Here is a 287,757-nt window from a genome sequence, read left to right on the forward strand (position 1 = left end):
GTGGAAGTGGAACAATCGTGTGTGGAAGGTTCTTGGCAGTGATAACATCTATCTATCAAAGATTATGCCTAACACCCATGTGCCCTTAGAGGGCCAGATCCAAGGAAATGCAGAAGGGTCACAGGAGGGCACCCAAGGGCAACGCCAAGACCCTAGGGCCAGGTGCTTCTCCTTCCCCTTCCTGCAGGCCCTCCCTATTCTTGGGGACAGTGTCTCAGGGACAAGTCCCAAGGGACAAGGTGGTTGGGACAGCTGTGCTATGCCTCCCCACCTCAAGTCTCTGAGACTAGCTAGCCATACAGTCTCTGTCTTCCCTCCCCCCAGTTCCAGCACCTCAGGCTGCTCTTGGGGGACATCGAGGTGGCTGCCTGCTTTCCTGAGGCACGGGACACACGTGGCACGAGCAGGGGTCGGCGTCGGGAGCTGGCGGCTGGTCGTGTGGACTTCTCACTTCCCCTCTCCAACCGCCGCGCGTGCAGGTGCCACGCGGAGCCCCGCAGGCGGGGCAGACCCTCTGGACACGCCCCCGTGCGAGTCCCAGCTGCCCGGCAGGAGGAAGCGCCAGAGTCGCCACTGTCCTGAGCACAGCTGGACTCCGCTTCTAACCCCGCGCCAACGACGTCGCCCACCACGGCTGCGGGCACCGGATACCGTGCTCCGGTGCCAGCCGGGGATGCGAGCTGCTCCCGGGACGGCATGGCAGCCTCAGGTGGGTAGCAGGAGCAGCGCTCTCCAGCTCCCGGCTCCTGGCTCGAGCGCCCCTGGTCCCTGAGGCTCTCTGACACCACCCTCCCGGTCTTGAGACCTGTCTCCCCACTTCTTTAGTCTTTAGTGAGGGGATTTTGTATTCTTTCCGGTCTTTTCTCCGGTCTCTGTCGCAAACTTCCCCTCTGAACTTTCTCACGTTTCCTAACCGGTCTGTGCACGATTCTCTCTTGCTCCTGCCTGGGGCTCGCCCTATCCCAGTTTCTAAGTCTTCTTGTCTCCCTTATAGCTGTAAGTTGCCAAGGGTCGCTTTCTCAGCTGTAACTCCGAGTACTCCCGACAGTTGATAGGAGGTGGAGGGCGGATTCTGTAAGAAGCCAGATGCTTCTCTTAGGGTCTTATCCAACCAATAGGGGGCGCTCAGGCAGTCCTAGGTGGTCCAGGGATAGCTTCAGAAGCCCCCTTTGTCCATCGCGATTGTATATCTTCTCTGGAATTTTGGTAAAAACCGAGACCACACTCTATTTTACTCTTACTCTGTTCTCTATGGAACTTATGTGTCCAGGGGTAATTGGAATTTGGTGAGCAAATCATCAAAAGGTGCCAGAAGTTTCTTCTGGTTGGTCTTGGGTTTCTTTCTAGCTCATGAGCATATGTACACTTGGCAAGTCCTTAGCTCGCTGAGGTCCAGGACAAACCATGTAAGGACAACGTTGAGAGACAGTTAGTGAGCAGCGCCTATACACCTCAGTGGCTATAGGCGTAGTAGGTTCTTGGTGAGAACCTTGTCGGTCTGGTCTCTGTTCACCACAGAGTTTTGGTGGCATGAAAGAAAACAGTAACTAAATGAGGAATTGCTAGATGAGAAGAGAGAGTTGCCATGCTTTCGGTTTGGCTGACTTGTGTTTACCTAGCTCCAGAGTGATGCTTTGAGTGAGAATGAAAACCAGATGATAGCATCTCTTGAGAGAGATTGTGTAGCGGGCTGGGGGAAGTCAATGCTTGGGAAGGAAGGGAGCAGCTGTTAAAGCCAACTGTCTCCAGATCTGCTAAGGTCTAGCCTTGGGTCATGGTACTTTGGAACGAAGGTAGAAAAGGCTTTGGTGAAACATGCTTATTATTATTGAAGGGGCTGGGAGGGAGGTTCATCAATGGCCTGTGGTTCCCTAGCTAGGCTCTATGGGATAAAGCAGCACTGTGGCTCAAGGTCCATTCACTGGACAAACTTTATTGAGTGCTTGCTGTTTCCAGGCACTGTCATAAGAAGATGAAAGCTGTGTAACTGAGGACAGGGGAGGCAACAGCTTATTGAATAACAAAATCAAGGCAGGTGCATCGGGAAAGTGGACAGGGGAAATTAGGCAAGCCCTGAAGGAGGGAAGGCAGGGGGTCCTGGGGAGGAGTATGTCCCAGGCAAGGGGTCTATTCTATGTGTTTGAGATACAGGGAACAGCTATGGTAACTGGGTGGATGGAGGGTTTGGGGAGAGTTAAAAATAAGGTGGCTAAGCTCCTGTTTGTCTCCTCTCCTGGATGGGATGGGCTCTGGGCTGCTGTGCACTAGAGGACAGCACACTGGGAAGCCTTTGAGCAACCTGCTTTCCCTGTCCAGTGTCTTGATGGCTGGCTCTAAGGGGAATAACAGAAGGGGCTAGGTTTGAAGGGTGGACTCAGGTTCAGAGGAAGACTCTAACCCAACAACCAAAGCTGGGGTAGAGGATAAAGCTGTCCAAACCTCTGGCTGTCAGTGTCCTCTGTGGTGGAACACCATGCCAGGCAGTGTGAGACTGCGTCCCTATGGGATCCCTGGGTACTTGTCTATACTTATAAGTAGCCCTGAGGGCAGGTCATATATAGTTAGGGGAAAGCCAGGTTTCCCACTAACATGCTATAGGCTGGAGAGTCATCCAGGCCAATATCCTGTATGGCGTCCTTATTTTAAAAACAATGTCATAATGCATGCACTCAATATGCTGCGTGCCCAGCTTTTGATACTGTGGCATGATGTCATCTATGAATGAGTTGAGTCACACCCATAGCTATCCTGGGACACATTCAGCTCATGGGCTACTGATTGGCTGTGCCTGAAAGAGTGCTGTAAGTGGCCTTTAGTGTCCTCGCCAATATGTGAATCTGGGAGAATGTTATTATCAGCTCAAAGAGAGGTCTTTCCTCTTCTCACCTCCTCTCCAGTATTTCCTCTAGATTGCCCTGCTCTGGGCTTGCCCATGAATGGGATTATGTAGTCTGTGGTTTTAGTGACTGACTTCCTTCACACTGCATGATGTGTTCAAGGTCCACTCAACTGTAGCCTAATCCCTCTGGTCTTCTTAAATTTCTTGCCATTAGAGGGTGAGTGTCAGTCTTCCTCTTCCATTCCCTGACTTGTTTGCTTGTTGAATGGCCTTGAGAGCAACCAGCCTGTGCTTGAATAGTTTCTCTTATTTACCAGAGAGAGCGAGGAAAGCGCCTGGGACTTCCCCAAAGGCACCAGGTCTGCAGCTGGTGAAGACTAGAGCCCCCCTACCCCCTAGGCCTTGGCCCCCAAGAACCTGAGGATAGCTCTCAGACCCCGACCAGCTCTCTGCCAGGATCACCTCTAAGCCCTCCCACTATTCCTGGTCTTCTAGCACCACAGGGCCAGCAACATGGCTTAGCGAGTAAGGGTGCTTGTCACCAAGCTTGAGTTTGGTCCCAGGGGCCCACATGGTAGAGAGGGAGAACCAAAATCCTTTTGCTTGCTCCTGGCCCTCCACACATGGGCTGTGGCTTCATGAACACACCCAGCGTGCACACACACATACAACAGACAAACAAAACGGTGCACAGGTTCAAACGTTGGGCTCCACTCCAAGGTCACCTGCGGTCACTTCTCTGTTCTTTCCTCAGATGGTTTCTGAATCATTCAGTGTCATCTCTCTTTTAGCTCCCCCTCCCCCAACTGGGACTCCCCTCTGTGGTCAGCCAGCCCTGTCCCCAAACCATTCCCCTCTCCTGTAGCCAAACCTGTTCTTTGAGCTTTAGGAGAACAAAGCCCCTTTCTCAGCTCTGCCTGGGTTTATGGGCTCTTTGCTGGCTCACACGTTGTTTCTCTGACTGAATAGGAGAAAGAGAGAAGTAATTTAGAACGGGGAGCAATGACTTCTGGGCTCCCCACACAGGGAGAGCTGCTGACCAAGCAGATGGCCCCATGGCGCTCCCTGGCAGGCCAGGGAGGAACTTGAACTTCCACTTTGAACTTTTGTTTTACAGCTGCCCCACCTTTTGGTTTCAGTGACCCTGAAGTCTTTGGGATGGTAAATTTAATTGCCATCATGTATGCTGAGGGCAGATATTCCTCCATTTATGATAGTGGTCCAAGTCACACCCTCACACACATACAACCTTCCCCAAACACACACACACACACAAATACCGAGAGAGAGAGAGAGAGAGAGAGAGAGAGAGAGAGAGAGAGAGGTGTCATGACATTAGCTTGACTGAAGCTTAACTACTTCCTTCTCAAATATTCTTGCTAAATGGGGGTTGGGTTCAAACTTTGAACCCCAGCAATATGCCACTATAAATGGCTGTTTTCTATATTCAGTTGTGGTTTTAATGTGCTTATTTCAGAACAGATTTAGATTTTCAGGAGAATGGCAAAAACCATTAGAGCAGCAGTTCCCAACCTTTGTGGGATATGACCACTGTGGGGCTCAAATGACCCTTTCACAGGGGTCACCTAAGACCATTGGAAAACAGATATTTATATTGTGACTTGTAACAGTGGCAGAATTACAGTTATGAAGTAGCAACGAAAATAATTGTATGGTGGGGGGGGTCACAATATGAGGAACTGTATTAAGGGGTCGTAGCATTAAGGAGGTTGAGAGCCACTGATAAAAAGAGTTCCTACATATTCCAAACCTTCCTTCTTATTGGCAATTTACATTAATACAACACATTTACTGAAATTAGTGAATTGATAATTATTATTTGGGGTAGGGGTGCCTTTTAAGACAGGATGCCATCATAGCTCAGGCTAGCCTGGAACTCACTGAATGGAACTCACTGGTGGAGTCTATAACTCTTTCTTCCCCTGACTCAGCTTCCCATGTGTTGGGTGGTGAGTTATTTTTTTTTTTAGTCCTATTCTTTATTCAAGTGTTTTAGTTTGTACACGGTATCCCAGGTTCCCATTCATGACACCATACTTCATTTACAAGTGAGGCATCCTTTGGTGCCTCGGGGCTGTGATTTTATCATATCACCCTAGATCTCGATCAGCTTTGACAGTTCTCTTTCACGATTGATTTTATGGGTCTTGCCTGCGTGTATGTATGTGCACCGTGTACATGCCTGATGCCGGAGGAGGTCAGAAGAGGGCATCAGTTATCCTGGAACTGGAGTTACAAAAGGCGTGAGCCATTGTGTGGATGCTGGGCACTGAGTTCTGGTTCTCTTTAAAGTAACAAGTGTTCTTAGTCACTGAGCCAACTCTCAAAACAGCTTTTGAAGACTGCAGTATTTTCACTGATTCTTTGAGAATCTCATATGCCTGTACACCATGTTTTGATTATATTCATCCTCTGCATCTTGGCTTGGAGCCCTTGCTTTCTCCTCCCAACCTATATTCCACTTTGAAAGCCCTGAGAAACATGAGTCAGTGAGTTTTGAGGATTTTCCCATGGTTGGATTTAGCTGATGTTTTCCTGTTCATTAGATTGGGAGGATCGTACGTTGTTGGTGGTGATCTTGGTTATGGAGTGGAGGCAGTATTTGCTGTGTTTGTGCACAATGAAGTGATTTTCCCTGTCTTTCCACACTGGGCTCTGTGAAAAGAAATCTCTAGGTGCAGCCCACATTTATGAAGAGATGTATTCGGTTTCCTTCAGGGTGTGGCCCTCTTGGGATTTATATGCGTAAGATATCTGTGTTCCCCTCCCCCAGTTTTAAATTATTATTGTTTTTGGTGCTGGAGATTGAAGTAAGGACCTTGTGCTATGGCACTGAGCTACATTTCCCAGCCTCTCTTCGGTTTCTTTACCCAGTCACCCAATTCTGTTACTGTGTCCATACATAATGGATCCACGGGCCTTTAGATAGCTCAGGCTTGCAGTGTCTTGTTGCTTCATTGTTTCCTTTCCCACACTGCTCCTGCTTGGCCTGTGGGTGCTTCTTCAGCTGCCTCTCATTTCCTCACTATGTTGGTTTTTGCTTGAGCACATCCTTATTTATGGACATACAAGATGTTTTGGGCTCACTGTACACTTCTTGCTGTCTGCAATACATATTACTAGAATCACCAGGAGAACCCATCATTTCTCTAAGAATTTCTGGCTCTTTTTTTTTTAAATTAGAAAATAGTATTTCAAGCCAATGGCACTAGATGTTTTATTTATAGTTTACATGTTCTGGATTATATTTCACATTTCTTTGACCTTTAAAATAGAGTGCACCTTAGAAATTCAACGTGTGGGGTCTGCAGTCAATGGGGTCCATGAGGTCAGCACCTGGTGCGGTCCTCATGGCTCTTGGCTGCAGTTCATGAAGAATGAGGTCAAGTACTGCCTGCCAGGTGAGGCTGTTGAGAGTGTGTGCACCTGGCCTTATCTTGAGGTTTGAGTGAGAGCTGAGGTGCTTAGTAAACTGGCAGGTCAGTGCCCAGGAAAGAAAGATTAACCATTTATGGTAACTCTGTATTTAAGGAATAGTAATTGTTACAGAGAAGGAAGCCAAAGCTATGGGGGTATCTCCTGGCTCGTGTGTGTGTGTGTGTGTGTGTGTGTGTGTGTGTGTGTGTGTGTGTGTGTGTGTGTGTGTACTCATTCTCTCAGTGATGTCAGTGCTAGGTGAAACATCTTTCTCCTAATTCTGGAGTAGCCATTCGGGAACACAGTCTTCAGGGAAATTGTTTTTTTCTTCTAAGTCAGTACCTCAAAGGACTCATGTAACGTTACCTTTTTTATAAGGGGCTCATGAAACTCAGGCCGTCATTGACTTCTCTACAAAGCTTCCAAAGTTGGCTCGGAACTCTGCAGATGCAGATGAGAGGACAGGTTGTGGGAGGTGATTCTCTTCTAGAATGTGATGACTCAGGTCATCAGGCTTGGTGCAAGTGCCTTTACCTTTTAAACATCTCATCCTCCTGCCTCCACCTGTCAGGCTTTCCGGTGCTAGGATTACTAGCCTTGCTTCCTCTCCCTCCTTCCTTCTCCTTCTCTTCTTCCTCCTCCTCCTCTTCTTCCTCCTCCCTCCAAATGTCAGGCTCTCAGGTGCTAGGATTACTAGCCTTGGTGCCACTTTTTCTTCCTCCTTCTACATTTTTTTTTTTTTTTTTTTTTGGTTTTTGGAGACAGGGTTTCTCTATGTAGCCCTGGCTGTCCTGGAACTCACTTTGTAGACCAGGCTGGCCTCGAACTCAGAAATCTGCCTGCCTCTGCCTCCCAAGTGCTGGGATTAAAGGCGTGCGCCACCACGCCCGGCTCACATTTTTTAAATTTAAAGATTTTGAAAATTATTATTTTTCGTGTGTGCGTGCATGTGTGTGTGTGTGTGTGTGCGCACATGCATGCATGTCTATGTCTGCCAGTGTCAGCAGGGGCCAGAAGAAGACATGTGGTTCCCTTAAGCTGTAGTTACAGGGACTTGTGAGCTGCCTAAGAACCTGCATCCTCTGCAAGAGCAACAAATGTTCTTAACCACCGAGTCATCTCTCCAGCCCCTAATCTTGTGTTCCTAATGATGCTTCTGACGTTTAAGACACGTCCCCTTCTCCTTGACGTCTTTGTCCACTTGTTACTCTTTCTGTAAACATTACCATTGGCTTGGCATGGTGGCACATACCTCTAAATCCTGGCACTTGGGAGGTGGAGACAAGGGTTAAAACTAGGGAGATGGACAGAAAAAAAAAAAAAGTATTTCTCTTATGGTCTTTCCAGAGCTCAGAGCCTTAGGGACTTACTCTAAGCCTACCTCTGACCTTACCTGGAACCACTCAATGACATATGGACCAGAAATGGCATTTACTTATTTATATTTATTGCGTGTACATACATACCATGGCATGTGTGTGGAAGTCAGAGGACAATTTTGTGGCATTGATTCTGTCCTTCCACCTTCTGGGGGTTGTACTCAGGTGCCAAGTTGTTCAAAAGCACCTTTATACACTGAGATATCTCAATAGCTCCAATGCTGACATTCAATTGTAAACCTACAACTTAGAGTCCTGCTTCACAAATAGTCCAGGCCCTTCTCCAAGGGGGAAGATGGACCCCTACATTGCAGGAAGCACGGACACTTTGTGCTCATTGATTGTACTTCCCTTCCAGACGAAGATGTCAAACAGTGGTGAGGTGAAGGCTTGGGACAGCGGTCACAGTAATGTCAGGAGCCTACCTTCTTTCATCATCGGAAAATGTGACTTGACTCTTTTAAAATATTCTTGGCATATTTCCTGTTAGAAGGAAGTGTAGGGGGCTAGGGCGAAGGGTTGAGCTGGGAGCCACCCTGAGTGGTAGTCCTAGCTGTGCTGTTAATTTACTGAGTGTGCTAACTCACTGAGTGTGAACTTGAACAAGCCCCCTCATTTCTCAAAATGTTTCTTTCCTCTGCAAATGAGGGGTATAATGGGCCAGGTACCCCTACCTCTGCCCTGTTTGTTTCTGGCATCCATGTGGTGTAGCTCAGAACATCAACTCATCCTGTTTCCACTTACATGACACATTGTCATGACACCAGCTTCCAACTCTTGACAGATCTTTTTTATATTTCAAGCTCTGTGACTGACCTGAAATACACATAAAAATGACCATTCTCTTTCTACTTCCAGATGACTAACTGAGGCACAGGAGACTTTGTTTTCCTAGAGTTCTGCATAGAGTCGGTAAAGCCAGACTTTTAACCCTCACAGTCTGATCCCAGTCCTACACTTCTGACCACTGTGTTTGAAATAGAACCACGTTTCAGGGTCACATCAAACAATTTAGCTTCTGGCTACCACTGTGAGTCACTCACTGGCTAAGTTACCCGACATGCTACCTTGACACCCCTCTCCCACCTTTCCAGTGGGCTAGTAATGGTACCTAAGGTCCAAGGATGCTGGTAGGATGAAGGGAATTTACCAGCAGTGTGTGTGGATGAAGACTTGAATAGCACAGGCTTTATATAAGTGCTTACTGATAGGCTAGAGCAGATCAGCTATGGGGGATAACGGCTGGATGGTTATGGTGGGTGATGCAGTAGCTTCTATGATCTAGAATAGTCGGACGTGTTCGGGTGGAGAGGGTTGCGTGTCTGGCACATTGATGGGCTGTAAGTAAGGAAAAGGGCTGGAAAAATGCTACAGGTAGACCTGGCAAGTTGTGGATGCTGGGCCCCGTTGGATGGTGTATCTCCCCGGTTTCAGAGAGCCTCCTAGAAGGAGCAGGCATTAATGAGCTTTTTTCTGTGTCTCTCATGCAGGGTGGGGCCGGGGATGCGACATCCTCATCTTCTACAGCCCAGATGCCGAGGAATGGTGTCAGTACCTACAGGATCTTTTCGTGTCCTGCCGGCAGGTCCGTAGCCAGAAGATGCAGACATACCGGCTGGTCCCGGATGCCTCCTTCTCTGCCCAGGACCTGTGGGTCTTCAGGGATGCGCGATGCGTGCTGGTACTACTGTCTGCCGGGCTGGTAGGATGCTTCGGCCAGCCAGGACTGCTGCCAATGCTGCAGCGTGCCTGCCACCCGCCGCAGCGTGTGGTGCGGCTGTTGTGCGGAGTGCAGCCAGACGACGAGGACTTCCAGGCCTTCTTTCCTGACTGGGCCCACTGGCAGGAACTGACTTGTGATGATGAGCCAGAGACCTACCTGGCAGCTGTGAGGAAGGCCATTTCTGAAGGTAAGGGTTCTAACAAGGCAGAGAGAGGCAAGCTCAAGAGGAATTACAGAGCCACGTTCTGGATCAGGGCAAAGTATTTTTATTTGAACATTGGTCATCGTGCTATAAAATGGAGAAAGCTCTTTGAAAAGATCTGGTGTCCACCAGGGCTCTAGCTCAGGGATAAAGTACTTCCTACCATGTGCAAGACCCTGGATTCAATCTCCAGATTTAGACATATTTCTTGATTTAGAGAAACCAGATTTCTAAGATGGGTTAAAAACTTCTTTCTAGAATTTTCTATGCTTTGGAAGACATGGAATTCAGGTTCTCTACTGGAGAGCAGGGGTAGGAGGGAGAGACTTTGGTGGCTGTAGGTGTGAAGGGTGCATCTGCCAGGTCTCCTGCTTCTGCTTCTTCTTTCCAGTGACCTTGATAGCTTGGCTGAAGTGGTGTCAATTAAAGATACCCCGTTGATGGAGAAATGGCCCTCTTTTTATCTGGCTAGGCCAGCTTCTGCTCTTTGCACTGCTTCAGATTGGTAACATTCCAGTCTTTTTGGCAGGGCTCATGACTTCAGTGAGCCCAGGAAATATGACACACACAGTCTGATTAACAGAAGCAAACAGAAGATGGGTGCCTGGTTGGTCACAGGTCATAGCTTTTCTTCCTCTTTGGCCTTTCCTTTTGGCCCTCGTGTGTGCTGTAAGCAGGTTATACTTCTGCCTTCTGTCTTCTTACCGTTTGAGATCTTATAGACCTGGCACCAGCCAAGAAACCTGGACAATTCCCAGTCTCATTTCACTGCACCACTCCACCACTGTGCCACTGTGCCTCCGTGGTCCCAGGTGCAACTTGTGTGTTCATATAGCTCATCCAAACTCTATCCCATTTCACAACCTAAATCCAGAATTTACCAACTTTAAGCTGGGCCTGGTGGTGCATGTTTGAAATTCCAGCTGTTTGAGCAACAGTGGCAGGAAGACCAAAAGTTCAAGGTTGGCCTGGGCTACACAGTGATTTCAAGGCCAGGAATGGGTAACTGAGTGAGGCCCTATCTTAGGGTGGGGAGGGAGGAAGTCAAGAAGAGGGCTGAGGATACCATGGGAGTTCTGGAAGGCTTCCTTTTTCCTCGTATGTGCAAGGCTGGAGGTTCAGTCCCCAGGACTGAAACAAGAACAGTAATTCTGCATTTTGGTTTGCGTTCTGTCACTGTGATAAAAGATTCAGGCCAAAGGATTTATTTCAGCTTGTCTTATCACCAAGGCAAGTTAAGGCAGGGACTTAAGGCAGGAGCTGAAACCAATGGAGGGATGCTGCTCACAGACTTGCTCCCTATGGCTTGCTCAGCTTGCATTCTTATACAACCCAGGACCACCAGCCCACAGGTAGGCCCTGACCAGGTAATCAGGAGTCAAGAAAATGGCCCAAAGGCATACTCATGGGTCAGTCTGATGGAGACAATTCTTCAGTCGAGGTTTTCTTCTTCCTGGGTGCTATACGATATGATCTAACCAGTAGGTATGACCAGGTCTCAGCAAAGTAGAGCCTCACTCACTTTGTAATACAAATGACTGGTGTAAATGCAAGAGATGACTCGCCTGAAATGCTTGGGACCCGGGGTTAGCAATTTTCTAGAGTCTGCTCATCTTGACTTTGCCGTAACAGATAAAGCACCACGTTCAAGTGTGCATGATCGCGTTTCATTGCCTTTTGGGAGCTTGTGAGCCATGGACACTTACAAAGAACCCTCACAGACCAGTTGTTCATTGCAGAGGTCCGATGCAACCTCATTGCAGGCCCTCCGTGACCCACCAACCAATCATCCAGAGCTCTGAGGAGGCACTGTCACTGTCACGTATATTATCATCACTACTCTAAAGCAGCATGGGGGTGATGTTTTTAAAAATATTCAAGGGTCGAGAAGAAGATCACTGGGAAAGCACTTGTATAACATAGGTGGGGGTCTATGTATGGCTTAAGTCCCAAGATGTGGGGTGTTGAAGGGTAAGACTTGTATTGCTCTTACAAAGGACCTGAGTTTGATTCTGAGCACCCACTTCAGGTGGCTTACAGCTACAAGTAACTTCAGCTCCAGGGGGATCCTACACCTCCTGGGACACACAGATACACATATGCACACATAATCTTATAAAGTAAAGGGAATACTTGCAGTATGATTCGGATGCGTCCAGTGATTAGACATCCGCCTTCATTGATCTTCTCTGGTATTTTATTTTACTTCTGACTCTGGCGCAGCCTGCTGTGAATTACCTTCCAGTGTTTTAGAAAGACGATTTCACGGTAGTGTTTCTGCTCCAAGAAAAAGAATAACCTGTCACTAGACAGAGATTATTTTGGCAAGCAATTAAAACAAACTGCTTGGTGGGCAATCTGCAGCTGAGAGTCAGTGGGCACGGGGGGGGGGGGCATAGAGCATTAGAGGAATGGTGGGAGATGGAAAGACAGATTGCTGGTGGTTACACGTTATCAGTTGGACTTGCATTTGGATACATGCTTCTCAAGGTTTCATATGCAAAGAAGAACCTGGGGACCTTGTCAGCAGAGTATGCTGCCTGAGAGCTGGTGCGACTCTAGAGTCTCTATTTCTAACACGCTCTCACACTGCTGACCGTGGGACCCCACATCCACCACCATCAGGCCACTGGTCATAGCTCTACTGTGCATGAGCCATTTTTTCAAAACTCCACTTCTTTGGAAACCAGGGCAGCTCCTGGATACCCACCGGTCTAGGTATAAAATTGGAGCAGTGGCTGATGGTTAAACCACGAGTCGTCAGCGTGGAACTCCAGAGTTCTCTTCTACTTACAAAGTAGGTAGAAGATTTTAATCTTTTGCTTTTCTAGATATAAATGGTCCTGACTTTGGGACAGGAGGGTCCTCCTGCTACATTAATTCTTACTTTTTTTTTTACTTAATAATTGGTAATTATTTCTATTTCACTGGAAACTATTTTGGAGGTCTTATGTTATCTCTAAGATTGGCAGAGTCCTTAACACTAGGGAGATGGTTTAATTAGAGTCTGCAATGTGTTTGTTGGAATTTATCATCCAAGTTCTGCATTTGTAAGATGGTGGGGTTGGACCAGATGACATGGAAGGCTTCTTCCAGCTTCCCGGGCTGTAATATATCATTAGACATTTGCTAAGAAGATGGCAAGTCACCCAAACTTTCCAACGGACCCCATTCAGTTCCCAGCAGCAATGCACGGCAGTGTACGGAGGGCTGCACTATTGTTCTGGATTCATTTTTTTGGATCTGTTGGGTGATTATTTTCAGATAGGGAAGTGAGAAAACCCAAGGTACAGCACAGCAATCATTTCCTCTTTTTGCTGAAGCCCTATTCTTTGCTGCAAATCTCACTGGGATATAAAAATAGATTCTGTGAGACTATGTGGGAAGGACCTTACCGGCTGATAGTGAGCTTATTTCAGAGGTTCTCCTGTGTGTTTGCACATTTGTGCATACGCATGCATGCCCACAAGCTGAGGCACTAAAGCTTTTGTTTAGCACTGAAGTAGTGAGCTTATCTGCTTTTGAAATTATCCATCCTCCCCCCACCCCATGTGTGTGTGTGTGTGTGTGTCTTCAGGTGTGCAGAGGCTGGAGATTGACCTCCAGTGTCTTTCTCTATTGGTCTCCTCCTTATTTTGTAAGATAGGTTCTCCCATTGAGCCTGGAGCTTACAGATTGGCGAGACCAATTGCACCCGTCTCCAGCATGAAGACTACAGGCAAACTCCACCATGCCTTGCTTTTAGGTGGATGCTGGGATTTGAACTCAGGTCCTTAGGCTTGCACAGCTAGCACTGAACCATGTGAGAACCCAGCCCTTGTCTGCCTTCTTCGTCTGCATTATCCTCTCTCCACTTCCCCTGCCTTGCCAGACCTTCTGTGTTCCAGGAGTCTCATGTGATATTGTATATCCCCTTTGATTCCCATGGGCAACTTTGAGAGGGTAATGTCTATATCTGGTTCCCATTACACTGATTTTTTTTCTTTTCCAGTTTTATTGGCCAATAAAAATTAGGTGCACTCTAAGTACAAAAATAAGGATTTGTAATACATATACAGTGTAAAAATAGTCAAATTAGTTAATGTATCCCCTGCCTCCCTTCCCCCTCCCTCTCCCCCTTTCCCCCTCCCCCTTCCCCCTTCGCTTATCCCTCTCCCCCTTTCCCCCTCCCTCTCCCCCTTTCCCCCTCCCTCTCCCCCTTCCCCTCTCCCCCTCCCTCTCCCCCTTCCTCTCTCCCCCTCCCCCTCCCTCTCCCCCTCCCCCCTCTCTCTGTGTTGAGAGCTCTTTGCAAGCTCCAAGTAAACACTACGGCATTATTAGCTCTAATTTCTATATTGCATAAGAGAGTTCCAGAGTTAGCTCATTTCGAGACTGCAGTTTGAACCTTTGGATGGAGTGCCATCCCCCAACCTCCTTCCCCTCCCATCCCTGGCTAGCACGCGTTACTTCTTCTATAAGTCTGACTCCTTTAGATCCACGTGTAAGGGAGCCCACACATCGTCGTCTCTCTGTATCTGGCTCATGACATCATCATGTCTTCTGGGTTCATTTGTGCTGCCAACGACAGGATTTCTTACTGTTTTATGGCTGAGTAATATTCCTTTATGCATTTTTCTCAAATTAAAGTGAACATTTCCTCCCAAATAAAGTGCTTATCACGGTACATTAAAAAAAAAGAAACAACCCTGTGGTTTCTTTATGATTTCCCCCATTTTATAAATAAATGATGAGACTCTTCTCATGTCTTATGCCAGGTTTTGTGAATCTCTGTTGATTTCTTCCTGTTCATATTACCTCTAGCATTCCCACAGACCCGGTGGAGAGCCTAGACTCCCCAGGGACCCATCCATGGCTTTCCTATAGGTTGTTGTATTTTATTCTTTCTTAAAGGAAAGTTTCCCTTTGTGCTCTGGTTTAGTTCCATATATTGAAGTTAAATGCATGTGTGTGTGTGTGTGTGTGTGTGTGTGTGTGTGTGTGTGTAGGTGCTTGTGCCCCTGCCCCTGCCTTTGCTCATAGAGGTCAAAGGAGGTCATTGGGTATCCTGATTTATTGCTTTCTGCCTTATTCATTGACAACCAGATGTCTGACTGGACCTGGAGCTGTCTCTTTGGTTTTCTGTCTCTGTCTCCCTCCCATAGCATTATAGAATGGGTGCTGATGTCCTAACTCGGGCCTTCAGGCTGTGCAGCCGGTGCTCTACCCACTGAGCCATCCCTAGCCTGGGTGATTTTTTTTTTTTTTTTGGACAATTGCTCAGTAAAATGTGTTGGACACTTTATGCAATGCATTTTCACAGGTGCGGATAGGCAGATGGATGGGGAAACTGAGGCTCAGGAGGCTCACTGCGCATGTGAAGAACAAGTAGCTCACGTTGGCTCCAGAGGCCTTTGTGCTTTAGTGTGTTTCCTGCTTTGCCTTGCATTTTCCTGTCTTCTTCCCCCGCTTTCCCTTTTCCTGTTTGCACTCCAAATAAAGCAAAAAGCTTACAGGAGAAAGGGGCAGGGGAAACTGAGGCCTCCTTGAACTTCCAGACCACAGATTCCCAGGCCGGGCAGGGCTTTGGCGTTGCCCTGGTGCTTTGTATACAGGGCTCCACCCCTGAGCCACTGAACCACACAGTCTTTGGGGTTAGCTGAAAATAAGCACTTTTAAAAAGTCTCAGTGGCAGGTTGACTAGCTAGGTCTGGGCTCTGTTTTGGGCCTGGTGTTCCACCATTTGCTTGTTCTTGTCAGAGGAAGCAGCAACCCCAGTGCTGCTCGGGGAGGACACAGGACAGTAGTCCCAGGGGTTCGGAGGTAGGCTGGAACAGGCACTTAGAGAAGCCAGACCCTTGCAGCGAAGGGGAAGTTGCTGTGCTCGCTCTGTGTGGTGGCCTCGTGGACGGTGAGTTATAGATGACTCTTAGGGTCCCCTGCGGTCCCTTGCAGAGACCAAGGGGAAGGAGCTGGCTTGAGATCTGTTGGGCTGGACTCATTCCCCCCCCCCCCCCCGCACTGTCCTGTGTGGCTGTGGACTTCCGATCTTGCTCTTTCTATGCCATAGTTTAGCTGGTTTTGCAGCCAGCTCCTTGGCACACCCTCACATACCTCCCACCATGGGTACTTTCTTCATACTTTCCCTTTTGAAATGATCTATGCTTTGAGGAAGGAGGCACCTGGCAGGCATGGTGAAATCTTTCTAGTGTCACTGCGATAATACAGCCTGTCCAAATGTCATTAAGATTTCCCCCGCCAGGGCTCCTGACCATCCTGTGAAAGGAGGGGCACAGATTGCTCTTCTATCTGCATGGCTTATTGTCAAATGCACCCGGAGCAGTTAGTAAAGACCAGTTCCCGAGGAGAAGCCAGTGCCCCGGACATTTTCCACCCAAATCTCCAAGTCCCACTGGAATTCCAGATTTCTCCCCCCCCCCCGGCCCCCCCAAAACTGTGAGCTCCAAGGGCAGAGAGGGTGGTGAGCTTGAAGCTTCCCCTCCCCCACCCACCCCCCACTGCTCCATCAGCTACCTGACCAGTGGACTTCACTTCTCCATTCGCTTGGGTGGGCTGTGTTCCCTCAGAGTGCCTGCACGTTCTTTGGTTGAGAGTGATTGGCGGGCTGCTGTGGTGCTGTGGGTAGACAGGGTGAAGCCCTGAAGTCCTCTGGGGGAAGGGTCAAGCTTCCATCTGTCTGTAAATTAACATAGGTGGGAATGGAGTCACCAGACAGGGATTTTGGCTTTTTGTTTGTTTGCTTTTGAGACACGATTTCTCTGTGTAGCCCTGGTTGGTTCACTCTGTAGACCAGGCTGGCCTCTAATGCACAGAGCTCTGCCTGCCTCTGCCTCCCAAGTGCTTGGATTAAAGGTCTGTGCTGCCACACTCCGCTCAGACTTTGGCATTTTACCCATTTATTTCCAACTTGTTTTAGTATGGATTTTTTTTTTTTTTGTATCTTGTTTCCCCTGGGACCATTATTATCACAACTCAGGAGGGACCCACAATCTCTTATTCCTGAGAAAACCTTTCCTAGACATCACTTCATCCTCATGGTTTTCCTACGAGGCAAAGCCTCTGTTCTCTTCATCTTCAAGATGGCAGAAGCAAGGTCCACAAGTTCCATGCCTTGTTCACTGTCTCAGCTTTTTCATTGAGGAAGGAGCAGGACCAGAGAGTCCTGATCTGTAGTCTGATGTCTGGTGACCTCTTTATCCAGATGGCAGAGCCAACCTTTCCTCTGATGGTGCTAGCTAGGCTCCTGCTACTCTCAAGGCCCCATGTTGGGGTTGGGTTAGAGCTGCTGTCCCGTGTCTACACTCCAGCATACTAGATATATACAGTGCATGCTACTTGGGAAATGTGAAACTTTCTAGTAGTTGCAGCTGGAAAAAAATTTTTGCAGTAAAGAGATAGGCAGAAATTAATTTTAGGATGTATTTAGCTCCATCTATTTTTATTTTAATAGACATTAAGTATAAAAGCTGCTGGGGAAATGAGTTACATGCCATATGCTTTAAAAACACATCTATCATAGCTCTCTCATTTATTCATCAATGCAGTCAGTCGCTGGGGAGTTTCTGATGAGCCCCTGCCAGGCGCTGGCATCGTGTGCAGTTTCCTCTTCTTTTTTGACTAGTCTCTTATTTGTGTGTGTGTTCTTCTCTCTTCTTCTTTTTGAAACTTTCTAAATTTAAAAAAATATTTTATATTATGTGTTTACTTGTGCGTCTGTATGTGTGCATATGAGTGCTGTGTCTAAGGGGGCCGGAAGAGGGCACTGGAGCCCCCGAAGCCGGAAGTGGTTGTGAGCAGCCGGAAGTGGGTGCAGGGACTGCACGTGGGTCCTTCGGAATAGCTGTATGTGCTCTTACCCAACTCTGAGCTCAGACTTTCTGTGTTCATCACCTGCTTAGCTGTGTTCCCAAGAGCTACAAGTTCAGGGTCTGTGCTGAACAATAGAGTTTCTGTCTTCGAAATAACCAGTTTACTGTCTAAAGTGCGGAGGTTGAGCTTCTGCTAGACTGCGATGACTGAGTCAGACTGGAGCGCTCCATTGTCCTCCAGGAAATGTCCTGGGATAGGTCCTGGCCCCATAGGTTATTGGTGTCACTCAGTAGGTTATTAAGTGCAGTGGAATGCCACAGACTCCACAGAGACCCAAACAGCTCTAGTCATGCTGTTATCAAAGGTCTGGAAACCTGACTAAAAAGAAGAGGCTAGAGATAGAAAAATGTACCTCTTGTAATGTTAGTTAGGAATTTAAAATAAATGCATCCATCCATGCTGATGTATGTGTGTCTGTGCTGATACGCTCTTAGCTTTCTTAGGAAGAGGCAGAAGAAACTGTCACCAGACGGCACTTTTGGGTGGATGGAAGTAATTTTGAACTTTCCTTGTAGATGTTTTCCTAACGTTTTGTTTTATCTATGTTTATGATTTTTTTTTTCAGTTAGAAACCTTAGAGGGAAAAAATGATCTTGAGGATTTTCTGAATGAAGAGGAATGTGTTGGTTTTTTTTTTTAAATCCTCTATTTCAAGCAGGTTGAACTGAAAATTGAAGTCCTTGTGAAAACCCCTTTGACCTCCACCCCCCCCCCCCCCAGAAAGACCTTCTGGTAAGGGGAAGTGATGTAGCATTGGTTTACGCCATTGCTGCGAAGTCGGCTCTGTCACTTACCAGGTGTGGCCCCATTCCTGTGAAGAGGGAACTTCTCAGGAGTCAGATAGCATTCCACTCTTGTCACATCTGTACTGGTGACCTTGTAGGTTACTACAGTCCCTGTGGGGACCGGTAAGAGTGAATATGAGTGTGCACTTCGTAGACGGATGAAGCAGGCGAGTCACTTGACTATTCTGGATCTGTTCCTGCCCTCTGTGGGGACAGCACAGATATATGAGTTGACAGTTGACCCCTCAGGTGCCTGTAGCTATGAAGTCCCATGAGTTTGGTGACATAGGATTTTAAACACTTTTTTTTTCTGTGTCTCAGAGCGAGAACCTTCTAAATACTACCAAGTGACTTTATACTATTTTTATTCCAGTTAGGAAGTTAACCTTTACAAGAGGACTTAAGCAATACCTAAACTGACTTAATACTCTCAGTGTATGGACACTAGCTGACTTCAGTCTTACACTATAGCATCAGGCTTTTATCTTTTTTTTTTTTTTAAAGATTTTATTTATTTATTATATGTAAGTACACTGTAGCTGTCTTCAGACAATCCAGGAGAGGACGCCAGATCTTGTTACGGATGGTTGTGAGCCACCATGTGGTTGCTGGGATTTGAACTCTGGACCTTCGGAAGAGCAGTCGGGTGCTCTTACCCATCTCACCAGCCCCAGGCTTTTATCTTATGGAATGGTAGGGCCTGTGCATCCAACATTTTACTTGTTTTGTTTTTCTGTTGTTGTTTTGCTTGTTTTTGCTATGGTCTACGGGAAGATTTACACATGTGGGTTCTAAGGAAGATAACGGGGCCAGAGGAAATGCAGGCAAGTGAGCATGACAGAGCAGGTCTATTCATTTCCCTCCCTCATAGGTTTTCACAGCTTGTCAATTTAGTTTCCACTACTCATTCACATGACCAAAGAGCATGTCTGAGAGGCCCCAAATAGGATGGTTTAATACTGCAAATGACTCTTGGTTTCTCTATTTAGAGAAATCACCGGAGCCACTTGTCATGGACTTTTGGGCAGAAAATTGTGTTAGCGGGTTTGTAAAATGTAGACTTGAACAAAAGGCAGCTTGTTTGCAAGCTTCAGAAGAATGAATCCAGTCAGTAATTGGTGAAAATTGTGTTGAGGATGAAAGACAACTGGAGACTTTCTGTCTTATGATGCTTTATACGTGTAAGTGCCCGATAAGTGGCACAAGGATGGGTGACTGGATGGTTAGTGGAAACCTGTCTGGGGCCATTTGTGTACGCATGGTCTCCTTTTGAGTATCCTGGCTGGGGAGGAAGACATCCCCCATGCGCATCCTACCGAGGGGCCCCAAACAGCTGTCCTTTGCACTGTGGACTGTTGCTATGGAATGTGTTATGTTGGATCACACAGTTGGGGTGTTTATAACAACTCATCCACAGCATAAACGTCCCATAGAGTACACCCATTTCATTCTATGCCCACATGTAAGCATGTAGGACGACTTATCCTACAAAGAACCGAGGAAAACCGCCTGAGCCTCCCTGGCATGCTCCAGATCAGGAGCAGAGATTAAATCCCACCCCCCACCCCCACCCCCCAAAAAGCAATCACAACAAAGTGAAATTATCTGTAACTTGGAATTGACTTAGTCTCTTTTGAAAAGGCCTTTTGGAATTTGTGTTGTCTGAATGTGTGTGATTTTTCCCCCGTCACCTCCCCACAGTTATGATCCTACTAGGCTCTTACATAAAATAACGTGGGAGAGCCTGCACATACCATCCAACAAGGTGTTAGTTTCACAAGCAGCCTGTGGGCTTTCTCTAACATCTGATAACACAGGAAGTAGAGGAGGAGGCCGAGGATGAAATGAAAATGCTCTACTTTAAATTAGACTAGAATAACTTTCCGCTTACATGTATAACCTAATGATGGAAACTGTACCTACAATTAACTAGAGCACGCGCCCAAACTAGCGATGCTTGTAAAAAACTGTTGATCTTGGGTGTTTGTTTGTTTGTTTGTTTGCTTGTTTTCTAAGACAGGGTTTCTCTGTGTACCCTGGCTATCCTGGAACTCACTCTGTAGACCAGGCTAGCCTTGAACTCTGCCTGTCTCTGCCTCCCAAGTGCTGGGATTAAAAGTGTGTGCCTGTGCTGGCTTTGGCAACACATACACTAAAAGCGTATGCCACTACGACCTGGCTGTTGATCTGGTTTTTGTTTTTGTTTTTGTTTGTTTTGTTTTGTTTTGTTTTTGAATGTATAAAATGTGGGGAAACATTTCTTATCTAGGAGGTGGCATCTGTTTTTCCCAAACTTGCCAACTTGTCCCTTGTTCCGACCCAAGTCATCTGGGTCAGGTGCTCCCCTCATGTCCCATCATTCCAAGTAGCATTTGTCAAAGCCTTGGCTTGTCTCCAGAGGTGTGATCATAATTCTGTGAGTTTTTATTTTAAAAAAAGGAAACATGCAATACTGAAACTTTTGTACAGTAATCTGGCAGCTTAAGGGTTTATGTTTGTTTCAAAGGCATTTGGAATTCTATGTCCTGTGGGTTCTATGAACCCTCAGTGTTGCTTTGCTCCAGTCTATGGTCAAAGTTGTTTGGGTAACTAGACTTTGCCCACACTTTGGAAGCCATCAAACTTTAGAGTTTCTGGAAACTGAGTCATTTGAGGTGGAAACAGAATGGGGACAGCAGAAAAGAAAATGTTGGGGTCACCTGGCCTAGTTCTTTAGTTAAAAAATGAGCAAAGTGGGTTTCAGAGGAGTTAAATGCCCTTACTGCGAGAGTGAAGAGCAGACAGCTTACATTTCTATCCAGCAGATAGTCATTGAATGTTGTGAGGCACCTGTCACGGGTGAGTTACTGAACATTTTGAGGTGCCTGTCATGGGTGAGGTCTTGCGTAAGACTCTAAAGGAACCTGGTCAGAGAGTGAGATTCAAATCCTGTCTTTATGCAGTCCATGTGTCATACTATGAGAAGGGCATTTAACAGCCACACTCAACAACAGCCAGGAGCTGGGGCATTTATCAGATAGAAGCCAGGGGGCTCCCTTTGACTCATAAAGGGGCTCTGTGATTCCTGGGAACCCTTTTGGTATAGTTCCTTAAACCATCTTTTTAGGGAAGAATGTGTATCCTGCGCATCCATCCTGGAGAAAGGAAAATCCAGGCTGGCTCATACTTAGAGTAGGTGGTTCACTAATGCTAACCCAAAGTTAATCCCAACTCTCACGGTAATAATTTTCTCAGAGTAGTGGTTATGATGGTGTAGAATTTACAGTAGCGTCACTCATGCATTCTATTTTAAATTAGTGTCTTGCTTGTTTCTAGTCTGCAGTGCTGTTGACATGGGTACTGACATATCCCTACAACTTGAAAATCACATTATAGTTCATCTACATGTGTGTTGTTTGGAAAGATAGACTAAAGATTAAGTCAAAAATTAATACAGACAAAAGAGAAAATTAATTAGGGTCTTTTTTTAAAATTTATTTTATTATTATATATAAGTACACACTGTTACAAGGTTGCTGTCTTCAGACACACCAGAAGGGAGCGTCAGATCTCATTACAGATGGTTGTGAGCCACCATGTGGTTGCTGGGACTTGAACTCATGACCTTTGGAAGATCAGTCAGTGCTCTTAACCACTGAGCCATCTCTCCAGCCCAATTCAAGAGAAATGCTGGAACTGTTATCTAGATGTAGAAGAAAGGAATCTGTTTCCAGAGCAGTATTTGTAGGACTTGGTGGTTTTAGTTGAAGGTAAACTAAGCAAGATCTCAGGGAATTAAGAAAAGAAACAAACAAACAAACAACCTCATGCAGGCTCATAAACAGAAAACGTGATATTCGAGAAGATACTCTTCTACCCTGAACTGGTTCTCTTACCTGAAAAATTTTGCCATTTCAGTGGGAAGCAAAGGAAGAAGACTGTGTACAATTATTCATTCAGCTACCTAGACATTCCACCTAGCATCCATCCTCCCATCCCACTACCTAGCTATCTACCCAATTCACCTATCTGCCCATCTACCCATTTAGCCACCTAGACATCCACCCTTCTATACATCCATCTACCCACCCATTCACCCACTCATCTATCTACCCATCCATCCACCCACTCACCCATCCATCCATCCATCCACCCAACCCATCCATCCACCTAATCATCCATCTATCCATCCATCCATCCATCCATCCATCCATCCATCTGTCCATTCATCCGTCCATTCATTCATTAATACATATATTCACTTACTTATAAATTTGACTTTTAGTATCTGTGCTATTTATTAATTAAATCTCAGGAGAGCAGAGAGCCAGGGCTTTGCTCACTGACTCCAGGAAGGGAGACAGTCCTCGCTGCATTGCGAGCCCCCATTCAGTGTTGAATGTATGACTGAATGGAATGAGTGGGGAGTTTCAAATTCTGTCAGATGACACCTTACTGGAGGATATTACTTTGTTGTGGAAAATGTTGTCTTATTGGAACCATGGGAACTATCTTTAGGGTTTTGAAGGCTGTCGTAGGAACAGTCAGAAGGCAGAACCTTTCCCGTGTCTCTGCAGGAGACAGGGCAGGGAGCTTGGATAAACCTATCATGGTGCTAACAATAAGGATTTGGGGCACTCATTTTGAAGCCAAATTTTTATGGCGAGTGGGGAGTTAAAAGCGGTACGTTAAAATTTCATGGTAAGGCTTGGCTCCTTGGTAGGAACATTTTCTAGTATGTATAAGCACCAGAAGAAAAAAAATGGTTAAAATTGCAGTATGTTTGCTGAACATGGTGGCACATGCCTGCAGAATTCCCAGCACCCAGGAGGCTGATGCAGGAGGATTGAGAATTTGAGGTCAGCTTGGGTTTTATGGTGAGTAGTGGACCAGCCTGAGATATATAATGAGGCCCTCTCACAAAAAGCCAATATATGAACAAAAAATAATACATTTGAAATTTTTGATGGGCTGGGGATTAGGGAGATGGCCTAGAGGGTGAAGAAGTGAGAGAGAGAGAGAGAGAGAGAGAGAGAGAGAGAGAGAGAGAGAGAGAGAGAGAGAGAGAGAGAGAGAGAGAGAGAGAATTTGATCGGAACTTTCATTTCTTAAAGTAAACCAAACAGTCAAGACTACCCTGGTCTTAGTTGTGTAAAGCCACATCAAGACTGAATCAACTCTTTGTTGTATCTCAGGCAGAGAGGCTTGGATACATCCTTCTGAATTTTTTTTTTCTGATACAATTTTATGCTAGAACCATATGGTTTTCCTTAGATCAATTTTTTTTTGGAAAAGCTGTTGAAATACAATTCACAGCATATCCAATTTCCACAGGTTTTGGAGACCTCATCTCTATCATTGTGTGTCTTTTGTCTTTTGCTTGTTTGTTCTGAGATAGTGTTGCTGGTCCTGAATGCTTAAACCTCCTGCCTCATCTTGCTAAAGGCTGGGGTCAAAGGCAGGTGCCACTTGGTTCAGTTTGTACCTTCAATTTTTTCATTATTAGAATGTTTCCTATTAGTTCTGGCTTGCTCAGGAGGTACTGTCTCCATTGACAGTGTTTTATTGTGGATCTACCAGTTTATGGATCTTCTATTTTCTCCCCAAGTGTGTGCATGCATATGCATACATATATGTGTGTGCATGTGTGAGTACATACATATGTGTATGTATGTATGTATGTATGTTTGAAACAGAGACTCACATAGTCCGTTTTGGCCTCAAACTCATGACACAGGAAAGAGTACCTCTGATCTCTGGTCCTCCATCTGTGCAGGGCCGCCAGGATGACAGGCATGCCCTACTGCTCCTGACTAGCTCTAGCGGATTTCAACCATCACTTTCATCAACTTTATACAACTTTACACAACTCTGCATTTTTTTGCAGCATTTAGAATTTCTCTATTTCTCTGTAAAGTCAAGTTGCATTGCATTTACAGTTAATTATGGAAAGTCCTAAGTCTGGCAGAGACCACGCATCAAACTGTTATTTGATGCTTGGAAATAATGCATCAAAGTTAACCAACCTAGGCTATGGGGATGGCTCAGTGGCTAAAGATGCTTGTCAACGAGCCTGATATCGTGTTTTACCCCTGGAGCCCACTTGTTAGAAACAGAGAATGGATTCTTGTAGGTTGACCTCTGACCTCTGCCCACCTGCTGCAGGATGTGTGCCATTCGCCACTCCCAAAATAAAGAAATGAATGATATATTTTTTTAAAAATTCTACTTTCACTTTTATTTATATTTAACGTTTCATTGATTCTTTGTGAATTTCACACCATGCACTCCAGTCCCACTCATATCCCCATCCTGCAGCCTCCCCCAGGAAAGAAAAAAAAATCTCACTGTGGAAGCTGTGGTGTGTCACAGTGTGCCCCACAGAATACCCCTTTGTCCACACATTTACGTGCAGACGTCACTGCAGTGAGTCATCATTGGTCTGGTTTGAGGCTTCTGGCTTCTGCTACACTAACCAATACTGGGTCCTCACCAGGAGTCTTCTCGGATGTCTCTGATATCCCATTGCTCTGAGTCATGGAGATTTTGCAGCTTTGGCTCGGCAGGACCGGCCCCTTTACATTTCCAGCAGTTAAGGGGTACACGTCAGAGTGGGTCACTCAGAGTCCTGGATCTGGACCTGGGTTGTGGCTGAGCTGCTCAGCCTGACAGCTCTCCCCATATCCACATCAAGGAGGAGCTCTCCAGCACCCCCCCAGCTAACTCACCCAATGATGTAGCTGACAAGGGGAGGGGCCAACTAGCCTGCTGTCATGCCCTCGGGCTGGTTCCCCCCTGCCCAAGCAACCAAAGGCAGGTCTATTGTGCTTCCCAGGTGGGGCTTGCTCTTCTGAGTATTTTAGCAAGTGAGGGACTGGGACAGCTCTCCAGCTTTCATGACCTCCTTTGGCTGGCTATCCTGTAACCTGTGAAACAAAGGCAAACTCTACTGTGCTTCCTGGGTGAGGCTCGGGGCCGCTCTCCCAAGTGTTGCAGCTGGCAAGGGTCTGGGCCAACTCTTCTGCTCCCATACCTTCTGGGCCAGCTCTCCCTTAATGCGCAGGAGAGGAGTGGGGCTAGTTCTGCACAGCCCTCAGACATCAAAATGGCCCCAGGTGGCAGCCCAGACCAGGGATGTCTGCCTGGCCTTTGGAGGTAACAGATCCCTGCTGCTGCAGGTCCACAGACAGAGTGGGCCAGTACCTCATCATGGCCTTAGGTGGCATCGCCAGCTGCCCACATTAGGCTGTTCCTTACCAACCCTCGAGTCTCCCATTCTCCATCTCTTCATTGTACACACATCCTTCTGTTTCTCTTTCTCTTCCATTTCTCACGTGCTCATCTGAGTGGTGCCCAGGCCAGGGTTCAATGGGTGATATTGAAAAAGGGACCAATTTTGAAAATGAATTGATTTTTGTTACTGTTATTTTGTATTATTAAAAAGGTGGCTTCTTAATATTATGCTGACTACCAGACCTTGAAACAGAGAGATACTTAGGACAAGGCAAGGTTGCTGGAGTTGGTAGCCTTGTGTATGGCTCAGCCCTAAGCTTCATTCCATCGAGCAAAGAACCAAGGAACTTAACATTGTAGCACATGGACAGTCTGTCTCACCTGGGAGACTATTTGGGGAATTTGCTGCTGTTGGTGGAGTTCTCAAGAGGTTGAAACAGTATCCCCAGTCCAACAGTTGAGGCTCCAGACTTCTGACACTCCACTGAAAACCCCTGAACAAACCCACCGCACCACTGTGGTATGGCAAAAGAACGGCTGGATTCCATGGTCTACATGAGAAAGATCTGGAGGTTTGAGAGGACCACAAGCAAGGCAGTGTACTGTGTGGAGAGGCAGTCTCCAGTTGGTTTTCAGAACAGTGGGCAGGTGCTGAAAAGTGACAGCCTTTCCAATAGTATACTCTTGTCATCTATCTAGAGTGGCCATGGACGGGACGTGAGGGCTGGAGAGTTAGATGCAGGGATGCAGGGAGTTGTGTCCAGGTCAGAGCTGTCCCCTGAACGGTTTGCTTACCGATTAACCATCTAATGGATTGTAAGGAGAACCTCCTACTTTGGTTGAAAGAAAAATTAACTAAAGAAAGGATTGGAGTGCTGCTGCTGATCCTGGGATATCTGCCACCAAGGACTTGAACTCTGTGTTACTCTGACTCTTGTCCCACGGCATGACTCTGGTGGATTGTCGCCAAGAGGAGGAATTAGGGCCCAAGGATCATCTCAGCTCCCTGATTTACTTCATTAGCTCCAGCCCCAAGAGGAGTTGATGCTCATTCTTTCTGGTTCAGAAACTGAAATAGACTGGGCAAGGGCCACACGATCCTAGTGTATTGGTGATGATAGGAGAGTGGAGAGTTTCAGAATAGTCTAGCCTATAGAGCAAGTTCCATACCAGCCTTATCAACTGTCAACATAACAAGAGACCCTTCCTCCCTCCCTCCCTCCCTCCCTCCCTCCCTCCCTCCCTCCCTCCCTCCCTCCCTCCCTCTCTCTCCCTCCCTCCCTTCTTTCCGTCTTTCCTTCTTTCCTTTGTTTTTTCCTTAATTCTTTCCTCTTTCATCTCCCCCTTCCCCCCACCCTCCTCCATCTTTTTCAAGGCTGGGTTTCTATTTTTTTTTTTTTCGAGACAGGGTTTCTCTGTATAGCCCTGGCTGTCCTGGAACTCACTTTGTAGACCAGGCTGGCCTCGAACTCAGAAATCCACCTGCCTCTGCCTCCCAAGTGCTGGGATTACAAGGCTGGGTTTCTTTGTGTAGCCTTGGCTATCCAGGAACTCACCCTGTAGACCAGGCTGGCTTTGAACTCACAGCGATCCACCTGCCTCTGCCTCCTGAGTGCTGGGATTAGTTGTATTACCCATCACCTTTTTTTTTTTTTTTAAAGGAAGAATAGAAGAGAAAACTTGGTTCAGGGATTATGGACTACTTGGGTCAGGGTCTATGGGCTACTATTATCTGTGGCCTTGAGATTATAGGACACTGATCGGCCATTTTGGTAGCCTGGGGTGTGAGGTTTCTAAAAATTTCGATTTCAGAGCATTTGGTCAATGTGGAGGAGCCAGGAGCTTCCCCACACAGGACTGCTGTTCTTTTAAAGTGACACAGAAGACATCTGCCACTCTGGGGGACCCTAAAAACAGGAAAGGATTTGGATCGTTTGCCACAGAAATAGGCTACAATGGAGGAGTGGTTGTTGAGTAGCTTGCCTGGGGACAGTGAGCTGTGTGGAGGCCAGGCCTGCCCTTGAACTCAGTCCTCCCACTACATTTCACTGTCTGCACAGAGAAGAGCCCAAGAAGACGAAATTCCCTTCAAGCATCTGCAGGACGCTGGTGTAGGAGTAGGCACTGTGTGTTGGGCCAGGTTCCTAGGGCAAGTTAGAGGTTATAGATAGGGGGTTGGGGGGAGAAGGGGAGGATGCTGAGAACTGAATGCTGTGAGAACATCTGTAGAGAAAAATTTCTGATTATTATTATTATTTTAAATCTGAGGTGCCATACAAAAACAATAGATATAGACTAAGATGGCACTTGGAGAAACTGTCAGCTAGAGGACTGGCTCACGTTGTAGAGTCTTTCAATATTAATTGAGGGAAGAGCTAAATGGTCACACATCCTCCTTAAATGAGAGGTGTATGGATGTTACTAACTTGATCTAACCCTTCCAGAATAATAAATATTTTAAAACATACTGCGCTTGATCACAAGAAGAAAATTCTGCTTGTCCGTTAAAAATTCATTTAAAAAAATGGAATGCATATCAGATTTTTTTTGGTGGGGTACTAGAGTATTTTCCATAGGTTCATGAACGCTTTATTGAGATAGCATCGGATGCTGAGTTCCTCTGACATCTTCTTCTAGTCATTTGATTTTTATCAGCAAACCCCTTTCTGATCCGTGTTGATGTAGCTTGAAGGTCTTGGAAGGTGTGTTTACAGGAGGCCTCATTTCCAGTGTAGGTGGGAAAGGGGCCAACCAGAAGGAACAAAAGCCCCTGACATGCAGCGTTGTCTGTACAATGCACAGTGCAAATGCCATGGGGTGTTTGGGTCAAATGATGGGTTGAGTGTCCCTCAAGTAGCAGTGTATAAACACAGAGAAAATAATGTACTTGATCTGTAAGTGTTCTTCCAACAAACCCCTTATCCTGATCTACTCCTGCTTTCAGATAATGTGTGCTCCAAACAGCCCTGTGGGTAAAGCACCTCTCACTAGACCCCCAGTCATTGCTTACCAAGACAGCTCTCTCCAGACCTGGGGTTTAGCAATAAGTGGGGATAGGATGAAGCGGAGGATAATGGGTAGATTCAAGTTGTGGTATGGAAGGGAAGATGGAGCTGGAGCTGGAGCAATGGTTCAGCTCGGAAAAGGTACTGGCTGCCAAATCTGACAACCTGAGTTCAGTCCTGGGGACCCAGATGGTAGAAGGAGAGGATTTACTCTTGTGAGTTGTATACACACGTGCACATGTGCACACACACAAACACACACATTAAGTGTATGTGATGCAAATTTTAAGAAATTAAGAAAGGGTGGCTGCAAACGGTGAATGGGTCTGCGTCTCAGAAAGGTGTGATGGTGACTGTCCTGTCTAAGTCGCCATGCATTGCAAAGCAAGGGCTATGAGTACCAGATCTAAAACAAGATTCAGTGAGGAAAGAGCAAGGGCAAGCAAGACATGGGCACAGACGTCACTGTGAGGAATGCCTGCTGAGGACCAATTTCTGGGTCAGAAGGACATTCAATCTCAGAGGCTCTGATCTTGTGGCAATGGTATCACAACCTGAAGCCACCATGGAACCGACTTTGCCAACTGGGGACTGGATTATGTGAGATGAGCCTGGATGGACAGAGTTGTCTTTTAATTTGCTGTTTATCGAACATCTATCATGGACCAGCTTCTGGGCCAGGGATGCAGCATCAAAGAAGGCTCCAGCTCTCCCTTAGCAAAAAGGGTTTTAGACTTCTCTGATAGAAGATGGCAAAAGGAAGAGGCATATTCAGGACACTGACTCTCTACCACGTGGCCTGGACACACCCACAGTATCCGTCACAGGCCAGAGTGGTCCTCTAGGACCTATGTTTATGGACTGTGTTGACTTTGGTTGGTATCCTAGATGTTGAACGGAGGAGGCCGGAAGCCTACTCCATACCAGGCCTGCTGAACTCAATGAAAAACTAGCTCTGCTATTTAAGAGATGGGTGTGAGACCATCCAACTGGCCCTGGTCAGGGAGCCAAGCTGTGCTAGGGAGTTGTCAGGTGAATAGTATGAGAACCGTGAATACTTTTGCAGGTACTGAAAAATGGTTCCATGTTGCTAAGAGGCTGAAGAGATGGCTTAGCGCCTAAGAGCACTTCCTGCTCTTCCAGAGGATCCGAAATCCAGTACACAGTACACGTGCGGCATGGCTCACAACCACCTGTAATTCCACTGTCACAATACACACACTGCCACTACCACCAAACAAACAAACAAAAGTAAAAAATGAATCTGGAAAAAAAATAGACAAGACTTGGCATCTTGTATCTTTTTTTTTTTTTTATTCTGCCAGCCTAAACCCTTCACACACACACACACACACAGTGTGTATGTATGCATATATATTTTTAAAGTTACATATATATGTATATATGTGTGTGTATGTATGCATATATATTTTTAAGTTACATATATATGTATATGTGTGTGTGTGTGTATGCATATATATATTTTAAGTTACTACCATTGCCAATTTTTGTGGTTCTATGGATCACAGAGCCTCTCACATGCTCGGCAAACACTCCTCACCTAAGCCACCTCCCTAGCCCGGCTGAGGATTCGACTACTTGTGTTTTTTTCTTGCTCTGCACTCCTATAGAAGGCATCAGTGGGTCTCCCCAGGGAGCGCTCACTCACACTAGAATTACCTGCATCCCAGTTTGGTTCCCCAGCTACATTGTGCATTCTGGAGGGGCAGTGTGTTATTCCATGGGATTCTCTGTTGTGCTCAGCCGAGTGTGAGCACTTGGAGATCTTAGGAAGTACAGTCCACTTAGAGCACAGAGATCCTAGATGCTTTCAGTCAAAGCTGCTTCTGAATAGCATGATTAAATTACTGTCTCCTCGGGCTTACAGTCATCACTGTCACATTTGCACCATTAGCCTACATCCTGACTTGCTGAGAAAAGATACCCTGGGGCCACTCACAATCTAAATAAAGAATCCGAAGCCCCTTCAGGTGCCCTCCCATGATCCTGCTGTCTGCCCTCTTGTTAATAGATATTTATTAAACACCCACACAGAGAATCTAGTGAAGACACATGCAATTCAATGCTGAAGAAGGATTGCAGATTCTGTGGCAAGCACAAGGGCTGCCGTCAAGAATCTCTGGAGCTGTGTTGGAGAGATGGCTCAGCATGTAAGAGTGCTAACCGCTCTTGAAGAGGATCTGGGTTCCGTTCCCAGCACCTGTGTGGCAGCTCGCAACTGCCCGTAGCTCTAGTTCCAGGGGATCCCATGTCCTCTGATCTTCACAGGCTTCTGTACACACATGGCACATGCACTCAGGTGCACACACATATGTTCATAAAAGTAAGTAAATAAATAATTTTAGAAAGGCCCCTGAGAGCTAAACGACGATTTGGGCACATTTGTGCTCCAGTAGCCAGCTCAACCCTGGGCACACATCTCACATCCTGCTTGTATGTACTAGATGTGACAGTTCTGTCTGTAATGGGGACCAAGGGGGATGCTATCATTTTCGATGAAGAAGACCATCATTTGCTGCCAGACTAGCTATAGAGGTGGCATCAGCACAACTTGGCATCAGGTGGCCTGTCTGCCTGGGTGGGTCTGACCGCAGACCTCAGAGCTGTGGGGAGGGACTGAGGAGGGCAGAATGACCAACCAGAGACCACACGGGGGCAGAGGGAGAGCTTTGCTTTTGCTTTAGATCTGACACTGGCCATCTAAGAAACTCTTGAGAAAAATCAAGATGTAAGTAAGTTGCAAGCTGGCTTCTGTGGCTTTTGTGGAAATATTTATTTATGTTTTTCAAAAGCAGCCCAGTCTTCAGCTCTAAGATGCTCACTGTGTCATCCTTTGCTTCTTTTGACCACAAAAGCCACACATCCGCATCCCTGCGAGCGAGGAGGCTACGACAGGAGGTTGTGATCTTCGTACAGATCTCGATGAAAGAAAAGCCAAGACTGGCGGTGAAGTCTCCAGTGTAGGCTGTAGTGTGTACATTCTTCAGACGCTGGGGCTCTTACAAAAGGACTTTCGCCCATCCTTGGATTGGCTTCTCTATCAGCTAAATGGTGTATGCCCAGCCACGTGACCATAACCAGCTTCTCCTCTTTTTAATCCTCCTTGATGTGCGGTCCCCCAATATGAAATGTTTTGGGTGGGTTCTCATCTCTCCTGGTTATTTAGAAAGTGATTGTTTTTGTCTTGAATTCTGCCGGCTGTTTTCAGCTGCCGACCCAGGTTTGTGACCCTTTGCGTGGACTGGCATTTTCTCTCTGCTCACGTATTGGCCATGTAGGTTGCCCCTGGCCCCTAAGCATGATCTAGAATATCTTGTATGGTAGACACACTGTATGGGGCGTCCTGCTTGTCCCAGGTCAGATTTCATTAATGACTCAAGGCATCTTTTCTCATTGAGCTGGACTGAGCTTTGGCTCTGACAGTCTCGGTGCAAGGGATCCACTACTTAATATTGTCCACAGTAAAGAGGAAAGAGCATCCATTTTTGTTTAGTAATCAGGATTTCTCACTTCCAGGCATAACAGATATATTGGCAGATAATTGGAAACAAGGTCCTTCTCACCCATGTTGTCTAGTTGGTCAGTTCTTGCATAAAAAAGAGCAAGTGAGACTCTTTAATAACTATTATCCTAGATTTCTTGACCTCTGACTGTCAGGCATTTGGGGGTGGAATTCAGTCATTTTCTCTTAAGTGATTTAGTTTCAATGAAACCAAACTAGGGTGTTTTCAGAAATCTCAAATGTCTTCTGCAGAGGTCTACGACATTTGATGAAGGAAAACATTAAGAACTAGCATCTAGGTTTGTTTTGAGGTCATTAAAGTGGGTGATATGGCGTAATTGGCATGGACAGAGAAAGCCTTAAATATTTACTCAGAGGGGATGTATTAAATAATCTGTGACCTTTTAGTGTAAAACACTTGCCATGCAATGAGTTAGAGGGACAGATGGGGCCTTGACTGAAGTCTCTCATCTTCCCTTAGATGTAGGTCTAACGGACTCCAGTAAATACTAAATAAATGAATGGACTCCAGTACTCTGTAAATACTAAATAAATGAAGAGCTGAGTTGTTTGGACACACTTGCTTTATAAACAAGATAAAGTCACTTCACTTAGGAGAAATGACTGCATTTCATTGTCTCAATTTTCAGGACAACAGCCTGGAGCTAGGTGGCGACATGGGTGGGCTCTCATTCATTTGCTAGTGGTGTTAGTATTCATAGAAGCATGTTTTTATTGGTCATGATATTATTTCTAAAAGGCATCTTTCTATATAAAGCATATATTCCTAGTATCTGTGAACATCTATCTTTCTTCTACTCACCGGTGAGAGAGTTAGATCTCTTGGGATGGTCTTGCATGTTCCCACCAAGCCTTGTGCCTTCATATTAGCCATTGAATGGCCCCTCTTCTGAGAGTAGGTGAATGTAAGATATTTCAAGGCATTTATTTCCCTCTTACACGCTGGCTTGTCAAATTGAACCTTCTGGGTTTTGTCTGTTTATTTTTGTATGTTTTTTTGTTTGTTTGTTTGCGTTTCCACATGATAAACATAGCTCTGTGAATAACAGAATTTTCTACCTTACTTTGGAGTCCTTGCATGGGAGCACTATTGTGAGGATGATTGTCACACTCTGAGACTCGCCTTGTTTGACCTCAGCAACTTCTACAGCTGGCTAGATCTTCCATACGTTCACAGTTTACCTTCTTCTCCAGTCCAAGGAGTGAGTGACTGATGCAGCGGGCCTAGAAATCATTTGTGGTTTTCAAACCGCATTTCCATCCATTTAAATGTGTTCTTTCCCAGATAGATTTTTAATTTTTATCTTTTCAAATAGCTTGGGTTTGTCGTAAAAAGGAATACAGTTTTTTTTTTAAGAAGTGGATTATATTAGAGGGGGAAAGTTGTATCTAATTCTGTAAGATGGTTGCTATGGTGACGATTGAATGCAAATTTCAGCTTATGTATGTAAAGCCAGTGTTTGCGTTTTTGATTAGAGACCAGAGGCAAGGCTTGATGTCAGTTGGTGAAATAGCTAAAAACATCTATTAATGGGAAAAAAGACGTTTTAAAAGAACAAAAGAGTCACTGAGCCCCTTCAACACCTGTGTAATTCAGCACAGACCAACTCATTATGTGTGGCGGCAACAAAATAGTCCAATAAACAAGACATGTCCTTCCTCCACAATTTCTTCATTGGGAAAATAGAAGAAGAGAGGTTTAGGAAGAAGGTGGCTCTAGCAAAGATGAACTTCTGTGTGCCAGATTTCATTGACTATCAGGACGGATTTGGTTCATAGGACAGGAGCCTGGAACATCAGGTGAAAGAGATGGACAGAGTGGCCTGACAGAGCCTTCAGCCTCAGAACCCATGCTCTTTCCAGCAATAGGAAAATTCCAGAGAGAGGCTCAGTAACACCAACCTACCACAGCCCAGTCATCAGAATCCTAAAGCCATGTAGGGAACAGGCTTCTGCCTCTGTGGCTAGTTCAATCTAAGATTAGAGTTAAGGAGCAGAAATCTCTCTAATTCTCAGTGTTCATTTAAATCTCTTTAGTGCAGTCTCCTTAGTTCTTACATGTTTATAGGTAGTTACTCTACAGTGCACCTGCATATAAACACGTGTGTGTGTGTGTGGTGTGGTGTGTGTCTGTCTGTCTTTCTTGGACAGTTCTTGGAGTGTTCTATTAATCGTTTCCATTGACCACACCAATAGAAACTTAGGCCTTCTGGATCCTTGGAAAAACTCCAATAAGTCATCACTGCCCACCAGGCTAGTCTCAGAACTAGGCAATGAAGATTCCTGCGGTTCATCCATGATTCAGGGACATGGGGTGACTTTTAGTGTCTCATGAGCAGCTGCTGCTGCTGTGTCCTAGGTAAAACTTGGCAGCAATAGGCTCGCCTCATTTCTCTGTTACGCTTCATCTTCGAAAGAGCCCCCTGACTCGACCACCAGGAGTCGAGAATCATACATTTGGACTGTGGGACCATGGAAACACCTTAATATACCCCTTTTAGAGTACACTTAGAAGTTTTCAGAATGTTATTTCTCATCAATATTCCCCCAAGAGGCAATATATCCACTCTAAAGAGACGTATCTCAGCACAGGCTGGGCAAGGAATTGACTGGATGGTCATCGCTGAAGGACCCAGGAGGCTCTGGCTTTAGATCTTGTAGCCAGATTTTCTCAGACTCTAAGACAAACCTGGATATCAGCCCTCACATCGCTATGGGCTGATCTGTGACTCCACTCTCCCTCTATGCACATGCTGAAGCCAAGCCCCACCCCTCAGAACTCCAGAATGTGAAGATGGAGGTGCATGGATGGGTCCTTCTCCACTGTGGCCAATGTCCTTTCACAGACATACGTGCACATGGAGGGCACAGAGGGCAGCTGCCACCTGCAGACCAAGGGAAGAGACTCGGAGATCAGCGTCTACTGATATTCTGCTTTTGCCTTAGAGTCACGAGAGACAACATTACCATCGTTTACAACACCCAAGCCTGTGGGTTTTACTATGGCAGCCTGAAAAACTAGTGTGACTTTAAGGATGGCTCACATGTCTTAGGTGACTGTGTAGTTGCTGCCCCAAAGGACAGAAGTACTATTTTAAGTGATCCCGATCTAGTTCAGTAGGGTTGAGCCTAAGCTCTGCTCCCAGGTTCATAAAACCAGTTAAGCCAGTGAGGCCTGATTGGAATCTCACATGGCACTCACCTATAAAAGCAGACTGTGTGGTTAACAACGTCTTTACAAAGAAATGAAGAACATGATGTAATCAAAACATGGTTTCCAAAGTCCTGTAATATTTTTATCTGGATTCTCTTGTGACTGTGAGTATATGTGACGCAGGAGCTGAAGCAGAGTGAAGGAAAGAGTCCAGGATGGTGGAGATGGTCTCGCTGTCAGCCTGAAGATGAGGCTCATGCTGAAGATGATGGACTAGAAAGCCAGAATGAACTCAGGACCTTGGTGATGGTGCTGAGTTCTTTTTTTTTTTAATTTTTAATATTTTTATTACATATTTTCCTCAATTACATTTCCAATGCTATCCCAAAAGTCCCCCATAGCGCCCCCCACTTCCCTACCCACCCATTCCCATTCTTTTGGCCCTGGCATTCCCCTATATTGGGGCATATAAAGTTTGCAAGTCCAATGGGCCTCTCTTTCCATTGATGGCCGACTAGGTCATCTTTCGATACATATGCAGCTAGAGACAAGAGCTCCGGGGTTCTGGTTAGTACATCATGTTGTTCCAACAATAGGGTTGCAGATCCCTTTAGCTCCTTGGGTACTTTCTCTAGCTTCTCCATTGGGAGCCCTGTGATACATCCAATAGCTGACTGTGAACATCCACTCCTGTGTTTGCTAGGCCCCGGCATCGTCTCACAAGAGACAGCTATATTTGGGTCCTTTCAGCAAAATCTTGCTAGTGTATGCAATGGTGTCAGCGTTTAGAAGCTGATTATGGGATGGATCCCTGGATACGGCAGTCTCTAAATGGTCCATCCTTTCATCACAGCTACGAACTTTGTCTCTGTAACTCCTTCCCTGGGTGTTTTGTTCCCAATTCTAAGAAGGTGCACAGTGTCCACACTTTGGTCTTCATTCTTCTTGAGTTTCATGCGTTTAGCAAATTGTATCTTATATCTTGGGTATCCTAAGTTTTGGGCTAATATCCACTTATCAGTGAATACATATTGTGTGAGTTCTTTTGTGATTGTGTTACTTCACTCAAGATGATGCCCTCCAGGTCCATCCATTTGGCTAGGAATTTCATAAATTCATTCTTTTTAATAGCTGAGTAGTACTCCATTGTGTAAATGTACCATAATTTCTGTATCCATTCCTCTGTTGAGGGACATCTGGGTTCTTTCCAGCTTTGGCTATTATAAATAGGGCTGCTATGAACATAGTGGAGCATGTGTCCTTTTTACCGGTTGGGACATCTTCTGGATATATGCCCAGGAGAGGTATTGCTGGATCCTCCGGTAGTACTATGTCCAATTTTCTGAGGAACCGCCAGACTGATTTCCAGAGTGGTTGTACAAGCTTGCAATCCCACCAACAATGGAGGAGTGTTCCTCTTTCTCCACATCCTCGCCAGCATCTGCTGTCACCTGAATTTTTGATCTTAGCCATTCTGACTGGTGTGAGGTGGAATCTCAGGGTTGTTTTGATTTGCATTTCCCTGATGATTAAGGATGTTGAACATTTTTTCAGGTGCTTCTCTGCCATTCGGTATTCCTCAGGTGAGAATTCTTTGTTCAGTTCTGAGCCCCATTTTTTAATGGGGTTATTTGACTTTCTGGAGTCCACCTTCTTGAGTTCTTTATATATATTGGATATTAGTCCCTTATCTGATTTAGGATAGGTGAAGATCCTTTCCCAATCTGTTGGTGGTTTTTTGTCTTATTGATGGTGTCTTTAGCCTTGCAGAAGCTTTGTAGTTTCATGAGGTCCCACTTGTCAATTCTCGATCTTACAGCACAAGCCATTACTGTTCTATTCAGGAATTTTTCCCCTGTGCCCATATCTTCAAGGCTTTTCCCCACTTTCTCCTCTATAAGTTTCAGTGTCTCTGGTTTTATGTGAAGTTCCTTGATCCACTTAGACTTGACCTTAGTACAAGGAGATAGGAATGGATCGATTCGCATTCTTCTACATGTTAACAACCAGTTGTGCCAGCACCATTTGTTGAAAATGCTGTCTTTCTTCCACTGGATGCTTTTAGCTCCCTTGTCGAAGATCAAGTGACCGTAGGTGTGTGGGTTCATTTCTGGGTCTTCAATTCTATTCCATTGGTCTATTTGTCTGTCACTATACCAGTACCATGCAGTTTTTATCACAATTGCTCTGTAGTAGAGCTTTAGGTCCGGCATGTTGATTCCACCAGAGGTTCTTTTATCCTTGAGAAGAGTTTTTGCTGTCCTAGGTTTTTTGTTATTCCAGATGAATTTGCAGATTGCACTTTCTAATTCGTTGAAGAATTGATTTGGAATTTTGATGGGGATTGCATTGAATCTGTAGATTGCTTTTGGCAAGATAGCCATTTTTACAATGTTGATCCTGCCAATCCATGAGCATGGGAGATCTTTCCATCTTCTGAGATCTTCTATAATTTCTTTCTTCAGAGACTTGAAGTTTTTATTATACAGATCTTTCACTTCCTTAGTTAGAGTCACGTCAAGATATTTTATATTATTTGTGACTATTGAGAAGGGTGTTGTTTCCCTAATTTCTTTCTCAGCCTGTTTATTCTTTGTGTAGAGAAAGGCCATTGATTTGTTTGAGTTAATTTTATATCCAGCTACTTCACCGAAGCTGTTTATCAGGCTTAGGAGTTCTCTGGTGGAATTTTTAGGGTCACTTATATATACTATCATATCATCTGCAAAGAGTGATATTTTGACTTCATCTTTTCCAATTTGTATCCCTTTGATCTCCTTTTGTTGTCGAATTGCTCTGGCTAGGACTTCAAGTACAATGTTGAATAGGTATGGAGAAAGTGGACAGCCTTGTCTAGTCCCTGATTTTAGAGGGATTGCTTCAAGCTTCTCACCATTTACTTTGATGTTGGCTACTGGTTTGCTGTAGATTGCTTTTATCATGTTTAGATATGGGCCTTGAATTCCTGATCTTTCCAAGACTTTTATCATGAATGGGTGTTGGATCTTGTCAAATGCTTTTTCCGCATCTAACGAGATGACCATGTGGTTTTTGTCTTTGAGTTTGTTTATATACTGGATTACGTTGATGGATTTCCGTATATTGAACCATCCCTGCATCCCTGGGATGAAACCTACTTGGTCATGATGGATGATTGTTTTGATGTGTTCTTGGATTCGGTTAGCAAGAACTTTATTGAGGATTTTTGCATCAATATTCATAATGGATATTGGTCTGAAGTTTTCTATCTTTGTTGGGTCTTTTTGTGGTTTAGGTATCAGAGTAATTGTGGCTTCATAGAATGAGTTGGGTAGAGTACCTTCTGCTTCTATTTTGTGGAATAGTTTGTGAAGAACTGGGATTAGATCTTCTTTGAAGGTCTGATAGAACTCTGCACTAAACCCATCTGGTCCTGGGCTTTTTTTAGTTGGGAGACTATTAATGACTGCTTCTATTTCTTTGGGGGATATAGGGATGTTTAGATCATTAACCTGATCTTGATTCAACTTTGGTACCTGGTATCTGTCTAGGAACTTCTCCATTTCATCCAGGTTCTCCAGTTTTGTTGAGTATAGCCTTTGGTAGAAGGATCTGATGGTGTTTTGGATGTCTTCAGGATCTGTTGTTATGTCTCCTTTTTCATTTCTGATTTTGTTAATTAGGATGCTTTCCCTGTGCCCTCTAGTGAGTCTGGCTAAGGGTTTATCTATCTTGTTGATTTTCTCAAAGAACCAGCTCCTTGATTGGTTGATTCTTTGAATAGTTTTTCTTGTTTCCACTTGGTTGATTTCGCCCCTGAGTTTGATTATTTCCTGCCGTCTACTCCTCTTGGGCGAATTTGCTTCCTTTTGTTCTAGTGCTTTTAGGTATGTTGTCAAGCTGCTAATGTGTGCTCTCTCTAGTTTCCTTTTGGAGGCACTCAGAGCTATGAGTTTTCCTCTTAGAAATGCTTTCATTGCGTCCCATAAGTTTTGGTATGTTGTGGCTTCATTTTCATTGAACTCTAAAAAGTCCTTAATTTCTTTCTTTATTCCTTCCTTGACCAAGGTATCATTGAGAAGAGTGTTGTTCAGTTTCCACGTGAAGGTTGGCTTTCTATTATTTATTTTGTTATTGAAGATCAGCCTTAGTCCATGGTGATCTGATAGGATGCATGGGACAATTTCAATATTTTTGTATCTGTTGAGGCCTGCTTTGTGACCAATTATGTGGTCAATTTTGGAGAAGGTACCATGAGGTGCTGAGAAGAAGGTATATCCTTTTGTTTTAGGATAGAATGTTCTGTAGATATCTGCCAGATCCATTTGATTCATAATTTCTCTTAGTTTCTCTGTGTCCCTGTTTAGTTTCTGTTTCCATGATCTGTCCATTGGTGAAAGTGGTGTGTTGAAGTCTCCCACTATTATTGTATGAGGTACAATGTGTGCTTTGAGATTTACTAAAGTTTCTTTAATGAATGTGGCTGCCTTTGTATTTGGAGCATAGATATTCAGGATTGATAGTTCCTCTTGGAGGATTTTACCTTTGATGAGTATGAAGTGTCCCTCCCTGTCTTTTTTAATGACTTTGGGTTGGAAGTCAATCTTATCAGATATTAGAATGGCTACTCCAGCTTGTTTCTTCATACCATTTGCTTGGAAAATTGTTTTCCAGCCTTTCATTCTGAGGTAGTGTCTATCTTTTTCTCTGAGATGAGTTTCCTGTAAGCAGCAAAATGTTGGGTCTTGTTTGTGTAGCCAGTTTGTTAGTCTATGTCTTTTTATCGGGGAGTTGAGTCCATTGATATTAAGAGATATTAAGGAAAAGTAATTGTTGTTTCCTGTTATTTTTGTTGTTAAAGTTGGCATTCTGTTCTTGTGGCTGTCTTCTTTTAGGTTTGTTGAGGGATTACCTTCTTGTTGTTTCTAGGGCGTGGTTCCTGTCCTTGTATTGGTTTTTTTCTGTTATTATCCTTTGAAGGGCTGGATTCGTGGAGAGATAATGTGTGAATTTGGTTTTGTCGTGGAATACTTTGGTTTCTCCATCTATGTTAATTGAGAGTTTGGCTGGGTATAGTAGCCTGGGCTGGAATTTGTGTTCTTTTAGTGTCTGTATAACATCCGTCCAGGATCTTCTGGCTTTCATAGTCTCTGGTGAAAAATCTGGTGTAATTCTGATAGGCTTGCCTTTATATGTTACTTGGCCTTTTTCTCTTACTGCTTTTAGTATTCTATCTTTATTTAGAGCATTTGTTGTTCTGATTATTATGTGTCGGGAGGTATTTCTTTTCTGGTCCAGTCTATTTGGAGTTCTGTAGGCTTCTTGTATGTTCATGGGCATCTCTTTCTTTAGATTTGGGAAGTTTTCTTCTATAATTTTGTTGAAGATGTTTGCTGGTCCTTTGAGTTGAAAATCTTCATTCTCATCCATTCCTATTATCCGTAGGTTTGGTCTTCTCATTGTGTCCTGTATTTCTTGGATGTTTTGAGTTAGGATCTTTTTGCATTTTACATTTTCCTTGATTGTTGTGCCGATGTTCTCTATGGAATCTTCTGCACCTGAGATTCTCTCTTCCATCTCTTGTATTCTGTTGCTGATGCTCGTATCTATGGTTCCAGATTTCTTTCCTAGGGTTTCTATCTCCAGTGTTGCCTCATTTTGGGTTTTCTTTATTGTGTCTACTTCCCTTTTTAGGTCTAGTATGGTTTTGTTCATTTCCATCATCTGTTTGTATGTGTTTTCCTGTTTTTCATTAAGGACTTCTACCTGTTTGATTAGGTTATCCTGTTTTTCTTTAAGGATTTGTAACTCTTTAGCAGTGTTCTCCTGCAATTCTTTAAGGGATTTTTGTGCTTCCTCTTTACTGTCTTCTACCTGTTTACCAGTGTTCCTTTGTATTTCTTTAAGTGTGTTATTAAAGTCCTTCTTGAAGTCCTCTACCATCATCAGGAGATATGCTTTTAGATCCGTGTCTAGCTTTTCCGGTGTGTTGGGGTGCCCTGGACTGGGCGAAGTGGGAGTGCTGGGTTCTGATGATGGTGAGTGGTCTTGGTTTCTGTTAGTAAGATTATTACGCTTACCTTTCGCCATCTGGTAATCTCTGGGGTTAGTTGTTGTCGTTGTCACTGTTTAAAGATTGGAGCAGAAGCTGTGTTCCACTCACCAGCAGTCTCAAAATCCTGTGGCGGGGGTCGTGGGTAGCTGGCGGTACCCCGGTGCTGGTCCAGCCGGAAGAGGCCTGTGGTCCTACTCAGGCCGGTTTTCTGCTTCCCTAACTAATGCAGTCTCAGGTCCCGCGCGCAATTGGATTGGAGCAGAAGCTGTGTTCCACTCTCCAGAAGTCTTAAGATCCTGTGGCGGGTGTTGTGGGTAGCTGGCGGGTGTCAGCCGACCCTGCGCCCTAGCTACCCTGGTGCTTTTCTGACCGGAAGAGGCTTGTGGCCCTACGTAGGCCAGATTTCTGCCTCCCCAACCAAAGCAGTCTCAGGTCCCGCGTGATTGGACTGGAGCAGAAGCTGTGTTCCACTCACCAGCAGTCTCAAAATCCTGTGGCGGGGGTCGTGGGTAGCTGGCGGGTGTCAGCCGACCCTGCGCTCTAGCTACCCCGATGCTGATCCGGCCGGATGAGGCCTGTGGCCCTACTCAGGCCGGTTTCTGCTTCCCTAACTAATGCAGTCTCAGGTCCCGCTTGGATTGGAGCAGAAGCTGTGTTCCACTCACCAGAAGTCTTAAGATCCTGTGGCGGGTGTTGTGGGTAGCTGGCGAGTGTCAGCCGACCCTGCGCCCTAGCTACCCCGATGCTTTTCTCGGTGCTGAGTTCTTAAAGCCCCCAACTCTCCCAACTGCTGGACTCTATTCTGAAGAATGTATGTCTTCAGTATTTAAGACGTTTGCATTGGGTTTTCTCTTACTGGCAGAACCATCTTCACAGACTCCACAGGGATGAAATGTAGAGTAGATAAGGATGTGATCACAGGTAATTCGCAATGTTCATCAGCTGAAGTAGACTTCTTGTTATAATATTCAAATAGAGACTGACTTTGACTTTAAAAAAAATCCGTTATTGAATGTAATTTGATTCTAAATGATTTGAAAGGTTCTTTGATAATCTAGGACTCAAAAATAATTCTTACTCATGTGTGAAAGAGAATGAAACGGAACCTTTCCCAAGCATTTGCATTATTTTTAGGGAAATAACTGAGATAACGCTTTTATTGGCAGAGTGTGGAGGTGGGGGAGTCCAGGCCAGCTGTGTGTGTGGGTTACTGTCTTCTTCCCCATTCAGGGCTCCGTGTCCTGTGCCCTCACTGTTGGAAGATGCTGAGCTCTAATCGCACAGGAAATAAATGATGTTGTGACTGTCAGGCTGGTAGGACATGATGCATGAAGGACTGTAACGTCACAGATACTAATATTGTGATATATTAATATCACAGTCTTGGCGGCCACTGAGCACAGAGCAGAGGGGACTGGCAGACAGAGGCTGAAGGTGGCAGGGATCCTATGAAAAGAAGTTTCCACTCAAGTCCACCTTAACTCATAGACCCTCCCCTAGCTCCCGTGAAAAATACCTTTTTATTTTTAAACTGTGAGATTCTAGTGTGCTGAAGGCAATGCTTTCGGTACTGCACATCTTCACTGTTGTTTGCCCTGTGGTAGGACCTCTGCAGACACCCTCCCTCTCTGAGGAGACAGCTATTAGGGTAGATGTTTCCTCATCCTCAGCTTACTGAGGAGCAGCTTCCGGTGGGTGCTGAGTTATATATAGAGGATGACATTGGAAACTCTGTCTTCATGACTGTGACCAGAAACCAAGGTATATCTCCTCTCCCGTTGTGTCTTGGACCACACACACATGACCTTACTGGGCTGTTGGGTGGAATGTTCACCGAAGGGAGAAGGACTCATGTTCTTGCTTAGTGGAATATGGTTAGCAAGGCCAGTGGACTCACAGTGTAGGACTGAACACGGCCCCAAGAAAGTGAATTTCATTGCCCACTCAGTCTTACTTTTGAGATAGGCTCTCTCAAAAATATAGCTCTGTCTGTCCTGGAAGTCACTCTGTAGACCAGGCTGGCCTTAAACTCATAGACATCCACCTGCCTCTGCCTCCCTAGTGCTGGGATTAGAGGCATGCACCACGCTACTACCACCCAGCCAGGAGGACATCATATCTTAAAGAATTTGGATTTGCAAAGAAACCAAATACAATTGCCTTTTCCATTGGTGAGAGAGAACAGCACAAACAGGAGACAATGGTGAGCAGCCTCACTGCCCACCTCATGAATGTTGTGTGTAAAGGGGACATAAGTGGCTTAACCAGTGTTTCTCTCTGGTGATTCGCACTCTGTCTCCTGAAGGCTGGATACATTTGCTGTCAGATTGCCCCGGCCCTTTCCAGCTCTCATTTGAAAGGCCAGTGTAGAGGAAGCACCTGTGCATAGCGACAAGCTTGGTGCTTATCCTGAAGGCCATGAGACCGAGGGGTTCCATTCAGCGTCAGAGGGTGGTCTTGCTTTCCTCTGATGGGAAGGCCATTGTGAGGCTTCAGCCAACCAATCCTTGGGGCTGTGCCGTGAGCGGCCTAACCCCAGGCAGAAATAAGGCAGACGGAGTGTGGAAAGAGTTGCCTGAACTGGAGATAGTTATTTTGGAAAAAAAGCCTGACCAACTTTGTTGTTAATTATTAAACAACAACAAAAAGAATCAATGTTCTTTTCAGTTTAGTTTGGGACTTTTCTGTCAGAAAAAAAATCTAAAAGTCATCTGCTGGAAGGCAAAACTCCCAGAGATCACAGTGTGTGCTTTGCTTTGTTGACTCTTTGGAGACCAGAGGCTGGATCAATGCAAAGGCCTCTGAGGTGGTGGTGTTTGAGGAGACAAATACACAGTATTCACTTTAAAGGGCTTTTCCTTATTAGGTCTTGGTCATTGCTGCCCTCAACTCCGAATACATTCATGCCTCTTTTAATAAAACCCCTCAGACACTTCCCCACTCTCTGGTTGTTCTGGTGTGAGAATGGGCAAGGCTGGGAAAGCCTGAGATGCTCAGTTGGGGCCTTGAAACCTGTAATTGCTTCCGGTTCACTGAGAAGACACTGTGTGACACTAATATGACATAGCGATCAATGGTCAGCAGCAGCCGGGCAAGGAAAGTTGATCACAGATAAAACAATCCTTCCCTCCAAACCAAGCCAGGAATGCTTGTTCACTGCCTTAATCCCAGTATTTGGGAAAGAGAGGCAAGGGGATTGCTATACGTTGGAGTCCAGTCTGGTCTAGGCAGTAAGTTCCAAGTACCCAGAGTTACACAGCAAGACTTTGCCTCAACCTTCTCACCCAAACAAACAAAAATTCCAAACCAGTACCCCTAAAACAGTTAGGGTCACAGGCACCCAGGCAAGCGGGAGTTCCCTAACAGATGCTCCTGATATGAAGAGCATAGCAGAGCCTTGTCTCAGGTGGCCTAGGGACAATCTTATTCTAGTAAGAGGATTCCTGACAGCACTTCCTTGTAAAGACAGACAGTATCTCACTGCTGGTAAAGACAGACTTACTGGATCAAGCAGAGGTCAAGAGGGCACTGTGGCTACAGGTAGGTTCTGGCAGTACAGATCATCCTGGCATCCCTCCAAGGAAATAGCCAAGTTGGGAAAGTCCCCCTGACCTTTCATTTATCTGACAAACTGGTTTGATTGTTTGAACTGCAATACTGCCAAGCCGGAGATTTTTTTAGGCTGCGATCCATCCCTCTGTGGTGGCCTCATAAAACTGGATGTTAACAGGAGGGCTGTCCTCAGATCTCAATGGTTCATAGGGGTTCCTTGCTAACGATGATTATGACAATAACGATGAGATACAGCTGCCTTGACCTCAGCACCCAGCTTCTGGTGAACAGTGCTCAACAATAATGATCCCGAGACGTAGCAATCATCATCTCCGTTGTTAGAATCAAGGTTCTGAGAAATTAAATAACTTACTCAAGGTGACCAGCTTGTAATCAGGATTCAGTCCAGATTGTCCGGATGCCAAACTCCACGCTCTAACGGATTGCCTCCTGAGTGGTGGCTTTGAGAGTGTGCCATGGAGGCCTCCAGACACCCAAGGTGGAATTGCTTAAGGACCCAGGGCCACACTCCACATCCGGTATAGCATTGGACCAAAGCCTGGCTTTTTCTGTCTAGTAACTGACCATAGTGGGGGTACATGCTCCAGCAAGCCCTTCCCCAGAAAGCACAGGCATCTCCCATAGATAGCCAGTGCCAGCCTGACCACTCCTGACAGGATCGCAGAGCTGTCCTCCGCACAGCAACCTTTTTTTTCTCATCTCCTTCTCTTGGACTCAGGCTCAAGGTTCTCCCTGCCTCCTTCTCCCTCCCCAGTTCCCAGCAGCCTTTGCTTTTCAGAAGACCTGAACTACCTACCCTCTGATACCTTGCCAAATTTTCAGGGCATCTTGGTTCAACCTGCTGACGTAAATTAGGGGATCACACAGTTTCCTGTTTCTCTCCATAGTCGATCTTGGAAGCCTCAGGGCCCCAAGGCCCTGCAGTCACATTCCCTGCGGTAGAGGTGGTGTTTTCCCCAGCTAGGAATTTAAATGGTTCATCTGACTTCATTCATCGATTCGTCCATTCATGCAAGAAGCTTTTATTGATTTCACACTGTAGTCTTGGCTCTGGGGGATACAGAGATGAAGGAAGGCCAGGGAATCTACTCTCACCAGATAAAGCACACTAATTGCTTTAACTTTGTCAAGCATTTTTCAGTTTTCACAGGGCTCCCAGAGTTTGTCGCTCTGCCCCCGTGGAAGGCATGAGATGGGCCAGGCAGGTATAAATAGGCTGTGAGAGAGAAAAAGGCTAAAGCTCAGGAAAATTCACCTGGCAAAGGACAGATGGGACTGGAGTCCAGGCTTCTGTGGCCAGAGGGGACTTATTTTCCAGAGCCTCTCAGTAAGTGTGTGTGCTCTAGGAAAGAGTAAGTCCTTAGAGTCTTCGTCTCCTCCAGTTTTTATTGGGGGTGGGGGAGGGCACAGTTAAAAGATCTTGGGTTAAAGGAGTTACACCTTTTTACTTAAAAATTTGAAAGTTTTTATTTGGTGGTGATGGTGGAAGGAGGGTGATGTGTGTGCCCTCGTGTGCGCATGTGCCCATGTGTGTGTGTGTGTGTGTGTGTGTGTGTGTGTGTGTGTGTGTGTAATTGGGGGGGGGGACGACATGTGCCACCAGGTCCATGTGTCTCAGTCCAATTTCCAGGAGTCACTTCAGTCCTAACACGTAGGGTACAGGGACTGAACTCAAGTCAGTCAGGTTGACGACGAGCCCCTTTATCAGCCAAGTATCTCACCAGCCCTTAAAACAGAATTTGAAGTGACTCAATCTGTGTTTCTTTAATCCTTTCCCAAGGAACACTACACTTCGCCTCACTGTGATCATGCTGAGAAGCCAAGACAGCATTTCTCACAAGGAGGGAAGGACAGAAAGGCCCTCCTTAGAAACGGAAAGTGAAACCGGCCAACCAGTTCTCTGGCTTCAGCTGCCTGGAGGCTGGGAGTCAGGTTAGGGGGTCAGCGGAATGGAAAAGAAAAAGCCTTCCTGTGCCTTTCCGGAAGTTTCTCCACTGGGCTGTGGAGGCGCAAAAGGAACAGAATTTTAATCTCGAGTTTCTAAGTTTGGTTTTACTCTCAAGGCCTGCCTTCGGCCTTCACTTGGCTGAGTAAAAATAAGCCACACACACAGCCTGCCCCAAACAAAGCCCATTTGTCTGCCCTTATACCAGTAAATCCAGACATCACCGTTTGTCTAGATTAGAATTGATTCTTGAATCAGGAAGCCGAGAAGAGGCTGTTAAAAGACCAGTTATTAATGGCCTCATTACAAGACTTCGCTGTGCCATTTAAACCAAATTTACATAGAGAGAGGAAGCACATTTATAAGTGTCGGAAACAGATGAAGAAAGAGGAAGCCTCTAGGCTGGGGGCTGGGGGGGCCCCGTGGTGCCTCTTGCTTTGTTAGCAACACTGGAATTTCCTGAGCAATGAAGCAGGGGCCCTAAGCCCCCCTCCCCTCCCCAGCCCTTATCTCTTTGGTGGGGCTTCATCCCAAGACCTTGGCAAGGACCTTAAGAGCAGGGGAGTTTTCCAGGGCCCTTTTGAGTTGTCTGTGGCTGACGAAGGCAACCCGAGAGATGCCAAGTCTGGGACAGAAACGGGCATTTATGAACCTGTTTAGAAAGGGGAAGGAGATTTCCCCTTCTTGCTACCCAGGCTTACACCAGGACTCGTCTGACTGCGGCTCAGCGTCAGTCCCCTCCACCTGTTGGGGTTCTGTTTTCTGAACAGCACTGCCTCTTGCTCTTCTGTTAACCGGACCTGAGGTCCTGACTTCCCAGGGGGGTCCTACTTTTCCACCAACAGCTCGGGACCAGCTTGAGCCCACAAGCCCCTGCCTCCCTTGGTTCATCAGCTAAGTAAAAACAAGCAAAAAACCAAAAAACCAGAAACGGTCACCTCTGTCGCAGGTGCCTGAGAACACTGAAAAGAACACACAAAAGTTCAGAGGCACCACTGGGTAGGTAGAGAACTCTGGATAACCCTGAGCTCTCTGATGAGGAGGGAGTAACTCCACCCTACAACTCTGGAATGCTTCCCGAGGGCTGGGTTTGGGAGGTTGGAGGACCCAGGCCCCAACTCCAATGGGCAAAGGGCCCGGAGAGCCATAAGCATATCTATCCTCAGTGGACAGGGCCAGCACACGCTCTGGTTGTCATGGCAGCCTGGTGCTATTTTTATTCAAGCTGAAGAGCAGGTAGGGCCAGGTGGAGCAGAGAAGAGCTGTCATACTTCGCTTGCAAAAGCAAACCAAAAACCATCCAAACCGAACACTTTGAACAGTTTCTGTAGAGTGACGATGTGTAAAGGCCATAGAGCCCTGAGGTCCCATCTCCTCTTGGGTGACCCCTTGATTTTGTACCTTACGTACCTTGAAGAGAACCAAATGGATTACTTGGCAAGAGTAGCAAAAATATGTAATCGCCTCTGTGCGCTGGAAAAGACCTGGGTCAGCTGTGCAGAGGATTACGGTTTGCCCAGTACTGCAAATACAGATGTGCTGTGTCCAGTACTGCAAATACAGATGTGCTGTGAAGCCAGACAGTCTCAGGATTCTGCAGCTGGAGCAGAACACCCAGATGGTGACACAGGGTAGAATGGCAGGCGAGTCAACCAGATTCCAAGAGCCAGGAACACTGTCAACCTGAAGACTGGAGAAAGAATGGATTCCTTCTTTCCTTCCTCTCTCCCTCCCTCCCCCTTTCTTCCTCTCCTCTTATTCTTCATCCTTTCTCCTTTTCTTCCTCCTCCTCTTCTTCCTCTTCTTTCTCCTTGTCTCTATCCAGGAAGGTACATCGGCTACCCTGACTATATTTAAAGCTGTAGTTGAGTCCCTAGGGTTCTACTCAGTAGTTTGACATCATGGGTATGAGAGGGTCGTGATGAAGATGAAGAATAGAATGATAGGTATCAACATAGTTAACTTACTCTCATACCAATACATGATCCTCACCTCCTTCCTTCCCCGACTTTAATCCCACATGGAGCCTGGCAGGCACCAGCCCCTTCCACCAAGTGTGAAAGTTTCTGACAACTGGAATTAGCTGCTCACTTAGCCAGCTGTGCGCATGGTTACTCTTTTGGGGGAGTACTGTAAGTGAAAGGGGTTGGTAGAATGGGAAATTGAATACCCATTAACCAAGGTGGGTGAGCGGGCTAAGAAAGTCCTGTGGGTGACAATGAAAATGGCAAGGTATCTCAGTGCTTGCCAGGAAGCTGCAGGGGAGAGACTGAAACTCTGTATTTGTAGAGTGTCACTGATGCCAGCCACTCTCTTCCTGCCTCAGCTAAGGTGAACAATTTCACTTGAGTCTATACATTTAGGCATTGGGGTCTGAGCCAGGCTTGAGGGCTTTTGTGCTCTCCAAGGACACAACGGCCAGGATGCCACATTTCTAAGCTACCAGCAAATAACAATGAGGTGAAGGTAGTGTGAACTGGAGGACTGTTTATAGCCCTACTAAGAATCATTTTTCTAAGCAAGCTCAGACCGTGCTTGTGGGGTAGTTTCTCAGACATTGGTTAATTATAGCATCTTATTTGTTCCTGAAGCAGATCAGGCAGGATGTTGGCTTGGTAACACCGTTGGCCACCAGTTTGTGCTGTTGCATGCATTTGAAGGTAAAGTTTGCAGGAGTGTGATGGGGTGGTCAGCCACTCCCCTTCTCAGTTCTGACCAGACTGCAAGCGTGCTGACACGTTCTCGTTACGCATCAGTGATGACAGCACTCAGGAGGCAAAGGCAAGAGGATTCATTGCTTTGGCCAGCCAAAGCTACAGAGGGAGACCCTATTTTAGAAAACCAAACCAAACCAACAAAACAAAATAAACAAATAAGAAAAACAAACCATGTAAACAAAATAAAGCCTTTAACTTTTTTTTAAAGCCACATAACATTGTATTTTGGATCTCGTTTGATGTTCAATATGGTGTCTTCAATATGGAGGCCAGAGCCTTGTACATCGTTTTCTGGGAACTCAGGCTTTCCTTTCCTCACAGCCTCCTGTGTGGAAGGCGCCCCAAACTGCTTCCTGCAGCAGCTGCTCAGCACCTGCCCGCTACACCTTTGTGCCTCCAGTCACATCTCACGTCGGCACACAGTCCTTCCTGCCTTCAGATATGTAGGCCTGTCACTAGCAAGGACACACATTTTCTTACCCGTCCATGTCTTGGTGGCCCCTGCATAGGCTTTGAGTGACGATTGGTAGCAGTGAGTGTTCACTGGGGAAATGAAAGGAGTTATGATGTCATTAACATCACTGAAAAATGCTGCTCCTTCTCTTGGAAGGTTGAGCTCGCTCTCCCAAAACTCTGTGACTTACACTAACCAAGCACACCTCTCTGTTCACTAATGCCCCTTTCATTTTATTTAAGCTTCTTTAAACTTTGGTCCCATTTGTAGTGTGTCCACACAGCTCATAGCAGTTAGGGACATTAAACTCACCTCATTTAGCTCTATTTGCAGTCTTGCTGTGCAAAATGTCTCACCGTGTTTCAAACAGAGCCATATCTTCCTACTCAGCTAAGCTCCCTTAGGCCAAGACAATGGAAGCCTCACCCTTGGTATTCTCCCATGGGACCCAGGTCAGTGCCAGAACATGCCGGTTCAGTGGACACCTGGTATGGCCTTAGAAAATGGGGTAGCAAGTCAGATTGTGGAACGCTGTGGAACTGCCCCACCCCCACCCCCTTCCAGTGCACAGACAGGGGCACATGTTCAGCTTGGCCCCAACCCCTTTCTGCTTTGTTCTTGTTTTGACTAGGTCGACAGAAAGCTCTAGTTCTGCTGAAGGTCATCATTTTAGCTTCCTTCTCTGGTAACTTTCTTTTTCCTCATCATCCAAAACTTAGAATAATTTAATAAGCTCTAGCTTCCTCAACCACAGAGCCATCTCTCCAGCTCTGAGCCTTCTTCCTTAACCACCAAGCCATCTCTCCAGCTCTGAGCCTTCTTCCTTAACCACCAAGCCATCTCTCCAGCTCTGAGCCTTCTTCCTTAACCACCAAGCCATCTCTCCAGCTCTGAGCCTTCTTCCTTAACCACCGAGCCATCTCTCCAGCTCTGAGCCTTCTTCCTTAACCACCGAGCCATCTCTCCAGCTCTGAGCCTTCTTCCTTAACCACCGAGCCATCTCTCCAGCTCTGAGCCTTCTTCCTTAACCACCAAGCCATCTCTCCAGCTCTGAGCCTTCTTCCTTAACCACCGAGCCATCTCTCCAGCTCTGAGCCTTCTTCCTTAACCACCGAGCCATCTCTCCAGCTCTGAGCCTTCTTCCTTAACCACCGAGCCATCTCTCCAGCTCTGAGCCTTCTTCCTTAACCACCGAGCCATCTCTCCAGCTCTGAGCCTTCTTTCTGCCTTCACATCTTGACTTTATCTTATTTCACCTTTTCACAAATAGCCAGGCACAGTGCTGCATGTTATCCTAGTGCTTGGGAGGCTGGAGCAGGAAGGATTTGAACTTGAACCCAGCCTGGCTCCCAGGGCAGAGCAAAACTCCAAGTAATAAATGTTAGCAAATGGGGGAAATATAGCATAATACAGCTTCCCTTGACCATTCAGTAATCTGTGACTCAATGATGGGATTTTTGCCTTATTTTCATGTCATAGTCCTAATGTTTTCAAAAACCAATTTTATTGAGATTTAATAAACAGAGCATCCAGTGAACCCTTTAAAATCTGCAATTCAGTGGTCTTGGGTGTATTATTCTGGCAAGACATACGTATCATAGTTCTTGTCATTTAAATCAATTTTGAGCATAAAAATCAAGGACATTGATTATATCCACAAGGTCATGTGAACCCTCCCAACTATTCTTGCCCTGAACGTGTTTATTGTGCTTAATGATTTCTTACGACAATTCATATTTATAATCCAAGTAGGCTTCTTTTAAAGTAAACCTTGCTACTGTAAATGAAAGAAAAACTAGTGTTTTGATGTAGAGAGGTGCATAAAATAATAAGATAATAAAACCAAACATCCATACTAAACTCTTCATCTGGATGCCTAGGGAAGGCTGTGAGCTTATGGACTGGCCCCCTCATGGTGCAGAGGGAGCTAAGCGTGTCAGAGGAGTCCAGGACAAAGAAGTGGCTTCCCCCTTTGCTCTTCTTTAGCTTTTATTTATTTATATTATTTTAATTTTGCCTGAATATGTGTCTGTGCATCATGTGCATGCAGTACCTTAAGAAGCCGGAATAAGGCATTGAGCCCCTCCACCCCCCCTGAACTGAAGTCACAACAATTGTGAGCTGTCATGTGGGTGCTGGGAAGTGACTCGGGTCCTTTGGAAGATCAACCAGTGCCTTGCCTGATGACCCATTGCTCCAGCCCCAAGGCTGCTTTCTTCTTCTTCTAAGATTTATTTATTTATTTATTTATTTATTTATTTAATGTTTATGAGTACACTGTAGCTGTCTTCAGACACACCAGAAGAGGGTATCAGACCACGTTACAGATGGTTGTGAGCCACCACGTGGTTGCCGGGAATTGAACTCAGGACCTTTGGAAGAGCAGTCAGTGCTCTTAACCACTGAGCCATCTCTCCAGCCCCCCTAAGGCTTTCTTCTTGACATAGGAGAATTGAAAGATGTGAAACTGAATATTTTTTTGCAATTCTCTATTACATTAATAATTTGCGTGTGTCTGTGTGTGTGTGAATGCACATATGGGTGCAGGGGGCAGAGATAACTTGTGGGACTCAGTTCTTTTCTTTCATCACATGGGTCCCGGGGATCGAACTCGGGTCATCAATGTGTAAGTCAGTGTCTAAAGTGTGGAGTTGAGGTTATATTTCCATATAGCATTCACTGTGTGACTTGCATAACTTACTTAGTTATATTTGTGAAATGGGCAGGATCACACCCGCCTCCCAGCTGTGATAAAACAGATTATATTTTGTGTGGTCCTGGCCATATCGTAAATGTACAACAGTGGCATTTGTAGTTGGTTTTGAGAGCGATATTTGTTTATACTTCCCCAAGGGGTAGCATCCCATCATATTAGAATGCAGCTTAAGTAGTCTGAGAGAGGCCCTCCCAGATCAGTAGGTACCATTCTTTGACCTGTGCTCTGGTGTACAGACTGAGAGACGCCAGGGGTTCATGAAAGAGGCCATCCGTGCTGTGTGGGAAAGCTTAACCAGAAAGAGAGAGTACAGCTGTGGCCAGAGGCCACGTGCACACGAAGGACAGTGATTGGTCCAGCTGGTATACACTGCCTCTTGACTTAACCCCTGCCTGTGGAATGTGCCCTTGGCCCTGGCAGGAGGTCACAGAATTGCAAACAGCAGTGCCCACAACACCACAGCACCACCAGGCCTCTGAGACAGTGGAGGTGCAAGTCATGTCTCATGAGCTGCACAGTCACAGCCCAGCTGAGGAAGACACGTGACGCTGACTTCTACTGCCCACAGGGAAGGAAGCACAGAGCCGCTGGGCCCTGCTCAATGCTCCACCTTAGCCCTGCTATTTCCTCCCTTCCAGGCACGGAATGCTTATCTTTAAAACGAAAAGAGGGTGCTGGTTCCCATCTCACAGGATGGTGGGGAGGGTGACCAATGAGTAGTCACCTTGCCACTCACTGAAAGGTAGTGAATGTGTCCACAGCCTTCTTGCCTAGGGGAAGCTACTCAGTGTGGTTCAGTCATGGGTCTGACTACCCATGCTGACTATGTCGGAAAAAACTCATAGTCCTCCCTGAAGTCAGTAAGAAGTAGGCTCCCATTTAAAGGAAGGAAAGAAGTACTGTGAATTTTGCGTGTGGAAGGACTGTCTAAACCTGTGTAGACATACGGTTCTTCTCATTCTGTCTCAATTCTAAAAGCAAAAAAAACCCAAAAAAACAAAAAAACAAACAAACAAAAAAACCCATAAACGTTCCATAGATTAGATTCACTTAGTCAAAGTCGGTGTGGTTTGTTGAGAAGGGAGGGTCCTTGTGAGTGTGGCACAGAGGCTGTTTTGCAGAGACTGTTGGGGGATTTGTGGCATCGAAGGACCTGGATCTCCCGTCTGATTTCTCTACTGCACGCAATATGCACAGAACCCTTATGTCTGCCTTAACACAGAGCATGGCAGTATCTAGCCACAGAGCAGTTGCATACCCAGACAGTACCAACATCCTGTGGCCGGACCCAGTTACAGCCTGGTGAGCATGCTCCCCAGTGTGCTGCAGTCCTGCTTTAAAGGCGTTTTCATCTGAATGAACAGTTTAAACACAAAGTCACAGAAGGGAGGTAGGTGAGGGCTACAGTGATTCCCACACACAGAGGATTTAAAATAGCCTCTGAAATTCAACATAACATGGAAAGGAGAAAAAGCTGAGCTCAGGGACCTGGACAGGAAGGTAAAAGAGGTTAAGACACACGCTGCACACCTGTAATCCTGTCACTCAGGAGGCTGAGGTACAAGGGTTGGTTGGGGCTTTGGAGCCATTTTGGACTACAGTCAGACACATCCAGCTAATAAAGCAAAACAAAACAACAAAAACACCCAGAACTCCCCAATAAAGACTGTGGAAGTGCTTAAGAAACAAGTCAGTTTTGCCGTGAGCGACCTGGCAGTAAGTAAGGCAAAGGGTGAATCGTGTTGTTCGGTTGTTCTTGTTGAATACGAGAATTTGGGCCAATTGTTTCCTGCAGACAAGGTTTGGGGAAACTGGCTGTACAGCGTATATAGTTTCCCACTTCCCAATGTGCTATAGACTTCCTGAAAGCCTAGTGATTCTGCTACATTTTAAACAGCGGAGAGTCTCCTGGTGTCTTAATACTGCTCTAGGCTGGTCGTGGATGCTGGGTTTCTGGTGCTTTCACCAGGACCTTTGACGCTGATTCAGGCAGCAGCAACAGCAGCATCTTCCGGTAGGGATGGAAGAGGGACCACCTCGATCAGGCAGGGACGCTTGGGGTCATTGCCCTGGATGGGGTCGTTTCAGGTGGTGACAGTGCCGAGTTGGCTTTTTGGCTTTGAATCTTCTGAAGTGACCCCACTGAGACATAGCTTCTCTGTCTGTAGTGTCCCGAGATACAGAGATCTCTATGGCTTGTTAGTCTCCAGCAGCAGTAGCCTGATAGAGTAAATGACTTCCTGTCTGACTTGCCGAACCACACTGCTGGTGGCTGTAGCTCCCTAAAGCATCATCACTGAGGGGCCTGTTGGAGGGCTGGCCTTAGGGGTCAGTTTCATTAGGTCCCGCTGGCCTCGTGGCAGGATAATGAGTCAGGAGATTCATCACCCGATTCCAGAATCAAAGCAGGGCTTTCTCACAATGGAAAATGTAAAACTACAAGCAGGGATGGATGCATGGATGGAAGGAAGGAAGAAAGGAAGGAAGGAAGGAAGGAAGGAAGGAAGGAAGGAAGGAAGGAAGGAAGGAAGGAAGGAAAATGTCATATAGGTTTTCTTCTGACTTCCAAAGATGAATTTAGTAAAATGGAAAACCTGTAGTATGAAACACAAAATTTTATATTCTTTCTTAATGTGTCTCTCGAAAATATTCGAACATAATGTGGGTCTTTTTGTTTGCTTGTTTTTGTTTTTAAGGACAGGTCTCACTCTATAGCCCTGGCTGGCCCCAAACTCATATAGATACTCTAGTCTCTGCCTCCCTGAGTTATGGGATTAAGGGTGTACACCACCATACCCAGCCAAAAGGGAATGCTTTTAATATTCTCTCAGACTGTTTTCTGTTGTTTTTTTCCTGATACAAAGACTGGAGGTGAAATGACACGATTCCAAATACTTATGTCCAGGACAGACAAACCTATAAAGGGAGAAGAAAGCGGGTTAGTTCTTGCTTCATCCTAAAGAGTCTGGGATGACTGCAGAGAAATAACTGAAGGGTATAGAATTTCTTTCCAGGGTGACGAAAATCTTAAGAATTTATTGAGACAATCACACAGATCGTTGAATGTACCAAAGACCGTTGAATGTACCAAAGACCGTTGAAACTCTTTAAACAGGGGCTCATATGACATGTGAAGTGTGTGTGTGTGTGTGTGTGTGTGTGTGTGTGTGTGTGTGTGTGTGTGTTCTTTTCTCTTCTGTTAGCTCTGGGCCTGCCACTGACTGAGGGACCTGTCACACATGAAGTCATTTAGTTTGGGAAAGTGAAATAGCAGCAAAGGTTTTTCTCTTGCATTTCCTGATGGTTTGTCAGAGTGAGTGACATTATGTTTTGTTTTTTTTTTTTTTTAAGTGGGGAAGTGGCTTGTATTTCTACCGTGTCATTTACTGAGCGTGGGACATTTTAAAAGAGATTTCTTCATCCTCTCCATATAGGCACTCAGCCTCATGATCAGCCTCATTACGAGTACTTTGAAAATTTAAACAGTTCGTGATTTCCCATTGGGTTTTTGGATAACAGTGTTATGAGAAATAATTCACATGCCGTATTATCCCATTTAAAGAGTTCAGTTCATAGGTCTTTGGTACATTCAATGATCTGTGTGATTATCTCAATAAGTTCTTAAGATTTTCATCATTTCGTTCTTGCAGTCATCCCAAACTCTTCAGGATGAAGCAAGAACTAACCTGCTTTCTTCTACCTTCATAGGTTTGTCCATTCTGGACATAGGGGTTTGGGATCCTGTGATGTGTGGCCTTTTCTGTCTGACTTCTTTCACTTAACACGGTGTCTTCAAGATGTATCCCTGGCATGAGCTGAATGCACGCCTCACTCCTTCTCATCACTGCATAATTCCATCTCGTGGATATACTCCATTTTATTGTTTTCCTTCCCATCTCCTTTTGTTTGTTTATTAAAATGTCAGATTCAATTCTTAAATCTTTTCCCTAGTCAATGGTAATCCATCCATCCATATTTTCATCTTTTAATTTTTAAATTTCACTTTATTTTGCATTTGCATGTAGTACATCTTAATTTCACCTTGGAGTTTTGTGAATTAGGAAGTTTCATAGTGGGCTGGCGAGATGGCCCAGTGGGTAAGAGCACTGACTGCTCTTCCAAAGGTCCTGAGTTCAAATCCCCGCAACCACATGGTGACTCACAACCACCCGTAATGAGATCTGATGCCCTCTTCTGGTGCGTCTGAAGACAGCTATAGTGTACTTATTTATAATAATAAATAAATCTTTGGGCCAGAGTGAGCAGGGACTGAGAGAGTGGAGCCGACCGGAGCGAGCAGAGGTCCTAAATTCAATTCCCAACAACCAGATAAAGGCTCACAACTATCTGTACAGCTACAGTGTACACACATACATTAAATAAATAAATAAATAAATAAATAAATAAATAAATAAATAAATCTATCTTTTAAAAAAGGAAGCTTCATAGTAGCCCATTGTTTTGGCAGGACTACCTCGTGAGTCATCTTTTTACCAGTCATTTCCTTTATTTTGTGGTGATTTACAATTTTTGGCTATTTTAATTTTTAAAACACTATTTTAAGAGCAGCTCTAGGTTGCCAACACCAATTAAGTGGCAAGTACAACAGTTTCCTATACCTCTGGCCCGGTACACATCCAGCCTCTGACACTATCAACACCCAGCACCACAGCGGGTCCTGGGTTACAACAGCTGAGCCTGCACAGAAACCCATCAATGTCATGTATGCCACAGCGTGCTCTCTCTTGGTGTTCTCTAGGCTGTGGACTTGGGCAAATGTATGATAGCATATATTCGCCTTATAGCATCATGCAAAATACATCTACTGCCCTGACAAACAAATCTGTACAGCTCGACTGTTTATCCCTCCCTCCTAGTACCAGGTATTTCCCCCAATAGTTTTGCCCTTTTCAGAGTGGCGTGTCTGTGGAACGACACACTCTATGCCTTCTTTCACTCAGCAACCTCCCTTACTTACTGTTACCGAAATAAACACCACGACCAAAGCAACCTGGAGAGGAAGACTTTATTTTAGCTTGCAGTTCATCACAGTTCATCATGAAGAAGCAGAAACCTGGAGGCGAACAGTGAAGAAGGATAAGAAACCCAAGCTCACCAGCGTTCTCTCCGTGGCTTGCTCAGTTTGCTTTTCTACACCTCCTGGGACCATGTTGCCCTGGGGTGGCCCCACCCACAGTGGGTTGGACCTTCCCACATCAATTCATGAATCAAGAAAATGCCCCCACAAGCATGCCTACGAGCCCATTTGGTGGAGGCAGTTTCTCAATTGAGATTTCCTCTCCCTAGATGTGCCTAGCTGGTGTCCAGTGGACAAAAACTGACCCCTTTTGTTTCTCCCATGAGCTCAGTGCTGTCTACTGCTGCGTTCCATGATCGCTTGCTTATGCTGCCACTTGTCAATCCGTTCAGCTGCTAGAGGATGTCTGCTGCTTTCGACTATTGGCAGCTATGGAGAAAGCTGCTGTAAACATCTGTGCGCAGGTTCTTCTGTGTACCTACATTTTCAACAGCTTTGGGAAAACACCAAACGAGTATGGTTGTAGGATTGAGTGGTAAAGTGTATTTGATCTTGTAAGACATTGCCAAAGCGCCTTCCAAAGGGGCTCTTCTGTGTTCCATTTCTAGCAAAGGGTGCCTGGTGTTGTATGTCCTTGAAGACATTTGGTGTCATCTCTGTTCTGGATCTTGACTATTCTAATAGCTGTGCCGTGGTATACCTTGTTGCTTTGATTAGCATTTTTTTTTCTGATAGCATAGGTGTGGATCTTTTCATGTGTGGATTTGTCATCTGTATATACATGATCTTGGGCCTCACTTCACCAGGAGGCCTGTTGATCAGTCGATGCTTATTAAGAGCCCTGCTGGAGAGATCTTACAGGTTCTCACCGTGGTCTCACCATCTTTGACACCCTCTTCATCTTCATCTTCACACCCCTGCCTGCCTGCTCAGAGCCTGGGTCTTAAGTTTCATTTCTGGTGCTGTGATTAAACACCCAGACCGAAAGCAGATTAGAGAAGAAGAGATTATCTGGCTTACGATTTCTAGTTGCCATCACTGAAGGGGAAGCCAAGGTAGGAGCTCAAGTGGTCTGACACATTGCATAGCATTGCAGCCACAGTCAAGAGCAGAGAGAAACCTGGACTCAGCCTTCCTGCCTCCTCTCCTCTGGCTTTCTCCTCTTCTGCAAAAATCAGGACTCTCTGCTTAGGAGATGGTGCCGACACAGTGGGCTGGATCTTCCTACATCAATTAGAAATCAAGACAGCCACTGTCAGATCTGTCCATAGACCAATCTGATCTGGATAATTCCAGTCAAAGCTAACTTCTCAGGTGCTTCTATGGAGTGGCAAGTTGGCAGTTAAAGACTCATCCCTGTCTCCGTCCTGGCTTTTCTAGCTCATGTGTGGCCATGGTACTAACCTGGAACCCAGGGGTTCTGACCTTAGGCATGTTGTAAGTGATTGCTTCTTACTGCTGCTGGCAGAGAAACATTGGGTAGATGTGACCCTAGTTCCTGTGGCTGTCTGCAGAGTTTCTTACTCTGATCCCTTCCCGACTCCATTTTTTTTCTTGCCACCCTTCAGTGAGGTGAAGTTTCCAGAAACCCCACAACATTGCTTTTTTTCTGTCACTCAATGGCCTGCAAAGTGGTTGGCTTTTTCCCCCTATTGGGTCCTCTTTTGTGACTTTAGCGATTCGGTGCCTTCAGCTTGCATCTGTGTAGTCGCTTCCTGCACGGTGACGTGTGGGGCTTTGGGGAGGTGAAGCATGTCTACTAGTTCTTCTTTTTTCTGCTCTTATTCAGTCATCTCCTGTGTCCCATAGATTCTGGCTGTGACTCAGTAACCGACACGGAGCCTGAGGACGAGAGAGAGCTTCCTTTCTCAAAGCAGACAAACCTGCCTCCGGAGATATCGCCTGGGAACCTGATGGTGGTACAGCCGGACCGCATTCGCTGTGGGGTAGGCATCCTGGGGACCTGGTACATCTCCATCAGGGCATCGACTTTCCTAGTAGATGCCTTTGTTTCAGTAAAGGGTGCAAGGGCATCAGGATACATCTTATTAGAACCACCACCTTCCCTCGGGACTCCCATCACCTCGGACACGAGTAGCTCCTTTAAGTCAGAGAATCGAACCTGGAAGTGTATGTGTCACTCTGTTTCATGAGTATGTAACATAGGGCAGACAGAATACCAGCAGGCCACAGAGTTAGAGAGAGATCTTCCAGCTGGCCTAGCCTGGGAAGGAGAAGGTGACACATTGTGGGAGCCTGCTTCTTCATTTACTGGTCACCACCCTGGCCTCAGGGAGGGCGTTAAGGTTTGATAGAGGAAACTTGCTGGCCAATATTGCTTGCTGAAAGATTGCCTAAATACCCAAGCCATGTGTGGCTAGCATTTTATGGTTGTCATATAGTCGGTCACAAGGGAGCTGTTGTGTGAGACTTCAGGATAGTCATCTTACCGTAATATTTCACAGTCCTTCCTTCTCTGATTTAAAACGGGAGGCATTTTGGATAGGTTAGAGCACCAGAATGCTTTCTCCATGGATATAAGCCCTTTGCTAAGCTTGCCACTGTGACTTCCCGGAACCTCAGGGCATGAGAACATTGGAAATGAGAAGTGGGAGTGGGAGATTCTGACTTTCTCCTTTGCAGTTGAGACCACAAGATGCTGGGCACAGGCTCCCAGCATAGGAGTTGTCGGTTGTATTTCAGGTTGCATTCGACTCTTAGACATGATTGATCTGGACTTCAGAGTGATTTTAAAATTAGGCATAAAAGTTGGTGTTTCTAAAGAGAAAAGAAGTTGGTGTTTCTTGGTGTCTCGTGAGTCAGAATCTGCGATATTAGGCTCAGGCTTTCTGGTTTTGTGTTTGTTTTCCCATGGGACATGCCTGCTGTAGCCTGGTCCCCACCATTCTCTGATCTTCAGTTTTTATTTTCATTTTTGAGGTTTTGAGACTGTCTTTCTACATAGCCCAGGTTGGCCTTGAACTCGTGAACTTCTTTTCTCATCCTCCCCACAGCTGGGGTCACAGGTGTGTACCACCACACCTGGCTACTTCCTGGTTTTTAAATCCAGCCTCTTTGCAGTCACGGCTGGGCTGATGTGGATATTTCTGGCTCCTCTCCCAGTGCCGTATCTTCCCACCGGTGTGCGGTCAGACTGCCAGGTGCAGTGGGAAGGGTGTTTAGCACCCATGCATGCTTCATCCCACTCTGCTCCTGTCTTCCTGTTCCCTCTCTGCTGCCCTCTCACTTAGGATCATCCCAGTTGCCTACACTAAGTCTGTGAGCCTAGGGTGTCTGGCCTGGGGGTGGGTCCTGACTGCCTGCAGAACTGGCATGCATTCTTTTGGGCTCCTCATGTTTCTCGGATGAGATGCAGGACCAGGAGTTTGGCAGGAAGGATGACAGCCACAGGTCATGAGAATGGTTTTAGCGGCCGCATCAGCAGCCTGGGCCACAGCCCTCTCACGTCACAAAGTCCACACTTGGAACAGCCTTCGGCATCCCTTTGTGAAGGGTTGCTATGACGACTACATAACAGTCCTGGAATGAATGACTAAGGATGATCTGTGGCTCTGGCCATAGATCTCTCCTTGCCTTTCTGGTTTTGGGGAGGGCCCAGCCCTACAGGTCTTATCTAAAATGATCATTGCCAAGTTGAGTAAAACAAGAGACAAGTTGAATGTCTCTTACCTAAAATGCTAAGGGCCTGAAGTGTCTCAGATTTTGAATTTGGTTAGGGAGATGTTAGATTATTTCTGAATGCACAACAGGATATGTTATAAAACAAAGTGTGTTTATATTTTATATGCACGTTATACACAGCCTGACAATAGTTTTATAGAACAAGTTACTTCCCTTGCATTTGGTCTTTGACCTAAATGCAAAATATAGAACTTTCCACTTGTGGTATCAGGTCAGAGCATTTTGGATTTTGGAGTTTCATATTAACCCCCCCTCCCTTTTTTTAAGTGGTTGGTTACACTTATAACATTTATGCCACTACCACACTGGTATGTCTTGTAGTCATGTGAATGTTGCAGATCACAGGGTTCATAACTGGGCGAGATTGATTGGTGATTACATTTCTCCTCCAGTAGTGAGTGGCACACCTTCCATCACTGAGTGCTAGTCAGTAGGAGTGCAGCTTCCGGCTGGGCACCAGCTTGATCTCTCCATGTTGGATGATATGAGTGTATGCTGTCTTCAGGAATAGGGTTTTAGTGTCAGGTCGTGGAAGGTAACAGTAGCATTGACAATAGCTTGCAATGTTTTTTTTTGGGGGGGGGGGATAGGGGGTCTGTGAGACCACTTTGGCCAATGACTCAAAAAGATGTAACCCATTTCTGGTACTTGATAGCATATGGTATCTACATGGGCATTATTTTCCCCATTGTATGTAAGACCATTTAAATTATGTATATGTATATAAAGAACAATTTTAAAATGTTATAAAATGAAATAAATATTTGTAGTCCCTAGGTTTAAAATATTAAAAAAATTTTAAAATTATGAAAATAAAGAATAGACAAAATTTTCATCTAATTATTGTAAAGGTTTATAAATGTTGAGTCTGTTTTCCACAAGTTCCTCCATTGGACTGATAGCCTATGGTTCTCTGCCCAGCACTGGTCTATCAAGACCCCTAGACCAGACCATCCTCTCTTATAGAGCGGGCTGAGGCTTGAGGTGCTGGGATAACCTTGGACCCAGCACCCTAAGGGATACAGGAGGGAGAGAGAGACCAGAACTTATCTCCCACTCCAGGCAGAAACCACTGTGTATGTCATTGTGAGATGCAAGCTGGACGAGAAGGTGTCAACAGAAGCAGAGTTCTCTCCTAAGGATTCTCCCTCCATCCGGGTGGAAGGCACCCTGGAGAATGAATACACAGTCTCTGTGAAAGCACCAGGTGAGTGGCCCCATGGTGACCCAGAGCGTGCTACCCAGCTGCCTTCAGAAACACTGCTGTCCTTTGGCTCTCCAGCATCACTCAGCACGGCTGAGTTGGCGTTTTAAAAGCTGTAGTTGATGTCCTGGATTACCAGTGTGGCCTCATTAAGTTGATGTTTTAAGGAGCAGAGCATCCTTCTCGTTGCCCTGGGTTACCAGTGTGACCTCGTCATTTTCCACGTTCACGGTTGTCACATTTCCTCTTTGGTGAATCGAATCTTTGTGGTTGGTGTATTTTTAATGTTTTTCTTCCCCCCTCAGAACCTCTTCCGGTGGTATAGACTCCCACCCCAGGAAGAGCACGTAGTACAGTCTGCCGCAGAGCAAGTCAACCCATCATGGTAGGAATAAAGTGTTATCCTCCAACCACCAGGATCCTAGCCCTTGGTGACTATTGGCCTTCATACAAAGCACCTTAAGCCCTCTTTTAATTTTTTATTTATTTACTCTTTGTTTGTAAGGCCTGAGGGATTCAGTGAAACAGGCCAGGGAGCTGGCTCAGTGGTTAAGAATGCATTTTGCTCTTTCAGAAAAACCGAGTTCAGTTCCAAGTTTCACATTAGACCTCACAACTGCCTAGAACTCAGTCTCCAGAGGATCCTATGCCTCTTTCCTACATAGGCATCTGCACCCACGAGTGTTCATTCTTGCATGTGTATATGCATGCACACACACACACACACACACACACACACAAACACTGAAAATTATGCACAACAGATGAAAATCCCTTAAAGATGCAATTGGCATCACCACGAGGACTCCTGTTTGGTGTACGTATTCATACGTGCTGGCCTGTTCATCTCCTCCCAGGTCACCTCTGACACTTCCCTCCAGCCCCAGTGAGCTGCCTCAGCATTTAAATGTAGCTCATCTGCGCTGACTCCTTTCTGAAGGATGCTTGCTCTTCCTGGCATTGACCGGTCCCTCTTATTCTGTTTAGACCTCTCCTCGGGGAATGTTTCTCTGAAGGTCTATTCTGGGGACCTGGTGGTCTGCGAAACCACCGTCAGCTATTATACCGACATGGAGGAAATTGGGAACTTACTGTCCAGTGCTGCAAATCCTGTGGAGTTTATGTGTCAGGTAAGGCTGGTAGGAGGAGACGGGAGCTTTCTGGACATGGGAATTGTAAATGGGGCTATTCAGCTTTAACCTTGACTGGCAGGCGCTAGCTGGATTTGAAACCTGACCGTTTTCTCTGTTTTATGTAGGCCTTTAAAATCGTGCCCTACAACACAGAGACTCTTGATAAACTGCTCACCGAGTCCCTGAAGAACAACATCCCCGCAAGTGGACTGCACCTCTTTGGGATCAACCAACTGGAAGAAGACGATATGATGACAAGTATGTCAGCGGCCATTCCAGTCGTAGATGGTGTGGCCTGCCACACCACTGGGCCATGTGATGTGGGGAGGGCATAGCTTCATCCGCCAGCACCAAGGGGAACCGAAAGACAGGATTAAACTAAGCAACACATACGAGGATGCTGCTGCCATGACACCGCATGCTCTTATACAGCATTTTGTTTTTAGTAAGTAGCAATATAGTCTAAAATATTGATAAAAGGTACAGTAGGCACAGAAGTCAGTGACATAATCATGTCCCATCACCAAGTATGACGTAGTTGTGTGTGTCATACTTTTATATGACTGGCAGCCATCCCTGTAGGTTCATTCACACCAGCATGTGAGGAATGCTTTATGCTATATCATGATAGCTAGAGCATCACCAGGAGGAAGGGTTTTGTTTGCTCCATTCCAATCTGATAGGACTTCTGTACCTGGACTGTCATTGCCTGGCACACAACTACGATCGACCCCCTTCTAAAAAAAACGTGTGTGGCTCTTATTTACTTTCTGAATGGAGTTCAAACTCCTTTGCCTGATAACAAGCCCCTCCCAAGGGGTGCTTCCGCCATCAACTCTCTCCGCACCCCTCTCAGTGGTTTTCTGTCCCCAGATAGTATATGCATTTCTCGAATCTGTGTCTTGCCATTCCACTCATGAAAACACCATTCCTCTGTCTCTGCCTTGGTTGTCATTCTCCCGGTGGCCTTCTCTTCATCTCAGGAAGCATTTTCTCTGGGAGGAAGGCCTTCCACAATCCTCCAGGAGTCTGTCCTACCACAGGATGGGGTCTCCCCTAGCACCTAGGACCTTCAGCCCTGTAGCTTGTCTGCCATGTCTGACTTTTTTACTAGGCTTTCAGCTCATTGGGGCAGGGAAGGGGGAGAGATATCTCCAAGTGCTGGCTCTTTAAGCAAACATTTGTAATTTGAGTGAAGAGAGGGCCCTGTGAACTTGGAGGGTCACACCAGTTGTCTGGGCTATCACCTGGTGAGCTGCACAGGATGTCTGTTCCTTTCCAACATGGTGGTACTACACAGTGGTACTCAAGTCTCTGGTTACCTTCTGACTGAGTGCTATCTGCCTTCTGTGTTGGAACCACAGGAAGAGAATAATCTGCCAGGCCTTCTCCAAGGCTTTCCTGAGGCCTCTTCCTCTGTCTCCTGCTGTGGAGTGTTCTTGCCTCAGGGCTGTCAACGTTTCTATTTTCTTATTCTTAAACCAGAGGCCCAGGAGAGAGTATCTCATAGCTTGATGAAGTGGAATCCTAGGGACATGTCAGACCTTTCACCCCAGGGACCATGTCCTGGTAAACAGGAAACTGGATTTATCTTTTTTTTTTTTTTTTTTAAATGACAGAGCCAGGCCTGGAGAGATGACTCAGTGGTTAAATCATTGTCCACACAAGCAGTTCAGCTCTTTAGAATCTCTTAAATGTCAGATGGGCCTGATGATCCTATTTGTAAGCCTGGTCTCAGAAGGCAGAAATATGATTTGCAACAAGAAGGCTAGCAGCGCTGGGTTTGAGTGGGAGACTCTGCCTCAAAGAATAAGGTGGAAGAATGATGATAGATCATTCTTGATATCTTCCTGGACTTCCCCACACATGTACATTCACAGGCACCTGCCTCACACATGCCTATAGGAAAAAATGAATTATTTTTTTAATATAAATGCATGTAGTAAACTAATCTGGCAACTCATTTCTTTACCTTTGCTAGTCCCCAATAATGACAAAGAGAGATCAAGGTTTACTTACAAGCTTTTACCATACTACCTGGGCAGTATTGATCTACATTAACCCCCTAAACAAATTTGGCTACCTCCCATGATACTTGCAGGTTAATGTTGTTCTAGCTCTCTCTGCTTCAGATGTTTTTCCCCGTATGTCTTCTCAGACCTTCACCTTGCGACTCTCCTTCCAACTCCAGTCTCCATCTCCTGGCCTGTTCCTAGTGCTAAAACTTCAACTCCCCTCCTCTCTCCTTTCCCCTGGCTGGCGGGAGTTCTGTCCTATCCTTTCTTCTGCCCAGCCATTGGGTGATCAGCATTTATTGATAAGGCAGAGGACAAATGGTAAACTTGTTTACACAAACTTGAGAACAGAGATTCTTGACATAAGCATCACAGTGCTGTGTCCGGATTGAAACAAGACGCGAGGGCAGAGAAATCAGCATTTAACTAACACAGGACAACCTTTACACACTGCACACAAACACTATGCCTACACCTATGCACTTGCAAGTACGCATACAACACGTATACTATACTTCACACACATATATGAAAAGAATAGAAAATAACATATAAAGTGACAGAGCCTAGAAATCCACTTTTATGAAAAGAAAATAACAGATTTATTCCCCAAGTTTCCAACATGAGCTTATTTGTTTTCTTGGCATATTTACAAAATTGGTAATAAGAGATAAGTGGATAGACTTCTTTTTATTTGATCATTATTTTTATTTCATGTGTATGGGTATTGGACTGCATGTATGTCTGTGTGTCATGTGTGTAGAGTTCTCTCAGAGACCAGAATAGGGTGCTGGGTCCCTGAGATTGGAGTTAGAGATAAGTTATGAGCTACCATGTAGGTGCTTGATAGCCAGTGTTCTTCACTTCTGAGCCATCTCTCCAGCCCGGATCTTTTATCCCTTAATCAGCACAAAATAGTGTCAGACCAGTTTCGAGTGCTATAGAAACTTGGACTTAGGCCCACAAAACCTGCCCATTCTCAGAGACACACATGAGGACAGGTTAGAGACAAAAATCCACCAGTGTCTTTGATGCTGCTTTGTGGCTGCTGTTTAAGCCTTTAGAGTCAGCATGGATCGAGGTTGGAAATGTAGCTCAGTGGTAGAGTATTCACTTAGCATGTCAAGCCCTGAGTTTGATTCCGAGCTCTAAGAAAAGAAAAGAAAAGAAGAAAAGGTAACATTTTCTAAGGATTTCCCACTCTTTTTAAAGCAGAGGGTGCAACACGAATGGCTAGATCTACTAATTCAAATGACATTTCCTCCATCCTGGGAGCGCACAGTGTTTAGAGGTTGCCTAAAGGAAGCCATCACTTATGTCGGACACCCAGTAAGCAGTCATTGAGTGCCTACTGCATGCATGCTAAGTCTCAGAAACTTTCCTGTGCCTGTCTTCTTACCTTTCGGCTGAATTCTCCTCGATGCCTTTTTAGATCAGAGGGACGAAGAGCTGCCCACGCTGTTGCATTTTGCTGCCAAGTACGGACTGAAGAACCTCACTGCCTTGCTGCTCACCTGTCCAGGGGCTCTCCAGGCCTACAGTGTAGCCAACAAGCACGGCCACTATCCCAACACCATTGCCGAGAAACACGGCTTCAGGGACCTGCGCCAGTTCATCGACGAATATGTGGTAAGCTGAGGGTGAGAGAGGTCTGGGTTGAGACATGGGCTGAGTGGCTCCAGGACCATCTTCTCACCAAAGGCACTGATGGATTTTTGTCTCTAACCTGTCTTCATGTGTCTCTCTGGGAGTGTTCAGTTTTTGTGGGCCTAAGTCCAAGTTTCTATATCTACTTGGTAGCCATGTGATTTGGGGCAAGCCATAAATCCCCTTTAATTTAATTTCTGTGTGTGTGTGTGTGTGTGTGTGTGTGTGTGTGTCCTGCATATGTACACTACATGTATGCCTGGTGGCCCCAGAAGAGGACAGCAGGTATCTTAGAACTGGAGTTACTGATTGTTGTGGGTTGCCCTATAGATACTAGGAATAGGATCTTGGTCCTCTGCAAGAGAAGCACGTGCTCTTAACCACTGAGGGATCTTTCTAGTCTCTTTCTCACATTTCTTAATATGCAAAAGGAGAAAAAAAATCCTAAGAGGTTTATTCACAGAGTTGTTTTTAGAACAAAAGGAACTAACACATGCAAAGCGCTGAGGCCATTTCCAAAATACTGACAGGAACTTGCACGGAGTGTGTCTGCTCAAGGCTGATGGACTGACTGTCTCTACTACCTCCAGGGCTCCTTGGTAGTGTGTCCCTAGCTACCTTGTCCAGCTTTGGGCCTAGGTAAACTGTGGGAGAATTGATTCTTTAATAGCTAAGACCATAATACAGTACTACTCAGAGGAGGTATCAAGGTACCTTTGAGATCTCACTCTCTGGTGGATTCTGTCTCTTTCTGAACCTCTGCTTGGATTTGAATTTAAGGCAGGTGGATGCACCCGGCTTTCTTGGCAGGTCGTTCTTGCTCACCGGTGTTCTGAGTTGCTCTGTCTTATCACATGCCCAGGATTGTGTCTATTATCTTGGAGGAAGCTGTTCTGGACTCCACTCCCTTCAGAGTGTTGCTCCTTTTTAAACTCACAAAAAGCACCTGAGACTAGCTCATCCTGCTGTGACCTCCCCTCCCCCCCAGTATAAGCCAGACTACCTCCAGACAGGAGTGCGCCTGACACATCTTCAGAAACTTAACTCTGCTCTGTGACAGATAATTCATAAGGTGGTGAAGCCAAGGGGTGAAGAGGGGCCCCATTGCTTTGAGGGACATGTAGGTATTTCAAACACTCAGAATAGTTTAAAACCTTGTTTGGGTCCTCATTGGCATACATGGGCTCAAAGGCACTCACACTCTCAAGAGGTTTTACTTGGCATTAGTTTGAAATCACACATGTGCTAAACACAGCATACCATTTTGGGGTTAGTCGTTTTCAGTAAGGCCACTCTGTGTTTGGAGTAGTGACTAAGTTCTTGAGCTCAGTTGATCAGCAAATGCCCTGTGCCACTTAATTTTTCACCACACTTCTTTGAAGTTGAAGGGGCCAAGACCTTCATCTTATAATCAAGGAAAAAGTACATAGAAAGCCAAGGTGATTGTGCCAAGGTGGAGATGGGATTTGAACCTAGTTTGCTGCTATAGTTGGGGCTTGTTATCCTACTCTGAGTATCAGGGGAGGTTAAAGTGTTATTTTCAGAGTGCCTCGAGCTTTAATCTGGATCATACTTCTCATATCTTCTCGACTTCTAGCTAAGTCACCTTCTACCAACACAACTTTAGCCTTGCTGCCAAAGGTGGTCCCTACATGTTGCTCATGGCCTATGATAATGGTTCTCAACCCCTGGGGAATCTAACAATCCTTTTACAGGGGTCATCTAAGACCATTGGAAAATACAGGTATTTATATCATGAATCATAACAGTAGCAAAATTACAGTTATGAAGTAGCAATAAAAATAAGTTTATGGTTGGGAGCCACAACAACATGAGGAGCCGGGTTAGAGGGTTGCAGCGTTAGGAAGGTTGAGAACCACTGGCCTATAAGTAGTGCACATTTTATTTATTTATTTGCCAAATGCTAAACCTGGAATCCCAAACCCTAAGAAACTGTTACTGGATTCAGGAAACTAACATAGTGTCAACCAAAGGTGGCCTCTTCCAGGAGTTAATGAGGAGAAGAGAGCTGTCTGTGGTTCGAGGCAGAGGCAAGGATTGTGACACACACTAAGCTGTCGGGCCAGGAAAAGCTGTTCACAGGTTGTGGGGAAGTCAGCCCACAGCCTCATACTATCTGGAGACAGAGGGACAGGGCTAGCCTTTCTGACATCAAGGTCCCTTTATGTAAGGTCCCTGTCTTTGGGGACATCTAGAATGCTGAAACCCGGGGAAGAAAGCCCTGGAAATTGTCAGGCACTTGGATAAACCTTCCATAAGGTGCAGGGGTGAAGACATCCCTCAGGACGCCTGGTTGCACAAGCACAGGCACACTTGCATAGGCTGTGCATCTGTGTGGCCCTCTGTGTCATTTGTTTCTCATTGAGTGCCCACCGGGCCGTTTTAAGGATCAAAACTGAGACTGTGAGCCCTGCAGGGAGGACTAGATTTTCTGAGCTTTGTTTTTCCACGTGTAAAAGAGGGATACAATTTGTAACCCTGATACAATTTGCTAAACGCATGAAACTCAAGAAGAATGAAGACCAAAGTGTGGACACTGTGCACCTTCTTAGAATTGGGAACAAAACACCCAGGGAAGGAGTTACAGAGACAAAGTTCGTAGCTGTGATGAAAGAATGGACCATTTAGAGACTGCTGTATCCAGGGATCCATCCCATAATCAGCTTCTAAACGCTGACACCATTGCATACACTAGCAAGATCTTGCTGAAAGGACCCAAATATAGCTGTCTCTTGTGAGACGATGCCGGGGCCTAGCAAACACAGGAGTGGATGTTCACAGTCAGCTATTGGATGTATCACAGGGCTCCCAATGGAGAAGCTAGAGAAAGTACCCAAGGAGCTAAAGGGATCTGCAACCCTATTGTTGGAACAACATGATGTACTAACCAGAACCCCGGAGCTCTTGTCTCTAGCTGCATATGTATCGAAAGATGGCCTAGTCGGCCATCAATGGAAAGAGAGGCCCATTGGACTTGCAAACTTTATATGCCCCAATATAGGGGAATGCCAGGGCCAAAAGAATGGGAATGGGTGGGTAGGGAAGTGGGGGGCGCTATGGGGGACTTTTGGGATAGTATTGGAAATGTAATTGAGGAAAATATGTAATAAAAATATTAAAAAAAAAAAAAAAAAAAAAAAGAGGGAGAGGCGGGGCTTCCGAAGGAGGTGAGGGAGAGGCGGGGCTTCCGAAGGAGGTGAGGGAGAGGCGGGGCTTCCGAAGGAGGTGAGGGAGAGGCGGGGCTTCCGAAGGAGGTGAGGGAGAGGCGGGGCTTCCGAAGGAGGTGAGGGAGAGGCGGGGCTTCCGAAGGAGGTGGGGGAGAGGCGGGGCTTCCGAAGGAGGTGAGGGAGAGGCGGGGCTTCCGAAGGAGGTGAGGGAGAGGCGGGGCTTCTGAAGGAGGTGGGTGCTGGTTTGTGCCCAGTGCTGAGCCTGATTCTTACTAGGTACTCATGAAGCATAGTTTCTATTTATGTTCCCAGACCCCTGAACATTTAACCAGGATATAACTGCTTAACTCTGTATTTAGCGTTAGAGGAAGGAACAAAGGTTAGAGCTCTGCCAGGCGGAGAATACCCGCTAATACCTGCAAACAACTATAACCCTGATCCGTGACCACACCCTTTGCCCACTTCAAGTCCACTATGGACCTGAGTCTGCCCAGCTAGCCAGGTTCCTCAGTGTGCAATGGGCCCGTCTTCTCTCGCAGGAGACGGTGGACATGCTGAAGACGCACATTAAGGAAGAGCTGATGCAAGGAGAGGAGGCGGACGACGTGTACGAGTCCATGGCCCACCTATCCACAGACCTGCTGATGAAGTGCTCCCTCAACCCTGGCTGTGACGACGAGCTCTACGAGTCCATGGCTGCTTTCGCCCCAGCAGCCACAGAAGACCTCTGTAAGTAGCTCTGCCTGGTTCTGCTTTTGTCCTGCTGCTGAGAAATGGCTTTTTTTTTCATGCTAGTCCAAAGGGGGAAAGGCCCCCAAAAGGCCCTGATTATCTCTGCAAACACCCAGTGAAGAACCTGTGTTGCAACAGCATCAGGGCTGCAGCTGTGTGTCATAGCAAAAGAGACTTTTTCCAACTTCCTCCACTGCTTGCCTGGAAGCCTCTCATCTTGATAGCATGGCCTGTGGTCAACAAGCTCTCAGCCCTACCAGTCTCTGTGGGCCCTTTTATGACAATGTTTCACAATACTTTATTATCTGACACACAATTTATGTGTGGTATAACACACATGAAACCCACTGGCTTCCCTATACTGCCTTAATTGAGCGGTATAGTAAGTGGAGAAGACTTCACATGCTTACACATGTCTGCATGTGAAGACATGTGAATAGGCATGTCTGCATGTAAAGACATGTGAAATAGCCCTGTACAGGCAACTACACTCAGAGCCACCACCAACGTCATAGCCTTACATGTTGACTGACATGTGTCTGTTGTCTTGGTGACTCAACTACCTAGAACAGTGTTGGCCTTGGCACCTGGAGTTTCTTAAATGATGAAACCTCTCTTCACAACCTTATACAATGTTGAATTCTTAGAAAATTCAATGTACAAAATGTACTTAAAAAAACAAATCTAGTCCTCCCGACCCCGTGTGTGTGTGTGTGTGTGCATGCGTGCAGTGGATATGAAGGCATATGTGCATGTGTGTATGTGTCTGTGGAGGTCAGAGGTCATCATCTTTTGAAGGGTCTGACTTTGACCTCTGTGGGCTCACTGATTGGTAGACTATCTGACCAGCAAGCTCTGGGGAATCTTTCTGTCTCTGCCTCCCTTTCACAGGGCCACAGATGCAGGAGACTACAACTAGATTTTGTGTGGGCTCTAGCTCCTTGGACTTTCACGGTCGGTGTCTTACCAACTAAGCCATCTCCTCAGCTTGACAATTTAGAATTGGTTAGAGTCCATGTTCCTCCATTGTAGTGGCAATCCAAACCACCCTCGTAGCTCTTCAGAGCACCCTGTAGGGGGCCTGGTGCCACCCTTCAGAGGGGTTGATCTAAATGAGATTGGATTTCCTGTCGTGTACAATAAAGCGCTAAGCATTCTGACACACTGCCCAGGACTTAGCGCTCTTTCTCTCGGAGCCCACTTAATAGGTTCAAGAAAGATAAGATAACTAAGCGGCAACCCGTCAGTTTTATGGATGCGGGATTTCCAGGATGGCTAAGCTGAGTACTCCCCTCACCCGTTTCAGGACCTACCAGGGAAAGAAGCCTGCTTCTCCTGCCCATGAGCTTATGGAACTGCCAGCCCCACCAGGAGTCTGTAGAGTAGGAGGTGCAGGCTGACTGGGAGTCCCTTGCCTTCACCCTTGGGGAGAGGTAGAAGCACACTTGGAAGCTCTTCACAAATGAGCCCCGGCTTGCTGGATCTGTGAGGAAGGAGGCATGATCCACACCATCGCACTGTTTTACTCACTGAATCCTCGTGGCAACCCCACGGATGCTGTTGCTACCTGCTGTTAAAGAGAGGTTCACGTCCCCCAAATGCCACAGCTAACAACCTAGAGAGCACAAATTCCATACCATTTGACTCAGGCCAAATTTGTCTCTAACTTGGGACATCTTTGTAGTTCCGGTCCCCTCCAGCAAGCCTTTTGGCCTCTAAGACCGTTTTCCCCCCCATGTGCAGATCCAGGAGCCAGCTAACAAAACAGCTCAAGGCTACTCATTCCTGTAATTCCAACACTTGAGTTGAGGCAGGGGGATTAAGCCTGGCAGTGGTGGTGCATGTCTTTAATCCCAGCACTCGGGAGGCAGAGGCAAGCGGATTTCTGAGTTTGAGGCCAGCCTGGTCTACAGAGTAAGTTCTAGGACAGCCAGGGCTATACAGAGAAACCCTGTCTCAAAAAACAAAAAACAAAAACAAAAACAAACCCAACCAAACAAACAAAAAGACTAGCCTGGATTACCAGCAGACCTTGTCTCAGATCCTAAACAAGAAGATTCCCAAACAAACAAAGAAACCCAGCTGCTGACACACACACACACACACACACACACACACACACCACACACACACACACACCTGCTCATCTACCTTCATAGCTAGCATGTATTTCCAAGAACATTTCTGTTGCAGCTACTTGATTCTCTCCCTGGGTGTTGGAGTCACAGTGGACCAAGACCTGTCTTTTTCCACTTTAGCACAGGGACTCATGCAAAAAACTTCGGGCAGGACCCTTTAGGAATCCAGAAAGCAGACCTGCTTCCTGGCCCATTCCCTAGCCGGAGGGCTGTTGAACAATGAATTCCTTGCTTACTGACAGTGCCTGTTGACAGTCTTCATGCATGCTATTCCCCCTCCTCCAGTTGCTCCAAAATACGAATTTCCCCCCCATCGTATTGCAGGCCTCTCAAAGGGCTCCCATGCTCACCAGTGCTTCAGGGGATGCTATGGGACCAGACTCGTTGTGGCTGGAAGGCAACCTGTAAAGTCGCTCAGGGCCAGGAGGGTCTGGATGTCACAGACCCACAGAGGCTACCGGGAAAGAGGCAGGCTGTAGGTTGTAGGGCACAGCTACTGTTTGGGTAGAGACTGAACTGATGACAGTTTTAGTTTGCCAGATCATATAATCTCTGAAGTTTCTGACTGTTGGCGTGCTCTGGGTTGTTTCTGTGTCTGTGGTTACTGGGTCTAACCCAGGAATGATCTCCTCCCTTGATCTCTTCCCTGCTGGTTCAGAAGATGCAGCCACTCGGGCCTGGGAAGATTCACTCATTTCACCCACAGTGACTGCCCGGGTGAGATGACAGTTCCATTCTGGAAGCAGCAGGACAGAGGGCAAGCAGACCCATCTCAGATGCTGCGCTAACATGGTGATGCCCACACATTTGCCTTCCTCAGAAGTGGGATGGCTGCTCTTATCTGTTCGGTCTTACCTGGTCATCCTTCTGGACCAGCAGAGAAGGGATTATTCCCCAGGTCGAACCCAGCAACCACAGAGAACCAAACCAAATGAGCCTCTACTTTACAGGGCGTAAACTACATGGTCCAAGAGTTAGTGACATTCCTAAGTCTATCAGGAGAAAACTGGTTCAGGAATCTGTCTTCAGGTCCTAGAGGAAAGTCTGTCTGCCACCACAGTAGGGTAAAGGACCCCCTAACCTGTCCTTCTGGGGTTGTGTTTGCTGCCCTTGGGGCGGACACGCCTCGGGAGCTGCTTCTGTATGTCTGAATAGCCAGGTGTGTCAATGCACACCTTTATTGTCAGTCCTAATGATGACTCTTAGAGGCTTAAAATCAGTGTTTTAGGGAAAGTCACTCACCACGTACTCAGACTATTGGTTCACGGGAGGCTTTAGTATGAGCCCGTGATTGTTGTTGGGACAAATATGTCCTTTTATTGATTAGCTTTGGGAAAAATGAGTTCTTCCCCAAAGGGAGTACCAGATTACCACTGTGTAGGAAGGTCACAGAGGAGCGCTCAGTGTTTAATGAAGGGGAGCTAAGAGGAAAAACTGGAGGTCTGACCTGGGGATTATGGCTCTGTTCCACTCCCTTAGCTCCCTGAGCAACAGCCCCCACCTCCACCAACGTGTTGTCACACACCCTTAGTGCATACACCACCACCCCCCCACACACACACCCTTTCACACACTCAGTCTTTAGCTTAGATATGCTGCCACCAAGCGGTGACTGTGTGTCTCTGCCTCCAGGCCTTCCGTTTTGCTGCTTCTGATCTGGAGTTTCAAACCATCCACTGGCACACCTTCTCTGTGTAAGAACTGTCTTTGTTTAAGATAAAACAGCTCAATCACTGGATAAAAATCGAGGCACCTGCCCCTAACTTGCTTGCTTGTTGTGCCTCCATCCTTGCCTTTGAGGATGGGTTATGGTCCTCATGTCCTGTGATGGGAGTCTTTCTTTTCTTTTGTCAACATCACCCAATGCCTCTGCTCTGGAAACCTGGGGAGCTAGTGCCTGGAGGTCCTTGTCCAGTCTGTTTCCAGGGTAACCCGCTGGTGGGTTATAGCTTTGCTTACTTACACATCTTAGAGTCTCACCTTTGTCTACGTGGCATAAGGTACAGCATCACGCTGCTAGGAACTTCTAACTCACAGGTGTCACCGCAATCCTAGAGCGGCTTTCTGTTGTCTAGAATAAAACTTTCCTTTTGACCCCTGACCTTTCTGGGATCTGCACCAGCCGAGGTTTGCAAGTGGCAGTGCGCACTGCCTTGGCCACAACCATCTTACTGGCTTCCCTCAGCAACTCCTTAGTAGTAACCGTGGTCTTGTGACGGGTCATCTCTACTTTGTGGTTTCTTTTGCACGAGCGCTCTGATTTTACAGTCCCTGCTAAGAGCCAGGTTCTGTCTGAGCCGGGGGGTGGGGGGCACAGCTGGATGCTGTGAAGGACCTTGCAGCCAACACTGCAGGTCTCACTCTAGGCAAAATTGTCCAGTTATTTGTGGGCTTTGGAGACATGTCCCATACCCCATCGACACTATTTTTGCCCAGAAATCTTCCCTTCCTGTAGCTTCAGAGGCTCTGACATCCCCTTGGTGACCTGTTTGAGAAGATTCTGTTGAGCAGAGCTTGGGACTACAACAGAGGCATTAGTTCTGGGTACCGGGTCAGATCTGTACTATCTAAGGGTCAGGTCAGGACACTGGGCGCTTCCTGACCTCTCCCCGCTTGGTGAAAACACTGGATTAGATGTTGTAGAGTTAGTTAATGAGATAAAATTCTCTATCACCAACAGCCAGTCTCACCCTGCTTTGGACCCACAACAGCCTACCAGCCATGTCCCTCTTTGGGCACTGCGCATAGATAGTGACCTTGGGCTGTCATTAATTATATGTCTCTCTGATTCTGAGCCCCTGGCTTCCATAAGAATGACTTACAGCTTCCTGTCATTCCCCAGCACCCAGCCCCGTACTGTGCATAGGCTGTGCTCAGCCAATAGAGGTGCTAGAAAATGAGATGTCATCCCAGACTTTGTGGAAGTCCAAGTGCAGATTAGCTTGTCCACATTCTAATGCAATACTCTTGGTTTTTATTTGGAGGGGTGGCAGATGTAGTGAGATATCGATTAGGTACTGCCGAATGCGGACCCCAGGGTGGGGTCATAGCTCCCTGGCTTCTCCAGGCTGCCATTTATTTCATATCAGTATACATTATGCTAGTTCTTCTGCCTAAATTGCCTGTCTTTTTTCTCTGCCTGAGCAATGCCTAGACTCCTTCACAAAGCCCAAACTCTACCATAGCACATGCTTATTCTTTGTAAGTTTTTTTTTTAACCTATTCACTCATTCAACAAATCTTTATCAAATCCTTATCAGATCTGTCCTGTGTGTAACGGACATGGTGCCAGGCGATAAACAGCCAGTGAATAAATTGTCATGATCCCTGCCTCCCAGAGTCTATGTCCCATGGACCCCAAATTCCGTAGATCTGCTCCTGCATGACAGGGCTGCTTTGCCCACCATATGTAAAGTCACGGCTAGACTTTGCCCCACCTTTTCACCTGGGCATTTCTGCCCCATTTTCCTCATTGCTAATGCCAGACATCACTCCCCACCCCTCTGATTTCAGATTGTTCTCTCCTGTGTGTCTCTCCTTCCCATTACTTCTCCATCCATATGTGAAAAGTTAGGCTTTTACGTTGATGTCATCAGTCACCCTAACCTATTCGGGTGTAGTTGGGACCAGAAAGGCTCCAGGTGTGCCTCCTGCACCAAGACTTCTTGTTTGGCCACAAAAGATACTTCCTGGCGGGTAGAAGAGGGCTCTTGTTGGTTTTTAGGGTTGGAGAGCTTTTCTGGAATAGTCCTTTAGTCCCTGGTGTTTTCCTGGCTTTATATGGTACTGGTATGTCATCTGGATGGAGTGAGTGTCCTCTCCAGCTAAGTCATCTAGACCAAAGAGGTGAATCTCACAGGTTTCTTTTGGAATTTGTGACACCCACCGTTGATCCGTTCCTTAACTGAGTGCCAGCTGGGATGTTTTGCCACCTTGAATGCGAGCTTCTTGCATCCCAGAAACGGATCCTTCAAGATCAACTCCCCAGCATCTGTTGGGAGCCTGCAGTGGCTCTTCCAGGAGGAGACTGCGGCCTGTGTTGCTTTCTTCTTGTTGTTGTTTTTCTTCTGCTGAGATGAAAAGAACTTTGCACTTTTCCGACGCATTTCTGGTTATTTTTAGCTGACAAGTGGTGAAGGTGAAGGTGTTTGCAGTCTGAATCACAAAACCTTGAACATCCTGGAATGCAAGGATGCATTCTTCTGCTTTACCCAATCCCCCGTGTCTGCTCCAGCAGATCCCTTTGCCCACAGAACTCCCTGCGGTTTTGGTCACTCCGGTGCTACTTGTGTCCAGCTGGCTTCTGGATGCAACAGGTTTCAGATTTGTATGTTTCATGAAGTCAAAGGAGAACCTCCATGTTTTGAATGGAAAAGGACAGAAAATATTTTTCCAGACCTCCACTTAAAGGGTATACACATCCAGACACTGGTGGCAAAAGCCAATGTCCTTGGAGGCAAGGTTGCCCGGTTTGTGCAAGCACAAGGGACTTCCTTCAGGGCACCACAATCCTAGCCCCCTCGCCAGCCCAACATAGGAAGAAATTCACAGCAGCCTGGGAGGTAGAGTAATGAATGCTCCCCGTGTGTGGCCGTGTTTTATTGACATGTGCAGAGGGAACTCAGGCTTACAGGCAGAATTAGGCTTGCTAGCCAGCTGCCCTTGCGATACGGAGACTAGCCTGGCTTCTCTGTGTGAGTCTGGTATAACTACGGATGTCCTTAGGAGTAAAAGAGGGAACCAGAGGACAGAAGAGATGGATGGCACCGTGAGAAAGGCGGGCATTGCTGCCTTTGAAAACAGGGAGAGGGCCTGGTGCCCAGGCATGTAGACAACCCCGGACCCAGGGGAGGGAAAAGAGACGAATTCTATGCTGAGTTTCCATAGAGGAGAAAACCTTAATTTTGGCCATCAGAACCCGCTTTGACTTCTGAACCACAGAAGTGCAGGATTCATGTCACGTTAGTGGAATTTGTCTCAGTAGCCTCAGAACTAAGTTGCGTCAGGATAATCATGACAACTAGGAATTCCGTATCTCGCACTGGTTCAGTGCATTCATAAACGCTGTCTTAGTCATCTCTCTCAGCCGTCCTATGAGGCAGGCCCTGTGGTTTATCCCTGCTTTGCAGATGGAACACTGAAGCTTACCTATTTCAAGGAACCTGCCCAAGGACTTAGAACTAGTAAGAGGCAGAGGCAGGATTTAAACGTAAGTGTTCAAGATGCCAGAGGCCGTTTCCAATGCCTCTGTCTTGATGCCCAGTAGACAGTCTCCCAAGCCTCAATGTTGTTTACTGGGTTTCTCAGCTGCTGCCTTTCTCTGACTTTGCTTTGTCCCCTGAATGTAGACTATTTGGCTGGCTCCTGGCCTTTACTGCCTTGTCCTGGGGCTGTACACTTCCTTCATCTCTTCCCCAAGCCCTTGCTTCATCTCACTGTCTAGTCACTTACTCTTCACAGCCTCTGACTTTAGGCTTCGTTCCTAAGGACAGCCTCTACCAATGCTCTTAGATGCACAGGATGGGCTGGATAGCGCCACCTAGCGGGCGCTATCCAGCCCTCTAGAGAAGAGGACATTTGGATGTCCTGGAATCTTACCAAAGAAAATGTTTGGCAAACCAAGTCAGATTTCCACACATGATCCTGTTGTAAGAACTGGCATGTTTTATTTAGACCTTACTCAAGCCTTAAGTATACTTAGCTATAAGAAAACTGTGTGTCTCAATGAGGAAATTTCAAATATAATGTTTGAGATCATGGATGAGAATTCAAATATTGTGAGAAACATATTCTCAAACTCATTTTGAAAGCATAAGGCATGCATGAAAGCCGACTTATTCTTAAAAAGAAAAAAAAAAGACAGATATGAGGTAGGAAGTGGCTCAGTGGTATTTCCTAGTGCCCAGCGTGTGTGAGGCCCTAGGTTCAATCCCCAGCATTTCAATAAAAAGAGGCAAGAGGCAAGAATAGACAAATGGGATTATATCAAATTGAGGAGTTCCTATAGAGCAAAGAACAAGATTAAAGAGAAAATCCATGGAATGGGGGTGAATGCTCATCTGATAGAAGTTTAGTGTCCAGGGGGCTGGAGAAGCTCTCTGTGGGTAAGAACACTGATCCTTCAGAGGACCTCAGTTTGGTTGTCAACACCCACAGGTGGCTCACGACCTTCTGTGATTCCAGCTCTGGGGGAGCCCATGGCCTCTTCTGGCGCTCGCACACGTGCGCGCTCCCCAAGACACAAAGACACATAAACAGAAATAAAATCTTTGAAAACGTTAGATCCAGGTGTGGTGTTCCACACCTCTAATCTCAGCATTTGGGAGGCAGAGGCAGGTGGATATCTGTGAGTTCAGGGCCAACCCAGTCTGCATTGTGAGCTCCAGGCCAGACACAGAGACCCTGTATCAAAAAAAAAAAAAAAAAAATGGTGTTTAAAACATATGAACAATTCAGATAACCCAACATAAAAAAACAAACCCGAAATTGATCCGAAATTAATATAGACTTTAGACTTTTCTTTTTAGAAATATGCAAATTGCCAGCAAATATATGAAAATGTTCAACGTGACTCACCAGGGAAATGCAAATTGAAACCACGATGAGGTAGCATTTCAGTCCAGTTAGAGTGGCTGTGATAAAAATTTTTTAAAATCAACAAAAAGCCGGGCGTGGTGGCACACGCCTTTAATCCCAGCACTTGGGAGGTAGAGGCAGGCGGATTTCTGAGTTCGAGGCCAGCCTGGTCTACAGAGTGAGTTCCAGGACAGCCAGGGCTACACAGAGAAACCCTGTCTAGAAAAACAAAAAACAAACAAACAAAAAAAGAATCTTGCCACTTGTATCCACTTGGTTAGGAATGACACAAATTCTCCTCTCTGGTCAGTAAGGTGCCTACAGTTCATAAATGTTTGTTATATATTTATAGAGAAATAAAAGAAGTTCAGAGACTCTCAAGCAAAAACATGATAACTGTTTGAAGATATGGAATTGTTAACTAACCCGATCTTTAGGGTAAACTTATATCAAATTAGCATTGAGTGAGCCGAGAGTCCAGTCCTTGGGAGATGGGGCTGGAAGACCAGATGTTCAAGGTTATCTGCTGCATAGTAAATTCAAGGTCAGCCCAGGCTACCTGAAACCTAAAACCACAACCACCAAAGAAAAGACAAGATGACTCAACTGTTGAGAGCCCTTGTGGCTCTTTCAAAGATACTGTGTTCAGTTCTCAGCATTTATGTCAGTGAGCTTACAACTTCCTGTAACTCCAGGTCTAGGAGATCTGATGTCCTCTTCTGGCCCCTGTGGCACTTATCCACACATCACACACACACACACACACACGCACACGCATGCATGCATGCACACACACACGCCAATAATAATAACAATAATAATAATAATAATAGCAATAAATAAAAATAAACTTAAAAAATAAACCTTAACAAATAAAAATAGAAGAGATGGCTCAGCTGTTAATAAGGCTTACAACCAAGATAATAAAAATAAGTCTTAAAAAAGTTATCACTATATACCCCATAAAGATATATAAACTATAGTGTCAATTTTTTCCCTAAGTTCAGTCCTTAATGCCATGGAAAAAATGTATTTTGTGGAACTGGAAATAAAAAAATAAAATCAGTTTTATGTACATTAGGCAAGCTGTTTGCTAGTGAGCTGCATACCAAACCCCTTAGAAATTCTTAACATGTAAATAGTCTTCTATTTTGAAATTTTCTTTGCTGGGTATAGGATTTAATAACAAAAATAATAGAGAGCGTTCATCCAGCCCTTCATATTTGCGGACACTGTGTGCTGTGCTCTGGGAGGGCTTCTCAGGTGACACTCGCGACAGACCTACTGAGCTGTGCCGTAGCCACCACCATTTTATAGTCAGGAAAAGAGAAGCCGAATGGATTGAAATGAGCGGACCCGGGATAACGATGGGCAAAGTTAATAGAAACACTTTTCATTTCCCTTTCTGCATGAGAATTTGACCTTTGTTTGACTTCCTGGCTTTGTTACCCTGGTAACCCGATAAGAGCCAAATGTCAACCATGTTTCTAGGCAACATTACCTAGGATGAGAATGACCCCTGATTGGTCACATATCTGGATGTGGGAGGAGCTGTACGCAGCTGTGAAAACCTGCTAAGGACCCGCGTTCTGAGTCTCTCTGGGGAGCGATGACTCTGGCGTGTCAGTTATGGGGGTCCGGGAAGCTGCACCTCTGGAGACGTGATAAGAAGTGTGCTTTTGTGGGTACAACCTTTCCCCAAGGTAGTTCCTGCCTCGTCCTGATGTAGTTCTCATTTCCTAGAACCATGACTGCCGAGTTCAGATATGCTTTCTTGTCTCTGAGACGCGGACCTGTGTCAAGCCTTGCAAGTCATCTTGTGGGTGTGAATGTTCTGGAGCAGCGGTTTCAACCTTTCTGACGCTGCAGCTCCTTAATGTAGCTCCTCATGTTGTGCCGACCCCCAACCATAAAATTATTTTATTGCTATTTTATAACTGTTATTTTGCTATGTTTGCAAATCATAATGTAAATGTCTGATATGTAAGATGTTTACTATGCAATAACCCCAAAGGGGTCATGACCCACAGGTTGAGAACCAGGGTAGAAGCCCATAAAAGACTAGTTGGTGTTGGGTTGCTGGTATGATGTCAGTTCAAGCAAAGGAAGGAAGGAGTGGAGAATGCACTGTGATCTGATACCCAAACTTCCATTTGGCAAAGCCTAGTTTTTCTTCTTAAGGATCAATGAAAACACCATAAATATACTATATAGTATAAAGACTATAAAGTAAAACAAATATTATTTTTTTATTCCTACCTCCATCATTCTATCTACATATGCCTGCTCCACCACCCATCAGAAAGTGCTTATCTCGATAGCCAAGGGGGACAGAGTGGGGCTCAGCAGAGGGTCCCTCTCCGTGTGTCATGCTTGCTTGTTTTTGCTGCTGAAGTCACCTCTCTGCTCATTTATTCCTCTCCTTACAAGGAATTTTATTTTGGAGCTTGTGTTCTAGCTAGTGGTGAGCACCCAGCTTAGTGGTAAGCACCCAGCTTAGTGATGAGTACTCAGCTTAGTGGTGGGCACCCAGCTTAGTGGTGAGCACCCAGCTTAGTCATGAGCACTCAGCTTAGTGGTGGGCACCCAGCTTAGTGGTGAGCACCCAGCTTAGTGGTAAGCACCCAGCTTAGTGGTGGGCACCCAGCTTAGTGGTAAGCACCCAGCTTAGTGGTGGGCACCCAGCTTAGTGGTAAGCACCCAGCTTAGTGGTGAGCACTTTGCTATTATATGCAAGCCCCTGGGCTTGCTACTTGGCACTGGGAAGAAAATGCCCTTGTGCTATTTTTGTTTTTAAGAGAAAAACTGAAAAATTCCAAAGTTCATGCATTTCTTGCCCCACATTGTCTAACATTAGCATCTTGTTCAGGTTTCTCCACTTCCCACTATCCATCCTCTTCTCTTTCACAGTCACAACAGCTGTTGTGACCCACAGATTGTCCCTCTGTCCCTTCCAGTTAGGGCTGGTTTTCATGCTTTCTCAGTCCCAATACTTTTGAAGAAGACCTTTGCTTGTTGATAACTTTGTAAACTCTCAATTTGGATGTGCCATGTTTCCTATGATTGGAGTGGGGTTATGGAATTATTATTATTTGAGAGATAATATGTTAACATAGACAGCATCATAATATTCATTCATTTATTTTAAATAGGCAGGAGAATTCCTTAAAATACAAAAAGAGATCAGTGAGCTAACTTTCTCCACTGCTTATCCTAGAAAACCACTGAGTCTTGCTTATATCTCCTTGCAACAATGTGTGATTGTGTGTGTGTGTGTGTGCTTGTGTCTATACACATATGTATGTGTGGTGTGTGTGTGTATGATTCATATACATGTATATTTGTGAAAATATAAAAGTAAACTTTCACTTTGCCTCCTAAAAGTAGCATAGCAATTAAAATATGATCGTGAATATTTGGATTCTTTTTTGTTATCTCTATACATAGGCCAGGCTAACCTTGAACTCACAGAGCTCTGCCTGCCTCTGCTGGAATTAAGGTCTCTGATTCATTTGATCTATCAGGAACTTCAGTAAAACACACACACACACACACACACAAACACACGAGTGATCCTGGGTACAGTCCTCTGCTGGCTGGCTGGAGCCAGTCATTCTTGCTCCAAATAATAACAAGCAGGAATTCGACAGCACTTTTGTGCTGCCTGCATATTTATTAATTCATAGGTAGCTTGTAGCACTGTGCTATAGCTCTCCAAGTCTGTGTAACTATTACTATATGCGTTCACTTGTATCTAACTTCAGCACTTACTATGTGTTGGAAATACAAGTTTGTTGGTAGATGTATCTCTAGGACATTCTCTCTTTTTTTAGCTGCTACATAATCTTTCATTGTTTGAACAAATCATAATTTGTTTGTTCTCTATTTTTTTCTGTACCCATTTTTTGATGTAATAAGCCATACTGTAGTGTGTCATTTTGAACCATATATTTTAAACCTATTCTTTTCATCACAAATGAACATATTTGTGTCTTTGGAGGCCCGTGTTCCAAGGAGAGGTTTGTGGTGGTGTGGGTATCATTTTTCTTAATGCTCAACACTTACTAGATTGGGAGATGGAAAGAAGGATGGACGGGAGGAAGAAGGGAAGGGGAGAGGGAGAGGAGAAAGGGTAAATGTGCTAATCTCTTAACACTACCCAACCTTGCAGTTCTTTCTGTGAATCAACGAGCCTGCATGGAAGAACAGCACATCAACCCTGTCTCATTTTCCTTCCAGATGTTGAAATGCTTCAGGCCAGTGCAGGCAACCCAGTCTCGGGAGAAAGTTTCTCTCGGCCCACTAAAGACTCGATGATCCGCAAGTTTCTAGAAGGTAAGTTGTCACTGATTAGGGAAGCAGAAACTCTGGTGTTCAAGGGACAGGTCACCACAGACGTGGCATGTGACGACTAAAGGCTCTCTGCCTCCCTCCACACCTGCCCTGATCTTCCCCATCAGCTGGTTAGAGACAGGCCAGATCCCACAGCTGGAGTCACCAATTACACTAAGTCAGTTGCTCCCAAGAAGACATCACTTAAATGACATGCCGGTTTTTATTTGACAAAGACTAACTAAGTACCTGCAGCGGGCAGAAAGCACTGTGTTGGATATTGAATCTGGCAACCCAAAGAAAAATAAGACGTGACCCCACAGGACCCTTGGCTTTCTGCTAAAAGAAAAGGACATGCACCCTATTTGCCAAGCAGAGGCAACATTGCAGGGGTTAAGAGCGTGGCCCCCCAATCTGTGCTGCCTGACTTCTTCAGTTACCCAGAAGGCCTCAGACACGGTGTTCAGCTCAGATCCTCATTCTCTTCAGCTGTAAAATGGGATGGATGTGGTCAGAGCATCAGGAGACTGAGTTCCACCTGATGCACTAAGGAGGCAGGTCACAGTGAGAGTCACAAATGTTCAGTGACAGTAAGCTTCACCCAGGACCAGGGTTGACCAAGGGTTAGCATCATGGCTGCTGTCATTACTATAGGTGCTTTCAGACATACAAGGTGTTACACTGTTGGGTAATTGCTTCACTCTGCTAGTCATTATGAGTACGGTGGGTATGCCAGTCATGTCGCCATAGAAGCAGGGTTCTGAGGGCATGAGACTTGGAGGTCAAATGGTTCGGGCAGTGAAGGGGAAGAAGCCGGCAGTGGTGGCACACGCCTTAAATCCCAGCACTCGGGAGGCAGAGGCAGGCCTGGTCTACAGAGTGAGTTCCAGGACAGCCAGGGCTACACAGAGAAATCCTGTCTCAAAAAACCAACCAACCAACCAACCAACCAACCAAAACCGGGCTGGAGAGATGGCTCATCGGTTAAGAGCACTGACTGTTCTTATGAAGGTCCTGAGTTCAAATCCCAGCAACCACATGGTAGCTTACAACCATCTGACGCCCTCTACTGGTGTGTCTGAAGACAGCTACAGTGTACTCATAAATAATAAGTAAATCTTAAAAAAAAAAAAAAAAGCCGGGCGTGGTGGTGCACGCCTTTAATCCCAGCACTCGGGAGGCAGAGGCAGGTGGATTTCTGAGTTCGAGGCCAGCCTGGTCTACAAAGTGAGTTCCAGGACAGCCAGGGCTATACAGAGAAACCCTGTCTCGAAAAACAAACAAACAAACAAACAAAAACAAACAAAAAACAAAAAACAAAAAAAAAAAAAAAAGAAGGGGAAGAAAATCTCTAGAGTAGCATAGGCAAACCGCAGCCTGACCTGCTAATAAAGTTTTATCAGAATTCACCATGCCCATTCAATTGCTATTATTTATGGCTGCTTGCACATTCCTGGTACAGGCTTGAGTGGTTGCAATAGACTGTTGCCTTGCAGAGCCTGATACACTTACTATCTGGATCCTTAAAACATGTCTGCTGACTCCTACTCTGAAACTTTCTTTACCTAGGACAGAGGTCTGGGCAGCTATTTGGCAAGTTCCTCAGCTAGCTCCTGGCACCAAGAGAGGCATGGATAGAGCAAAGATGGGTTTTTCTGCATAACTTGGTTTTTTTAGCCTCAGGCTTGCCATGCTGTCTTCAGCAATGCTCCAGGCCAAGCTTAAGGGCTTCGTGTATATCACCCATTCCATGCTTTTTGTATAAGCAGTAGTACCTAATGTATCAATAAGGCTGGTTGCCTTGGAAACTCAGGGGAGTGATGTGTTATTTAAGGGGATCAGAAGAGTCTACATGGCAGGTCGGTCCTTGCCAGAGTAGGGTAAATTAACCTAAGGTTTTATACATTAGGTACCACCTCTTTCATTCAGCAGCAGAGAGGGACCAGAGGTACAGAGTGGGTGAGCATCCAAGGTCAGAGGCTGTAAGCAGACTACAGAGCTCTTCTTAGCCCCTGAGCCCGCCTTAGAGTGTCTCCTTTGACCATAGTTGCACTGTCTTCTATGAAAGGAACAGTTTGTGGGATAGGAACCAGATGGCAGCCTCCCGTCATCCTGACCTCATCTGATGCTCAGTTTCCGGCAGCCCTTCATCAAACCTAAAGTCTGTGCAGACCCCTGGTGTTGCTCGAGGGGTAAGACTCAGCCCTGTCCTGCAGAGGAGTTAGACACACACTCCAAGTGAGGTTTCCTTTAATATGAAAAACATAGTTCAGTGCAAATAACAATGTGCTGGGTGCTATGGGAATGCAGGGGAGTAATGTTATTTAAGGGGATCAAAAGAGTCTACATGGCAGGCTGGTCATGACTCTGGTATAAGGGAATGAGGAAATTGTCTCTTGATACCTGCTATACACAGGTCTTCAGTGCATGCTGGTGGAGCTGAGCTTGCCAGCCTTCCCTGTGGCAGTGCCAGCCTTCCCTGTGGCAGTGGTTCTCAGATTTCCATGTGCCTGGAGTCCTCTCGAAGGCACAGGCTCATGAGCAAGGCTGAGTAGGACCCTGGACTTTTCTTCCTTTCAAGTTCTGTGTGACTCTGCTACTGCTGGGTCAGCAGGTAACTGTGAGAGCCTTGGTTATAAATCTGCACTTTCTGAGCTCTATTTTTTATTTTTAACAATGGAAAGTCCTTTGGGTCCCTGCTATGCCCACCTATCACTGTGTTATAGTTGTTAACTATTATAATGATAATAGATAAAAATAATAACACTTCAAGTGGTGCAACAGACACACACACACACTCCACTCACACACAAATGAGACAAAGCTATCTAGACCTATCTGGTCTGGTCTTCACTGTGTAATCCAGGCAAGCCTCAAGCTCATGGTAGTTTTCCTGCCTTTGCCTCCCACCTGCAGAGACTGCAGGCGTGAACCATCCTATCTGGCCCTAAAACAATAAGAGTCTCTGTCTCTGTCTCTCTCAGTGTCTCTCTCAGTATCTCTCTCAGAATCTCTCTCAGTCCCTCTCTCAGTGTCTCTCAGTCCCCCCCTTCTCTCCCCCCCCTCACTCTTTCTCTCTCTCCCCTCCCTTGAGTCTTCAGAGTTTTTTCTACAATATTTCTACAATTTTTATACAATATTGATATTGTATACACGTGTTTTCTTTTGTGTTCATTCTCAGGCACTGTCAGCCCAAGCATTAGCTTTTCCACAGCTGCCTAGACACTTTCTTAGATTATCCAGTCTTCTGCTTTGAGCTTGGCAAGCCTCAGGGCAGGCAATACCCTTTGTTGTATGTGAAGCCTTTCCATATACTTGAGAACTTGTATGCTATAGAACACCAGGACAGAATCGCAGGGTTTCAGGAAGTATGTCTTGCGACTTGGATAGTGTCTTGTTGCTCAATGGTCTGAGCTCACACAGTTTCTACCAGAAGTTACGAATGGATCTAGAACACTTTTCACGCAAAGTATCATGCAGAAGCTTTCCCTACACCACAGATAAAACTGGAATCACTCTCAATCTCTCTCCTCAGCCTCTATGTCTGTCTCACATATTCTAGAAACATCTCTTGGCATTTTGCAGCTCTGAAGACTTTTGGGGGTGGGAGGCCTACAGATCTGCCATCTGTGAATGAGAGAAAGGAGGTATGGCTAAAAGGCTAAGACAGGTGGCCTGGGCCCAGCTGTTATGACCCTCATTCCACTCATGTGGCCTTCAGACAGTCAGTCACCAGTAAAGTGATAAAGAGTTCTAGGCAGGATTAACTTTCTGCTCCCAGCGAAATGTGGATCCCGGCACAGTGCAGTACCTGACAGGTATACAGTATTTATTTAAATCATTAGTTACTGACTTTTAATGGCATAATTGTATCATGATGGGAGAGGCTGAGAAAGGGGTCAGAGTTCATCCTCTCAGGGGTCCAACAGCTCAGACTGAGTTCCTTTGAGGTGACCTTAGGCCGCAGGTAACTTGTTTCCTGTCATTTGGCTCTCTTTTGCTTCTCTAGTATATTTTGTTTGTAGGGAACCTGGTGGCTTGTAGGTATTTTTTTTTCTGTAAATTATTCCTCTTTGGGCAGCAGGAGCCAAGGGAATTGTTCTGATTATCTGTGGGCGCTGACAGAATGGGGGAGGGCATCCCAGGACTCCTAATAATACACAGCTTCCCAGACAAAGTCTTCCTTACAAATGCCCTCCTGTAGATGTTGCTAAGGAAGTAAACCCTATGTATATCTCTTCTCCACAAGTCTGCGCCTCTCACGGCCTCTGAAGCCAGGAAAGTTTCTCCTTCTGTAGAAGAAGAGATCTCTGCTTGCCCTGACACTGTAGTAGCTTCAAGCTTTCCTTGGAGTTCTCCAACGTCTGCCAAGGCCAGGAAACCACTGGGAGGAGAGGCAGGCTGACTGTAGGGAGGCTCAAATCTGCCACATAGATCTCTGTCTGGTTCACATTTTACCCAGAGTTTATTTGTCCCTCCATTCTAAGGATGTGACCAAGCATGCGCAGTATAGAATGATCTGTGTTTGCCTCTAGGACAATGTGGAGGGCCAGGGCCAGGGCCTTCCCTCTGCAGCTGACAGACTAGGGAGGGAGAGAGGCAGGGAGTCCCCATTACATCAGGGCCACAGAGCAAAGGAATGAAACTCAGGGAGCATAAACAGCAGTTCAGTAAAGACTGGGCGGTCAACATGGCCTCTCTGGGGAGTCATAGTGTGATTGAGACTTAGAGGAGCAGGGCTTGGCCTGGCACAAGGTATCATGAAGAAGAAGGGGCAGCCTTCTCCAAGCAGGATGAGGAACTGAGGCAGTCAGTGTGTTTAGAGACAGTGAAAGACAAAGGTAGCCACTGTACCTGGTGGGGTATTTGGCAGCTCCGCCAGGATACTTCACTTTGTTACGGTTGGACAGCCTCTCCCAGAGTTCCCGTCTCCCATTGTGTGCGTTAAGATAAGCATGTACTTGGAAACTTACCTTGAGGGCAGAGCCCAGGAACTCGAATTTTCTAATGAGTGAGGGTCAGCCTGGCCAATCCTCTGGACACGTGACACCAGGAAGCCAAAAGCAACCTCTCAGCAGCTCAGAAAAGATGCAATGAAAACAGAATTCCCGAGAAGTCACTGAGCTGCGGCCTCTACAGGAAGGAGGCCCAAGCCCTGGTCCTATACTTCAAACAGACATTGGAAGCGGATTTGTTGACTAAATAGTGTCGGTCAAAGAAGCAGATCACTGTAGAGAGCACGGGGGTTGTGGGGTGTTGTGGGGTGTTGGTGGGTAGAAGAGGGAGGCAAGCTTCTCTCCTCAGTGGTTTTGTTTAGTGGGGGGCAGTGTGAGGGTGTGAGAAACAGTAGACAGTTGGAGGGAAGGATAGCTGTAGAGTTAGCTTTCCTGGGTACCAGCCTGGCTCTCAGAGTCTTTGGACACGTTATTTAGATCCTCAAAGCTTCAGGGTTTTTTCTTTGTGCGGAAGCTGAGGTTACTTGTAGTAACAACACAACAGGTTTATTAAAAGCCAGATGCAAGAGTCATGCAGAGAAATGATCCGAGAACCATACTCAGCCAAGAGGAGCCATACCACGTAACCATTGTGTAAGAGGACGGGGAGATGCTGTAGTAGCTGGTGATGAGGATGCAGGGCATCATTCCAATGCTGCTCAGACACCAGGAAGTGGTTCTGGGAGTCCTCAGGCTTTGGAGTTTGGAATCCTCTTCTCCTTTAACTATGCTGAGACGAGTAACAGGATTCTAGTGGTGAGATCGAGGCAACCGAGCTTGTGGCTCCTGTCCTGGGCTGGGTGGGTAGCCGGTGAAGGAGACCTTGGTGTTCTTATGGTTGCTTTCATGGATGCTGAGCAAATGGCACAGTAGATACCCCAAGGGAAGCCTTTGGTCACAGGTTGTTACTTTGGCAATAGAGAACATTCGCTTGGTCTTACCACCTTCAGGCAGGCAATTTCCCGGACCACGGTTCTGTACTCAGTCCCCCTTCTCTGTGTTTCAGGTAACAGTGTGAAACCGGCCAGTTGGGAGAGAGAACAGGACCATCCCTATGGGGAAGAACTTTATCACATTGTGGATGAAGATGAGACCTTCTCTTTGGACCTGGCCAACAGGCCCCCTGTCCCTGTGCCCAGGCCAGAGGCTAGCGCTCCTGGCCCTCCCCCACCGCCTGACAACGAGCCATACATTTCTAAAGGTAAGTGTGGCCAGGGATGGTGCTCAGCGGGGCGGGGGTGGGGGCCTTCTGAGAGCCTCAGCAGGAACATCCTAGTTCCCTGGCTTTCTGAAGTGTTGCTCAGATTGTCTTCTTTTGGATGGTTGCCAGCCAGGGCAATAGGTCATAGGTCACAGGTCAGCACGAACTCTGGAGCTACACCAGAGACAGTGGTTAGATTCAGTGCTGCCTTCTGGAAGCATTCATGCACAATCGTAAGGCCAGAGGTAAATGGGAACCTAGTACATTTCTATCTCATAACGTGTCCTGTCGTCACCGTTCATCATTTTAATGGCTGGCACTTGTTGAAATCTACCAGGAACATTCTTCACACTTAATTTTTTACAATAGCCTTTAGGGTAAGGGCCTTGATCCCCATTTTATGGACGGGAAGTGGAAGATCAAAAGATCAGTCACAACTTAGCAGTGCCAGGGCTTGGCCCCTGACCCTGACTCCACAGCCAATATTTTAGCCACTAAATCAGGCTGTCTGCTTGCCCATGCTAATGAAAGCTGGCAAGAATTTAGTTTGACTTCTTCATTGTTTTTCCTGAGACGCTAGTTAGAGATTGAAGGCACATTTATTACACTTCTGGACCTGATTTTATTAATATGGTTTTATGCTCAGTGTGAGCAAAACTGCCAGCTCTGAACTCTTATTTGGTTTTGTTTGAAACAGGATTTTGACCAGGCTGGCCAGGAACTCCCAGGGACCCTTCTGCCTCTGCCTCCCAAGTGCTGGGATTACAGACATGCACTGCCACTACCCACTGTCATCCATTTTTAATAGCGTGTATTGTGGAAGTTGTGATGGGGCAGGTAGCACCCATCCAGAGCCTCAGGTGTCTGGGTTGGAGCTGCCAGATAAAATACAGGATGTCCAGTTAACTCTGAATCGCATATAAACAGCAAATACATTCGGATGCACCCATGTTTCAAGTAGCTAACTTCTTTGGTTTTAGTTTGGTTTTACCCAGTCCAGCAGTCCTACACTAGCATGTAGCATGGCTGTGGGAAGTTCTGTGTCACCAAGGTTTGCCATCTCCTCAGAAAACATCTCCGTTAGTCTTTTTGGATATTGCCCACTGACTAGCCCCCACCACACTCCCTACATGGACTGCTGGGTATTATACTGAGGGCTTTCTCTGATACGTGGCACTTCATTGCCCATTTCAGGGCAGACTGAAAGCCTCAGGGAATTAGCAGAGAGGGCCACTGTTCGGGCTGTGAATGATGGGAGTTGGCACCTTGCTTGTCGCTGTTGTGCGAGAACTCTGAAAGGCACAGTTGTGCGATCACCTGGTGATGCAGTGGTTGTCACTTAACAACCCACTATTTACTGCTTCACCCACTTCCAGTCTCACCTCCATCACCTCCTGTGGTAGCTAACCCTTTCATTGCTGTAACAATGCAACTTAAATAAGAAGAGGTTTTCTGTGGCTCGGGGTTTAAGGGTACAGCCCGTCACGGTCAGGGAGGGGGATGTAGCAGTATGAACAGTGGAAGCCGCAGAGGCAGGAGCATGAGGTAGCTGGTCATGTGGTGTCTGCAGTTAGGAAGCAGAGACACGATGGCTCAGCGCAGCTGCATTTAGTCTGGGATACCAGTCCGTGGGATGGTGCCACCTACGTTCATGGTGGGTCTTCCCTCCTCTGTTAAACCTTTCTGGAGATGCCCTCACGGGCACACCTAGAGGTGTGTTTCCTTGGTGATTCTAAATCCAGGCAGGTGGATGCTTCCTGGACATACTGCTAGCAATCAAATCCTTGATTCAGGGCCAGTTTCCGAGCCCACAAATACACACTGGTGACTCCTAAATGGGAGAGGAGGTGGCAGCTCATTGCTGAGAGGCAGCAGATACAAGCAGTGTAACAGGGGCAGTGGCTAGGAAGAGGTGTATCTCTTGTAAAATTAATTATTGTGTTATGAATACAAACCTTGAATTAATCCAGCAACTGTATTTCCTTATCTTTGCTAGTGCCCAATAGCCGCACAGAGAAACCTCAATACTGGGCAGCATTGGTTTATAGTAACCTCCTGTGCTAACCTGGCCACCTCCCTCCCCATCTCATTGTCCTTGCATATTATTGTTGATTTGGATCTTTGGGCTTCAGATTTTTTTTTTCCCCATTATGTCTTCTCTGACCCACCTCCTTGTGGCCAATCTGAATCTCCCTCTCTCTCCTTCTTTCCTGTCTGACATAAAGCTTTCCCCCTATTTTCTCTTCAGCCCAGCCATTGGGTGATCAGCATTTATTGACCAGGCAGAGAATAGAGGGTAAGAATTATTCACACAAAGTTGAGACAGGAGATTCTAGACATAAGCATTACAATGCCGTGTCCAGGTTGAAACAAGAGATGGGGGCAGAGAAATCAGCATTCGAACAACACAAGGGTCACCTTTGCACAGTACACACAAACACACCTACAATCGATGACTTCTTTCTGCCCAGCATAGGGCATGGGACAAGTCACCTTACCCATTAGGGCTTTAGTTTCCTTATCTATAAATGGCTATCATTACAGTGTGTGTCTACATTGATGCATGTCCTGGTAGATGACAGTATTCTGCTACAACTTTGTTTTGAAGGTCAGATGAGATATTACATAAGGAAATACCTTTAAATTGTGAGACACTGAAGAGACATCACTTGGACTAGTTAGCATGACGTCGCTACCCCACGGGCGTCCATCTCAAAGCTTAGAAATGAATAATGGTAATAAGGACTAGTGGTGCGTGTTTACACGCAGCGGGCTGTGCTCCAGGCGCTTGCTACTCGCTAGCCCTTAGTTCCCATGACAACCCAATGCTTTTAGCCTTCACTCTGCGTAAGACACAGGAACATGGAGAAAGTCAAGCTTATCATCCAAACTCATATGATACGTGAGTGGCGGGGCTGGGATTTGAACTGAGGGAGTCCTCTTCAGAGCCCAGGGAGCTACCACCAACAGAACGGTTCACTTTCCAATCTCTGTTGTCCTCTGCCTGTTCTCACCAGTGACTTCATCTTGGTGCCTCTGGAGGGAAACGTTTGACCCATTCTGCCAGGTAGAGTTCTGCTTGAGAGTACGGATTGGCCTACTAGGTGCCTCCTCTTGTTCTCTAGCTGTCGGGTCTTCCCAGATGCTTCTGTGTAGGGATCCTGGCACACTTCCTTCCCTCTCTCCTCTCCCCCGTCTGCCCTTCCTTGTATGTAGTGTGTGCCAGTGCGTGCGTTTGTTTGGATGCACTTGGAGCTAAAGCTGGGTGCTGGGGAGCAGTCCTCAATTGTTCCACCTCTGTCTATGTGTGCACGCATGTGTGTGTGTGTGTGTGAGAGAGAGAGAGAGAGAGAGACAGAGACAGAGAGAGACAGAGAGAGACAGAGAGACAGAGACAGAGAGAGAGAAAGACAGAGAAAGACAGAACATCTCTCCTTTAACTTGAGCTCACCACTTCAGCTATTAACCAGCAAGCTCCAGGACTCTGTTCATCTCCAACTCCGCAGTCCTGGGATTACTGATGTGAGCCACCCTACCCAGCATGCATACGGGTGCTGGGGAGCTCACACCTGGCGCACAGCAAGTGTTTTACCAACTCAGCCATTTCTCCAGCCCCTGGACCCCTTTTCTCTTTTTCTTTTGGTTTTTCAAAACAGGGTTTTACTATGTGCCCCTAGGTGTCCTGAAACTCACTCTGCAGACCCTTACTGAAGGCAAAGGAAAGGCGGGGGAGAGGCTGGAGCACCCTAGATTATTGTATAAACCGCCCCCACAGAGAGCGCTAATAGACAGGTATCCATACTGAACAGGGAGGGGGTTGAGGCCAAAGCCAACAGCCTTGAACTAAGATCCACCTGCCTTGGCCTCCCAAGTGCTGAGATCAAAGATGTGTGTTACCACCACCACCCATCTGAGTCTTTAGACAAGCTGTGGACATCCTCTGTCTGGCTTCTCTTTTAGCGGGGAGAGCCCATGTGTGTGTGTGTGTTCCCTGCCTTGAGTTGATACTCTGCTCTCTTACACTGTTTTCATCCAGAAATTTGTGCACAGTGGTCACGTTTATTACTTTTTTTGCACTAGATTAATATATATATATTTTTGTAAACGTGTGACAGTGTCTCCGAGAAAGACGTCTTGCTTCCACTCAGAATATTCTTTCTTTCACAGTTTTTGCAGAAAAAAGTCAGGAGCGGCTCGGGAATTTCTACGTTTCTTCTGAGAGCATCAGAAAAGGTAAGCCAGGGCGTGCCCTCGACTTCCTGCACACAAGTGGAACTTCCTGGAGGCTTCCTGTAACAAGGGTGGCCAAGCGTGACAGCAGCATGTGGCATTTATGGAGAGAGATCTGAGCCTTAGCTCAGGGGCGATGCTTCAGAGCCCCTTACTGAAGGCAAAGGAAAGTGGGGGAGAGGCTGGAGCACCCTAGATTATTGTACAAACCGACCCCACAGAGAGGGCTAATAGACGGGTATCCATACAGAACAGGGAGGGGTTTGAGGCCAATGCCAACAGCATGGCAGTGGGCCCAGCTCCGTCTTTATCTGTGTGTGGCACAGCCCTCTTGAACTACCTACTGTCCTCATGTTTACCAGCTCCACCTTGCTTTGTGTCATCTTTGATCAAAATTACTTTCTTGTAACAACCGGGACATCCAGTTTTCCCAAAGACCTTTTAAGGAAATTTGAAAAGCACCGAATACTGCAGGCAAACGTTGATCAGTTTCCTGTTGCCCAGCATAGGTAGCCAGCATTTCCCCACTTAAGATTGCTTGGAAAAGCAGCCCCAGTGGGGTGCAAGCTCGCAAAGCGATTCCTCAAAGTCTGGTCTCAGGGGAAATCTGGAACATACTCCATGAACTGAGACATATGATGTCAAGCTGTCTTCACATGTCCCAACGGCCCAGTCACTTCTGCAAGTAATTCAGGTTGCCGCCTGGAGACTGGCAAGCTGCCCTCCTACCTCTGACGTAGAAAGATGCCCTTTAATCGTGATGAAATAGAGGTTGGTACAAAACAGCCCGAGGACAACCTGGCAGCACTAAGCACCTAGTTTATATCTGTGCCACCAGACCAAGGCGGCAACCTCATTGGTATTTTGTGCCCATGAGTTCAGAGACAGGTCTGGGAAAAGCTTCCCGGCTGGAGTCTTCCTGATAACTTTTCTGTTCTATGGGGGGATTTATATCTAGAACATTGATCCTCAAATAGAGAGGGCATTTTGTTCTTCCTTCCCAGAGGGCACTTAGCAATAACTGGGGACATCTTGGGTTGTTGAATCCAAGAAAAGTCACCCAGTAGGTGATGACTAGAGATGCTGCTCATTACCTCTAATGCACAGAATGAGCTCCCATGATGCAGAGCGATGATCCAGCCCAAAATATCAGCAGTCTCCAGGTGAAGAAACCCCGCCATAGATGCCATCTGTGCTGTGGCTCTATCTGTGTGAATGCAATAGTGTTGAAATTATTGGCGACGTTCCCACCTTGGTTCCCTGTCCTCCCCCACCTTCTCTTTGTTCCATGCGTCATTGTTCCTTCTGATACAGCAGACGGTTCCCGGGAGTCTGTGTCCACCATTTTTATCTGCCGTTCTTTCCAGAGCCACTTGTGAGGCCATGGAGGGACAGGCCGCCATCGAGCATCTACGACCCATTTGCTGGGATGAAGACGCCGGGCCAGCGGCAGCTCATCACCCTGCAGGAGCAGGTGAAGCTGGGCATCGTCAACGTGGACGAGGCTGTGCTGCATTTCAAAGAGTGGCAACTCAATCAGAAGAAGCGATCTGAGTCCTTCCGCTTCCAGCAGGTAGGTAGCCAGCGATGCCCCTTCTCCTCCTCCCCACCTCCCAGCCATAGAGGAGGCAGCTGAAGCTGTCATGTATGACATTGGAACTGGATGGGGGAACCTGCGAGCATTGTGTATCCTGCTCAGTGGCTGTGCCTAAGAGTGACCTTGTCTGGAACCCTGGCTAAAAGCTTTATGAGGCTGGAGGTCAGGAACAAATTTCCTTTATCTTCCAGGTCTGCCTCGGCACATGGCCTGCCACCTCTGCTTGAGAGCTTTGTTCTTCAGGGTCCTTTGCTTCTCTCTCACGGTTGATATTCACTCCTTAGGACATGAAGAAAACTTGGAAAGTCCTCAAGAAGTAGGATGAAATTAACATTACAAGAAGCTGCAGAGTCTAAACCTCCTGAGTTAAATCAGTCTGTCTGTCTATCTGATTATCTGTCTGTCTCTGTCTCTGTCTCTGCCTGTCTCTCTCTTTCACACACACAGCAAATCTCTCTAGGCATTTTGTCAATATAACCAAAGGCAAAGATCTGTAAAACATGGAACATACTCTCTCAGGGCTGCCCTCTGGCAGGGCACATAAGAGAGGACTGGGGTTCACAGCAGAGTCCTGCTTTATCTGTATGATCTGAAGATTGTTGTTGTTCTGAGACAGGATTTTATTATATAGTCTTGGCTGACCTGGAACTCACTGTGTAGACCAGGCTGTTCTCAGATTTATAGAGATCCACCTGCTTCTGCCTCTGGAGCGCTGGGATTACATGCATGCACTACCTAGCCCAGCTGGTTTGAGAATGTTTATGAGATAATAAACAACTTCACACACACACACACACACAATTTTCATATATTCACATTAAAAGTGAGAAAATAAGGACATGGCGACTAAGGGACATATTCAAGTCCACTTCTGTAGTGAATGATAAGGTCTCCCCAGTGGTGTATTACAGTCCCTGGTGTCCCTACCTCTGACTTGACAGCTACATCTAAGTGGCAGCAGCATCTGACCCTAGGAGGGGAGCTGTGCCTTTGGGGATGTGGCTAAGATGTCAGGACAAGCAGAAGATAGCCCTAGTTGAGCTCTGACAGTTGTCCAGCAGATACTGTGTGTGCTATAGCTTGCCTGGATGACTCTCTGTGGCTCCTCACAGCACAGCTGTCAGGGAGACGTCATGGCCTCTGATTTTCAGGAAGCTGAGGCTCAGACTGGAAGAACTACTCAGGGCAGACTCGCTTGCTGGCTCTAGAGTCTACGCTCCCCTCCCCACACCTCTACCACTGCATGTCCTTAACTCTACCAGCTGTGTTTTTAACATGAGGACGCTCTTTCCCAGATGCCTTCCTCTCTAGGTGGTCTTAAGGGTGGTGGCACCCTGTGATGTTAAACACAGGGCTCCAGGCCCCTTTCACTTAGGAACCCTAGAACTGCTGCCGCCCTGAGCAAAGTCTACTGGCCCCAAACTGATTTTTTTTCCCCTCCACATTAAATACTGTGACCATGTGACAAAGTAGCTGTAAGCTGTCTCTGGAGCTGGCAGCCCAAGTCATACCCTTAGTCTGCCTCTTACACCTGGATGGTGTGGGTTCGCTGTGTCTCCACTTCTCCCCCTTTGACCTGTGAAGGGAAGGGAGAGAGTGTGAGCCAAGAAAAGCATCTCTCATGCCTGAGACAGTGTTAGTGAATATCTTGTACACCATAGGGAAGCATCATCTGTCAATAAAAAGTTCATGGCCTATTAGCTGAGGCAGGAAGTAGGAGGCGGGAGTTCCGGCAGGGAGAGAGGAACTCTGGGATAGAGTCAGGTTTGGGAACAGCTTTGCCCCAACTCCGAGGAGACAGATACATGAAACTGAGGAGAACTTAGACTAGTTTAAACGGCATAATTGACTTCTGAGCTAGTGGGGATGGGCCAAAGCGTGTGGCCTAGGCAGCTATCCATAAATAACAAGTCTCAGAGTCATTATTTCAGGAACTGCGGCACGGGTGGAAAAGCCCGTAGTTATAGCGCAGACCAATCATTAGCTTTCTCTCCATACCTACTCAAGAAGCGTCCCCCCCTGCACACTACCTTGTTCAGAGTCCCGGGACACTTGCTGGGGTTCATGTTCATAGCAGAAAAACCCAGCTGGCAGAAGTACACATTAGTCTGTACCCTGACAGCCTCCGCTGTCCAGGACGGTAATATGTCAGCTAGTCCTGGGGTAACCACTTTCTTTTCCCGCTGCTTCTGTCTGTTCCTCTGTCTTTCTCATTCCTGTCCCTCATGTGTGGGCACTGCCTAGACTCTCTATAGCTCTTCCTTTGTGCAGATAACTCTTGTCCAGTTCCAAAATTGCAGCTATTAGCTGGACATGTTCTCCTGAGGGGCACTAGACCTGAGGCTTGTCCAGCCACGTAGTGTCCTTTCTGTTTATCTCTCAAGACCCCAGACAGACTTTGGGGTTCTCCCACTCATAGGCAGTAACTTGGAGATCTCACCTGCTTCTGTGGTGGTTTTCCTTTGTGTCTTTTCATTCCTCTAGCCATGTCCTCCCTGGTTACCTGCATCAGGCCAACTACTTGGCCACTAGATGGGTTTCCTTGCCTCTGTCTCTTCCACCCCCAGGTCATTACGATGACCATCGTATGACGTTCCTTGTTGCTTGGTCTTTAGCCCACAGCTGCAGACCAACCAACCCTTCCAGTCTGGCTTCCTGTGGCTCTCTCATAACCACCCGCGACTCCCACCAGACTGTTTAGACATCCCCAGGGTACTGAATACTCAGATGTTTATCCTCCCAGGGATGCCCAGGCACTGCTGCTGTGCACTGACTTAAGTTAGAAACTAATGTTGACCTTCATGTATCCAGTCAACATTTATTGAATGACTACAGCTGTCTAAATGATAGAATCACAGAAAGGTCCATGAACCTGGTCTTTGGAAAGCCCATGGTGTACTTGAAGAGGCAGGGTACATATGTGTACACATGCATATACTGTATGCAAGGCAGTGTAGCCCACGTGGTTGGTATGGACAGGACTAAGGCCTGGGGCCATCTGGGAAAGGCTTCAGGGAAGTAGCCTTGACCCAGGCCTGGGACAGATTTATAGAAATCAGGGTCTCTTGAGGTCAGAGGACTGAGCAGAGAGCACAGTCAGACACAGGAATGAACTCAAGTCTGTCAGGGTGGGGTTGGTTATGAGGCATGGGTGGAGGAGGGCAGTGGGTTCTGAGGCTGAGAATGGGACCGGGCATTTGAAAGTAGAGTCTACTGTAGAAAAAAAAAATAGCACATTTCAGGCACAATTTATCAGACTTGAGTTTCTCTGGGGGCCATCTTGAAAGATGTGACGGTAACGTCCTGGCTCCTATAAAGAGCTTTGGGTAAGAATGGAATTCCAATATCCAAAGGCTGCCATTCTGCTGGATACTTAAACAACAAATAAATTATTTTCCAGGAAAATCTTAAAAGACTAAGAGAGAGCATCACCCGAAGACGGAGAGAGAAGCCAAAGTCTGGGAAGCACGCAGGTAGGTGGCTTCTCAGAGCTCTCCATCACTAGGGGATGTCACATCACCAGGGGGTGTCACATCACTAGGGGGTGTCACATCACCAGGGGGTGTCACATCACTAGGGGGTGTCACATCACCAGGGGGTGTCACATCACCAGGGGGGTGTCACATCACCAGGGGGTGTCACATCACCAGGGGGTGTCACAACACCAGGGGATGTCGCATCACTAGGGGGTGTCACATCACCAGGGGATGCCATTGCTGCCATCCCTGACCCTCCCTGCTACTGTGTCCCGAGTGGACAGACTGCTTGCCCAGCGTCTGTTTTCAGATCCAGGTCCTTCACTAGACAGGGAGATCCTTGGAGGCGATGGGTTGGCCTTGTCCCTTCTATAAATGCTGGAGTACCAGGAAAAGCATGTCCCCTCCCATGAGAGAATGAACGGACAGAGCCCCCTCCCACGCACAGAGGATTGTTCCATCTTCTCTCTTGGCTCCATCTTAGCACTTAAGAGAATGTGGGCACCAACAGAGCAGAGAAAGCCCCTCTGTCTTTATCACGAGTATCTAGGGACCCACTATGTGACAGTAGGGCCATGAATGACTGTTTTATATATATATATATATATATATATATATATATATATATATATATATTATGAACGCAATCTTCTGTCCCCTCTAAACCTCTCATGACACCAGCCATGTGGTGCCACTTGTCCTGAGCAAGGACAAGGAGCCTTCAGTAGGTTGGATCTCTGTGCTAGACTTCAGCAAGAGGAGCCCCTTACTAAGAGAACTAAGCAACATCCGGGTCTTCTTGTGTGTTCAGCTGTGGGCAGGTGACTTCTCCTGAGCCTCTTGCTCAGGCTCCTCCTTCACAACCTGAATCCTTGTAACGGGACTGTGGGTCAGTCCAGCAGCCCCCTTTCTGAGAAGACTCTGGGCTATTGTAGGCTTCTGTATTCTGTCTCTGTCAGGACACCTGGAGGGCCTGCTTGCTGTCCCAGGCATGCCTCTTTCTGCCCTAATCACTGTTACCTCATTTCCTCATTCCCAAGACTCCGACTCCAATGTGCAGGCTAAGTGTGGCTCTTTCTCCTGTGCCATGGCTATAGCCAAACCACCGCCATCTCTTGGTGGAACTAGTACAGTCGTTTCCGGACTCAGCTCTACCCTTCTGTACCCTCACCCTTCTGCAGTTCATCCTCCAACCTACAGCTAGTGTCCTTTTATAGATAAAGTGTCATAAGGCTGGGTGTCATGGCAGGTCATTTTAATCTCAGTTCTTATGAAGCAGAGAAGGACAATTATTTGTGAGTTTGACGCCAGCTTGTTTACACAATATGATTCTATCACAAAAATGTAACTAATAACGACAACAACAATAACAACAACAACAACAATAAACACTAGGGGTTAGGAAAATGGCCCAGTAGTTAAAAGTCTGTATTGCTCTTTTAGAAGACCTGAATTTGATTTCCAGCAGTCATACTGGGTCATTCTTGCCACATTTAACCCCAACTCCAAGGGGTCCACTGCCCTCTTCTGGCCACTCTGGGGAACTGCGCTCATGTACACATTACCCTCACACACAGACAGATAATTTAAAATAGCAGTAGTAATGTAAAAGAATTAAATATCGGAGTATGCCACACTCTGCTCTCAGTACTCTGGGGGCTCTTGTCCCACACAGAGGAAAAGCAGACTCTCTGCTGTGGCCCCCAAGGCCTCACATTATGTGACCTCTGTATTCAATCTCTGCCTTGGTCTGAGCATTAATAACTCCCTCGCAATTGCTCCAACAAGCAAGCACAGGTCTCTCCTTAGGGCCTTTGCACCTCTTTCTCCACAACCCGGCCTACTGGCTCCTTTTCTTCCACAGGAGGCTTCCCTACCATCCTTTCAGATGAGCTTGCTTCCTGCCCTCTGTGACACAGACCAGGATTTCCTTAGTCTTCTGTTCTGATCCAGTCACAGGCCAGCATCTTTCCTCCCTTCCCTGCTTCCAAGATGGTGGGAGCATGCATGGTTTGCACCCCGCTGACTCCCCAATCTGCAGTGTAGTCCTGATGGCTTTTTAGGAAGTCTCTGTTGGAATAAAGGCTTTCCGTCAAACGTCTGCTGACGGCAGTCATTCCACACAGTCACCAAGTATCAGCATCCAGCTCGAGAAGAAACCCAGGCTCCTCTCCGTGTGTGATCTGCTAGCTTCTGAGTTGTCCTTTTGCTCATGTGCGTTTGGTTTTTCCCATAATGCCTAGCATGGTGTCTTTCCAAAAGTAGTTGGCTTAGAGAATGTAATGATTTTGAGTAGGTAAGGAAAAGGCTTAGGGAACTCATCCTCGTGCTTCCTTTTTTTAAAACACAATTATTTATGTTATTTTTAAAAGGTTTATTTATTTATTTATTTATTTCATGTATCTGGGTACACTATTGCTGTCTTCAGACACACCAGAAGAGAAAATAGGATTCCCCATTACAGATGGTTGTGAACCACCATGTGATTTCTGGGAATTGAACTCAGGACCTCTGGAAGAGCAGTCAGTGCTCTTAACCTCTGAGCCATCTCTCCAGCCCCTAGCACTTCTTTTTAAATATCTAGATTGTAAATGTATAACCCCCTCCCTGGGGCAGAGGATGTGGGGAGGGCTCAGCGTGTCTGCTTGCAGGGTAGAGAAGAGGAGAAAGCTGACATGGTAGAAAGTCAGGCTGCACCCACAGTGCAGTCAGTCACCTGGGCTCAGAAAATAGGGCTCTCAGTCGGAAAGGACTGAAGTGCTTTTTAAAAGTAGAGCATATGCATGCAGAGACAGAAGCACTGATGAGACGAACTGTGTCAAGCTTCTGAGCACAGGCCATGTCTTGGCTGATAACCCCAGTGTGAGAAGTCCGGGAGGGTACAGCAGTAGACTCACACACACTCAGGGGCCAGGGCTCTGGCTCACGAACTGAGACTTTGGGGTCTCATTATAGCTGTCCTCCCCTGGGCTCCATCTGTCATATGGAGGAACCGTCTGAGCACTGTGGTAGACACCTATATCCCAGCACTTGGAAGGTTAAATCAGGAGGACCGCAAGTTCTGGACCATCCTGAGCGTCACTGTAGGACCCCACAAAGTTCACCCAAGGCTGATCAGGCTCGGAATAATGACTTCCCTCCATCTGTATCTATAGTCTAAATCAGAATGCTCATTGTGTAAAGGTCTCCAGAGAAGCACAGCCAACTTCCCTCCCCTCTTTTGAGATCCTCTGACATGGGATTCTGCTTTGGAGAGGGGTAATGTCAGTGACTTTAATTAGTGCCGTGACTATAAAAAGACTGAACTATGGATATTTGGACACTGTTGGTTAACTTTCCATCGCTGTAACAAATCACTGAGATAATCAATTTACAAATAGACAAGGCTTGGGAAGACTCAGTAGATAAAAGGCCCTGGCTGCTAAGTCTGGTGACCCAAGTGTGAGGAGAGAATCAACTCTCTCTGGTTGTTTTCTGAACTCCACTGTTATACCATGGCACACACACCTACTTCTCTCCCCTAAACAAAATGCTTTTTTTTTTTTTTTTTTTTTTAAGTAAAGAAAACCAGGTGAATTTTGGCTTACAGTTTTGTAGCTTTGAGTCTGTGATTGGTTGCTCTGTAATCCTGTGGCTTGGGATGAGGCTGTAGATCAGAAGCTGTACAGAGAACTTAGAGAAACAAAATCCCCTCACAGCTGGTGTGATGGTTTGTAAATGCTCAGCCCCAGAGAGTGGCATTATTAGAAAGTTGTGGCCCTGTTGCTGTACTGTGGCCTTGTTGGAGTAGGTGTGTCACTGTGGGCGTGGGCTTTAAGACCCTCATCCTAGCTGCCTGGAAGCCAGTATTCTGCTAGCAGCCTTCAGATGAAGATGTAGAACTCTCAGCTCCCCCTGCACCATGCCTGCCTGGATGCTGCCATGTCCCTACCTTGATGATAATGGACTGAACCTCTGAACCTGTAAGCCAGCTGAATTAAATGCCCTTATAAGAGTTGCCTTGGTCATGGCTTCTGTTCACAGCAGTAAAACCCTAATTAATACAGCTGAAAAGGAGACAAAAAGGGGGAAAGACAGAAACAGTTCTCATCGTCTCTTTCCGGGCAGCCTCCAATAATCTAAAGGCTTCTCCTTGACCCCTCTTAAAGCCACCGCCACCTCCCAATAGCACGGTTTTGGGTGGAGAGATGGCTCATGGCCAGGAGCACTTGCTGCCCTCACACAGGACCCAGAGGGATCCCAGCGCCAGCGTGGTAGCTTACAATTATTTCTAACTCTGGCTCTAGGAGAGCTGGTGCCCTGTTCTGGCCAGGAACACTGGATATTGGGAAGTTGGATTCTGTCCTTTGGGGTCAGGCAGGAGGTATCACGGCACCTGCCAAAGAGAAGGGCATCATTTGTGGTTGGGTAGATACGACTTATTAAACTGTGAGCTTTAATTCTAAGTATACATACTGGCTTGCAATGCTCTGTTCTGTGGGTTTGCACAATGCACTCTGTGTGGGCCTCAGGACCTCTCTATATGTATACTATGGGCCACTGGCAGAAAGAATTCTGTTGCCCAAGCCACTGAAAACCATTGGCACACATCTCATCAACCAGTAAGAACCTTGGGGTTGGTGAGTGGCACCTCAATCTGTGTGACATTCTCTAAGAAGTGTAACTCATTCTGACCCCAGACTGATTCAAATTTGAAAACTGCGGTTGCCATAGAAAATGACACATATTACCATTTTTCTTTCATCCGGCTTGGAACACCGAGGACCCTTGAAAACGGATCCTCTATTTGTGGTCTTCAGCCCCAGGGAGTGGCTTTGTGGTATAGGGAGTCAATGGCACAGTCAATCAGGTGGTGCTTGTTGATCCTGTGGCCCCACAGGGAAGACAGCTGATATTTGTGTTCCAGGTGTGTCCTGGGAGGCAGAGCCAGCAGAAGCCCAGGAAACCTGGGCTCTGCTCCTTGCCTTATTGACTGAATCACTTCCATATCTAGGGCCCTTCCTCTACTCATTGTGCAGCTTCGTTTCCTCGAAGGGTTATAATCACCCGTGGAATAGAAACGTCGCAAAACACAAAGGGAAATAATAACACAGAGGAATACAGTCCAGGAACGCTATCAATACACATGGGGAAAAAAATCAGTCCTGACGTCGTGCCTTCAGGCAAAGAGTGGCGGTGTTTTAGAAACATTTAGCCTGTTGCCGAGTTTTAAACCGTTGACCTCTGGTCCTTTTCATCCTGTGTGCTTTTCTTTTTTTTCTTCATAGAAGTGGTGGGAAATTAACCACAGTGAAATCAGTCGGTCTGGAAACCTTAAAAAGGTTGTAAAGTGGCTCGCTTTAAAAAAAAAAAAAAAGGACAGATAAAAACTGAGAAGGAAAGGAAAGAGTGGTATATCCACATGGACTCTGAGACTTGCTGTTCACCTGTGAGAGCATGCCTTAGCCACACCCCGTGCCTAGAGCAGTGAGCACAGCTAGGGCTTCTCCAGCCGGGTAATCAAAGAGCTTGGGACATGAGTAGTACTCCCCATTTCTCCATAGGGCTCTAGTTTATTCATTAGCTTTCTTGGTGGGACTCTGGCTTGGGCAAGAAGGGTCGCCTTTGAATCCCTGTTGCACTTGCTCCCTGGAAGAAGTGTCTGAAACAAAGCACAATTCCAAAGTGTCCTCCTCTTTAACCCTTGCTCCCATGGTTTCCCTTGTCTGCTTCATATTCACAGGGTCAAGTGTATGTGTGTGTGTGTGTGTGTGTGTGTGTGTGTGTGTGTGTGTGTGTGTGTAAGCTGATGGCATACCAGACAGCTTACTCTGCCCACTAGCACAAGTTATTTATGCTCCCAGGACCCTGAGGTCGAAATCTTTGGAGGACTAACAAGGCAGTGCCCAGCCTTGAAGAGGTCAGGTTGACACTGAGCTGGGTAAGGACTGTGCGTTTTTACCATGAATCAGCCTCAGAAGTCACTGTCCTCCTCGCGGAGGACTTTGGTCACAAACGCTCAGGGCCACTGTTGTCAGGGTAGGTTGCCCATCCCAGACCCCCTCATCTGTTATCCTTAGTAATTTCAAGGAGCAAGAGGCCCTAGGAGTGGGGAGCAGCCTGGACTTCAGGGCCAGGGTCCACATCTCAGTTTGGCATGTCCAGCTGTGCGATGGGGGAACAACTTTACTCGTCTGTGCTCTCATTGCTTCTGGGAATGAGAGTAACAGTGCAAGTTTCTTGGGTTTTACGAGGATCCAGTGAACTAAGAAGATGGGGTTGTTAAAGTGATCCTGGTGTGCAGGGTGGTTTATTACCATCAGGGGTGTTCATGACCCTTTCTTAGGCAGGGGGCTAACTCAGAGAGGCTGGTTGCAAAGCTGCCAAGTGGTGAGTCTCAGAGCCCAAGCTGTGTCTACGTGTATCTTCTTTCCACTCTCTGAGATGGAAGATCTCTTCTACCCATTTCTTGTGTCCTGTCATCCCTTTACTCTGCTGGGCCACTCTGGATTCTGTGGCTTTTCACTGCTGAAGTGGGACAAGACTCCAGGGGTCTCTCTCTCTCTCTCTCCCCTCTGGGCCCAGGCCCAGGAGACAGATGGACAATGAGTATGGGAGACATTTGGCAATGACAGCCTGCCTGAATCTCTTCCTTTCTTCTGACTCCAGACCTGGAGATCACAGTCCCAATCCGACATTCACAGCACCTGCCAGAGAAAGTGGAGTTTGGCGTGTATGAGAGCGGCCCCAGGAAGAGTGTCTTGCCGGCCAGGACAGAGCTGAGACGCGGGGACTGGAAAACGGACAGCATGTCCAGCACAGCAAGTAAGCAGCAAACCAGGGGTGCCCTGCTCCTGCAGCAAGCTAGGGGTGACCTGCCTCCTGCAGCAAGCCAGGGGAGCCCTTCTTCCTGTACTCCAGATGGCACCTGTTGGCCTTGCCAACACCCTCCGGAGCCCAAGACTCAAATGGGACCTGATTTGGTTTTGAGAGGTGTGGGGTATGTGGACTAGTTGGTCTGGGGCATTTGCCCAGTTGTATGATAATTTATAAATAGCGACCTAATGATTGTCAGCAGAGGTGGAAAGATTTGGCCCAGCATTGCTTTATAATAATTCTTTTGTTTTGCTTTGTTTTATATTTTGTTTTGTTGAGACAGGGTTTTTCTGTGTAGTCCTGACTGTCCAGAAACTCACTCTGTAGATCAGGCTGGCCTCAAACTCACAAAGACCCACTTGCTTCTGCCTCCTGAGTGCTGGGATTAAAGGCGTGTGCCATCACCACCTGGCCTGCTTTATAATAATTCTTCATGTTGATAGGACATTTACCAAAAGTGAATTGTCTTCATTGATTGTTTAAAGGCCACAAAACCTCTCTAAGGTATATTTGTGACCTCTTTTCGCTGAGGAGGAAGTGCTCATGTTTAGCACCTTGTCCCAGGCTGACTATCTAATTGAGCTGAGCTGGGCTGGGCTGGGCTGGGCTGGGCTGGGCTGGGCTGGGCTGGGCTGGGCTGGGTTGGGCTGGGCTGGGCTGGGTTGGGCTGGGCTGGGCTGGGCTGGGCTGGGATTTGGATTCACTCTAGAACCAAGTCAGGGCTCTTTACACCCGTTCTGGCTTCTTCTCCAGCTGTGCTAAGGTCTACCGTCTTCATCAGAACTGTAGACAACAATAGACTCAAATTTGAGAATTGCAATGTCTATGCAGGCAGTTCAGGATCTAATTAGGACACGTCTTTGGGTTTTTTTGGTGAAGAAGTGTGAATGGGAGTCTGATTGTGGCAGACACTGCCTGACATGCAGGCTTCAGGGACAGCACTGTCTCTGTATCCAGGGCTGCATCTGCTGATGTGCTGGCCTCACTAGCAGCGTATGCTGAGTTTCGTCTGTCTCGTTCTTCACGGTTCTCAAAACAACTGAAAAAGAAATGATGAAAGAGGCAGAGAGAAGTGGACACACTTCAGGACGTGGGTCTCCTTACAAGTGAGGCAGAGTCCACAAATGAATGCAGGTTAAAGGGTAGGAGCTCCAGGTCAGTGCTCTGCTCTGTTTTACATCACAGCCTTCTTGAGAATTTCCTGTGTGTTCTGGATCTGTTTCTCAAAAAAACCTACGTGCCTGTACCCTGCCACACACAAATCACACCCACGCACATACCCTCAAACACCTATATATGAATACATGTACAATTTTGCTCACCCAAGGACACACAGGTCAGGACTCTTTACTGTATAGATGGGTCATTTGTGACCCAGAGAGGGGAAGCATTTTGCTAAAAATTAAACAGCCAGAGACTAGCAAAGGTGACAGTAGAGCCCAGCTTTGTTCTCTTCAGTTAATATTCCTCGCTGCTTGACCATGGCAACAGATCCAAAGTCCATCGTGTCACTACATGGGAATATAGACTAGACAAAAAGAAAGCCTTCTCACACATAATGGGGACAATAACATGTACCCAAAGACTGCCTCTGCCAAAGGCAATTTGAGGACTTTGATATCAGGAGCAGAAGAGAGTTCCATGGGGGAATCAGAGCCTGCAGGAGAGAAAAGAGGCATGAATGAATGGGAGAGGGGGGAGTGCCAGAGCCTTCACTGGCAAAAGGAACCACAGTTGCAAAAGCTTATAGACAAATATGAAGTGCTGTGTGTGTGTGTGTGTGTGAAGTGCTACAATTGCAAAGTTGTTTCTCTATGTGTGCTTTACTTTGGGGCAGCCTACATTGAGGACAGGGTAGATAGAATAAGTTGTTGCCCAAAAATGGCTAGCTCGTGGGAGTAGGAAATGCTAGTTAATGCCAGAGCAAGTGCTTATACTCTTCGTTGTGGCTACAGATCAGAGTTGTTCTTGCTCCAGTTTCCAGGCTATGTAACAAACCATGACAAAACTTAATTGCTTGAAATATGACCATTTGCATATACCTGATCCCATAACCTGGGCACAACGCAGAAGGGAGTCTTGTGTCTCCTCCATGTTCAACGAGCAGGAGTCACTTGGATGATTGTATTCAGCTGGGGCCTCCAGGATGGCCTGGTATCCTCTAAGGCCTCACTCCGTGTGGCCTTTAACTCAACAGCACAAACTTCTTACATGGAAACAGAATCTGGAAAGAAGGGGCAAGCCCTTTGTGCAAGAACCTGTCGGGTTTGGGCTTTGCCACATTTGCTGATGTTCTATTGGCTAAAGCAGGTCTGAGTCTGGAGTGAGTGTGGGGAACATAAAGGCGTAGACACTAATGGGGTGAAGTTCACTGTGGGGAAGGGGTCGGTAAAGGATAATATACTGCCTTAAAATTGCCAATGGTAGCTGATCCCACCAATCAGACACACAATTGCTCTTTGCCTCTCATGCCAAGCATGCCCCTGTCTGACCCAGTTCATCCAAGACAGTAAAGCTTGTAGCTCCTAAATAACAAACAGAGGTTAGAAAACAGGTCTTGAGTTTTCTGGCAAGTGAGCAGAGGGTCCACCAGTCATATCCAGATCTGACCATGCTATTACCCAGGGAAGCTCCACCTTCCAAGTAGAACCTGTTCCTTGGCAGGGAGGGAGGGTGGGGGAAGCCAGGCCCAGAGCCACCAGCTGCCCTTTGCCTGTGAGCACCGCTATCTTTATTACAACACAGCTGTCATCTCTCAGGACCTGCAGGGAGACAGTTGCAGGTTAAACATGGTTCTAACTAAGTCATTAAGCTCCAGTGATTAGCAATGTGTTTAGAGAACAAAAGCCTGCCTGTACTATGGCTGTTAGTCTTGTGGATTATCTGGCCCACGGGTTATATTATAACTGGCCACCTTTTCCTCTCACCTATTCATCTGCTGGAGACAGAGAGATGGAAAGATCCTGTCTTTAGGGGCTCATGATGGAGGGCAGCACAAACAGCATGAGTTGGATGCTGAGCCTTCTTCCCTGATGACAAGGATGTGGTACCGCCTCCCCCACTGCCCCCCGACATAAGAACTGAGTATGTGGGTCAAGACCAGAGATTGCTTACCAACAGCAGCCAAGGGAGCAGACTGTGGGTCAGTCATGAGCCCAGAGGGAAGACAACATCAGGGTGCCAAGGATTAGAGCCAAACATTGTGGTTATAGGTTTAGGAATGCCAAGGGAGTTGATGGGTGTGTATTTGCAGCCCTGGAGCCAACGCCTTGATTTGTTGTACTTCCTGCTGATGGGTAAACTTCAGAACTTGATGGGGTTCAGTTCACTGAGGAGCCTGTGAGGGACAGTAACAAATGACATATGGAGGCTCAGGCACAGGTGTGGAGACCCAGGGCTCAGGGATTGTTTATAGTTGGGCATCTAGAGAGGTTTTTGTTAGCATTTATTCCGAACATGAGGGCGGAGGGTGTTCTACATAGCCAGATGTAGGTCAGCCACAGCTAGATAATGAGACTCAATGTCAAAACACAAACTTCAATTTTACAATTAATTTTCTTAGTTCTAAACTGCTCTCCCATAAGCTAGCATATTGAGTAACACACATTTCCAGAAAGCTCTGTGGGCTAATGCGATTTTAATGATATAGGTAATAAATTCCCCAATGAAAAGGCTTCTCACGCGGAACTCCTACTAAGAACATAAATTATACTTTGGAATTTGTACTGTGTGTTTCTGTTTTTGTGGTTCTGAGGATTGGACCCAGGGCCTCGTACACGTTAGCAAGGATTTTACCACCGAGCCACACCCACAGCCCTGCCTGTTGTTTGGCTTTGGCGTGTAATTTCTTATTAGAAGGCTCATCTATGTCACATGTACATCCTGGACCTGTAATTCCTAATTAAGCAGCAAGACACAGTTAAAAACAATTAAAAAAAAAAAAAAAAAAAGCAGCTTGCAGATTTAGAGCCACTGAAACCCTGAGTACCTCTGCTTCCGTGTCTGTCGAATCAAAGCTCTAATATCAAATAGGATTTTCAAAGGGATTAAATGGCAATCACGCTTTCAAAAGCACTCCACGTGAGGTAAGCCCTAGGTAAATGGTAGCTATTAAGCCCAGAGTGGTCATCAGAAAGCACACCATTTTGTACGCTGCTCACGGAAAAGCTGAACTCTAACGGAAGGGCTTAAGGTGGATACACTTTGAAGACTCTCAGGTTTATGCACTGTCTCTGTTGCTATAAATAAGTTCGGGCCGGAGTTCCGCACCTCACTCTCTCCTGAGAGAATCCACAGTCCAGCTGATGTTGTTTCTGCTTTCTAGGCAGTGCGAGTAACCGGTCGAGCACACGGAGCCTCCTCAGTGTGAGCAGTGGAATGGAGGGCGACAACGAGGTGAGAGGCGGGACTTCCTGTCTGTCTGTCTGGTCTCAGGGGTCATTTTATCACAAGGGAAAGGAATACAGGGGGAAGGAAGTAATACACAAAAGGTCACATATTATGGGCAGCCGTTTGTATGAAATACCATAGAATGGGCAAATCCAGAGAGACAGAATGCGGGTTGGTGGCTGGTGGGGCTGGAGGGTGGAGGGAATAAAGAACTGTTAACAGGTCTGGGGTTTTCTTTGCAGGCAAGGAAAATGTTTTGAGATTAGATAGAGGCGGAGGTTGCACAAAACTGTGAATGCGCCAATGCCATTTTACCTTGTGCTGGTTGACCTCACGCTATCTGAATTTTGCCCCAGTATAAAGGAAGGAAGGGAGGGGGAAGAGGGGAACATAGCCAGGGATAGGCAGATCCATTCAGATACTCAATCATAAGTGGGTGTCTGCAGGAAGGAGTTGGGGATTCCAGGGGCAGCATTATGCTGGGTCTAGATCAGGAGCCTGTGTCTTCATGTATGGAGCTTCTGGATTGTCCTGTATGACCCAGGGCCCAGAGTATATAGTCTCTGACTTCATCCCTCTCTGTACACTGGCTTTCCCTGAGTTTCTGCATAAGAGGGACATGCTCTTCAGCCCAGAGGCTTCTGAGATGGTCAGCTGATCTAGGGTGTGGCCCCATTCCAAGTTGAGCCACGTGTGTCACAGTGTCTGTCCTGACCTGGTGACCAGTGGCTTTCAGCCCAAGGGATCATGTGAGTCACCAAGAACTCTTGAGGACTCGGGAGAATGGGCTGTAGGGAGCCCACTCTTGCAAACTTTCAGGCAGCACTGGTGTTAGCAGACAGCAGGCCGTACTTGGAGAAGCCAGGATTTTGAGTTCCGGAAATTTGTGATAATCCTGGTAAAGTTATGCTCCTTGGCCACACCAGAAGGGTGTGGAAAACTGCTGTTGCCACCAAGTTGACCCTTGGCTTGGGAACAGCCAAAGCCTAGTGATGGTGGGCGCTATCCCACAGTGTTTGGCCATGTATCACAATGTGCTTTGTGCAATGGTCACCTTCTTTTCTCATCTTGCATGCTATAGGACAACGAAATCCCTGAAATTACCCGGAGTCGTGGCCCAGGTCCTACGCAGGTGGACGGAGCTCCAGTTGTGACCGGAACACCAGTCGGGACCCTTGAGAGACCCCCTAGGGTGCCTCCTCGAGCCGCTTCTCAGAGGTAACATGGAAGTCTGTGTGATGTCTTCTTCACACTCACTTAATTGTAAGGCAAAGAAGGATTTAGGAACATCAAAAACAACCAAAAAGCAAGCACATAGCCAATGGAAATACCTGTAGAAGAGCATGGTCTCTTCAGTAGAAAGCGATACTTTAGTTCATCGCCAATACCAGTACGCGTTTTGTTGGCTTGGTTTTGCCCTTGATTTAAAACAATACCTATTTATATGTTTTAAAATCATGTGTAGGTATGTGTATCTGCATGTGAGTCTACATGTCTGCAGAAGCCAGAGACCGTGGATCCTCCGGAGCTGGAGTTACAGATAGTTGTGAACCACTTGATGTGGGTTCTGGGGACCAAACAGATCTGTTGGAAGTGTAGCAACTGTTCATACCTGCTGAACCATCTCTCCAGCCCCCAGTTCTTGATTATTATTATTATTATTATTTTGAGATAGGTTCTCACAATATCGTTTAGGCTGGCTTCCAACTCTCAATCCTCCTGCCTGAGCCTCTTGAAGGTTAGAATTACAGGCACAAACCTCCATGCCCAGTTTAGCTGCTCACACTTTAAATAACATTTAAGTTTGTAAGTGAAGGACCTTCATATGACTGTCAGCATTTAAACTAATTTTTAGATATGTTTTAATTTTTCCATTTATCTGTATGCACGTGTCCATGTATATGTAGCACCACACATGTGCAGGTGCCTGTAGAAGCCAGAGGGTGACACTGTTCTCTGGAACTGGACTTACAGGCAGTTGTGAGCCCCTCAGTGTGGGTGCTCAGAACCAAATTTGGGTCCTCTGGCAGAATAGCAAGTGCTCTTAACTGCATAGCCATCTCTCCAGCTCCCAACACTAAGTTTAACTATTTATTCATGTGTGTGTATGTATGTTCATATTTGTGTGTGACTGTCTTTTTCACTGAACCTAGAGCTTAGCAAATGGCTATACTGGCTGACCAGCAAGCACCCAGGGTCCTTCTGTTTGCCTCCCCGGCTGGGATTACAGACTCATGTTGCGGTGCCCTGGATTTTCTATGAGTGCCTGGGCTCCAAACTCAGATCCTAATGCTTGCATTGTAAGCACTTTAACAAATGAGCCATCTCCCCGGTCCCCTTAGTAATCTGTATCTGTCTGGTTAGAGTTATGCTCATAGCATTGGATTCCCTTGGCTGTATGGTGGGTTCTGGGATTCTTGGAAACAGGAGATAAAATTAGAAGTGAAGGCAAAAAAAACAAAAAACAAAAAACAAAAAACAAACCAAAAACAAACAAAAAAACAAAACAAAACAAACCACCAAAAACCAACCTGGTCTGAGGGGTGAGCAATGGCTCTGGAGTGGTCCTGGGGTTAAGTGTCTCATGGGGTTAAGTGTCCTGCTATCACTCATGAGCTTGGATAAGGTACTTGACATTTTCGTGCCTCGATATTCTTGTCAGTAAAATGGAGTTACTATTTGAATTTCCTCAAGAAAAAGTAATGACTGTGGCAGGAGATGAGGAATATTGAGAATATATTTGTACAGGAGAGGAATAGTCACCTGGGGCTTTGAAGATGGGCTCAGACTAGTGTGACTCGCTTGCTGGGTCTGTGTTCAGTGGGTACAGGGGCCTCTGGAGGAACATTCTCTATGGTCTGTGGAGTGTAAGCAAGAGTGGGTTCAAGCCGACTCGTGGGGCTGAGCCTCTCTGTTTCTCCCCATTCTGGCCTTTGCTGTTTGCTGCTTTCTAGCTCCTTCCAGTGACATTCCTATACTGACACCTGCTGCCAGAACATCTGACAGCCCTAAGCCACATAGCAACCACAGGCATGTTTCCCTGGTGCAGCCTAGGGATGCACATGAGGGTACTCCCACTCCTAGTGTGATAACCCAAGCCTGTGCCCTGAGTTTGTATGACGTGGCTTGAAAGTTACTATGTGCTCGGTGGGGGTGGGGCTTTGCAGGGCCGATTACGGTAATAAATGCTGTTACTTAATGACTGCTTACTGTGTAGCAGAGTTCATGCCAAACGCGTTCAAAGCCTACTTATGATTATCACCTCTTGCAGGTGTTGAGGCTGAGGCTTGGAAGTGGGTGGGGAGATACTCTGATTGACAGATTGGATCTTCTAGTCATTATGTTACACGCGGCCAAGAAAGTCTTAGGTATCAGAGAGGAGGAGATCCAAGATCCAAGACTTTATTTCTGAAGGATGAGGACTCCGGAGCCACCTGTCTTAATCGTACCCAGACAGGAAGTGGCAATCTTGAAAATGCAGCTGTAGGCTCATGTAGAATTTTGTTATTGCTGTCAACGTCATTGTCGTTGTTGTCAATGGAAAACGAAAGGAGAGGGATCAGGAAAACAAGTGCCAGACACTAAAAGATTAGAAACTGGAGCACATTTAACTGTGTGAGTGTCTTTGTCACTAAATGGAGAACTTGGCAATTGGCTATACTAGCTAGCCAGCAAGCACCCAGGGTCCTCTCTTTGCCTCCCCTGCTGGGATTACAGACGCATGTTGCCATGCCTTGGATTTTATATGGCTTTAACTGTGTGAGAAGAGATGGGAGACGGATTGTCTGGGGAGCTGGGGAGGATGTTGTGATAAAGATAGGGAGAACAAAAAGCTAAAGCACGTTGCTAAAAAAAAAATTGGTATTTGTGGAGGCTTGTAATTAACAGAACTCGAGGCTTGTGTGCACTTTGCTTTGAAAAGGATCTGCAGGTATGAGCTTGTGTTGTAAGGATGCATGCAGGTTTCGGGATAAAAAGGAAGCAGTCTTTGAGCAGAGAATAAGGTGGGTTTCTCTCTGACCGTCTTGAATGGCTGATCTGCTGATCGACACAAAAGAAGCTGGCTACATGTCCCTCCCCTCTGGGAATCCCATGTTCTCCTCAACTTTTTCCTCTTTCTGGTGCAACCTCAGTCCCACACGATCCAAGCCTTGGCCCATTCTGCTGCTGTCTCCACACGCCATTCACATGGCCACAACTGCTGCCAGCAGACGGCCTGGTGCCTCTGTCTCCATCTCTACCATCTACTTCCTGCTGTTGGCTGGGGACCTGAACTCTCATGCCCCATGGTATCTCAGACACAGCATATAAAAGTATTGAGCTTACCAAACTGGCTATCTTCCACTCTCTTCCCCAAGCTACTTCCTCACGAGTTCCCAAGCCTGGGGCAGAGATACCCTCCCCTCACGGCTCCCACGTCCAATGTCTCTCCAGGCATTATCCATTCGCCCTGTCAGTGATCATCTTCCCACCTACTAGGGTTTGGCTCATCTTTGAGGCCCCCACTTACCTCGCTGTCCCCCGTTGGTCCCTCCTCCACACCATAGTCAAGGTCATTGTCTAGAGCATGTGCAGCTGATAATGTCATTTCCTGTAAGAACCTCAGAATTGGAGAAGGTGTATTTTCGTGTGCCCTGGCCCTGTCCAGCCACAAGCCATATCATTCTCCTGTGCTCCTCTATGTTCCATGACTTGGACATTCTCAGGAATATTATTATTTCTCCAGTGCAATCTCTCTCGTTCTCTGGAGGGTTCTCTTTCTACTCCCTTCCATTTTGTGTACATCCTTTAGAGTTAGTCCAAGCATCCCTCTTCTAGGAAGCCGTTCCTGATAGATCCACACTGAGTGTGACACTTTGTTTCAGGTATTCTAGTCTGTTACCTCCCCTATTGCAGACACTGTTTCTAGTCCTCTCCCCAAGTGGATCTCAAAGGCCGAGAGAACAGAAGTTGTGTGTGCCGGTGTGAGGAGAACATCCAGGGTCTCTGTTTTTATTTTGTTTATTTATTTATTTATTTATTTATTTATTTATTTATTTATTTATTTATTGTTTTTCGAGGCATGGTTTCTCTGTATATCCCTGGCTGTCCTGGAACTCACTTTGTAGACCAGGCTGGCCTCGAACTCAGAAATCCGCCTGCCTCTGCCTCCCAAGTGCTGGGATTAAAGGCGTGCGCCACTACTGCCCGGCTTCCTTTTTATTTTTACACAAGTATTTCTTTGGCTTGGCACTTGCAGAGTGGGCTAGGCTGACTGGCCAACAAGCCACAAGGGTCCTTCTGTCTCTGCCTCCCCAGCACCTAGATTACAAGCACCCCATCATGATGTTTCCAGGTTCTTACATGGGATTCAACGTAGATCCTTGTGCTTGCACAAGTGCTAAATCAAACAGGCTGTCTGCCAAAGCTACAAGTTACTTTTGAATGATTTTTCCTATTCTCCCCCATTGTCTGGTATAGTAACAGACACAAATTGGGAACTTAAATAAAAACCTATTATGAAAATAGAGTGGTTATGCTTGGGTTGAACCTCTTTAGCTCTTGCAGAATTAACCATCAAGCCAGATTTGGCGTCTGTAAATCCCAGCACTCTGGAGGCCGAGGCAGGAAGAGTGCCAAGATTTTGAGGCCAGCCAGGTCTATAACGTAAGAGGCTGTTTCAAAACAAAACAATTAGCTTTTAGGGAATTGGGGCGTTGTATTAGTGGTGTGTATATGAAGGCATGACAGCTAAAAACCTCGTTTTCAGAGAACACTGTCACTGTCAAAGTTACTGGGTTCTTGAACCAAGCATCACCCATGAAAACTCACTGCATTAAGAGCGGCCAGTATGCAGGTGTCTTTAGCTTCTCAGCATCTGAGAAGGCAGTCTCTGCACAGACCACTCCCAGTTTGGGCGTAATATCCTTTAGCCTCCCTGGTTCTGTTACACCTGTTGTCATAAACCCATCTCTCTGAAACGGGGCTTCTGATCTTTTGCTGGAGTTGGCCATCAGAGTGAAACTAAATTGATGTCCTTGTAGGTGTGTCAACATGGCAGCAAGATGAGAGAGGGGACCAGAGGGCACAGGGACTGTCTCATAGAGGAAGGCAAACTGTAACGTTTATGAGGAAAGGTCTCAGACGAGACTGTTCATCCTCAGAGTGAGATTTCTAGCTTACCTTTCTGAGTGTCTACTCTGGGCCAGGTGTAGGGCAGCTAACTAATTTCCATGTCATCTCTAAGCACCCACATACCTTGATTGAGCAGATGAGAAAATGTGGTCATCAAAGTTGAGTTCACATACACACATAAACACACACACACACACACAGAGACAGAGAGACATAGATAGATAGATAGATAGATAGATAGATAGATAGATAGATAGATAGATAGAGACAGAGAGAGACAGAGAGAGACAGAGAGAGAGAGGAGAGAAAGAGACAGAGAGAGAAGAGAGGGGGAGAGGAAAGAGATAGAGAAGAGATGCAAGAGAGACAGAGGACAAAGAAAGAGACAGAGAGAGGAGAGACAAAGAGAGGGGAGAGAAATAGAGAAGAAAGAAGAGAGGGGGAGAGGAGAGAGGAAAGAAAGGAGAGAGACAGAGATAGAGACAGAGAAAGAAAAAGACAAATAGAAACACAGAGAGAGATGGGAGGGGAGAGAGAGAGAGAGAGAGAGAGAGAGAGAGAGAGAGAGAGAGAGAGAGAGAGTTGTATATGTAAACATCCATGCTTAGATGAGACTTAAGGTCTTAGCTTCGCCTGTCAAATAGGATGGTCTCCTGATTTGGCACATTCTCTGTCCCATGCACACGCACACAGTATCTTGATGGCCAGATCCTTGTTCCTATTACCTGCTGCTTGTCACAAATGTTTGCAGAAAGGTAGGAATGGCCTAAACTTGCTTAGGAGGTGTGGCCTGGTCCATAGTTCATAAGGCAGGAGACTGAAGAGAGGTGGAAGGACACTGTTCCTTTGTTTTCACTGGGAAAAGTCCAGCGATTCAGTGACCAACACACAAATCCCTCCCCTCCTGTGGACATCTGTGGTTATTCTTCTTCTCTCTCTCTCAATCTCTCTCTCTCTCTCTCTCGTTCCCAGGATACAGCCTTTTCTTTCCCAACTCTTGTCATTTCCTTGACCTGTTCAAAAGCACTGTGCAGGAGGCATTTAGCAAATATTTACTCACAGATTAGTTCAATCCTGGTCTATGCAGCTCCAGGGTTACACAGTTCAGTTATGGCAACCAACAAAGCTCTCTTTCTGAACGTTATTGATTTGTTTCCTGGAGACTAAATATTGGTTTTACAGCACACACATGGAAATACTATCTGTAATCATTGGGCCGATCTGTAAATAGACCAACCCTGGTCTACCTGGAGTGTCACTTAGGACTTTACAAAAATCCACTCAGAAGAACATGAAGAGGGACTTTTAGGTGGGCAGCACAGATAGAATGGCAGTGATCCAGGAGGAAGTGGGAAGCAGGCACTGGAATTCTTTGTCTCTCTTTCTTCCAATCTCACTATGATAGCCAGTCTATCCAGGCTGCCTATTGGAATTGCTGGCATTTACCATCTAGGCTCCATTGTTATTTAGATACGATAAGGTCAACAGAACAAGAGACAGCTGCTATTGAGAAGATGGTGTGCTGGATTCGTGGTTCTCCAGAGCAGGAGTGGGGCAGGAGAATGGGCAAGGGTTCTTACTGGGATGCATGCATGTAGGTCAGGAGGCAGAGGGGACAAAGGTCAGAAGTGGGCATGGGATTTTTATTGTGGTTCCCATGAGAAACAGTGAGTAGGGAAGGGGTCAAATAGATCTAGGGTCAGTAGTTTGGATGGCTGCAGTAGGTGCTGAGGCAGTGGGACTATCGCTGTCTGCCACCTGACCCTGGGGTGAGAAGGGCAAATGTATAATGCTCACAAGGAGGCCATGGGGGCTTTACCTAACTGAGAAATGCAGTCCCTCCAGGGTCAACAAGACCCGAGGGTGACAAAGCAACAGAAAATGAAAGGCATAGTTAATTCGAGGGCTTTGCGACTGGGATACTGTAGAAAGGTCTTATACTGAGCTCAAGAGTGTGGTGAACAGAGGTCGTCATAGTTTGGGTTCTATTGCTGTGAGCAGACACCATGGCCAAGGCAACTCTTATAAAGGACATTGGGGCTAGCTTACAAGTTCAGAGGTTTCATTCATTTTCATCAAGGCAGGAAACATGGCTGCATTCAGGCAGGCACTGGAGGAGGTGAAAGTTCTACATCTTCATTTAGTAGAAGCTAGGAGCAGACTGGCTCCCATGTGGCTAGGAGGAGAGTCTCATTGTACACCTTCACAGTACCATACTTCCTCCAACAAGGCCACCCTTCCTCCAACAAGTCCACACCTCCTAACAGTGCCACTCCCTGGGGCAAGCATATTCAAACCACCACAGCGGTGGGGCCTGGGAATTGGCATTTGTCACTACCTCTGCTGTTAGACCCCTACGTTCAGGGATCAGAAGCCATGGCATCTATGTCATGAGACATTTCTTGTGTCTTGACTCCTTGACAAAGGACAGTGTCTTTTACACACCACTTCAAATTAGCCACAGGTTGTGGATACCCAAGAACTCTGATTTGGTTAGTTTTTTATAGGGTTGCTTTATTTCTCGCTGCAGGCCTCTAACCCGGGAGTCCTTCCATCCTCCTCCGCCGGTTCCACCCAGAGGTCGCTGATCCCGCCTCCTAGATCCGGCCAACTTCAGGACTTTTCAGACTAGCAATTCTCAGCCTGTTGATGAAGTCTTCATATTGAGTTTTCTGCATGACTATGGACCTTGAGAGCCACTGTCACTGGTGATGGTGTCGCCCTGCTGGTTTGGGTAATCCTTGAAGACATCATTAAGGCGTGATGAAACCTGAGATGAAGGCGTCTTTGTTCAACGTTGCCGAATATATCGGCTCACATTCTAGTTTGCCAAAAGGATGAAGATACTTACCTCTCGTATCCTACAGCAGGAGACTACCAGGATTGATGGGCATGTTCTTATCAAGTGAGCCTACTGTAGTCAACATCCATTAGCCCATACATACCTGGCAGTGCAGCCTAATCTCTGGAAGTGGTTATAGCCCTCTCAGCAGAAGGGACCTAACTTTCAAGTAGTTCTTCCACATCCCTACGTTTGTCCTGGGGCTGGTCACATACAACAAGCTGAAAAACATCTTAGAAGGGGTTAAGCCAGACTCCTGTGCCACTGTGGCATTTGGAGTTCCCCAGAAGTGTGGAACAGGTGGTTCTGTCATCACCCTCTTTCTCTCGAGTGTGTACATGTGTGGTGTGCATGTGCAGGTGTCTGTCTGTCTGTCTGTCCGTCTGTGGGCATATGTATGCGCCTCTGTGTGGAGACTAGAAGCAATGTTGGAAGTCTCTGTCACTCTCCCTCTATTTACTGAGGCAGAGATTACCGGTACAATCAGTCTAGCTTGCTCTAGGGATCTCCTGGCTCCACTCTTCCGGTGCTGACATTGCAGCCAGGTTACCATGGCCCCTTGGTATCTGTGGGATGCTGGGGATTTGAATACTGGCCCTCATGCTTGGACAGCAAGCACTTTATCTACTGATCCATCTCCCTAGCCTCTGTCAGCACACTTTGTGTCTCTAAGAAGTCCAGTCCTTCCACGGCTCACCCTCTCTTAAGAACTCTCCAAATGTAGAAATCGAGAGCCATACCTCACTGTCTGCCTTCCAGACATTTCCCTTTTCTGAATCACCCAGGTATGGGACTATCAGCTGCCGCCTTCACTTTGGGCTTTCGTACCTCAGTATGCTGTCCAACTAGCTGTGTTATAGGAAACCACTGAAAATGATCAGAACCAGACTATGGTCTGGCCTTTATATGTCTTAGTTCTGGCCATAAAGAAGGAGAAGGACCCTTGATATTTCTTTCCCCCCTGAGGAGCCTGAAGTAGTAGAAGAAAGAAGCTAAAATGTTTTCTCCCAGGAACAATACTACTGCTACTACAGACTGTTACAATCAAGTCTGGTAAATCTGTATAGAGAGTATAGGCCTGTCACCATGTTATGAATTTTGAGTTCCTGTTATATAAACCTACCTTCAGAGCATAGATCCTTAATTTTACCTTACTGTATACAGTAAGGTTATCAGGAGGGGTCCTTTTAAAATATAAGTAATATGGTTGTTTCTCATGAAACCATTGTCCAGTCCCATATATAGACATATTGATCTGTTTAAGTGTATTCTTACTGGGCCCTTTTCTCATAATTAAAGATCCCCCTTCATTCTCATTCCACCGTTCAACACTTCCTGAGTTTAACCTCTGGGGGACTCTTGAGTTGTTGTATAAAACACACCATTGATCATGTCTACCATGGGAGAGTATTTTCCCAAAGTATCTCACAGAGAACCTGGAACATGGGAGCCATTCTGCAAGTGCCCCTCAACCCTCTTGTCACTTGTTTGGGAGAAGTAAGAGAATATCACATAGAACAAAGATGACATCAGTGTGGTTGTTCTTCACCATCCCCTTCTCGGGGATTTTGATCAAAGATTTGTATCTCATTATCTTAAGCCCCCTTTGGATACCAAACTGAGGCTGGTGTACATATTCTGGTGAACAAGTTTGATAACAACACTGCTGTCTGTGCAATGTCTGGATATATTATTGCATTTTATTCTTGTATTAAAATAAATAGTAAAGAAAACTGAAAGTGCTTTTTGAGGAGCCTGGGTCTGATGGACGTGACACTCTTGGGAGGTACATAGAACTGCTCAGAGTCAGGAGTGGCCAGTCTTAAGTCCTGAGGAAATATTCCCTGAACCAGCAAGCTGTTGGAGATTGGTTCTAATGCATTGATCCAATCTAGAATCTGAGTGCCCATATGCTAAAGGTCCTTGACCCCAATTGGTTTTTGATCAATCAATAAAGATGCCAACAGCCAATGACTGGGCATGGGGTGGGACAGTTAGAGTTGTGTGATCTAGGACAAAAGAGGAACCGGAGAGATTCACGATGACTCTGGGCAGAAGAATGGAACACAGTAGTGGCAGGAGATAAAGCCAAGCAGCCAAGTGAGATTTCAGGTAAGTGGTCACTGGCCACTTCCCTGATTGGACCTGTGATAGCAGGGAAAGGTTTAGGAGTGCCCAACCTTTGAGGTATTTAAAATTAAGCTAATGTGTGTGTGTGTCTTTCATTTGAGGATCCAAAGATAGTTCCTGGAGGGGTGGGGTGGGGGGAAGGCGGCGGTGTGCACATGTGATCCTCTGGCAACCAAAGTGGTGTAGCCATAACTCCCGCTTCAGCAAGCTGGTAAGTTGTGTGAGAAGAAGGAGGAGGAGGAGGAGGAGGAGAAGGAGGAGGAGGAAGAAGAGAGAAGAAGAAGAAGAAGAAGAAGAAGAAGAAGAAGAAGAAGAAGAAGAAGAAGAAGAAGAAGAAGAAGAAGAAGAAGAAGAAGAAGAAGAATCCAAATGAATCACCTGGATGGTGTTAATAAAGTTTGTTCTTTTCACCACCTTCTTTCCTCCACATTTTACCAGGGAGCTCAGCAGAGAGAAACACAATGGTCACATTCCCCGCAGCCTCCATTAATGAGGTCAGCCAGCACTTTTCCTTCATCTTATGTTCACTTCTAGGCACAGATGACCAACTGCATAAATAACGAGGCACAAAGACTGAGAGACTAAATATGAATGAGAAGTTGACGTTCCAAGCGAATAATTTAAATTGGCATATTTAACGGATTCCAGTGACTCTTCATGCATTGCTGTAGCCACACAATGAATATGCATCTAGACCACTCTAATGACTGATCCCACAAAACAAGCAGATAGTGACTCTCCCGATCCTTTATTATAAAAACAAACAAAAGCAAAGGGCAGCTTAGCCAGTCCAGTAAGACGCCTATAGCTGGGGTCTTTAGATTTCTTTCCCACATACCCTAAGGAAGCAAGTAGGTATTCTATGCAACTCCTTCAGAAAACAGTGTGTGAGTTCCACCTGTTTGGTGATAGATTTGTTTCTGAGAAAGACAAGTGATTAAATCTAAAACTGGAGGACTCTAACTATAAAATATTTGCTTGGATTCATTTGGTTTCCAAGCAAGTTATTAAGAATAAAAATAGTTTTCATTCATTCCTGCTGGCCAGACACAAGGCTTCCCAGGGTAGTGAGAGGGTGAGTGGGAGGGTAAAAGATTTAGAATTCTCCAACACACAACTTGGAATTCATTTTCTCATAGAGAAAGAAAGAAAGGTCCCCAGGCTAGCCTGCCAAAGCTCATTTCATCCACAGGGTGGAAGACAGTTTTATTTTTCTATACCAGGAGAGTCAGCGTGGTGTTAGGACAAGGATCTTTATTTGGCAGGCAGGAAGCTCTGCTTTTATTTCAGTCAGCTGCTTACTGCCTGAACTCACATCATGACGTCACGGCGGTGTGCTTCATCACCTTGGAAACACACAGTTGTGCACTTGGTAGTTCTCCAGGCAGCTCCAAGTCTGGAATGCCAAGGCAGGGAACCCCTTCTGAGGGAACATTGGCGTCATCACCACCTAAGCAGCTAGGATCCTTGTGTGTGGGCAGGATGGGTGAGGAGAAGGAGAGGGCGAGGAGATGGGATAGAACCCAAGGCCCTACTTTCCTCATGTTGAGCAAGAGCTCTACAATGGTGCAACCTCCACCCTCAGAGCTTCGTATTATGTGACAGCTGCTGTTTCTTGCCTTTAATCATTATAATAGGTTAATTAATTAAAAGAAAAAAAAAACCAACTGGGTGAAGGCAGAGTGTGGTGTTGCGTCTGTACAATCCATAAAGAAGCAGAAAGATTATGAGTTTGAGGCCAGCCTGGGCTACATAGTGATCTCAAGGTTAGCCTGAATTACATTGAGACTCTATCTTGAAGATGTCAAACCAAACAAAAACAGACAACAAAAACCAAATGGAACTGAGTCAGACACAATGAAATATGAACCACAGAAAGAAATGAATGGCCTTGATTGCTCTGAAGTCCCCAAAGTAAAGTTTTTTTCTCATTTGTGTGTCGTGGGAGGTGGAGGGGGTGAGCTGAGATCTGTCCCACAGTGGAGGTCAGAGGACAATTTGTAGGACGGAGTTCCTTCCTTCTACCATGAGGATTCCAGAGACAAAACTCAGGTTACAAGGATTGAAGGCACCTTGGTTTGCCCATGAATGTTTTGACTGATAGCTTCCTAAAGAAAGAATTCAAAGCAATAATAAAGTTCTAGAACAGTTCAGCTAGAACAGGAAAAGTAGTGTTGGAAAGTGGTAGGTGTTCTTCCCTCATCTTCCTGAAGTGACAGCCAAGGCAAATATAAAGAAGAAACAGAAGTTCAAGGAGCCAGAGGCAATGTGCCTAAGTCCTAGAATTTCCAGGCCAGTCTAGGCTATATTGTAAGACCTTGTATCAGCAATACAAAAACAAGTAACAAACAACACCCCAGTCATCAAAGACTGGTCACATAGATCAGTGATAGAGCAGTTGCCTAGCATGCTAAAATCTGGGTTCAACTCCAACACCGCCAAAGAATATATATATATTGTGTGTGTACGTGTATAGTATATGATTAACTATAAACACATATAATTGAACACACACACACACACACACACACACATGCTTGAATTGGTGTTTTGAGACAGAGTTTCACTATGCGGCCATAGCTCGTCTGGTATTCATTCTGAGTTCATAGTGGAGGCTCATGTCCTGATGCTGGTAGACAAGCCTGTGCCAACAAACTGTCTTCTTGAAAAGATAATGTTTTTCCAAGAAAAGTGTAACGGAGCGCGGAGAGCAGAAGCTACATCGTCATCTGTAACCTAAGACTTCGATGATCACATTTAGAAGGAATAAAAGTCAGAATTTGTGTTTTTTTCTTACTTGTTTTCTATGTTCTCAGTTCTCTAAGCGTAACTGGGTCCTAGTAAAACAGTTGCAGGAGGAGGCTGCACTGTTCCTGAGAGGTTTATTTTCATTGCTTCCACTTCTGGCTCCCACGTGTCAAGGAATGAAGTTAGTCTAGAAGAAACCGATAAAACAGCATATTTATAAGACATCCGTGACTCTTACTCCCCGGTTTGGCAAAACATCTTTATTATTATTATTATTATTATTATTATTATTATTATTATTATTATCTTCTTGGGGCGCTAAGGATGAAACCCAGAACTTTGTGCATGCTCTACTACATCCTAGCCCCAGACCTAATTTTGATGGTGCCCCTCGCGCTTTGGTTCAGCCTAGAGACTATCAAATCTCAAGGAACTTGAAGCCACACTTGTTTTTCTCTAGTCGGACCATCTCTCCCCCAATCCTTTCTCCACCAGTCATTACCACAGTTCTATTGACCGATGCCATACCAGAGAAAACGCTCAATAGAGTTGTTGAATTGATGACCTTATATTGTCCTTCCCTTCACAAGATCTTCCCAAATTCTCCACTGGGATAGGCCGTCTCCTTCTCTTACTGCCCACTCCTGTTACTGCTTAGGGAACACTTAAATCAGTTACACTGTGCATTTTTTATTTTGTTTTATTTTAACATGTCCTGCCTATTTGTTAATGTAAGGGTTCCTAATTATATTTTAGATTTTAATTTTATCTTTTTACGTATTTAAGTTACATCTTGTTCAGTGCCTGCCTCCTGGTCAAACCCTTCCACAGTCCTTCCCCCCTCCTCCTCCCCTTCTCCTCTGCCTGGGTGCCCCCCCACCCCGGCCCCATCTCCCTACCCTGGCACTTCAAGTCTCTGTGAGGCTAAACACTTCCTCTCCCAACTGAGGCCAGAAAAGGCAGCCCAGCTAGAAGACAATATCCCACGTCCAGGCAACAGCTTTTGGGATAAGGGTTCCTAATTTTAAATTTACCCTGTGTCCTTTCCACCTCTGATCATTTGCCAGCCTGGTGCTCCCCCACAAAACCCAGCAGCACTGTATACAGAGCATCTGTGGAGGCTGGTGATGATGGTCAGATAAGAAACTGCTCATCCTTTTCAATGTGGTACCCATGCTGTTTGTTCTTCTACCGCCCATCATTGCTTCACTCAAAGGCAGTGAGTATTCATTCACGGAGCATTTGCTGAGCCTCCCCTGTGAGCCCATTGCCATGCTAGGTGCTCTGGGGGATGGACAAAGATGAATCGGATTTCCTCCTCTGATTTTTGTAGCAGTTACTGATGTAGGCTCCACGTGCAGTTCATCATGTACTGCCTTGAGATGTCTCTTAGACTAGCTGGAATTTGCCTTTTGACTTGTTAACGTCTTTACCCAGCAAACAGTTGTTGAGTGCCTATGAGACAAGCACCAACCTGGTAGTAGAGACAAATAATAAGCAAATGATAGTTCCTTCCATCTAGAAAGGTCAGACTGCAATACAGAGGAACTTGGGTTAGGTAACAAGTAGGACCTAACGTATCAAATGCTATGGGAACCTCCAAAGAAGGGATGCTCAATCGCCCAAGGACGGGATGCAGGTTCTCACTGAAGATGGGTGGCCTTGGAAGGGTAGGATTAAAGCGTGGCGGTGAAACAGGACATCGTAGATAAAGAGAACACCATGAGCAAAGCATTAGTGTTGGCTTAACCATGTGGCAGAACGCTTGCCTAACATAAAGATGGCCGTGGGATCCATTCCCAGCACTGCATAGGTCACAGAGGTGCAAGGAACATGATGTGTATCTGACACGTATGAATGAAGGCAGAACATAGGTAAATGTTCTAGGTTGCTTTCTGCTGCTGTGTACACACCATGAACAACTTTGGGAGGAATAAGTTTACTTGGCTTACATTTCCACGTCTCAGTCCATCATTACCCTCAATGGGAATGTAATGCGGAAAGTCAAGCGGGAGACTGGGGGCAGTGCTGGCTTGTTCCCGTGGCTTGCTCTATTTGCTTTTCAATACAACCCAGGACCATGGATAGATAGCACTTCAACTATGGGCTGGATCCTCCCACATCAACCAGGAATCAGGAAAAAAAAAATGCGCTACAGACATGCCCAAAGGCCTATCTGATGGAGGCAGTTCTTTAATCAAGGTTTCCTCTTTCCAAGTGTTTCTAGTGCATGCCAAGTTGACAAATAACCCTCCCCCCACAAATAAACCAAAACAAACAAACAACCCTAAACCTTAACTTGCACAGTAAAGTTGGGTCTCATTGTGCAGGTGCACAGTCATTGAAGTGGTTTGAATAAGAATGGCCCCCCGCAGCCTCGTATATTTAGATATCTGGTTGCCAGGGAGTGAGGCTATTTGAAAGGATTACAAAGGTTAGGAGGTATGGCTTTGTTGGGGGAAGTATGTCTTTGGGTGTGAGCTGTGAGGCTTCAAGTCTCTGCCAGACCCAGTCTCCTGTTCTCTGCTTGAAGATCCTAAGTAGCTCTCAGCTACTGACCCAGTGCCATGCTTACGGCAATGCTCCCTGCCATGGACTGACCCTCGGAAACTGTAAGCCAGCCCTCCAAACCCCAGGCAAAGGCTTTATTTTATGAGTCGCCTTGGTCACCGTGTCTGTCTTCACAGCAATAGAAGAACAGTGACTAAGTCACAGACGGAGGAAGGTGGACTGCATTCATCAGCAAAGGCATCATCTCTAACCTCATTACACATGTAGCACACACATGCAAACAGGGCTGGAGATCTAATATGACTCGGTAAATTGCTTGTGTAAGGATTTGGGTTCAGATCCCAAGAACCCACATAAAGGGGGATGTGGAGACAGGAGGATTCCCAGGTCTTGCTGGCTAGCCTGTGTAGCAGAATACCTGAGCTTCAGCTTCAGCGAGAGACATTGTCCCAAAAAATATGTGGGCAGTGTTTGGGGAAGACATCTGTGTGTCAATATCTGACTTGAACACACACACACACACACAAACACATGAGCACGTACTAGCACAATATACATAACACACACATACACAAACTTCCTAAGAGGGGTATACAAATTTTTGAAGCAAATCACTCTTGTAATGGTTTGAATATTAATCACTTAAGAAAGATTGTTTTCTACAGGCAAACTAGCATGCTACCATTTAAAATGGTAGCAGACTTTTCCATTTGTAAGTGCTTCTTGGATATTTCATGCCAATGAGAGCACATCTAATTCACCTTTTAAAGAGCTGTCTGGTTGGTAATACATTAGCAGTTAACAAACTAAAGAAGCAAACTGGGTCTAGTCTTTCAGCAAGTCACCCAACCTGTGCATCTGTCACTTTTCTGTAAGTGGACACACTAAAGGTAGCTGTTGCATAGGGTCTGTGTGAGTATCAGAGTGCCTGGCAGATGAAACCATTACTGATGATTCCACAATGAGTTCTAACTATTCAAGATGTGTTTTGGACAAAAACGATATAATTTGATTTCTTTGTAGGAAATCATGTTGGTACTCCTTGGGAATGGACAGGGAAGGAAGATTGGTAGTGGGGTCTTCTTCAGACTTCTGCACAGTATGGTGGTATAGAATATTGGCTGTGAGGTATTACACGACCAAATACCAAAACCTGCCCAATACGAATGGATGAGACAATCTTCCTCTAAGTCCCACATTTAGAGAAGTGTCCTTCTGATCATTTCTGAGTCCGTAGTACGTTTTGGTTTGAGACGGGGCCTTGCTATGTAGCCTGGCAGGCTTGGTACTGAGCCTGTAGATAAGGTTGGCTCCAATCTTTCTGCAATTCTGCCTCTGCCGTCCTGGTGCTGGGATTACATGCCCGCACCGCTATGACCCGATTATTTCGTTTTGTTTTCTTTTCTTCTTTTGTCTCACGCTGTAACCCAAGCAAGTATGCAATAAACAACAATCAGTCCAGCTTCCGGAATGCTGGGGCTTACAAGAGTAAGATACCAAACTTAGCTCATTACTACCGGCTCAGTTACAGAATATGAGATCAAGTGATTGGAGCGCTGAGGAGCTTCCCGGCACATTTATGATTGAGGCTGAGAAAAACAATACGTAAACGTAGGCAGATGAACAAGAATGTCAACTTAGCTCAGGTCTCTTGATTGTATAGAAGTCTAAACAGTACACGGTGATGTTTAAACACCCAACCGACCCTGTCCAAGTTTAATAATCATCGTCCATAAAGAAGCTTGCGGAGCCCGTGGTTAGAGGGAAGGGGTGTTCGCGCACGCCGTGGCGAGCTAGGCGCCTGAGCCGATGTCACCCCAGCCCGCCGGCAGCCGGGCGCGCGAGGGCCCAGGCTCAGGCCCAGGCCGAGGCTGAGCAAGCAGCACAGCAGCGGCGACTCCGGAACCTTTCAACCCCGCGGCCTGCGCGCGCCGGCGCCCCACGGCCGGCGACGGTTGCGGCCCCGCGTCGGGAGGACTTCCGGCGTGTGCCGGGGTGGCCGGATGACGTGGCTGAGTCAGAGGAAGAGGCTCGGAGGCCGGGGGGCGGGGGCGGCGCGGAGCGGGCGGTGACGGCGGCGGAGGCAGCGGCTGTGCCCGGGCCCCGTGCGTCTGTCCGCGCCCGGTGGATGTGAATCGGCGGCGGCGGCGGCGGAGGAGTCGGTGGGCCGGCGCCGGGCCTGTGGGAGCGCGGAGGATGAGGCCGCTGCCGGGCGCTCCTGGCGTGGCGGCGGCCGCCGCGTTGTTGCTGCTGCTGCTGCCCCGGGCTCGGTCTGACGAGCACGAACACACGGTGAGGCGAAGCGAGCCGCGCGGCCGCCCCCGCCCCAGCCCCGCTCCCCAGCCTGCCGCCCCGCCAGGCCCGGCGTGGTCCGAAGGCCCGGGGGGCCCGGTGCAGCCCCGCGGCCGCCCGAGCGCTCCTTCCGGTCGGGCATGGCGGGGCCGGATCCGCGGGAGCTGGGAGGAGGCATTTCCGAGCACTCGGGGCTGCCTGGGCCTTGCTCCCCAGCTCCGCCTCTCGGGGCTGCTACCCCGGGGTCGGCCCGGAGCGGGCTCTGGACCCGGGAAACTGGACGCTGTGCACACAGCACGGCGGAGGATGGATGCGTGGTGATCCAGGCGCTTGCCAACCAGGAAATACCCATCGCTTCGCGCAGGGCTCCGGCCTCTTCCTACCCTTCTCTCTCCCTCTCGCCCGAACGGGATTTAAACCGTGGGGTGGGGACAGCTTTAGGGAAGCGGAGGTGTGAACGGTTTACACGCGGACACGTCTTCACCCTGCACGCACTCGGTCCCCAGGACTCCCTTGTAACTTTCTCCACGCTCCGTGAGTGCCCAGAGGACGCCCTGTTCGGGTGGTCGGTCCCTAACTGGGACAGCTCTGCCCTTGTGTCACCCAGCCCTCAGGCCACACCCCCACTCACTTTTGCTTTTGGCCTGAAGTTGATTGGCGGTTTATTTAATTGTATCTTCACATCAAAGCTCGCCTATTAATGACTCTTGGAGTGACTTTCACCTAGAGCTGTAACGCTGTGGAATTCACTTACTTATTTCTTTATTCAGAATGGTAGACGCCGGGAAGTGTGGAAAGTCAGATAAACCTAGAAGATTGCTTGGCGAATTGGAGATTGTTTCTAGGTTCTTATTAGTATTATGATTTTTTTTGCCCGAGTAGTTGTGTATTTACTAAATTTAAAATATGTGGAGAACGTTTGGCTGTAGCTGATCGGTGACAAAATGGGAGTACGCTGCTTTAAGGGGCAGACGGTAGATTTTGTTTGTAGTGAATAAAACTTTGTTCAATGGCCTGGATTAGCCAATAAAAAACTCTAAACTAGGCTGTTGTATTATCAGTCACTGCCAGAATCTAATTGCATGTGTATGCGAGTTTTTTTTTTCCCTAGAGAAACGCTGAATCAGTAACTTTTTTCTGCGACACTTGTGATTTTTCACTTTAAGATATTTTTGGTTTCCTTTAAATTTCAGCAAGTATAGTAGTTTAAATAGTATTTGCCATTTTTTTAAACAGTTGAGTTTCCATGTAAAATCTGGAACTTGTTGTTAGTTTTAGATCGACCATATAGACAGAAATTTATGTTCTACCTTTTTGAATTTTCTATTTTATACTGCTACTAAGAGGGAAGACTTAGTTTATAATATAATCAGTTGTAAGTGTACAGAACTGTAGCATAATCCACAAGTTTTGTGCATGGCAGTTTCAATGAGAAAAATTTTAAAGCTTATTTATTTTTATTCTATGTGTCAGTTTTGCCAGCATGAATGTAGTATGTGTATCATGTATATTCTGAGTATCTTAGAGGCTAGAAGAGGGTGTCAGATCCCCTGGAACTAGAGTGACAGAAGTAAGCTACCCAGTGTGAATACTGGGAACCAAAGCTAGGTCTTAACTGGCTTGAGCCATCTCTCCAGTCCCCAGTTCAGTGAAATTTTATTGTTAAGAATGCCATATTTAGTTACTTCATTCGTTCATTCATTCATTCAGTTCTGGGGATTGAACTCAGGCCATTCTGTGTGGTATGTACATATTCCACCACTGAATGGAATACTCCTTTTTTTGAAACAGGGTTTCCTCTGTGTAGCCCTGGCTGTCCTGGAACTTGTTCTTTAGACCAGGCTGGCCTTGAATTCTGAGATCCTCCTGCCTCTGCCTCCTGAGTGCTGGGATTGAAGGTGAGCCCCACCACATCTGGCTACACCTGGAATGTTTTAATTTTTATGTACATAAAATATTTAATAAAAGGGATACTGGTCCCCCTGCGCCTCCCCCCCCCCCCATTGGAGATAGAGCCCATGGCTTTGCAGATGCTGTGCACGGCCGTATCTCTGCACTCCACTCTTATCCCAAAAGGATGCGGTGTGAAGCTACGGCATGTGTGCGATGGTTGCCGCACTGAAGCGGGAGAGTGGGAGTCAGTGCACATGTGTGTTGAAAAAGATCCTTTCCTTTACTTCTTCTAAGTTTCTTGGAACTATTTCTTGAAACCTAGGTCTTCACCTTGGCCGGATAATAGGGCTCTAATCAAGTGACTTCTTTTTTCTTTTCTTCCAAGAAGGCAGAGTAGCTAGTGAAGAGAGAAGGAGACAAGTTGTCAAGGGAAGATTGCTGAGTGATGTTTAAAAAACCACTTGTGGTGTTGAGTTATTAATTAAAGAACAACTTGCAGAAGCTAAAGCTTGCCCTTTAGACCATTTTCTGCCGAGACCTTACTGAAGGAATACTAATAGGACTTGAAACAGTATGTGCCAGGTCCTGTGTGGTTTTCCATATATTAACTCACATTCAGTGTGTGTTGACAACAGTGAGGGCCAGAGAGGTAGCTTGGTTGTGGTGTGCTTTCCTAACGTGTGCAAGACCTCAGTTTTACATCATAGCACCCTAAGATAAGTAACCATGGCAGGAGAGTGATGCACCCTAACAGACTAGGAGATAGGCCTCGAGAGGTAGTCTTGTGTGAAGTTGCACCCAGTATGAATAGAGGTGGAATTTGACCCTAAACCACCTTCTAGTTAATAAGTCTTTTGAAGAAACAAATTTTGTGCATGTTTTTGTATATGGGTTTGGCTGTGTGCACGTGTGCGTATGGAGGTCAGAGGTTGGTAGTAAGTTTGTCCTCAGTTGCTCCCTGCCTTTGCTGGTGAGAGGCCATGTAAGCTCACTCAATAAGCTAGGCTGGCTAGCCAGTGAGCCCCAGGGATCCTTGCGGCTCTTCCTCCCAAGTGCTGGGATACAGGTGTGCACCACCTCCCTTGGCTTCTTCCGTGGATACTGGAGAGCTTTACCAACTGAGGTGTTTTCCTAGGCCCACATTGGTTTCTTTAGTCAGCTCAGCTTGTTTTCTTGAGAACAGGACCATAAAGCCCTGGATGGAACTTTTAAGTTCATGAGGAAGTGTTTGGGTGAGTCTGAGGAAGTGTTTGGGTGAGTCTAGGTCCACATTGTTTGTACAAGCATTAGGAAGCCATAGGGCTCATGCACAGTGGACAGGTGGCCGAGCATTCATGCAAGACTGCACTTCCTTGTTTCAGTGCCACTAAGCCACCATGTTGAAATTATTTATGAACAAAGGATCTTATACTTTTCTTGCTTGCTACTTTTAAAACATTTTTTATTTGAAAAATTTATTATTTGTGCATTTGCTCTTGGAGGCCATAGAAGGGTGTTGAATCCCCTGAAACTGGAGTTACAGGGAACCAAACTGTGTGGTCCTTAGGAAGAGCAGCTAGCACTCTTACCTGCTGAGCCATCTCTCCAGCCGTTTTACTGTTGCTTTTTGGAGGATGGAGTCTTAGTATTGGCTAAACTGATCGTGAATTCTTGGCTGGACTTAAGTGATTTTCCTGCCTTGGGTTTTTGAATAGCTGGGGCATGCATCATTATCCCTGGTAGATAGTTTTATTTTATAGTGGGTCCCCCAAATTAGCTGGTTCTAAGAAGGAATGACTATCCTGTTATCCCCTATAGCCCCCACGCTCCCCTTTTTTCTGTACCCACTTACCTAGGGCTTGGCTTACCATTTGACCCATATAGAGTTCTTTAAACTTTTTGGCTACACATGTAGTTGCTTGTTTTCTTCCGTGGTTTGGGAAGTGACTGTGTGAGCCGCAGTGGGCATGTGGAGGCCAGAGGAAAGCTTGTGGGAGATGGTTCTTTCCTTCTGCGTGTAGACTCGGACTGAAATTCAGTTTGTCAGGCTTAGCAGCCAGTACCTTTATCCATTGAGCTGGCCGGCCATCTTGTTGGCACCCTTCTCCCATCCCCCTGTATTCTTTATGTGCTTATTTATCCATAGTTCTTCCAGCATTCTTGGAAAAATGATGAGAAGGAAATGAGCTGTTGACTTCTGGAGAATCTGCTAATTTTAGTTTTTAAAGGTTGGACTGTATAGATTATAGGACACTGAAATTAAAATTAACGAATACTTTCATTTATCAAAGATGGTCTCTTATTACATCACTGAAGGGTCATAAAAAGTTCTCTTTAAAGACAGACATAGTCATACACACCTTTAATCCCAGCACTGGGAGACAGAGTCAGATGGCTCTCTTGTGAGTTCCAGGTCAGCCAGGGCTACATAACGAGACCCTTTGGGGGGGGGGGCTTTAAAGTAAGGAAGAAGGTGAGGAAGATAGCTCAGTGGGTGAAAAACATGTGGCACTTTTGTGGGTTCTGTTTCTCAGCATAGTCAGCAGGTTGTGTCCTGTTCTTGTGTCCCTTCCCTCACACCTGTTACATATGTACCATAGCACTGTGCTTAGTCTTAGGAGTACATAGCTAGTGTCTGTTGAATGACTCGAGTGATTAGGTAACTACTAGGAGCAAAAATATGTAGTGTGGCAGCATGAAACTCACGTACAGCATAGTGAACAAAACCAGCCCGTTCCTCACCTGTGGGCATAGCTCTAGGTTCCTTATCTGAATCCCAATTCTTTTAGTCTTTGCAGTTGTGGTTTCAGAATTTCTGATGTGGGGTGGCCCCACCTCTGCCTAAGATGTCTTACTTTGCCTCTGTCGGAAACTTTTTATATTGTACCACTGATTTGATTTGGAAAAGGTTTTAAGACTCGATTTTTTTTTCCTGTTTATTAAGGGTCTGGCTTGTCTATATAGAAAGGCTCCATGTGCATGCAGCGCCCATGGAGACCAGAAGAGGGCATCAGATCCCCTAGAAGAGGAGTTACAGTGGGTTGTGGGCTGCCATACAGGTCCTGGAAACTGAACCTGAGTCCTCTGCAGGAGCAGCAAGTGCTTTTAACCACTGAGCCAGCTCTCTAGTCCCCACCTACAGAAGGATTTGTTCAGACAACAAATGGCAGCTTTTGTCATAGTCTGTGTTAAAAATATAGGAACGTTAGAAACATTCTTGATGATTTATGAGAATTAGGCATGTCCTACAAATGAGCTTTGAACATGCTAGTGCAGATTTAGTTTGTACAAAATGCCATACTTGGGCCTGTTTTGGGCTGTACTTAGTGATAAATGGAAAGTTGAGGTACAGAGCTATTTTAAGAAAGAATCAGGGGGCTGGTGAGATGGCTCAGTGGGTAAGAGCACCCGACTGCTCTTCCGAAGGTCCAGAGTTCAAATCCCAGCAACCACATGGTGGCTCACAACCATCCGTAACGAGATCTGGCGCCCTCTTCTGGAGTGTCTGAAGACAGCTACAGTGTACTTACATATAATAAATAAATCTTTAAAAAAAAAAAGAATCATTATCTCAACACACTGTTGAAAACAAAAATTAGAAGGAAATCTAATTTATATTAATATTCTTAAGTATAGTTTTAAATAATTGAAAGGCTTTTGAAACTAATTTCTGAAATACATAAATGGATTTTGCTCTCTCTAATAAAAGCATTTTAAAGTCAACATGATCCTTTCCTGTAAAAATGAAAGATAGCGCTTGAGCCCTAATTTTGAGTTTCTGATCCTGGGTGGGCAGCATAATTTCTGAGTTCTTAGTCTGACTCACAAAGAAGTCAGCACCACTTTTGCAGTGTTCTTTCCGGAGATGGGGGAGAAGGGAAGTACGGTGTCTTATCAGGGAGTAAAGTTTTGCTGTCTTCTCTTTAAACATAAACAGATGAGCAGGACCCAGCACTGCGACTGCTTGAGAAGAAGGTCTTGACTTCTGAGATTAGAATGCAGATACTGTCTGAGGGTCTTTTCCTTTAGAGCAGATTAAAGTCTCAAATGAAAAGGTTGTTTGGCATTGAGTGCTGTACACTTGTGTTGCTTTGTACAGCTACCTTTTAAAGTTTTTTCTTTTTGTTTAAAAACTATCTGGAAGTCAACAAAAGCAAAGTCCTAGTTTGTAAAATAATAATTACAGAGGCTTGAACAATTTATTTACGAGGCAAGGTCTTTCTAGGTAGCCAAGGAGGACCTAGAACTTGGTATGGAGCCTGCGCTGCCTCTGACTTAGCTTGCCTCCACATCAGCTTTCAAAGGCTGTGATTACAGGTGTGCTCCACCATGCCTGACTTGAACAAATTACTTAGCATCTCTCTTGTTTTCATTTTGAATCTGTAAAAGTGGTGAAATAACACGGCCTAGCAGTTTTGAGAAGACTCCATGTTTACAGAAAGACTTTAGGCCTGTGCCTAGCTCCTGGACTGTAGTTATAAAGTGGCAGCTAGCGTCGAGCTGTCATAGAAGCCGTGCAAGGATGGTCAGTTAAAGCTTCACCTGTGGAGTTAAGTAAGGAGCAGGAGGCATATCTGAAGGGCAGGTAGGATTTGACTAATTGCAGAAAAGAAGGGCATTGAGGATTTCAGGGAAAGAGAAGGAAAGAGGTGAAGTACATTTGGAAAGGAAGAGAGTGCTAAGGCATTTTGACTGGAGTGGGCAGTGCAAACCAGTGTTGCAGTGAAATTCTGAAGGTGGGAGTAACTAGGTGAAAAACGCAGGAAGCTGGCTTCTCCTTTCTTGGGGCTGCTTCCCCCAGAGGCTCAGATGGATGGAATTACTGCCAGGCTAGGGACCTCTGCTCTGCTTCCTTGACAGTCCTCTTCCCCAGAGACATTTTACAGGTAAATGAGGACACCCTGTTCCTCAGTGCCATTGCCCAGTGCAGGTTTTCTAAACAAAGTATTTTAATTTTATTTTAATTTAATTTTATTTTATTTCTTGCTAGGAATTCTTGGGATACTTTGGGAGGGAGTTAGCCTGGTCTTCACCACAGGTTTCTAAGGTAGAGGAGTGGAGGGAAAGCCTTCCCCAAACTCAGGGAGCTCAGGGAGTTTGTCCTCAGCTTCAGGGGAGGAAAAGCTTCCCCGCCTCCTTAGAAGGTTCTGTGATAGCTTCCTTTTGGTTCCTCGGGCTTCAGGATATCTCTAACTTTCTCTCTTAAGATGGAGCTCTTAAGATAGAGGCTGTGTAGCCAGATTAGCTTCAAACTCACCCACCATGCAGCTTCCTTTTGGTTCCTCGGGCTTCAGGATATCTCTAACTTTCTCTCTTAAGATGGAGCTCTTAAGATAGAGGCTGTGTAGCCAGATTAGCTTCAAACTCACCCACCATGCTCAGGAAACTGAGATCTTGACCTAGGCTTGGGAGCCCTTACTTTCAGGGGTGAATAAAGTCTGGATGAAGCAGTAAGCATTTTAAGTTCATTGTATTTGACTGCAAAAAAGGAGCCTGTTAAAAAAGTGAAGCATTGTCTGGGCTCCTCCGTCCTCACCTGCAGCTGATTGTGTTTCTCATTGCTGCTTGAGCCCTGTTTCAGATTCTTAGACTACAGAGTTGGCCACACTGTTGTCATAGTTTTTAATGTTCACCTGTACCTTTGTGTTTCTGATTGCTGCGTTCTCTCTTCCTGGAGAGAATCTTAAACTATAGAATGTGTACATTTTTGTTCTAGTTCTTGGCTCATTCCCTTACAGCTCTGCCAGCCTGTTAAGGTTTCACATGTTCAAACTAACTAATGTCTTTTCAGAATGTGGGTTTAATATATATTGTTACCCTTAAACTGTTTGGATGTATGTAAAATAAATGAATGTTTTACTTTCAAGAAGTAATTATGTTCAGAATTTTTATTTCTAAAGAATATTTAGATTTATTTCAAAGGTATTTCTAGAGTTACATATAACATTTCTACAGACTCAGCAGAATTCATGGCCAGGTTCTCATTAAGGGGCACTTCTATACAATGTTCCAGTCTCTCTTTTATCTCTGAGTGAATATTGTTATCGTCAGCACATACTTTGATTAAGTTGCCAATGAACTTGGCATGTCACTGTTTCTTCAGTGTTTACCAGTGGTATTAAATACGTTTTCATTCTTGGAACTCTGATCCGAGAGAAGTGGCTGTGGAGATCTCAGTTTGGAGACTTGGGAGGATGTAAACCTAGAAAGGAGGACTCTGACTAATGCTGTGATTGTGCATTGGGAGGGAGACCTACCACAGGGCTGTCAGTCACACCCCTAAGGAAAAGAGAGCGTTATGGATAGAGGCATATGGAGACATTATTACTCAGACTCGTTAATTACTTACGTCACGTATGGAGATTATCTGTAGTTGTTTTTCTGAACTTGCTTGAAGCAGCCTGTAGTTTTCTGTATTACTCTTCACCCTGACCTTTCTCTGATAGAGCAGAATTAATTATTCCTTTATGTCGCTACCATAGCTCTTCGTTACTGTAGTCACAACCTTTTCCCCATTGTTAGTCATTTATATGTATAGTTCTTCGTGGGTTGTGAACTTGAAGGAAAGAAGACTTATTCTTTATTAAATATTAAAAAATGCTTTATTTTTGAGACAGAGTCTGACCATGTAGTTCTGTCTGGAACACAGTGCATAGACCAGGCTGGCCTGGAAGTCAGAAGTACCTTTCTCTGCCTCCCAAATGCTGGGATTAATGTATCACCATCCGTGTGCCACTGTGCCAGGCAAGAGGGATATTTTTTATTGTCCGTATATCCTTAATATCGAATTTCGGGCTTACTGTATGCTGCCTGTGTGTCTGAACAGTAAAATAGTTTTTCCATCTTTGATTCTTTGAATGATGTCTTCTCTGAACAACGAGGCAGTTAGTGTGTTTTAGGGAGGTGGTGGTTGTTGATATGAGCAGAAAGGAAGAAACAAATTTTTGGAGTAAGAGTAGATAAGCTAGTGGCTTGGTGTTCTTTGGAAGACAGAGAAGAGCTTTGGGGTTGAGTCTCCTAGAATCGTTAGGAGTTGAAACAGTAGATTTGAGTAAGGTTAATTTGGTTGTAAACACATTAGATTTTTGTTGAAAGTGTTTATCGATCAGTTTTTAATGGTAGAAGTAGAAATAGAAATTATATAGCTGCTAGTTGTATAGCTTCCTGTTAAATGATTCTCTTTAAGAGATCAGTAGAGTAGGGAACACATTCTATTGAAAGCAGACTCCTTCAGTGATGAACACAGTTGTTGGCACATGATAGGCACTTCATAAATATTATCTATTGGGTCAGCTTTTGTACTATCAGTTGATTTGAAAATACCTGGGGCTGGAGAGATGGCTCAGTGGTTAAGAACACTGACTGCTCTTTCAGAGGTCTTGAGTTCAGTTCCCAGCAATCACATGGTGGCTCACAACCATCTGTGATGGGATCATATGCTCTCTTCTGGTGTGTCTGAAGACAGCTACAATGTACTCATACAAATAAAATAAGTAACTCTTAAAAAATAAAAAGAAAGAAATGCAAAAAGGAAAGTACCCAGCACCTCTTGCAGAGGGCCAGAGTTTGGATCATGTACCTCACAGCTCCCTGTGCCTTCAGCTCTAGTGGATACCATGCCTCTGGCCTCCATACACACAAACACATAAACATAATTTAAAAATAAGCCTGATGATGTCTGATTAATATTACTATGAATTTTAAATTTATAGAGAAAAATTTTTAAAAAAATCCTCGGTAGGTTGTACTGCTGGGTCACAAAAAGGTGAAGTTGGCTGCCCCAGACCTACATATGGCTGTATATAATATTCACCAATGGTTAGAGGTATAATTCAAAGAAACAGGGATGCAGGGTGAGTCTCTCATGATGGTAGAATGTGGCTTTGGATGCAGTTCTTGTGTTGGCTGCACTGTTGCTTTTCTTCTGCTAGATGTTTGTCTCCTGTCTAGGACAGTGGCTGTGAGGAAGACTGAGGCAAGGCTGCCTGGCTTGTCAGAGTTTGTCAGGGGAGGGGGTCTAATGGTGAATGTGAAGAGGCCGCTGATTTTCTTCCTCCTTCCTTGTGCAGGTTCCCTGTCAAAGTATGTTGGCTTGGGGCTTGCCTTTATTTAATAGTTACAAACCTACTTTCACAAGCTCTTGACTTTTTAAAAAAACATTGTCTTTTGTAAAACAAATTTTGGGGAAAATGGGTTTTGAGACCACAATCAGGATAAAATTTTAAGAGTCATGACCCTTGATTTTGAAAGTGTGGACATTGGTAGTCGGATTAAATTTCTACTGTTTCACCTTTTTAGCATCTTGAATGTGGACAGTTTACTTAAATGAAATAGATATTTTAAAAGTACACGTCTTGTTTTTCTTGTTACAGTATCAAGATAAAGAAGAAGTTGTTTTGTGGATGAATACTGTTGGGCCCTACCACAATCGCCAAGAAACATACAAATACTTTTCACTTCCATTCTGTGTGGGGTCAAAAAAAAGTATCAGTCATTACCATGAAACTTTGGGAGAAGCACTTCAAGGAGTTGAATTAGAATTTAGTGGCCTGGACATTAAATTTAAAGGTAAGTTAGCATTGGTAGTCCTTACTGACGTTGGAGCCTGGAAGTTTTCCTGTATGGCATTGTTCATTATAGGATGGTTAGCATAGTAAATTGTTAATAGAATGCTTCCCTAACATAGTTCTTTCTAAAAAGTATTTTTTTTTTGTAAACTTACTCGATACATATATGCCTGGGAAGGCCTTTATAGATCTCATAATAAAGTGATTTTTGGAGGTGTGGGACTCTAAAGGGATATGTGGTTTCTGAAAAATTTGTGTAAAGCCTCACAAATCTAAGTTGTACAATATACTCAGAATGTATTTGGTATTGCTGTACTAATGCATCCTTAACACCTGTAGAATATTTAAAATTTAGGTCACTTAGGTTTAAGGAGGAGTCTCTTTGTAGGCGCTGCCCATGAGAATGTGTGTTTATACGTTATCCTCTGTGAGCTCTCAGCTCCCTGCACAGGCATTTGTAGAACCATGGTTAAAGCATCTCTGCGAAGTTAAGTTTACTGAATCTGTGATCTGGAAGTTTTAATTTTTTAAAAAATAGAACACAGGCTTTATACTCAGGAACTTTGCTTTTAGCCTTATTTCTTTTACTTCATTGATTTTAGTAAAATCGTTTGCTCCAATTTTGACTTTATTATGTCTATGGATGTGAATATAGATAGTAACTACCTTCTGATATTTTTAGTTCATTGGGAGGAGGCTACAGCATGAGATACAAGGATAATATTACTTTGATTTGTTAAATTGTGTTTTTATTTATCAGATTTCTTTTTGTTACTGTTTTGAAAATGGATGCATATATTTATACCTTCTCCATAATGTCCCTTGGGACTTAATTATAATATTGAGTTGTAAATTTAAACCATAGTGGTGTGGCCTATAATTTTATGAGCGTTAGAAACATACCCTGAGGCTTATGTTTTAATTTAATAAGGTAATTGAAATATTTAATCATAAATATGAAGAAACTAAATGGGAACGCGTGATTTTTGGGAACCTCAGTACTGAATTTATCCGTTTAGCTTCTCCTTTTCTGGACTTGGTAGACATGTCTCATTTAATAGGGAGAAGTGTATGGGGGGAGGGGGAGGGAGGGAGAGAGGGAAGGAGGGAGAGGAAGAGAGAGATAGGGAGGGAGGGAGGAGAGGAAGGGAGAGTGAGAGAGAGAGAGAGAGAGAAGTCCTGTCTTGTGCAGCAGTTTCATCAGAAATCCTTCTGCCTTACTTACATTTCTACAGCAGTCTTACTTACCTCCTTTCTGCAAATTCCTCGAGACTGAGTGGAGATCAGCAGTCAGGCTATTTTCATGGCCTTGAAAGTGAGGTTTGTTTTCTTTCTAGACTGAGCTAATACTTGAGGGACGGAAGAATTGCCCATTGTTACTCCCCAAAAGGTAGCAGTTCTTGGGGCCTAGCCAGCTCTACACCTACTGCTGGATACACAGCCAAAATAGCTGCTAATTTAGGTAGTCTAGATGAAGTAGCCAATGGATACTGGATTTCGTTTACTGCTACAGTACACTTTTGCTTCATAAAGATGATCATGCTTTGAAAATTGTTCCTGATTGTTACTCCTTGTTATTTTTAATACATTTTTGGGTAAAATGTACCTTTGGAGACCCAGGTATGGGGCATTTGTTTTTGGTATTTCGTACATACCAACAATGATATAGAAAGCAGAACATTGTTTCAATATGAAATGCTGATCTGTCTGTCTGTCTGTCTGTCTGTCTATTATTTTGAGGTGTTTTAAAGTAGAGACGTGTGAAGCTCAGGCTGGCCTCAAACCTGCTGTGTATCTGAGGCTGTCCTTGATTTTCTCATTCTCTTCACTTGCGTGCTGGGATTATGGACATGCAGCATTGTATCCAACTAATATTTGTTTTTCGTTTTTCATCTCAATCAGTTCACTTTTCGATTCTTCTGAAGGTGTGTTCATATGCAGTAAAAATTTTAAAATGCACACACGTACATGTGCTCACACACTTGCATACATACAAAGACATATTAGTAATGTATTTAAACTTAGCAGATTCTATCAGACTAATGGGATTGGTACCATTTGGTAGTGTGAAGGTCACTAGAGAGGTTATTTTAAGGAACTAATCATATTCTTGTTCTGAAGACTATTTTAGGTCTGCATTGTGTCGGATGCCTCTCACTTCAGATTTTCTGCACAACCTTCTCTTTTTGTTATATGCTGGTGCTAGACAAAAATGCTAATTGAGACCATTTAGAGAAAATACATTAAATATACAAGGACAGATATATATTAGGTATCCTTGAACCAGGCCTGATTTTATATCTTTCTAATTATGGATACAATCTCTTAGAACATTGCTATTACCAGGTAGAAAGCTTTATGTTTTAGAATGAGACGTGGTATAACTACTGCCTTCTGTGTAAATATGGAAAGAATATTCAGGTAGTACTATGTCCAATTTTCCCAGGAACCACCAAACTGATTTCCAGAATCTCACCAGCAATGGAGAAGTGTTCCTCTTGCTAGCATCTGCTGTCACCTGAGTTTTTGATCTTAGCCATTCTGATTGGTGTGAGGTGAAATCTCAGGGTTGTTTTGATTTGCATTTCCCTGGTGATGAAGGATGTTGAACATTTTTTTAGGTGCTTCTTAGCCATTCGGTATTCCTCAGTTGAGAATTCTTTGTTTAGCTCTGTACCCCATTTGCGGATGCCAACAAGAGCTTGCTGACAGGAGCCTGATACAGCCGTCTTCTAAGAGGCTCTGCCAGTGCCTGACAAATACAGAAGTGGATGCTCACAGCCATCCATTGGATGGAGCACAGGGTCCCCAATGAAGGAGCTAGAGAAAATACCCAAGGAGCTGAAGGGGATTGCACCCCATAGGAGAAACAACAATATGAACTAACCAGTACCCCCAGAGCTCCCTGGGACTAAACCACCAATCAGAGAAAACATGGTGGGACTCATGGCTCTAGCGGCATATGTAGCAGAGGATGGTGTAGTCGGTCATCAATGGGAGGAGAGGCCTTTGGCCCTGTGAAGGTTCTGTGTCCCATTCTCTGTGGAGAATGCCAGGGCCAGGAAGAAGGAGTGGGTGGGTTGGGGAGCAGGGAGAAGAGGGGAGGGGATAGGGGATTTTTAGAGTGGAAACTAGGAAAGGGGATAACATTTGAAATGTAAATAAAGAAAATATCTAATAAAAATTAAAAAAAGAATATTCAATCTTTTGTCACTCTTGTCTGGGAAGCATGGGAAATAATATGCCTGATAGGACCACTGTTAGGTTTAAATGAGATAATGTACTTTTTAAAAGTACTTGGTATATAGTTTGTGAATAGTTGTGCCTACTAATATATATAGTATGAATCTGTAATTCTACTTATTTATATATATATTAGCACTTCTGAAATGTTAAATTACTGTATTCCCAAACTACAAACAAATTCTTTTTGCTGGTTTCATTAGGTTAGTATATTTCTACATATCGTAGCTGCTAAGACTCAGAATGCTCTTAATAAATTGTACAGTGTGTGCCTGCTTACTTTTATAACAGTTGGTTCCTTTTGATTATTAGATGATCTGGGATTGTAATTATAATATTTTGGTATGTGTGTATGTGTGTGTGTGTGTGTAAAAGGTATTACCATGCTGGACAGGCTAGCTTAAGCCTAGAACTTACTATATGTCCCTTGCTGGCCTTTGCTGAGGTCAGCTTAGGACTTCGGATTCTCTGCCTCAGCCTTTTGAGTGCTGGGATAGTATTCTTCATCAGGGGAAGCCACTGCTCAGTGTCTTTCCCTGTTATTTGAGAATCCTGTGGTATAATAGAGGGCATTAGTTGAAAAATAATGACTTCTAGGGATTACTCCTTTTCACTTATATATTTTTTAAAATTATTTCTTCTTTGAATATCCTAAACTAATATATAGATGACATTTTGTATTCCCTCTTACCTTGAGTGAATTGGTAAATTTAGAGTTCTGCAGATATGGAGAAACGCCAAGGCTATTTAGATCCTTATGAACTTAGAGTTGAGTGATTCTCCATCTTGGCTGCTCTCATTCCCAAAGGCAGCATTTCTAGTCTGCTATCTGCCTGAGTGGAAAAGCTGACTGCCAAAGGAAGGGGAAAGAATTTGGCATAGCAGGCCCCTCCTTCAGCTGGAGGACTTTTATTGAAGACAACCTCACACTCTGTTGACGGTCCCTAGCTCCTACTGTTTTCAGTGTTACTACTGCTGGAGCCTCCAGAAATTCTCCAGAGGAAAGTGCCTGTGCTCCCCGCAGTAGGAGATAAGTTGAGGGTATTCATCCAGCTGTGGTGGGTAGGGGAGAGAGAGAACATGAGCATCCAACCCCTTGTCCTTTTTACTTTCTTCTTCCTCTTCTGTGGTTGTTGTTTTCATCATCTTGTCATCAGTGTCGTCCTCATCGTCTTCATCCTAAGAACCAAACTGACTTCCATCCCCAGCCCTTGATTTTTTCTGAGACCTCAGATTGACCTCAAATCTGTGGTCCTTCTGTAGTTTACGTTCTAAGTCCTGGGATCACAGATGGAAGCGTCCTGTCCACTGCATGTAATTACTCTCTCTGTCAGCCCCTCTCTACCCTTTACATTTCAAGGTCTGTGGTATGTATCTTACACAGGCTATGACGTCAGTCCCATTGTCCCCAGGCAGCTTTTTTGCTCTCTTGTCCCCTGTGTTATGTGTCACTGGTCACATTCTCTGTTTTTCCTTTTCCAAAAGTCTGTTTAGCGCTTTTCATTTGTGATGGTTTGAATGATAGTGTCCCAACAGGTCACATGTTTGAATACTTGGTGTCATCAGTTGGTGATGGTGTTTGGGTGGGTTTAGGAGTTACAGCCTTGCTGGAGGAAGTATGTCACTCCTGGTGGGCTTTGAGATTTCGAAGCCATTTCAGTTTGTTCTCCCCACTTGTGTTTCAAAATGTGAGTCCTCAGCTTCTGCTGCAGCCACCATGCTTGCTTGCTATAGTGACTCTTCTCCCTCTGGTACTGTAACTGTAAGCCCAGTTCTCATTGCCTTGGTCATGGTGTTTTGCCATAGCCACTATTTTTGGTTTGATGGACTTACATCCTTTTCTACTGACACTTGAGTTTTTTTTTTTTTTTTTTTTTGTGGAGGAGGGGGAAGAAAACAAATTACCAGTGTCTAACCTTGCCTTGATAACCGGAGATACTGGAGCTTGCTGCTAGATTTCTCTTCCCTTTGGTTTCAATTAGAGCTTTAACCAGAACAAACACTTAGAATCTGAAACTTGTCAGTCCCTTGGTTTGTTTTTTGTTGATGTTGTTGTTGTTGTTGTTGTTTTTAAAGTACCTTATGCTAACTGTAGATTTCATAATAGCTTCTAATTCTCGGGTTTTTTTTTTTTTTGTATCATTAAAATTATTATTCTTCAGCTTGACATCACCCTCCAAAAGAAAAGGTATATGTATGGTTTTTTTTTCTTCTGATTTTTAGCAGTAATACAGTTTCAATACATAAAATTTAGGATCTACAGAGGAATATAACATTGAAATTTCTGTTTATCCAAATTGTTGAAAATATATAAAATTAAACTGAGCATGTTTGTACAGTCCTGTAATTCTAACACTTGTGAGGCTGAAATGGAAGGATTGGGAATTCCCAGTCAGCTTGAGGGCCTTGGTGAGATCCTGTCACAAGAAAGTAAAAATTGAATTCATATTACCTATGTTAATTTTTTAAACTTAACCCTTATGTAGTGTTTACCATATGCCAGTGATTTGAGCATTTTTAACTAAAATTATATGTAATTATTTTTATGCATTTTTTTCCTTATAACTTTGTGTGAGTTTACTCTTATATTGTTACTCTTCAAATGTAGCTCAGTAGTACTCTGTAATTAGGATGTGTACTTTCCCCACACTAGTTCCACCGTGATTTGCTCCCTCCCTTTCTCTTTCTTTTTAGAAATAACAAAGCTTTTAGCAGTTCTTACGCAAGGTATTATAATGTATATACAAATCTTTTACAAGCTTAAGTTCTTTGAATAGACTTACTAAACATATGTATATATTTATTTATATTTATATTTATATTTTTACTTAAAGGCTATAATAAACATTTTAAGGCAGTTTCTGTTTCCATCCTCCCTCCCTTACATTTTTTTAGTATTAGGGATTGAAGGGACCTTGTGGATGTTAAATGTTTCCCCACTGAGTTGCATTTCCAGGCCTTCCCCTCCACCCCTATGTTTTTGTTTTTGTTTTCCACTTTTTATTTTGAGACCCAGTCTTGCTGAGTTACATGGCCTAGCTTTGGGTTCCTCTGTAGCCCTGGCTGACTCTGAGCTTGTAAGCCTTCTGCACTAGCTTTCAGGTAGCTAGGGTTCCAGGGTTGTTCCCCTAGGCTATGTTGCCAGTCAGGTTGCTTAGTTAGTCTGTACCTTTGTGGTCTTTAAATCAACTGTGCATAGACCCACTATTTCCAGTCTGTGTTTTTAAAATCTATTTGGCAGTTATTGAGTATATAATTACCTTCCAGGCTGCACTAGGCCGTGAATGTAGAGAGTTTAACCAGACCTCTGACTTCAGGGGTCCATCCTTGGGCATTCTGAAATTGTACACTTAATTTTGTGTGATTATACGTTTTCAGGTTGGGGTGGGGTGGGGGTGGGTTGTGGCAGGGAATTAACACATTCGTGAGATTCTCAAGAGTGTAAGGGCACAAATACTCAAGACGAGTGTGAATGCATCACATTCCAGCCTAAGACAGCCCTGGGAAGGAGGCAGCACAGTTTCCAGTTTCACAGTTGAGGAACTGTGGGGGTCACAGAGAGGTTAAACCATTTGCTTTTGTTCAGATAGCTAGTAAGTAGTGGAACGCAGACCAGAACTCAGGACTTTGCCGTGTCACTAAGCACATATATGGTGATTTCATGATAACTTTGCAGAACACTTTGGAATTTGAGGTAAGAGTGTGCTTTTCCATATTAGTAATTCCATCAAAAGAGCAAGTGGAAGTAAGGTGGTGTGGTACATTCTCAGAGAACACAGTGTGTGCTGTGGTAGCTAGCGGTCGTTTTCTGGGCTGTTATTGGGCACACATTGGCAGTTAGATGCTGGATCTACTTAGCGTGGTGATCTCTGTGAGAAGTACGTATGGACGTTTGCTAGTGTGCGTTTTTGCTTTTATTCTCCTCAAGATTTTTGCATTGCTAAAATCTTAGTTGAATCTTCAGAACTCAAAGGTTTGTGTTCACTTGAGGGAGGAATACTCTTTTGTCATTTTCAACCAGTGACTTATGGTGAGATTTTTTTCAGCTAGTTTTTTAGTTATATAGAATGTGGACAGAGTTTGAAACATCAGAAATAGGAGACTATCTGAACACAACTCTGAGGACACTGCTTTTGCAAGCAATCAAGAATGGAAGTGACTCACTTCTAGGGTATTTTTGAGTGATTTATAAGCAGATTTGCCTCCTAGATAGGAGCTAGCCTGTGATCTTGATGATTATGAAGAGCTTCTGTGGCCTCTGATGACTTGGGGTTCCTGTGCTGTTGGAATGAGGGTTTATCCAAGTGACCTTCAACTCTGCTGTTATCTCTGCCTAAGCTGCTGCCCCTAAGCTTTCCCACGCAGCAGATGACCATTTCCTTATGCACCATAAGCTCTGTGTTGTCTGTTCTTACATCAGCTTGTTTATTGTAAGTGACTTCACTATTGTTCTTGGATTATTTTCTTTATATGAGGAGTTTCTCACATAAGGCATCTTTGAGAATAAAGATGAGGAGAGCCTTATATTATAAGGTGATGGGAAATAGGAAAATGCTGGAGGGATAACACACCGAGCTCCATCTGCCTATCACCAGATTGAACTGTTGGGAACAGAAGTAACTGGAGCAAATGCTGACTTTTCTTTTTGTCTTGTATTTCCTGTAACTATTTTGCAAATCAGTGGGTTAATTTGTAAATTTTACTTTGCAGATGATGTGATGCCAGGTACTTACTGTGAAATTGACTTAGATAAAGAGAAGAGAGATGCATTTGTGTATGCTATCAAGAATCACTATTGGTATCAGATGTACATAGATGACCTACCAATATGGGGTAAGTATCCTTGGTTACAAAGTAGGATTTCAAGTAAACAGGGTGTTAAGGTGACTGTTCCAGATCATGATGGAAATGTGTTTCTAATGTTTGCCCCGGAATAGTCTTTAATGCTGATTTTATGGCTTTCTCCTAGTGCAGGCATTTTTGATATTGCCAGACCTTATAGGAAACTCTTAAGATAAAAGGTTTAATACAGTGTAACTTTTCAGACTCAAGAAATTCAAAGGCACTTGGTATAATCTGAAATTTTCTTCTTCCCCAACTTTACAGCTTATTTTCTCCTAAATGTAGTTAGAGAGACAGAATAGGATTTTTTAAATTTACCTCTATGACACTGTAGTAGTATGTTTTTAGGGATATGATAATTTTTTGAATGTTTTACTTATCAATTCCTTTGTTATTTACCAAAGCATTCAATATTGAAGAAATATTCTCGTCTAGCTCCTGCTTGTCCATTCTGTTTGGGAAGAGACATAATATGCTTAATACAAACATAGGCATAGTCCAAAGATAACTTAAATAATTAAATTATTTTAAAGGCAAGGAATAGGCAGTTGCCATAGGCAACATGTTTGATCACAAATATTTTTTCTTGTCTCTATGTATAAGTAATTATCTTTTAATCTTAAAATCGTTAGCTAATCATTATGTTCATCTGCAGCAAAACGGACTGAGTCCATTAGATATGCTAAGGAGATTTATAAGAAAGTTAATCTCTCGGGAGGAAAAGACAAAGAGGCTTCTGTGAATTTAAGGCCATCCTGGTCTTCATAGCGAGTCCCAGGCCAGCCCGCACTTCACAGTGAGACCCTGCTGTGTGCAGCAGCAGAGATGCTAGTAAGGACAGAGTGTGAGTTCTGAGTGTCAGATTTGTGACCATTTATGGTCAACATCTCTTCATCATTGTGTGCTAGAGCGACCATGGCACATGCTTGCTAAGAAGGCCAGCCTACACCTTTGCCTTGTACTAACCACGAAGATAATGGTAGAGTTGCCTCTTTATGTCAAAGACAGTTAATGAACTTTTAGCTTCTGGGTGTTTTGCATACTAAGTGGCATTACCTTGTATGAAGTGTCTTTTCTTTTGTAGGTATTGTTGGTGAAGCAGATGAAAATGGGGAAGATTACTATCTTTGGACCTACAAAAAACTTGAAATAGGCTTTAATGGAAATCGAATTGTGGATGTTAATCTAACTAGTGAAGGAAAGGTCAAACTGGTTCCAAATACTAAAATACAGATGTCATATTCGGTACGTTTTAAAATATTTGTTTACAGGAAGAAATGGTGGTGTTAGTAAGCTTTAGAAAATAAAAATACATCTTAAAATTAGATGCAACAAAATTCCTCAGTGTGTCTACATTAAGTCTCCTAAAGGAAGAGGAAGTACTTCAGATCTGTGGTGTGGGTGCCACACAGTGCTGTAACGCAGTTACCACTGGCACTGGGTAGGTGACAGCTCAGCCATGTGTCTCGATGGTGTTTTTAGGCTGGGGAAGTTCATGCTTTCTCTCTTTATTTGCTGTTGCAAATAGAGGTGATGTTGTGTGGAGGTCGTTGGGGAGGTGTCGATTGCTATGCTTTGCTTTATTTGATGAGAAGACTTCTGCACAGTAAGAGCCTGTCAGAGTCCATTCTCAACTGTAAAGGTCATTTTATTCTTTATGCTTAAAAATGGTGGAAGAAAGAGAGGAAGTCCAATATAGGGAGACTTTTCTCTTTGCCAGTATTTTCCTGGTCATTGAGAAGAATCCCCTTGCTTTTAGCCAATCCTGAAATTTCTTTTTGTCCATGTGTACCCAATATAAAGATTACATAATTGTATAAAGAATTTTAATAGTTGTCATAAAACCATAATTTAACGATGAAAATGCGTGTATTCTTATTTTAATTGGTTTAAATACTTATACCCTAATGAGCATTTAGCAACTGGTACTCATCCTGACATGTATCACGCCAGCAGTAATGATTTGTCCCTGAAAGCTGAATGGACCCACATGAGGAAAGCTGTAATATTATACAGCTTCTCAGACTGGGGCTGAAGAGGTGGCTCAGTGGTTAAGAGCTCTGCCTGCTCTTATACAGAACCCAGGTTTAATTCCCAGCATCTACATAGCAGCTCACAAGATCTTAACTCTAGTTCCTGGGGATCTAGAATCAATCCTCTTCAGGCCTCTGCTGGCACTGAATATGTGTGGTGCACAGACACAGACACATACTCATGCACATAAAATAGTAAAATTAAAAAGTAAACCTCTGCTTCTGTCAGTATCTTCCTAGCATTTAATTTTAAGTATGCCAGTATTTCTGATTTTTATATGAGTTTTACCATCAGATTATTAATCATTTATTGGCCTTAATTTTTAATTTTTTTTTTCAGGTAAAATGGAAAAAATCGGATGTAAAATTTGAAGATCGATTCGATAAATATCTTGATCCATCCTTTTTTCAACATAGGGTGGGTGTTGTTTCTGTTTAAGATACAGCATACATGTACAAATCAGTTTCACTTGGACATCTTTACACACCTTTAGAATGCCTATGTGGGCCATTTTGCTTAGGACTAATGGATTTCAAGATATAACTAATGGTGATTTCAGTTATAACCTTAAAGTCATAAAAATGATGGGGAATTTTAAAGGAATAATAAAACTAGCTTGCTTCATAGTGTGGTGTAAACCAGTTAAGAGGTATATAGGGAAAAGCATGACACATGGAAGCCAAAAATACCACTTTAATTGCAAATGATGGTTATTTTGGAGAATAGGGTTCATATCTATGGTCAGATGGGCTTCTTAGGTCTGAAACTCCGACTTAGATGGACCTTATGTTGATGATGAGCTGTTGGCAGGCTTCTTTACATGGGCATCTGCCCTGTAAGTGTGAAGAAACAGCAGCAGAAAGGATGTATCTCTTGGAAAGGAGATGAGAGAACAGTGGAGGTTTTACCAGTGGACAGCCTTCCGTTTGGAGAGTCTAGAAAGGGAATAATGTTCCCATCGTCCTCGTTCCTCACCCGCACATGGAGGCTGGATGCAGCGCCTAGGGCAGGGTTTGGCTGGGAACCTGGGCTCAGATCAGTGATGTTCCTTGTTCATCTCCAGTTGCTTTAAAAATTCACTATAAACAGAGGGTGACACTTAGGATTAGCAACGCTAGGGGGCAGTGGAGTGCAGTTGGTAGGTTCAGCAATCTTTGCTACCTGTTTGCTTTATTAGTTTTATACTTTATCTATCTTAGTCAAAAAACTGAGCAGCGATACTTTATTATTTTTAATAAGAATTTTCTTGGTGTAAAAATTTTTAAGGCTGTATCACATTGTATAGTTTTTAGGGTATTGCCAAAAAGTGTTATGTTTTAGATTATTAACAGTGTATTATTGTAGGTATTGGTTTAAAGTTTATACCTTCGATTTCATATTTCTTAGATTAGGGTATAGCAGGGAACCTCATTAGAAGGTTTAATACTTTTAAATTTATATTTTAAACTGATACATTAAACATGTTTTATATATATATTTATGAGGTAACATCTGATGTCCCAGTACATACTTCATTATCCACTGCTTCAGCTAAGTAACACATACTCTCTCAAATTCAAATATTTTGTCATTTTTTTTCCTGTTGGAAACATAAAGGGTTTGGAAAGATGACTTAGCAGTTACAGTGCATGCTGCCAGGCTTAGTGACCTGAGTTCAATCCCTGGGCCCACGTGGTGGACGGAAGGAGAGAACTAACTCCCAAAAGTTGTCTGGCACCTGTGTACCCATTGGAAATAAATGTATAAAAGTTTTCTAGAGGAACATTCAGAATTCAGTTTTTGAAATGTATTATATATTATCATTATCTACAAAAGAAGATATCCATAAAAGAAACCTTTCACATAATTTCACATAGATACCTGCAGAAGAGAAGCACCCTGTGTGTGGTGACACACCAGGACATTGCATTCTTACCTATCTATAACTTTGTACTCTTGGATAACTTTGACCCAAGCTTTCCTCTCTCTTCAGCCTCTTGGTAGCTGTTGTTCTCCTACAGCTTCTCTGAGAGCAGCTTATGTGTACACATACACGTGAGATAATAGGGTGCTGGTTTTCTGTGCTTTACTTTATGTAATAAGTTTTAACTTTATCTGTGTAGGACGTCTTAGCATTTAAGGCATACCTTTCTTATTACAAAGAATATATACATTTTTTCTATTTAAAATATTGAGCAGTTGAATAATGATTAGAGTCATATTATATATATATATGTATACATATATATATTTAATATTTTTCTTTTCTTCACTATTTCTGGGTTATTAATTTCTCAAGTATAAACAAAAATCCCATCTTGGGAGACAACTGTCATTTCATTTTAAACTGCTTTTTAAATTTTTTGGTGACACTTTTATGATAAATTTACATAGACTTTTAAAAAGTATGATGCATTCATTGTTCCATTTATAATGCCAGTGGGCATGCAATAAATAAATTGTTGGGGGAAGGAAGGAATGATCTTATATACAGCAGAGTCGAGCAGCTGTCTTCAGAAAAGGACATAGCTTATGTTTTTTTCTCCCTGAAGCCCCAGGATGAGTAGCGGAGGCAGGACTGCCCTTCCATTCATGCACTTCTGTAGCATATTAACACAAGTAAAAATCTGCCTGCCTGCACTGTACAAGCCAGTATACCCTGCGTTGTTTTCTAGGGACTCTTGTAGCTCAGAGCAGAATTTCTGTGAAAAACTGTAATATGCAAGTGAGAGGCTCTGTAGCAGGGAAGGTACTATTTGACTTGGAATTGAAAGACCAGGGAGACTTTACAAGGAATATAAATCACACATGAGAAGAAAGTGCATGAAAAGAGAAGAGGATGGCAGATGTGCTCTCCTTGGTCAGTGAGCAGGGCGAGCCCTGACAAGAGTATAGGGTGCAGTAGAAGGGAAGGTCGACGGAGATGTGCAAGGCCATGTTACAGCACGGACAGAGTCCTGGGACGTCATTAGGATGGATATGAAGAAATTGGGCTCTGTATGTTGTAGAATAGAGTAATGATAATGAACATTATATTGTGGAAGATTTGCTTGATGACTTTGTTCAGCTACATTTAAAATCAGGAGAGAGATCAAACAGCAGCGAGAGACTGAATAGGAGAACGCTAGACTTGTTGAGGAGGCAGATTATACCATGGAGATTGAGAGGAAGGGATAAAGGAAAACACAAGTTTAGTAATTAGGGCCAAAGAGAATGCTCAGAGATTAAGAACATTTACTGCTTTTGCAGAGAACTTGAGTTCAGTTTCCAGCATTCATGTCTGACATGTCTGGCAATGCCTGTAACTCTAGTTCCGGGGATCCCTCTTGTGCTTTCCCTAGGCATGTGTGTGTGCACCCATACACTGCCACATATATACAGTTAAAACTGAAGCCCTTTTCTAGGTTTAATAACTATAATGAAGAATTAAGCAGAAGGAAGGACCAGAGATAATTTAAAAATTTCACAGCCAAATATTAGTTCCAGTAATAGAAGCTAGAGGATAAGAAATGAGTGGTATACATAAGGGGAGATGATAAAGTTGCTGAGGGCCGTCCCAACCTGAGATTCCACAGAGGTGTTTAAGTGGAAGCTGCAGTAGTTACTACAGGTCTGAAAGAGGAAGCTGTATGAAAGCTGGGGATTTGAGCAAATAAGGGCTGAAGGTATTTCCAGCATCATCACTGGAAAGAAAGTGGGAAAAGTTCTTGAGCCTTGGAGTCATGGTGGAATACCAAGGCCAAGGGTGAACAGAGTGGAAAGAAAAAAGAAACCGAAGCAGCAGTCAGTGACTTGGGATGGCAGAGTGACAGCAAAGGTGAAAACTGGCAGAGAGTAGGGGAGCAGATCACCCAACTGCTGAATCAACCCAGAAGTTCACTGCAGGGGCCAGTGAGCCGGGGCAGTGGTAAAAGTTCTTGCCCCTAAGCCTCATGGCTTCAGCTCAGTCTCTAGAGCCCACATGGAAGTTGAGAACTGACTCCCACAAATTGTCTTCTGACCTGCACACACATACACATATACTCAAAAATTAATAAATGTAAAGAAAACCCCACAAAAGTTCATTGCAGGGGCAGTATTGAAATTCACATTATGAAGAAGTGAGGGAAGAAATGTAGTCTTGTTTGAAAAGTTTGGTTGAGTTTTGATAGGGAAAAAAATGGAGTGGGAACTGTTAGAGATGTGAGTGGTCACAGCATATTTAGAGATGTAGCTATGTATCCTAGGAAGATACATCTCAGAAATTATGTTGTACTGGATGGTAGAAGACAGCAGGGCCTTGGGAACTTGAAGAGGAGAGAAACTTCAGAAATACCCTCAAGGACCTTTGGGAGGTTAAAATATAAATGAGCAAGTGTGCAAAACCACAGACTTAGTTCAAGTCAGATGTACTCAGTTCTAAGATGTCCTTGGAGATGAAGCAGTGCTTTGTAACCATAGGCCAGAATCTGGATGATGAAGTCAAAGGCCCTGAGGACACTGAGAAGTTAGGAATATTTCAGTGTTCTGGTAGCCACTGGGGTGACTCCTTGGGAAAGGACCTGAGAATGAGAGTGATAGGGCGTGACTAACTGAAGAAGAGAAACATCTTCAGGAAGGAAGCCTTGTCCAGAGCAGCTTGCCGTGGTGGTGTGGCTGCAGTATTGTCAGAGTTTTCCGTGTTGTGGTCCGACAGTGCCGTGCCCTTGTGTTCATCTCTCCACCTCACAGAGCACAGGGTGCTGCCTCCATTTTTACCTGGGGAAACTGAAGCCACATAGGAATGTGCAGAGCTTAAGTTAGAACCTAAGCCCTTTCGATTGCGCGGCCCACATGCTTTCCATGCAAAGTTGAGTTGTGTGTGCCTTTGGCTAAGTAACAGTTGGTTAGGAAATCTGACGTGAAAATCTGTGTAGATGATAGCATGCTTTCGTGAAGGTTGGCTGTAAAGAAGGCCAGCCCCTCATTTTGACTACTTATCCCCAGTGTGTCTAAAGTTTAGATTTTTATATAAACGATGAAAATTGGTAGTTTTTTCCTGTTAACATACAGTTGATATCATGAAACATATATTTTATAACTGGTATTTCACACTGGTAACTCTCTTTATTTTTTGTTAATTTAGATTCACTGGTTTTCAATTTTTAATTCCTTCATGATGGTGATCTTCTTAGTGGGATTAGTTTCAATGATTTTAATGAGGACTTTAAGGAAAGATTATGCCCGATATAGTAAAGAAGAAGAAATGGATGACATGGTGAGTAAACACTATTCTATATTTAATAAAAGCTAGTTATCCCATGTGCTAAATTTTATCACTTTTAATTGTGTGTACATGTGTATACATGTGTGTGTGTCTGTGCCTGGAGAGGCTATGGGTGATGGATTTCCCCTGGAGCTGGAGTTATAAGTCGTTGCAAGCCACCTGGTGTGGGCACTTGGAATTGAACCTGAGTCCTCTTCTTGAGGTTAAGAACGTGTGCTTTTAACCATTGAGCCATTTTTCCAAACCTTGTTAAATATTTTTTTTAAAGATTAAAAGAAAATTGTCTGTGTGTATGATGTGTGTGTGCTGTCATGCATGCCAGACCATGTATGTTGAGGTCAGAGGACAACTTGATGGGCAGTTCTCTCCTACCTTTACCTGGGCTTTAGGGGTGGACCTCAGGTGGTCAGACTACCTGCTGAACCATCTCTCCAGACAATTGTGTTTTCAATGTTGAATCTAGATTAGAATTTCTAATCTAAGGCAGCAAGAACAGATGAGTTTTCAGAATCCAGAATTCTTAGGTTTAAAAGAAGGTCTAAAACCAGGTGCCATAGCAAATACATATAGTTCCAGATATCCAGGAGACTGAGACAGGAGGATTGCTTGAGCCCCGGAGTTTGAGCCTTACTTTTCTAGGGACGTAGCTCAGTGGGAAAGTGCTCCTTAGTGTTGGATTTAATCCCCAGCAATACCACGGTTAAAAGTGATTGTAATGTTTCCTGTGGGATCTAGGGTCATGTTATATTTAAATATATTCTTTTTTTCTAACATAACTTAAATGTTCTCTTAAGCAAGATAAAGAAACTTGTGATCTTCAGTCAAGTTTTGTCACCAAATAAGGACACATCATACTTAGAAAACAGAATGTAGTTTGCAATGCTTTTGATTTCAGAATCACTTTTTTTAAAAAGGAAGCCTAGACTAGTTTTGATATATTTTTAAAATATTGTTAAGTGTTGAGTTAAATTTAAGGGGTGGGTAGAAGGATTAGTATACATTTAGTTTACTAGTTCAAAAGATTTATTCTTAATTTTTTATTAAATTACAGCATAAAAGTGTGTCCTATAGAATACTAATACCTAGGTGTACTTCATCATTAAATAGGCTTGAGAAGCAGTTTAAAATGTCAAATTTTAACAAGCTAAATATATTGTGGTGATGGTAAAAAATACTTCCTTCTTAAATAGTTTCCTTAAGAAACTTTGTTTCAGAAATTAAGGATAATTGGGTTATTCAAGCAAAACTTAAATATGGATTTTTTTTAAAAAGCTTTAGATGACTAAGTATCCATATTCAAATACTTTGAACTATAAAGGACACTTCTCTTGCTTTTTAGGGCAAGTGCTGATCTAAATATATTTCTCTTTTATGTCTTTGGCCATTGATGGTGGTGAGCCTTACGCACTGTGTGAGTGGCAGGGTAGGGCCTGAGAGTGAAGTAATGTTGTATTAAGTGAGACCTTTACTCTTCTAAGTTGTTTTTTCTTTTTCTTTTTCTTCCTCAGCTTTTTCTCTCCCTGCTTTTTACTTTCATGAATCTCAGCATAACATCTGAGTTAGGACAGGGATTGCTGTGACTTTGAAATGTCTGTCCTCAGGATTTTGAACTGTTAAAAAAGTGTGGAAGGGGGGAGTTTGAAACGGCAGTTTCTTACCTGTGTATGTATTGCACTTTGATTCTGAATGGGCTGATTTTTGTCTACACATACTTGGCACGTGTCTCCTGTGCAGGACAGAGACCTAGGAGACGAGTACGGCTGGAAGCAGGTGCATGGAGATGTGTTCAGACCGTCAAGTCACCCTCTGATCTTCTCCTCCCTCATTGGCTCTGGATGTCAGATATTTGCTGTGTCTCTCATTGTTATTATTGTTGCCATGATTGAGGATTTGTATACAGAGTAAGTGTCGGTACTTTATCATCTTTTTGTTGGTATAAATAGTTTCTTTAGTCATTGTAATCTATTAAGCCAGTCGTTATCAAATATTTACTTATTTTGGTAATTTTATTATTTTAATACTACCTGTGCTATTATTGCAGAAAGATCTTAATCTTTAAATCTAAATTTTCAAACTTGCCAGTGTGGCTGGACATTGCAGTTACAGTGGCTGTGTCATTGAGAGAGGCAGAAGCTACTTTAGTCTAAAACTATTTGAAAAAGGAAACCTCTGCTCTTTCAGATTCAACTAGATCTTTATAATTTCAGTTACAAAATTACTACATCACATTTATAGTCAGACTGAGACCCCTTCAGGAATAAAACAAAGTGTTCGCAGTATTGTTTTTTCAAGTCCTAGATCACTATCTACCTTTGTGTAGTTTTGGCTATACTTTTTATTAGCAACCAAAACCATTTGCCAAACTTTGTTAAATTACATTATTTATTTATTTGTGTGTATGCCTGTGTGTTCAAATGTGTGTGTCTGGGCATGTGTGTGCCACAGCACAAATGTGGAAGTCGGAGGACGACTTTGAGGAGTTGTTTCTCTGCTTCCACTGTGTGTCCCCAGCATTGCAATCAGGTTGTCAGGCTTGCCACCAAGCACCTTCACCTGGTGAACTAGTTTGCTAGCCCAGTTTGCCAAAAGTTGTTGATTTGAATCAGTAAGAAAGCTCAGGGCTTTGTTGTGTCTGATTTTGTCACCTTGTTTTCAGAGAGCCACAGCATGTACAAAGAAATGCACTGTGGTGTGGGATGGATTCACTATACCTCAACCTCAGGCATCAGACAGCAGCTGTAATGTCCTCTGTCAGAGCAACTTCAGCTGCATTCCAATTCATAATATATCCTTACATATGAATAGCATTGCATGAACAAATAATTCACTTGTACTGCTGAAAGAATCGCTTTTTAATTGTCAAATATTTAACCATGTGGCAAGCAAGATGACTTAGCAGGTTAAAAAAAATCAGTTTCCCCTCAACCCTGATGGCCAAGTTTGGTCCCCCTGGGGAAGGAGAAGACTGACTTCAGAAAGCCCTGCTCTCTTACTTCATATGTGTGCTGCAATGTGCATGTCCACCCAGGTACAGATCATACACACATAAAAACAATAACTACTTTCTAAACCATTTAACCATATGCTAAATCGCCATTCCTCTGCTGAATGCTTAGACTAACCATATAAAGGGAATAGTTCATGTTTAATAACTGATGGAGTATGTATTAACCAAAAACATCTGTGATGTTTCTGTGATCTACCTTTGTGTTGCCATTCACTACCACATTTTAAAATAATTAAACTACATGGAAACTGCAGAGTTGTAAGTGTTCATATTTTAGGGTATAATGTATTTTAAGGTGAAGTGGGTCCTGAACATGAGGAAAGCATTTCAGATCTGCAAGGCCGCCATGCTTACACTAAGTGTTGATTCTACATCATGCTTGAGTTGAAGCCAACCCCATTATTCAGTATTGTGACTAAAGAGAAACCTTTTCTAGCGTCCTAGTTTTTGCTTTGCTTTGTCCAAATTTTTGCTTTGATTTGCTTTTCAAAATGATATTAGAATTCAGCAACTCTTATTAGTGCATACTCTCTTGTAATTTAAAGCCCTTCAGTTTCGTTGTTGTTTTAAGATTTATTATGTATATTATGTATACAGTGTTTTCTTTGTATGTATATCCTGTAGGCCAGAAGAGGGCACCAGATCTCATTGTAGATGGTTATGAGCCACCACGTGGTTGCTGGGATTTGAACTCAGGACCTCTGGAAGAGCCGACGGTGCTCTTAACCGCTGAACCATCTCTCCAGCCCAAGCCCTTCAGTATTTAGGTGTCAGAAGCTACTCTTCTGTGGGTAGTGTTAGGGCCAGGTCATGTGGTGGTCTGACATTTACTACAGTAAGTAGGTGTTGTGTTTATGTGATGTGTGTGCAGTTACTTAGAAGTGGTGAAGCCGCCAGCGTTGGTGTGATGGAGAAGTGACTGATGACATCAGGGTCCTGTGTACTTTGCACATTTGCACCTTTAATGTGCACAGCAATCCTGTGTGAGGACTGTTGTATTTCTATCCTATAGGCAGGCAAGGGAAAGCTCAGAGAGGTGAAGTAATGGTCGAAATTACACATTGCTACTGAAGGGTGATAAACTGGTTTGAATGCAGGTGGTTCTATTTCAGAGTTTTTCATTTGCAGTGTTATGGAAATGAAAAGAGTGATGAAGCGATGTGAAACAGTGAGAAGCAGAAGCATGTGAATGTGGAGTTGGGATGATGGCTCCAGTGACAGAATGATTCTTAAGGGTAAAGAGTAGCTAGCGTTAATAGGTGCAAGTTACGTTGCCTCTGTGATCACTGTGGCAGTCAGAGAAGCATTGGCAAGGTGTAGGTAGGACAGTGTCACTGTGGTACCAGTTAATTGTGGTGCTAGCTCTTGAGAGAGCCTGTGCTCTCCGTGGGCATGGTAAGCAGCTCATTGGCCTCTCTTCCAGTCTTGAGAATGGCTGCCATGGTGGACTTCTCAGTATAATGAAATTGCTTATTTGAGGGTGGGCATAAATGCTTGTATTTTTGAACAAAGAAACAGAAGGTAGATCTGAGTGTGCAAACCATCCTGCTTGGAAACGGCAGACTTAACCCGGAAGTCATTTGGACTCCAGGCCGGCCTTTCTGAGTGCCTTCTGTTAATAGTAAGAACTTTTGCCTGGTATTAGGCTCATCTTACACTAAAACTAGCCCTTTGTATTTTCTTTGTACTTATATCTGCCTTTAGCAAACACATTTATAAAGAGAATGGGTCATATATGTTAGTCTTTGTGGGGAAGGACTGAATTAGCACTTAATGATGTTTGAGTTTTTGGAAAAACAGATTTGATTTTTTTTAACTAATTAATTTTGAGATCTGTGATTCTTTTGAGAATGACAAATTTTTGCACTTGGATTTAGTTGAAGATGGATAGAGATGAAACCCTGCAGTGTTTTTATTTTCACTGTTGAGATGCGTGTTATATTCATTTGTTTACTTACTTCTGAAGCCACTTATGGAAATGAGCACAGGTGTTTGAACAGATGCTGCATATTGCAAAACTAGTAGGCTGAAGTATGGAGGGTGTTAATAAATAGTAAATATTTCTATTTTGCAGCAAATTAAACTGCCATTTATTTTAATATTTTTCTTTTCAACTGGGCATATTTAAAATTTTTTAAATTACTTTACTCAACATGAAGGTTGGCTTAATTCTTTAGATACCATTACTGGGCAGAGGTTAGATTGTCAGGCTGACATAAGGTTGCCTTGAGGACCAGGAGGTACGTTTAAAAATAACTTTTACAGAAAAAAAGTAAGTCTTATCATGTTATGTCATTTAAAATAGTAGGATTTAATACAAACTATCCTACTTGAACTTTATTTCTAATAAGCAGGCAAAAAAATCTTAAATATTGAGCCACTTATAAAAAAGGAATATTCTAGTCGGGTGTGGTGGTGCACGCCTTTAATCCCAGCACTCGGGAGGCAGAGGCAGGCGGATTTCTGAGTTCGAGGCCAGCCTGGTCTACAGAGTGAGTTCCAGGACTGCCAGGGCTATACAGAGAAACCCTGTCTTGGAAAAAAAAAAAAAAAAAAGGAATATTCTCTGTATGTATGTGTTTGTTTTTAAACAGAACATCCTGTTTCATATGATGGAACTGCTTTACAGAGTTATAAATAGAATTTTAGTTCCGACTTGCCATTGGTGCCAAAGAAATGAAAAGTGTTTGTTTAGATTGTATTACGAATTCAACTGTAGACTAGATAGAAGTAGACCCAACTTGGTATGGTTTCAGTTCACCTTTGACTGGGAATTCTTTTATGGTTTTCTGCAATCCAGGATGGGATGTTTTTCTGTTTGTGTTAAGTAGATCTGAGGGGACAGACTCCATGTTCTTCCTGGTTTTAATTTATAATACATATGTTTATGCCTTTGCAGGAGGGGATCAATGCTCAGCACAGCCATATTTGTCTATGCTGCTACATCACCAGTGAACGGATACTTTGGAGGAAGTCTGTATGCTAGACAAGGAGGTAACTAATGCAGGAGGTAGCACTCTTGCATCTTTACTTATTGGTGCTATTCTTTTACTGTGAAGTATTTGAAATTTTAAATGGGCAGTATAGGTTGTACAGATAGTAAAGGCCCTTGTTACATCATGTGTATAACCTCTATCAAATCTGTTATGCTTTCTAGATTATTTTTATGGAAACTTTGTGTTTTATTTCTTAAAATTATGATTATGAATAATTAATAGATCTTCTCCATTGTGAAGTTAGCCCCAAAGAAAATATACAAGAGTATTTCTAAATTATCGATGTTATGTTTCTTTGAGGTACCTAGCTCCCTAGATGTGCTGCAGGTGAGCCTGCCTTACAGTCATCCTTAAAATTATATTTCATGGGTAAATATAGAAGTATGTTTAATGGCAATGGCTACAGCTTGTAGGCAGTGGTAGGAGATTAGAAAACAGTATTCATCAAAGGACTCCTCATGAAGATTTTGTGTCACAGTTTCTCAGGTGAAAGTTCCTTCATTCTAGACGTGTAATATTGAGGTCAGAAAGGTACTTGCATTGATAAGTATGCATATTTTCACTTATGAATGAAAGGTTTTTAAAAGACCTTATCTACTGTGATTTTTTTTTTTCACAGTTTACTTAAGCATGGTCAGCATTATATTGTCTGTCTGTGTATCTGTGTCTGAATATATTTAGCAGTCTACTAAAAGGAGGGTAGGTCTGGGCACTGTGGCACATATCTATAATCCCAGTACTTTCGAGGCTGAATCAGCAGGATTTCCTCAAATTCAAGACTAGCCGAGGCCAGGAAATTTTTATAGGTAGTAGGAAATCAGAGCATAGGGTCATTTAACATCCTCCTGGATGGCCATGTTACCTTTGCCTGTTTTGTAGATTTTACTAGATATAATTTGACCAAGTGCCTTTGGTTTAGGCAGTTCTTTCCATAGCCTATAGAATATTATCTATTCCTGACTATTTTATTTAGATGTTCAAACTCTTAAGTCTATCATGGGATACAGGAAATAAGTGCTGACATATAGGATAATATCCAAAGGAAGTAAGGGCGCTTAATGTAATGTAACTTGTCCTTCTGGAAACTAGTTAGGCCAAACTATTTTGCTTATGATTCTGAAGTCTCCACAGCAGAAACAACTTTGTTTAAAATAGGAAATGTCTTTATGTCTGTATATGAGTCTGCTTTTTGTCCGATTGTAAAAGCTAAGCACAGTTTGTCACACTTCCTTGTACTGTATGTACCTGTTCTTAAATGTTGACAAGCTCAGGACTAGGAATGTTAGATCTTGCAAAGTGTAATTTAAAGACCATGTTCTGATTGAGACTGTGTGCTGATAGTTTTGTCTGAACAATCCCTAATAATTGAGGTGAATAAAGAAGTCAGCTCAGAGAGTTGAGGATATTTCCTGGATCTCAGGTCTGCAGTATAGTGCGGCTTCAGATCTTTTCAGAGACCCCAGCGTACAGGATAGTGTTCTGGATCCAGTCTGAGCCTGGGGGTAACCTGGAGCCTCGCAGGTGTGAGGAGAGCAACTGATTGTATTGGGTGAGACACGTGGGGAGGAGGAACCTACAGTAGATAGAGAGTTTCATTTGTCCGTGTCTGTACCTGAGAGGATAAAGCAATGCACAGGAAAGATTGCTAAGTGTTAGGATGGATTGGAATTTACAAAGTGGATCAAATGTTTCACTTTAGTTGTCACCCCTATAATTAATTACTTCAAATGCTGGCCATTGAAAAGGAAGGATTCATGAGACATCTGTGAAAAAGAACTGTAAAAATGAACTAAAAGAGAAAGTTCAGAATTGAGTTTCTTTGGACGAATGTTAAGATTTGTGATGGTAACTCTACCACCAAGCATGAAAGATCTGCGACAGAATTTGAATTAGAAAAAGTTAGCTTTATATTTAAACCATTACAAATGACATACAAAAGGTCAGGATGGTTCAATGGTAAAATCAAAACAATGGCATCAGAGTATTGTATGACAGATCAGTGCTTGTCATTGCAGTACAGCTACTTTATAAACTGAAGAGCTGGATTGCTCTTTATTAGATAATTGATTTGAAATAATTATTGCATATCAGGTTTAATTACCTTTGCATTGAATTTTTGAGTTTATAATTTGGAACTACATAATATATTTTAAACATTGCATGTTTGTCTGTGTAGCTCAAATTTTTCTCTTTTTTTTTTTTTTTTCAGGAAGGAGATGGATAAAGCAGATGTTTATCGGGGCATTCCTTATCCCAGCTATGGTGTGTGGCACTGCATTCTTCATCAACTTTATAGCCATTTATTACCATGCCTCTAGAGCCATTCCTTTTGGAACAATGGTAAGTTACTTGAATTTTAATTTTAAACAGTGCTTAGAACCATTCTAATACAAGGCCTGCTGCCTCTCCAGAGTCCCCTCCTATTGGGTGTTCTGAAGTTTCAACCAGTCCCTGTTGAGTCTCAGAAAGTTTTTGCTAGGCTCCAAAAACTATCAGTTACATATAAACTTAAGGTTCCCTACATTTTCTTGATTCTGTTCATTTTTAAGCCCAGTGGTGGTGCACATCTTTAATCCCAGCTCTTGGGAGGCAGAAGTAGTGGATCTCTGAGTTTGAGACCAGTCTGGTCTACAAAGTGAATTCCAGGACAGTGTGGGCTACAGAGAGAAACCCTATCACAAAACAAACAAACAAAGAAAAGAAAAAGAAAAGTTGATATAACTTTTATCAGAAATGGGAGAGAACTAATTAATGAGTATATTTTAGAGGAAAAAAAAAACCCACACACACCAAGAAGCATGAGTGTTTTATTAAAGTGGTCAGTGTTCTGAGGTCCTTTTTTGTTTCTGTGATAAAACACTGACCAAAACCAAGAAAAGAGTCTAGTTTACTTAGAGTTTTTAACCCATCATTAGGAAAGCCAGGGCAGGCAGGGTTTCAAGGTAGCAGTCTGAGGAGGCAGCAAGCATGGAGGAGGGCTGCTTCCTGGCTTGCTTCTGGGCTCACTGACTGCCTACAGTGGGCGGGGCACTGCAACGTCTGTGTCCCACAGGTGTGCCTGCAGGCCAGGCTGATGGTCACAGTTCTTCAGTTGGGATTCTTCTCAAATGTGCTAAGTGAACAACGGAAGCTTAACAGTGACCTTCTACCCCTACCGCCTTTGACACACAAACAGAGATCACTTTAAGTCATAACCTTTCCCTTCTTGTTCCCCAAGATTTACTACTATTAAAATATAAAAGTCAGAATGCCTTTAAAAGGACCCTCTTTAAAATATTTGTCACTTTAAAAGCCCAATGTCTCTTTTTAAAATCGAGTCTCTTTAACTGTAGGCTCCCATAAAATCAAAACCATGTTATATACTTTCCAAAAACGAGAGAACCAGGGCATAGTAACAATCAGATTAAGCCAGGCGTGGTGGCACACACCATTAATCCCAGCACTTGGGAGGCAGAGGCAGGCGGATTTCTGAGTTCGAGGTCAGCCTGGTCTACAGAGTGAGTTCCAGGACAGCCAGGGCTACACAGAGAAACCCTGTCTCGAAAAACAAACAAAGCAAAAACAAAAAACAAACAAAAGAAACGATTAAAGTACCACCCCCCCAAATCTAACAGTATAAATCAAATATTGTAGCTTAGTGTCCAGAATCTGGGACTGACTTGGACTCTTGAGGGATTAGGCAGCTCCAGACTGGAAAGCTCTTCCCGTCCCAGCACACACAGCTTGTCTTGTGAGCTCAAGCAGGGTCTATTTATACTGCTGATTGCTTTCTTCTTTTTTTTTTTTTTTTGGTTTTTCGAGGCAGGGTTTCTCTGTGTAGCCTTGGCTGTCCTGGATCTCACTTTGGTAGACCAGGCTGGCCTCGAACTCAGAAATCCGCCTGCCTCTGCCTCCCAAGTGCCGGGAGTAAAGGCGTGCGCTACCACTGCCCAGCTTGATTGCTTTCTTCTGTGGATGTCTTCAGTATGCTGAACACTGAAGCTGAACCTTCCTTCACTAGTGGCCTCTGCAACCTCTTCAGGGACTTCAACCCTGCCACATGGTGTTAAGCCTCAGTCTCTTTCCATGACCCCTTCACTCCTGCCATTTCCCATTACTTGCTACCAGTATTGCTAGCAGATTACTAGTCCATTAGTGGGTTGATACATTGATTATATCGGAGCCCTCATAATCAAGGTAACTAGATTATATGCCAGGATTTAGCCCTACCAGCTAGGAGCCAACCACACTTTCAATCACAAGAGCCTATTTGGGAGTAAATGTTTCATATCACTTGAGAATGGGAACAGGACAGGTTTCCCAGGGTGTTTTGAGAATGGATTGTAGATACGAAATCTTGTGTGACCTGTTAAGCCTCATATGCTGAATTTTGAGTTATAGGTTTTCAGAGAACCATAGTTGTAGTTTAAGAATTGCAGGGTATCATGGGACCTAATCACCTTTCTACTCTAAACAGTGTTCACCTCCGCATGCACCCATAAATCCTGCGTTCTCCTGGTTTTGTCTCTGAGGCAGTAAACAGTGGTAAGGGTACTAGGTGGTTTGTGTTGATTGTCATTTTGAGGCCTGTTTTAGCTGAGCATGGGAATCTTGAACACAGAAATATTCATAAGCTTTAGAAATCAGGTTTTACAAACATATAGGAAGATGTCCTCCTATGTTTACTTGAACAATAAATAACTGGAAAAAAATTACTTGAGGACTCAAATTCTAGTGTGGGAAATTCATGATACATAATCAGAAATTACCACAGTAAAGAGATGGAGGCCAAATTAATGGCACTTTATACTGACGATATAGCTGCATCTCAGATGTAGTTAGCATACAGAATGCCCAAGTGTACTGTGTACCCAGTAGTGAGGACCTGTGAAAACACGCTGGCTGACTATGGGTAATGACCAGGTAAACACATGCATTTTATAGAGAGACTCGTAAGAAAGCCTCAGAACATGGGCTCAGTATTGGAACAGATAAGGTAGTTCTTTCTTCCTCCTTTTCTTTTTCATCAAATAACTTTTACACAAGAAAAGGCAAAGGGAGCACTCTGATGAGCAGGAAGTTAAGCTGAAGCCAGGCCATGGACTTGACTGTGTGGCGTGCCCGAAGTGTCTTGGCTTGTGTGCATGTTTTCTCAGCATATCATACGGCAGGAGAGAAGTTCATGAAACTGGACCCAGATTTCCTTTTCTAGGGGGAAAGGAAGAAAGTAGATTCCACTTTACAGAATGAAGTGGATTTATATTGATGAGGCACAAGATTTTAGAACTGGTATTAACTTTTTTTAAAGGATGAAGAAGTAGGTAATGAGCTTTGTGAGCTAGTACAAATTCATTAAAGCAAAATGGTTAGAACACCATCATTTCCCCATTTGAGTTGGTTTTAGAAGCCTAGAAGAACACAATGGCATAAAAAACAGTGGCATCCTACTGGACAAGATGAAGAAATGTGGCCAGAGTCCTAGAAAAGGCTCTGCGTGTACAGAATGGAGCGTTGGGATCTTACAGCGCAGTACGCACTGTGCTTTAAGTTGAATCTGAGGAACAGTTTGCTGCAGAATGCTCAAGACATCATCTAAGGAGACTGGCTCTGATGGGGGCAGCGTGTTTTGTAGTTCACATTGTTTTCATAATCATTATCCTGGTTAGTTTTCAAAGGAACTAAGTAGAAATTGTGAGCACAGTTACTTCTTGCATGGAGTAAAGCTCGCAAGGCTTTTATGTACTGATTGATCATGCTGTGAGTGCTGCAGATGGGGTTCTGTTCACTGGGCTTGCTGTCGATACTTTTTCTCCCTTTCTGTCAAGGTGAGTTTCTCCAAGTGGTGCACAGCCATGCGTGTAGGCAAAACCCCCATACACATAAAATGTAAAAGAAAGATTTCACTTGTTCCGCACCAATTCCAGCACTTGGTGCAGTTGGTCCTCTGAAATGTAGCCATCCGGTCAGGGTACAACAGTCCTAGAGTTCATTTCTCAGTGCTTGAGTCACATTGAAGGCTTTGTGGGGAGGGTTGCTTATTTGTGTATACATCTTCTTTAATGGATATTGAAGTCTTTTGTGCCTTGAACTCCCATCTCTTGACTCTACCAACTAAGTGCTAGGATGAGAGCTACCTTCCAGCACACATGGCTAAGTTAGCTCTTACATCTTAGTTGTTTTCTTACGTTTCCCCTGTGTATTCTTAAGTTGCTTATGAATAAAGACTTACTTCCTTTTCACCTTTCCTCCTCTTCTCTCTCACTTTCTCATCCTACTGACCAAACCTCTGGTACAATATTGGGTAGACATGGCACATGCAGATTGTGCCATACATTTCAGAGGACCAACTGCACCAAGTGCTGCCAGGCTGGGAGGGCATTCAGCTCTGTGCCTTTAAGGAAGCCCTTGCTTGTCTTGGATGCCCTTGATCAGGTAATAGAGCCCTGCTGTTCCTGGGTAGTCAGGAGTTTCTGTTGGAAATGAATGTTGGGTTTTGCAGCAGCTTTCCCCTGCATTTTTGGAGATACAGTCTTAAGTTAGTCCTATATTTCTTTAATAAAGCTCCTGTATGTCTATATATATGTCTATACGAGAAGTACTGGTCTGCAGCTTTCTTAAAATGCTTTTTCTAATAAGGTTAGCTTTCTGAGGCACATTTTTCATTTCAAGTCAATGGACAGTTATAAGCTAGCATGTTGAAACTCTGTGGACAGTAAACAGGTTTCTCAGATCTTTGAGTTGGTAGTACCAGTATTATGGGATCCATTGGTTGGAATGCTTGATTTGAGACTTCTGATTTTTAATAAAGTTATAAAATATAAGTTAGAAATGTGGTTATAGAAATCATCTGCTGTGAGCAGGGGCCAAAGAAATACTGGCACACAGTAATGGCTGCCAGTGATAGATTTCTCAGGTGGTGACCACTGACATTCTAGCAGCTGGTGATAAAGGCAGGATGATATAAAGTCAAGGCCAGCCTGGGCTATGAAACTCCACACTCCCCTTTCACTCACACACACACTCCTCCTTCACACACACACACACACACACACACACACACACACACACACACACACAGAGGGGGGCACAGGGGAGAGACAGACGGAGAGTGTGTTCCTAAGAATCAAGATAGCTATGAGCAGTTAAAGTTTCCTTAGAATGGATTACCTTTAACAGTGTCTCCCTTCGAATTCCCAAAATAGTCTGTCCTGGTTACATTTGCTCCTGCAACCCATGCACACTGTAGATTTTCCCAAAAGCCAGTCTCTAAGCAAATGTAGGTATTATATAGATCTTTGGTTTCTGGGTGTGAGTGACTAGCTAGTAGATGTTTATGTGTATTAAGGACTGAGAAGCAGTGCTTACTTTGAACTTGTTCTTGTGTGGACACAGATCTCTGTCTGGGAAGTAATTCTGTCCCACCCTTCTGCTCATTTCACGTCCCTCAGGATGAGGACCTTGCGTTAGATTTCACCAGTGCAGTAGACAAGTGGTTCTTGAATCCTTAGCTGCTAAGTTTCATTTTAAAATGAGACCTTAAGTGAAAGCCCAGTAGAGGAACAAGATACAACTGTGAGCCTGCTTTAAGGAACTCTAAATTTAAAACGAGAGAAATAAGGTTGGATGAATGCAAGTCTCAAGTCCAGGGTTAGGAATTATAGGAGTCAACTCAATACTTAAAGTCAGTGTTAGCACTGAAACTAAGAAAATCCAGGCTTGACCAATGCGTCGATTCCATGCCACGCTGTCCTAACAGCTTGCCTTGTATTCTTGTATTCTCTAAGTGAGCTCATATAGAGTCTGATGGAGAAGAGTTTGGAACTGGTTCCATCTGACCAGTACAGTTTCTAAGCAGCTGTCCAAACTTCTAATCATCTATATAAAAAAGATCTGATGGGAAAACATTTTATTTTATTTTATTTTATTTTATTTTATTTTATTTTATTTTATTTTATTTTATTTTGGAAGAAAGGCTTTATTTTAGCTTATATTTCCAGGGGATGGTATGGTGAGGAGGCATGCCCAAATGTTAAAGGAACTGACAATTTATTACAGTACCTAAGGAGGATGCTGGGTTTCCTTGAAGAACAAGATGCCCCTCAAACAAAGGACATGTTCTGTGAATATCTTATTCACAGAGCTGTGATCATAACGTGAGCATGACCCTTTAAGACACTGTTCACTCTTACAAGGTCAGGTCTCAACCTGAAGACATTAGGCACACCCTCCTGCATCTCTCTGGACAGACTCAAGAAGCAGTCTGTACTGTGACCTAACTGCTTTTTTTTTTTAATTAGATATTTTCTTCATTTACATTTCAAATGCTATCCCATGTGTGCGTGCTTGATGAGGAGAGAGGGAGATCCACAGACCATTTCAAACTTCCTTACTCTGTGACACTTGCTAGAAGTCCAAATATAGACCCAAAAATAAAAGAAATGTGATTCTGATGTTTGTATGGAAATGAGTCATTCTAAGATCTCTCTTGTTAATATTTTCTGTAGAATGTGTTTGAATCTATGTTATTAGACTTAGGGACATGTAAAAAAGCCAACTGTTTTCCTGGGCTGAGGAGGTAGCAGAGTTTATAGAGTGTGGGCCTATGCACAAGAGCCTGGTTCTTCCCCACCCAGTATCATATACATGTGATTAATTTCAGCAGACAGGAGAGCCAGAGGCTCAAAGTCATTTTTGGCTACATAGCAAGTTTAAAGCTATCCTGGAATACATGAGACTGCCTCAGAGTGGGGTGAGCAGAGACAGGAGGAAGAAAGTGGATAGAGGGGAGAAGGACAGAGGGGAAGGGAGAGAGAGAGAGACCAACCCACTCTTTTCAAAAAGAGTTCCAAATCAAATGCCTACAGAGGTCCTGTACCTTCATCAGTGAGGTTCTGTTGATGGCTTTATAAACATTCTTCTTGGCCATGGATCTCACATAGGAACATTCCCTTCAGTTTCTCTTATTCTTATTTGAAATTAATGTTATGGTAAAGGAAGGCACAGAGCTCTTTATTATGTGTTAAGCAGTGGTTTTCAACCTTCCTAATGTCATGACCCTTTACTACAGTTCCTCATGTTGTAGTGACTCCCCTACCCATAAAATTATTTTTGTTGCTACTTTCATAACTGTAATTTTGCTATTGAATGGTCGGTCACTCAGTTCTCAGGATCATCAGAAATGCCTGTTTTCTGATGGTCATGGCCCGCAGGTTGGGAAGCACTGTGTTAAGGTATCTGATCTGACAGTAACTAGGAGGAACTCAACAGCAAGCAGCCTGGGTTTGCCACCCTCATATATATGCCTCACTTAACTCATAATGCAATATTTACAAGCCCTACAGTGCTTGTTTATTTCTCACATTGCACATCTTTGTTACGTTAGCATGAATTTGTGTCCTAACAACTGAGACAAGTAAGTTCCTGAATCTGATGTTTTCAAGAGTGTTGTGACGCCATCTCTGTTGTTCCGTCTTGTTTCTTCAGTTTCTACTCAGCGTTCCTACGTTAGAATCTCCAACGGTAGAATCCAGAGATTGTAGAGATAATCGGTTCTGTTTTACTGTTCCATAGTGGAGATGTCTTAACCAGATATTCTCCAGAAGAAAGTATCTCAGTGTCCTCTAAAAACACCACAAAATAAGCATTTTCATAATTATGGTCTTTTCTATAATTTTAGACTTTGAATGGGCAGGGTAATATTTGGATTGTTTTATTATAGTACACACACGTATACACACACACACATTTCTGTTAGTGTTCTAAGGTATTATAAAAGAGAAAAGTACCCCGAGCCCAACAAGTCTGAATTTGAGTTTTGGGCTGGCTTGTACTAGCTGTGTGCTCATGGAAAGTTAGCCTCACTCGAAATGTTCTTCACCTTATACTTAAGGGACTAGCATTTGGGGAACTCCTTGTGCGAATTAGGAGCTCAATAAAATATAATCAAGTGACTTGGTACTTGATAAGGAGTAGACATGTCAAAAACAGGATAGATGACAGGAAGAGATCTAAAAGGTGCTCTGTCAGAGGCAGCCAGGAAGCGTAGGCCCAGTGGGAGCTGAGGGTGGGAAGGAAAGAGTTCAACCTGTGTTGGATTCCGCGGGGACATTTTCTCCTCTTTCCAGTGGTGCATTCCTTGTGTTGTTTTGTCCTTACTAGAAGTTAACATTTTCTCTGTGACCAAAGGGCGTTTGAGTTTTCAGGTGTCTTACTTGTCTTTATTAGTGGTTTTGTTCTCTGAGTAACCACATACGTTTTTATTTAATTTGCAGGTGGCCGTTTGTTGCATCTGTTTCTTTGTTATCCTTCCTCTAAATCTCGTTGGTACAATACTGGGTCGAAATCTGTCGGGTCAGCCCAACTTCCCTTGTCGTGTCAATGCCGTGCCTCGTCCCATCCCGGAGAAAAAATGGTAAACAGATGCTAACGCTTATTTGCTGTGTCACAGTGTATGAGTTCTTAAGGCTGTTGTGTGCATATAGCTTGTGTTTATGCAGATGACTGTAGAAGTTTACAAATTTGTTCATTTTCATTTTCCCATCAACCCTCATTGTAAAGAGTATAATAAGCTATGCCCTTATTCTGCCATCTGAATATTAGTGCGATTCACTGTCAGTATTTTGACAAATACACTAGTGTGTAGAGGTGGAAATAAAGCGTCGACAGTTCTGTAAGCCTGTGGTCAGATGTGGCCATTGCCAGTTTTTGTAAATAAAGTTTTATTGGAACACAAAATCTGAAACCCTCTCAATTGCTGAACAATCTGCCAACTACTAGTTTATAATGTCCTTTTCCTTCCAGATACTTTATTCTAAACATTGGCCTATTTATTCCCATGTAAGTTTACCAATTGAGAGATAAATTATGATTGAGATCAGTGTAATTAAATATTTGAACACAAAACAATCCAAAGATATACTAATTTGATACTTTCTATGCTAAAAAAATAATAGGGAAAACATTAAAAGTCTTTGTTTTCCATAATTAAACCATTATGTTTCTATAAGCAGAAAACTTTGTAGGGATAGTAAACATTGCAGTTTGTAACACAGCAGACTGGATCTGAGCTGTGTTTTAGATAGCACTGGTCAGTATTGCATGGCATCAAATATACACATTTAAATATTCAGGACCAAGGATCAATGAAGTCCCATGGTGCAGCGTGGGTGAGCACTGCCAGAAACACCTTGGGTTCATGTTTGCTTGATTTTGAATTAATTTTTGGTCATTGAATGTTCACAAACCTTTTACTCCTGCTGAAATTGGTACAATATACACATTGAGTTTATGACCCATAGTCTAAAAGCTTTGATTCAGAGGAGAGTGACCTACTCTAATTTTAGGGGTTATTATGTGCTTGTCTTTGTTATATTGGTGCCTATAAGAAACTTTGAATTGAAGAGTTTTTAATTGAGTTTTTAAACACTTTTTCCCTAAGTCAGTATTAGATCACTAGGTCCCATTAATATCCTTGTGCTCAACTTATTGCTGGGAAGAAAGGGTAAAAGGCGAGCCTAGTCAGCAAGCACAGAGGTCTTTGGGAAGTAGGTTAGGGAGAGGTAAGCAGCAGGCGCCCTCACTTTCCTAGGCAGGCCACTGCTAGGTCTACGTAGGAAGGCTCGCTCGGCTGTCGCTTCATTCTCTTGTTGGTTTTTAATCACATGGGAACCAAAATCTGAGTACTAGATCTGGCTTTTTATTGGATGGTTACCTAGGATAAATCAGTTTTAACCTCAGGACCTTGGCTTTCTATAAAAACAAGGAAGATGATAATAAATGACTTTTAAGTTTGTTTTTTCTCTCTGTCTTTTAAGTCTGTCTTTTCTCATTCTGAGATTGTTTTGGTTGTTGTTTTGTTTTTTAAGTTTGCTTGCCCCAGAGCTAACAGTCTGGTATCTTGCTTGTCCAGATGCTGTCCTAGGTCTTGGGAATGCCTAGACAAGTAGCAGCTGCTGGCCAGCAGTCTAGTTAATGGCATCTGATGTGAGTCAGTAGAGAGTTACAATAGATTGTAGTAAGTTCTGCCATGGAGGGGAGTCCAGGAGTCATCCTGATGGGCGAAGAAGTAGAGTCTTCCAGAAATACAAAGGGAAGGCTTGAGAAGTGCCCGTGCTTGCTGGAAGGAGAGCATGGAGTTAAAACATTCCAGGTAGAGAGTCAGTGATTTCACTCAGGAATGTTAACTAGAGGGATGAAGTTTGCATTTTATTTCTTAGTCTTTCTTTGTCCTCATAAATCAGAATTGACCGTACCTGCATCATTTAATTTGTTGGAAAGGAATTAGAGCCAAGAAGAAAGTGGGTAAAGAACTGACAAGACCATTTATGAGAACTTGTGCCTCAAGACTTTTCCTTTTCTTTTTACCCCCTCCTCCCCCTTTGAGTTTCTGTAAGTAAATGCTTATGGAGTTCTCAGAAGTTACCAAAGCTGGGAAACTGGGAGTGAGTACTTACTGTTTCTTGTTCTGCTGGTAGAGACAGTATGTCTTCCTCAAATAGTTCACTCAAGCTTGAATACTGGATCGAGTTGATGACTAATTTGAAGTCTCCTCACATTTTTATGCCTGTTTGCATTTTGGCTTTTCTTTTTATTGGTTTGTCCTTATCCATTGATATGACAGTACTAAGTATCACCTATTAATTGGGATTTGTATAAATTATGAAAATCATGCTAGAAATGTACTGTTAGTTTTCATATTTTCCAGGTTTATGGAGCCTGCAGTTATTGTTTGCCTGGGAGGAATTTTACCTTTTGGATCAATCTTTATTGAAATGTAAGTTTTGATAATGTTTTTGTGTTTTGAAAGATTTAGTTAGAACAGGAATTTGAATATTTAGAGTATGTTATATTGGTATGGAACCATCAGATAAGATGGTCTCTCTGAAGTCAGTTTTGCACGGCTATAATAAAATACCGAGGTTGCCAACTTTTGTAAAGAAATAATTTTGCTCAACTCACAGGGTCAGAGAGTCTAAGTCACGGTATATTATAAAGGGAACGGCAGGGCCCTGGGAGCAGGAGCTGAAACCGATGACAGAAGAGTCTGCTTACTGGCTTGCTCAGCCTGTTCTCCTGTACAGTCCAACTTCACCTCCCCAGGGGTGGCATTCCCCGCCTTCTTAATCAATTCCCAAGAAGACCCCAAAGGCTTGCTTACAAGCCAGTGAGATAAAGGCATTTTCTCAGTCTCCCCAGATTATCCTATCTGCTGTCAAGCTGACAAAACTAAAAAACTAAAAAAACAAAACTCTAACCAGCACAATTGACCCTTTATCAGTTTGACACAAATACATCATAACCATAATTTTCCTTTTTTGTTTATCCCCAAGATCTCATATTAGTCATACAATATAAAACTTAACTAACTATAAAAGTCCTATAGTGTTTAAAATTTTCAACACTTTAAACATCTAAGAATTCTTTAAAAGTCCAAAATGTCAACTGTTTACTCTTCTAAAATGAAAAGTTATTTTTTACTCGAAGAGCGAAGAGCCAGGGCACAATCACAATCAATTCAAACCAAAACCAGACTCTTAACAGTACAAACCGCTTAGCGTCAACGGACTGGTTCACTCACAACCTTCTGGGCTCCTGAGTGCTTGGGTAGTTCCACTTCTCGGGCTCTGCCACCCACAGAACACACAGCTTTTAGGCTCCAAAGTGGCTTTCCTGCACAGGACTGCTTACGCTATGGCTGCTCTGTCACTAAGGCCTCCTCTGGCCTTCACTGTGCCAGGCTTCCACTTCTCTCCATGACCTCTCCAATCCTGAGCTTCCATGCCACCATGACGAGCACTGTCCGGGAGACTCATGTTACCAACTTTAACTGCTAGCTAGAGATGCAGTGAGATGCAGCGTTGGCCTCTCTGGACCACAACCATTTGTGCTGACACCAAGGACAGACTCCCAGATGACTTCACTTTAGTTATGCTGGTCCCTTCTTAATTAACCAGCATCAATTGTTCAGTCAAGCAAAGGTGTCACTTCAGTGGTGTGGTCTCTTGTTAATTACAGTTGATTCTTAAGCACCAGTTGACCAGAAAGCACAGATTCTTAATTCAAAGTACCCACAGAAAAAGCCCAATAGACTATTTGAGGAATTCTCAAAACTTCCTCTGAAACTTAAGCCAGGTCTCAATTGTCCGTACTTTTCTCAGTAGTATTTTCAAGTTCCCACAACAGACCATTAAAGCCCTGAACACTCACTCAAAGGCTTTTCAGCCCTAAGTTCTAGATTCCTTTCGGAATTCTCCCATAATAACATAGGTCTGTTACAGCAGTATGCTCATTCCTGGTACCAATTGATGCCGTAGTTTGCTTTCTTTTACTGATAAAACACCAGCGTGGGGAGATGGGTTTATTTGGCATATATACCCCAATCACAGTACACAGTGAAAATCAGAGCAGGAACTGAATCCTGCTTACTGGCTTCCTCCCGTGGCTTGCTCAGCCTGCTGTCGTGTACAGCCCAGTACCACCTGCCCAGGGGTAGCACTGCCTGCAGTGGTCTTGGCTTTCTCATATCAACCAGAAAATGCCCCAAAGACTTGCCTCCAAGCCAGTCTAATGGAGCCAGTCTCCCAACAGAGGGGCTTCTCCCCAGATTATTCTAGCTTGTGTCAAGTTGACAAAGAGTAACCAGCACAACTCATAAGTAGAAATACATAAATAGATAGGTGTCTTTGTTGACCATACGCTGTGAGTATACTACAAGTATTGGTGGGTGCCTGGAAGTGCACATCAGAGAGGCCAGGGTTGGCTTGTTACTGGGGTGTTCTGCCGGGGAGTAATTATCTCCTAGACAGGAGTGATGCTTCCCCTACAGTGCTGATCCTCACTGCTCACTTGCTTTCAAAATAAGTGAATAAAAAAAGGGGTTTTTAATTTTTTTTTTTGAGATTGTATATCTCAAAATTTCCCTCTTTTCTTCTTTCCTCCAAACTTTCCTGTGCCATCCCTTAATCTGTCGCAAGGGATCTGTAATAGTTTCTAAAAGGTTATATTATTGAATAAATGGATTACAAAACAGGAGAGAAATTTCTTTCTTTCTTTTTTTTTTTTTTTTTTTTTTCCTGAGACAGGGTTTCTCTGTAATGGCCCTGGCTGTCCTGGAACTCACTTTGTAGACCAGGCTGGCCTTGAACTCAGAAATCCGCCTGCCTCTGCCTCCCAAGTGCTGGGATTAAAGGCATGCGCCACCACGCCCAGCTAGGGGAGAAATTTCTTAAAAAGAAGGACCCTGTTCTGAATGCAGGAGGTTTGAGCAATAGATTTTAAAGAGAATTTTGTTTTCTTCTTGAGAAATACTAGTGCTTTCTCTCACTGTCCTCTGAGACAGTGTCAGTCTCTGTCAGACTTTGGCCTCCTGGTTTGTTTTCTTTTCTAATTCTGTATATTCTTAGTTTATCACTTGTTTTTCTATTTAATAAAATGTTTTATAAAATGTGAAATATATTACTTGAGTGGTGGTGTGTTTTAAAAAGTGAACGAATGAAGGAATTGACTTTATTTTACAAATGTAGATTGGGGCTGCTCTCATTTGTTCTCCAACATTTTAACGTCTTTAAACTGCTAATTTGGTCATTTTGCTCAGAGATAAATGCCTTCTTAAAGAGTTTGTTCTTTAAAAAAAATAATTTTAATATTTAATAAATGAGAGTTAAGAGAAACTGGGAATTACTAGGAAGGATGGTAATGAGTTTTAAGTGACATAAAAGTGAGAGCTAAGACAGTGAGGGCAGTGAGCCTCAAGGATGTCCTCATTGCCTCTCCCAGGTACTTCATCTTCACGTCCTTCTGGGCATATAAGATCTACTATGTCTATGGCTTCATGATGCTGGTGCTGGTCATCCTGTGCATTGTGACTGTCTGTGTGACCATTGTTTGCACGTACTTCCTGCTAAACGCAGAGGATTACAGGTGGTAAGTGCCGGAGGGTGGGGCCTCTCAGGATTTTTTTTTTTTTTTTTGATCTTTGAGACAGGATCTCTTTGTTATATAACTCTGGCTGTCCTGGAACTTGCTGTATAGACCAGGCTGTTCTCAAACTCAAAGATATCCACCTGCCTCTGCCTCCCAGGTTCTGGGATTAAAGGTGTGTGCTACCACATCCAGCCAGTACGCTAATAGCATAGCATAGCATATAATAGCATAGGTTTGCATCTGAAACTCGTCAAGCTGAGGAGAGGACTGCGCAGAATTGTGTTGCTGGAGAGAATAAAGGACCTGGGCATGGCAGTGCACACTTGAAGTCCTAGCCCTGGGGAGGCAAAGAAGATGGGTAAATAAAAAAGATATAATAGAGGGATGTGTTTTCTCTAGTTGTAAATACGATGTGAAGTTGATGGGAAATAGTTTGAGTCAAATTGTTTGTCCTGTTTGGGATATTTCTGCAAAGCGCCCTGCATTGAGCTCTGAGGGAGCTGGAGTACTTAAAGTCACTCCGAGAACCTGGCCAGACACAGGCATTCCTAGTCCTAGACTCTTCTCTCCTAACACTCAAGCACCAGATACAAGGATTTGTCTTTAAGCATGCAGGCTTATAAAGGATATTTTTGTAAAATTCTTTGCCTTATAATTTGGAGTGCTGTTTATTCCAGAAACATAACTGGTTTTAATTTTGGTTTGATTGCAGGCAGTGGACGAGTTTCCTGTCTGCGGCGTCAACCGCGATCTACGTTTACATGTACTCCTTTTACTACTACTTCTTCAAAACCAAGTGAGTGAGTGGGTGGGTGGGTGGGTGAGGTCTCTCATGTCTGACTACACTGTCCTTTACCCAAGGGAAAAGCCTCAGACTGAAAGAACAATCTGTGTGTTGAACTTTATTCTGTTGTATTGCAGGATGTATGGCTTGTTTCAAACATCATTTTACTTTGGATATATGGCGGTATTTAGCACAGCCTTGGGGATAATGTGTGGTAAGTATTTTCTGCTCAAGCCTCACAAACCTGAGTTTCATCACTGGGACCCAATAGAAAGCTGGAACCAGAGAACTGCGTCCAGAGAATTGTCCTCTGACCTCCATGTGCGGTGGCCCACATGACTCACCCAATAATAATTAAATAAATAAAAACAAGGAATTCTGTTCTTTTGCTTTATCAGGAACACCAAATGAATTCAGAAGTTTGCCTTTATACTCATTGATTCCCTTAAAATCTGGTCTGCTTAATTTCAATTTTTGTATCCATTCTAATGATGCTACATAGCACAGAATTACTGCGATCGGTTTCTCATCCATACTGGGAATTGTCTTGTTTTGATACAGTGTTTTTCTGTGTTGTGTAAACTTCAGGAACTACAAGTGTGGGCCTGGCACACGCTGTGGTTTAACATTGGCACTTAAAGCATGTGGTCACGGGGAAGGATTGTAATGTCAGCAGGTGTTGCCTGAAAGAGTTCTGTGTAGACACTTGTGGGACGTTGGTGTGCATGCAGCATCGGAAGGCAGCACAGGCACTGGCAGTGGATGCAGCAGGCCTGTCTAGTCTCCCACAGTGGGTTTGGCTGATTGTAGCCCTGGGCTGTTTTGCCATGGAACTCTCCAGTGTTCCTATAAAATAGTAGTTTCAGCTAAATAAACCTACTGTACTCAGTGCTAATTCAAGAATGCTACAACAGATGGTTGTACAGTTTGATTGGAGGCATGGGATGTATGTGAAGTTGGAAGCCTTTGATAGTCACTGCCTACCTTCATTGGTGATGATAACATTGTGACTCTTACTCATTTTCTGTTAGCAGAGACTCCTTTATAGAGAAAGCCTTCCCTCAGCTCTTTTGTTACCTTGAGATTTGCCAGTTTGGTGAATACAGATTGGTTCATGGTTGTAGGTGTAGCTCAGAGTGCTTGTCTAACATGCAAAAACCCTTGGATTCAATTTCTAGTACTGTTAGAAGAGTGACTAGGTAGATTCTGTGTATGTGTACTATTCATTCATAGAAAATTAATTTTTAAAAATTTAAGGAATAAATCCAGTGAAGAGTGGTTGTTGTCATCTATCCAAAGTCCCAAGTTTAAAAAGCAACACAAAAATGCCCACGTATTTCTCTAAAGGGCTCCTTGGTCTGTTCATTCATCTCCCACTCATTCACTTATTCAACAAATAGTAATTAAGTAACTTTCATGTGCTGGGGGCTATTAGACACAGAAGGTAAATATGTTATTAACAAGATGCGTTCTGAAATTTTGAACCCCAGTTATCCATTGTTTGAAACCGGCAGTTAAACCTCCTGACCCACTTACCTGTCTCTTGTTTATCCCCTGAAGTAGGTAAGCCTTTGTACAGCTTTTCTGTCTCGCATATGAAAAGGAGGCGTGGGGAAGTACTTTTCTCTAGAGCTCCAGCACTACTGCCTCTGGCTTTTCTCAATCCCAAAGCTTCCCTGTGACTTCTTAAGGCTCTGTATGAATTTGGAAGTATATGTTGATATTGCCATGCATGGTCATTCATACTTCTAATACCAGCACCTACAAGGCTGAGGCAGAAGGTTCCAGAATTCAAGGACACTCAGGGCTACATATATAGCAAGATGTGTCAAAAAAAAAAAAAAAAAGCTAGTATTGCTTTAATGGGCTGCATTTGTCATTATCAAGTTACTCTTTCCTTTGTGAGCTGTTAATCCACAATTACTGACTATACTAATAGTAAGTGTGATTAGACTCTAAATAATGGGGTAGGTTTGGCTATAACAGATGCTTTTAAAGCAAATGATACCATTTAAGAAGTTCAGAGAGGCATTACTTTAATAAAGACATGACCTTGAAGAAAAGAACAGAACTCTCTAGAACAGAATATTTTAGCATTTGTAACTGGCAGACCCTGGTTCCATTGTATTTGTTTCAAAATATGTTTTTGTTTGTTTGTTTGTTTCAGGAGCAATCGGTTACATGGGAACAAGTGCCTTTGTTCGAAAAATCTATACTAATGTGAAAATTGACTAGATATCTGCGACAACATGGAACTGGGTCAGTTTCTCTTTCATGAGGGTGGAACTCGCACAGAAAAGAAGAATAATCGCAAGAAGAGATTTGGGCTTGACACTGGGTACTTTGTGGGTCTCTTTTGTGGATGGCTTCAAGTAACATCTATTTCCATTGATCCTAGGTTCTTACTGACTGCTTTCTCCAGCTGTTCACAGCAGATGCTTGGATTTTATGCAGTAGGCTTTACTACAGTACATGGCTAATCTTCCCCAAACTAGCTCATTAAAGATGAAATAGACCAGCTCTCTTCAGTGAAGAGGACAAATAGTTTATTTAAAGCATTTGTTCCAATAAAATAACTAGAGGGAAACTTGGATGCTAAAATCCCATAAGTAGAAATCTTCCTGGCACTTGGTGTTTCTATGTTACTGAAAAATGATGTTCCAGAAAGATTACTTTTTCTCTTATTTTTACTGCCATTGTTGATGTGTTGTGGGACATTTTTATATATTGAACCTGCGTTCTTTTTTGATCTGTTTTGGTCGTCCCTCCATTCAACTGCATCTTTTTTTTAAAAACAAAATTAAAAGCTATTCAATTCTGCATGGAATATATCTGCTGTCATCTTAATCTTAGTTGGATCAACCTCATTTATTTATCTTAAAATTAACCAGCTTTCTCAATTCCATCCAAAGAAGATACAGTATGGAAATAGAGGTGCACTCTCTATAATACAATTTACTGTACAGTTAGCAAGCAAAGTGTTAAATGGAGAAGATGCTTGTTTTTATTCCACATTTGGAGATTTAGATAATTTACATTTTAACTGAATGTCTAAAGTGATTATCTCCCTCCCCCCCCCCCCAAGTTAATCTGCCATCTTTTTTTTTGGTTTCAATGAAGGCTTTACATAAGAAATTATTAAACAAAACAAGGGGGGCAATAAATGTATATAACATTAATAATGTCGCGTAGGTGTAGGTTCCTGGGTGCATTTGGATGTACAGATTGACTGGAGGACTGTATTGGGATGATGATTGGTGTAGAAACGTATGGGTTTGGGTGGCCTTTTACATCTTGCCTACCATTGCATGAAACATTGGGGTTTCTTCAAAATGTGTGTGTCACACTTCTTTTGGGAGGGGGTTGTTTTCTTCTTTTATGAAACTCCTACTGGAGCTAAATTTGTAATTTAGAAACATTTAATTTTGTTAATCCTGTCTGGGACATTTAAGTAACATCTAAAGCATTATTGCTTTAGAATGTTCAAATAAAATTTCCTGACCAAATTGTTTTGTGACAGTAGATGTGTTTATAATTTGAAGATACCTTCTCAGAAGGCCATATTATAGAATGTCATTTTTAAAAAATAAAATATAAAGCATACTTTCGAAATACAAAGGACACTCATTACAATCCCCAAACTCAGGTCCAAGTGTGATAGTTTATGCCTGTAATCCCAGCACCAGGGAAGCTATGGTGGAAGGTTGTAGTAAGTTTGAGAACTGGGCTAGAGAGTGAGTTATTGCTACTCTGGGAGACTCTGTTTCAAGGGAAAAAAAGAACAGAGTCTGACTGCTTGGCTACGTACAGCATAAGTATTCCCTTTCTATGACATGGTGACATACAAGTTAAACACTCACTGGGTTGCTGTGCCGGGTAAAGAAGAAGGGACTGCAGTGTAGCTCCTTTAGTGGTGAGACATGAAGACTGTGGCAATCTCAAGAAATCATTTTAGTTTGTACATATATTTTCAGGTTCTGCCCACACTGTGAGGTTTTTCTAGAACCACTGAGTTTCTGATTTAGTAGTTTGTTCTGCAGATTCCCAAAACTGTACTGTTGTATTGGTGGTTTTAGAAAGACTCAGCTCATCTGTGTTAAACCTTAACGTGAAACTCATATATTCAGGGTTACACGAGTTATTTTTATAAATCGATGAACCACCACCCCCACCCCCACCCCACGTGCCCTCACGTCTTACTCTGAGGTGTGTGACATCTTTAGTGTGTGAGATTTGGATTCCTAACCTTAAGTGAGCTGTAAACAATGTGAATAGAGCTATGGCCAGTCACCTTTAACCCAGCAGCTTGGGTTCAATGTCACCTACTGATAATTTCTCTTTCTCGTCTGCCCTTAGGATCTTAAACTAAAGGGCACTGTTTATTTCATGTAACCTGTCAAAGTCTTTAGTATAAGAACACTTAGTCTACATGCTGGGGTGCCTAGCTTACACAGAGCCCGGGTTCAGTCCTTCACACTGTATAAACGGGGCGTGACAGAGCATGTTTGCAATCCTAGCATTCAGCAGGTAGAGACAGGAAGATGAGAAGTGCAAAGTAGCCTCGGCTAGGGAGTGTCAGGACTATCCTGCGCTCTGTGACATTCTATCTCTAAAAATGAAGCAACACTTTTTCTGCTTAATAGAGTATTATAAATTGGACAGCAAATTTTTGTCTTAATAAAATGTTTTTCGTAATCATGCAGGTCAAGTATAGGGTTGTCAGAGAACATGCCGATCTCGGGTGCACCTGTTTGTTCTGCTAGGTTCAGGTTGAGCTCTGGAGTTGTTTGAACTCTGCAATGAAAAATAATTTTTAAATGTATTAAGAACACTAAAATGGATACGAATTATCTTGAAAGATCCTTTATAAAATGACTTGTATTGATTGGTTTATAACTTCACACAGGGGTGACATAAATGTATATCTTGAAAAAGATATAGGTCACAGGTGGCTTAACTCTCACTAGTTCTCAGTAGAATAGTTCAAACAATATTACTTACGTTAATTAGAAGGGGCTTTTGTACTCCATTAATGCTGTATTTAGTTTACTAATAGCTGCTTAGTTTGTCAGCTGATAGTCTGAATACTATCAAAAACTAAGAACATAGTTTAAGCATGCTTCCTGAAAATTAACTGCATTAGAAACTGACATCCTTATACTGGTCTCCCAAGTACAAAAGTAGGAAGAAGCTGTTAAGAGCTGGTTAGAGAGACTCCAGTGTGCTGGTGTACTGTGTAGGCTCCCGGGCCACGGTGGTTGTGGAGAAGCCCAGGCCCTTAGAATAATCACTGTATTTGCCATCTGTACCTCACAGCTGCTATGCTTGCGTGTTTCCACTGACGATGGGTGGCCCTCTTTCTAAAGGTAGTTGCTGCAAATTCCAGTTCTTCCAAAAGTCACTTGATTTAAGGGTTTATCCACAAGTTGTGCTTATTTTGATATAGCATTTGTTTCCTAAATGTTTACTAATCACTTTATGCCAAATGTCTTGCAGATGTTATTTTTAAACTTAACTGAATTTTTACAAATATAAAAAGGAAAAAGTATATTAGTGTAATTTGTCTAGGAATAGCTACATACCGAAGGGCTTCTATACATGAATTCTAGGGGCAAAAGCCTTTTGTAGAAACCTGCACACTGCATTCCATCTGGGTTTTCAGTTCAGATGTGAACATTTATTTTAGTGCTTCATTCTCTTTTACTTAATGAACATGTGATCTGAGTAGTGATGTGCAGAAGCACAGACGTTCATGTTTTCTGTCATGTAAAATACTGTAGTTAAGCTGTATATTAGCAATGAAGGTGTTAAAGAGATGAGAGGATGGTTTGAAAGTGCGTTGAAGACTAGATTTGCAGAAAGGGTAGAACAGAAGAGTGGCGCACACCTGCAGATGTTCTGTAAGCCTTGCGGTCCAGATGAGCATGCTGGAAGGTTTCCTCGTGTAACGCTCCCACTGGAGCTGTGTGCGAAGTGTGCAAAGGTGAAAAGATATGTCATAGTTGCCATAAAAGAGGCCGACTGAAATTCTGGTGGACTAGGCAAGGTACAGTTTATGGTTATCCCCACCATCAGCTTAGGTCATTTGAACATGTCTAAGTGCTATACGTAGGAGCTAAATGTCAGGAGGGAAAGGGTTCTCGAAGAACAGCAGGGTTTTCCTGTAAAACCAGTCTCATTTGGGCTTCCCATCTGTGCTCACCTTGAACCTACAAACCTCCATGGACAGTCAGCAGGTGGGAAGACATGGTGTTTGCCCATATCACTTCCATTTTGTATACACTCTGGTTTTGTGTAGGCTGTATTCCAGTTGGCTTTTTAGTAATAGAAATCCCTCATATGATGTATCAGATACAATTGAGGTTCTAATCTAGTCTGTTAATTTATCTAAAGTTGGATTTTTTTTTTAAAAAAAGTAATAAAAAATTAAATACTTCCCTTGGATGCTTGCTTTCTTTCCTTTGTGAAACAGGTAAACTGAGGCATGAGGGGCAAGATAACTTGTCATCATCAGCCTGCTTGCCAAGATGTGACCGATGACATCCATCCTCCAGTTAGTAACTCAGGACTCAGCAGTTGTCAGGGGTCAGATAAGACCTAAGTTGATGTTGAAGACTCATACGCTCTACGTGAGAACTCAGGCATTCTAGAACAATGCATACAGAACTCTAGGACATGGCCCTGTTGTGAACCTACCGCAGAGGTGGCCAGCAGAGAAATAAAGAGTTTTAATATTTCAGGGTTGATTTCCATGCCTGCCTTTTTTGTATTTTGAAAAAAAACGATGTACAGAAAAGTGGAAAGAATTGTATAGTGAATATGATTTCTTTTTAAATGCTGTTCTTCTCCCTATTCTTTTGACTTCTCTTTATAGATAAGATTTGAACCACTGTCAGCCATATAGGTTGCTTGGTGTAGATTTGGCTGACTTCTGATCTTGTCTGATTGGAAAACTAGGCTAGATTCTATGCCACAGAAGGAAGCCTGTTGTTACATATCCAGCTGCTTGATTTCAAAATAAAGTGAACTACTCAGCTTAGTTTATAATAAACAGGGCCTATATTTAGCCAAGTGGGATTTATATATTATTTGAAATATTTGTTTTAAATAATTTTTTCACTTTCAAAGTTTGCTATAAACAGGGGTTTTCAAGTTGTTTTATTATTATTTTAAAGACTTGTGGAGCATTGTAACTGGCTGATTTTTGTTAGTTCACAGTGACTCAGTCCAAGTCGTTATTACTACAGGACTAATCATGAAGTTCTGGGGAAGTAGAGTCTACAAAGATAAGTTGATTCACGTTGGGTTAGTTTAGTTGGGTAAACTGAAGTTGGCTCTAATAGGGCGGCTCTGAAGAGCATAAAACATGGCTATGCAATGAGGATGCAGGCTTGTGGCCTCCCAAGTGTCGTAGGAAAAGTCATAGCAGAGGGAAGAGGTGAGACCCTGTGAGGATGCTTGTAGATGTTAAGGGCAGCCGGCATCGCACTTGAGAGGCATTGAGAGGATGTATGAAGGCTAAAGGAGGCTTTGAGGTGATGGAGGGAGGGCCTAGGATGCCGCCTTGAGCTAAGATTGTTACAGAGACATGACAGTGTTAACAGTAATTAAGTACCTTCTTAGAGAACTCGCGGCATCACCTCAGTGGTGTAAAAAAAAGGAACGAGCCGGCAGCGTACTGTTATCCCAAGGTTCATTGCCGGTTCTGAAGGTGAGTGTGAGAATGGGACATTGGCCTAGGTAGGGAAGTAAAGGAGAGAGACTAAATGTAGATTGGAAGGGGTCTGAGCAGCTGCAAAATAATCTGATGCTTTGGGGCAAAGGAATGAAGATGTGACAAGCTGGGCAAGACAGAGACTTAAAAAGACCACTTAAGGATTTCCACAGGGCCAAAGATGCTGAAGAGGTAAGACACATAAGCATAGAAAGTAGTACTAAGTTGAACAGGAGGTCATAAAGGCTATTCTACATTGCCCTCCACTTCTCCCGTGAGATTTAGAATTTTATTTTGTATGTATAAGTGTTTTGCCTACAAGTATGCCTGTATTACTTGTGTGTGCCTGTGGCCCAAGGAGGCCAAAAGAGGACTGTAGTTCCAGGTGGTTAGTGGAACTGGGAATTAAACCAAAGCCCGCTGGAAGAACAGCCAGTGCTCTTGACTGCTAAGCCATCTCTCCGACCAACCCTGGATTTAGATTTGAAATACATTTAGTTTATTTGCGCAGAACATGATGATACAGGTCTATAATCCCATCACTTAGAAACCGAGTCAGGAGGATTACAAGTTTGAGGTCACCTTGGCAAGAGTGTCTCAAAAGAGGAAAGCAAGTGTGGTGCGTGCCTTTACTCCCAGCACTTGGAAAGCAGAGGCAGGAGGATCTCTGAATCTGAAGCCAGCCAGAGCTACATAGAAACCCTGTATCAAAAAAAAAAAAAAAGGAAAAAAATCCATATATCCATATTAGCTTGCTATGAGACAAATGTGTGTAATGGAGCTGTAGAAATGTTCAAAGTATTGACCATTCTTCAGTCATTCCCATCTGAACTTCCTGACAGTTCCAACATTTGCTGCTTAACCTATTGGTCAACAGCCAGAGAAACATCCAAACAAGCCTCACACAGAGCTGAGTAGCATGCTTATCTATGAGCATGGGTCTTCAAAATATTTGGATAAAGGGAACTGATGAAAAGACTGGCAGCTAACCCACCAGGTGGCGATTAGGGGCAATAAAGGCTCCAGCTTCTGCGCGCCAAAGACCAGCCTCTAATGTCTGCTTTCCAGAATTCTCGGTTAATGAGGAAGCCAATTGGCTGTTTTCATAGGGCCATCTGGAAGCCTGGAAGTGTCACAGAAGTTTGTTAGCCCTTTAGATGTCTCTTTTGTGGCCTTATCTACTGACAGGTGGTGACCTTCACTGGGTGCTTATAGCGAACCGTGTGGCGTTGGGTTTGACTCCCTCCAGCAGTCAGGCAGAAGTGCCATCCAACCTCCTCCACCGATGATGCTCTATTTTAGTGGCCACTTGGCCTTCCTTGCCATTTGGTGCCAGCTCTTCCTCTCAAGTCCCCTCCTCTCACCTGCCAGTTCTAGCAGATCTTGCCTAACCTGGCTATAACTTCCGTGCTCATTTGATGACAGCCTCAGACAGGGTCAGCCCTCCATTACTAGTGAAATTCAGAACAAAATAAAATACTGTAACACTTTTCTTTGGTTAATCACTACCTGTCCTGGTTTGAAGAAACTGTTGTTCTAGTTAATAGATAAGGCAGATGATGATAGGATGAGACATTTGGAGCCTGGTGTAAAGCCCAGCTTTGGACTGCTTTGTCATTTAGCAGCTAGGAAACCATGTGGTAACAAGCCCCAAAGAGAAATTTAGTCCACCTTTCTTCCTGCAGTTAATTTAAAAAAAAAAAAAAAGACAACTCTGGATGTGGTGCACTCACAGATCTTCACAGCACATTGATGTGCTATAGTGCTTGATTAGGGCAATTTACTTGTATAAAAAGATCTTTGACAAATCCTTGCGGTTAATAGTGTATGTCAGAGTGGATCAGTTCTGACAGCTTGTTTTTTACATTGAAGGTACATCACATAAGCGAGTTTCAAATAACGTCTGATTATCCCCCTAAATAATCGGGGTGCATGTTTTTCACTGGCACAAAAAATAACCAGATTTAAAGAATCGCTCATTTTTATTTTATCAAACTAACGGCAAGGCTTGCTTGGTATGTCTGTAACTTTAAATAACAGTGTTGCTCATTTGTGAGTCTTTGACTATCAAAAGCATCCCAATTGGGACAGTTTTACTGAAGCTCATCCTTATCCTTCCTTACAAGTCCCTCCCACAACTTCGGGTTTGGTGGGTGCTGCAGCATGCACCTGTGCTGGTGGGACCAGGGCTGTTGAAAGAGTGGAGAGAATCCTGCTCATTCCCCCCTCCCCGCCCCCTTTGCTGAGGCATGTGAGACACATGCCTCACATGAGACACATTCTGCAGAGAAACGAATTTCGAAAGCACGAAGTTGGCAGCAGCGAGGTGTCCAGGACTGCTCACACACACCAAGCAGCTGGCCCTCCTGCGTCCTGCCACGCGTGCATCTGGGAGTTGTGAAATGAGTTACTAGAATGAGGTAGGGCGCAAAGCCTAGCCTCAATGTTGAGCAGTGTTGCCCGCACGACAGTGTCAAAACAAGATTGCATTCGGCCAGGTGGGCGCGCGCCCCGGGGAGCCCAACACTTGTCAGCATCTTCGCTTTGCTTGGGTTCCTCCGAAGTTACCGAGGTGCAGGGAAGAGGAGGGGCCTCGCCTAGGACGCATAAGTGATTGGCTGTCCGGGGCCCTTGGAGAGGGCGTGTGGTCCAGCCCTGGTGGAGAGGGGCGGAGCGGCCACTGTTCCTACCGCTGCCGCCGCCAGCACAATCACAGCCACCGCAGCCTTGGCCTCTGGGCAAGTCGTGTTTAGCAGCGGCTTCCCGGGTGTCCAGGCCGGACGGGAACGCCTTACTGGGCTTGCTTGGTACCCTACCGGTGCCTGGCAGCCAAGCAGCAGCCACCACAACCGACCCTGTACGTGGTGTCTCTCTGGATCCGAGCTTTCTGTGCAGGTTAAGTCCCTCGGGCCCCGCCGACCCCTTGCCACTATGCCCCTTGCGACCACTCTTGGCACCCTGGTGCTGCTGTTGCTGCTACCGCTGCCCCGCGGTGCTGAAGTGACAGGGGACCACTCGAATGTCGCCTTGGACTACGGAGCCTTGGAAGGCGAGGAGGGCACGGAGCAGCAGCTGCATTACCACGACCCCTGCAAAGCTGGTAGGTACCACCGCTGTCCTAGTCTCCCGGCAAGTCGGGCAGAAGTTTGCCTTTGAAATGCAAATGAGGGTGGGCAAGGCGGGCCACTCCGTTCCTGAGAGATGTCCCTGGCTCCCGCGGGAGGGGGAGGACAATGTCTGCGGGAAACTGCTTTAGTACTCCTCCAAGTCCAGGAGGACATCCTGGTCCCAGATTAGCAGTGCACATCGGGTGGCGGCCGCAGGACCGGTCCCATAGGGAATTCTGGCGGATGTGGCAAGCAAAGCCTGTGTGGTGCACGGTAGGATCGGGTCGCCTGTCAGCCTCTAGGCACCGGCTACCTTCAGACACTGCAGGAGTTGAGCCTGGCTGGGCGCGGCGCTCCAGGCTCTGTCCGATGGAGTAGCTGGCTTCATCGGAGTTCACAGCAGTTGGAAGTTTCCCGCGAAGTTTCCCAAGATCTGTAGTTACTCTTGGGAAGAGATTAGAAGACAGACAAAAAAGCTTCACAGGACAGAAGAAAGAGTCCCCTAGGAAGAGCGCCCACGACTTGAATTGCTCCAGCTTCCCCCGACCCGCGCCCCTACCCCCCGCAGTCTCCTCAGCACCCGACTGAGATGGAAGTCAGCAGGTGCTCTAATTCCACCAGGAAGCTGCGCCCCAGGACTGCACTGGGCACACCAGCCTTTGAGCACAAACCTTTGCCCCAGCTACAGGGCCTGCTTCCCTCCAGCTACTAACCCTGTTTTGGGATGTGTGGCGAGAGATAGATAGGGGTGTGTGTGATAAAGCATTCCAGCAAACGTTACTAAGTATCTGTCCCCAAAGGACCCAAATGTATCCAAAGTCAAGAGCAGTTACTAGCTGGGACCCAAGCAGGTGCAGGACTCAGACCACCTTGAGGCTGCTCCTGGATGGTGGCCGAGAACCCGCTAGTAGTGTTTTCCTTTGTCCATTGCCCAACCTGATTCACTTCTGGTGGGCAAAAATAAGGGATAGGAGGCCTTGAGGATACTTGAGGCGGTCAGAGTGGTTCCTCTGGGCACAGTGGCCCACCAGGTCTGGGCCATTTCATTCCCTCAGTTCATAGAGACCTCTCCCAGCCTCAGGCTCCTCATCTCTAAAATGGAAGGTAAACAGAGGACTTGGGTGGGAATTTCTTGCCATTGGAATCAATTATAGAGTGTTGTCGTTATTTTTACCATTACTGTGGTGACTCTAGAGCATAGGCTGGAGTCACTTCACAATGCATGTTCTCTGAAGAAGATGAGGTTCCTAGGAAGTCCTCAGGTGTTCTTGAGACCAGAGGGGCATGTGTATGTGGAAGGTCAAGCTGGGTGTGGGGGGACCTGGTCTTAACCACAGGAAAGATGCCAGAAAAATCCAACTGTATATGAGGCCCTGGGGTGGGAAATAGAATGGGTGATTTCTGGGAAATAGGGAAGGTGGTTTCCAGATAAATGAAGGTACCACATCTGATTGTGATGTCCAGCCGGGATGGTCTGAGCATGGTTAGAATGGTGACCTGGTCCTAAAATGAGAGTGCCTAAGCTTGAGATGAGCAGGAGCAACAGCCATACCTGTCAGATTCAGAGGCGCCACCTCTAGGAGGCAGTACGGGCCAGTGGGGCCAGAAGGGAGATTGGTTTGAGAACCAGGCTGGGTGCCTGGTGTATGTAGGATGCTAGTCTAGATGCTGCAGACCCAGAGGGAAAGATGCAGATCTAACTGCGAGTTCCCGCCTGGTGTAAGCCTCCAGGGACAACCCCGAGGCAAGTCTGCCTATTGACTGTCCAGTGATTTCAGAAAAAAAAAAATGTTGGGAACAAAGACACAAATGCTCTGACTGTTCATGGACTGGATGGGACCGGCAGGCAGGGCTGGAAAATAAGAAGCCCGAGTGTGGTCCAGCTGCCTCAGTATATCCGCTGCAGCCATCTTTGGAGCCTTGCAGCCCCCATTCCCACTCTGGAGTAACCTGGGGTGCTACAGGCAGCCAGAAGAGATCAATGGCAAGGGAGACCCGCAGCAAGAGGGCACCTCAGGATGCCATCCTCCTCGGAATTCTGTCATGTAGGGAGCACCCTTAAGGAATGCCAAAACGCAAGAGGCACTTTAGTGGAAAGACAGCTTCCCCACTAGGGGGAACCGCACTTCCTGGTAGCATGTTTAAAGCTTCAGAAAGGGCCTCTATCCCAGGGAAACTCTAACTCCCTAGAAGCTCTGGTCAGAAGGTCAGCTCCTGGTCCCTGCTTCAGAACTTCACATACAAACCATTTCCCACCTGTCTCTTCCCCGTGTGAGTCTCCATTCCACCATGCATCCATAATGCAGAAGGGAGCATCCTGGCTCTATTCCCCACCCATCAGTGGACAAGGTCTGCCTGCTCTAGGCCATGGCTTTCCCCCTACAGAATGGATATATTGAATTTGTTTGGACTCTAAGCTGACAGATCTGGGGAGCTTCTCACTTCTTAAGCATTTTTAAATTACATTTTTTTTCATTTATTTTATGTTCGGGTGGGGTGCGTGTGGAGATCAGAGGACGCCTTTTAGAAATTGGTTCTCTCCTTCTGTATGGTCCTGGGATTGAACTCAGGTGACAGGGCCTCGTAGCAGGTGCCTTTACCCACTATGATGTCTTTCTAAACAAGACATTCCCCCTCTTGATGTATCACTTGAACCCACATGACCCGGTGCAGGGACTTGTGCTTGGGCCCCCTACCTCCTCCCTGTTCAGTGTTCTGTTTCTGTGACTTTTGCTCCAGCCTAGCCATCCAAGTGATGCACAGTACATACTGCAACCCCTCTCAATGGCATACTTACCATCTTACCATTTAACGGTTAACATTTCTACCAGTTTACCATAAACAACCATTAACAACTCCTACCTACTCTGCTATGTACAAGCTGCCTGACACAGGGCAAGTCTCCCCTGTGTGTCTTTGTATCCTCGTTTATGGACAGGAATGATTTATGACAGATTAAAGTACATGGAAAGATATGTCTATCGTTGGGTACATTATAAACAGATTTTCTAGAGACGTGTTGAAAGAACATCATTACTGAAGCTTTGGGTGCTGTTTTACACCGTCAATTCTACATTTACTAACAGTTGACTCTGCAAAGAGGGTGGTTACTAAGTCAGATGATGGGGGAGTGGGAACCTTCCCGGCATGCAGATGGGGAACAGCCATGGGCTTCTAGGCACTGTGTCTATTGGTCCATAGGTCTATACCAGCTTTTCCTTAGATACTGCCCACATAGCCAGACACTGTGCAAGAACTCCGACATTTTCTGCATCTCCATGCTGGCAATGTTCTCCCTGTCTGCCTGCCCTCATCCTCTCATCCTCAGCTGAGTGAAGCCAGGGGCTGGCTTCTCATTTCATCCCTGCCCCTCCTGTCTATATGGCTGATAACACATGGTGCCGCTTACCTATGTGTCAGTCTCCCTATCTGCAAAATGGAGATGGGAGCAAAATCTTTTGCCTTATAATGTAACCAGGAGCAGGGCCACTGGGTATTTGGAGGGTGAACCAAAGAACAGCAGGGAGGGAGCACGGAGTGTAAGGCAGGGAAGGAAGAATTCAATGAGGCGATTGGGATTCAGATAGCTGCTCTAAGTAGTGAGCTTTGACCCCTCCAGGGCCTCTTAGTACCTTCCAAGTACCTCCTAGAATCATCTATCCAGAGAATGGAAGACAGAAAGGAATCCACGGTTTGTAGCCCTTTGTTGTTCACATCTGCTTCCCACTCTATTCTTGGGGAAGAACTCACTCCTAGCTTGGTATACAACAGCCTGACTGGCACACCATTACAACCATGCCTTGGTGGGTTAAGAACAGATAGGGTGGTGTCTGTCTGTCATCTAGAAAGACCTGCAGGATCGACAATGAGTCACAGGAACCCACCTGATGGCTCCCGACCCTTGTGCCTGCTCACAGCTTGCCTGTTCATTGGATTGTTGGAGAGAGCTGTTAGGTTGTCTCCCGTGTGGCTTTGTTGTTGGTTTGTCCTCGCAGCACAGCAACTGGATTCTAGGTGGATCTAAGAGGACCGGATGGGAGGGAGTTTTCAGTGCCTTTGTTGACCACCTCACATCCTCACACCCAGCGTGATGCGATGGCGAGCCTCGTGGTTCCCTTTCACCAACAGGATGGCTATAAAAATAACGTTGTCTAAAAGCAAGTGGATGAGGGAGTGTTGCAGCCAGATTTGAAAACTGACCTGCCATGCTCTTGAGGCATGAACTGGGTCCTCTAGATTTAGGGAAGGTCCTAAAGTAGAAAACTGGGGAGATACATGGTGGATGCTTTCAGCCTCCCAGGTCACCCAAACTGCCTGCGTGAGGCTTTCCTGACGCAGAGATGCTCAGGCAGCCTGTGTAAATCCAAGGGAGCTGGCTGCCAGCCTGCTGACACCTGCTTACTATTTAGCTAGTGGCTTGGCAAATGCCAAAAGCGTCGGACAGCTGTGAATGCTGGATTCGGATGTGATATGTGGACTTGTTGGCCCCTGGTGGCTTAAGGTTCAGGAGCCAAAGTGAGTGTGACAAAGGCACAGTGTGACAAATGGCTCATCACTCAATTTGGGCTATCCTCAGCCCCTGCCCATGACTTCAAATCTCACCTCTGTCTGGAATTTGGAGCCTCAACCTACCCTTCTCATTCGCTTCAAGATACCTTATGTAGCTCAGGCTGTCCTGGAACCTGCCCTGTACACCAGGCTGGCCTCAAACTCAGAGATGCATTGCCTCTGCCTCCTGAGTGCTGGGATTAAAGGTGTTCGTCACTACCACCCAGTCTACCAATGAGGTCTTTTTGAAGGTTCACCCAGAGACCTTTCTGGGGAAGCTACTGTCAGCAGCCCATCGAGGTCCTGATGTAAGGTCAGAACATTCAACTTTGTGATATATGGGCCTCACTCTCTGCCTGGTACCCACAGTGGTGTCCAGCTCACTGAGTTGTTTGTCTGTATCTCCTGAATGAGGGAGGTAGGAAGGATGCTGGCCTTAGGTGGATTGGGTTCATGGCTAACGGAACTACGCATTTGCCCTCTGTCTGAGTAATGCAGTATCCCTTACCTGAGAATGTTGGAAGAGGAGGCAGGGGACAGTAGGGTCAAGTAGTCTCTCTGGAAGTTTGTTTTCCTGTCCCTGTGCATCTCCTAAGGCTCAGACCCTGGTGAGAGCAGCTGGCATTTTTACGTCTCCCTTTACATCCTCTCCTGTCCTAGAAGGTCCTTGCTGATGGGCAGATGGCTGACTTAATGGAATTACATTTCTCCAAGGCCTTGTATGTTAAATGCCTTTCCTGTCTCCAGGCAGAAGCAGCATCTGGTTCACCTGTCTGCCCTTTTGCAAGGCTATGCGAGTGCGAGGAGTTACTGAACCCCCGTCACCCTGTTTTCTCAGTTGCCAAGAACTCTTCCAGCTTTCAGGATGGCCACCAGGACTAAATTGTAGACATTTTATCTATTTCTGAGCCCAGTTTCTGGCACCAGGAGGTACCCAGTGATTGGCATTTATGTCATCAGAGGACAGAGAAGGCGCTCGTAAGTACTTTTGCGCTTGTGGAAATGCTTGTGGATAAGTGATCTCATATTTGAGTAATTAGAGTTGGGGATTCACTATTATTAAACAATGTCTCAAAAGTAAGAGAGGTCAGGGCTGGAGAGACAGCTCTACGGCCAAGAGCAGGGCTGCTCTTCCACAGGATTAGTGTTTGAATTTCTAGAACCAAAATGGTGGCTCTCAATATCTGTAACTCCAGTTCAGGGGAATCTGATGACTCTTCTAGCCTCTGTGGGAACCAGGCATGCAAGAGGTGTACAGACGTACAGGCAGGCAAAATGACCCCACACATAAAATAAAAACAATTAATTTTTAAAAAGTATGAAATCTATATTTAAAATGTGGAGGGTAAGTTTTATGCCACATTTACTATATTTCAATAAAAATAGAGTAAACAAAGTCTAAGAGAAGAATGTATGCCTGTGGGGGAGACTGGCTACCTAGACTTCTGTGTAAGGGTCAGCCAATTGGCTCAGTGCTCAGCTCTTACATCTGCTCAGGCAAGCAGATGCCGTACACATAGCATCAAATGCCAACTGGAATCCAGGGCTCCCAACAATGGCCAAGGCTTTTACTAGATAGGCAGTGTCTAGGAAAGGGGAGATGAGAATGGGGGACCTTATCAGGCCCCTCGCAGATGGGGCTACTCTGGGACCCCAAGCATAATGAGAAACACCACCCTACCCCTCCTACCCCCGCCTCATCCCCAGGGGAGACATGCAATATGGTGGCTGCTACTTTGCACACAGGGGAAACTGAATTTCAGGCTCGGCATTTCTGGCACTCCATTGGTTCCCAGCACCATCTCTGTGGACTCAGTAGAAAGAAATGTGCATCGTGAAACATCAGAGGTCAGCTCCCAGGTCTTGCATCACTGGGGCCTATCCTGATGGGCTTCGCATGGCCCTTCCTGGGGACATTTTTTTTTCCCCTCAGCTCAGCATAGGGATCAGGGAGTGATAACGCAGATAACCTTGGATCTGCAGCACCCTGGCATGGGTGGTCTCCACATTGGCGTTAAAGGTCTAAGAGCTTGCTAGACTGTCCTGAAGACTGCCACCCAGCCTGGACACCGTTGGCTCAGAAGGATGGAAGCCAAGTGCACATATCATTCCATAGTGCTTCTGTGGTCAGCTATGGTCCTTTGGCTGACCACTCCCCCCAGGTCCATCTCCTGCAGTGTTCCATGCCCACACATTAGCCAAGTCTCACTCAGTAACTGTGAACAGCTATATAACTGTGTGGCTCCCCAGTGACCTGTCACATCTCCAACTGTGCAGATTGAATCTGTTCATGTGATCACTGGTCTCCATGACTGGGTGACAGCTGGGACAAAGCAAGAGTACCTGTCCTGGAAAATGCTTGAGTTTGGAGTCAAAATCTCTGAGAAGACCTGTCTTAGCTCACTGGACAAATAAAACGCTATAAAAATATAGACTACATAGGGTCTCTAGGTCGATTATATGATTTCATATAGACATAGCTCTTAGGAGAATGCGTGGAACGTGGGGGAGATTTACTTCTAAAAGCGTTTGCTATTGCTTGTACCATTCCCACTCACTGAAACCCAGCAAGTTTTCTGGGTGACAGGAAACCCAGTGGCTGAACATATTAAAAAGATCTGTGTTTTCTTGCCATGCTGGTGTGTGTAGCCCCTCTGTGTTTAAGGAAATTTGCCTCAAAACTGCAGTCAGCCAAGAATCTCATGAATCCATTGAAGGTGCTTGGCTGAGAGCTTGCCAGCAAGCCATCTAAGAAAGCAGCCCCAAGTCTAGAGGTAAACAGTGCGACTTGACTACTCCTGACTTCTCCAACACTGTGTTCCTGTGACCTCCAACTTCCAAAGTGTCTAGGTACCAGTGAGGTTGGCTTCCATGGCACCTCTGAGAGTGGTGTGCATCTTCCCCCAGAGACCTTGTCAAACAGTCACTTCATGAGTCCTCAGATCACGGCTTCTCATCCACACCATGGCTTTGTGGAAGAGTGTGTGTGTGTGTGTGGGGGGGGTTACCCTCCATTGAAGGTCTGCCTTTAAGCTCGAACCACACCTGATGTTTTGTAAAGTACCATGTGCTGGCTTTCTGCACAGACTGGGAGACTCTGTGGAAGCCCCTGGGGTATGACCTGGACTTCTAGGCTCTTGTAGGTACTGCAGGCCATGGTCTAGGTTCTCCCCAGGCAAGAACTTGGGTTGGAACATTTAACTGGTTAGCACAAGGACAAGGATATCAAATCCCTGCAGGAACCTCCTTCTACTCACGCGCAACAAGCACACTTCTATTCTACCCAGTCTCAAGTATATCAGGAAGCCATAGGCAAACATCTCTTCCCGGACTTTTATTCTCCCTTGACCCAGGTCTTGATAAAGATGACAGAGTTCTGGCCCCAAGATATTCTTAGTCACAATGTGTTGGAAAAAATCAACTAATAAATGCAAGATCTTGAAATCCCCTCTCTCTTCCCCACATCCTTTTTCCAGAAGGTCCGGGACAGAGCATGGGTGGAAGGTCAGGTGAGAGAGAAGGATGTAGCCATGTTATCCTTGAAGAAGGAAAGGATGGAGATGGATCATCTTCTCAGGGAAGCTCTTGTTTGGAGGAGCCAACATCCTGTTGAAGGCACCATTGTTGACGTGACACAGCCTGTGGCTTGCAGTCCATGGTGGCCTTCCCACCTGTGTCATGTGACCAAATGTCCTAACCTCCCAGAGCCTCAGTTTACCCCTTTGGGAAATGAGAATGGCATTCAAGTCCATCATGATGGTTTCTTTGGAGATTAAATGTGGCCGTCATGTGTTGTTGAGTTTAGTGTGCTGTCCTTGGTAGCTCTTGTCTGCAGTTGTATTGCCTTTCCCCCTGAAGGATTTCCCCGTGAGTGACAGGCTGAGTTTCTTATGTGTACTTCTCTCTCCCTCTCAAGGCCGCAGAGTTCTCTTGGGATCCACAGCAAGTGACAAGTGTTAATTTCCACCGCTTGTTGGCTCTTAACCGTGAAGCGAGGAGAGGGTGGCAGATACCAATATGCATAAGAGGTTTTTCCTTGTACCCACTCAGCCTGTTCACAGTCTGCTTCTGCCTGGATGCAAGCCTAGCAACAGGAGCCCAGCTTTCCTGCTGATTGGTTAGCGACCTATCTGTGATCACGCCATCCTCTAACTGCTCCTGCCAGTTGCCAATCAATAGTCTCAGACTCGCCCGCACTCAAGTGTTGGTGTTCAGCCTGGGTCTGCCTGCTTTACCAGCTGGACCATTTAGCTCCCCGTCTCATGTTGCAATTTGCCCACCACACTTCCGTTTCCTCCCACCTGGGTTACGGGTGGGTGCTGGTGGGAGTCCTTGAAGCCTGTTCCCACAGGGACTGTCAACCTGCCTGCTCTTTAACTCTTCCAGGCCGGGGCCAGTTGTCCTCCATCAAGTTCTTTGCCTTTCTCCATTGGCTCAGAAGTGGTCACAGCAGGTGCAAGAGTCCATCCGGGTGCTTTAGCAGGGAACCTGGTTGCAGGCCATTGACTTTCATCACTTTGCCATGTAGCCCAAATCAAGTCCTGCTGGCTCTGGGTTCAACTTTGGGCCTTTCTGCCTCATTCCATTCCTACTGCTGCCCATTTGATCTAAGCCCCGCCCTGCCCACCCACTGCCCCTACCTCTCCTGCTGTTCACCCCCCCCACACACACTTTGTGGATTCCCACACTCCCCAAATCTTTTTTGCATGCTATAGGCAGAATGGTCTTTTAAAACTCACATCTGACCCCATTTGCATAATCAGACTCAGTTTAGGACAATTCAGAACTTCGCAGGCATTTGGGGAAGGTGGTTAGTTCTGAGCCCTCCGCGGCTGCCTGCCCTTTTCTGCAGGCCCCTCCCTATCACCTGCCTCTCTTCCTTGGGGGAGAGTCTTCCTGGCAGCCTCTCAAGGCCTTCCACACAGGCATCTCAAGCTTCTCTAAGACCCAACCTGCACATTTCTCCACGTCGCCTGCCCAGCCCCATATAATATTGGATTTGTTTTTTTTTTTTTTTTTTTTTTTTTGTAGATTGCTCATTGTTTATAAAGTTCCTTTATTTTTCCATATAGCATTTTTTTTCTAAATAGAACAGATTAGAGTTACTGGGGTGTGGCAACTTGCTCAATGACTGTCCATGCACAGGCTCCCTCAGTTTCCTGTCACTAGCACAGCATCAGAGCCTGGATAGTGTCAGCTGTATTTATCAAATGAGAACCGAGCAAACGGGATACCCTAGGAATCCAAAAGGTAGGACTCATCATGGATAATTAAGGAAGGATTACTGGAAAAGTGTGTGGTAAGCCCCCAGCTTAGGCCAAAAAGATGGGTGGGATTTGGAGAAGCTGGGATGCAGGCAGAACGCTGGAGAGAATAGCATGAATCAATGGGAGGCCCTGGGATGCTTGGGATGTGACAGAGCTGGGGCTTTACCCTGGCTTATTTTGAAGAGCACCAGTGACAAGATTGAAATGAACTTGGAAAAGAGGGAATGTGGAGTGGAGTAACTTGAAACATATCTTAGGGAAACGGGGAGCTACAGACTGCTTTTGAGTGGGACATTATTTCAGAGAAGATACATAATGCTGAGGCTCTCCAGAAACACGAAGCACCTGGCCAGGACAGCTAACCCTGGGGGAGGAAGGCCATTAGTATCCTAGGAGCTGGAAGGGAGAGAGAAAGGGACAAGATCTCACTCTGTGCTGTAAGGACCCTGAGCTGTGATGTGCAGAAAGTCCCTACCAGCCACACGATGAGGCGACTGAGACGTGTTCAACAAGCACTGAGACATCTTTGAGATGGGAAGGGGGAGATAGTGCTTTAACATAAATTGTTTTCCTGAGTTACACATCATGGCGGACCACTTAGAAATTACGGATAGGAAGGACTGGAAATGTTCCATCATCTCACGTCCTAAACGAGACTGCCCTTAGCAGGGCACGTGTGCTTCCAGACCCTCTGTCTGTGCTTGTAACAGGAGTTCCCCTTTCCCGAATATTCTGTGCAGCCCCGAACCTTCTGCTCCATTTTCCCAGTGCCATGGCTCTCTCTCTGTGGCAGTGAAGATGCTTATGTAACAAGCAGACTCACAGAGAGCATCCATTTAAGTGGCGTTCCTGGTTGTATAGATACATTGTCATCTACTTAACAAGTCCCCTTTGTAAGACACACAGATTCTCCCTCCCAGTTGTTTCCTTTTTCCTTTGTAAGCAATGAGGCTAGAGTCATCCTTGTGGCTGGGTATTTATTTACTGCAGGTTGGAGAGTGACCCGGGGCAGGGCCTTGAGCATGTTACAGAAACATTCCACCCACGGCTCATTTTGTTATTTTGAGACAAGGTTTCACCAAGTTGCCTACTCAGGCCTCAAAATTCCCTATGTAGCCCAAACTGGTCTTGAACTTGTGATCCTTCCCCCTCAGCTCCACAAATAGCTAGGCGTTTGCGGAAACCAGCATTAAGCTAACTAGATCGTTATACATGTCTTTATTTCTTAATACTAAATTCCTATAGAGTTGTTGGAAGTATAGATGCTCTTGGGGTCTGGGCTGTGGACGTAGCTTGGTGGTACAGCACATGCCCCACACACCTAAGGCTCTGGTGCAATCCCCAGCAAAGCCAAAGCAAACTGAATCAAATAGTCACATTTTTTTTCTCTTCCCTGCATTTCCATGAAGATTGATAATGTATATTCTAGCTTTTGAAGATCAGTGCTGGCTTGAGAAAAGCATTTTTTTTTATAGCTTGCAGTTACAATTTGATTTGCATTTCTTTTCCAAATGATTTTTGGACACTTAGAAATGCCTTTAAGTGCTGAGTGGGCTCTCTCAAGGAGAAACCGTGTCAGCTGTTCTCTGTCACATTTGCCACAGGTAATTTTTGGAGAGATTATTTATTTAGAAAGCAGAAAAGGTATTTCATACTATAAATCTGTTTTGGCTCCCACCACCCATGATTGTATCAGTCAAAATTAAGTGCCTAGTTACTGATCCAAGTTAGTCTACTGTTTATCATAGTGCAGGCGAGAGAGACTCCAACCCCAGCAGGCATTTATTTAGAGAGCAATTAGTAAATTTAGCATTCATAGTTGTTAATCTGAAAATGGGGGCAAGAGAAGGTAGAATTTAGAAGAAATCAGGGGTGCTGGGTGTGGGAAGGGGGTACTAGGAAGGCATGGGCTCCCCACTCCCATCCCAACAGGCAGAAATCCAAACTTCTTGGGAGAAGGCACGGCTATGGCCCTTGGAAGTTGAAGTTCTTGGAGATACCCTGGCTCCATTATTGCTGGGGCTGATGCTCCAAGACCTCCAATGAATGACTAGAGCCACTGAAAGTGCAGAATCTTGTCTGTGCTTGCGTTTCCCTCATAGGTCAGTGTCAAAGCTAATCTGCCTCAGGCCTCGTGCCTCGGAGCTTCTTTCTTACCACCGTGTTTGAGCCTGTCCCTTAACTACAGTCAAGGAAGGTACAGCCAATCAGAACACAGACTTTGTGACATACCGTGGCTGTGGATCTGATGACTGAGATGACCCACTAAGTGACTAATGGCCAGGTAGTGTGTACAACATGTATGTGACTGATAAAACGTCATGTGCTAAACAGGACAGGGTATCCCAGTGCACGATTTTATTATACTATTCGGAACAGCATGTGGTTTACAGTACCAAGCATCTCTTTCTGGAACTTCCCATTCAATTTCTTTCAAGTACAGTTGACTGTGGGTAAGCAAGGCCGTGGAGAAGCGAGTAGCTGTTCAGCAGGACAAGGCAGGCCTGCTAGCAAGGAACTGCCCAGTCGAGACTAGAAGACCTCGGATGATCAGAGCCGGAGGTTCTTCTGAATGTGGCTGGCAGCAACTCCTGCAGGGGCAAGAGAGCCGAGGCCATCAGAACCAGCGAGCAAAGGTTCTTCCTCTGTTATGCAGTGCCATCCAGAGCTCTCTCCCCATGCGGCAGATGGCACAGGGGGAGCTTTTACAGCTCTCAGCTCCAGAACAGCAGAACATGAGAGAACGGGGAGGAGTGGGGCCAACAGGCAATGTGTGACCACAGCTGGAAAAAGCTGCAATCTATTTCCTTGTCACATCAGATTCTGTAATCTGCATCCCAGGCTCATGGAAACTGCACCTCGGATAGGCTCCAGGAGCCAGGCCCCTCCATCTTCCCACTTTCTCTCCCTGGGAGACATCCTTCTCTTCAGAGTCCAAGATGGCAGCCAGAGCCCAGACCACCACTGGCAATCTGGCCGTGAGAGGCAGGGAGAAGAAAATTGCATAAAGACCATGAGAAGAGGTTTCCAATTTGCCATGTATGCGTCACCTCATTGGCTGGGATGCAGTCACATGGCCACCTGGGAATCTGGAGGTTTTACTGTCAAGAGCACTTGAGGTCAAGTCCAAGGTTATTTTCTTGTAGAAGCAGAAAAAGAAATTGGTAAAAGAAAAAAGAAGGCCTTCGCCACAAACAGCCAAATGTGCTGGGCTTTTATGCAGAAGGCTCAGTTAAGATAACAAGCCACAGGCATTGCTGTAAGCTAACCAGCAATTCCGCCGAAACCAATGGAATGTTGGAGCTGGGGAGGGGGGTGACCCTTGTGGGTGTCTATTCTAAATGTCTCATTTTCCCAGTGAGAACCCTGTGGCATTGAGGGGCAGTATCTTATCAGGAGTCAGGGGGAGCTATGGTTTGGTTGCAGCCAGGCCCCAGACCTTTTCTTCTCTCCACCTAGTATATCTTTCCACTCTGTTCACTGCGTAGGTCTCCAGTGGCTCTCAGCTTCAGAGTGAGTCACGCACAATTGCTCCTGTAATTTATGGCTCTATGAAAGATCATTCCACAGTGGAGAGATTAGGGCTTATGAAATGTGCCTGGTCCCATAGTCAAGCACACATGATGTACAATTAAAATCCGCAATGCTCTTGGCTTTTCAGATGTAAACTGCATCTTCCACGCTGCTGTTGAGTAGAGTCTGTGTGGGCTTCTGCTCTGGGAGGCAGCAGACGTGAGATGGCAGAAAATCACATCGTGCTGGAATCTAGTTACGAGGAGTGTCCAGCTCCCTTCTAGCCTAGCTGCAGAAATAACCAAAAGGCTTTCTCACAACAGCTACGTGAGCGAGGATGTCCTGCGGGAAACAGGATCACAGTGCGTGTTTTATATTAATGAAGGAACTAGCAAGAGACACAGAGTTTAAGGAGTGAAGCAAGCCAGCTCTCCCTGAGGTGAAGAATCAGGGAGGAAACAATGTTATTGGCGTCAGAACTGTAGGAGGGGACACAGCCCAATGAGATACCACAGCCAGGCCTGGCGCACCACAGCAGAGAAGAAATACCCAGACCTCTCACCCAACCCCACCCCTGGCCCTGTCTGCAGTGTTTTTTTTTCCCCCTTGGTTTAAAGCAACCACAGTGAAAGTGGACAAGGGAATTGGGAGAGGCAGGTACAGGAGCAGACCTGCTGGGCAAAGGACTGAGCAGAACGCTGAGGCCCGGCTCCACCTGTTCATTTACAGGGGTCACAATGGTTTAATACGTTAGCAATTTATGTGTGGGGAATAAGTGTGGACATGTGCAGTGCCCCAGAGCTGGTGACAGACATTGCTAACTGATTTAGTTCTTTCCAGTGTGTCTAAGAAGTCACCAGTTGGGTGGGGAAGGCTCAGGAGTCGAAGTCTATCTGGTGCTTTAAAACACAGCTAACCTTGCAGCTATGAGAAGCCTCCCCACACCAATCGGCTGTGTACATTTAAATAGTTTCAGGTTGCTGACTAGTGTTTTTCCTTTCAGTGAGTCACTCTGTAGCATGGTCACCGGAGTATCGGTGTGACTCTACTCTGATCTATAGATGAAGAGTCAAGGCAGAACACAACAGTTACTTTCAGCCAGGCAGCCATCCACACAGGCTCCAGCCAGTCCCTCTTGGCTCATCTGCTATGAGATGCCAACAGCTTAGAGCTATTCTATAGGACCCAACTGTGTAGGGCGCTCTCCCAGGTCCTGACCGACCCAGGAGTCCCGTGGACACTTGGATCCTACAGGGTCTCTGATGTGTGCACTCAGACCCCTGAGTCAGGCTTTAGGCGGTAGTGACGAGATCATCCTTAACTGGAACAAGCAGGTAACGGGCTCTGGTACAGTGGAGGGTGGAGAGGACAGGTGTCTTGGATGCTATTTCTCAGGCATCAATGGACCTATGTGGCTCTGTGCCAAGACGGATTAAGAGGTCATGTTCAGGTTCAATGGAGAGGAATCAAGAGGGACATTTGAGATCAATGAGGGACATTTGTCCTCGGTGAGAGAAAATCAGAAGAGGTCCAGGTGTGTCAGCTACCTGTCATCCCTCATATGAAAAAGAGCATGATGGGAGTACGATGCTTTGCCTCCCCGGATTCTTCCAGTGAGGAGTTTAGATGGCTTTTACATTTTTGCCATCTTAGAAATTCCTGGATCCAGACTTGTTTCTTTTCCCCTTAAGACTTCGATATAAAACTCACAATGAGTCTATTTTGCCCAATTAAAATATTTACTGCTTCCTACTCCTCTCTGCCACATGCTCACATAGCTTAGCCATCCATCCCTCAAGATGGCCATTCCTCCAGGAGCAGCTGTGGACTCTGCAGACAGGAGGCTTCCCATACTAAACAGATCCTGCCCTTTAATCTGCACCCAAAGATCCAGGAGGCACGATTCACACTTGCCTGCTTCCTCCCTGGCCAAACCTCTCCCCACCCACTTGCTACCGAGTGCGCTTGAATGCAGAGTCCTGAAATTTAGGGTCATGGTTTCAAAGTTCATGGTCCTGAGAATAAACAAAAAAACTATTGTGGTTGCATAGAGCTGTGGACCCCATTAACACTGTCCCATGAATATTTATAGCTGGGAACTACAAAAGAACATAGAGGCCATATTGTCCTCCTGGAGATTTTCCTTCCATGGGGTCCTTTCTCTGTGGGTTACTTTAATGTAAGCTTTGCCGATTTAGTTGCACACTTTAAGCCGATTAACTTTTTACTAAAAAAAAAAAAAAAAAACCCTCCCTGTTTGTTTGTACATACACTTCCCTGACAAAGATTCACACAAAATTGCTTCAAACCTGATAAATCCTCCTGGAAACTCAACAGAACTAAAAGCATCTCTGGGTAGGATTTCCCTGTAATTCTCCTGCCTCTGGCCTCTCCACCCAACCTCTGCAAGTTTCCTGAGAGGAATGGCAGTAGTTTGACACCCTCCCCATATTTAGTTCCTGCAGTAACCTGGGCTTATCCCCAGGTGTACATCTAAAAAAGGACTAGCAAGGTGCCTCGATGCTTGAGCTGCCACAGGGATGGGCAAATGCCAAGCCGGAGGCAGATCGCATGGTATCTCTAAAAGACACAGGAAGGGAACCAAGTAATTGATATTGGGGGGGGGGAAGAGACTTAGAGACGTTGATTCTGTTGGTTCCCAAACTTGAGTGTGAATCAGAACAGGGCGTGCTGGAACCTGTATTTGAACGTGTGTTCCCGGGCTCTGTTCCTGGAGGTGTTAATTGCATCACTTTGGTTGAGACTCGGAGTTCTGTACATCAACATCCTCCTTAGATGCTCAATGCACGTGGATTTTAGGCCAGACCTCCAGCAGCTTGGAGCTGCTCAGCTGTCTCCTGTGCTGGTGAAGGAATGCCAATGAAGGCAAATGTTACTTGTATGGGATCACAAACAGCTTCCTGTGCGAGTTGTGGAAGTGTGTGCTGTGCCATCTTTACTGGTGCAGACATCCTGAGGTGTGACCCCATAGCGTGAGATTTGTGGTTAGGCAGGATGGGGACTGAAAAGTCCCCCAAGCACTAAGTGTACATGAGAGAGTAAGGAAATGGCTGGTCCGGAGAGGGGAGGGGAGGAGGGGAGAGTTCACTGCTGAAGGGCTCTTCCATGCAGAGGCCAGGTTTTCTGGGGTTTGGAGAGAGTTTCTGGGTGAGTCATGTGGCCAAGAGTCTCTAGGAAGGCTAGAGGCTTGCAGGTCTGTGCTATTTGGGAGCTAGGAAGGCATAGCTTGTTTCGAGAGTGGCTGGTGCTGACAGCATTGGAGGTGGGGTCTCCCTCTGCCTGGCTGGGCCGCTGCCTGGCTCAGAGACTTCCAGGTCTGAGGGTCTGACACCTTGAGTCAGGCTCCTGGTTTCCTTAAACACTGCCAGAATCCCAGTGTCTCCAAGACTCATAGACACTCTAATGGGAAAGGTTGTGGGGGATCTCCAGGGCCACCTCCCTGCACTCTGTCCCTTCTATGCACCTGTCTGTGTGGATGTCCAGCCTTGGCCATGCCAGGTGCTCATCTGGAGCAGACTGCTGAGCCCACCCAGAATCCTGGTTCCAGAAACTGGGCCTGTGTGGGAACTGAGAACTGAGCTCAAATCTGACGTTGGAGCCAAAGGTCTGATTTTGCATTAAGAACCTCCTTCAGGTCTTCCAGGATATCCATTCCTTCCTTCCTTTATGAAATAGTTAACATAAGTCAGAGCCAGGCCTTATGCTGGAAACTGGGGGAGGAGATGTGCATGGAAGGGATAGCAAGCCATGACATGTGGTGCCAAAGTGAAGGACTCCTCAGAACCTCTGCACCCTGGCTTTTCTCCCAGCCCTGGATCTCCCTTCACCATGCCTACTCTTCCTTCTCGGCCCCCTTTCAACCTCTCGGTTCCTGTGACCTCATGACCTGCCATCTTCAGGAATCCACATGGCTATGTCCCACAGTACAGCTAGCTCTCCTTCCTCTGCTGGGACCACTTCTGATCCTGCCCTGACAGAGCTTTGCCACTTGTCACATCTTTGCATACATCATTCCTTTTTTGGCTAGCATACTTTTAACTGTGCCCCCTGCCCGGGTTCTGCTCTCATGCTTAAGTGCCACCCTTTGATGCACTGTCTGGTGTTAAAGGAGCCACACCTTAGCAATGTGGCTGCTGATGGCATCAGAGTAGAAGGAGGTCTCCCTCTGCCTGGCTGGGGACAGAGACCGTGCTCCTGTGGATAGAGAGGAACAGACAGGGTGATGTGCTATGCTGAGCACACTCTGGGGTGGAGGATGCTAGACAGGAGTCTGTCCCAGTGACTCGTCCCTGTCAAATTGTGGGTCTTCCTCCTTTATAGCTACAAGGGGCAGGCACACATGATAACCCCAGGGTAGAATAGAGTTCAGGGGCTGTGACATGGTATGCACATACTGCCATTGCAGTAGTGAGCTGGGTAAAAGGGTTTGCTCTAAATCCTGACCACTCCAGTTCCATTCCCAAAGCTCCCATAAAGACGGGAGAAGAGAACGGATCCCATAGAGCTGTCCTCTGGCCTCCATGTGCATGCCTGCTTATCATGTACACATGGACAGGAGCAATAAGTGGAACAAATCTAAACATTTTTAAAAGAAAGAATACCTTTAAAATCGGTCTTGCTTTTATATTTCTACAGTTTACATGTACTAACTTTAAAAATATATTTGAGGAAGAGAGTGATGGAAAAAAATACCCGATGTTGACCTCTGACCTCTATGCATATGTACCTATGTGTGCTTGCCCATCTCCTACACACATGCACATATTTACACAAGCATGTACTTACACCATATACATATACATACACAAATTTCTTTCGACCGCTTTGTAAAGATTCCCCCTCTCCTTTCTTCCTTCTTTATCTTCTTTTAAAATTTGGAGACCAGGTTTCTCTTCAGAGCCTAGGCTGGCGTAGAACTCATTATCTAAGCCCCAGGCTGGCCTTGCACCAAGCTCCTTCTTTTCCAGCCTCCTGAGCACCAGAATTACAGGGGCAAGCCTCCACGCCCAGCTACAGGTTTCTAATTTTTATTTCCGAAAAGCATTCTTCTTCTTGTAGATCATCACCGTCTTTCCCTGAAATGCCCTCACCTTATGAGTCAAGATGCCATCTCCAAACATTACCTCCTGTTGACAGCTCCCGGAATTGCAGGGTAAAGCTCTAGCAAGGTCAGTCAGTTGGAGATGAGGGCAGAAGGGATTTTCATGGAAATGCATTTGAGATTCGTTCTATGACTCTGCAGTTCCACATCTCACAAAGGTGGCCCAGGTTGATTTCTTATTACAGCCATGACAGACACACAGAAATGGCAGGGAGCCTGTGACTCCAGGGTCATGGGTATTGAGGACAGTCTCTTGCTGCCATTGCTAGGGCTATGCAGAGTTTAATGTATATATAATTTATTTGAGGGGTCTTTTAAGCATGTAAGTCCTTTCTCAGCAAGTTCAGGATGGCCTCTGAGGTTATATATTTCTGTCAAGCTCCAAGATGTCGTCAATGCTCCTGGTCCATGGATGACAGTCTGGCTCCCTGGCAGTTGGCAGTGGAAGAGGTCATGGGCATGCCTGGAGAATTTTCTCATAAAAGGCTTTCGTGGGTCACACTCTATCATTTAGTAATATTTCAGTGGCTGTGTTTTTTAGATGTATTGTTTTCCCTTGGTATATGTGGGGACTGATTCCTGTATTCACCACGGAGACTGAAATCTACAGATGCTCAAGTCTCTTAGGTCAAATGGTGTCATACTCGGTGGGTAGCAGTAGGTACTCTCTCCCATATAATCCCTGACATTATGCAAAGGCTTTAGAAATAATTACTATACTCTATGGCTTAGGGGACTATGAGAAGGAAAACAGCCTGTATGTGTTTAGCACAGACACAATGGTTTTTTAAAATTCGTTTTTGATCCATGGTTGGTTGAATCCAGGTCTAGAACTGGCACAGAGGATTGACTGTAGGCTTTGACTTCTAAATTTTGTTGAAACAACTTTAATGTTTTATTTGTTTGGATTTAATTTTGTTGTGCGGAACACAGTTCCAAGTCAACTCAATTTTTCCTTAGTTAGCTAAGTCATTTGTTTCAACACAAGCCATCAAAGAGTCTCTTGCTTTCCACAAATCTGTGAGACCTCATTTTTAGGGTTTTCTTACACAATCTAGAGTCTGGCTCTTGATTAGTCTTTGTGACAGGGATGTGGCAACTCTATCACATTCTCTCTTTACAGTTCTCACATAATTATAGGGGTGAGTTTTGGATAATTTTGTCACTAATAAAAATTATTGTTTTTTGAAGTATCTGAACCTACACATCACCTTGGGAAGAGTTAACCTGAAAATTATAGCCTTTCTCATTCATGACTACAGTATGCTTCTCCTTCAGGACTGCCCCATTTTATAGGTTTCTTAGTTTTCATTTTTGTGATTTATTTTTGTATGTGCATTTATGTATATGGTGTGTGTGTGTTTGTATATGAAGAGTGTGTGTGTGTGTTGTGTCTTTGTATATGGTGTGTGTGTGTGTGTGTGTATGCCATTGTGCAGACGTGAGGCTCGGAGAACAACTTGTGGGAGCTGACTTTTTCTTTCCTGTGGATTGAACTCAGGTCCCAGGACTTGAAGGCAAGTGCCTTAGCCAGCATGCTATCTTGCTCACTTGCTTTTACAGTTTTAGCAGGCGTCTTTCTTTCTTTCTTTCTTTCTTTCTTTCTTTCTTTCTTTCTTTCTTTCTTTCTTTCTTTCTTTCTTTCTTTCCTTCCTTCCTTCCTTCCTTCCTTCCTTCCTTCCTTCCTTCCTTCCTTCTCTCTCTCTCTCTCTCTCTCTCTCCCCTCTCTCTCTCTTTCTTTCTTTTTAAGATTTATTTATTTCTGTATATGAGTATACCATTGCTCTCCTCAGACACATCAAAAGAGGGCGTCAGATCCCATTACAGATGGTTGTGAGCCACCATGTGGTTGCTAGGAATTGAACTCAGGACCTCTGGAAGAGCTGTCGGTGCTCTTAACCGCTGAACCATCTCTCCAGCCCAATCTATGTTTCTTAATGCAGTGCCACACTTCCTATTAAACTTATTCCAAGGTATCTGATCCTTTTTGTTCTTTTAAATAATTTATATATATATATATATAAAGAGATATATAAAATATGATGTAGTTTTTGTTACATTACACTCAACTTTATATTTATGACATGGTCACTCACCATAGGCAGCCATTGACGTTTCAATTAATTAAAGCAAAAATAAGATTTAAAATTTAATTTCTCCTTCGTATTTACCACATTCCAAGTGTCCAGGGACCACAGGAAGTTAGTGGGTACCACACCGAGGCTCAGATATTGAACCCCTTTAAAAACTGCTACAAGCTGCTATTGTACAGCTATCTGGAGTGTTACTGCTGATATGTTAACTTTGAACCAGTTATTTCAACTTATCTCTTGGATTTTCCAAGAAAGCAGTTGCTTTTGATCAAACTTATTTGATTTTTCCCTCTGAAACCCTATGAGACCATCTCCTTCCTGTCAATGAAGGAAGAGTTGACAAACATGTGCCAGAAGGGTTGCCGTCCCCCACCCCCACCCCCTGGGCCATGGAAGTCATTACTAATCGATCACAGCACTACTGCTATTTCCTGAGTTATTAAAACCTCCTTCTTCAGTGTCCTGCTCTTCTCCATGGAGACACAATATTAACTACAGTGGGTGAACAGAGGAAACTAAAGCCCCTCCCTGTGGTTTGAAGAACCCACTGCGGCAGGAGTTTGGGGTTGCGGATCTCCACTGAACACCATTTTCTGAACCCCGGATGACTGTGGAGGAGGTGCCTTTCTGAGTTGTGGGCACGATGCTACTGGGACTGTCTTGGGTGGGATATCCATGAGGCCAGTTTCAGAGGTCTTGAGATGGAATCTGATGAATCTATAGGGCAGAAGGGAAGAGTTTGGGATCTAGATTCTATCACAGGAAGCCCATGGAGGCCACAGGGTGGGAAATGTGACTAACTGTGGCAAGGTCTTTCTGGCCTCTGAGGAAGAATTGAACACCAGATCTTTCCATTGTGTGATGCCTCAAAGCCAGCCCTGGACCCACTTGTGTCTGATGTGAGTAAGGTCTACCCTGGGCTGGGCATTTGTGAAGGACAATATTCCAGAGGGTGGTGTGGTGACTATGTGTCACTACTCATATAGACATTGCTGAGGATTTTGAGGTCTACAGGACAGAGATATATTATCACATTTACTTAGTGGGTCCAGGTACTGGCTTTGAGCTCAACCCCTGCTCACAGCAACTCACTTGATGCTCACAGCAATCCTGGAAGGAAGCAACATCACGGTTTACCCCCATCTGAGAGATGAAGAAGCTCAGACCGAGGGAATTTAAGTTGTGTGCCTGATTTCTCCCAGGCAGTATCTACGTGATTCTGTCCCATACGTTGTGCCTCTGGCTTAGCTTTCTTAGTGTGGGAAGTGGTCTTTGACAGATGAAATGCGTGTGCATAAAACCAGAGTCTGTCTTCAAGACATTTAGAATCTTGCAAAGTGGGGGAAGCTGAATAGATCTAAATGCTGAGGGGGCTGTGAGGTGGAGGGATAGGAACTGAGAGCGACCAGGGCTGGAGCCAGCTCTGTCCCTTGCTGGTCATGTGACCCTGAGTATGATTTTTCTTTACTGAGACTCCGTTTTCTGGTTTATAAGACGGTACATAATTAATATGGGAATATCAATATGAGAAAGGGGGAAGTGAACGCGTAGGTTGATGCTTGTAAAGCATAAGAACCCTAATGCTAGTGTGCTGTGTGATCCCCAGCCTCATCTGCCTGAAGTCTGGTGGGCACAGGTACAGCACCTGCTGGGGGAGGAGTTTAATCCTTCAGCAACACAAAGTCAGGAAGGGGTGTGTCGGGAAGGGAGGAGAATTCACCGGAGCAGAAGCAGACGTGGGAGTTGTAACTGTCTTCAGGGTGAAGAGAAGAGAAACAGGTACCGAGGGAACTCAGTGAGAATCAGGGTGGCCTGTGGGTCACGGAGCACTCACTGTGTCCAGTCCTGTGCTGCTGTTAGCAAACCTCGTCTTGATTATGTCTTTCACAACTCTGAGGTCCAGTTCCAAAGTTATCCCCAGATGAAGACGCCAGAGCTGAAGTGAGCCAAGTGATTGGCCAAACAGCACCATGGCGATGCAACTGGTGGGACAGAACTGCATGCCTCATCACCAGAAGGCAAAGAGAAAAAGGAGGAGGGGTCTGGGACCATTTTCCCAACCTCATAGCTCCACTGCTTCCCAGTGGGGCCCATCGAGGTCCACACCTTTACTACATGGGCCTTTGTGGACTTGTCTCCAAAGTAGAGTGACTCAGCATCCTATAAGCCATTTTTGTGTTCTACACCATCTGTGCTCAAGATGCCAGGTGCTGGACTTGGCTATGTAGAACATTGCTTGTCCTCAGACAAGGAACCTGTAGAATGGGGGAAGTGGTCCACAGGGAAGGGCAGCAGATACTGAGAGTGATGTTAGAGTGACGGCATTGTGCCTTTTTTTCTATATTCTGGGGACAGAAGAAGAAAGAAACAACCATCTCTACATGATGGATTGCCCACAGAGACCTCGGGCTAGGATGAGGTGGGGTTATCTATAAGCCAAGCCTCTGGGTTGCCATGGTGGTTGGCCCAGATACTATGGCTTTCATACAATTATCTCTTGAGACTCCAGGAGAAATTTGATTGCCAGTTCTGTCTTCTTCTGGGGGTTAGTTGACAAATCCCCTTTCCTGACCTCCAGGCTTAGTTGACCTACTGTGCTTTCTCTTGCTAGCTGTCTTCTGGGGAGATATTGCTCTGGATGAAGATGATCTCAAGTTATTTCACATCGACAAGGCTGAGGACTGGACCAAGCCATCCATGGACAAACCAGGACATGACACTGGCAAGTATTGGCCCCCTCATCTGCTTGGGTCCCAGTGGGATGCTTGAGGGCTCCACTAGGAATCTTTGATGTCTCTGATCTGAGTGGACCTGGAGGGACCACACCACCTCTTCTGATGAAGGCATGGATCTGGGACATTAAACTTTCTCCCTTTATCTCTCACTCTCTAGCTTTTTCATGGCCTTGCTCTCTCTCTCTCTCTCTCTCTCTCTCTCTCTCTCTCTCTCTCTCTCTCTCTCTCTCTCTCTCATGTATGTATATATGCATGTGAAACATGCATTTGTTCACACTTGTGCATGTGTGCACATGTATGTGGAGGTCAGACATCAGTGTCAGGTGTCTACCTAGCTCATTCACCACTTTTTTCAAGGTATAGTCTCCCACTGAACCTCTGGCTTATCAATTTGGCTAGGTTGGCTGGCCAAGGAGCTTCTGCCTCTCCCTGGACCTTGCTTTCAGCCTTGGGCTACCACACCTAGCCTTTTAATGTGACTGCTGATCACTTAAATTCAGGTCTTCATGATGTACAGCAGGCACTTCATCAACAAAACCATTGTCCCAGCTCAAACTTAGTTAATCCTTCTAAGAAATTCTCTAGTTGCCTCTGTTGGAAGGTTTAGCCTGGAGGCCAGTGTTGGTTCTTAAGAATCTAGCTTGAAGCCGGGCGTGGTGGCGCACGCCTTTAATCCCAGCACTCGGGAGGCAGAGGCAGGCGGATTTCTGAGTTCGAGGCCAGCCTGGTCTACAGAGTGAGTTCCAGGACAGCCAAGGCTACACAGAGAAACCCTGTCTCGAAAAAAAAAAAAAAAAAAAAAAAAAAAAAAGAATCTAGCTTGAAATTTTGTTTGTCCCAGACTGGAGAGAATTGCTAATTGGGCTGGATTTAAACGATCTCTGACAACATTGTCAATGATAACAACTGACCAGGCTAAAATGAGATGTTTGCCCATGGAGAATTGTGCACTTGTTTGATTGGCAACCAGGCAAGTCCTTATGTTGTCTGGGCCAGGAGACCCACCCAGTTTTCATCCTGTGGCTACTTTCTTTCTTCTTTCTCTCTGGGCTGCCAACCTTGAGATGAAGCTGGTCCCCTGGGTGCCCCTCACCCTCTATTGCCCATACACTAGACTCAAGTGGCCTTAGCTTTGTAGCCTCCTGGTCCTTAGAAGTAGTGCAGAGAACTGAATGTGGGATTAGGAATCCTCATGTGACAGATGGTAACTTGTTATTTGATGACTGAGGCTCACAGCATCCTGCTATCTGTGAACCTTTCCCCACACATCCTTCCTTTTCTTGAAGCTATTTATGCTTCATCCTGGGTCAGGTTCAGTGCTGGTGAGAGAAACAGAAAGCAGTCAAACCTTTGCTTTCATGGAGACCCTCAGAGCAGGCAGACAGGTGTAGATCTGGTTCCGTGTCCCTGTCTGTAAAACAGGGGTGAAACTTGGACTCATTCCATAGAGGTTTTGAAGTTGATGCCAAAGGTAAAAGGCTAGCTCAGTGCCTGGCATGTAAAATCTCAAGAAATAGGAAGAATTTATGGTGAGTGTGCAGTAAATTAAGAGCAGTGGGAAGAGACAAGAGTGGAGGAGTCTTGGGGCATCATATACATGGCACTGTCATCTTGTGTCATGAAGGAGACTTAGGAGCCCTGAATAGAAGAGGAGACTTCAGGTGAAGGGGAAGACAAGTACATAGGAAACACAAGAGGGGGTCTATATGGAACAGAGGTAAGTTGTAGTCACTGGAAGATGGCCTTTTGGGCAGACTCCTTTAAGTAGACATCTGGAGAGAATAGCTAGGGCATATGACAAACAAAAACTTCTCTACTTTCTACCCTAATGAGCCTGGGCTTAACCTCTATACAACAGGAGTCCTCTCTGAAAGGTCTCAATAAGACTAATAGCTTGCTAAGTATGGACTTGGCCATTTCTTGGTGGAAAGGCCCAACCCTCTGCTTCCCGTAGCTTATTAGCTGCTCTGAGGATGCTGAGGATGTAAACAACTGGTCACACTGATTGCTGGTAGTGATGTCATGGGTGTATCCCTAATGATGTACTTGGTGATGTTAGGACTATTCCTGAAAACCAGAGAGAGGAGGATGAGATGTGTCCAGAGTCAGAGGCTCCGAGGTTATCTGAGGGGAATGAGTGGCTAGTGGGGTTGTCTACACAGCTCCCCACAGGGGTTGTCAGATGAACAGCCAATGTTGTCAGTAGGTCATGGAGCCATTGCTAGTGTCTGGGTGTCTGACATCTGTGGTGTCTGAGTCTATGAGCAATATTAAAATTTGTGTGGCCTCTTTTATGTGGCTTGAAGAACTGACTAGGGGTTCAAATGAAGAATTGGGTTATTTTATATATATATATATAATGGCATATCCACCGCCTCAGCTGTGCTCCAGCATAACAAGCCATCTCTTCGTGATTTATCACAACATCCATTCGCCCTCTTCGTCAGCCCTTCCCAGGGGTCTGGAGAGGATGATCTAATGAATTTGTGCTTAAGGTGGTTCTTAAGCTTCATCCACAGCGTTGCTTAAAACTAGTGAACACTGAATATCTTGCACACTCACTGCGATGAACTTTCCACTACGATGCTCGCGTGGTACGTTTCAGACCCCAACGATTCTCCCTCACAGTTGGTGCTCTTCCCAGGATCGTCACTCATCTGACCTTTATCAGCATCGCCCTGCTTTGTCTGCTCAGGCCACACCCCGCATAAGTGTTCTGTATCTTGTACTAGCCTGAACGACTACAAAATTCACCCATAACGTTGATGAAATAGCTCGCCCCCTTTCAGGGCTGTGAACTGTTCTGCGACATCTTCTGTTGGCAGACGTTTGGGCAACTCAGGGTCTCCTGCTATAATAAACGTGATAAAGGCAGAATAGATTGCCTTAAGCACCCATTGCCCCTTGGGAAGCTGCCCTGGGTGGAATGGTAGGGTACTGGGTTCAAGTTGACATTATCCAATCAATTTCCAAAGGGGTTGTGCCAATTCACACTCCAGATAGGAACATACTTCCTTAGGAAGCAGGAGTGGTAACCAGGCAGAGTCTGTTTTCAGGTTTGGATCTTGAGTTTCTTATCATCTTGTACCCTCTGGCCCACACAGCAGGCCCATGTGCCATCGGGATTCACATTGTTACCCCATCAGCTCGCTTTCACTGCTCCTAGGGCACTTGCTGTGGTATAGTAGGTATGAGAGAAAGACTGCAGAGAGACTGGACAGTGGTCAGACACAGTAGCATGCACAGCTGCTAGAGAGTCCTCTTCATGGAAGATTACTAAGGATGCTGTGGGGAAGGGATGTCCAGTGGTTCTTCTACCTCAGACGCTGACTCAGCATACATGTGGGACTGGGATGCTGCTTCTCTGCTCTGTCCTCATCTTGTGAGCTAACGGTGGACAGCTCCTACATCACATTTGGCTTTGGACTCCCCAGAGGCAGGCCAGTGCCCTGGACCTAGAAGGTGCTGAGCAGTGTTGATGGGGACGAGAAGACAGTGGTAATAGAAGTTGCAGACCCTGGCCTTCACTAGGAGGTCACGTGTGCCAAAGGGGCTTTGGCCTCAGAAGGATGCTATGAGCACTGATCACAGACACAGGCTTGCACTATCTGGGCTGAATCCCAGAGGTGATCATCAGTTTTTTGTTTTGTTTTCTCTTGTCTTGTCTTGTTTTTTCATCTGCCAAATGGGAATAGAAATAATTTATACCTCAGAGTAAGATCATGAGGTCACAGGAAAGAATAAGTGTGATGTCTCTGGCACCTGATAAATGTTCAGTAAGGGTCAATTCTTCTTCATATTTGCAGCAAGAAGATTGGTGTAGGAAAGGATTGGAATCAAAGTGAAGACCAGGGGAAGTTGCCACATATGGAAGGGCTCCGGGGTGGGACAAGGAGGCTGGACACCAAGGCTCTGAATGCACCAGTGATGACCCCTCCTTTCTCAGCATGGTGCAGGCTTTTTCTTCAGTGTGTTTTTTGTAGCAAGGTGAAATTTTATCCCAATTACTTTTCTCCGAGGGTCAATTGCATTTTGTGACGATCTAGAATAGTTATTTTATTTTCAGGTTGGGAATATTTTTAATTGATTTTGATGATTAAACTAAGACTGCTTGATTTTTTTTAAAGTGCAAAGGCTCATAAGTGGAAAAGGAAAATCCTGTTATCTCAGCCCCAGGGATCACTGGTACTTCTTGCTGGATTCCTTTCTGTCTTGATGTGCATGGCCTTGTGTACAACCATGCACACACACACACACACACACACACACACCCCTTTTAAAACATAACAAATTTACTTCTGGAATGTGCTGGTGTAATCTACATGTTTGGTAACATTGCATCGTGGATGCCCCTCACCCCATGCAAGGCCACCAGCGGTCCACGGGCAGCCCCGCCACACCACATCTAAGCCCTTAGGCATGGATGTGAAGGCTGTTTCCCTTTTAATGTAATTTTAAAATGAGAATGGTGTTTCTAGGATGAAGACTGTACACAGGCCTTTAAGCATTTTCTGGGTTAAAAGAGAAATGAATGTAAAGGAGCCATTCCTTAAGCCAGTCTCAATAGTTCAAATTCTGGGAAGGATGCAGTCTTTATTATAGCTCACCTAGTCTCTACACTTCGATAAATCCTTTCTTGGAGGCTGAGAGCGGAGGTCCAGCAGGAGAGAGCTGAAGTCCCCGCATGGGGCAATAGAGAAAAGGCTGGCACTGCAGAGCAGCCACAGGCCACTTCTCTGGTTTTACTCTGTAAGCTGGAGAGCTTCTCTCCAGGCTTCAGAACACAGGGATGCTAATTGCTTCCAAGGTGGGCCAGCCGGCCTCTTTGTCCTGGAGGTCCTCACATTCCGAGTTCACTCAGTGGCAGTGGCCCGGCTCCCTGCTTGCTGCATCCTTCCCTGGCCATCCCGCCGTATTCTGTCATCAGGAAGAAGTGGAGAACAGTTTGGATAGTGAGGAGCCATGCTCTTGTTTGAGAGCCCATTCAGTGTTCTACATGGGCCCATAAGAAGCCGTCGAAGGCTTCTGAGCTCCCAGTAGGGACGACTCCAGTCACTGTTCACTTAGGCCACAGGTTTGAGTTGAGTCCTAATGAGCTTCCCTGCCTCAGCTCTCTCCCTCCACATCCTGCTTCTAGATCATCTTCCTGGCCACTGTACCACTTTATACTATTTGGAATAGGGCTCCTCCCATTCATGTCTAATAGAACTCCAGGAAGTGACCCAGAGGATAGGTGCTTTGCAGATCTAGTTAGTTAAGAAGCTTGGGATGAGATCCTCTTGGTTTAGAGTGGACCCCTAAATTCAGTTACCAGAATCTTCACACAAGAAGAAGAGGACACAGGACACAGAGGAGGAAGACATACAGGGATGGAGGCAGAGCCTGTGGGGAAGATGCCACAGGCAAAGCACAGCCCTGCTCCTTAGCCCCTTCAGATGTTCCCATTACTTGTCCAAAAGCTTCCCAATCCACAGTCTACAGAGACAGGCTCCCTTCCCCTTCTGTCCTCTGTCCAACCCAATGACATCGTGTCTGTCCACACCCTGAACTTCCTCCCATCCAGCCTTCTGATCCACTCTGCTCTAAACCCCCATTCTACAGACCAGAACTGAAGACCAGAGAAAGCTGATGCCTCATGCTTAGCTCTGCAACTGCATGCCTTTATGATACCTCTTTATTCTGTGACATCTGCCAGCTGCAGGCTGTCACCTGGCTGACAGTGCTGTTGAAATGGCCGCATTTGGGTGTGTTGTGGAAAGAGCCCTCGCTTCTCCACTTTTGGATGGGCCCATTCTCCAGCCCTGGGAGCTAGCTGACCAGCGGATGTAGCAGTGGCATTTGGATGTGTGTGGGGCCAGGAGGCAAGAGTGTATCCTTCAGGGAGAGTCCCTCTGTACGCTTTTGATTTGCTGGGAGAAGAAAGGAGCTCCGGGCAGGCATGGGCCTAGCTTCTCTGTGAATGGAGCTCTTGAATTAACATTGTGGAGCTTCCTAAAGCTGCTAATCGGATTAGCTGTGTAGTGAAGGAAGTACTTAGCAGGAGACACACACACAGAGGCACACACACTTTCCAACCCTTTTGCATCTCTTCCGTATGCCTGGCAGGACCTGGTTGCCCTGTTTCTGAGTCTGAGTTTCCTCTTAACAACACAAGCTGGGCCGAAGCCTGTGTGGCCAACCGGCTGCATTTGTTTGTTTGTTTCCTCTTTCCCTGTAGGGCTGAAGGAGGCTTGTTTTGAACATTCCCATCTTTGCAAATGTACCTTGAGAGGAAGTTCTATCTTGCAGTTATCTCTGTTGGGATAATGGATCTGAGTTCTTGATCTCTATAAGAACTCTGAAAGAGGAAGCAGTTTTAATTACTTCTTGCTGCTGATGGAAATCGGTGTTTCCCACAGTGTCCATTCTGAGTCACTGGGCTGTGTCCATCCCCATTGAAGAGGCCAAGTTAGCCTCTTACTTCCTTAACTCCTGCCATCTGTGCAGAGCACCTGCAGAACCCCAGCAGTTTGGCTTCGGGGCTCAAAGTAAATAAATGAGCAGAAGTGAGTCTAAGACATAACAGCTTGTGTCCTCTCTCTGGATCTTTGAGTCATAAAGTCTTCTCCCATCATCCCTTTGGCTTCTAGATTGCTATTCATGATCCTGATCACAACTTGGGGTGGCAGAGGGGTACCCTCATTTACTCTCTGTGTTGCCATGGAAATAGAAGGGCCAATGGGACCACACCTTCATGTATTTCAAGACCATTTAAACTCTGGTGTTTCAAACTACAAAGGCAGACATCAGAGACTGCTGTGTACCTGAGAGGCATGTAGGTACCTGAATCAGATACACTGATTCAGGGTTTCTGGGCTCTGTTTTCCAAGGCGGGAGGATCTAAAAACAGACTCAGCATATATGTGTTCTCCAACACATTTTCATCCTCAGGGTCCTTGAGGGAATTAGTGGATGGGGTAATTTTAATCAGGCCCATAGACAGACCATGAGTTCTGAATATCCACACCCATGGTGAGACATTCTCCAGCCTATTTAGACAAGTTCTGTATTTTACCAATTTTCTTCATTGAGGTGGGAGTGCCTCCAGATAACACAGGTCCAGGTGAAAGGTGGGTACATGGGTAATTCCTGTGGTGTTCTGGGAAGGATCCATGCCCTAAGTATAGGAATACTGGGCTGACTTCTTGCTGGGGCAGCACCCAGGATTCAGATCTGTCTGCTCATACATTAGACACTGCCAAGTGCCATCTTGGACACACCAGGCTGTTGGAGATCTGTGTTTGCTGATGCCTCTGGCTTGAGAAGCTAGAGAGGGACAGAAGGCTTAGGGGACCTTTTCTTCTCCATATCCCTCTCACTGGATCCCAGGAGCTGGGTGGGGAGGGGTCTGAATAACAGATTTGGTGATTTTAATTTTTGAATCATTTTGCATTTGACATTGATTTTGGGGGGAGTCTGATGAACATCAATGAATAATTCTCCGAGAAAAGACACACACACACACACACACACACACACACACACACACACACACACATACTTGCTTGGAATTTCAAGGAGTTTAAACACTATTGGCCTTTAAGTTATAAGACTGTGGTCTGTGCCCTTCCATTTCTGGTGCTTCTACACCCTTGAAGATGCTCACTCGGGCCTCTGACCTTGTGCTGTGGGTGGATGTTGAGCAGGCTCAAGTTTGCATCCCTGGCTCTCTATTGATTAGCTGTGGATTTAGACTAACTCATTTCCTATTTATAAGATGGGACACTATGTGTCACTGTCTGTACTCCAATTCTTACCTCGTGGGAGAATCAAATAAATGTAGTTAGTGGAAACATTATCCCAGAATGTGACACACACACACACACCAAACCTGTACTATCCCCTTTGGTTGACATTTTGCTATTTTCTTGTTTCCTAGTCTTTCTGGTCCTTATCTGTGTCCTAGACCCTGGGCTCCCCAGATATTCCTTTGCAGTGCCCTGCCATGACCCATTGGGAATACTAAAGCCAGGCCTGTAGCAACATGCATGGAAAGGTTCTTGGATTTGATCCAACTAACATGTAGGAAATCTCTGTTAGCCCCCAAGATAATGGTATCTCTTGTTATCTCAGATCGAACTTTAAGGTCTATACTTCATTGCTTCTAGAAACAGCCTCAAGTATTATCTCCAATCTGTCCCCTTGACCTGCTAAACGCTCACTCCCTCCATTACCATCCTCAAAGAAAATATGAATTCTGCAGGCACGTGGGTGAGTCTTCCTCATTCTGCACACAATTCTTGTTTCCAGTCATTATCTACTTGCAGTTAGCTTGCGTTTCTCCTTTGTCAGACCTCAACAGTACTGACTTATTTAGTTTGCTCTTGGCCTTAGTTCCTTAGTGCCAGTATCAGGCTGGGTGTATAAATGATGTTACTTGTGGACTATAGATTCTATACATTGGCTGGATCTGAGCAGGGACTAAGAACTGTATAGTGGCCATACTGGCTAACCTGAACCTCCTCCCCCCCCTTTCCCAGAGGCCATTAGTGTTAGGCTTGTACACTTGACTGTGTGCTGTCTAAAGGCCCTAGGAATAAGTACAAGCTCAGAGAATGGTCTCAGCCTGAGAGTGGTGGCCCAGGGCTGGGCAGATCCACACTACCTTCATGGAGTATCTGAAGATGATGTCCATTAACCACATGGCAGCAGCTTATCTTACTGGCCCTACAGATGGAAAACATGGTCCTCAGGACATCTCAGAGACTGAGAGAACATCCAGGTTCCTGCCCCACGGCTCCAGCCTTTCCTAGATGGAAGCCATCCAGCTGGTCTCCCGTGGTCAGCCTGCTCTCCCAGGAGACTTCTCTTGGAGTTCCACATGATGGAACTTAATCTTCGTGTGCTGTCCTCCACACCCTGCCCTGCTGTCTCTCTGATGGCATGATTCACATCTCTCTCCCTTTCCTCCCTTCTGTCATGTAAGGAATGCTAACTGGGGAGCCTTCTGTTCTCAGTACCAAGACACGGCTGTATCCATGCTTTTTTTCCATCATCAAGGAGAGTGAGCTGAAATGACAAGCGATTGTTGTCATGATTGTGGAGCACTGGAGGGGTAGGAGGTGACACCAGAAGCTTCCCTCACTGTAGCTATCACTCATCTTCCTTAAGACCACTTTCCAGGCAGGCGTAAGTGTGAGCCCAGCCTGGGATTACAGGCACCCACCAGGTAGCACTAGGGAGGCCCTTAGCAAACTTTCTAGTTCTGCCTGGCAGCTGTAAAGACCAGGGCAGAGCAGACTCTGGTCCTCAGGGAAAGTGGGGGTTGGGGAGGACATAGGAAGTGCTGGCCCGGGAGAATATGACGGGGACAAGAGTCAAGACGAAAGCAAAAGTCCACAAATCAAAATCAGGGGGCGAGGTAAGAACCAAAAGAAACCAGGGTGAGCATCTCCCAAAGCCTCTACTGAGGTCAGAATACCCCAGAACCTGGACTTAGCTGGGGCTGGTAGTCAGCAGACACAGGGACCAGGACTCCAGCATTAGCTCCAACAAGGCTTGGCACTGCCTCTACCCATGAAGTCTTTTGTTTGGTGAGATGGTTTGAAATGATAAAGAGGCATTTGATAAAGTGCACATGTGCTCTCTGGGAAGGAAGGAAGAATGCAACATAAGGATTCTATCATCTCTTCCTCTGGGGCCTCAGTCAAGGCTGACTTACACCATGGACAGCAGCCAGCGCTCACTGAGTGTTGGGGGAGGCAAGCTTACCTTTGAGTTGATGTTCATCACCACTGCTTTTGTTGGCCACAGTGGGTGCTGAGCCAGGCAGGCAGGTATTCTCCGTCTGTCCAGGGAGTCACTGCTCTCAAGGGCCATGAGTCTTGGAGTTGGAATTGGAATCAGAAGATTAGCTTGAGACGCTGTGACAGGCGAGTGGGTAACGCCTGACAGTCTAGTCAACGTGTTCCCCAGATATGAGAGACAGACTCCACTTAAGGTAGCTCTAAAGAAAGAGTTTGTTCTGAGAAGATCTGGACAGTTGACTAATGATCAATGAATGATATGAGGGATAGAGAGATGGCTCAGTACATCAAATTCTTGCTATGCAAACCTGAAGACCTGAGTTCAGATTCCCCAGGACACACAGGGAACCAAGAGTGGTCGTTGCATCTATCATCCCAGTACTTCTACTGGGGGTGGGGGGTTGGGGAGTGAGGAGGTATGGGGGATGGTCAGGAGACTCCCCAGAGGATCACTGGAAAGCTAGCCTAGACTATGCAGCCATGACCCACAAAGAGACTTGTCTCAAATAAGCTGGAAGGAGATGACCTAAAGTTAAGGTTGTCCTCTGACCTCTACAGAGGTCAAGTCAAGGTCTTCATTCATATGCACACATGCTAATTGTATGCATAATCATATATACACTTGATATGCACCCATGATGCAAACACATCAAGATGAGATGTGAGAAACACAAAAAACACAAAAAAGATGAGAGAATTAATAGATAATTGATAGGTAGGAGAGGAAGAGGGGGAAAGGGACAGAGGGAAGGGTTGGGACTTGTGTGATAGAAAGAGAGGAATAAGGCTGATTTCATTTTTCAGGGACCTCAAATACTCTTTGTCCTTGCATTTACTCCGATATGGCCACCATAGGACCCTATTTTGTGACCCCTCAACTTAAGGTGTCTCCCACTGTGGCACCGACCTGTGTAGGGGTTCTGTGAAAGTGCTGAGAGTAACAGGTATTACCAAGATAATTACAGAAAGAACTTAGCGTAGGTTGACAACAGGGCTGGGGAGTTAGATACAGAAACAGCAACCCTGAAGACCGTATGTTTCCACCATGTCTGTGGGCTAAAGAAGCTCTGGGGCTGGAGAAGGAAACAGGGATTCCCCCTGCAAAGGCTCATCTTCCTTTGGGGTTAACCTGGACTCTTAGGGCCAAGCCTCATCATCCAGCCTAACGGGATATCATTTGCAACATCATTTTTCATGGGACAATATGAGTTCCCATCAGCCATCTTTTTTTCCCCCTGAGACAGGGTTTCTCTGTGTAGCCCTGGCTGTCTTGGAACTCACTCTGTAGACCAGGCTATCCTAGAACTCAGAAATCCGCCTGCCTCTGCCTCCCAAGTGCTGGGATTAAAGGCGTGCGCCACCACGCCCGGCTCCCATCAGCCATCTTAATGCATTGGATTTGGGGTCATCATTAGGAGAGTTGCTTCATGTGGCTCTGAGCGTCAGAAAGATGGTGCCTCAAACACTATCATTTGAATTTCCCTACTCCGAGTCTAACTTTCCTCTCCTTTAACTGTGTGTGTGTGTGCTTTGTTTGCACTGATGGCATTCTTACTTTAAATGGTAGCTGATTTCTAAAGCAGAATAAAACAAAATGGCCCTGCTAAAGGTATTTTATTTATATAGTCTCCTTATAAATATGCCCAATATCAGTGGTCTAGCTAGGGAAAAAATGTTCTCTCTGACCGAAAAGAATGCTAATGTAAAATCTTTTGGGTAAAAATGAAGGATCACTCTTTAGTTTTTTGTTTGGTTTTGATATAGGGTCTAACTGTGTAGCTAGATTGGTCTCCAGCTTGCGATCCCCCTGACTCAGTGCTAGGAGTCCACCATGCTCTACTTTTCTGAACTTGCTCAGGTGGCATTTCTTGGATTACTTCAGTGTGATCCTGGGAGTCTGAGTCTTTCTCTCTGCCTCTCTCAAGTTATTTGCTCCTTGTGACCAGTGGAAACTGCCCCTTGGGGCACACCAACCCACCAATCTAGCTTGTTCTTTTGGGCACGGTGACAGGTGAAACAGGCTTTTGACAAAATCAGTGTCACAGCCTTGGAGTTCCCTGTGACAGAGCAGGCTTCGGGGACATCTGAGGTTTTAATCTACATACTGGATAGATAGACTCCTCCTGAGAGTCAGGAATGAGTCCTTTGGGGGTTTTGTTGTTGTTGTTGTCTTGTTTTTGTTTGTTTTGGTTTTTGTTGTTATTGTTGTTTTTATTCTGGTAAACTCCTTGAATACTGTAAGGACTGTCCACATGGCCTCTGCTGCTCATGGTGTAGACTGGGTCACAATAATACCTTTGATTTGCCTTTGTCTGATGTTTGGTGGAACTTCAGACCAATCTGTTTAAATTGCATCCGATACGGCACCTTATAAAACTGCCCAGAAGGCTCCCAGAGGTTGGAAGTATGTGACTGTGGGATAGCTTTGCTCCTTCTTAGAAAACTACATCAATGAGCTAGACAGAAGAGCCAAAGACAGCCCGGACTGTTTCCCACAAAGGGACAGGAACTAAGCCCTTGAGATTGAGGGAGCTCAGACACTGCTTTGGGTGGTTGGTGAATCTGCTGGTGTGAGTCCAGGATGAGGCTTTTGGCCCGCTTATTCCAGGATGATGCACTGGACGACCTGGATCAAGCTGTGTATCTTATAGGACTCCCTATAACAAGGTTGGTATGTCATCATTTCTCTAGTTTCCAAGGAGATCCGGAGAGAAGGTGAGAAGGGTGCTGTCAGGCAGTCACACTCGGGATTCTGACCATCTTGCCTCTTCAGTGCTCTTTAACAACGCTTGCTTGTCTTCAGGTGCCCAGGAGAGAGCAGGGCTTTGCTTCTGTGCCCTGTGCTCTTCTACACTCTTTCATTCCCAGGCCTCAGTGACAATAGCCCAGGGCCTTGCTTCTGGCCTGTCATTAGCGTTGCCTACAGCCCCTCCACCCTCCAGCCCAGAGGTCCCAAGCTGTCAGCCCCCCAGCCAAATCTGGTCCGCAGATGTGTGTTGTTTGTTTTGTAGTGCTTATATTTTTAAAATTTACTGCCAACATTTGAAAATCAGATTTCTCATGAAAACCCAGAGCTCTGGCTTGTCTTGAGAAGCTGGAAAGTCCAGTCACACTAGCCCAGAGTCCACATGGCAACAATCAGTGGGTTGCATAACTCACTCGACTGAGCTCAGCAGGGCCGGGTCCTCTGTGAGTTGCCCACAGTCCCATCAGTTCAGAATCCTCTTTTGATACCTGTGTTACCTGCCTGGTCCCTGGCCTAACTCACTTGAGCTTGCACAGTAACCCAGCAAGGAAGAGGCACAATCTTGGGCCCTGATGAAAGTCCTATAATGCAGTCAAGGTCCCTTGTCTCTTCTCCTTTAAGGTAGGCTGGTAGAACTTCAGCTATTACCTGGATGCCTGAGAGAAGGTCTTAATCTGGGGCCTCTTTTCTTCCTTCTGTTGAATATTCAGTCTTGGGCACCTGCTTGTAATATAGCATGCTACCTCCTAAGCCCTGGATGACACTAGAGACACAGAAAATGCAGGTGAAGGCGGCGGACACCTTCTGTAGTTTGCCTGAAGGGCTTGTGGCCCTGCCTATAAGTTGGGATCAGGATAGGCTCTTCTTGTCTCAGTGAATCCATGGGAGGGTGACACTGAGGATACATCAATGTCTCTGCACCATTTCCCCAACATGTCAGTACCCAGAGCATCACTTACAGTAATCAATATCTTCTGATGCCCCTGCTTCTGTCTCTGTCTGTCTCTGTCTCTGTCTCTGTGTCTATGTCTCTCTCTGTCTCTCTGTCTCTCTGTCTCTCTCTGTCTCTGTCTCTCTCTGTCTCTCTCTGTCTCTGTCTGTCTGTCTGTCTGTCTGTCTCTCTCTCTCTCTCTCTCTCTCTCTCTCTCTCTCTCTCTCTCTCTCTGTACATGTGCACTATGTAGTCCAGGTTGGTCTTGATCCTGAGATGCTGTCTGAGAGACAGCTTGCGGCTGCTTTCTTTTCTCAAATTCTTTGATTTCCTGAAATTCTTGCTACTCTTTCTGTGATTTAGCACATGGAACTTGCACTTTGAGGTATCTGTAAATCTTTATTGGGCCTCTCTGCAAAGGGCATGGGATAGAATTTTTCTACATCTCCTCCTGAAGCTCTGGCTGGACAGGGGGAAGCCCTAGTCCCTGCCTGTTCATAGTCCTTTCTGCTCTTCCAAGTTCAAGCTCAGGGTTCGGTTCAGGATTTAATCCTAGCCAGTATACACATTGGCTTAAATGTATATTTGTTTGCATTCTGTCCATGCAGGAACATTTCCTATTTCTGTATTTAAGCATGCATTATGGATGTGTCTTCACTAGGAAACAGATAGTATAGATGTTATAGGATAAGATGGGCACTGCCCAAGGGCTGGTGTTTCAGCATCTATCTCCAGGGAACCTTTACTCACTGGATATATGGCCATCTTGCTGACCACTCTAGGTGGTCTGTGCACATGAGCAGTATATCACCATGCAGGTGCATGGCAGTCTGAGCAACAACTGCTTATGCTCTAAACGCTTCTGTTGAGAAGGTATCCATCTGGTCTGTTCCCTGTTCTACCACACAGCTCTGAGCTTCTCCAGCTCCCAAGAGAGATCAGAATCTTCTCTTCCTTTCTTTGGGGCTTCTGTGTTCTTATGTTTTCTGATTGCCTCCTGTTCCCTGGGTCAGCTCCCACGGGGTGGGTGGCTATATTCCATGTATTGCTTTTAACTCATTTGGAGTCTCTGCTTCTTGCTGGTGATTTTGCCATTTAGTGTGATGCCCAGTTGTGGTCCTGAAGTGCCGCCAGCATCTCCTGATCTCAAGAAGGTTGCAGTGGGCCTTGTAGAGAGACCCAGGAATAGCACTGAGGACTAAGTTACACAATTGCTAGCTGAAACATCAGTGCCGGTGAATATGTACGAGATGGTAAATAAGGTGTCTCTGAGCATAAACACACATGGAACTACAGACACCAGTGGTTGGAAACTCAAACAGGATAGCACACAAAATACGTCATGCTGTGTTGTATGTAGCTGGTCATGCACGCTGTGTTTTGCTTCCCTTGGAATTGGACTAGGGGCTCACTATCTTGGCACTCACAGCCACGTTAAAGAACATCATTGTGAATAATGAGGACGGACTAGATCTTCCTTCTGAAGACCAAGCAGCACCTACCAACACATTCCACATTGCCCCAGTGTTCCCTCCTCCTCTGCTGGACCACCAGGGAGCAGAGGCAGGGACCGAGCTCAAGCGCTCCCAGATCTCCAAGCAGCAGCTGCTGTCTGCAGACCATGCCTCACTGAGCCTTGCTTTCAGCTAAAGGGGGGATGGGGTGGGGCGGGAAAGATAATGCTATTGCCCCAGATGCAGTGTTGAGATGACACATGTGAATCCTGCTCAGTCTTATTCAGACCACTTGGATTGGAAGCATTCGTATGCTTATATGTTTGTGCATGTGTATGGTTTATTTATAGGCATGTCTATCCATGTGCCTGCATGTCTGTATATGCACCATACATGTGCAGATATCCACAGAGGCCAGAGCATTGGATCCTTTGGAACTGGAATTACGGGTTGTCGGGAGCTGCTTGGCATGGTTGCTTGGAACTGAACATTGGTTCTCCCCCAGAGCAACAAGTGCTCGTAGCCACTGAGCCAGCTTTCCAGCCCCTGGACATACCTGCTGTGCATATGCTGCAAGGAGCATATGCTGTAAGCACCATGTGGTTGGAAGGATCCAAGCTGTTCTCTTGGTCCTCATGAGGGAGACAGCTTTGAAGGAATGGCACACTGACAAACTTACAGAGAATTGTTCCATAGGCCAGGGAGAAGGACACCATCAGTGGGTAGGAGCACGCGATTCCTAAGCCCAAGGACCAGAGTTTTAATCCCCAGTACCCACATAAACAGCCTGGTGTGTGGACACAGGTAGATTCCGAGAGTTTGCCGGTCATCAGCCTGGCCCAAATGTTAAGCTCTAGTTCAATCAGAGACCCTGTTTCAAGGCAACAAGGCAGAGAGGGGTAGAGGCAGATACCTCCATATGCCCATACATAGGCGTGCATACCCCCATACTTATATGTGTGAGGCACTATGGAAACTTGGTGAATTGGGGGTGGGCGTGGACAAGAGAGTGCAGAACAGTGAATGAAATATGGAGAAGGGGCATGGCTTCCTGAAAGAGGCTGAGGGGTACCAGGGAGTTTTGCTTGGATGTGCAATGGGGATGACATCACAGGAAGAAGCAAGCCCAAGCACACTCATGGAGGAGGGAACTGGACCGTGAGGTGGAACAACCCAGGAAGCATGGTTCAGGGTGGATATCTGTGGGCATGAGGATGGAGAGGCGAGTTGGATTGGTGGGTGGGATCAGACTGGTCTAAGACTACCCCACTCCCATAGCAATGCCTGGATGGTCTGAATCCCTCCCTTTCTCTTCCCATTTCAACCTGCCTTTCCTTCAGGCTTAGCCAGCCCTTCTCAGGAAGCCTGTGGATGCTCACACATGTTCCAAATGTATCCTGCTTTAACCTTGTGTATTCTTGGTATGCTACAGTTCCTGCTGCTCTCTTCCTGTCTTTCTACTAGTCACGAGGTCCTTGGGACTAATCTCCTCATTGCTGTCACCCCAGCCTTCATAAAATGACTCTCAGAAGTTTCTGGAAGCCAATATAAAGAACATCTTCCCAGTAAAGGATCATGAAGACGTAGCAGTTTCCCTCTGGGGTTTCTCAGAACCCAAACGGAACAGTTATTTCTGTGAGGGAGAATGAGCATTCATTTCATCTGTCTTGCTTTCCCGTCCTTTCTATTAGCTCCATCTCAGTGAAACTACACCATCACCTCACAACCCGAGGATCAAAGGTAGCATTCTCTCTGTGCATGCGGGGCAGCCTTGACTTAGGGCAAGCTAGGGTGAGTCTGGGCTGCAGGCTGTTTGGGGAGAGCCTCATCTGGTGGAGACAGAGAAGGTGGTCCCAGCAAGATCCTGACCTGAGGGTGGTCATCAAGATTAAGAGGCTGAGGCCTCCTGAGGCAACCTGAAAGGTGATGGTGAGGCTACATCCCACACATCGTCCTGCTACTGACACATGAGATGTTAGATCCTCTGATAACAATTCCACTAATGAGAAAACAGGCTGAGCGATTAAGTACCTACCATAGATCACTTAGGCCCAGTGCTGTGCTGTGTAACTGGATATTCTATTCTGCTCCTGCATCTTCTCCTGTCAGACCTTCCTTTCCTGGATCTTAAACCCCTTCATGTCTTCCAATGCCATCCTTAGGAAGTCCTCTTGGACTTCCAGGTTGGGAGCCACAGGTCCTTCCTCAGGTTACTCTTATGTCTGCTCCACAGCTATGTCTCCTGCACACCAGGAACTGGCCAATTGCATTGCAGAACTGGCTTGAATCAAAGCAAGAGGTAGCTCCTGGCCATGGTGGGGGTGCCTTGCACAGCTCTGGAGGAGTTCTAGAGTGGTTCTGGTCTCAAGCGAGAGCAAAGAGAATCTTTCTTTATATCCAGATTGGACCATTCTCTATTTCTGAAGAAGGACTGTCTTCATGGCTGCCTAGCCTGATCCCCAGTTTGGAGGCTCAGAGCTCTGACTGAGGTACCTCTGTGTTCAGGCAGCCCCTGGTAGGATCCCCTGGGAGGCAGAGAGTAGTGGACAACTTCTCTTGAGTCTCAGGTTCCATTTCTCATCTGCTTTTCTTCTCCCTGTCCTCCTCCTTCTGTTCCCCTTCTTTGGAGACCTGTGTCTGTCACATGGAGACTTCACATCTCACAATATGCACCAGGCTCCCCCGAGTCTCCAGAACCTGCCCTGAGATTCACCCAAGGAGCACTCGCTGTGAGCATGACTCATATCTTCTAGTTGTCCAGGAAGCAGGAACTTTCCAATCTCTTTCATTGGGGCATTGGCTCTTCATGATCAAGGTTGGCATCTCTAGTCCTCAAGTACAAAGGCCACTAGAAGAAGCAGGTGGCACTAGGACTGCCCTCTGGGTTTGCCTCTTACCTGCTGTGTGCCTTCAGGTAACGTTGAGGCGCTCAAAGCTTTAGTTTTCAGTTCAGTGAAAGCTAGCAATAATGTCTGCCTCATACAATCATGCTGAGAGGCAAATGAGAAAACACACAGGACTCAGCACACAGGAGCACAGTACTCAGCAAAGTACCCAACAGACACTGATAGTTACCTCTATGAGTGCTAGGCCACAGTTTGAGAACTACAGAAATAATCTTGGCCACTCCACATCATTCTTCCAAGGGTAACAGGATGACTACACAGAGCTTGGCCTCCAGGGTCTTTCCTTAAGGTCTGCCTTTCCTTTTGTTATCTGTATCTGTGTAGCCTATACATGGTTATAGGCAAGCACCACATGGAGCAGGCATGGAGAGATATGATGCCAGTTGCAGTGACAGGCTCCTGTTTCAATGACTGTCAGTACCAGCAAGAGTTTCTCGGTCTGAACTTGAATTTGTTAACCGTTAAGGAGAACGTGAATTTTTATCTTGGCTTGTGATGCTGGTATGAAATGCCCTGCTGGTATGAAATGGTTGGCTGTTCCACCCATTTCTACTCCTTCAGACTTCAAGAAGAGATGGAGAGTCAATGATACTGATGATGATGGTTTCGTCATATATCGGGGGCTGAGGCTTCGTGATAGAGCACTTGGCTAGTATGCACAAAGCCCTGGGTTTGTCCTTAGCACCCCTATCCCAAGTTATAGGAGCCGATTCAGCAAGTGCTTGCTGTGTGCCAGGTGTGATTCTGTGCACTGCATGTATTATTTGTCTCTTAATTTATGTATCAACCCTTCAAGGAAGGGTAGTTTTTGTACACTAAAGGATAGCGGAAACAACCAAGAAGGCAAGGCCAGACTGGGTGTGACTGAGATGGAGCGGGTAGACAGTGGTGCATGGAGCCCAGGGGCAGGAGAAAGCTGGATGTGTGAAGCATGCCTAAGCAAAGGGCCTATGTTAACTCACCCATCAGTAAGGGAACAGGCACAGACAGATACAGCCTTCAAGATGAGTGGAAGCCCAATACCAAGCAAAATGGTGACCCTGACCTGGGATCCCAGATCTTAGAGGGCTGTAGAAAGAGGATCAGAATCACGAGTTTGAGACCAGCCTGGGTTATGTAGCACATTCCATTTAAGCCTGGGTTACAGAGTGATATCCTCTCTCAAATATCTTCTCCCATGATCCTCTGCTGAGGGACAGGATCAAATTCTAGGTTTCATCAATCTATGCCACAACACAAATATTTGGTGAACTTAGAAAAAGAAGGTCAGGTCTTGCAAAGCCTGAGAGGGTGCTAACAGTTTCTTCTCTGGATCCCACCAATGAGATGCCTTCCTGCCAACGTGTGGACTCTTTGTTTCTTCCAGTGGGGAGAGAGAAAAGTGGGGTGGAGTAGAGGGAATGGGGGGGGTGACCTATGACTTTCCCATCTGTGTAAACACAACCATGTTTTTCCCCCACCCAGAAAGTTTCCCTGGCAATGTGTGTGTGTGTGTGCAAGCATACTTGTACTTACATATGTGTGCAGAAGTGAAGAAAACATGTTTTTTGGCAATTATCCATTGGAATGGAGTTCTTTAAAAATAATTCTTTATTCTCAATTATAAAAGCATCATGGAGAGTTACAAAAATTTCAAAGTTACAAAAAGCATATAAGAAACATAAAGGTTACTTCACACTCCCCAAGCAGAGACCTCCACGATGCTCCCTGAGGCCTTTGCCAGTCAGGCTTGTCCTATGTCTTTTTCCAGTCATGGTTGTCCTATGTATTTTGGGCTTTTTATGAGACTATAGGGTCATTCTGGATTCTATCTGAGTTATACCGGGCATTATTTCTTAACCTGTTGGTTTGTGACTTTTATGTTACTTTCTTACCTTACAATATTATGTTTTTCTATTCCACAAACAGCTAAAATAGTTTAAAAGGTTACATATTGTTCCACTGTGTCATAGTTGGTCTTAGCACACTCCCCCAGTGTGGGTACAGATGCTACAGACTATTTTTAAGGTTGAGATGAGTGACTTTTGTCCTCCTGCCGATGTTCTCAGTGAGGACACCTTGAAGACACAGCATTGCCTGTGTTAGAATTGCCTGCCTCTCAGGCTTTGGTGTATCTTTTAAAATTACAGAATGCAGCCGGTTTATGTTTCTCTTCCACTGGAACTGTAGCAGAATTCCTGTCATTATCCCCTCGCCAGGATTAAATCATTTCATTGACAAAATCTGGCAATGATCTTTTAACTCATTTTCCCTTTCCCTTCTGTAGCATTTGGAATTTGAAAGCTCCTTGGCACGGGCTCCCTCAAGATCACACATCGATTACCATAGTGACCGTCTTGTTTGTTCTTGGATCGACCTTTTAAAGGGGCTTCGCCTTTTCCCCTGGTGAATTATTAAAACCCCAGTGGAACAGTTGTGGTTTTGCTAGTTCCTGGTGGAGGTGAGCCCCCCCTGAGTCTTGAGTCTTGTCTGGGCGTGGTGGCTTAGACACACCTATCCAGGAGAGGGGCAGAGGCATGGAGTACAGTGTGGCTTCTGGACTCTGATGGACCAACCTTGGGATAGGAATGCAAATCCCACTACTAACTGCCTGGTTCACGGACTACAAATCTCGGTTCTCTCTTATATAAAATGGGAACACGTCTTTGCTATGTGTTAAGTGGACCATTAGGCAAGGTGGTGAGGTGTCCCCAGATAATCCCACTCTGTGTTATGCCTGACAGGCTTTAGTTGAGCCCCAACTCCAGCCACAGATTTCTCTGTGTTTCTTGGGAGCTTGACTTGAACTTTGGGTTTCTTTGTTACTCTTGGCACACAGGTGTCTCCCTGTCTTAAGTTCCAGCTCACAGCCACGAACCGTCTTACACAAAATTCAGTTACAGATTTTTCTTCAAAGTGCTTAATTCTTCCCTGAAAAAAATGAGCTTATTATTTATGCTAATCCATTAGAACTCAGACACCATGAAGGCAGGCTACGTGGGCAGGAGCCTGCATCAGTTTGCTGTCCAGGGCAGGTGCTCAACCGAGATTTTCTGAAGTGAATGGGCTGCTGGTAAACTGGTTTGTAGGGGTTGGGGTTTTCTTCTTCTTCTTCTTTGATTGACTCAAAGCCATTTTCTGCTATAATTATCTATAAGGGCACCCTAATACAATCTGCAGTTAAGAACAGTGGCTATTGTGTTTACAAGAAAACGAAGGATCAAGTGATGTTATGCTTTAAGAATGAAAAATAGAAGGAATAATTAAAGTTTTGTTTATGCATTTCCATATTAATGAATATTCATAGTCACTATTATTCAAATGGGCAATATTGATTTATGAAACAAGGTCCCCTTGGGGTTTGAAGGAGCCTATCTCCTTCTGCCTGAGTATCTCGGATGTGTACCGTTGATATTTCATTAATTATGGTGAGATGAAAGGGCGTTGTGTGTACACCAGTGTCTATTCTGATGCATGTAATTAAGGCACTTTTTGTTGGGAGCGGAAGAAAATTGGGCTTTCGCAAAGGAAAGCAGCTTGCTCCCAAAGTTGCTAACAGATTGCTTCTTAATTGAACTTGGGAGGTGAATTATATGGTGAATTAGAAAAAAGAACAACTTGGAATTCAGTGAATTGTTCCATAAAGGAAATGGTGGGGTTGAATTGCAGATGCTGGTTAGAGACATTGCAGCCTGGACTCATGCATCACGGGCCGCTGACCTCCACTGTGTTTCAGAGAGAGCCTGGACAGGGCAAGCTCTCTTTTCAAGGCCTGGAGGGCTTTCTTTCCCAGAGACCAGCTGTAAGCCTGGGTTTCTTATGCAAAGGAGACAGTTTGAATAAACCCCTGTGACTAATGAAATTTACAAGGCTTTGCATATTGTTACCCCGAAGAGGTAATTAAACAACGGTCAAATGTATGAGATATGTTTCTATGTATGTGTGTACATACCTGTGCATACGTATGTGCATGTGTATGTGTACGTGTGTTCACATGTATATGTGTGCCTTTTTTGTCTTCCAGCCAATTCCTTAGGAAGAATATACCCCTGTACTATGAATGAATCCAATTGCCCAAGTATGTTTGTTTGTTTGTTTTGTGTGTGCGTGTGTGCACAGGTTTGTTCATGTATGTGCATGTGCATGTGGAGGCCAGAGGACAACCTCAGGTGTGATTCCTCAAACACTGACTGCCTTTCCTTCAGAGACAAAGTCTCTCTGACATGCTCAGAGCTCGCCAAGTAGGTTAGGTTGGCTGGCCAGTGAGCCCCGGGGGTCTCCCAACTCAGCCCCTTCAGTGCAGAAGTTAATCAGCATGCTTCCTCACATGGGTTCTGGGGTGACACTCAGGTCCTACCACTTACAAGACAAGCACCTTACTGATTGAGTCTGGCCCAGCTCCGGTCTTTCCTCTTCTATAGCACTTCCATTTGTAGTCTCAGCCTGAGCCTCATCTGTCAAGGAACAGTGCCATCATTTTAGGGGTGACACAGCTTCTTCTGAGGTTGGGTGGTAAAACCCCAATGCTACATCTCCAGTTCCTAATGAGATTGTAAAGAAAGGCCTCAGTGGTTAAGACTATCATACAAGGTCAGCCTGGCAGTGGTGGAGCATGCCTGGGAGACAGAGGCAGGCAGATCTCTGGATTCCGAGGCCAGCCTGGTCTACAGAGTGAGTTCCAGGACAGTCAGGCTTACACAGAGAAACCCTGTCTTTAAAAAGGAAGGGAGGAAGCAAGCAAGCAACACGCCCCCCCCCCAATACTAAGAAAAAGAAATCTTACAAATCACCAAAGGGCTGGAAATGGCTCCATGGTTAAGAACAACTGCTGCTCTCCCAGAAAAGCAGGCTCCAATGGGAGCCTTCACATGGAAGCTCACAGCTCTGCAACTCCATCTCTGACTCCAGTTCTAGGGGACCCAACACTTTCTTCTGGCCTCCATGAATGGTGCAGATTAAATAGATCCAAGAAAACCACCAATATACACTTAAAAAAAAAAGAAGAAGAAGAACACGGTACAAGATGAGGTCTCTTCTACAGTTCTGAGAAGCTATGGTCAACTTTATTTGGCAACAGAATCTCATTATACAGACCCAGCTGCCCTGGAACTCATGATCATCCTCCTGCCTCAGGCTTGTAACATTATGCTTCTTTTCCTGGTTGCTGTGACCAATCTTGATTGGATCTTCAGATCACCTGGGAAGCTTTTCAAAGTCCCCGTGTCCAGGCATGCCACGGCCAATTAAAGCAGAGCTTCTGAGGGTCAGAGTGGGGTTGGGAGGCAGGCCTCAGTATTTCTAAAAAATAATATTTCCCAGGTCATTCAAAATTGTGGCCAATGTTGAGAGCCATTATTCATTAGCTGCCTCCCTCTCTCTAGTAAAGCCGAGAAACACACGTTTCCTCCACAGCATTAAACTGAGCTGTGTTTAGTGATTGCTACCATCCATTGAAACACCACTAAGCCCCAGTTTTCTGCTCCCTGGCCCATCTATCACCTATGTAACTGGGTGCCCACCTCGTGCCAGGTTCTGAGTATCAGGACTGGTGTGTGTGTGTGTGTGTGTGTGTGTGTGTGTGTGTGTGTGTGTGTATACCCTTTCCTTTGTTACTAAACCTAGAAGTTACTAAGGGGGCTCTGCTGGACACAAAAAAGATGTCAGAAATGTATAGTGAGAGCTATGGACAGGGTAGGGGGTTGAGGAAGTTCAGAGGCGCTGGGTTTACAGCTGGAAAGAGCGGGGGTGCCAGCCTGCAGTGTCCCAGAGGAAATGGTGTCCCACGAGAGACGTGAGAAGCCAGGAAGATGTAGCCAGGCCCAAAAGGAGGGCATGTTTTAAGAAGATGTTTAAGATGAAAGTAGTAAGGCAGTCCACATCTGTAATTCCAGTACTTAGGCATGCGGAGTTTAAGGCCAGCCTAGTCTACGTAGTAAGGTCCCATTTCCACAAAAATAAAGGAGAATAATGGGAAATAGAAGCACAGTTCCTACAGCTTAGGGTGGTCCAGTTGGTGGAAGTAGAGGCAAGAGGTGAAGCAGAGGCACCTCAGAGGGCCATGTCACTAAAGGTCTCCACCACACGCAGAGCAGAACACATCCCAAAGACAGGGAGATGCTTTGCATCCAGAGAGTGCAAGGCTCGTCAACTCATGGACTAGGTGGATCCCGGGCAGAACTGGAAGCCTGGGTATGCTGTCCCTCAGAGGATGAGGTCAGAGAAGGGACTGTGCTCCTGTCTTTGGTCTGGTTTGGTGGTAGTGTTTTGGTTTTGTCTTTTGTAGCTGAGACCGGCCTTGAATTTGCTACATGGCCTTGAACTCCTCCTGATCCTCTGCCTTTACCTCTTCAGTGCTGGGATGACAAGGCATGTGCCCTTCCATTCAAAGTTGGAATTTGTGTTCTTAACTGCCGCAGCTCTGTCGTTTAATGCCAGGTGTCCTCTCACAGATTGTCTGGACAAGGCACTGGGCTCTTTGGAGTTGCCTATACCTCTGAGTGTAAGCAACAGAGCAAGTTGTTCTTGCTCTGAGGGGGACAAGGACTTTCTATGACTGACACCATAGTGCCCTCAAGACAGTGGTCTCTTGGCGTGTATTCCCTGGTCTCCTTCCGTGGGTGTCTGTGAGGCTGGAGGCTCCAAACCGGTACACTCTTAGCTTGTAGCTAACACCGTGATTGGCACTTCAATGAATAGATTCTTTCAGTCATACCTACCTGTGTGTCTCTCCCAACTTCAAAGCCTTTCACCTGTTCTAGCCCCCAGCATCAGAGAGCCTGCCTGAATCCCCTGCCTGCTGCAGAACTCAATGCCACCTGGCTCCCCCCATCACAGCCTCAGCCTTCCCCACAGCCACAGCCTCTACTGCTGCCCTAAGTGCCTCCATTAGAACTGCCAGCTTATCGTGAACCAGGGCTGCGTCCAGACATCACTTACAGATCTTTCTTCCTGCTTCCTTCCCTGCTTTGTTTTGGGAAGTAGAACAGGATGAAACTGGCTGATATCTACAATGGACTCCCATTGCCTGTAGACACTTATTTAAGCCTCAGTTCTCATGCCTCCTTCTTGTCCACTGTTAGCAGCTCCGGTAATGCAGAAAGCAGATGCAGTTAAATGCCTGAATCCAATCTAGGGCACTCAAAGGTGAAGTCCAGAGAATGTCTGTCTGCAGGGCCACACCCTGGCTTGTCTTGCAGTTGATGGCTGACAGGCTCACTGCCATTCTATATCTTCTCCTTCCATTCCTGGCATGCCCAGCACCCTGCTGCTGAGCATGCTCCCACCTCTGGGCCTTTGCACCTGCTATTCCTCCGTTTGGAATGCTCTTTGCCAGATATCTATAGACGTCGCCTCTCTTCAGACTTCTGCTTTCCTTTCCTACATGAAATGACACTCTAGAATCTCCCTTTTTTCTCTTCATACTCACCAGCAGCCAACTTAAATTCTTCACTTTTATTTGTCCTTCTTCCTCCCTCCCCCCACCCCCTGCACCATCAGAATATAATTTCCTGAGGTCACCTCCCCAGCAGTAGTAACAGAATCTGGCACATAGCAGGTGTCGGATGCATATTTTCTGAATGAACACACATCTAAACAAACCCATTACCTCATTTGGTCCCCACAGCAGCCCATTTGACAGACCAAAGATGCTAACGCCCAGGTTCTCGGCAGCAGTTGCGCAGCCTGCGGGGCGGAGGCTGAGCTAGACTCCGAGCCTGGCGTCGACCCGCCCCTCTCTCTGCAGATGGCACATTCCTGTGCTGAGGAACGACTTCATACCATCAGGATTTCCCCTGACCTTTAGCCTAAGAGGAAATGATATCGCAACTGGAATACCCAAGGGCCGAGAGCTGGCAGCTCGGACCCCAGCAGCTGCAGGAGCCTTGTGAGAGCATTCCTAGCCGGCCAGCCAGGCAGGATGCAGGGAGTCTCCTGTCCCTGCCTGGTGTTGGGGGTCCTTTCTCTACAGGAGGCCAGGGCAGCTGCAGGCTTTGCCTGAGTCACAGCGTGGATGAGACAGTCTGCCACTCAGGAGCTGGTGAATGGCCACACGCTGCCTCTCCTGGTGTGAACTCGGACACAGGGTACACATTGGACAGTGTGGTGCCAAATGTAAGCTTTCCTCGGGCACCGGTGGCTCATAGTTAGGTCTTGGGTCTTTGACCAGGAGACCATATTCTGAGCAAGGCCACTCTGGACTCACTATCGTTCCCCTCAGCCTTGGCTTCTCCAAGATGGGGCGTACTTGAGACAGAGCTTCAGGTTTCTCGATCAATACAAAGAAACACCTTCTTGTTTGTCAATAAATTCTTCTTTGGAGGCTTTGATATGGTTTCTCACAGTCACTTTATCTCCTGGCCACAGATCTGCTCCCTGGTACCTTACCCAGTGCCCACTGATGGCTCCTCTTATTCCCCCACAGAAGTCCCGTCCCCTCCACAAACTGCTGAATTAATCTTCAGAACTTGCAGTTAGCTCCTCTGCTGTTCCATCCAGCTTGCCATTTAGAGAGCGCTAGCGTTGAGGCAGGAATCCTGTCTGCCTTGTCTGTGGTTGAATCTGTGGTTCCTGGGATTGGACCCAGCACACAGTAGGACAGTTAGTCCTAGGAGACTGATATATTCTGAGAGAGGTAAATGCTGACAGTGTCTAGACATGGCTGTGCCCACACACATTTGATCCTTGCTGCCCTTGCTGTACCATGTCTGCAGAGTCCCGTTTATAAAGAAAGCTCAGTGGTTTTCTAAACACGATTCTTCATACGGGGAAAATAGAACAAAAAGAGAAAGCCCAGAACAGCAGCTCCTCAGTGATGGAGCTCCATCGGAAGTTCAGCAGCCATGCTGGACACCCTTACATGGACTTGACACTAGAACTTCCTTCTGCATCCATTCCATCTTCTCTAGGTGGATAAGGAGCTGACCTGGACTCCCCACAAGCTTTATTAATTCTGCTCTGAGCATCCTTGACTAACTAAAGATGATGGTAGTTTTGTTAGTTTGTGAGTGGTTAAAATTAAAAAGGCATTTATAGACTAAATAAACCTTAGTTGACCAAATCCTTGCTGCTGTGGTGGTCACCCATTGGCTGGGTTTGCTCCCTTCATGCTACTGAAAGGTCTGTCTTTACCTCTTTTCTTGCCCTCTTTCAGGAGGCCTTGAGGAGACTGAGGAGACATCTGCAAAGTGGCCAAACGATACAGCCTCTAACGCCAGCATCCAGGCACCAAGAAAGGGTAATGTATGTGAGGCCATACCAGGCCTCCGAGGATCTTTATTTTATTTTTCTTTTAAAATGCGGCAAATTTTGGTAAATAACCTAAACTCTTTAACCATTTCCAAGTGTAGTGTCTAGTGGTGTTAGGTGCATTGACAACGTAGTGTGACCTTCTCCATCTTGATCAGAATTTTAGCATCACTCCCAAAGGAGACCCGGTTGATATCACCAGACCCCAGATCCCAGTTTTGGGTGTCTTCTGGAAACTCCTTTGTCAGCAGCTGGACTGGGCATGCACACAGACAGCCATGGCCATGTGGAAGTGCTTCCTCCGGTGGACTGTGGGGTGGTTGGATGGGGGTACTTGCTGTGTCTGAGAGATTGGGTATGGAAAGCTGTCTTGCTTCCTGCAGGGGGCATGGAAGGTTGTCTTGCTGGGATAGGGGTATGGAAAGCTATCTTACTACAGGGGTGGGAGGTATGGAAATGCAGGGTTTATTGGTTGGAGATTGCTAGAAAATTCTGTCCTCTGTGGTTTGGCTTTTCTCTCTGGTTACTTGGCTTGTGAGTTGAAGGCCTGAGAAGAGAGATGGCAAGACTGATGTGTTTCAGAGAAGAGGAGCATCCATAAGGCATGAAAGGACAGTAGATCTGGGGTAATGGCTGTTAGCCAATGTAGACCAGAGTCTGCTCAGGGAGGGATAATGGAGACAGGTGGCTGCTGTGGCCAGTCTATCTAGAAATAGCCCCATGACCTCTCTACATGTGAAGGTTCAGAGGCCCAAGGGCCAGCAGTCCTATGAGTTCTGGTGGCATCTGGACATTTGTCAATCTTGGAGATACATTTCTGCTCAGGGCAGTGTTGGAGTTAACTGGAGAACAAAGGAGTAATTTTTTAAATTCTAGAATCCTGTGTTTTAAGGATACCTCTGTAGGGATGAAATAGAAATCATTACTTGTTATAGTTTATGATGTTGCTTCAATATTATTTTCTCCTACACATGTGAATATTTAAAACTCCATATACATTCACACAAATGTACGAATGGCTTGATACCACCATGTGTTATTCTTTAGTGCTTCCCCTTCCCCCTTATTTTGGCTGCCTCCCCCAGCCCCACAATCACCTTTCTCTTCTTCCCAGATAATAACATTTCTCCACTTCCCTATATGTTTTCCTACATGCATTTGTGTTGGCATAGAAGGACTGTACACACATAAGCATGCACATCAACATGCATGCATGCATAGGTTTTGCTATTATTCTTTTTAATGAAATCATAGCATGATTTTTAAAGACTTATTTTTATTTTTAACTATGTGTATCCATGTGTGTCTCTATGTGGGTATGTATCTATGGGTAGGTGTCCACAAAGAGCACTGAGTCTTCGGGAGCTGAGAAGAGGGATGACAAGGCATGGGGAGCTATGCATCTCAGAGAAGGAGAGGGTCCAGGAGGCAAGCAAAGACCGCAGATTGGGGTAGGGCGTGAGAGGTCATGCAAACTAGAACTGTGGACAATTACAAGCAGCCTGACCTGACCTGGGTGCTAGGAACCAAACTCGTGTCCCTTGCAAGAGCAGCATTCTTAACCACTGAACCTATCTCTCCAGCCCCATTTAGCATGTTTTTAATAGATGTTGCAATATTGAGTGTCTGCAGGAATAACAGTACATGTTTCCATAGTAACTTACGAGGGTTATCCCTTTCCCCAGAGCCTCACTAGTACCAGGTATTTTTAACCAATAAGCAATAGCTTATTATTCCTTAGTTTGTGTTCCTTCTTGATTGCTGGTGGCTGTGACCATCTTTTCCTGTGTTTGATAATGATCTGGGTGTGCACATTGATATTCACCTCTTTGTATCCTTTGCTTAGTTCCCTGTTGGGGTGCTGATAACCTTCTTCAAGTTGCCTTATTTTACAGAGCAGCAGATTTATCCCCTTCCCCACCGTGCTGCTGGAGGAGCCTGCATCTTGTAGCTGGGACCATGAACAGACAGTCCCTTTAGAATCTTCTCCTTTCTTTTCTTCTTCTTCACCCCACCCCCACCCCCAGCCCCTGGGCTGTAGTTCAGCTGTATTCAGAATATTTCCATAGCTTTCTCGAAGCCCTTGCTTTGGTTCCCAGCACCATATAAACTAGGTGTCAAGGTGCAGACCTGTAATCCCAGAAGCGGGCATGCAGAGGCAAGAGGATCAGAAGTTCAAGGTCATCTTCAGCTAAACAATAAATTTGAGGCTGGTCTGAACTACACAAGATCCTGCCTCAAAAAAAAAATCAAAACAAACAAATATATATACTTTTCTTCTTTTGCTTATTTGATAGTTATTAACAATATCTGTATTAATTCTTTGAAAACTTTGTATGTTTTTGATCATTTCCCCCTCTTCCCCAACTCCGCCTAGATCCACACCTCTCTCCACACCACCCAACCAACTTCATGTTCTCTCTCTTTCTCTCTCTCAGACCTATTGAGTTCAGTGTGTTGCCCAATTATTCTTGGGTGTGGGGCTTGTCCTGGATCACGGTTCACCCCGGATCACCCTTAAAGAAAACAGACTCCTTCCCAAGCAGCTATCAAATGCCAGTAGTTTCTCGACTGGGAGTGGGACTCTGTGTTCCACCCCACATACTGGGGTTTTGTCTGGTCTGAGCTCATGCAGGTCTCATGTGTGCTGTCGCAATCACTGTGAGTTCGTATATGCCTCTGCCCTGTTGTGTCCGGAAGACACTGTTCTCTTATGGTAATCCATCGGCTCAGGCTCCTGAAATCCTTCTATTCTCTCTCCCACAATATTCCGAGAGCCTTGGAGTAGGGAGTTGGGGAGGGGAGTGTCCTATGGATGCCCCATTTAGGGCTGAGCATGCAGAAGTCTTTTATTCTCTGTACATTGACCAGCTGTGGGTCTCTGTGTTAACCGCAAGAAGTTTCTCTGATTCAGCTTGAGAGATGGACTAATCTACGAATATAGCAGTGGCTCATTAGGAGTTATTTTAATACTATGGCCTTAAAGCAGAATAATGTTAGTAGATTCTTCCCTAGAGCATATTGTTCTATCTACCCATAAGTCTTTCGTCCCGATAACGGTGCCAGGTCTGGGTTCCTATTCATGGAATTGGTCTTACATCCAACCAGAAAGTGATTGGTTACTTCTATAATATTCATGCCACGGTTGCACTGGTGGGCCTGTTTTTGTTTATTATAGATGACAAGGTTCACATCTGGCTAAGAAACACTATGGATTGCTTTTCTCCCCCGGTAGCTTGCGTAGCACCTTACAGCATCATGAAAGCCTGCCTGTAAGGATGCAGCTTTCAGGTCAGTACCTGCTTCGTTTACCCATGTTTTCTGTTGCCAGCCTATGGTGCTTCCAGCTTCAGAGGCTCTTCATTTGGCTGCAGACGAACACGATGGGAAAGATGGATCACACTGTGTGGAGCAGCAGCTGGAGAGAGTTGTCACAACGCCGAAATGGCATAGGTGCCATGTTGACTTTTCTCTTCCACATTTATGTGATTTCCTGCTGCCTGAAAACCATCCTTGAAGTTGACTTTTAGACAATGACATGTCATGATTCTGTGGAGTGACTGGGTTCACTCAGTGCAGTGGCTCTCCCACTAATGTCAGCAAGGATCACCCACTCGACTGCATCCTAGCAGCTAGCTTGGGCTGGGTGGTTCATGCGTCCTAGCAGCTAGCTTGGGCTGGATGGTTCATGCATCCTAGCAGCTAGCTTGGGCTGGATGGTTCATGCATCCTAGCAGCTAGCTTGGGCTGGATGGTTCAGAACAGCTTAGTTGCCCTCTCCTCTTCAATGATCCAAGTCTACAGCAAGGTGGCTGGCTTATTAAAAAAGCAGAAAGCATAGGGACTGCACGAGAGCCCCAATGATAACTACTTCTGCCACATTTAATCAAGTCAAATGTCAGAGTTCAAGGAGAGAGAGGTGGACTCCACTGAATGCTAGCATTGGCATGTGCTCACAGAGACCAGCGGACTTGCTGGTCCACATAGGATACTATCATTATTTCTCATGTGTTCATCAGGAATAGATAATATTCCTGATGTATTTGCATTCACTAGTTTGCAGGGCATAAAAATCACCCAATCAAATAAGCCAGGAGAATCAGAAACACTTGGGTTTGAACCCTAGCTCAACCTTTTAGTAGCTACAATATCGGTCACTTTCTCTAAGTCTTCATTTGAAGCTTGGAGAGAATTAGACATATTCATATGAAGTGCAAACATTAAACATGATTAAGTGTAGCTTGGCTTTCCATCTTTTGTTTTGCTTTGGAGACAGGTTCTCAAAGTGACACTGACTTCAAGATCTTCCTGCCTCTGCGTCCCCAAGTGCTGGGATCACAGGCGCACGCCACCGGCTCCAGCATCCCTCCACTTTTTTCTTCCCACCTTCCCCTCTAGGAACGATATTAGCAGCACTAAGAATGTATCATCTACCCCTGGACTGAGCTTCCACAGCTGTTCCACAGCTGCACGGAGGACAGGAAGGAATAAGCCTCCTGCAGCCCATTAAAATTCTGCCTCTAGTTGGGCTGCACATGGAATTGGCTCGGCAGCAGATGTTGGAGTTTTTTAAGCAGGATGAAGATAACACTTTCCCCTTTCCACCCACACCTCTGAAGCCTGCTAGGCCCACAGAACTGCCCCTTGGATGACTCTGGCTTGTCCGAAGAGGTCAATGAGTGTAGAGGCTAAGTCCTTCTCTCCACTCTACACCACAGCCACAGTCTTTAATCTGGGGGGATGAGCAAGACCCCCAAGGTGAAGTCAAGGCAGGCTGTTCCAGTCTGTCCCTTCCTCCTCCCCACTCCATCCCTCTAGGACACTGCTGGATGCCTGCCTGGGGGGCACATCTTGTTTTTATTTGAACTGAAGATATGAAACACCGACCTTAGATTTCTCTTTAATTGCAGCCTGACTGTTTCCCACAAATCCAGAATGAGACAGGCTGAGCAGAAAGGGGGATTTGAGGCAGTTCTTGGTTAGTTTTAGCAGCGGTTGGTTTCCTAACACTATGTATCTCCACCCCTTCAGTCCTGAAGGTAGGGTTTTGTGCCTGCAGCCTTGGGCTGGATTCTAGACTGTTCCCTCAACATTCCAATGAAGCCTTGATCAGAGCAGCCTGTTCCTGGGAGCTGAGAGCCCAGCATACCCTTGGGTCTGTAATGCTATTAGTAAGTGTGTAGCTGCCACAGGGTACATCTTGGGCAAGCTAAGCAGAGTCTCATGTCTAGAACCATATTTGTAAAAGAACACGGCCCTTTTCCTTTTCCAGACCAAGCTATGACGCTTTTGTCCCAAAATGAAGAGTGGAAACTGTTTGCAACCCAAAGCAAGGATCCCACAGACAAAATGCCACCCCATACTCAATGACAATCTGTGAGTGTCATTGTCTGTATGTCCAGGTATAACCACAGAGCCTGACTACCCTCGGGCTCCCACTTTAACCATTTTAATTTGTTTCAACTGAAGACAGTTCCTGCAGGCTCTTGCACAGCCTTTGCTAACCACCAGTGATTGACAGTCTCCGCTTGGTTCCATGCTTGTCCCACAGATACGCTTCAGGAAGCAGTCAGGCCCGGGGGGCAGTTTGTGCATAACTATATGGAGAGTAAATGGCTGTAACTATCTTGAGCATTTATCATAAGTTCACTGCCCCTAAAACTCTTAATCTCGGCCCTTGAGCTTTATCAATGATTCCCAAACTCCACTGAGTTTTGGCCTCGATAGGAGCTCGCAAAACTGCAGGTGCCTGGACTCCAGGCCTGTTGGGTTGCAGTTTCAGTGCAAGAGCAGATAGCTGTAGTTTTTCATGGCTTTCTCAGTGTTTTTAGGGTGTACCCGGGTTTGAGAGCCATTGCATAGGACAATTTACAGCTCCCTTTGGAGCAAGGGACTGCTCTTGGGTCTTTTGAAAATGGTCATCAAGATGTGACTCTGGCTGCTGCCTGTTGGGGTGAGAGTTTTGCAGATATCTGGGCATTCAGGGTGCTTATTTCTGGAGTATGAGTTACAACTTGCCTAATGTAAAAATTACAGCTCTTTTGCTTGAGCAGTCTGATCAGTTGTATTTCTGTTTATGGCATGGCTGTGCCTTCAGCTGAAAATGAAATATTGAATAGCAATGGCCGATTCACTTTCAGAGAGGACATGTTACTCCCAGAGCAGGGAATTTAAAATGGCCTGTATCCCCAACACCACCACCCTATTCCACCCCCAGCGTGTTAAATCCTTTCAGATGCCCCCAAGCTCCTCTTGAAATGCAGAGCTCTTGGCCGTAATAAATAATTACATCCTTCTATTTGGACTCAGGTTCCAGATAGTAGTAATCCAAGAAAATCCAATAATGACAGTTGCATTAAGACCCCTCTTCCAGGCTAAGCAGAACATCTGTTTAGACATATTTTTAATCGGCAAATGCTTCCTGTGTTGAGTCCTCGGCAAATTAAATTTCTCACTGGACCGAAGGGGAAGCTGTCATTCAATAAGCCATCTCTGGAAATTACACCCCAGTCTGTTTCCAGGTGCACTTAAGATTTTCCCATGCTGACTTGGCCACATAAAACCGGCCCTTACAATGCTAGGTCACGTGTCCATATAGCACAGCTTGTCCAGGCAACATGGGATGTCTCAGTGCTTGTCCCTTGAATGGAGAAGGAATTTTTTTTTTTTTTTTTTTGCCCATTCTCCAAAGGAGAATTGGCAGCAGAGGAAAATTAAGAGACTTGTTGAAAACCATATGGGATATGAATAACAAACTTGCACTTGCTACATCTCTGCCTGTGATTACTTAAGACAGGATGAGTCTCAGGATGTGAACATTAAGGGCTTCGCTGCTGCCAACCTTTTGGAGAGGTTTCCGCCACAGAACTGTTTGGACCATTGGGCTGTTTATTTTTAGACTAGCTTGTCTGTTTGTTAGTTCATTCATTCAAAATACAAAAATATCGAATGCTGCTACCCTCTAGGCCCTGTGCAGGCATTGAGAACAGAACTATTAACGAAGATGCCTGCCTCAGTTCTTGCTCTCCATGGGGCTTCTGGTCGGCTAGTCCATTTGAAATCTTGAACCAATGAGTTCTATGGCTGGGTAGCAACAATATGCAAGGGGCTGTGTAAACAGGCTGGGTGAACTATGTGAAGTGGAGCAGGGTCCTAACAATGGACCTGCAGCCTGACTGTGGGATGGGGTGCTCCCAACTCCAGTGGGGTGTAGCCAGGTAGAAGATGGTCCACTCTTGCCACATCCAAATCTCCCCTAAAACACACTAGAGCCCAGATATAGTGACACATGCCTATAATCCCACCACTCAGGAGGCAGAGGCAGGAAGGCTGATACAAGCTCAAGGTAAAATTGGGTTTAGAGAAAGGCCCTGTCTTAGAAAAAAAAATTGTTATGTGAAATCTCTGGATTTTTCAAGAGTTGGCTTCCAAAGCGAGATTTTTTTTTTTTTTTTTTTTTTTTTTTGTAAAAACACAGTATGTGCCAAAAGTGTCCAGGCCAAATAAAACACATCTGTGGGTTGGGCTGATCCCAAGACTGCAAGTGTATGACTTCTGTTCTAGAAATTCGAGCAGCAAAAGAGTTCAGCCTTAAAATGTATTCTATAGCAACTTTTTAGGTGCAGAAATAGCACCAGGGAGCTTCTAGGAAGCCATAGGCAAACCTGTGCGTACAGCGTTCCATCGACCATGGATGGAGGTCAAAGGGAAGACAGGTGAGAGGGCCAATGAGAAGAGACCAGGGTTTACCCCAGGCTTCCGATGGTAAAGAGACTATTCAGGCACAATGAAACCAGGCTAGAACTTAGGGGTCAGAGCTGCTGTGCTAACACCAATGGAATGCCAATGTAGACATGGGAGATGTGCCCTTCATGCCACGGGAACCAGGAAGTGGTCAGTAAACTCCCACATAAAACAGACATCCTCCAAGGGCTCAGAGAGTAGAATACAGCCTTGCTTGTCTGCCCCAGGCTCGGACAGGAGCATGAATAACTTCTGCAAGAGTTTCAGTCACAAAGTCTGTCCCTCATGCAGATGTGAATCTCCAGCCTTCCTGCATAGGGAGCGCGCAATTCAGAAACTGATGTGAAAAGCTCACCCGAGACCCATAGAAGAAGTCTCCAAACCTGTTTACATATGGCCAACACTAGATGGACTCAGTAAGGTTTTAATGTATATGTGTAAGACAACAGTAATTCTAGGATTAGCAAATGTGGAAGGGAATCCAGGACACTAGGACTTGGAGGGAATAAGGGAGGAGCAGAGACCATGTGAATCTAGTACTCATGTATTAGATTCCCAGAAAATTCTAAATTAAAAAAAAATGGCTAGGCTAGAAAGAGTCCTAAAACACCAGAAACACAGGAAGTTAATCAATGAAGGAAAAGTCAGACGTCAACAAATTAGAGAATTCACTCCAATAACATAGCAGTCAGAGGGAATTTTAATAAGCATGACTAAAATAAGGAGCAAGCCAAAGGAAGAATTTAAAACAAAGGGAGAAAGAGTATTGTTAAAGGAAAGATATGTTTGAGGATCTTCTGGTTAGGTCTTGAGTAGATGGTTAGCTACGCCACTGAAGCAGGTGTAAGATAAATGGTGTGGTGAACACAGCTGAAGAGAGAATATGTGAAGTGGAAAGCAGGTCCCAGAACACCATGCAAGTCTAAGCACTCAGATGTAACTGAGGGCTTTCCCATCTGTTCCCAAGTTCCCAAAATAATGACTCTGAGACTTACAATGTATGACTAATTGCCTAAGCCATCAGCTTGGGTTTGCTCTCTGACTAGCTTGTAACTTAATTAACCTGTTTATTCTGAGTCCTGCCATGTGGCTAGTTACCTCTCCCCAGGTTCACACAATTTTCTGCATCAGCATTTGGGGGTGAATCTCCTCCCTGGCTCTATCACAGGAACCTCTCTCCCTGCTGGAACTCCCACCTCCTATTTCCTGCCTAAGCTAATATGCCAACAGCTTTTCTGTAGATAGGTGCTGCTTCCCTACACTACTAAAAGATTCTCCCTACACTCAAAGAAAGACACAAAATAGGAAGACACACACAAAAAAATAGGTATAGGGAGATGGAGGTTTGAATGATCATGTCCGATGGGTAATCAGAAGGAATTCTAGAATATCAGAGTATTTACAGATAAAGACTGAGAAATTGTCTTATCCTCATGAAATAACAATTAAAGTCATTAAAGAATGTGATTCCAGGCCGGAAAAGGTGTAGGTGCCCAAGAATAGGAAATGGATGGATCAGAAGGCATCTGTCTCCCAAACACGGAGCGGAGCGCTGCTAACAGAAGCTAACTGGAAATTCTAAAGCATGGAAACAGCAACATGAAACCATGGAGTCTGGAGTGTCAGTCTGGGGTCTGTCTGTCTGTCTGTCTGTCTGTCTCGGCAATGAAGATACACTGGCTGGGAAGGACAAAGTGAAGTCCCGAATGAGGGTCCTCAGTCTGTGGTTCCCTTTGGGATGTCAGAGCACCATTGCCCACCAGTTAGTGCTACAGTTCTTTTAGGCAAAAGTCTTCTACCATCTCAAATGGGGCAGCTCTCTGAGAGGATCTTAGCTCATTTGTGTTTCTTTATTGGGGGTGGGTCTGAATGCATACACTTTACTCTGGGTAAACCAAAGATCCTGTAATTTTTGGGCAGGGTGTGAGGCTATCCAGGAAGGGAAGCCTGAGGTGCCTCATTAGCATGGAGAAGTGCGGATTGTCTGTGACCACCTGGTTGGGAGTCTCTTGATTATGTGCTCCTGAGTCAGGCATGGAAACAGGGAGTTAGCTCTACTCCTATGGTCTCAGGTTCTGAGATTCCCAGAGTTTGCGCATGCTCCACCTCACCAGCCCCATGCTCGTTCCTCTGATGGCACGGTCTACATGCCCTACGCTGGAGTTGTCTCAAGAGTCTCATTTCTCAGAATAAAACTTGGGACTCTGTTTTTTTTCAGACCGATCTTCTAGTCCACGAATTCTTTATTCATCATTCAATTCTGTATGATTATTGAAACTGAAAATCAATGTTAATGAACAGGGAAGAGTCAAGGGAAACAATCTGCTTTTAATTAAAAGCAAGAAAGAGATGGAAAGAAAGACAAAAAGGAAAATCCAAGTGAGAGGAGGAGATCCACTTAGGTGGATCAATGACAGGAAAAAGAGATAGATGTTTGGTATTGAGAAGAGATGAACCCCAAGGCCTACTTAAACTTACATGCAGTGTAAGAATGGCTCTGGGCTGGAGAGATGGCTCAGTAGTCACAAGTGCTTCCTGCTTTCCCAGAAGACCCTCCAGTTCCTAACAACCATGTCAGGTGGCTCATAACTGCTTGTAAGTGCACGTCGGGAGATCTAATGTTCTCTCTATCTGGTCTCTGTTGGCTCCCATATGTACATCTGGAATGCACTCATTCACTCACATATACATAAATAAAAAATAAACCTCAACATATGTATAGGGGCCAGAGAGATGGTGCATGCCTCTTGATCTGAAATTCTGAATTTCATTTCTGACACCTATGTAGTGGGAAGAAATCAACTCCAGCAAGTGTTCCTCTGACCTTCACCCGCATGCCATGTCATGCATCCCCACACTACACGTGTGCACACCCACAGATAAACAAGTACATGTAAAAGAAGAAAATTTACTAATATGAAATATTTTTCTTTTTGGCCTGCTGATATACTCGTATACATGTATAGTCAAATGTTAAGAAGCTTTGTAATCCAAATCCAGTCTTACTCGGTTGTGTGTATAATTCTCACTCTTTGCTGGTGAGGACAAGACGTGTTGCAGTTGCTCTGGGAGACAGCCTTGTAGTTCCTAAAAGGGTTAAACGGTGCCATGTGATCCAGCATTCCACACCCAGCGCATGCTCGGCAGAAGCGCATGTGTACGTGAGTGTTCATAGCAGTATAATTTATAACAACCCCAAAGTTGGGATGACTCAGTGTTTAACCAAGGAATGGGTAAGCTAACTGTGGTTTAACCCTACAGCAGAATACTACTGAGCCACAAAATAGGATGAAGAGCCAACTCATGCTGGAACTGTGGATGAGCCTTGAAAATTAGCCAAGTAAAAGGGGCAGAGGCAGAGGTTGCTGTGGCCTGACCTCGCTCATGTGGAGAACAGGCAGAGCCACAGAAACCCAGCAGACCTCGGGCTGGCAAGGCAGAGGGAGAAACCGGAAATGACTGTTTATGGGGTCAGGGTTTCCTCCTGCAGTGTTGACAAGCTCATACAATTAGACAGCGCTGATGGCCGCACACCTGATACATAGGCTGACACCCATGGAATTGCAAGCTATGAAAGCAAATGCTATGGTTGTGAATAAGATCTCTTTTTTAAGGAGAGAAAGAGAAAAGAAACATACAAATAAAGAGAGGCGGGAATAGCTAAATAAAGGAAAGTTAAAAAGTGAATTTTCAAAAGCTGGATTTTTTTTCCTCCTGGAGGGAGGGGGTTGTAAAAACTGGACAGGAGGCTCTCTAAGGAAGAGTAAGGAGGAGTGTTAAACAAGCACACCGGATGACTCTGTGGAGGTCCAGCGTGGTCTGGATTCAGTCAGGGAATCCCAGTTTAAACATTCTCCTCTGTCCATCCTCACAATTTTCAAGGTCATTTTTGGACTTAGAACCTTTTTTTAATATTAAAAAATTAATTATATGTATATGTGTGCAGATGGGGTAGGTGGGTGGGTGAGTGGAGTGGAGTGGGTGGATGCATGTGAGTGTAGTGCCCATGGAGGGCAGAAGAGGGCGTTGGTTCCCTGGAGCCACTTGATCTTAGCCAGTTTATCTAAAATAAACAGCTACTGAATATTATCTACCAGGTTCTCAAAAACCTTGGTGGGTAAAATGTTCCCTTAGAACACAGGTTTACCCACCCCTGTGTCGGTCCACCATCAATGCAGTTTTAAGCTTAAGCATAACTGGCAGATAACTGACACTTTGACTGTCTTGCAGATGGCAAGGATGTCACCACATTTCTGCCTGACCCTGGGACCTCAAACACCACTGCTAAGACCTTCTCTGCTCGGGTTCGAAGAGCTACAACCTCAAGGACAGAGCGGATTTGGCCTGGAGGGGTCATTCCTTATGTCATTGGAGGAAACTTTACTGGTCAGTAGCCCTAGATGTGACCCCTTTGGAGTCAGTGTTTGGGCTGTCAGGCTTGAGAAGGGACTCTGTGGGAGTGTGTGGGTGCCAGGCCCACAGCAGTCCCTCGAGCTAAGGCTTTCTTGGGCCGGTGTAGCCTGACACCAGGGCCTCTGTTGGGGTTGTGTCTGCAGAGGTCACCCTATTCTGAAGGCTTGGTGAGGAGCAGGGAGTCTCATCAGGTCAGCCTTAAAAGGCTTAAACAATGAGTAGGAGGAAAGCAAGTGTGGAGCTGTCCATGGTGGCTTCTGGCCTCTGTCCCTTGGAAAAGTGCCCCACACGGTAACCAGAGGCTACACATAGGTATCACACAATGTGGCATGACTCTGCATCCTGTCTCCACTCCGGACAAATCATTTAAAGTGTATGTCTGTAGTTCCCTGTTCTTTAAATAAGACTGGTAGCTGGGCATGGTGGTGCACACCTTTAATTCCAGGGCTCTGGAGGCAGAGGCAGGTGGATCTTTGTGAGTTCAAGTTCAGTCTGATCTACAAAATGAGTCCAGGACAGTCAGGGCTACACAGAGAAACCCTGTCTTTAAAAACCAAACCAAACAAACCAAAACGAATAGAGAGAAAGAAAGAAAGAAAGAAAGAAAGAAAGAAAGAAAGAAAGAAAGAAAGAAAGAAAGAAAGAAAGAAAGAAGAAGGAGGGAGGGAGGGAGGGAGGGAGGGAGGGAGGGAGGGAGGGAGGGAGGGAGGAAGGAAGGAAGGAAGGAAGGAAGGAAGGAAGGAAGGAAGGAAGGAAGGAAGGAAGGGAGTTGGTGATAGAATTAAATGAGTTAAAAACAGGTAAGAACTCTCAAGAATTGTCCCCAATGTGTGCCATTACCTTTGCACTATGTAAATCACCTAGACTGAAGCTGGGGCTACTGTCCCCAGGTGAGCCTTCCCTACAGAGCCTTGTCTCCTTTTCCTTCCTCTTTTCTCCTTAACCAGCCTCACCAGCCACTTTCCTGTTCTAGGTGCTGCCCATCCCCAGGTCCCTAGCACACGTGCACTGTCCTGTCTCCTGGGACACTACCCCAGTGCTTTACCTGGCTGATCAAATGATATATCCAAGGTCAATCCTCCTGGATCCTCACCACCACCAGCAGCTGGACATGTACACCCCCCTCTGTAACTTTAACAGCATCCACCATGATCCAAAGTTTCTTCGCTTGTGTTTGTGTTTACATGTCTTTGCCCAAGCTCTGTGGGAGCAGGGGTAACCCGTCTTTTCATTCCTGCATGTCCAGCACCCAGGACAGTGCCTGGAACAGAGGAGGAGCTCCTCATATCTGCCCACAGCAGTACATCCCTGGCTGGATGCCTGAACAAAAAGCCCCACAGAGTGAGCATCCCAGCCTCTCAGTAGCTTTGTTAGCTTTTTACCTCCCTGGGAGACTGTGGCTTCTGTAAGAAGTGGCCAAAAGAAGCACATGGCTCAATGACTTGCCACAGCCACTGAGAACTGAATGAGCCTATTAGCAGCAGATCAGCAGGCCCGAGAGTGGACAAGCAGAACCTGGAAGAGATGGGTACCTTCCTAGGCTACCCTTCTGCTTGGTGACATAGCTATAACTTCCCCATGCTTTATCAGGAACTGCCATGAGAAAATGGAGAGGTCTTCTCCCTGATGTTCAGACAGCGTATCCAAGAAAGCTGCACACGGAGATTAAGATGCATCCCGAGGGCAGCTGCCCCTGCTCTTTGGTACACACATGCACTGTACTCTTTCTGGTCTAGTGTGCTGTGTTTTTCTGACCAACGATTTATATTGTCTTCATCAACATGAGTTAACTTTGTATAGTAGAATATTTTGCACAAGGTTTTATGTTATTATATAATTAGTAGGATTGCTATTTTTGTTTTAAAAGAGATTTATTTATTATTATATGTAAGTACACTATAGCTGTCTTCAGACACACCAGAAGAGGGCATCAGATCTCATTACAGATGGTTGTGAGCCACCATGTAGTTGCTGGGATTTGATCTCAGGACCTTCGGGAGAGCAGTCAATGCTCTTAACTGCTGAGCCATCTCACCAGCCCCCAGGATTGCTATTTTCATAGGTAACTGAACTACAAATAATGTAAACCCTAAGTATGTCAAGATGTCAAATAAATAAATAGATAGATAGATAAATAGGCAGACAGACAGACAGGTAAGTTAATCTTATATGCACATTTTTTTGAGAGACAATATAACGCTGTACCCATATTGTATTAGAGACTATGGTGGGGGGGCTTCCTCATTTTTATTTATTCATTTATTTTGCATCATTGTAAACTCAAGTCTCTGCTCTATCCCCCTCTGCAATTTTCAATTACTTGTTTCTAGAAACGTCTCATTGCTTCTAGCAAAGTTAAAATATTCTTTTATCTTGATAGATGTTAGAGAATAGTTACTGACTTGACATGACTGTCAGGCTGGGGCTTCATCAGTCAATAACTTTCCAAACAAGGAACTCTGGAGACAGGGTCAGGAAAAGTTTAAAATTCAGCTGTTTGCAAAGTCCTTACAATCAAGATTGAGGACCCTAGAAAACACTGAAACACCATTTAAAGTGTATAGATGTATGTGCAAATAAATGTGTAGAATGCATGGGAGCACTCTCCTGCAGGTGTGCAATTAGATGTATAGATTGCATGGGAGCACTCTCCTGCAGGCATGACAGAAAATGAGATCAGAATGCCATGCTGAAGAGAGAACACCCTCGAATCCAGAAACCTGCAACCACCAATTGAGTGACCTGGGTAAGACAAAAATGTTTAGAAAAATACTTTTAGTACAAAGGAAAAGCTGGGAGCCTAGGACACTCTAAGTTTCCCTCCCAACCCACAAACTCCAAGTCTCTAGGTTTTAAGTATTCAGGAGATCTATCTATCATCTATCTATCTATCTATCTATCTATCTATCTATCTATCTATCATCTATCTATCTATCATCTATGTATCTATCTATCTAAAATGAATGTTTTGCCTACATGTATGTCTGTGCATGCAGTGCCTGCAGAAGCCAGAAGAGGGCATTGAATATTCTGGGATGATTATGAGCACCTTGTTGGTGCTGGGAATTGAACCTGGGTCCTCTGGCAACAAGTGCCTTTAGCCAGTGAGTCATCTCTCCAGCCACAACATGCCCCTTGGCAAATTGTTGTTTTCAGCCTGGCTGGATGAAACCCACTATGTAGATGAGTCGTGCCTTGAACGTGCGGTGACTCAGCTCTTGCCTCTGATCCCTTAGGGCTTAGGTAGCTGACTGGTATCCTCAGCAGAGAGAATTGTGATTCCCAATGGATTTCTTTTCTGGGTTACTTTAAAATGCCTTTTAAAGACAATTTAAAATATTTGACAAACCTATATATACACAAGATAGTCTAAGTGCTGACCTGATATATTTATAATGTATAACTGTATAATGACACATTGTTTAATTATCCACACAACCCAATTAATGAACACATTCATCACCTCCCTAGTTACAGTTGTGTGTGTGTGTATGTGTGTATGTGTATGTATGTGTGTATGTATGTGTGTGTGTGTGTATGTGTGTGTATGTGTATGTGTGTGTGTATGTGTATGTGTGTGTGTATGTGTGTGTGTGTATGTGTATGTGTGTATGTGTGTGTGTGTGTGTGTGTGTGTGTGTGTGTGTGTGTGTTTTAGATGATATTGAAACTTTAAACCTCTCTTAAGCCTCAGGTTAAAAAACCAAAACAAAACACAGCGTTGTCAACAAGATTTTAAAAAATCAGGGCGCTGGGCATGGTGGTGCACGCCTTTAATCCCAGCACTTGGGAGGCAGAGGCAGGTGGATTTCTGAGTTCAAAGCCAGCCTGATCTACAAAGTGAGTTCCAGGACAGCCAGGGCTACACAGAGAAACCTTGTCTCGAAAAACAAAACAAAATAAAACAAAAAAAAATCAGAGCAAACTTTGTCTGTGGCTTCATGTCTGAAGAAGGTGTGCCCAGGAGTGACCAGCATTGCCCTGTCATTTCAGGTACCCAGAGAGCCATTTTCAAACAGGCCATGAGGCACTGGGAGAAGCACACCTGTGTGACCTTCGTAGAGAGGACAGATGAGGAAAGCTTCATTGTGTTCAGTTACAGGACCTGTGGGTAAGTAGGAAGTAAGACTGCCTCAGCACGGAATGAGGCGACAGATGGATGTGGGCTCTGGAAGTTTCTGTCACTGGACATTTCCACTGAGCTGTGATTTTCGGGAGGACAGGTTTTGCTGGAAGCTCTTTGTCTTCAGTGAAATCGCAGAGCAGGTGAGTTCATGTGAGGATCCAGGAAGTCTCACTGTTGGTGGCCCTGTCACCAGGACAGCATGGCTTATGATTTCTGTGGAGACTTAGGTCAGGACTCCACGGAAGCACTGATAGCTGATGAAGTGGCAGGCTCTCCCTGCTCACAGGTGGGTGTTTGAATGTATGAACTTCTGCTATTTTAGAGGCCCCATGGGCTTACAGACTTCCTCCAGAATTCATAATGTGCAATGATTGAGTTATTATAGGAGAAACATGTTAGGCTAGCTGGGGAGATGGCTCAGTGGGAAAGAGCTTGCCATGCAAGCATGAGGACGTTAGTTCAGATCCCCAGTTCCTGTGTAACAGCCAGGTGTGATGGATATGTCTATAACTCCAGAGGTGGGGCCCAGAGGTAGGTGAATCCCCAGAACTCTACCCAGCCAGGCTTGCCAAAATGGTGAGCTCTGACTCTGTGGGAGGCCCTGTGTCAAAAAACAAAGTGGAGAGCAATAGAGAGAAGCACCTGACATTGACCTCTGGTCTGCACACATACATGCAAGGGTAAGTACACACACACATGCACACACATGCACACTCATGCACACATGCATGAACACACTCATGCACACACACACATGCATACTCATGCACACATACACATGCACACACATATACACACATGCACACTCATGCACACTCGCATGAACACACTCATGCACACACATATGCATACATGCATGAACACACTCATGCACACACACGCACGCACATACACACGTATGTATGCACACATACACACACAAAATGTCTGTCATGCTGATAAGTGTAAGTGATATGCTCTCTTACCCAGGTTCCTATATTGGATTTTTTTAAAAATCCCAACCAGATGCTCTTCATATAGATGATTACTAAAGACACGACCGAACTTTGAAGGGAAAGGCAAATAAGTTGGAAGCAAGTCCGAGCAGAGAGGGACACCCAGATAACAAGTTCATATACAAATAAGACTTTTACTGTTTTGTTTTAAAATTTATAATTAATTATCTAATTAATTTTGCAGTGCTGGTCATCAAACCCAGGGACTTGTGCATATTAGGCAGTGCGCTACACCCCCGTTGTCATTTGTACAGTCAGAGGGAAAAAATTAGGACCTTCATAATGAGAAATGGTACAAGCTATGGTGAGGGTCAGGCTGCATACATATTTATTGTGTATCTGTCATACATATATAAAGCATGAAGAATATAAGCCAAGCCTAGTGAATCCAAGAGGGAAATGCATGGGAAAACATTACTGGGATACTTGCTTATTTCTGTAAGTCCAAATAGGTCGGCATCAAGTTGATAAAAAATAATGAGGGATTTGTAGAGGATTTGGAAGATACAGTTAACAGGGTTGATTCTGCAGGACTGTTAGTTTATACCCCCATAACATGTCTTTAAATGGACACAGAAGGTCAAGATACCTGCTCATCCATTAAATACTAAGAATAGCTCAGTGGCCTGGGGAGATAGTTTTATGGGTAAAGTGATTCCTACACCAGTTGGAGGACCTGAGTTCAGACCCCCCCCCAAAGCCCATCTAAAGCTGGATAGAGCAGGGTATGCCTTTAATCACAGCATACCGAAGGGGAGATGAGATGAGAGGCAGAGAATGAAGAACCCTCAGCTCACTGACCGGGTAGTCCAGTGACCTCCACAGTGAACAACAGGAGGTGCCTACCGTATCAAACAAGGTAGAAAGTGAGGACCAACACGCTAGGCTGCTCGCTGTCCCCAACATGTGGGTTCTGGGGCACACATGCCTATAAACGTGTGTTTGCATGCATGCGACACACACACATTTTAAAAGCAAAAATAAACAATAAAATTTAAGAACAGCCTAATAGCTTGTAAAGGTTAGAAACAGCATTAAAATATTCTCATATTGAAAAGCAATGACGGGCTGGAGAGAGATGGCTCAATGGTTAAGAGCACTGACGGCTCTTCCAGAGGACCTGAGTTCAATTCCCAGCAACCACATGGTGACTCACAACCATCTGTCATGGGATCCAATGCCCTCTTCTTGAGTGTCTGAAGACAATGACAGTGTACTCATATAGAATAAATAAATATTTAAAGAAAAGAAAGAAAGAAAGGAAAGCAATGAAATGGCATGGTAATAAGAGTAGAGTTAACAGCACTCTTTTTGTTAAAAACTCCACTTGGTCTAGAGCCTTTATCAGGTAATTAAGATCTGCATGATGTCTAGTAATGAAATCGCTACAGTCCAAAGGGAAAGAGACAAAGCTAAAGATATGTCCACAAAATAGATCACATTGTTAATTAAGAATGATGATACCATTGTTAATTCAAAGAAGCTGGTGATCTTGTGTGTTTGTGTGTGTGTGTGTGTGTGTGTGTGTGTGTGTGTGTAAACCACCATTACAAAAGAATTTGCCCAGTGAGAACACAAATGAACACACAAAGCAAAAGGTTATAGGGCTAATCAACCCGAGTGAATTCTTTGACCAAATAAAAACAGTAGACAACTACTTCAGGCAAGAAAAAGCAACAGTGCAGAAACACACAAACTTAGAAAGAGAGAGAAGAGACACAGTCAGAGAAACCGCAGCAGAATCGTAAATAGTTCCTGCAACACTGAGGGAAAGAAATATGGCTAACTCCAAGATAAATATGGAGCATTGGCACAGACCAATCAATAACTTTGTAGACTTAGATTTTTCACAACCTACTTTAATAAGGGTTCTTAAATGCTTTAACCTGCTGTCTACCCCACCACCCACCAGAGGCAGTGGAAAGGAAAGGTTAGTAGGGCAAAAGGGGGACGTGGGACTATGTAAAAATTGTTCTTTGGGGTGATCCCATTCTTTGTTGTCAGCATATCAGCAGTTCAGTTCACATGAATCAGCAGCAGTAGCTTGATCCACTCACCATTTACAAATCTGCAACGGCAGTTCTATCCAGAAGAAACCTCGAGGCTTTGCCAATCAACCCAAGTCCAAGGAAGTGGCAAGAAGCCCTTAGAACACCACCAGAAGTTCTTTGGTGGGTTTCTCTCTAGGGAATCATGACAAACAAGATTAGCCAAGAAGGCAAGGAGAACCAATGCCACACAGCGTTGTCCACTGTCTGTTGGACTATATTTATATCCTTTCCAAACATCACATGTTCTCTAAGCATCTGCTTGCTCTAGCAGAACATCACATGCCTTTTTCCCAGGCTGCTTCCAGAAGAATTCCATGTGTCTGTTCTCAGCAAAACATCCTCCCACGTGCCTCTTCAGCAAACACGTCCTCTCATACTAAGAGAGTTTCCAGAAAACATCCAGAAACAGAAAACATCCTTCCCTCTTCCCCATCTCCTTCCATCCCTGTTCTTTCCTTCTAGGATCCTCCCCTCAGACCGCTTTCCTCTTTCATGTCCCATGTGTTCTTTTGCTCACGATCCATCCTTTCTCATCACCTAACATTACCCTTTCTTAGTTAACTTTCTATTTTTGTATTTTACTCTTATTTACCTTTTTGCATGCATTATAAGCCAGAATCTGCACATGAGGGAGAACATGTAGTTTTTGTCTTCCTGAGTCTGGGATCACCGTGCTTAGTGTTATACTTCATAGAGCCACTCCCTCTCCTGATTTAGCTTTTCTTCACAGTTGAATAACATCCCATTGTGTTTGCATACCGCTTTTTCATTATCCACTAACCTGTGGAAGGACACTGTGATGGTTTGTATAGGCTTGGCCCAGGGAGTGGCACTATTAGGAGGTGTGGCCTTGTTGGAGTAACTGTGTGACTGTGGGTGTGGGCTTAAGACCCTTACTCTAGCTGCCTGTAAGTCAGTCTTCCACTAGCAGCCTTCAGATGAAGATGTAGAACTCTCAGCTCCTCCAGCACCATGCCTGCCTGGATGCTACCATGTCCCTGCCTTGATGATAATGGACTGAATCTCTGAATCTGTAAGCCAGCCCCAATTAAATGTTGTCTTTTATAAGATGAGCATTGGTCATGGTGTCTGTTCACAGCAGTAAAACCCTAACTAAGGCACACACCTAGGCTCGTTCTGTGTCCTTGCTATCACTAATACAGAAAGCAGTGATAAACACAGATTGCAACATCCCTGTGATGGGACACAGGGTTCTTTGAGTACATGTCCTGGAGTGATACAGCTGGGCAGAATAGTAACTTTTAAAGAAACTGATAAACAGAAGGAAGAAATTCTTTCCCTTGAAGCCCCAAATCCTGAGTTGCATAATGAATTCTTTTAGATCTTTCAATGCTATTAATATTGAAACATTGAAGTGTGTAAGAGGAAGAACATTTCCAATGCTTTTTAGAGGACCATCATGGAATTGCCTGCCGTCCTGAAAGCATCCATAGTGGATGAAGAAATTAACAAGTACAGTTGAACCTTACATGAATAGCTATGCAAAAGTCCACCTAAGATGTTAGAACTCCCAGTGAAGACAGCAAAAGAAAGGCTACCCATCAATTTGTCTAGAACACAAGACCTGTTTGTATCCAGGAAGTCTACTCATATAGCTGACAGATTGGAGAGATCTGGGCATACCTCCACAGATGCTGAAGGCATCTTGGTGACCAGCACACACTTCTGTTTCAAAAAGGAACCAAGGCATGGCAGGAATAAGTGCTAATTATAACAGTGTGAATTTTCATGTAGCTCTAAATTTGTATGCATATGCTTTATGTATGTATGAGGACACACTGACCCTAGAAGTATTTCCATTAGAATCAGGAACCTGACTCTAAGAGATTTCTGGCCTGCACAATTATTTAACACTGTTCTGGAAACGCTAACATGCCTAGATGGGAAAGTGAAATCAACACAGTGGAGATTGGCAGGAACGAGGCCAAGGTTGCATTATTGAGAGTTAACGTGGCCATGTGCCTGGAAACCCAGAAAGTCAAGTGAGAAACTTAAAACCCAAGAGACTCTACTAAGGTGACTGATCACAAAATGAATAGAAAGTTAAATATGTTCTTTACTCATGCGTAGTCTGATAGGTTTTTAGGATGGGAAAATGTTATAACATTTTTGTTGTCTTTGGATAAGGATTGGAGTAGGGGTGAGAGAGGCCAGTCTTTTCCAACATAGACATGCGTGCTTACATGCTCAATACACAACATGTGGCAGATGGGGTAATTCAATGTTTTAATTTTTAAAATATGTATCTTAATGTGTATGTGTGTGAGTGTTTTGCCTGTGTATATATGCTCCATAGAAGACCTGGTACCTTTGGAGGCCAGAAGAAGGCATCAGATTTCTGGTAGCTGCAGGTAGTCGTGAGGTGCCATGTGGGTGCTAGGAATTAAACCCAGTTCCTCTGCAAGAACAGCAAGTGCCATTAACTACTGAGCCATCTCTCCAGCACCTTTGATTTCTTTTTTATACCTTTTATTCAAGTATTCTGATAAGCCTGGTGTGGTGATGTATACCTGGAATCCTAGCACTCCAGAGGTCGAGGCTGGAATAACAGGAAACTTAGGGGTCAGCCTGGGCTACATAATGAGTTCTAAGCTCACCTTGGCTACATAGTTAAACAATTCTAACAGGCTAGAGAGTTACCTCAGTGGGTAAGGATGCTTACTTTGGAAGTCTTAGGCTCTAAGCTTGAATTCTCAGCACCCACTTTGTTCTTTGGCAAACCTCTGTACGTGCAAAGGTATGCATACCTTCACACTAATGTGCTATCAGGTACACACACACACACACACACACACACACGCACACATGCACCCGTGCATACACACACATCCCACTCAATAGCAAAATGATAATAAAAGTCTCATCAAACCAGTGTTTACCTGTGTATTAGGAATAATAAATAAACATTTCTTGAAAAAAAATTGTACCTAATACAGACTCTCACTGAAAGCCATTGACAATAATATCCAGAGGCACCCTTTAGAGAACTCAGCCACCTACCCCTCAAAGAAGGTCCCATAGACACAAAACTTAGAAGAGAGACAGGAGTAGACACACTTCATTCTGGGTAGGAGGCCCATTTTTGCCTTTGGGTTCTGAATGGGATTGGTGACCACCAAAAGGCAGAGGTGCATTTTGAGTGAATTGTGACCTCGTTGTGGGGAGTTGGACAATGGAAATCTCCCACCTCTGAAATGCATTTCTTTTTTCAAATGCACCATTATACCAGGGGAAGCAAGGTGAGATGGGAACGGGGTGTGCCTCTTCATTTTGATATCCTCAGACCTGCTGATATGCATATTTCTACCACCCAGTTGTTGTTCCTACGTGGGACGCCGAGGAGGTGGCCCGCAGGCCATATCCATTGGGAAAAACTGTGACAAGTTCGGCATTGTGGCTCACGAGCTGGGCCATGTGGTTGGGTTCTGGCATGAACACACTCGGCCAGACCGAGACCAACATGTCACCATCATCAGGGAAAACATCCAGCCAGGTAAGGGATCTTGGGTGGAATCTCAAAGCTAGCAAGGTTGGACATCCACAGGCTTTGGGACACTGAGAGGAGGGCCTGCTGGGAGCTGCTCAGGCTCATGGCCAGCAGTGAAGGCAGTGACCGCACTTGGTGAGCTGTTGTTATGAGCTCTGCCACTGTCTGCCTGTGGCCTTCCTGAGAACGCATCTTTGGAAGCTCATGGCTTACAACAGAATAGGAACTATGATTCTCTCTCCGTGTTGTAAGGGGCAATGAAATCCAATCTCAGTTCCTAAATGGCCGTGTCTGGGATGAGTAGGCAAAAGAGGAGTTCGGGCAGCTTTTAAGAGCCACTTTTACCATGCAATGCAGCCTTTTGAAACCATACCGTTATTAAGATACAAATGTGTGCAAAACCAACACCTCTGCATAGAGGATTCTGCCCCAAGGCAAACAGCATGCACAGAGCAAACATGCATGCATCCTCTCACGTCGAATACTTCATTTGGTCTAAAAGTTTGCATTGGAGCCTGGTGGGGTAGTATTGGCTTATAAACCACACACTAGGGAGGTTGAGGCAGGAGGATCACAAGTTGGAGGCCAGCCAGCCTGGACAATGATTGAGTTCAAATCTATCTCAGTCAACTAATGAGACCTGTCTCAAAACAAAGAAATACGAACAAAAAAACTACAACCAAAAGGGTGATACTAAACATGAAAGTAGCTAGCTAAGTTATATGGCTGCCTTAAATCTGCTTTATGTATGTATTTGTACATGTGTGTTCACATGTTTGTGGCATGTGGAGACCAGAAGACAACCTTGGGTGTCGTTCCTCAAGGACTTTCCATATGATTTTTTTGAGACAAAATTTCTCATTAACCTTGAGCTTGCCAAGGCAGCTAGAATGGCTGCCAATAAGCCCTAGGGGCCCACCCATTTCTGTCCCCAAGGCCAGCTTTATAACCTGGATCTGGGAATTGAAGTCAAGTCATTGTGCTTGTGAAGAGAGCACAACCCAGACCAAACTCCCCAGACCGTTTTACTTGCTTCGGATGACAAAGCATTTGGGATTTAACTTTCTAATTTATATTCTTGTTTTTTTCACATTGTAAGATCAGATTTGGAGGAGGGGTTTTTTTTCTAAATTTATTCATTTATTCATGTTACAACCCAATATCAGCCCTTCCTCTCTTCCATCTTCCCTTCTGGGTATCAACACCCCTCTGTCCTACACATCAAGTTACTACAGGACTAGGCATATCCCCTCTCACTGATGCCAGATAAGGCCATCCATTTAGGGGTTTGGGATCCAAAAGCAGGCAGGCCAAAGGCTCAGGGACAGCCCCCACTCCAGTTTCTGGGAGACCCACATGAAGACCAAGCTGCTCATCTGCTACATATGTGCAGGGGGGCAGGGGGTGGGAGGTTGGTCCAGCCTGTGTTCGCTCTTTGGTTGGCAATTCAGTCTCTGGGAGCCCCCAAGGGACCAGGTTAGTTGATCTTCCTGTTCTTCCTGTGTAGTCCCTGTCCTCTTCCGGTCCCTCAATCTTTCTTCCAACCCTTCCATAAGACTCCCCGATATCCATCTAATGTTTGGGTGTGAATCTCTGAATCTCTTTCCATTAGCTGCTGGATGAAGGGGAAAATTTTTTTTAACAACATATTTTGGACAAATAGATTGAGTGCTAATCTTTCTGCAAGCATAGTTGAAAGTTTCAAATGGCATTTTGGGGAGGGGTGTTGGACAGTGGGGCAGAGAGAACATAAGGCTTGCTCTATGTTTCAAATTTCTACTCTATTCCAAACAATCACCAGAAGCCCCACAAATCCTGTTGTCTGGCTGCTCAGGCAACAGAAGCAGTAGGAAGTTACCCTGGGCCCTCCTTCCCACAGCTTCACTTTGGGCACTGCCTTATTTCTATAGTCCTTAACAGAGTGTTGTGTCACAGGTCAGGAGTATAATTTCTTAAAAATGGAAGCCGGCGAGGTGAGCTCTCTGGGAGAGACCTACGACTTCGACAGCATCATGCACTATGCCCGGAACACCTTCTCAAGGTCGGAATCTTTGCTGGGACATCTGTTTTATGGGACATCTGGGACACCTGCCTCAGGCGTGGGTGGGAGTCCTGAGGTCTGTGGAGAGTGAGTGAGTCTGGGCATGCTCCTACCATGGCTGGCCTGTCCATCCTTGAAATACAGTGGCCTCTGGGCTGCCGTGAAATACAATCTAATCACGTTCTTGCTAATGAGATTGAGTCCCGTTGTGAAGCTGGCGTTCCATCATGCCCTCATGCCACGAGAAGCAACTGGAGAAGAGAAATTACAGAAAGGTCATCTGGGAGAATAACCTAAAGGCTTTTTGTAGAATTCCCATTAGGTGGGGGCATCTCTAACTAATGCACATCCTAAACAAATCAGCAGGTACTTGCCGTTGTCCTAGAAGAGGTTCTGGTTTTTTGGAAGCTAGGCTGTGTCAGAGATGGAAGGGCTGTAAATCACAGGTTGTTTTCAGAGACAGAGAAAACTAGGCTCCAGCCATCTTAAGAGAGCTTAGGTACCCCAGATCAGAGTGAGAACAAAGACCCAGGTTTCCTGCTTTCAGGGTGCTAATCACCAGAGAAGGGCTGGACCTGCTATTTACCTCAGGTACACTTGGGGTCTGTCCCATGTGAGGGGCTATGCAAGAAGATGTTGTGTTCTCCGCACTGCTTCTGCATCTAGTCCACAGTAAGTGTCTGTGCACAGAATCTCATCCACACTAGTCCCAGCCAGAAATCTTCCCAATCCTTAAAGGGAACACTTAGAAGGACACACTGCAAATATTTCCCCCCTCTAAGCTGTTAAGCATCCTCCTACAACAGTCTGTTCATTTAGCTAATCCTTCCCCTAGAAAGCTCTGAGATGGTTTCCAATGCATGTGTGTGAGCACACACGCACGCACAAGAGTAAGGTGGGAAAACAGGCAGCCATGTTGAAGTCTGGATTGTCAGTACAACCAGCAAACCCTGCATGTGCTTCCTAGTAGGCAAGGCAAAGAGGAAAACGGATCTTCCATATGTGCCAGGATTAAAGGGAGCCATTGGCTTGCCTGTGTTGGCTCTGAATAGGAGACCAATGACCGAGAGAGAGCTCTTTGGTTCTTGGGCAAGGCAGCCTATCCATGAGGTGGCCAAACTGGAAAATCCTAAGCTCCTCAATGGCACTGTTTCTCTAGCCACCTATCTGCTTTAGTCATGACCTGCCTACTGCACCAAAGTGGGGCTTCCAGCCCTCTCACCAGAGGATGTTGCTCAAATCAGTTTCTGAGTCTCCTGGAGATGGGTGGAGCAGTTGCTCTCTGAGCCCCTTCCAGGTCCAGCCTTATGTGCAGCAGTCTCTGAGTCTAGTATAGGTGAGTGAGGGGTGGGCCAGTGATTCTGCGCATTGCCACACAGGAAATCTAAAGTGAAGAGGCTTCCTTTTCTGGACTGGTAAACTAAATAGACCTTGAGGGGTCCATTCTGAGCTTGGGAGGTATTCTAGTTTCCATTTTGTTGCTGTGATAAGATACTATGGCCAAAGCAACTTGCAGAAAAGAATTGATTTCATCTTATACTTCCAGGTCATAGTGCACTATTGTCTTAGTCAGGGTTTCTATTCCTGCACAAACATCAGGACCAAGAAGCAAGTTGGGGAGGAAAGGGTTTATTCAGCTTACACTTCCATGCTGCTGTTCATCACCAAAGGATGCAGGACTGGAACTCAAGCAGGTCAGAAAGCAGGAGCTGATGCACAAGCCATGGAGGGATGTTCTTTACTGGCTTGCTTCCCCTGGCTTGCTCAGCTTGCTCTCTTATAGAACCAAGACTACCAGCCCAGAGATAGTCCCACCTACAAGGGGCCTTTCCCCCTTGATCACTAATTGAAAAAATGCCTTACAGTTGGATCTCATGGAGGCATTTCCCCAACTGAAGCTCCTTTCTCTGTGATAACTCCAGCTGTGTCAAGTTGACACAAAACCAGCCAGTACACTATTAAAAGAAGGAACTTGAAGCAGAAACCACAGAGCAGCGGTTCTCAATCTTCTTAACGCTGTGACCCTCTAACCATAACATTGTTCTGTTGCTACTTCCTAACAGTAAATTTACTACTGTTCTGAATCATAACATAAATATCTGAGATGCAGGATACCTGATATGTGGCTTGTGAACCCACAGGTTGAGAACCACTGACATAGTGGAATATCGTTTTCTGGCTCACTCAACAGGTCCATACTTAGTCTGTCTCAGTCTCTCTTTCCCTCTCTTAATTATGTGCTTCTATTTCATATGTGTTTTTCCTGTACCTAAGTGTACTTCATCTGTGCCTGATATCCTCAGAGGCAACACATTGGGTCCCCTGAAACTAGAGTTATACATTGTTGTGAGATGCCATATGGGTCCTGGAAACTGAACCTGAGTCCTCTGTAAGAACAGCAAGTTATCTTAGCTACTGAGCCCTATCTCTAGACCCAGAGCTAGTTTTCTTTTTTCTTTTAAATTAGATATATTCTTTATTTACATTTCAAATGTTATCCCCTTTCCTAGTTTTCCCTCTGAAAATCCTCTATTCCCTTCCCCCACCCCGCTCCCCAACCCACCCACTCCCATTCCTGGTCCTGGCATTCCCCTATACTGGGGCATAGAATCTTCCCAGGACCTAGGGCCTCTCCTCCCATTGGTGATGGACTAGGCCATCCTCTGCAACATATATAACCAGAGCCACAAGTTCCACCATGTATTTTCTTTGATTGGTGGTTTAGTTCCAAGGAGCTCTGGGGTACTGGTTAGTTCATATTAATGTTTCCCCTATAGGGATTCAGATCCCTTCAGCTCCTTGGGTACTTTCTCCAGCATCTTCATTACTGACCTTGTCATAGCTGGTTGTCTTATAACAACCCAGGGTCACTTTCCCAGGGAATAGTGCCACCCACAGTGGACTGTGCCTACCTACATCAACTAATAATCAAAAACTTGACCAGTTTGATCTAGGCAGTTCTCTCAGGTGACTCTAGTCTATGTCAAGCTGATAGTTGAAGTTAACTAGAACATGGAGGGAATCCCAGGAAGCCAGTGGAGTGGGTAGGTTGAAAGCCTAACCAGGGATAAGAGGTGGGTGGGATAGGGCTGAGATTCAACTTGGAAAACATGCAAGGAATAACCTGGCACCACTTGCCTGTCAGAGGCTATGAACTGATATATAAAGACAATATCAACTGTCAAGGACACAGTGTCACACTGGCCCAATTGAGAATCTTGTGCCTTGGGTCTTATTTCTGTAACTTCTGTAACTCTTCATATCACTTTATAACTTTTGGTCCTGAGCCTAGTCTTTAGTGGCTGAGCCATCTCTGTTTATCTGCAACATTCCTCCCTCCCCCAGTAGACTGAGATCCTTGCACAAAGACAGAATCTCATCCTCTTCGAGTCTCTAGCATCCGGTGGGGTCCCAACTAGGTACCCAGTAGATTTTTGTTACTTTTTAAAGTGAATGTGTGAGGTCAAAGAGGCCTAGAGAGCTGCATCGCAGAGGAATGAGCAAGGAAAGTCCTATCTGTTATTCTTTCTAAGTCTTTGCTTAACTCATGGTGGTTGCTCCTCTCCAGAACGGAAGCTGTAAGCCTCTGCTACGTAGGGCATGTAGGGCTATAGGAATGAAGCCACCTTCCTCTCGATTGCTCCCTGCCATCCTCTGCACTAAGTTCTTGGGCCTGAGGCCAAGCAGAGGCTCATCATACTTTGCCTAACTTTTTTCTTTTCCTAAATATCATTTCCTCTCCTGCGATCTCCAGCTCATAATCGCATCACTTCTGCCCCTCAGGAAGAAACCTTGACGAACCCCAAAGTCAGCATGAACCAGCTTATCAGCATAGACCAGAGGAAACCCTTGGGCCAAATCCATGAAGTAATCACACCTCATACAAAGTGCCTAGAACACCTAGGAAGGAGATTGGCCAGAGACAGCACCAGGCTGTGATGGGCAGGGCCGTGGCCCCCAGGCAGACTTTGGCTACTGCTACAATACCCATTACTGTGCAGTTTCCTTAGCAAACTTAGTATCTTAAACTACTGTTGTTGTTTCTGATCCTCTGGCTCAGCCCAGCTCTTTCTTCTTTGGTCTGGTCTTGCCCAGAGCTTGATTGGGCTGGGAGTCTAAAATGGCCAGCCATACATCCAGTACTCAGTACCAGCTGACCACAGCCCATGTCCTCCTTGCACTTCAGTGGACTTGGCCAGGCCCTTCTCTGCTTAAGGACTCAGGGCCGTTAGAGGGCAGCCTGGGTGGCTGCAAGCCTCTTAGTGGCCAGGCTCTAGAACTTGCATTCCATCACTTCTGCTACCTTCTATTGGTCAGAGCAACCCAGAAGGCCAGAATCTGGTAAGAGAAGAAATACACCCTGCCTCCGAATGAGGGAAATGGCAACGTTGTCTTTCAAAGGCACAACGCTATCAAGATGGTGAGGTGTGTTTTTCTAACCATTTCCCCCAGCTCTTATCAGCTCTTGCCCCAGGGTTTGGAAATCTTCCCTCCACAAATATGTTTTGCCTCAGGTGGATGTCTGTACTGGCGTTTATGATGCTTTTCTGTATGAAGTTTTAGAAGGTTTTTTTGTACAACAGACTCTTAAATGGCTGGCTTCATGGGCATTTTGTTAGACGCCTCTCCTTTTCTAACTACAGCTCATTCCCCTGGATCATTTCTTTCCTGGGGCCGCACTGTACCTTGCCTTTTAGCTTGTGAAGGAGCAGCCAACTGCCTGCCGAGCACAGGCTTGTGGAACAAAGCCCTTCCTGCTGATGGGAAACTCGGTCTCTGCATCTCTGAGTCTCTTTACGACCTGAGCTCTCTCCTTTCAGCTCTTTCTCCTCTGGTTTTATTGCCCTTTTTCCCTTCCCCCCTTGACTGGGCCCAGGCAGTGGGTAATGATGTCCTTAGAAGTTTGGCTGGGCATGGGTCCAGGAGATGAGGAGACAGTTCTCTGGTACAGGGATGTCTTTGTTTGGAAAACTCAGAGCTGACATTTTTATCCTCCAAAGCATCTGCCAAAACTCCCCTGTGTAACCTGAAGTCAGTGCTGGGCTCTGTCTATCCAGAAAGGGGAAAGATGCAGTGCTCTAGAACTGCATAAAGGGTGGCTCTGAGAGTGGACATGCTCCAGAATCCAGCTGTCTGTCAGTAATTCATAGCATTGTATTGATGTCCTAGCTCTGGAGATCGGCTGTGAACCAGTGTCCAGCCTGCGACTTTTGTCTCAACGTCAGACTCCCTTCCCCTGGGCACTCAGACCATCACCTACTGTGCTCAAGGAGCAACAGACTTCCATGCACAGTAGGCAGAAAGATGAAAATCCCTGGCAGAAGGTTCCAGGCCTGTGTAGGTGTGGGGCTGGCTCTTCATTTCTAGCTCTGTTTCCACACGAAGTCACTCGGGACCTAGTGACAATAGGCCTGCCTCCCAGGGTCTTCTGAAGAAGAAAGCATATTGAGAGGCCCTAAGAATAGTGGAGGAGGGGACATGGTCTATGCATGCCAGGCCCACTGGTGGCTTTTCCAGTCATCTGCTAAGTCCAGGCTACTCCTTCCACAACATACTGATATTTGTTTGCAAAATCCCTCTTTCAAGGAAGCTGTCACAAGGTAACATGTCTTTTGTTAGGGCAGAAGTGTCTCTGTTGAGTAGCAGGTAACTGAATTTAGAATTTTAGTTGTCTTAGGGGTCATGATTTAAGGTTTCAAACCTGGTGTCAGGAGGGGAGAAGTGCCACTGAAGTGTCTTGGGGGACTCTGGAGAATAAGGGCATGAGACTCAGAGAAAGTCAGGGCAGAGGGTTCAATGCTGGACAAAGGAGACCCAGCTTTGCTTCTTGGAGAGAATGAGTACGCTAGGACTCTGACTGAGAAAAACAAGAATTTCACAGCCAAAACGATAACAAAGTGATATAAGCAGAAAGAAATGGAGATGTGGATTATCCAGTGTAACAGAGAGTTTAAGACAGCACAGAGCTGGGAGAGAAACAGACAGAGAGAGACAGAGAGAGCAGTTAATAACCAGGCTGTGTATGTTTAAGCTGACTGTGTTGCATGTAAATAGCTATTTTGTGAAGTTCTTTGAAGATAGTCCCTGATTGTGGCTGCATAATTTAATTAAAGAGGGAGGCAGGGGTTGTGCTTCCCCTCTATCCCCAGTCCCTAAAAATAGAAAGGAGAAATGTATTCTTGAGAGACTTATTTTTGACAAAGGAGAAAATATCATCACACATTAAAAAAAATTAGTATGGCATGAAATTAGTCGAGAGAATATGCAACATAAGATGGGATGGGTAGGAAGGGTCCTAGAAGGCTTTTTTGTTGTTGTTGGTGGTGGTGGTTTTTGTTTGTTTGTTTGTTTGCTTTTTCGAGACAGGGTTTCTCTGTGTAGTCCTGGCTGTCCTGTAACTCACTTTGTAGACCAGGCTGGCCTCAAACTCAGAAATCTGCCTGTCTCTGCCTCCCAAGTACTGGGATTAAAGGCGTGTGCCACCACCGCCCGGCCCTAGAAGGCTTTTAAGAGGGGGGAGAGAGGTGATGGGGATCTAGAGAATGAATAGGAATCTGTGGGTAGGCGAGACAGGATGGGGGTGGGTATCCTAGGGAGAGGACAGTGTGTGCAGGAGTTTGTTTGGGATCTAGAAGGAGATAACACTAGGTATGGCTGGACAGGAGGTCAGAAGCCATGAACAAAGGGCCCAGACAGCCAAGTGACAGGAAGTTGCTAAGCACGCACCTATCCTTGCCTGCTGGGGTGCCCATATTACAACATTGTAGGACTGGAGCAAAAGAGGCTGAACTCACAGAAGGGAACACAGTTGGGACGTTTCTGGAGAAAATTCAGGGAGAGATGCGATCATGTGAACTCAGGCAATGGTCTGGTACCCAGGAGAAGTGGGTATGGGGTCAAGGGATGCCTGCAAGGTATACAGGAATTTGATCATGGGTTTCTTCTCATTTAGAAGAGAGTAAGGAACAGGGCTGAGAGCACTTTCTGACCCAATCTCCAGAGACAAAGGTCAGGAGATAATTTGAAGGGTGGGACGAGTTCGGTTCGTAGCCAACGTTAGGGTTGCATCTAGGCCCCTGGCACAGCTCCGGGAGGTGGCGCCAGGAATGGGGGTCTACTAGATGATTCTAAACAGGAAACAATTCTCTGTGGGTAGTTAGAACTCTCTGTGGTATAGCATGGAAAGAGAACAGAGGCAGGGGCATCATCCAAGCAGAAAGTAGACGTGGTTGCTCTCTCTCTCTCTCTCTCTCAGTTCATGCAGCAAAGTCTGTGAACCCCGGGGGGGAAGACAGTGAGGAAAGAGAGGCTGACAGCTTCCAGAGATGCAGAGAGGCAGATGACAATGAGGGGGCCCCACTGAGCATCGCTGATATGGTTAGATCTCAGGGTGAAGAGTGAACGAAAGCTGAGCACTGAAAAGGAACAGAGAAAATTCTTTTCAGAAAGTTGGTTAAGAAAGGAACAGATGAGACTTGGAGAAGGGACACCTTGTAGGACAGGCCCAAGAAGAGAGTTTACAGGCAGAGGAGGGGTCTTGCGCTCTGCATCAAGTTATGAGTAATCCGGGGCTCAGCCAGCTCTCTGGGGGCCCTCTTGTGTTTTAGAAACACCCCTCAAATTCTAGATCTTAGTCACACAAGGGTAGAGTAAGGAGCTAGGGTTAGGAGGATCCGTTATGACCAACCAGAAAAATTCCCATTGTACAAAGGAGTAAACTGAGGCTCAGAAAGGTTCAGAGAAGGGAAGGGACATGCCAAGTTAACCCACATGGCAAAGGCAGGCCTGGAAGGGGAATGTGCAGCCTGACATCTTTTGCTGACCCCTAGTGTTCTTGATTTAGCTCACGATCCATCTGATCAGGCTAGCAAAACCACGCAAAGTTTGATTGGTCAGCTCCTCCACCTGTGCTTACTGTAGAGCTGCTGGACCAGTTCTCAGGCTTTTCCTGAAGCAGCTTAAGACCTATCTACCAAAGCACTGCCTAGCGTACAACTCCCGGGGGAGCCACTCACACTGTGATCTCCAAATGGTGGTCTCTGGTTCACACAACATGATGGCCCCAGGGCAAGGGCCTGTCCAGAGCTGTTGTGTACTCAGTGCACATAAGGAAAGCAGGCCTCTGACTACTGGTCTAGAGTATATTTTTCAACTTGGCAGTTGCCTTCCCATTGGGAAATGAGTTGGCAGATCAGATGAGATGGAATACCGCAAGGCAGCCTGAGTGTCATGCAGCAAGGGGCAGGGGTGGCTAGTGATGGGGACAGGAATGCTGATGGGTTACCAGGAAAGAAACGAAGATTGGGAGTCTCCTCACACATAGCTTGGCAGCCTTGACTTTTCTCCCTCTCTCTCTCTCTCTCTCTCTTTTTTTTTCTTCCCGTAGAGGAGTTTTCTTAGACACCATCCTCCCCCGTCGAGACGACAATGGCGTCAGGCCAACCATTGGCCAACGCGTGCGGCTCAGTCAGGGAGATATAGCTCAAGCCAGGAAGCTGTACAAATGCCCAGGTAACTGTGAGCCACGGGGACTCCCAGCGACTCCTAAGCATCCCATGCTACACAACGCATGCTGTGTGCCAGCAACCCCATCATCCCCTTGCCAGGAGCTGAGAGGACCACTCCTTGGCAGCTGTGGTTTCTGGTGTCTTTGTTAGGAAGCATGCAGTGCAGTGCAGCAAGCTGAGAGAGGCGTGTAGCAGGCTCAGAGCCCATCGCCTGGCTATGGGAGGCTCTTGAAGCTTCTGACAAAGCACTGAGTGAAGAGAGAAGAGAGCTCAATTATCCTGCACAGTGTGGAACGTTGCTCCGAGAGCCCCTCTTCTTTCTAGAGAACTGGGGGATGTTAATATGGCAAAGGAAGGACCAAGCACTTCTGGCAGGAAGACGAAGAGTGAGGGGAATGCTTTGGGGATGATAGGGGCACGGTTCCCTAATGAACAAGTCTCCGTGCTGTGGCCTCAGGGTTGGTTACCAGGTACATGCTATTAAAGACCAGAGAGTATCTTAGGGGTAGAGCAAAGGTTTGTTCTGTGCTAGGGCAGTGGTCCCCTCTCAGATGGACCCTCTGTGCCTTCATCTCTGTCCTGGTCTCATTTCTTTTGCTGTGATAAAATACCCTGACAAAAAGCAGCACAGGAGACGAAGGGCTTTGTTGTTGTTGTTGTTTGTTTGTTTGTTTGTTTTACTTAGAGTTTGAAGTTACAGTCTATTATGGTGGAGAAGCCAAGGCAGGAACTTAAGTGCTCACAGTCAAGAGCAGAGAGAGAAGAAATGCGTGGATCATTCCTTATTTGTCGTCTCATGTCGCTTTCTCCTGCCTTAGATAGCTTGGGACCTACTACCTAGGGAATGGTACCACCTACATTAGGCTGGGTCTTCTTACATCAAATTACAAATCAAGACAACCTCCCATAGACATGCGCACAGGCCAACCGATCTAGATAATTCCTCATTAGGACTTTCTTCCCAGGAGTTCTGTCTTGTATCAAGTTGAGAGTTAAAAAACTAACCTGCTTTGGTATCTTTTTGTTCCATGTCATTTTGAGATCAGGGCCCCAAGTCACTTCTAAATCCATGCCAAGTATCAATTGTCACAGCCAAGTTAGTGCCATTTATGGAGCAGAATGTCCTTTAGGGGACTTGAGGTGGGAGGGAGAGCAAGGCAGAAGGAAGTTCCATCACCAATAGCTCCAGTAGCTTTTCCACACCCTTCAGACAAGATAGGTTTCCATTTGCGGTTGAATATTTGGAACTGAGGCCACTGGAGAAAGTCTGGACTGTGACATTGCCCTACAATGCAGGACCATGGGGACTGCAAAATGCTGTGTAAGCTGCATCCTCACAAAACGAGGAAATATGTTCAGCCATCTCTCAATCATCTGGGGGCATGCTAGGGCTGAAATGCGGGACACACATATCATATAACCCTCTAAATTCAAGGGGAGACCTTAGAGCATTCCCTGGGAAATGCCATGGTATTTATTTAGTTACACTGTATAAGCTCCTTATTTCCCTGAAGGCTCCCAGGCAGCTGGTAAATATCCTGGAGCACACGGTAATGTATCTATTCCTGCAGAATGCTGATGATTATTCTAAAATAATTTCCATGGAACCCTCGGGGGTGTTGACTGCTGGGAGTGAGCCTCACTGTGCTTGGCAGTTGTTCTGTAATGTGACACTCAGCCCCCTGCCCCCAGCCAGGATTTCCTGAGGCAAATGATGGGCATCCCTCCGTATGCCTTTTCCTGTAGCTCCAAAGGCAGCAGAAGATGCTCCAAGGGGTCTCTGCGAGCTAGGGCGGTGGCCACACAGAGGTGGTATCAAGAGAGGAAAGAGATGTTTAAAGAGGCCCGTTGCCTGTACTTTGTGTGTAACCTCGCGGTGGAAGTCACTCAGCAAGCCACTGGCTTTGTATTTTGAGGGTGTCCCTCTCCATAATTCAGGGAATACAAATATTGTTTGCTCTCAAGCTACAGGAATTCCACTTTCTTCATTTCTTTTAAGGACGAACTAGAAAAAGTAATTTTTCCCCATGCAGGTTTTACATTCTAGACCCATTCATTACTGGGCAACCGTCAGAGACGAACAGGCCCAAGAACACACTGTAGACCATTCTAGTGTAGCTTTCTGTAGCCCTGCATTTTCCTCTGCTTTCTTGTTTGGTTGGTAGCTCTCTCAGAGGTGTAGAGCAAAAAAGAAAAGACTTGGGAAGGAGGCGAGATCACGCTGAAAACATAAATGGAAACAAAAGTGTATTTCCTTTTGGCTCTCCTGGCATGCACTTCTGTATTCTCCCTGCTATGGCTGTTGTTAGCAGTCACGAAGGCTCCGGGGTGGCTGGAGGCATGTCTCTCAGTGTTAGAGCATTTGCCTAGCATGCCCAAGGCTCTGGACTCAACCTCCTCTCTCATAACCAATCAACAAATCAAGTCTACAATCCCTGAAACACTCTGTGGATGCCAAGCCCAGAGTGGGTTCATTCAGTGTGATGCAGGTAATGTCACTGGCCCAGGAGTTGGTTCAGCTCATGGATGGAGAATGGAGATCTGGATCTAGATCAAGCCACACGGAGTCCCGAGAGCCTTTGGCAGGCACACTGAGCACTACCCCTTGGCACCAAAATGCTGCTTTTCCTTGCCCTAGCCAGAAAATGGCCATGTCCTTGGCTCACTTCCCATCAGTCATTCACATGGCATTGGCTTGGGAAAGGCTTTCACTTCACAGGCCTGGGCAGGGTCACTCGGGTGGGAGCCTCGTGTGTGCCTGCATCAGAGTTCTCTCTTTTTTTTTTTGCTTATGCAGCATGTGGGGAGACACTACAGGACACGACAGGAAACTTTTCGGCACCTGGTTTCCCAAATGGCTACCCCTCCTATTCCCACTGCGTCTGGAGGATCTCTGTCACCCCAGGGGAAAAGGTAGGTGAGAATACTAACTCTTCGGATGATATTCATGCATGCTGCACACACACCTGGGTATCACACCACACCCCATACACATGAACAGTTAGCATCATCTTTAAAAGGTAGGCTGGACCCCCATCGGGAATAGCATGACACCCTGAGCCAGGTAGAGTAGGAGGACCCGACCCTTGTGCAGTTAATAATAGCAGGTGTTCTGAGTACCTACTATGTGCCAGGAGCACATCTGCTTGCGTTGCATTCCCTGTTTTATGACCTCAAAGCCAGGCTTACCCATATACATGGAGGCCTGGCATGTACTAAATGCCACATAGGTTATGTATCAAGCTCACTGTCAGGTAAACCACACCCTCTCCTCTACCTGGACTGTTAGGATACTCTATGGGGCAAGTGTCCAGTCTAGAATTTACTGACATACTGGAGTAGTGATTTGGTAGGTGGTAATGTGGCCAGCCCTCTACCACCACCTGTGTTGATGTTCAGCCCACATCATTCACTCTAGCCTTGCAACAGCTGCTCCGTGACTGCCCTCTGGGAGGGCAGGCTGGTCAGTCATGTGTCTGATGTCAGATCCAGGAAGGAAGCCATGGAATGTCTTATAATTGGGCTTGGAGAATGCCAAGGCCCTGGGCCTCTGGAAGAAGATGTTAAGGGCTTCACAAGCTCTGTATCCATTGGCCTTGAAGATTCCATTGCCATCTAGAGCTGAGCTCAGGACCAAAACTTCTCCTTCTTAGTCCAAGGATGATATGCTCTGCTCCACTACAGGACACGTTATGTCTATTCCGTGAACAAAGAATCTGAGGGGACGTTACCCAACCATATAGTAAAATACAGAATGGGGCTTTGAACTCTGAACTTTATCTTTTCTTAAAAGATTTTTAAAAGTTTTATAATTATATATATGTGTGTTGGAGGGTGTATGTGTGTCTGTGTGTGTCTGTGCATGTATGTGTGTGTGTGCGTGCGTGTGTGTGTGTGTGTGCATGTATGTGTGTGTGTGCGTGCGTGTGTGTGTGTGTGTGTGCATGTATGTTTGTGTGTGTGTGTGTGTGTGTGTGTGTGTGTACAGGTGTCCATGGAGTCTAGAAGAGAGCTGTAACTGATCCCTGAACCCAGATCCCCTGGAGCTGGAGTTACAGGCAGTTAGCCACCCAACATGGGTGGTGGGAGCTGAGCTAGGGTGCTCTGCTAGAAAAATACACACTGTTAACTGATAAGCCATCTCTTCAATCTTTATCTTTTCATTGGAAAAATCCAGATTTTTTTTTAGCTTGTCTCAGATCACCCCTCTTTCTTGGGCTTAGGTAAGGGGATATTCTTGTGTTCCCACATCTCTCTAGGATAACACATGTCATAGCATGTCTCAGTATCACCACTGCTGTATTCTATCAAGTCCTTAAGCACACTGAGGACAGAGATTGTCCACATCAGTCCCAGCATCCCACTTTGAATGGATATGTGGATATATGAGGATGGAGCCAAGCCCGGTCAACTAGAGATAGTGGGATGTATTAGATATGCTCGGGTCTCCACAGCCAGCCTGCAGATATTCTTACTTCATAACTTTAAGTATAAGGTGAGAACCAGAGAGCTGTGGTCATGGTCCATTGAGAGCATTTTCTACACACACTGGACTCTTTCCTCAGTAAGCCATGTAGTTCACATCCTTGCACCAACCCCACATGCTAGATGCTGTTATCCTGCTTATCATAGAGTAGAAATTGGACTTATGCAAGGTGACTAAATTTGATGGAGAGTTGAGACATGAACCCACACCACTGTGGACCTCAGAACCAGAATATTGGACTACCATCATGTTACACAAAGGAGATAGAGCTCACACAACATACATTTACGCCTGCATAGACACTATCTCGATTAAGTATTAAGACAATGCCAGGGCTTGGAAGACTACACAGTGGGTAAGAGTGCTTGCTGTGTAAGCATGAGGATCTGAGGTCAACTCTCCAGCACTCAAATGAAAAGCCCGGAATGGCCCATGCATGCCTGCAACCCAACATACAGGGATGGAGACAGGCAGATTCTGAGAGCTTGCTGGTAAACCCCTACAGCCAGAAGGCCAAGCTTCTGGTTCGGTGAGAAACCTTGTCTCAAAAAAATCAGGGGCTAGGTGACAGAAGAAGACAAATGACATCTTTTTCTGCCTTCTGCATGTCTGTGTATATGTGTGCGTGCACGCATGTACACACACACACACACTTGCACATGTATGCAAACATAGTGTGGTTGTCTTCTTGAACCCAAGCTATAGACCTCTTGCGTGGATATGACTGTGCCTTCTAGAGGTGCTAACAGGCAGGAAGCAGGAGGAGGAGGAGGAAGAGAAGGGGGCCTGGTAATCCCCACATTGTTGACTTGCTGCACAGCAGGACTGTGTGATATGTTTAAACCGTGTAAGCTTCACTAAGTCTCAATTATTAGTGCTCACTAGGGGCACAGAGAATATACATCGTTGAAATTCCTGCAATTATTCCCATTTCTGCCTCACCCAGCCTTCCCCAGAGCTGCTGGTAATTAGCAAACTTGATTGACTCTCAGAGTACCTCTCGCTCATCACCTCTTCCCCCGATGGTCTTTATGGTTCACTAACATACTTAAAATAATCAGCCTGAATAATTATCCCTCTCAGTCAGACCATGAATGTGTTTCCAAGGAAGTTTTACTAACATTTCCTCAGTGTAATCTTAAAAGAGCAAAGACTAAAGAATTCTTGTGGGGCCGGCTTAGAGGCATTCCTGAACCCTACCGTCTCATCACGAGCATGATGCAGAGTTGAGAGAAACCCAGGGACACCCCAATTTAAGATGCCGCTCAGCTCGAGTTCCTCACCCCCTACGCATCTGACAGACACGCCCATGGCACACACACCCACATACAACCCCATCTGTTGTACTCATTCTTCATTTCCTAGGCGACCACTGGGCTCCGTGGAAGAATCCCACTGGATGGGGATTGGCCCTGGGGAGGGAGTGGGCTCTCTCAGTGTTGATCAGGCTAGAGAGAAAGCCAGTGAGGGACTGGGGGATGTCAGCTGTGATACACTAAGGGCACACTCAGTATAGTCTAACTTTTAAAAACATGCTTTTGGAGTACTTCCTGCACGCCAGACACAGCACTAGTCACTCCGCATGCAGGTTCTCTCACAGACTCCTCCACAACCTGGCGGTGTGCACATTGTCTTTCAGATGAGTACTTCCTCAAGATTCTAGAGCCAGTGAGGGGTGGAACTGAGGCCAAACCTGTCTGATTAGATACCCCTGAGAGGGAGAGACAATAGGGAGTCCTAAAGATCAAATATCACGTGGTTCCACCTGTGCACAAGACTTACCATGGGGTACTTACCTGGGCCCAGTGAGGACTTTTGTAACCTATAGAGCACTGAGAAAGAGACACAGGCTGGCCTTGGAGAGTCTAGAAAACAAGGCAGGTTTGACTTATAAGATAAGGGTATAGGGATTTCTTTAGGGATTTTCTAAGTGTGGGGTCGGGGCAGTCAGAAAAACCTGAGGTGTGAGTTGTGGAAATCTGGGTAGTCTAGGGATCATGCCAACAGTAGCCGTTAGGCAGGGACGTTGAAGAGAAGCAGCACAGGAACACGCTGTCAGTGGCCAACCAGTAAGAAGGAAGAGATGACAGAATTAAATGGGTGGACCGAGTTCAGGAAGGGTTTCAGTGGGGGAATGATAGCACTTGAGGAGTGAGAGGTCCTGGCTGAGGGATGCTGACTGCAGCCATGCTCAGATGCACTTGAGCTAACCCCAGACCTTCTGGAATGATTGATGATGTTACAAGAGCCTTTCGTATCTCTGAACCTCACTGACCTCTTACCTCCTCCCTAATCCCTAGTCTCAATTCGTCCTTGCCTATCTCTAAGTGCATCTTGCTTTCTGTAAACCACCTTGCAACTTCAAAAGCTCAAGAGACTCCCCAGACAGAGCTAAAGGACCTATCTCCCTCTGTTTACTCACCATCCCAACTAAGGTTTATTATTTGATGTCAGGAGACTTCCTGTGTGTGTGTGTTTTGAGAAGATGCTCCTACTGTGGTCTGAGGGCTCTGTATGCTAAGGGGGTAACATGAGAGCATTGGCACGTAAGGCGGTCTTCGGGCTTTGTTGTTCAAACCTACTTTATGGTAATTCTTTGCAGATCATCCTAAATTTCACCTCCATGGATTTGTTTAAGAGCCGCCTGTGCTGGTACGATTACGTGGAGATCCGGGATGGTTACTGGAGAAAGGCCCCCCTGTTGGGTGAGTGGACATCAGCCTTCAAAGAATGAGAGATGGGGTGTGTTCTCCCTATCTGGAAGGTTCCGTCTAGCAGCTGGCACAGGAAGCTCTCAGGCGCTCTTGTCATTGTAAAACTCTGACCACTCCATTTGGCCACACATGTTAAAGGCTTTTAAAAAAACTGTCAGCACCTTATGACCCAGCAATTCCACTTCTTGGAATGTCTCCTAGGGAACTAATTAAGGAAGTGTGCAAAGCGCTAGCAACGGGGAGGTGCACTGAAGCAGGAAGAATCAGCAATTTAAATGTTCAGCAGTAAGGCTCAGCGGAGTAAGTTGTGACACACCTTTTCCACGGAAAATTTCCATCCAATAAAAATAAAGCTGGAGGGGAGTGTGTATCGATACAGAGAGATTTCCCCAGCACTCTGTAACCTGTGCAATGTTACAGAGTGGAGTAAATAAAATTATTTCAAACACATGCATGTACGTAAAGATGTGTATAAGGCAGGAATTGCAGTTAGCGGCTGTCACAGGCAGAAGAGATCGGAATGGGACCGGTTTGATGAAGTAAGGAGCACACCTGTGCTGTCTTAAATTGTCAGAACTAAATTACTTAAGCCATTGCGTGGGCCGAATCCAACGGCGAGGAACCATCTTATGATTTACGATATAAATCTCCAATAAAATTAGAGATGTAAGGAACCCATAGTGGATATTTTAGAGGATTTTTTTTTTAATGTTTCTATTCTGTTCTTGGTTTGGTTATCTCTTCCGGAGTTTCTGGTGGGCAGGGATTACTTCTGTGGAGTAGACAAGAGTACAGACTCACCCACCAAAGGCAGCTTGGACCTTTGAGCAAAAGATCACAGGAAGACACTATAAAGAGAAAGGTTTCCTGAGAGAGATTTCTCTTGATGGCCACGGAAGATTAATATCGCCTAGAATCAGTGGTCTTGGGTTTTGGGAGCCGACTCTGGGACTCATTGGCCTGAGGAGGAACTGCAGGGAGAAACAGACCAACAAAGAGGCAGATGAAGGAGTTGCAGTTGAGTGTGGGGACGTTCTCATTGCTAGGACGATCTGAATGATGCCCTCCTGGCCTGGTCAAGTCCAAGGTTTTGGCGATAACTTGGTCCCCCGTAGTCCTCCATGTGAGTGGAAAAGCCACATTTGCCGTGTTGCCAGTGATGAATGGGGAAGGAGCTGTTGCCAGGAGAGTTGGCTGCAGATGGTGATGAGAAAGAAAGCCCTGATGTAGTGCTAGATCCTGGGGGACCAGGATGATACAGTCACACCAGACAGAGTAGTCTCTAGGGAATCTGTAGCCTTCTGCATGAGTAATCTGTAGCCTTCGGCTATCAATGGGGATGGCCCACAAGTGCCTGCATCTAGAAAGATGTGAGTTTAATTTCCCAAGGGTACAAACAGGTGGGAATGTGTGTCCTTAGATGCTCCAAAGTGCTAGGAGCAGCTAGGTCTGTGTGCTATGCATCAGGTAGTTCCTAGTCCAGATATACAAGCTAAGTTCCCTCTGGAAGTGTGCTTAGGCATGTGAGCATAGACAAGTGGTTATACTGCCCAAGACAGGATAGAACCTGTCTGCACTGGGTTCTGTTTCTGGCCTAAAATGAACAGACATGGAAATAGCAGTCAGAAATCTAGGTCACAGGTAGCATTGGTCAGGTGTGCCAAAAATGGCAGTGTGCAAAGGCAGGGAGATGACTGGGCAAGGAAAGTGCTTTTTGCACTAGTGTAAGGACCAAAGTTTGGATTCCTAGCACCTCCGTAAAAAAAAAAAAAAAAAAAAAAAGGCACTATAGTATATGTCTGTATCCCAGGACTAGGGGGTAGTAGTGGAAATGGGGTGGGGGGGTCCCTGGAATCCCGGAGCCAGCCAGATTAATTGAACCAATGAGGTCCAGATTCAGCAAGAGACCCTATTCTCAAAAACTAAGGTGGAGAATCAGGAAGACACACAATGTTGATCTCTGGCCCCACATGTGCCTGGATACATATATGTAACTGTATTCACATCCTCACGCATGTATAAGTGCACCTGCACACATGTATGCATCCAAGAGCCCCCCACACACATACCCCAACCAAGGCTGGGCTCCTGGGAGCAGGGGTTTTTAAACTTGTCTGAGTACCATCATTGCCTGAAAAATATCTCTAGGTAAGACTCCTGGAATACAACTTAAACAGAACCCACAAAAGTGGATCAGAGAATGATCGGATTAGCCTGTTGTGTGTCCTGTCTAGTACCAAACACACAGAAAGGCTGCTCAAGGATGGAGCGGTTGCCTCCAAGCAAGGAAGCATGCAGATGGCAGGCAGCATTATGCTGTGTCTTGGTTACCTGTCTACTGTTTGGATCCCCCACGATAACATGTTATAAAAGCCATGTGGGAAGGGCTTCATCAGTACAAGGAATAGGAGACCCTCAATCTGACAGACACCTTCAAGTCACTGCACCCCTCATGGCACAGGAAAGCCAAGCTTCTCGCACGTACTGAGTACCTAAGGCCTCACGGCTAGCTAGTGACTGAAGTCAAACCAGAATTCCACTGTCCTGGTAAAGGGGACAGGTGACTGCTGAATATTTACAGTCCTTCCCTCCCAAGTTGTTGCTTATCTGGGAGTCAAAGCTAACAGGCTTCCTGGATGTCTACTTGCCGAGGTTGGCAGCCCTGCACCCCAGGAATGGGTTAGACCAAAACCATGGGAGAAAGGAGCCAGAGTTTCCCAGAGAGTGGACACGGGCTGGTTTCCAGGCGTTCCCTTTGCTTGAGTGGCAAGCAGGAATTGTCTCAGTAGGGATCCTGGTGTCTCTGCTGCACTCAGTACTGGGACGGGACTTGTGCAGTTTATCAGTTTATTGGTGGTGGTGGTGGCTTGGGGTGATGGTGGGGGACGGGGGTTAGTGCTCATATTTTATCTGAGTCATTGTTCTCTTTGTGGGTCTTTCTCTTTATATCTCTCTTTCTCTCTGTCTCTTTCTCTCTGTCTCTGTCTCTCTCTGCCTCTGACTCTGTCTCTGTCTCTCTCTGCCTCTGTCTCTCTGTCTCTCTCTCTCTCTCTCTGTCTCTCTTTCTGTGTGCACGCACACACACACACACACACACACACTCACTCTCTCTCACACACACACAGCGTTGCAGCCAAGACATCACTCTTCATTTGCAGGCACACCCTCCTGTGCCAACTATTTGGTCCGCTCTGATGTTTCCAAATGCAGTCGTTAGTGAATTTTTGTGTTTGGAACAAGTGCATTGTGTTGGCTAAGCTGGTCCCTGGGAGGGGTCAGTGCCATGCAATCTGCCAGGAGGGGCAGGTCAAGGCCCCTTTGGCAGGAGGGAGAGCGGATTAGGGCGGATTGTAAAGTAGACATCTTTGCTGTGAAAACCTCGGCATCGCATTCTCTTTCCCAGGGCAGTGTGCGAAAATCCAGGCATAATACGCGCATAACTTTTTATGAATGGACCCTTTATGACTCCCCGCAGAGCCCACTTGGAGTGTCCTCATCTGCATCTCCTCTTGATGTCCTTATTAAAGGCCTTTAAACCCAGGAACGAGATTTCAGTCCAGGAACTGACTGACACCTCTCTGTGCCCGTTTCCTGCCAGCCTGCCCGGCTCTTCCGAGAGAGGCTGTTTGTGGCCCAGGTCTGCACTTACTGGGTTTAAAAGAAAATTATAGATGAGAATATTTCACAGCTAGTTAAAGATCACAGATGGAATTTCCGTGCCGGGGCCACTTGCCCTTCCTTAACAGGGTATGCGTAAGGGCTCGGGGTGGCGCCAGAAGATCCGGTCAGTCATCTTAAACATTGCCCTTCAACGTGGACTCCCCTCCCCTGTTGCTGTAGAGGAAGCAGCCCCAGCACCATATTTTTGTCCGCAGAGCTGCCTTGCCGTTCGGTGTTTCCATAACACACCCAAAAGCCCCTTATCCTGTTTCCTTGAAATAGGGAGGGGAGTTCAGAAAGGTCCGGCTGGCCCATCGAGTCGCGTGGCCCCACTCCTGAGGCTTCCTGGGCTAGGGCAGTTTCCCAAATGAACAGAAATGATAGCGTAAGGCCAACAGCCAAGCCTGGCACCCGCACAAATGTGCTTAGTGATCTTCCTTTGTGCTTGTCTTATTCTGAGCTGGGAAGGGAGTATGGCACTTTCACTCCCAGGATGCACCTTTGGTGTCCTATCCAAAACTGCACCATGTTCAGGACTAGACCCCAGTTCCTTTTGATGGTGGTGATGATGATGATGATGGTGGTGATGATGATGATGGTGGTGGTGGTGGTGATGATGATGGTGGTGGTGATGATGGTGGTGGTGGTGGTGATGATGGTGGTGGTGGTGGTGATGATGGTGGTGGTGGTGACGATGATGATGGTGGTGGTGGTGGTGGTAATGATGATGATGATGGTGATGATGGTGGTGGTGATGGTGGTGGTGGTGATGATGATGGTGGTGGTGATGGTGATGATGGTGGTGGTGGTGGTGATGGTGATGATGATGATAGTGGCCCCAACAGTCTGGATCTCAAACTGCCAAGCTTCAGATCTTGCTTTCACCTCCAACTTTGAGACAAATGTTCTCATCCTCACTTTTCTCATCTGTGAAATGGGGATAATAACAGTACCCGATTCAAGGGGGGGGGGAGCAGTGTGTCTGTGTCAGATTTGCCTTTCTGTGACAAATTGCCTGAGGGGGAATTAACTGGAAAGAGAAAAGATTTACTTGAGCTCATGGTTTTAGTCCATAGTCACTTGACCTGATTGCTTTCAGTTTGGTGACAAGGCCAGAAGCACCTGGCAGAAAAAAAAAATTGCTGATGCTTCATGGTGGCATGAGGGTGTGGGACAAGAAGAGAGAATATTCTTTGAAGACAAGCTTCCATTGATCTAGTTCCGCCCACCTCTAAGTAGCCCCTAAGCTATGAGTCTATCAATGACTGAATTATCCATTGATAAGATCAGAGACCTCAAGTTGCAGAACCCTCCCCCTCCCCCCCCAAGGCCCCACATATGACCACTACTGTGATGGGACCCAGACCTGCTGCCTAGGAGCTTTCTGGGCACATTCAAGGTCCAAACCACAACCAGTGGGGATGAAATGAGACAGTCCTATGTGAAACACTTCAGACAGGATCTTAAGCAGACACAGTCAGTGACTAAGGGGGACTTTGACTTGTCAGTGTCTGTGCTGGCAAGGCAAAGGCTGAGATGTCAGCTAAGAATTACAGAGAGATGGGGGATATTTGCTGAGGCAGAACAATACACCTGCCGGGGCTGGATAGGGGCGGGTCAGCCTGCGGCAGGGGTGACAGACAGTTCCTCTTATTGAGTTAGGTGGGTAGGTAATAGAATATAGACCTCCCCCCCTCTCACTTGGAATCAGTTCTCAGTGGCTGTAGCAGCTGGGATTTAAAAGGATATGCAGACTGGAAACCTGAGCTAGGCGAAGGAGTCCTGCTTAGGGCTGTTGTGGTCTGACTGCACAGTGCTCCCTCTTGCAAAAAGGTGGTGCTCCCCCCTCCTCCGTGCTTACTAGTTGTTTACTAAAAGCTCATCACAGCAATCAGCTGTACCATAGATGCCATTCTCAAATTGTATAGGCCTCCAATCTGTTTTTTTCTTCAAGCGTATGAGTGCATGTGTGTGCTGTGTGTGCATGGGTGGCCATGTATTTGGGAGCATGTATGCACATACTGTATGTGTATGCAGGTAGGACCCCCACTGGGCGTCGTTCTTCAGATACCACCCACCGTCAGGCTGTCGAGCCAGTGAGGCTCCACCTCTCTAGTGTGAGAACTGTAAGAATACACCTCCCAGCTGTCTTACCTCACTTTTGGGGCACAAATTTAAGTCCTTGTGCTTACACAGAGGCATCTCCCCAACTCTTCCAATGTACTTTTCCTTCTCAAAGTCTCAACAGTCATTTTATTGCACTAAATAGGAAGACCTCTAAATCCAAAGGATTTATCCTGCTAGAGAGAGCCAGAACCAGGAGAAAGCAGAACTGACTGGCAGCCCTCAACCCTGTTTTCCCTCAAAGAGTATAAGCCAGAGCTGACCATCTGGAAAAGGCCACAGTGTCACCATTTCCTTCCCCAGCCTATGACTTTCTACTTTTCTCAGAAGAATAAGACATAATTATGGTGTCTAGTGCCTCGACCAGGGCTTCCCACCCACTCATGATTAAAGTCCCTGCCTTTGTAAACACTGGAAGCCAGTTACAGTGGCACGTGTTTATAATTCCAATGCTGGAGAGGCTGGGGCAGGAGGATCCAGCAAGTTTGAGGCCAGCCTGGGCTACTTAGTGACAATAATGCCAGCCTGGGCTACAAAGTGAGACCCTGGGCCTGTTTCCTTATTGTCTCAACTTGAGGCAGCTCAGGTGACACCCAAGTCCACGTGGACCTTCCTCCAAGCTGGTGAGACACTCTATGGCTACTCAAGGCCTGTGAACTGTGGGAAAGTCACCTCCATACTTGCTCAGGAGTTGGTAGTCATGCTTACATGTCACCTTAGGCTTGGCATGGGGAACTCTGCGTGGCTGTGTCATGGGCAAAGATCTGGACAAGCCACAGAGACAATTCCATACTGGGCCCAGATAGAACAGGGGGCTCTTGGATCTTGTTACCCTGCTGGGCTCTGTCCAGGGGCTGGGGACACTACTTCCTGTTCTCCCAGATCTTTAAGTCTACTTGTGGCCTTCATCATCCTGCCCGAGCCATAGTCTTAGCTTGGAGGAAGAGGATGCGTAGAATCAGACCTTAAAGGTCTCCATTGTATCCTGCAAAGTTCTTCATCCCAGTCTCTCTCTCTCTCTTCCCTTCTGGGTCTATCTGCACCATCTGGGAAGCCCACTGTTCTTCAGTATTACATCTGTCCTTGAATTAATTCAAATGCAAGGAAGGTTTGGTTTCCTGGTCCCTGGCCCTACTTCCTGAGGCAAGGATAACAGAGGGCCCAGTGCCCCAAGGAGAAGGGTATGGCGTCTTCAGAATTATCAGGCAAAGCAAGCAAATGAAACAAAACAAACAAATAAACAAACATCACCGATAGCTCAGCATCATCTCTCTACCGCTGAGACTACCACAACATATGCCACAGGACCCACGTGGCAGGGAAGGTACCTGCCCTCTGTGTTGTACTTCGAGTGCCTGGAATCCACATTTGTCCATCATGGACTCACAGATAGACCGCTCTTGAGCCCATATTTGCTCCTCTGTGGAGTGCGGGGTCAGCTGCCACTCTGAGGGTCATTGCCTACTTCCTATCTTTCCTTCAGGCTGTGGTAAGGTGAGCCCAATGTCCACAGTGTCCTTCCTGACTGTCCTTTCTCTTTCCAGGGAGGTTCTGTGGCGATAAGGTACCTGAGTCCCTTGTCTCCTCGGACAGCCGGCTCTGGGTGGAATTCCGTAGCAGCAGCAGCAGCCTGGGCAAAGGCTTCTTTGCTGTATATGAAGGTTTGTTCTTGATAAAGCAGTCGGGCAGATGGCCACTGACAAGCATCTGTCCTTTAGCGCAGCCTGCTTCCTTCCCTGGAAGGCAAAGGCCATGTGTGCTAAGCTCTGTCACTGTCACAAGCTCAGTGAGCTCTCTGCTCAATCCAGCTGGGGTATCAGGCATCAGGCATCAGGGTAGAGAGTCCTGTAGAGATGGCAGTGGCCTCTGGACACCTGAATGAGCGTAAGCAGGGGCCTGACATTTCTGGACTCTTGCTTCGTCAGAAAATAGAAAACGTGGTGCTACGCAGACGTTCCGTTCTGTGTAAGAGAAAGGCTGTGAAATCACCCTGGGGCAGCTTCTGTGTGTCTTAATCCTCCCGGCTCAGAAAGGAACTGAACTGAAAACATAGCAAAGCCCCACTTTGCCTTGAATCACTGAAAATTTGGACAATCCAGATTTT

General features: G+C 45.4%; 3 protein-coding genes across 4 annotated transcripts in view; all 3 read left to right on the top strand.

Moving 5' to 3' along the window:
• Positions 1-540: 540 nt before the first annotated feature.
• On the top strand, positions 541-121,728 carry Pik3ap1 (phosphoinositide-3-kinase adaptor protein 1). Its single transcript, XM_021152078.3, has 17 exons — positions 541-709; positions 9,147-9,566; positions 59,434-59,570; positions 62,389-62,533; positions 63,518-63,660; positions 63,789-63,921; positions 67,111-67,307; positions 71,053-71,242; positions 84,199-84,294; positions 90,292-90,486; positions 94,654-94,719; positions 96,084-96,289; positions 99,714-99,786; positions 106,438-106,593; positions 110,969-111,039; positions 112,115-112,251; positions 119,678-121,728. The coding sequence occupies exons 1-17, from the start codon at positions 697-699 to the stop codon at positions 119,733-119,735; spliced, it is 2,436 nt and encodes an 811-aa protein (XP_021007737.1). The 5' UTR covers positions 541-696; the 3' UTR covers positions 119,736-121,728.
• A 7,661-nt stretch (positions 121,729-129,389) lies between these two features.
• Positions 129,390-184,581, top strand: Tm9sf3 (transmembrane 9 superfamily member 3). Of its 2 annotated transcripts, XM_021151355.2 has the most exons (16): positions 129,390-129,670; positions 139,915-140,110; positions 148,063-148,185; positions 149,279-149,439; positions 150,568-150,645; positions 155,312-155,443; positions 157,187-157,353; positions 161,359-161,453; positions 163,665-163,795; positions 171,706-171,845; positions 174,138-174,206; positions 177,209-177,355; positions 178,068-178,151; positions 178,277-178,353; positions 180,307-180,398; positions 180,538-184,581. In XM_021151355.2, exons 1-15 carry the CDS (start codon positions 129,575-129,577, stop codon positions 180,372-180,374), a joined length of 1,764 nt encoding a protein of 587 aa, XP_021007014.1. In that variant the 5' UTR covers positions 129,390-129,574; the 3' UTR covers positions 180,375-180,398; positions 180,538-184,581. The 2 variants fall into 2 exon arrangements, with proteins under 2 accessions (XP_021007014.1, XP_021007013.1); XM_021151354.3 differs by having other exon boundaries at positions 180,307-184,581.
• A 4,004-nt stretch (positions 184,582-188,585) lies between these two features.
• Tll2 (tolloid like 2) overlaps positions 188,586-287,757 on the top strand; it is a 121,824-nt gene continuing 22,652 nt past the window's right edge. The window contains exons 1-11 of the mRNA XM_021152072.2: positions 188,586-188,953; positions 212,115-212,225; positions 239,191-239,274; positions 251,259-251,414; positions 255,435-255,552; positions 261,949-262,127; positions 264,057-264,162; positions 272,549-272,673; positions 275,467-275,582; positions 279,758-279,860; positions 287,198-287,314. Coding sequence (XP_021007731.1) covers positions 188,785-188,953; positions 212,115-212,225; positions 239,191-239,274; positions 251,259-251,414; positions 255,435-255,552; positions 261,949-262,127; positions 264,057-264,162; positions 272,549-272,673; positions 275,467-275,582; positions 279,758-279,860; positions 287,198-287,314 — 1,384 coding nt within the window. The 5' untranslated portion in view covers positions 188,586-188,784. The remainder of the gene's footprint in view (positions 188,954-212,114; positions 212,226-239,190; positions 239,275-251,258; positions 251,415-255,434; positions 255,553-261,948; positions 262,128-264,056; positions 264,163-272,548; positions 272,674-275,466; positions 275,583-279,757; positions 279,861-287,197; positions 287,315-287,757) is intronic.

The sequence above is a fragment of the Mus caroli genome, unplaced genomic scaffold (genome assembly GCF_978045245.1).
Source record: "Mus caroli unplaced genomic scaffold, Mus_caroli_1 scaffold_20, whole genome shotgun sequence".
Classification (NCBI taxonomy): domain Eukaryota; kingdom Metazoa; phylum Chordata; class Mammalia; order Rodentia; family Muridae; genus Mus; species Mus caroli.

What these genes read in the sequence shown, in the direction of transcription:
- Pik3ap1 (XM_021152078.3), top strand. An exon ending in TTCTGAGAGCATCAGAAAAG is followed by an intron (nt 94,720 to 96,083) that starts GTAAGCCAGGGC and finishes CGTTCTTTCCAG; the next exon opens with AGCCACTTGTGAGGCCATGG. An exon ending in AGTCCTTCCGCTTCCAGCAG is followed by an intron (nt 96,290 to 99,713) that starts GTAGGTAGCCAG and finishes ATTATTTTCCAG; the next exon opens with GAAAATCTTAAAAGACTAAG.
- Tm9sf3 (XM_021151354.3), top strand. Translation starts at nt 129,575, where the DNA reads ATGAGGCCGCTGCCGGGCGCTCCTGGCGTGGCGGCGGCCGCCGCGTTG. An exon ending in TCTGTATGCTAGACAAGGAG is followed by an intron (nt 161,454 to 163,664) that starts GTAACTAATGCA and finishes TTTTTTTTTCAG; the next exon opens with GAAGGAGATGGATAAAGCAG. An exon ending in CCCATCCCGGAGAAAAAATG is followed by an intron (nt 171,846 to 174,137) that starts GTAAACAGATGC and finishes CATATTTTCCAG; the next exon opens with GTTTATGGAGCCTGCAGTTA.